The 281,791-nt window shown below is 53.8% G+C and overlaps 5 protein-coding genes across 9 annotated transcripts; all 5 read left to right on the top strand.

Annotated features, from left to right (window-relative positions):
• Window positions 1–77,736: 77,736 nt before the first annotated feature.
• Window positions 77,737–159,452, top strand: ZBTB40 (zinc finger and BTB domain containing 40). 4 transcript variants are annotated; one of them, XM_081307302.1, is made up of 19 exons: window positions 77,738–77,771; window positions 78,356–78,752; window positions 116,198–117,202; window positions 117,623–117,756; window positions 127,185–127,377; window positions 127,970–128,112; window positions 131,532–131,724; window positions 133,854–133,990; window positions 135,086–135,287; window positions 135,849–135,982; window positions 137,684–137,852; window positions 138,163–138,615; window positions 139,271–139,477; window positions 149,424–149,588; window positions 151,870–152,084; window positions 153,363–153,525; window positions 154,185–154,271; window positions 155,507–155,733; window positions 157,298–159,452. In XM_081307302.1, exons 3-19 carry the CDS (start codon window positions 116,524–116,526, stop codon window positions 157,490–157,492), a joined length of 3,696 nt encoding a protein of 1,231 aa, XP_081163428.1. In that variant the 5' UTR covers window positions 77,738–77,771; window positions 78,356–78,752; window positions 116,198–116,523; the 3' UTR covers window positions 157,493–159,452. The 4 variants fall into 4 exon arrangements, with proteins under 4 accessions (XP_081163431.1, XP_081163428.1, XP_081163429.1 ...); XM_081307305.1 differs by lacking the exon at window positions 154,185–154,271 and having other exon boundaries at window positions 77,737–77,771; XM_081307303.1 differs by lacking the exons at window positions 77,738–77,771; window positions 78,356–78,752 and adding an exon at window positions 78,771–79,235.
• A 25,025-nt stretch (window positions 159,453–184,477) lies between these two features.
• Window positions 184,478–212,960, top strand: EPHA8 (EPH receptor A8; the record flags this gene model as incomplete). Its single annotated transcript, XM_081306478.1, has 17 exons — window positions 184,478–184,571; window positions 189,807–189,871; window positions 195,674–196,337; window positions 202,626–202,781; window positions 204,488–204,823; window positions 206,695–206,819; window positions 206,893–207,055; window positions 208,148–208,241; window positions 208,822–208,889; window positions 209,615–209,779; window positions 209,944–210,129; window positions 210,317–210,378; window positions 210,902–211,111; window positions 211,859–212,008; window positions 212,082–212,272; window positions 212,514–212,684; window positions 212,846–212,960. 17 exons carry the CDS (start codon window positions 184,478–184,480, stop codon window positions 212,958–212,960), a joined length of 3,015 nt encoding a protein of 1,004 aa, XP_081162604.1.
• Window positions 212,961–241,550: 28,590 nt separating this feature from the next.
• C1QA (complement C1q A chain) lies at window positions 241,551–243,891 on the top strand. 2 transcript variants are annotated; one of them, XM_081306480.1, is made up of 3 exons: window positions 241,551–241,678; window positions 242,168–242,335; window positions 243,188–243,891. In XM_081306480.1, exons 2-3 carry the CDS (start codon window positions 242,173–242,175, stop codon window positions 243,760–243,762), a joined length of 738 nt encoding a protein of 245 aa, XP_081162606.1. In that variant the 5' UTR covers window positions 241,551–241,678; window positions 242,168–242,172; the 3' UTR covers window positions 243,763–243,891. The 2 variants fall into 2 exon arrangements, with proteins under 2 accessions (XP_081162606.1, XP_081162607.1); XM_081306481.1 differs by lacking the exon at window positions 241,551–241,678 and adding an exon at window positions 241,937–241,957.
• A 2,844-nt stretch (window positions 243,892–246,735) lies between these two features.
• C1QC (complement C1q C chain) lies at window positions 246,736–250,227 on the top strand. The gene is made up of 2 exons (XM_081306482.1): window positions 246,736–247,075; window positions 249,472–250,227. Exons 1-2 carry the CDS (start codon window positions 246,895–246,897, stop codon window positions 250,026–250,028), a joined length of 738 nt encoding a protein of 245 aa, XP_081162608.1. The 5' UTR covers window positions 246,736–246,894; the 3' UTR covers window positions 250,029–250,227.
• A 2,841-nt stretch (window positions 250,228–253,068) lies between these two features.
• C1QB (complement C1q B chain) lies at window positions 253,069–259,076 on the top strand. The gene is made up of 3 exons (XM_081306479.1): window positions 253,069–253,257; window positions 257,234–257,414; window positions 258,367–259,076. Exons 1-3 carry the CDS (start codon window positions 253,084–253,086, stop codon window positions 258,939–258,941), a joined length of 930 nt encoding a protein of 309 aa, XP_081162605.1. The 5' UTR covers window positions 253,069–253,083; the 3' UTR covers window positions 258,942–259,076.
• The last annotated feature ends 22,715 nt before the right edge of the window (window positions 259,077–281,791 follow it).

Genomic DNA, 281,791 nt, shown 5'->3' with positions numbered 1-281,791 from the left:
CTAGAGCAGGGATTCCAGTGAGTGAGTGCTTGCCGCATGCCAGTCACATACACCAGCCTGCGACCCTTCTAGAAAGACTGAGGACGGGGCAGAGACGGGGTGCTCCCCACGCAGCCACCCGGCTCCCCCTCTTGCCCGGGGGCCGGCAGCCTCTCAAGGCCACAGGCTAGAGGCAGCCCCACCTGAAGCTCAGGCGCTCCCCCAGGGCCCTCACCCCACACTCCCGCCACACGAGGCCAGTCGGGCGGGGCCCCAGGGGGGTGGCACATGGAAACTGTTCTGCAAACAACCTGTCTCGAAGCTGCCCAGACCCCCCTGGGCGAGTGGCGCGTGTCCTCCTTCTGAACGCCCCCTGCGCTGGCCGCCTGCTCTCCTGCAGCAACCCGGGCCTGGTCCCTCCCACCCCGCCAGCTGCGCCCACCTGGGCGGGTGTCCCCCTCTGCACCCCCCACCGCCCCCAATAACCCCACCTGCTCCCCTCAGCCATGGTCTGTTCGCTCCTCCCCGCCACCCGGGGATGGACAGATTCGTCCACTTTGCCAGTGAGGAGGTAGCCCAGGAGGCCACACGACAGTGGCCGCGGAGCCCGACCCAGCCCAGGCCTGCCGACTCCAAGTCGACTCTCTTCCTCCGATGCCAGCTCTTGCCTCTGCCAAGGTCCCTGGGCTTCCTGTGGCCTCTGCCTTCCTGGCTTCCTGCCCTCTGGCCACCACTGGCTTGGCCTCAGGCCCCAAGCGCACACGCGGCAGTGGCCCATCAGGACCGGCGGGCCCAGCGGGCAGCTGCCCCAACACCTGTCCCTCCCGATACCTTCCCAGTCACCACCTTGCCGAGTGGTGGCTCTCAAACCCCAGGCTCCCTGCTCTCCCCACTCAGGGACCTTACTGCAGTTTCTATGTCCTTCCTCAGTGGAGAGAGGGATGGTGGTGGCCGGGTCAGACGGGAGGGAGGGAGGGATGGACGGATGGGGACTCACGGACGTGCAGGTGGAGGGTAAATGAGCAGGTGACCCACTGGGTAGGTGAGTGGCTGGGTGACCCAGTAAGTGGCTGGCTGGGTGGGTGGGTGGTGGGTGGGTGTCCTGTGGGAGGTCAGAAGGATTTGGGGGCATGAAGGTGGGAATGGACAGGTGATGGAGGGGAGGGGTGGGCTGGCGGGATGCAGGGTGGGCGCGAGGCTGGATCTGCTGGGGCGGGGCGCGTGGCTGATGGGTGGATGGGGTGGAGGAACGAGACGGGGACGCACTTCACACCTGCTGCCCCGCCTAAGTGACCTGGACCCAGAATCTTCACCCCCAGACCCAATTTGCCCTCTGTCACGAGGACTGGGGACCAGGCTGAAGCCTGCAGTGGCCTCTCTGCACCCACTGCCTCTCTCCTCAGGGGCATCCTGACCACTTGCGGGGGAAGCAGCCAGACCCCCAGATCATCCTTGGGGCAGGGTCAGTCTGTCCTCTGCAAATGTCCCTGCGTCTCCCACTTTGGGGACTTTTTTCTTGTTGTTGTGTTAAATCTCATCCGTTGTCCTGAAACTCAACTCTCTCTTGAACAACCATGCCACTTAAATTTAACTAACTAAAAATTACATTTTGATGACTAGATCTTCAAAGACGGGAATCCTTGTCTGCAGAGTTCCAAAGTAGTTTAGAGAAACGGTAAGAGGTCGCCCCCTCCCACCAAGGCAGTCAGTTCAGAGGGTCTTGGAGCCTACCGTCATGGCGGCCGTCTGCAGAGGGATCCGCGAAGCCATCGTTGATCGACAGTGAGAAGCGGAGTCAAGGTGGTCAGGTCCTGGGGTGCCAAGACCCCGAAGAGGGTCGAAATGTGGGAAAAGTAGTGGGATAATGGCTTTGGGGAGACGCGTGGGACCCCACTTCTCTCTCCCTCCTCCCTGAATCTGGTTCCCACCCAGAGAAACTGGAGCAGAGCCTCCTCCTCACCTGGACCTGCCCAGCGGCCGTGCCGGGGACCGTGTCACCTGGCACAAGCAGGCGTCACCAGCACGCGTGACACCTCGTGCCTCTGGCCTGGCCAAGACCCTCGCGCACCCTCACACCATTTGCCAGATGCAGGAAATGGAGGTTCAAGTCCAGGAAGCGCCCGAGCCGGCCCCCAAGTCCATCTTCAGCATTGTCTCCTCCTGTTTCTCGAGTGGGTGAAGGACCGCGGCTCGGAGCAGCCCAGGCCACTCGGCCCCCGGGCTTCACTGTGGAGTGCATGGGATGGACAGTGGGTGCCGGGCCCTGGGGTGGGGGCAGGGGGCTGGTCAGGGAGGGCTCCTGGCGCAGGGGGCGCCCCTGAGTCCCCGGGGAGGAAGGGCCCCTCTTCTCTCCCTCCCTGGGTGTTCCCGGGTCCTAGGCTCCAGGGGAAGCCCTGACCCCCGACTTTGAGGGAAACCCCACCCCCTGGCGGGGCCAAGGGGGCCCGGGCAGCCAGCAGCCACCCATCAGCCCACAGGAGTTGTCAGCAGCGCAGAGCCTGTAGGGCGGGGCAGGACCCTGTCTGGGCTGTCGCTGGACCATCCATCTCCGTGAGGGTCACACGCGCCCTCCGCCTCCTCCTCGGCTCCTCCCTGGGCATCAGGTCTGCGTCGGCAGACCCTCAGGGTCCACGCACCCCCGTCTCCTGCTCCTCCTGGCCGTGGTCCTCACCCAGGTCCTGGTCAGCAAAGTGGGGTCTTCACCGCGGTTCTCAGACCCCAGACAGTGGGGCCACTAACCCTGCAAAGGAAGTGGGGGGGCCGGAGAGGGGTCATGCTGGGATGCCCTTGAAGGAGAGGTAGCGGTCTCTGGGCCGACCAGGGGACAGGTTCACCAGAGCAGAGGCGCAGGGGCACCCTGTGAGTGACAAGCAGACAGGAGGGAGCCCCCTCCTTCCAGGGGCCTTTGGCCGCCGCACTCCACCCTCCTGAGCAGCAGTTGCTCTGAGCTCCGGGTTCCGTGCCCAGGACCGCGGCAGGCTCTTCCCTTGACAGTGCCCGTGCCCAGCCCTGCCCAGCCCTGCCCAGCCCTGTGTTTGGTGGAGAAGCTGCCGGGGGTGTCGGCTCTCAGGGAGGGACAAGCCTGGGCCTGGACCTGCTCCCACCCTCAGCCACCTCCTGGTCCTGACTGGGCCCCGGTGTCCCTGTCTGTCGCTGGGCTCTGGAGGAGCTGGCCACGTGAGCTTACGCGGATCAGTGAGATGCGCCCAGCTCTCACGGTGCCCAGCGAGGACACTCAGGGCAGGAGGCTGGTCACCAGCATCTTCTCTCACCCCCAAGACACCGTCCTCCAGGAGCCTCCTTTGGGTTTCGTTTGGGGCCCTGGGGTCGAACCAAGGAGTGACCCACCACAGAGCTCCATCCCCAGTCCTTTTGTGAGATTTTTTATTTGGGACAGGGTTTCGCTAAGTCGCTGAGTCTCACCACGTTGCAGAAGCTGGCCTCGAATACGTGAGCCTCCTACCTCGGCCTCCCAAGTTGCTGGGATCACCCAGGTCCAGGAAGCCCCCTTGGACTGAGCCTCAGGAGGTGGGAATGGGTTTCGGCCTGGCCCAGCGGCCCGGTTCCTGTTCCTCACGCTCTCGGTTCAGAAGAGAGCAGCAAACCGCCCTGGCCCAGCCCGGCCCCGCTGTGCCCCAGCCCCAGAGTCCACAGAGGCCTGGCTTGTGGGACCTCGTTCTTGCTGCAGGGTCATTTCTGAACCTCAGCGGGCTCTGTGCAGTTGGGGATCCCAAGGGAGGGGCCATCTGTGTGAATCACCCAGGGACCCAGGAAGACCCCTGGGGTGTGGGATGGGCCGCGGTCCTCCTGCTGGAGGAGGGTCACACTGGCGGTGCCAACGCGCCTGGTGCTGATGACCACACCTGGGACCTCCGGCTGCCTCACCAGGCCCCCACGGGGCTGAAGCCTGGCCCCGTTCACCAGTTGGGACACCCCTGCCCCCCTGGCAGGCCCGCAGCCACCCTACCTGTTGCACCCTCTGTGTGACCTCTGCCCTCTGACCCCGATGGAGGGGAGGGTGCCCTGTAGTGGGGGGCCTGGTAGGTACTCAGGCTGGCCAGGCTGGGGGGGAGTGAGGGGACCCTGAAAGCCAGGCCAGGCTGCCCTGGGGGAGGAGGGCCTTGATCCCCAGAAGACCCTGAGGAGGGCGCTCCCCTGCCCCTGCTGCAGGGCTGGCCGGGCACTCGGGGCATGGACACAGGGGAGCCCTGGGGAGCGGTGCCCACCCAGCCCGGGAGATGGGACGAGGCCTTCCAGGACGTCCCCACGTCCCACCCAAGGCGCCATCTTCATGTCACCCTCTCCCAGCCCTTCCCACGACCCCAGCCCCTCCATGCACGCGCTCCCCGGGGACCGGCCCCTCCCAGGTGTACCACATCCCGGCCTGGACAGCGGGTGACCAGTGAACGTCCATGGGGCCCGCAGCCACTTCCACCTTCAGGGGACAGCGTCAGTCCCACTGTGCATGGAAACTGAGGCTGGGGGAGGGACAGGGAGTGAGCACCTCAGTGGCCCAGAGCCCAGGGAGACCAGAGCGCCCGCTCCTGACCTGCGCCCAGCTGTGGGGGACGCCAGGCTCTGGTCGGCTCGAACAGGGGAGCAGGTGGACGCTCTGACCTGCTGACGGCTGCTGGCCCCTCCGTGCCCAGGCAAGCTGGGGTGGCCGTGTGTGTGTGTGTGTTTGGGGACCGGTGACACACTCACTCCCGAGTGGGTCTCTCTGGGGCCTCTCTCCTTCTGGCCTCAGCCTCCTGCCTCACCCCTTAAAGGACCAGTGTTAACAGTGGGCCGAGGACCAGGGATGGTCACAGAGGCTGCTGGCCCCAGGTTCGTGGGCGGACGCTCTCCTTCCTCATCCTGTTAACTAATCCTTCCCACCATCCCAGGGTTAGTGGTTATCATTCTTCCAAACTGGGCCCAAGAGAGATACAACCACCTGCCCAAAGTCCCACAGCTGGGAAGTGGAGGAGTCATCTCTAAGTCCCAGGCCCTTGGTGCCAGAGCCCACCCGCTAACTGGCTTCAGAGCTGGATTCCAGCCACAGTTCCTCTGCACACAAGCTGTGTGAGTTTGGGCCAGTTGCTCAACCTCTCTGAGCCAGTTTGCTCAGCTATGAACTGTGGACTGCCACACCTTGCAGATGGCAGTGAGAATTCAGTAAATGGGACCCATGCCCGGTGCCTGGGAGGGGTGTCGTGAGCGGCGGTGGCACTGGAGGTTCAAATCTTGGTGTGCAGAGAGTGTGCATGGCTGATATTTCCACCACGGTGTCGTTTTCTAGAAACATGGGGTCAGCGGGCAGCCAGGGGAGCCAGGGCAGCCGGCCAGGCCTTCCTCCTCCCGGCCACTCGATGGTGCCTGAAGTCCTGCCGCTGGGAACGTTTCTCCATGGACGTCTCCTGGGGGAAATGCGGCTTCCTGAGGGTGGCCTTGGGGACCTCCGGGGAGGGGATGCCGCCCAATGCTGGCCCTCACTTCTGCAGAAGGCTTCCAGCAAACAGGGGGACGGGGAGCCCTGGCCAGCCTTAGGGCCTCCTACCCGCTGCCTGGCAGCTTCGGGTCCCGCCCCAGGCCTTGGCTGGAGCCTGGTGCTGTCCTTTCCACCGGGGTGAGAAGAAGATCGTTTTCAAATGGACACCGAAGATGGACGCTGCGTCCCCTCTCCTGGGCCGACTGACAGCCCACTTCACGGATGAGCAGACTGAGGCCCAGGAAGAGGCAGCCGCCCACCTGCTGGGAGCCAGGCCCCTCCTTCCCGGGGCCTGCCCTGCCCCCTGCCCAAGCTCCTTCCCATCCGAGGGGCCCAGCCCTGGCGGCTGGGAACGTTCTGGGCGGCTGCCCTGTCCAGGCGTGTGTGAGTGTTTTATTGTTGCCCGCAGAGGTGTGAATGAAGTAATGGGCCTTCTCCGGCACTCCATCCGTCTCGCTGACAGCCGTGCTCCGAGCGAGCCGCGCTGTGTAAACGCTGTCACCCTCGTTCCCAGGCAGGCAGCTTCCTCGGGAAGCTGTGATCGGGGCCTCCCATCCCCGCAGCTGGCCCTGTCCACAGCTCGTAAATCACCGCTGCCTTCCCGGAAAGCAGAGGGAGAGACAGACAGGGTGACGGAGAGACAGAGGAAGAGACGACGGGGACAGGCTGCAAGGCGGAGGGACGGCAGAGAGGGGCAGCCAGACAGAGCAGGGAGAGGAGAGGAGAGGAGAAGGAGAGGAGGGGGCAGCATGGGTGAGAAGAGGGCAGAGGACTTACAACAAGGACCCCAGGCATGAGCTGGCGAGGAGGCAGATGCAGAGAGAGAAGAGACAGGCTGGGGGCCAGGGAAAGGGCAGAGGGAGAGGAAGGAAGGAGGGGCAGGATAAAGAATGAAAGGGCTGGGGCACTGGCAGCCCAGATGCGCTGGTGTAGACCGTTAGCTGGAGGGCCCAGGGCAGCAGTTTGGAGGGCCCAGGGCAGCAGGTCTGCCTCTCCTGGAGCAGCCCCCGTCAAGCCCCTGATGGGGTCCCACAGCCCCCTGGCCTGGGCCAGTTCTGGACGTGTTTGCTCTGCTGACAAGGTGTCTGGCCAGGGCACTGAGAGACCCAGTCAGTTTCTCGAGATGGGGAAGACCTCCATCTATTCCCTCTTCCCAAGGTGATGGGCGGTGGCCGGGGGCTGAGAGCAGCCCCAGGGAGGAAGACACGGGTGGGGGAAGCCAGGAGGGAGGTGGAGGAGGGGTGCGGAGCGGCCAGGAGAGCCAGGGCCCCAGGGCAGGGCAGCCCTGAGGGCCAGGGACTGGTCACCCAGCTGAGCAGCATGGCTCAGAAAAGAACCAGGGGACAGGAACAGGGACAGTCAGTGTGGGTGGAGCTTTGGGGGAAGTTTGGATGAAACTGAAAGCATCCAATAGGAAGGGTTTGGAATCAGGAGGCTTTGAAAACGGGCCTTTATTCTGGAATAATATAGATCTACAGGAAGATCCCAAGATCGGCCGACACCCGAGCCCTGCCCACCACCTGGGTCTTATTCGATGGCGCACGTTTCGGCCCGTGTCCTTCTTGGGTTCCAGGGTCCAGTCTGGCCCAGCCCGCCGCGGTGCATTAGGAGGAGGGTCTTCACTGGATGTTTTTAAACACAAGGACGCTGTCCCCTGTGTAGGCCCTGGGGATCCCCGGGAGAGAAAACCGTCAGAGGGGATCGTTGCCCAAGAGACGGGTGCAAGGGAACCAGGTCACCGGTGGCCCTCCTGGTCTCTGCTCCTACACTATACAGAGGCCATCCAAAATGAGCAGGGTTGCCACTGTCACCTGGGAGTGACCCTCCCTGGTTACAGACAGCCTCTATGTATCAGTTCACTTGGGGACCCGTCTGTCCAGGTGACAAAACAACCCGAGAGTCATGCAGGGTGGCTGAGAGAGGGCCCCAGAGCGGGGACTCCACCACGGTCCTGTCTCCACGGGGCTGTCCACCTGTCTCTCCAGCAGGACTGTTGCATGCTGGGTATTTACAGACAGAAACGGAGCCAGGAGCCCCCTGCCTCTGGGACGCCAGCTCTGGGCCTTGGGGGGTCCAGGGCAGAAGGAAACAGGCAGAAAAGGCCGGTCAAGGCTCGGAGCCAGGAGGGGCCAGCAGGGGACCTGGCTGCTCTGGTGAGTGTGGCTGAGGTCCACTGGGGCCCTCTGCTCTCCTCCTTCTCCACCCAGCACCTGCCGTGGCTGGAAGGGACGGGCGTGCACTTTTGAAGCAGCTGTGTTCAAGCCCCCAGGACCAGTGGACGGTGGGTGGACCTCTGCTCTCAGGGCCAAAGGCCAGCCTCCCAGTGCCCGGCAGCAGCAACGCAGTCCCTAGGTCCTAGCACCCGAGTCCAGCCTTCACACCAGGCAGTGGCACCGCGCTGGCCACCCAGATCTGGAAGCCTGGCTCACCCTGGGACAGTCCACGGTCCCTAATTTCACCCTCAAGGCCAGGAAGTTCCAGACTGTGGAGGGGGCCGGGTGGCCTTCCGCGGCTCCTCATCAGCCAGAGGGGCCTCAGCTGCACCCTGCGAGCAGAGCACGCAGGCCGCGCTCCCCCTGCAGGGCAGCTGCTGCAAGTGGGCAGAAGCAAGACCACAAAGGGGCTCACAGCCTCGCGGGCGGGAGAAACAGGGAGCTTCCCGGGTCAGGCTGGCAGGGGAGGGCCGGGCCAGGCCCTCGGCAGAGGAGCGGCTCAGGGCTGGCGCCTGGGGGTCTCCACGGTGGTGGAGTCACTTCTGCACACAGGAGCCGGCAGGTCAGGCCAGTGCGTGTGTGTGCGCGTGTATGCACAAGTGTGTGCGTGTGTGAGAGCAGGCACTCATCTGCACACCCCTGGCGCTCCAAGATTTTTACTTTTCTTACGAATTTGGGAGAGGCCTTCTTCATTGTTCCAATCTTGCTTTGGGGCTGGGTGCGCGGGGGCAGAGCGCCTGCCTGGCCTGCAGGAGAGCCTGCACCCCAAAACCACAGGAGCAAGACTTCCTACCCTGAGCAAGTTGTGCTTAGGGGAAAGTCTCGGGAATGGCACAAAGAGCCCCTGAACTGCTAGTCACACGGCCGCTGTGCCCGGGCTGCACCTGCTCCATCACACGCACACATCGTCACGTTTCCCGAGCAGACTATCTGGAAGCAGGCAGAGGCTGAGGCTGAGGAGGCTGCTCTTCACACCTGCACGGGTTTCCAGAGAGTGAAGAGCTCCTCGCGCAGCCACGGAACCCGCCGTCATGGAACCCCGGAGCCTCGGCCTGGGGACAACGCTTTCGTCTGGTCCACGGTGCGCCCTCAGGACCCAAGTCCTTGTCTCAGGGTTTTGGGTTTGAGATTCCAGGGGCTGAGTGTGAACCCCCGTCACGGTGCCCCCCCCCCCCCGGGTTAATCTGGACTTTAGAGCAGAACAGTTCCAGAGGTTCTTAAACTCTGTGCCACGGAACCCTAGGGGTTCCACTAAGAAGCAGCAGCACTTTGGAGTGGGACTTGTTTGAAGAAAAAAAAATCTCTAAAAAATGAGATGGACAACCACAGCGCGGCCACCCACCCTAGGCCACGTGGACAGGAAGTGGTTAGTTCAGCAAGGAGATAAAATCAAGTCGTGTATTCATTTATTTGCTTACTTGACATTTCTTTTCTTGTTTTCGTACTGAGGATTGAACCCAGGGGCACTCTACCATTGAGTCTGGGCTTTTTCTTTTTTAAAAATTTTGAGACAGGCTCTCACTAAGTTGCTGAGGCTGCCATCCTCCTGCCTCAGCCTCCCAACTCAGTGGGCGCCACCGTGCCCGTCTTACTGACATCTCCATGACAGGGGGAAGAGGGACATGGCCTGCAGCAGGGGTCACAGAGACGGCATGTGCTCAGCCCTCCCTCCAGGAGGGCCCTCTGAGCTGACATTCTAGTCCAGGAACCTCAGAGGGAAAACAGCTTGTGAATCAGCAGCAGCTTTTCCAAGAACAATAGTGTTCTTTCAACAAACATTTGTTCAATCAGCAAACTTTTGAACATTCAACAAACATTGGTCCATTCAACAAATATTTGTTTGCTCAACAGTGTTGACTCAGCTCCCGCCCTGCCCACGGGGACTGCAATGTGGTGTTAGGGACAGAGGACCAGGTGGCAGGCAGCCAGGCCAGTCAGTCCTCAGCAAAGGACTAAGGGTGGCAGAACTTCGTTTTTTCTTTTTTCTTTTATCTTTTGGTACCAGGGATTGAACCCAAAGGTGCTTAATGGCTGAGCCACATCCCCAGCCCTATTTTGTATTTTATTTGGAGACAGGGTCTCACTGAGTTGCTTAGTGCCTCGCCGTTGCTGAGGCTGGCTTTGAACTCTCCATCCTCCTATCTCAGCCTCCCGAGCCACTGGAATGCACTGCCATGCCTGGCCAAAACTTCTTCTTAAATCTTTCCTTGCTCCCATTTTTGCCACAACAGAACAGATGGGATGACCCCAGCCCCTTGCTCCCAGGGGACTTACTCCCAAACTTCTCCTTCATCTACAAAACCCCATTATCAAGTGGACCCTTTCCATCTCTGACCCTTATGAGCACATCCTGATTTCCACAGAGTAATTCAGCAAGAATTATGGACATCTCTCAACTGGGCCTAGCGTTTGCGGCCACGATTCTACTTCTAGGAATTTAATCTAAGGAACACATCTTGGGATTCACTGAGGCTTAGCCTCAAGAATTGTCTATAAAAGTGAAAATGGAAATCAATTGCAAAGCCTGCTCTGAAGGGAAAAATCACGGCTCCTCCGTGCCCAGAAAGCAATCTGTTCTCAGACAACAGAGGGGAGGAGAACACAGGACCCGGACAAGAATGTTCCCAATATATTAAACAAAAGCGTTTTCGAAATAGTCTTCATGGGATAATTCTGGTTTAAAAAAAAAAAAAAAAACATATGCAAGCATAAGAAAATGTCTGACGGGGTATCTCCTGGAAAAATCCAAAATTAGATGCTGTGCACAGAGGAACTGCAGATGGTTTTGCAAACGTTGTTTTCCTTAACTGCACTCTCCTGATTTTCTAAATTTTCTGTAGCACATGTTGTTATCATTAGAAAATAAGACACAGAAGTGCAACCTTCCCTTAAATCCAATGCAGCCCCAGTTGAGAATCCCTCCCTGGGACTTATTACACAATGTTGGGCAGAAAACCTTTACGGAGGCCCAATGCCACTGACAGAAACTCACCCAAGAAAAACATGTGACCCAGCCCACCCCAGAGGACATCCTGATGACCGCATCAGCCCTGCTGGGGGCTGGCCTTCTAACCCTGGGGTCTGGCCTGCGCACTATGTGTGTGCAGACAGATGTGTTTCTCAGGACTGGGCCGGCTGCAAAATATTGATGGCAAAATAGGGGTTGGGACAGTCATCTCAACTCAGAGAAAAGAATGGTCTTTGGCATCAGAACCCGGTTTGAAAGCTCATTCCCAGGCGATGGGGCTCCCTGGCACTCCCTCCTCATTCCTTCCCCTGGGGACCCCAAACACACTCAGGCACCCAAGAGACACGTGCAAAAGCACAGACTCTTAACAGCAAGGCCTGGCTTCCCTGAGCTGGGAGAAAACCAGAGACAAACGGTTTAAAACTGTGTGGTGACCTGAAGGGTCTGCAGAGCGTGTGGGTGCTCTCCAGCGGGTGCATGCGCGTGTGCACCCCGCCGAGAGCGTGGCATCTGCACGTGCATCATGCACACGTGCTTAGGGCCACAGGCCAGTGCGCATGTCTGGAGAGCAGTTCCCGCGCGCAGTCCCCAGCGCAGCCCTGCTCTCCGACGACCTTGGGAGTCCCAGCAAGGCGCGGCCTCCTTCGAAACCCCGCTTCTTCTGGTGGGGAGTAGGAAGGATGAGGAGGCTTGTCACCCGCTCCGAAGGGCTCGCCATTGTCACATGGACACGGGCTCACGTGTATAAAGTCACAGAAATCACGGCGACCCCGGGCGCCGCCCCTGCCTCGCCCACCCCGGGCGCGCGTTCCAACGGGCGCCCGCCCCGGGCCACCTCCAGATCCCGCTGCCCAGCGGCCGGGGAGGCTCCTAGGAGTCACTCCGTCAAGAGACCCTTCCCCTCCCGGGAGGGGCCCGGGTCGCACAGAGCCCGGGTCGGTACCAGGACAGTCCTCGCGGACACACGTGGCTTGGGCCAGGTGGCTTCAGACTGCCCAGGGAGGGCACCGATCCCTGCTTGCTGAGCCAGGCCGGGAGCCCCAGGAAAAGGGGACTCAACGGACCCAGGGACTCAACCCGCTCACCCGGGCCAGGGGAGGGGCGGCCCGGGCCCCGCCAGCCGGGCTGGGATTTACGGGCCCCTTTTGGACACGTTACGATCACATTAAGTGCAATAAATGTAGATCACACTCCTAAATAAGCGGAGATTTATCCCCGGATCCTCTCCGCGGGGGCCAGCCCCATAAATCCTGTCCGAGCCTGTCCCCTGGCCAAGGGGTGGGGGAGGGGAGGGGCACAGGGTGGATCCAGGTACCAGGCCACAGGGGCTGCCCGCCCTCCCCATCCCACCCTCCCCTGCCCCCCTCCTGGGCCCCCGCCCCGCCCGTCCCGTTCCCTCCCCCTCCCTCCGCCCCTCCCCCAGCCCGGCCCCTCCCGCCTGCCTATAATCTTGTTAGAGACATTAAAACGATATAATGACTGTAATGAGGGAAAGACCCGGCCTCAGCTGAAATTGCCTTTGTCCCCTCGAGGGAGGGCCCAAGCCCCAGCGAAGAAGAAAAATGTATTGTAGGAAAATGCAAATTTACAGACCAATAAATTAGGGGATGATTAGTCACGTTGCAGTCCTTCTTCAAAGGATTCTTTAAAGGCTAAACTCATTCATTTAAGTGTCTGTTTATAGCTCAGTAACTTCCAGACTGAGAGGCTGGGAGGCCCCAAGGGGAGCAGGGGGAGGGGGAAGGCTGCAGAGACACCCCCCCAGAGGCCTCCCTGCTGGGCCAGCCCCAGGCCCAGGCAGCCTCCAGAGGGTGGTCAGTCACCCGGATTGTGCCGGCTCCACAAAGGTTGTCCAACGCCTTCTACAGCCACACACGGTCCCCAGTATGGGGACAGCAGCTAGGCAGGAGCTCCCCACCCTCCTGGGGACCCAGGGTGTCAGGAGGGTGGGGGCAGGAGCAGGGAGGTGACGCTGATCTGCCTCTGGGGACACGCAACTGTTTCTGGGCACATCCCTTGTGAAATGTCAGACGGTCAGTCCGCGTCCTTGATGGAGGGGGGACTCTCAGAAGGATGGGCTTGGAAAAGGGAAGGGAGAGAAGTGCCAGGCCCCTCCCACTTTCCCAATGAATTCCCTGCCTTCCCTGCTCTGTGACCTGGACCAAGTCCCCAGCCACTCAGCGCCTCCAGCCCTGGGCCACAGGCAGACAGGAAGGGCTGAGCTCAGGCCCTGGCCACTGGGATCTGGGAGGAATCTCTTCCAAGGTGAGGAAAGTCTTGCTGGATCCTGCCACCCGGCCCCGCGGAGCCCCAACAGGTTCTCCTCCCTGGCTCTAGTGCTTCTGGTTTCTCCTATTTTCTTCCTAGCAAACTCCTACTCAGCCTGCAAAGCCCCATTTCTGTCGAGGGCCTTGCCGGGGAGTTATGTTGTAATGTATCCATCCGAGCCTCTGCTGGTCCCTGGAACTTAGACTCCTGGAGGGCAGGAGCAAAACTTTGCTGGCCCGGTTCTGAGAGCTAATCACAGTGCTGGCGTGATCACTGGCAGAACAAACGACTGAAAGTAACGCGATGCACAAGTTATCATGATCATGTTGGGGTTCAGAAAGCGATACCCCAAGAGAAGGCCCCAGGAGCACGGCTCCTCTCCAACTCTGCCCTCTGTCCCCCTCCCTCATCGTCCCCCAGGAGAGCCACAGAGACCAGAATCCTCTTCCCCAGGCGGGTCACAGGAGCCAGCAGCCATGGAACCTGAAGATGGCAGAGCGGCCTGGAGGAATGCCCAGCGCACCATGGGTGGTCAGTCTGAAGGCCCCTTCTAGAAGGGTCCTGCCCACGCCCAGAGGCCAGGAGCGCTCACAGACAGGCCAGGGGGACTCTGGACAGGCGGGCCTGGACCCCGGGTCAGCCCTGAGCTCCCACGGCTGCCACAGGCCACCCCGCCTGGGGGTCGGCATGGACGGTTCCCCTGGGCCTCGGGGTCTTCAGTCTGTGTGGAACCAGGATCAGGGAACGGAGGCTCTCCGCCCCGAAGAGAGGCTTTTTCCATGTTTAATATATTTTAAAATATATTAAGTATTTTAAAAATAAGTAGTTGAACTTTCAATTGGCAGATAGTGATTGTACCTATTCATGGGGAATAATGTGACGTTCCAGTACCTGTGCACAGGGTGTGGTGACCACGTCAGGGTAAGCGGCACATCCATCACCTCAGACATTTATCATTTCTTTAAGTTGAGAACCTTCAAAATCCTCTCTATTTACTCCCTCCTTCCCCTTGCCCCTAGTACTGGGGATCAAATGCAGGGCCTCACACACGCTAGGCAACACTCTACCACCAAGCTACACCCCAGCCCCTTTTTAAACATTTTTTTAAGACAGATTTTGCTAAGTTGCCGAGGCTGGCCTCCAACTTGCAATCCTCCTGCCTCAGCCTCCAGAGCTGCTGGGATTACAGGCATGAGCCACCTCTGTATGCTCCCACCTCACCCAGGAAGGAGCACAATAAGTGCACAAAATTGAATGACTGAATACGTGACTGCTGTTTTCACAGTCACTAGGATGAGCAGAGCCCTACTGCACCTCCCAGCAGGAGAAAACTGTGTGCCCTTGTCTACAGGTTTTTTTATCATTTTTTAATATTTATTTTTTTTTCTAGAGTCCTGACAAAATGAAAAGCAGGGGAATTGAAACAGACATTAACAATTTCATTTACATCAAAATCAGAATTTATTAGAGTGTTTGCTTGCCTGACCTCGATGGAAACAAACTCATTAATAAAAATCAGAAATCAAAAGGTGTTTCTTTGCTTATTTCCTATTCAGTTGGGAATTGTCAGTTACCACAAAGGAGAGAACACTTGGAAGAGATGTTTGATGAGCGTAAAGCTTTAACAAAATACGAATTCACTTCCCCAGTGTTTAAGCTTAAACGCTCTTGTGAGTTTTAGCTTATCTACTGTTGAATTTTGCAGTCTACTTGCAAAGCTGTTTTGTCCGTGGAATAACATACCACGCAGCTGTTTCAAATGTCCCTCTCTGGGGACATTCACGCTGGTTGATACCACTTTGTTCCCTTTTTAAAAAAAACAAATTCCATGCTCTCGACCCAATGCCCACCTTCTGCAGGGGTTGTGGAGAAAAGACCTCAGGACAGTCACATGAGCCAAACGCTGCTGGCATCTCGGGGCAATGGGCTGCCACCTCTGCTGAGCGGGCAGGCGGCAGGAGGCTGGGCATCTGGGCAGAACTGCCCTCCGTCTGTTCCAGCCACAGGCAGCTGGCGCCAGCTTCCCGGTCACTTCCTGACACTTTCTTCTCGTAAGAACTTTTTGGGGAATAACTGAGGGTAAGGGAGACTTATCAATAGGAACGTTCTTCCCAGAGTATCCAAAATTGGATGACCGGAATGTCGCTGTCTCACTAAGTGCCCCTTAGACAGAACTTCTGGAAGGGGTGTCATAGAGTGCCCAGGAGCAGCCTGGGTCCTAGAGTCAACAGAATGCAGTGGGAACAGTTGGCTGCCACTGTAGCTCAGAGCCTTTCGGGTGGCGGGAGGGTTTGGGGCTCGGTTCTGATCTCTGCCGCTGTTGATCTTAACCTTGGCCGGGAGGAGGCTGATCCCCACAGCACGACACTTCCCCACCGCCTCTCTGCAGGTTCTGAGTAGACTCCAGGAGCTAGTCACCCGTCTATGCCACGGCTCCCGCCCCCTCTACCTGCCCAGGTAACTCCACCTGCTCCCAGCTGCCTGTGGGAGCCTTTACCACTTAGCAGCTGTGTGACCCCAGGCAAGCTCTTACCCTCTCTGAACAATGGCTCCCCATCTAGAAAAGAGGATGTGTGTGATAATACTTGTAAGGTCACCAGAAGAACTAAAGGATATGATGCTTTTAATCTGCTCAGTGCAAAGCCCAGAGCATCGTGCATGTGACGAATTGTGACATAGTGTATGTGAGTATAGACGTGTGTGCGCTGCGTGTGTGCCCACATATACCTGTGTACACACACAAACTAGGAGCATATGCAGCAGCTATCAGAAGGGCATCTCTTCAGGTTTTGTTTTCGAGTCCTCTAGAAATTGGGAAAACAAAAGATTATTTAAAGAAAGGAAAGCATCGCTCCCAACGCTACTGTCTGAGGTGCCTCGGGCCCCTGGCAGGTTGGGAGACCCAGCACCAGAAACCAGCCCCCGTGAGCCCAGCCCAGGGATGAGCCCTGTGGTCAGAGGAGCCCAGCCAGGTGCGTGCAGAAGGAACAAAGGAGTGAATGAATGAATAAGTGAACCAGAGACTCTAAGTACCGAAGGAGGAAAGTGAGATTGCTCTTTTTCATAGAAGAGGAGACTGAGGTTCTGAGTGGTAAAGCCACTTGCCCAAGGTCACTGGAAGTGACTGCCTGAGCCAGGCTTTGAACCAAGCTGTGTTGATTCTTGACACTTCTCTTTAAATGATGGGGTCTTTGCGGGCAAAGTGGCTTCGTAGGTAAGCGGAGGCCCCAGCGGAGCCAGCAGGAGTTCAAAGCTCTGGTGAGTGAGACAGTTCTTGATCTCCAAGTGCTTGGTCCTGGGGCTCTGATGGAGATAAAACGACGTGGAAACTGCTGTCCCAGGTGACCGGCTCCCTGCGGTCCTCCCAGGCAGGGCTTGTTTGGTTTGTCTCAAGTGCAGGCCGCCTGTGCCTGTGTTTGCCTGGAGAGTGGTCTCTCTCTGCCTCTGAGGGTCCTTTCAAAGGCGGCTGCTGTCACCCCGGCCACCAAAGAGGCACGCAGGGAGGTGTCCATGTGCCCAGATGTTGGGGCGCTCCAGAGCTCGGGGTGCGGGCAGCCTGGGGCTCTTGGGTCAGCGGCAGGGCCACCAATCAGGGCTGCCGTCCCAGAAGCAAGGGCTGACAGGCCAGCGGCTCTTCCTTGGGATCACAGGATCCGCACGGGGTGACACCTCAGCGTCCCCCGCAGCAGGAAGACGGTTGATTAACAGGATCCCAGGGGGGGACCTGGCCGTAGAAGATTTGAGGGAAGGAACATTCTAGGCCAAAGGGAGAGCCAATGCTGGCCTCAGGAGGGCGGAGGGAGGAGACCGGGAGGCCAGGCTGGGAGCTGCCCTCCTCCTCCTCCTCCTCCTCCTCCTCCTCCCCACTCCCGGCCGCTGTCCCTCCCTCTGTCCTTCCTCTTCCCTCCCCTCAGTAAATGTGAGTAGGGCCACCTCAAGGGCCACACTGGACACGAGTCCCCTGTGGAGTCCCCTGTGGAGCATCAGGTGAGCTGGCCTGAGCTGCTGAGGGAGGACACAGAGGACAGGAGAGCCCTGGAAACCGGGCGGAGAACCAACGGGGGTCAGGAGGGGCCCTGCCTTCCCATCAAGATGTTCCGCAAGTGACGCTGACATCGGAGACTAGGTCGGGGGCCTGGGGGCCTTCCCGGGGTTCTTAGGACTAGTGTCCCGCCATCCTGGATACCCCCGCCCAGGGGAGCCCCAGATATCCGGGGAGCAGAACAGCCACCAGCTGAGCCCTGTCAGCCTGAGGGACATGAGGCACCACAAAACCACCGTCATAAAGGATTTGTCATAAAGTGACAGAGAGGTGAGGCAGGGAAGGTCCTGACACTTCAGGTCCCACCTTGAAGAGGTCCATAAATGGATATTCAGACCCACAGGGCAGCGGGTAGGCAGAGCTCAGGGCACAGGGAAAGCAGAGGTGTCTGTGTGGCTTGGCACCGGGGATTGAGCCCAGGGACCCTTCACCCTGAGCCACACCCCAGTCCCTTTATATGTTTTATTTGGAGACAGGCTCTCGCTGACTTGTTCAGGCCCTCAATAAGTTGCTGAGGCTGGCTCTGAACTTGTGATCCTCCTGCCTCAGCCTCCCCAGCCCCTGGGATTACGTGCCTGGCCTCGGTGTGCTCTGGACATTGGAGGGCTTGTGTCCGGTGGCCTCCAAGAAACTGCTCCTGCCCGTCGGCTCCCGGAGTCTGCATCTGGTCCAGTGGGTGCGAATTCAGCCCGTCCACCTCCCAGGTGTGACGCTGGGCTAGTCTGAACGGCTCTGTGCCTGGGTGGCCCTGCAGACTCACCGAGTCACCGGTTATCCCAGCTCCTCATCCCCACAAGCTGGCTGCTGTGGCACCTCCCTCCTCCTCTGTCTCACACGTTTGGGCTCCAGGGAGCATCCTTAATTCGAGCCTCATCTTGTAACCATACCCTCTCCCCTGAGAGGCCGCAGCCTCTGGAAGGCCTGATCAGCTGGACCCCAGACTTGAGGATTGAACGCCATCCAGCAGAGCAGCCCGGGGCCAGAGCTCTGCCTTCCTTCCCCTGGCCATGGGGTCTGGCCACGGCGGAGCTCTTCTGGCCTCCACTTCCTCATTTGTAAAAATGGAGGCTGACATCCCATGCTGCCTCCACTTAAGCTGTGACAATGCACACTAACTGGTCACAAGCACTGTGTGACGGCCTCTGCAGGAGACGTGCAAGGGACCTGGGGTTGGGACTACAGGCCTGGAAGGCAGGCCTGATTTTCCTTCTGGCTGTGTGACCTTGGGTGAGTTATGGCCCCTCTCTGGCTTCAGCCTCCTCAATGGTAAAGGCGCGGCCAGGGCAGGAGACCCGTGGATGTGCTGGTTCAGCCTTTTCGTGTTTTTCGTTTGGTTTTACTTTTGCAGTTAGTTCTGGGGATTGGACCTGGGGGTGCTCTGCCATGGAGCCACCTCCCCAGCAATTTCTATTTTGAGACAGAGTCTCTCCGAGTGGCCTAGCCTGGCCTGGAACTTGTTGTCCTCCTGCCTCGGCCTCCTGAGAAGCAGGACTTACAGGTTTGCGCTCCACACCAACTTCTCCTAGTGGCCTTTTAAGGTTAAAACTCAGTTTTCAAGGCTGGAGGTGTTTGCATAAAAATCCAAAGTTCTGGGCTCTCTCGGGAAACTCCAGTGGGGGCACCCCAGGGCCCAGGCCTCCGCGTGGCAGCCTTCCCTTTGGAGATGAGTCCGGGCCTTCCTGTTCCCAGATCCGGCTCTCTCCCTAGACCTGGGAGTGTCACTTGCCCAACCCTGACAGCTGAGTTTGCAAGCCCTGAACAGTATGTTCCCGGGGCTGCTTGATGGACTGATGTCCTCAGACCCTTGCTCACGAGGACGGTGACGGTTGACATTCCTGGTATCCTGCTCAGCCCCTGGGCCCAGTTCTGGGAACCCGGGATACCGGGCAAACATGTGGTTCCCACCCCTCCTGGCCGCCGGTGACCTTGGTTACCCTGCAAACCAGAAAGCTTGAGGCGTGCCCCGAGGGCGTGCCCTCCCGAATCCTGTCCTGGGACTGCGACAGCTCAGCTGGGAAGGTCTCAGAAAACCCCGTCCCTGGGCATTTCTTTCGGGTCGGTTCTGAATAAGCAGCCCCCCCCTGAGTTCCTCCTGTGGGCAGGTGGCCCTGGGCCCCGGCCGAGGCAGAGGGCATGGACCCTAGCAGCCGGTGGACTGGCCATTCCTGGGCAGCTGTGACCCTTCCCTTTACCTCCTGGATCCTCAGCCTCCTCCAGCACAAAAGGGGGTCGATGGTCCCACTTCCAGGGCAGCTGCTGACAGGATGGAGAGGGGCCCTGTCCATGAAGGGCTTGGCCAGGCACGTAAGGAACGCCTGGGGGTGGCAGGTGTCCGCCAGCTGGACTGGCCACAGAGGGACATCCTGGCTTGGCACTTCCAAACCGCCAGGGGCCATCGTGAGATGAGGAGAGATCACAGCGATGGATTGAGTAGGTCTGGAGTCAGATTGGAGCTGGTGGGGAGCCGGGGACCCTGCAGAATTCTTCCCTCTGGGTAGGAGACACCCCGTTTTCACCCACCCAACAGCCACTTTCTCCTCCACCAACTGCAAGTCAGGCTCCCTGAGGGGACACCTTCCTCCAGACCTAGGCCAGCTGATCTGTTGGGCCTTGGCCAATCACAGCCCTCCGACCTCAGTGATTGGCTCAGGCATGAACATGTGACCTAGGTTAAGCCAATGAGAAGGCTCTCTGGGATTTTTGCTGATCTCTTGGGAAAGAGGTGTCTCTGTCAGATGGGGGCTGAGCAGGCAGGACTCAAGCTGCCGCCGCTGATAAGCAAGTTTATAGGCAAAGGAAAAACAAAAGCCTGCCTGAGAGCGACGCCAACACAGAGGAAAAAGGACACGGGGAGAGGTTCCTGACACTCAGCGCCGAGCACCTGGATCCAGCCGTGACTGAAACCGTACATACCTTCTCCTTTGGACACTTTAGATACAAGTAGTGCTGGGGGCTCCCTTTTTCTGAATTTGCCTTGTGTGCGTCACTCAGAGTTCTAATACAACCCCAGATTAGTCGGCGGCAACAGAGGAGTGATACACAAATGAATCAGTGGGTGAATGAGTGAAAGAAGCACCCAGGGCAACACTCCAGCCCTGTCCCCTGAGCCTCAGATGCCAACACCCGAAGGCCACCCCTGGGACTCCAGGCTTCAAGAGGACCCCGAGTCGCCGGTGGCTTTCCTTAGTGAGGCCTCTGCCGTCTGCCTCAGGGCAGCGAAGACCTTAGGCCAGTAGACCCCGGGGACCCTCCGTGTCCTCCCTGGTGAAATGGGGATAAGAGGTCCTCACCTCCAGGGCTGACCCGGTGGTTAGATGAGATGATACATGGGAAGCCCTTAGCACAGGGAGGGATGCCAGGAAGTCACCCCCTCAGCCTCCTGCCTTTGGGCGTGGTCCAGGTTGGCAGGTTGGCGGGCACTCGGGTTCTCTAGGACTCTCCTCCAACACGGGGTATCAGGATTTCCAGGGGGTGGGGTCACCAATGCAGCTTCCCGGGTCTGCCTCCCGAGGACCCCGCCCAGAGGTCTGTGGGGTGGCAGGAATCAGCATTTCCACTCAGTCGCCCCACCCCAAGCTGTTCCCGAGCAGGGGGTCCACACACTACCCTCAGAGAAACACCTGGCTACCACCGTGTTTTAGAGATGAGGAACCCGAGGTCCAAACGGCCCCACAGACAGGCCCACGTCTTGTTGTGAGATTGAGCTTGATCCTGGCTCTGTGCCTGGGGGTCTGGCTTGCTGCAGAGGGCGGATGGTAACCAGGGCTCTACTCCTGGGGCCTCCCTAACCCTTCCCACCTGCCTTCTGTGAAGATGGGGACGGGGGCTCAAGAGACCATCATGGACCCTCTTCTCCACTCCACGTACCTGTGGGATACAGGGTGGGGAAGAGAAGATTTCTGCTGAATTTGCTTCTGCAAATCGGGCTGCCCACCCTGCTCACAGGGCACGCCCGGGTGCCTGTCCCCAGCCTGCCACGGACTGGATTGATGGATTGGAGACCTGAGCTGACCAGCCAGGGGGCAAGCTGGGAGCAAAGGGGCAGAGGGGCGGACTCCAGCCCTCGCAAGACCAGGGAGCCCCTGGGTCTGCCTCAGGCTGGATGCCCCCTTCCCACTGCGCCCCATGTGGATGACTCTGGCTTCTAGAACCATCCCGAACTTCATTTCCCAGCCACGTCTGATCAGATGGGGATTTCCAGGGCCAGGCCCTTTCAGAGGGGACCAGACGGGGCCAACGTCCTCCCCAAAATATGTGATGCGAGCATTTTTCATCTGTTATTGATTGAGAGACTGTGAGCTTTGCTTCCAAAATCTCCAATAAAACTGGCTTGGGAGAGAATTTCCTGAGTCCCTGGGTAAGTGGATAAAGATGTCCCGGGAGCCCGGGGTGGTGCCGCGGGAAGCGCACGCCCTGCGCGCAGTCGGTTTTCCCCTGTTACTTTAATAAAGAACTGAAAACAGCCTCATCCCCCTGCACCCAGAGACGGCTCCCTTCTCCCTTGGAGTTAATTTCCGGTTGGCGGTTGGCGGCTGGGCCCCGCTTAGCCTGGGGGCCCCTGAGGTATCCGAGGTATCTGCTCCTCTTCTATGTTGGGTCAGAGCTGCGGGGGAGGCTCATTCCTCTGGGCATCCCGGGGAAGGGCCGCGCACCTGCAGGTGGCATTAAGAGGGCGGGAAGCTCTACAGGGCACAAGGTGGCCTTTGGGGACAGGTTCCAGGAAGACGGATTCAGCTCAGAAGACACACCCCCCGGTACCCAGGGGCCCCACCGTTGGCAAGTCACGTGATCTCGGGCGAAGAGCCCCGGTCTCCTCATCTGTGAAATGGGCGTCATTACAGCCTCATCTCCGGGGTTGTTGGAGAAGGCACATAAGCAGTTGCTCTGCCTGGGGCTGGGCACACAGCAAGCGCTCAATAAGTGTGGGTCATTACAATAGTAGCGGCCTGGACCTCTACTGACTCCACATTGAGGCCTGGAGAGCGGGGAGAGATGGGATCACGTCTTCGCGGACTTCTCCTCCCAGTCCCCACCGCGGGCTCTTAAACCCTGCGGGGAAGGAGCAGGGTAGGCTGAGCCGCAGTGCCGGGTGGGGGTGAGGGCCGCTCCCCCACAGAGGAAGAGCCCAAGGCCGTCCAGGAGCCAGGAGACCACAGCCCCGGGCCAGGCTGAGGCTGGGGAGCTGGGCTCTTAGCCCCAGGTCCCTGCTGTGTGGAGAGGACCCTCAGGCCGCCGCCCACCTCCTGCAGCGCTGAGCTACTCAAAGTGTGGTCCGCGGACCAGTAGCATCAGCACTAGGCTCGCAGCCTGATCCCAGACCCACAAACTAAAATCTGCACTTTCAACAACTTCCCCTGAGGATTCCTAGGCACGTTAAGGTCTGGGAACCCGCTTCTCACATTTTCTCAACCTTTCAATTTTCTCAGCGTTGGCTGCATGTTGACCTCACCTGGGAGGGGGTCTTCAGAGAATACCGATGGCCTCGTCCCCCCTCTGCAGAGATTCTGACTGCACTGACCTCAAGTATCAGCTACAACAGTCCTCTGTCCTCCAAGGTGGCCCCTCCCAGACAGTTTTTCTGCACGAGGCTGGCTACTGAGACCCACGTCTCCCTGCACACGGAAGGCCTGTCCGTGGGCCATGGTGGTCAGGTCTGTCATCCCAACGACTTGGGAAGCTGAGGCAGGAGGATCCCAAGTTCAAGACCAGACTCAGCTACTTAGTGAGACCCTGTCTCAAAATAAAAAAAATAAAAAGGACGGGGGATGTGGCTCCATGAAGTGCCCCTGGGTTCCATCCCCAGTACCAAAAAAGAAGGGGGAAAAGAGGGGAGGGGAAGGGAGAGGGTGAAGAAGAAGAAAGCCAGTCTGGCCTCTGCTAAAGAAGGTTGCTGTCCCCTCCCCCAGACAAACAACCTCCTGGACTTTTCTAGAAGGTGGAGAGGCTATAAGGCCATGAGCTCTGCAGTGGGCACAGCCTTCTCTGCAGCCTTTCTGGCTGGTGAGAGGGTGATCAAACTGTGGTATGGCCACTCTCAAGGACTATTACTCAGCAGTGAAGAAGGAACTCTGGGGAGCAATGGACACTTCTAGAACTTGTGAAAGTATGCAACTTTACATCCTTGTCAAAAATGGCTGAACAGTATGTACTTTTCAATACTGTTGAGTTTTATTATATAAAAATTATACCTCTGGGTGATTTTAAAAAAAAACTTAAGAATCACCAATTTCACTTTTTAAAGCACCAACCTCACTTCATGTCAAACTCTGACGTGCTTCATCTGACTCTCCATTTCAAATCTGCCTGGCTCTTGGCATCAGTCTAAACTCCGCCTGGCCCTTGCCCTTCTTTGACCCTCTGACTCAATCCTGTCCCTAGGACTCACCTCAAACCTGCCTCCTAATGTACCTTCCTGAGACCCAGGAGCCAGTCAGGGCTCTGTGTTCTGTGGCCCACCACAGCCTCCGCCCCTCACCCCCCTGAGATTAGTTAGTTTTTGGTTTACTTTCCATCTCCCCCAGACTGTAGGTTTGGGGTCCCTGCTTCCCAGTGGGGTGCCCAGCACACAACCCAGCTTCAGCGAGAGACCCCTAAGGGACCGTGTAAGCTGCGGTGAGTGTTTGCTGAGTGATGAACCAAACTTGGGCGTGTGCCTTCCGTGAAGGGGAGGATGGAACGATGCAGGCAGATATCGAGGGACGAGCCACGGGATCCAGGCTGGACACCACGTGCTGAGGGAATGTAGAAAACAGAACGGGCCGTGTGAAGAGCTGGGCACGGGGCTGGCCAAGCCGAGGACCCAAGCTGACATGGTAGAGGTGCCCAGGAGGGTCATGAACAGAACAGCCACTCCAAGCCACTCACACTTCAGTGATGTCAATCGTGTGCCCAGAACCTGGGGACGCTGGACAGGTACAGGCCGCCTCCGCACCTGTCCCTACCCTAGTCTCTGCCTCGTGAGCACCGGTTCTGCATGACAGTTACTGTCTGCGTCCAAACAGTCAGGAGACAGCCCCGGGGACCCGCAGCGGCTGGACTTGTGGCTGTGTCTCCAAGAACCCGGGCTGCTGCGTGTACAGCCAGGCTGGGGCTCCCCGTGGGGGACCCAGCCCAGGAGGACGGGGTCAGCCCCATCCACCAGCACGTCCTGCCGTCTGCCCCGTGCCAGCTGCAGAGGACAGGGCGAGTGGTGAAGAACTGTCCCCACCTTGAGCAGCCGTGAGACCAGCCAAGGAGCATCAGCAAACGCCTCCCACGTGTGTCCGTCAAGTTCGTGGGTTTTAGTTACTTAACAGACACTTACATCGCGTGGCCGCGTGCCAGGAAATGTCCCAAGTCCCTCACAGACGTGAACGCAGGGGATCCTCCTAACAACGCTCCCATGTTACCAATTTGGAGACTGAGGCAGGGAAAGCTGCAGAGACTGGCCTGGGGTCCCACAGCTGGGCCGTGGCAGAGCCAAAAGGTCAGCCAGGCCGCGGGGTCCGGAGTTGGTGCTGACCCCACCGGGCCCTGCCTTATGGTCCCCTGGACGGAATCTAGTGAGCTCCTGGTGCTCTGGTGCCGGGCAAGGTGCCGGGGACGGCAAGAGTAACCACAGGCCCCTGGACGGACCGCGTCTTGCTCACCTCGGCCCTGGGCAACGCTGGGCAGAGGCGGGAACCCGTTTGTGGAGTGACTGAAAGTCCCGGGGACTGGGAGGCTGGTGGATCGGAGCTGAACACTTGGATTCCTGGGCCGGAGGGAGAGGTCTGGACACGCGTCCTGCTCAGGTATGTTACGCTCCCCGGGGGCTTGTATGTGAAGGGGGAGCTGAGATAAGGCCGCAATCTGCGCCAAAAGCATGAAGTGCGCAGGGTGGAATTCCAGGCATCCACAGGAGATAATGGGGTGGGTGGGTGGCCCCAATCTCACCCTGTCACGATGGCCTCCTCGAAGGCCTTGGGAATGCGGCCCGCCGTCTGCCTGCTCGTGCCAACGCTCCCCTCGGGCTGGGAGTCACCGGCTGGTCACATCGGAACCGGCCAGGAGGCCAGGAGGCAGGTCCCTCCTGCAGCCCTTGGGGACGCGCTGGTCTGTGGGAGCGGAGGGGCCTGGCCACCTGTGCCGTCAGAGCAGGAAGCCACCAGCAGCCCTCTGCTGGCCAGGGCGCCCTCTCAGCAGGTGGAGGACCCTGGGAGTCCCGATGAGCTGCTCCGCAGGAATCCTGTCCCTGGCCACTGAGGAGGGCGCACTAGGCTCCAGCTGTCCCCTCCAGCAGGCGCCAGCCTCCACCTCAGGAGTAGGCCACGGTGGCCACCTGTACAGGGTCCTCAGGGGCCACTGAAACCCTGGGCACAAGTTCACAGTGGAATTCCTTGGTCCACCCGCTCACCCCCGACGGCGGGGCCTCCGGTGGAACCGCAAAGCTGAGGATCCTTCCGGAAGGTTCCCAGGAGCTCTCCCCGCACCGCAGTCCGCTTTTGGGACGCTGTCCCTGGACCCGCGGCACCGTGGGAGTCAGAGCTGAGGATTTCCCCAGCAGGGGAGGAAGCTGCAGGTCTCCCTGGCCGTGCCCAGGGGCACACGCCCGGCCACCTCGCCTCACCAGTCCTCGCCTGGCCCCGCGGCCGGACTGTCATTCCCCCTTTCAGACCAGGAAAGGAGACGCAAAGTCAGCTCCCCAGGACGGGTCACAGCAGTTGTGCCCAGGGAGCGGAGCCACAGTGCCATGCCACCACCTGCTGGGGACAAGTCCAGGCCACCTCCTGCTGTCCATCCTTTGCCCCAGGTCCAGACACGAGTGTCCGCGGGGACCTCAGCACGATCCCAAGTTCAGCCGCAGGATTAGCCCTGAAAAGACCCTCCCTGACCAGACCCTCCCAGGACAGCCCCTGACACACTCACACAACTCACACTCTCACACTCACACTCTCACACTCACACTCACACACTTACACACTCATACACACACTCATGCACACTCACACTCACTGACACTCACACACTCACACTCTCACACTCACACACACTCACACATTCACACACTCACACTCACATTCACACACACACTCATACACACACTCATGCACACTCACACTCACTGACACTCACACAGTCACACTCACACACTCACACACTGACACGAGCTCAGGGGTCTCTGCCCCTGCCTGCTCTGTGGGACTTCCCAGGGAGCCAGCGGGGACATGGTCAAAGCTGCCCCTTTGCTCTGAGATGGTGGGGGGCCGGGGTCACCCAGTTAGGATGTCCAGGTCCGGCCTGGCCCTTTCTTACTAAACCAAGTTCATTCCATCTCCGTGTGCACCTGGCAAAGGTGTCTGTGACATTAGGGACAACCGCTGTTCCATCACGGCCAGTCTGATCCTGGACAGTGGCCACCAGGGAGGTCCCGAGAGGCCACCGTGTCCAGCTCCTTCATTCACAGGTGAAGAAATGAGGCCCGGCTGGCGCTGCCCCAAGTCACTTGGAGAGAGACGTCCGCTGGGCCTGAACCCAGCTCCACGTGTCCAAGCCGTGGATGTGCTGGGCGCCCCGGGGGCTCCAGCCCCGACCCCATCACTGGGACCCTGCCCCGGGCCCAGCAGAGTGCAGCTCCTGCCTGTCCACGCTGGTGGCCTGGATGCCCGCACCACCCCCTCTCTTCCTGGCCCTGTGACCAAAGCAAGCATCTCCCCGCACGCATGTCATTTTGTCACCGAGTAAGACGAGTGGCCCCACCCCTGTTAGTGGCAGTGCTGATGAGTCTGTATCCCGTGGTCCAGCTCATCCGAGGTGACCAGCTGCGGTGAGCTGGATGGATAGGCTGTCCTGGCCCTGGAGTCCAGGCCAAGGGGCCTTGGCTGTCATCAGGAGCTCTGGGCCCGGCCCAGCCAGCCGGGGCTGGAGAGGGGCAGCAGCCTCCCTGGCTGGGCTGGGTCCAGGGCCGCTGTCCCGACAGTCCTCTGCTGCGAGGCCTAACTTCTCCAGGGGGCTGGGGTGGGAGGAGGCCCGTCCCAAAGAACCGAATTAACATGGAAAAAATGATTCAAGGTTGGGGACAGTCTCCGGCATCTCTGCGTAACCACTGGCCTTCAGAGCAGCTGCAGCCCCAGGACCCGCTGACGGTGGGACTTACAGCGAGTCACCTAAGCCCTCGGGTGAGAAGGCACCATCCTCCCTCTGAGAGCTGTGAGGATGAATGAGCCCTCCCTGGCTGGGCCCGGAACACTGCCTGGCCACTGTGGTTCCTCCCCCTCCCCCACCAGCTGCCCAGTACCTGGGCGGATCCCACCCTGACCTCCAGGGTAAATAATCTCCATCAGAGACAGTCTTTTTTTTTTTTTTTTTTTAAGAGCATAGCTCAGGATTCTTGTTCTGTGGATGTGGGAAAGTTGTTTCTTTCCCCCAAAAGGGGAAACGGCTTTGCCCAACACTGGTTTCTGCTGGAAGCCTTCCTGCAACTGTGAAATAAGCCATTTTAAGGAGAAAGCCTGGAAGGCAGAGAATGAAGAGGCACAGAAACAAAGATCAAGCCCTGATCAAACTATGCCTGAAGCCCACAGTTACCTTCAGTCTTTGTTTCACAAGGCAATAAATATCAAAGCCGGTTTGGGCTGGTGTGGCTGGCAGAATAATGATCCCAAAAGATGTCCAAGCAACATCCCTAAAAACTTTAAATGTTTTAAAAGGCAAGATGGACTTTCAAATATGATCAGGGTTAAAGATGTTGATATACCCTGGATCATCTGGTCCCAGGAGTTCTCAGACTTGGAGAGTCTTTCCAAGCAGTGGCCAGAGGGGGCTGTAACTGAGGAGGACCCGTCCGACACACAACACTGCTGACTTTGAAGGTGGAGGAAGGGATCTGGGAAACACAAGAAAATAAATTCCCCCACAGACGCTCCACCAAGGAGCCTGGCCCTGTCAAAGCCTTGTCTTAATCCAGAAAGTCGCATGTCAACCTCGTAACCCATAAGACAGAAGGGAGTAAATCTGCGCCATTCTAAGCCCCAGGTTTATGGTGATGCATTCCAACAAGAGAAAGTGAGACCAGGTTTCCAGTTCCTGGCAGCCCGCAGCCCGCCCCATCCCAACCCGGCTCGTCTCGGCCAGAGGCCGTCACAAGCCCTTCTCTGTCCGGCTTCCGCTTCAGCGTCTGGTGATCCCGGGACGACTCTCTGCATTGAACGGGGAACCACACGAATAACAGTTTCTTGGTTGAAAATATCAGTCCACTTGACAGAGGAGGCTGGAGGAAGAGAGACCAAGTAACTAGCGCGTGGGGTCCGCGAGGGCATAGAGGTCTGGTCACCCAGCGCCTGTCCACCTTCCTCTGTCCTTTGCAGCTCTTGGCTGACCCCTGGGTGGAGGCCAGCTCTTCTGCCTCTCAGGAGAGTGACCACAGGTGTTCAGAGGACAGTCCGGAGATGTCGGTCTCCCTGACCCTCCGTGGTCCCCACCTTGACCTGGAGGCCTGCCCCGCCCACAGCTCCTCCTGGATGTCACACCCTCGCGGCAGGTGGAGATGGCCTTCCTTATGGAGGGAATGCCGTGGCGTTCACAGCCCCTGCCCCGGGGGACAGCCCCCACCGCGCCCAGAGCATCTCCCGTTGGAGGACCCAGTGTCTACGGCAAGCGGTGAGCCTTGGGGACATGGAGGTGCCCCTGGCTGCCCTCGTGGGTTCCATCCCGGGTGGACTCACCACGGAGGCACGGCGGCCCAGCTCCCTGGGACTCCCTCCCGGTGGCCGGCCGTGCCCCTCCTCCCTCACCCTGGACCCCTGCGCGACCCATGGGCCCACCATTGACTGTCTTCAAAATGTGCCTGGAGTCTGTCCACTTCCCACCTTCTGTGCCACCCCTTAGGTGAGGTCCCTGTCACCACGTCCCCGTCCCTCCCTGGGCTCCCCCAGTGTTCTCGCTCCGCGTGCCCCTTCCTCCCTTCAGCGCCAGGCCCACTCTTTGCTTTACATGGACCTGGGCTCTTTCTCACCCTGCCCAAACCCTCCAGTGGGGGGACGCCCCGTGTGGTATGGCCCCGTCCCGCGTCTCACTCTGGCCTCATTCTCCAACCTTCCCCTTCCCTCCTTTCCCAACGCATTCCTGCCCCCAGGGCCTTTGCACTCGCTAGTCTCAGAGAATCCCAGTGCTGGTGGCCCTTTAAAATACTCCCTCTTCCGAGATCCCCTCTCAGACTCTCCTGTCTGAGATAGCACCCCCTGACAGGTCACTGAGCCCTGTCCCCAGTGGATTTTTCTCTCAAACACTGATCACTTCCTGACATTGTATTATACCTAATTCATGTGACTCTGTCCCCTCTAGAAAGCCATGGATGAGGGCGAGGCTCTGCCTGTCTCCGTCCGCAGGGCCTGGCCCTGGAGCACTCAGTAAGTACCTGTTGGATGAATGAAGCCTCCGCTGTGCGAGGCTGGTGAGCCCCCCGGGGTGCCCCTTGCCCCCTAGAGGAGGCCTGATGGAGGGGAGGCACCGAGGGCCCCTGAGCCCATCTCCACGGAGGTGTCCACACTGTGCCTATGGGTCAGTGTCGCTGGCCCCCAGCAGGGACGGACGTGCCCGTCAGTACCCACCTTGCAGCTGCCCCCCTCCCTGGGCTCCCAGGATGGAGGGTGTTTGTGATAGTGGTGACCCAGCTGCCCCAAGGAGGCCCTGAGGTCCAGGTGAGGCCCCGTGGGGAGCCCTGAGCACAGCCAGCGCCCGGCCGGGAAGGTCTGGGGTTTCCCTGACGGCCTCACAGCTGGGAGCAACCACGGACGCGGCAGAGGACAGACAGGCCCAGGGGGCGGCCTCCCGGTGCCACCCACAGCCAGGTTCAGCAAGGTCAGCGCCACCGTCCCTCAGCCTCCAGAGGACCAAGCCCCGCAGTTCACCCGAAGGAAACGGCGGGAAGCGAGTGGAGGTCGCAGCCCAGGCCTCGGTCACCCTGTCGTCTGTGTCAGGGAGCAACCAGAGGCAGGAGGACACCAGTCAGATGGTGGTCCCGGGGTCCCCGCAGGGCTGGCAGGTGGGTGGGTGAGTCCTGGTGGGGAGTGTTCAGCAGTGGGCAATGTCCCTCCTGAGTCACTCCCCAGAAAGTCTCCAGACACCGCCATCTGTCCCCTGAGGCACAAAACCACCCCATCCTGGCCCCAAGGACTGTTGGTGACTCAGGAAATAATACTTCTCTCTTTGAACTCAGGGGACCTCGACCGCTGAGCCACCTCCCCAGCCCTTTTTTGTAGTTTATTTAGAGACCGGGTCCCACTGAGACAGGGCCTTGCTGAGCTGCTGAGGCTGGCTTTGAACTCGCGATCCTCCTGCCTCAGCCTCCCCAGTTGCCGGGATGACAGGTGGGCACCACCGCACCCGGCAGGAAATGATCCTCCCTCGTACCTTAGGAAATGCCTGTGCTGTGGTATCAGTGAGGAAAAGAGGAGTGAAATGGGCTTCCTAACACATTCGGCCATGATGCAGGGGGGGAAAGTCTGGATGAGAAGAAGCAGACCCACCGGCAGCAGCCTCTGGGTGGTGGGAGTAAGAACCACCTGGTTGCCCTCTAGAGTTTTGCTGTTCTGGTTCCTTTACTCCTTCAACGGGTCCCTCCATCTCCTGGATGAGGACAGGGGAGGTGGCTGTTCAGGGCACAGAGATTCCTCAAGGGGGCGTGGCTCGGAGACCCCACAGGAGGCTCTGCAGAAGGACCACGCTGTTGACCTCCAGGCCCTAAACAGCAGCACCCGGCAGGAGCCTCCACCGGGGCCACCACCAAGGGATGGGGGCCCCCTCGAGACCCTCCCAGAGAAGGGGCCCTGAATGGATGAACCCCAAGTCCCCAGCTCATGATCCGCTTTCCATTTTAAGACGATGATCCAGAAAGCTTATTTTTGAAAAAATAAAAAAAGATGAAACACATTTGTGCAAAAATTCCAACAGCATCAAGGAAGAGATACAAAGAGAACCGACCCCAGGAGGCGGCGGCCAGCGGGGAGCACTCTCCCTCCCGTCCCCTCCCTCCTGTCCCTCCCTCCCTGTCCCCGCCGCTGTCTCTCTGTATAAATCTATAAAAACCTTCTACGCAAGTGCTCGCAGCTGATGGCAACCTGCTTCTTCCTGCCCTTTGTAATTTGGGGCTCGCCGTGAACTCCCCGCAGCGGCACAGATGACTTTATAATCCAGAACCCGAGAAAAAGCCAAAGACCACAAAAAATGAAGTTCAACCCACAAACACAGGAGGAGGCTCCCGGGCTGGGCCACGGGGCGGGGCGGGAGGAAGGCTTTGAGGTCGGGCCGACCACAGACCCAGCAGGCGCTGCCCGCAGGCTGAGGTCTCCAGCACCCCTGAAGTCCCGTGGTCCACGATCCCCGGCTCCCAGCTCGGGAAAGCCAAGGGCGACAGAAACGGACTCTCTGGGTTCAGCTGGAGGCAACCCCGGGTTCCCTCCATCCTCTACCTGGTAGCTTTTGAAGCACCTGCTATGGGTTAAGACCGGGATGACCGAAATAGCTGATTCCTCATGGGCACCTACTTGGTGCCAGTCAACGTTCTAAGATCTTAACAGATGGACTCATCCAATCCTTCCAGCAACCTGTGATGCGGATGCCATTGTTGATCTCATTTTACAGATGAAGAAACTGAAGCTCAGAGAGGTCAGGTGGCTCATCCAAGGTCACACAGCTGACTAAAGCATCATGAGAAATGCCAAGAGAATCGAGCTCTGGGTCTGCTCATAAGGAACTGTCAAAAGGGCAAATAACTTCACATTAATTCGTTCAACGAGTATCACCGTGTGGGGCTCCCGTGAATGCGTTCCACTGGCTCAGCCTTCGGGATGTTTGGATTTTCAGTTATCCAGCAAATTCTTGAGCACCGGCGAGTGAGGGACCCACAAGTGGTCAGCCCTGGGGACACGATGGTGAACAGGAAGTCCCCACAGTTCAGCTACAACACCAGGGAAGCAACAGAGAAGTCAGTCTTATAAAGGTGCATAAAGCAGGTGTGGGCAGGTGGGCTGGGTGGCCTCTGAGCAGGAGGTCACTGCAGGAGGCCGTCAGGTGAGGCCTTTCAGGGGCAGCTTTGGAAACATGATCTGAACAGAGAGGTCAGCCTGGGACCTGTGGGGGGGTCATCTTGGCATGAAAAATGGCAGTGCAAAGGCACTGTGGCGTGGATATGCTTGGAAAGGCCAAGGAGAAGGAAGGGGGCTATTGTGCCCTGTGGGGGCAAGTGGGGGCAGGCGGGGGACAGTGACCCACAGTGGGGATCTGGCACCAGATAAGATGTGTGCTGGGAAGCATTTGAGAGTCCTAAGCAGGAGAGTGACAAGATCTCACGTCCACTTTTTTTGGGGGGTACCAGGGATTGAACCCAGGGGTGCTTAACCACGGAGCCGCGTCCCTGGCCCTTTTTATTTTTTATTTTGGAACAGGGTCTAAGCTGCTGAAGCTGGCATCAAACTTGCGATCCTCCTGCCTCAGCCTCCCTAGCAGCTGGGGTTACAGGTGAGGCCACCATGCCTGGCCTGGTGTCCACTTTTGAAGGTCCACTAGACTGGAGGGCAGCACGCCAGGGTGGGGCTGGGGAGAGAGCCGGAGGCTGGCTCTGCCACAGGGCGTGAGTGGCCACGGGTGCCCAGGAGTCAGGATTCATGACCAGATGGGCGCTGGGCAAGCTCTGGGGCGGGTGGCCGCTGCAGGGTGTGGGGGGAGGGAGAAGGCCAAGCAGCCCCTGGGACCTGGGCCTGAGCAGCAGGAGAGCCCCTCACCTGGGGCAGAACCCCGGAGGGCAGCTTCCAGGAGTCCAGCCTGGCTTGGGACGTGGCGGGGCTGCCCCAGCGGGACCTGGGGACATCCTGGGGAGACACCCGCACAGACTCTCCCCAGCCCTGGGCAGGACAGCACCCAGGAGCCAGGGCAGGCAGCCGCGTGCCCCACCCTGTACCCCCTTGGAAGCGGAGACGGATTCAGAAAGGGTCCTGAGGAGCAGCAGGAAGGGACCCGGGGCGCAGGGTGTCCTGGGGGCCAAGGGCACCAGGGGGGACATGGGCTCTGTCCAAAGCCGTCCAGAGGGCGAGGAGGAGGAGGCTGAGGGTCCCCCTGTTCCCAGTCCCAGGCTCATCCACAGACCCTCCGGGGGTGGCCACCTTGGCCCGAGCCCCTTGACCTGGGCTTGAGGCCGTTTCAAGGGGGCCTCGTGGGCAGCGTCTCCCTGAGGTGTCCCAAGATGTCCATCGGTGACTCAGGTACATGGAGTCGGGCTGGTCAGTGACCGGTCAGGGGACTCCTTCCACCTCCTCTCTGCCCGGCACCCCGATGACAGCCCCTCTCTCCCCGGGGTCTCCTCCCTGTGCTGTCCCCACCCTCTGAGAGGGGCCAGCAGGGACGATGACGACGATGATGACCGTGAAGGACAGACGGGGACACCCTGATGCAAGCGCTTCTCCAAGCCAGGCCAGCTCGCGGGTCCCACTGTGACACCCGGTGCCCGGGCCTGTGTGTCCCCGTGGGAACGGGGCAGGCTTCGAATTTTTGTGGTGTGAGGCGGAAATCGGAGACAATAAAGAAAGAGGGGGAGGGGGGAGGCAAAAATGAGAAAGAAGAAGAAGGAAGGAAACATAAACTGTCACCACCCCGCGGGCACCGGGCTGGTGACAAAGCCCCACGAGCCCAAGCTCTGCGGAGCCTACACCTAACTCAAACCAGACCGCCAGCCGCAGGCCCCTGTCCCCGTGGGCACACCCTCCAAGCCCAGGCTGGGGACACGGGACCTCAGCCACCACCTGCCAGGCAGCCGCTGCTCCGGGCGTCGTAAGGATTTTACTTTTATCTCACTTTTATTCTAAAGGCACTTGCTCATTTGAACAGCCAACTAGGATGGTACTTTGATCCTTCTGCCATGAGTATTTTGGCTTTTGTGGGAGGCATCTCAGAAGCGGGATAGCACAGGGTTGCTGGGGTCAGGTGACCTGGATTGGACTCCCAGTTCCACCAATACTAGCTGTATGATCTTGGGCAAAGAATCAACTTCTCTGTGCCTCCGTTTCCCATCCTTCAGATGGAGATGATGAAGGTTTCTACCTCCTAAGGTTGTGGGCAGAATTAAATGAGATCATACGGGTCAAAGAGCTGAGCCTGGCAGCACTCAGTGACGGCAGCCCTTGTCCACTTTGAAGCGTCTTCTTGGTCTGCTGACTCAGGTCGTAATGAGCGCTTCCTGGAGTCAGGTGCTGGGCCTGCGACTCGGCCGAGTTCCCTGCCTCCCTGGAGCTCCTGGTGAAGAAGGAGGGGCAGACCAGCCATTGTGACAGTGCACTGCAGGTGAGGGGACAGAGGTCCATGGGAGACACCAGGGTCCTGGCCCCGTCGTGGTCAATCCGAGAGGCTTCTGGAAGAAGTGACGTCCCGGTTAAGGCTTGAAGGTGACAGGCGGGGACGGGGTGTTCCAGGCAGAGGGAACAGAGTTTGCAGAGGCTCAGAGGCTGAGACCCGAGTTGCTCCTGGAGGACTGCCACCATCCGGGAAGCCGAGTGTCGGGGCTCTGGAGGGAGGCAGGGGCCAGGCCAGGGGGCTCCCGCCCCGGTGCTGGGTCAGAAGCACAGAGTCTGGGACACTAGGTTGACCTTTCTTTTTGAGCTTCTACTCTATAAAGCTGGGTGTCTGCAGAGCTGTGAGGGTGGAGGGAAGTGACGGGGGTTTGTCCCCGGAGCAGGTCTGTCCTGGAGCCAAAGCCCCGCGTGCGCCCGCTCGGGGAAGTGCTGCTGTGCCCGTCCAGCAGGATGAGAGCGATGACCCGTCCTCGGCGCAGAGAAGTGGGGCTTCGGGCCTGGAGACTCGAATTCTGGGGCTGGATGTGGCTCCATGGCAGTGGCCTTGCCTGGCACGCGGGGGCCCTGGTTCTGTCCCCTCTACTGTGTTGCGGTGGAGCATTTCAGAGGTGGAAGGATGTTAGGTGACAGCAGTGTGCTCTCACAGGGGACATGAGGACCTTCTCTTTGCTTCCCAGCCACCTCGGGGTGAGCAGCCTCCTGTGCCCACATCCCTCCGTGACCCACGGGGCCCCAACAGGCCGCGCACCCGGGACAGAAGCCTCTAAAGCTGGGTCAGAGCAAACCTCCCTCCTTCACGCTGATGGCCTCAGGCATTTTGTCACAGTGAGGGAGCGCTGGCTGACAGGGACCTTCACCCAGAGAATCGTGAGGATAAGGGCTGTGAACCAAGGGCTGGCAGTGCCTGGAAGACGGGGAGCTGCAGAAAATGGAGTGCGGCCGTCATCGCTAAGATGACTTCCTCAGTTTGCAGATGAGAAACGGTGTCCACTTTTGTCCCGTGGCGCGTTTCAGTAGACGTATCTTGCGGGATGATTAGGTCACCTTAGCATACCTGTCACCTGTCGCACCTTCTATTCCTTTGTGATGAGAACACTTAACGTCTGCTCTCAGCACACTTCAAGTGCTCTGTGCATCCCTGTTACTGACTCTGGTCGCCCCTGGCACCTCAGCCCCCCGGGTATGGTCCCTTGGGTCCCAGGGAACCTTCGCCCTTTGCCCAGCATCTCCCCCTTCCCGGCCCGGGACGCCCCTCCCCCTGCTGCCTCCCAAGTTGGACTTTTTCCGGTTCCACCTGTCAGTTCGACCTCGTGGTCTCCGTCTCTCCGTGTCTGGCTCATTTCATGTCACATCGTGTCCTCGAGACTCATCATGGTGAAACCCGGGGCAGGATCTCCTGCTTCTTCACACTGAGTCGCGCTGCGTTATGTATGGGTACCCCCGCCCACGGACACAGGTGGACCCGGCCGCCTGGCCACGTGACGAGTGCAGACACCCCCTCAGCACACCGGCTGTTCCCTGGGGAGATGCACCCGGAGATGAACTGGCCAGATGGACCGCAGGGTCCCCCATGCTGGTCTCCGTCATGGTTGTGCTGAGGGACAGTGACGGGTCCCTTTCTCCGCCACCATGTGGTCTGCCCTGGCCATCCCACCACGGGCGGTGGGGGGGTAACCCCAAGGAAACGGAATCAGGATGTCAGAGGCCAGTCCCCCTGCCCCCCAGTGACTGCAGCACCGTCCCCAGGGGCCAAGACCCACAACCAACCTGGGCGTCCCTTGGTGAACGGGTCAAGAAAACGTGGACACACGTCAGTCCTAACAGAGAATGAGCTCCTGTCATCGGAGCCACGTGATGAGCGGCGGGGATGTCACCAAGTGAAATGAACCAGGCACAGAAACAGGAACCCACATGTCCCTGTCCCCCGGGGGAGCTTCAGAAGTTGACCTCCCAGGAGTGGAGAGCGGCGTGGAAGTGACGAGAGGCAGGAAGCGGCGGGGGTGCGGGTCAGCAGGTGGGACCACGGATGCCCTCCCTGTGCTCTCCTGTGACATCGGTGACCCCACGCAGCAATGATTTCCACTAGAGGGGAAAAGAGAAAGGGTGGAGGGGACGGGTGGGCGGGAGCCCTGGCTGGATCTCGGCACCCGGTGACACGCGCATCAGATCTTCACACGGTCCCACGTGGCGCGTCCGATGATTATGTGTCAATCAAAACACATTTAAGGGGCTGGGGCTGGGCTCAGCGGCGGAGTGCTCACCTGGCACGTGCAAGGCCCCGGGTTCCATGCCCAGCACCACATAAAAAAAAATATATATTTTAAAAACATATTTAAGGACCAGAAAAAAGAAAAAAAAAAACAATTTGAAAACCAAAGTGTGATGGAGGAGACAAAGCAGAGCGCTGGCCTCGGGGTCAGCTCCTCACCTGCAGGGCAAGGCCCCTGCCCCACTCTGACCATCAGTGTCCCCATCTGGAAAGTGGGGACAGTGGTGCCTGCCTGGCCTGCCTTCTGGCAAAGATGCCGAGATCAGGAGAGGTGGAGTGGCCTCTTGTGACCCTCGAGGAACTGTGCTGAAGGTCCCCAGCTGTCACCTGAGCTGCTCCTCACAGCTCTGTGACCTCCTGTCTCAGGTGTTGCCCAAGCACCGAGGGAGGGCAGCATTCCCGCATTCCCTGGAGGAAACAGAGGAGGCCAGAGACGGACAGACGGAGGGAAAAGAGCAGCTGACACAATGACCTGGAGGGAGGGGAGGAAAAGAGAAGGACCCCAGCCAACAGCGGGGGGCGGGGATGTATGAGAGACGCTAGGAAGGAAAGTGAGGAGCAGGGAGGCGGGAGCCTGGGGAGGCCGGGTGGAGGCAGGAGCCTGGGGAGGCCGGGTGGAGGCAGGAGCCTGGGGAGGCCGGGTGGAGGCAGGAGCCTGGGGAAGCCGGGTAGTAGGTGAGAAGGTCACTGGCTGCAGAGGGCAGGGTCAGGACCTGAGCAGGGGCTGAGGTTCGGGCACTTAAGCGAGAGCCTGGACTGTGGGGGAAGGGTCAGATGAAGTCCCCGATCAGCCACAGGGCCTGGGCTCAGGGTGGAGGTGAAAGAGAGTTCTAATCTCAGCAACTCCCCAGAGAGAAGACCCTCTGTCTGCCCCCTGCCACGTCTGTCAACAAAAGCCAGCATCTGCTGGGCGCAGTGGCACATGCCTGTCATCCCACCAACACAGGAGGCTGAGGCGGGAGGACCACAAGTTCAAAGCCAGCCTCAGCGACTTCACGAGGTTCTGAGCAACTTGGCAAGACCCTGACTCAAAATAAAAAATAGAAAGGGCTGGGGATGTGGGTCATGGTGAAGCACCCCGGGTTCAAAAAATAGAGAGAGAGAGAGAGAGAGAGAGAGAGAAACCCTATCATCTATTCACCATGCACACCTCGACCTTTGCTCACAGGCCAGTGATTCTAGAAGGTCACCGTAGGTGTAACTTCAAAGGCCAGATTGTCCTCCTCAGCCCTTCGCTGCCCCTTGGGAACATGGGGATTCATGGCTCAGGGGGCTGGAGGCTCAAGTTACACACAGAGTCGGTGGGTGAGACGGGAGTCTCAAGACCAGAGGCTGGGACAGGAGGGAGCTCCTCCGTCGGCACAAGGCATGTTTGAAGACACGTCACCAACACCTGCAGGCTCTGGCACACGGGGACCTTCTAACAAACAGCCACCCGGGGCCCTCGGTGGGAGGAGCTGGGCTGGTGGGCATCAAGGCCTGGCCAAATGGGGCCTGGGCTGGGGTGACTGTGGCTGCGCGGGTTTGAGGCTGGGCCTGGGCCAGGCTGAGGTCCCGTGAGCTCAGGCTGGAGCCGCGTGTGGTCCAAAGCAGGGCCGGGCTGGACTTGGCCGTCCTGGGCGGCCTGCAGAGCTGGAGCAGGGGCATCCCGAGGTCCAGAGGGATGAGGCCCAAGAGGTTGGGAGGCTGCTGCTGTTCAGGCTGGACTAACCTGGCTTGGGAATGGCCTCGGGGTGGGGCTGGGCCTGCTTTGGGGGTGCTGGGGGGACAGAGCTTCGGGCTTCCTTCCTCCCATCCTAGTCACCCCCCCAGAAACCCTCCACCGCGTCTGCCCAACGGTGCTTCCCAGAGTCACAACCCAAGGAGCCCTGGCAAAATGCCGCTCTGACCTGGGGCTGGGGCCTGCGATGCGGAGCATGGTGGTCCCCGGGGACTGCCAGGCGGGCAGGGCACCTTTCAGCTCTTTCTGACTGGCTGCAAGTGACCCACCACCCCAGTCTCAGGCCCCATCTCTGCATAAGAGTGGGGGGGGGGTACGGAGCCGGGCACATCTCACCTTTGAACTCAGCTCTGGGATGTGTAGGTGGGCTGCGCCCTCTGCCCTCTGTGTCACGGCACTAAGGCAGGGAAAATCCCTTCTGGTCGGGCTGTCGAGACCACGTGCCACCCACAGCCTGTGGCAGACAGACTGGGGACAGGCTGGCTGGGCCTTCTTTCTCAGCAGAGGTCGAGACCGTGGGGGCAGACGGGCCGGGCACCAACCTCGGCTCTGCCAAGCCTGTGGGGTCCTAAGCGAGTCAGGTCACCTTTCTGAGCCTGACTCCCTCCTCCACAAAGTGGACCAGATACTCCCATGTCTCGGGGACGCACGGGCAGGGGGAACAGTCGCAGATAACAGCCCGCGTCGGCCTTCCCGAGCGTGAAGGGAGTTCACTGGAAGGATCCTGGGAGCAGCGGGAAGCCGCGTCCCCCCAGCAGCAGAATGCAAGGAGCCATGGGGCGGGCCGTGGGCGCCAGGGCAGGAGGGAGCGGCCCAGGTGCAGGCTGCTGCCGTCCTGGTGACCGCCAGAACCCCAGAGTCCCTGAGCCTCACGTCACTTCCAGATCCCACAGCCCAATCTACCCTCTACTCCCGTTCCCTGCCCATCTCTTGGGTTCTACAGTGAGGGCAGCATGTCCCCCAGGAGTCTGTGTTCACTAGGGGCCAGGGAAGACCAGGCAGCTCACAGGACGGGGCTGGAGCCACGGACAAGGTCCATGAGGGCGCTCATCGAGCCTCTGTGCCTGGCACCAGGTGCCACTCTTTGAATGGCAGCCATCAGCCATCATGGCGGCCTCTTCGGGAGTGGGCTCCTGCAGGCAGCAGATGTGGATGGAGCTGGGCCCTGGCCCAGGAGCACGTCTGCTCGCCAGGCAGCCCAACCTGAAGGAAGAGAGTGTGAGACCAGGCTCCGGCTCCCTTCCTCTCCCTCTGGACAGGACCCTGCTCCGTGAGCGTGGAGCACCGCGTTGGCGAGTTTCACCCTACAGTGGCACGAGGGGGACTTTGGTTTTTTCATGGTCGTATAATATTCATTGTATGGATACATCAGTTGGTCTCCCCATTCAGAGAGGCCCAGGGTTGGAGCCTCGGGTGTTTTCAGGGGGAAAAGGTCAGTGCAGAACCAGGACAAGGGGCCTGTCCAGCAGGGAGGTATGAGCAGCCTGGGGAGATTGATCTCTGGCCCTGTCCTTTCTCCAAGTGCCTGAGAGCATGCCAGAGATTCCCTGGATTCTGATCATGGGGATTGCTGCTATCTTGGAATCCGCGTTTCCCATCTGTCTGACTCAAACCCCAGATTACTGTGGGCCCTGGGAGGATTTCTAGAGGTGGCTCAGTGGACAGTGCTGGGCCAGGCGGGGTGGACCCTCAACAAATACTTGCATAGATAAATGGATACATCTAACAGATGGAGATCAGACAGGGATACAAGTGTGGTTAGCAGACAGAGAAGTGGAAGGAGAGATGAGTGAATGGGTGGTGTGTGGATGGGTGGAAGGGTGGATGGAAAGAAGGAAGGAAGGAGGAATGGATGGGTGGACAAATGAATGGATGGGTGGGTGTTTGGATGGATGGATTGTTGGTTGGATGGTTGGATGAGTGAATGGGTGGGTGGGTGGGTGGGTAGACCGAGGAGGGGGTTGTTGGTAGGGTTAGTGCTACAGTCTTGCCAAGATCTCCTTTATGCTCAGGAAAAGGATAAACTTTTTATCTAAAGAGAAATCCTAGCATAAGACAGGAACCAGAGGATCATCTATCATTCACGTACTGACTCCTAAGTAGGAGTAGGAAGGATGGAATCTTAAATCTTTGGAATTTCCAGTGCCCTCGCTGTGCTGGGTACACAATAGGTGAGGGTGGGCCGCGGACGGGTGACTTCCACCCGTGAGCAGGCCTTCCCCACCCCATTTATGACCCCCAGAGTCTCCCGCAGACCAGGGGCTGAGCGTGGCGAGGAGTCCCAGCCGCCTGGGAGTCCAGCGTTCCCTCCCCACACCAGGATGCAGATGCCTTCCTGCCTCCCAGGGAGGTCGGGATGGCCCCACATGGCAGAGCAGGACACTCGCCATCTGGGAAGCAGCCCGTAATGACATCGCGCATGGACCCCATGAGTCATTTTCGGGCCTTGGATTTTGTGTTCTCCTATTTGGGACAAAGAGGTCGCCAAGCTGACCTTATGTCTGTTTGATGTTGTTTGAGAGTGGAATGTGCGTGCCTGTGTGAGTGTGTGTGTGTGAGAGAGGGAGAGAGAGAGCGCGAGCGCATGCGCGTGTTCTCCGGGAGGAAAGGCCAATATGTCTTCTCGGCAGTTCCCACCTTCCCTGTCCAGCTGTACCGTGTCCAGTGCAGAAGGCACCTGCGATAAGCTGGTTTTGACGCGCTGCAGATGTCTTCCTACCTCCCAGGGAGGCAGTGATGGCCCCATGTGGCAGAGACGATGACATTCAACATCTGGGTAGCCACCCGTGTGCAGGGACGCCTCCGTGTCCGGCACGTGGTAGGTGCTGAAGGACGGGTGGCCCCCTCCATACGGACAGCAGACCCTGCAGCCCAGACACCCTCACCAGGGTCGAGACCACTGGACTGGGAGCGGGGAGGGCAGCTGCAATCCCGGCTCTGCCGTGCGCTCCCACCCAGGGGAGGCCCTGGGGCTGCCCTCCCAATTCCCTGTCCAGTGGTCTGGACCCTGGTGAGGGCACCTGGGCTACAGGGTCTGCTTATCGCAGAAACTGGGCCGGCCCTGCTGTGGGGCAATTGCTCCCAGGTCTCGGTGGCAACGCCTCCTTCCTCAAGAGCCACCCAGGCTCTCCCCAGAGGTTCCGGGTCCACCGATCTGGGGGTGAGGCCTGGGCACCTCTTTCTTTGACACGGGTTTGCAGAGGTCTTCATTCAGGAAGGTCCCTTGTCCAGACTCTGAAATGCACCAGGGTCACAGGCTCAGACGGACCTGTCATGAAGTCCCTGCGCCACCACTTCCCGTGTGTGTGACTCTGGGCAGATTTCTTAACTTCTCTGAGCCTTGGAAGCCTCATCTTCAAAATGGGGACAGCAATGTCTGTCCCTTAAAGCTACTGGGCACATTAAATGTCACAATCCGTGCAGAGCCCTGGATGGGGCCTGGCAGGGTAGGGTGCTGGGGAACGGGCAGCTCCCTCCCCCTCCTGCCCCTCTGGACATCCTCCTTTAGACTGTGACTCCTCGGTTCTTCCAGAACCTTCCTGGCCTTCCAGAGCCTCCCTCCCCCACCCCACTGCAGCCTCTGGGAAGCCCTGTCCCCATGTCCCCTCAGGGAGAGGCACAGAGCAGAGGCAGAGTGGGGGCTGGCCTGGCAGGGGCTGGGGTCTAGGGCCCACCTGTGCCACTGAACCTCCCCAGCCCCGTGGTGACAAGTTTACTCTCATAGTATTTGCATTCCGTGGCCATTATGTGCCCAGGGCTGACGTCAGATGAGGACATCCCCTCCCCACTAGGGCTTTCAAAGGGCAAGGTCAGCCCCTCCCCATCCCCTCCAGGTCCTGTCCCCTGGCTCCTGGCTGAGTTTTCTAAACTAACCACACTCCAGGTGGTGGGTGACTTAGCAAAATGCGCTGGCCTGAGGCCAGGAGAAAGGCGCATTCCCGTCCCAGCCTGCTGTGCACTGGCCACGGCCTCCCTTGGGCAGATCGTCCTCTCCCCGGGCCGGGTTTCCTCATCTCTGCCCTGAGAGGACAGGGACTTCTCCGACCTCTAGGGCTCCCCCATCCCAGAGCCACCCCAGGGTCTGCAGGGTGGGCCCCTCCGGAGTCTCCCCAGCCCAGCTGTCACTCGGCATCCTCAGGCTCCTGAAGGGTGGGGGAGGGGACTGAAATCAGGGCTGATCAATCTTCTCTCATGGAGACAGGAAGACTCCTGGTCCTCACCGGGCCACCTCATGGGGACAGACACCCAGCAGGGGCCCTTGGAGGATCGTCCTCCACCCGTGCCACCTGCTCCTGGGAGAACTCAGCCAGGTTACAGGTAGAGCCACCTGTGTCCGGGGGGCTAGCTCCACCTCCCAGGGACAGGGGGAAGGGCCAGGACCCACTGAACCGCATGTGTGTATTGAGGACAGAGGGGACGGGGGGGGGGGGGGGGGGGGACAGCCGGAGCTGCCCGTACCTCCCAAGGGCCAGCAAAGGACACCTGGAACCCCCTCCTGGGAGGCCGTGGGCAGTAGTGTCATGGTGTCGGGTGACTCTGTGGGGCCAGACAGCGGGGCTTGAGTCTCAGAAGGACCACCCTGGCTGTGTGACCCGGGGCGGCCACACCACCTCTCTGAGCCTGGGTTCTCCCAACTGTGAAATGGAGATGATAATAACCTGTGCCCCACTGCCCCGGTGAGAGTGTGCGGGACAGTCCTGTGCCTAAGCCGTTCTAAGGTCGCAGAGCCCTTACCAAGTGCTAGGCTCTTCCCTTAAAAAGAAACACTCAATTACTCCTCAGGGGTGAGGACGGGAAATCGGTACCCCGTGTGGAGAACTTCTGGATTCTCCGCAGCCCTTCCAGAGCTCCGTCCACAGAGCCTCTTACAACAGGCCCAGGGGGTAGGTGTGAGGCTCGAGGCTGAAGCAGCTTGGCCGAGCTCAGCCCATCACAGTCCTGCCGCCCACGGCTTCCTTTGAGTCCCGCTGGGGCTCTGGCAGGTCCTCTGACAGGAGCAGGTCCTGCTGGCCCCATATGGGGATCCCCAGTGTCCACTTGCCTCCCAGGCACAGTCTCCCTGGCCTTCAGTGGCCATAGGGGCCCTGGGAGCCGAGCACAGTCAGAATTGTGAGGAGACAGCGCCCTCCAGTGGCCTGGGTGCGGCAGCAAAGGGGACACCTCAATTTCATCAGAGGACAGATGCAGAGCAGGTGAGCCCCCAGCTGGCTGAGAGCCAGGTCACTGGCTCTAGCAAATAGTCCCCTCTCCCGGGGCTCTCAGATATTTCAGTCCAGGCAGAAACAGATATCTCGCAGGGCTGGATCCGCCTCCCTCAGGATCCTCCTGTCCCTCAGGGCTGCCAGACACACCAGGTCGAGTGGGCGGGGCTAGGGAGGAAGAGAGGCAATGATGGGCACTTGAACCCTTGATGGCTGTGTGATCTCATGCAGGTCACTTAACCTCCCTGGGCCCTCCTCTGTGAAATGAGAGAAGTTATTGTATCTGTGTCACAGGGTGACCGTGAGGGTCAAATACAATCCTATTGGTAGTAAATGACCCAAACACGCCACCCTGCAGCAGGTGTGTGTATGTGTGTGTGTGTGTGTGTGTGTGTGTGTGTACACCAGGGATCAGGGATCGAGCTCAGGGGCCCCCGACCACTGAGCCACACCCCCAGCCCTATTTTGTATTTTATTTAGAGACAGGGTCTCACTGAGTTGCTTAGGGCCTGGCTAAGTTGGTGAGGCTGGCTTTGAACTCTCGATCCTCCTGCCTCAGCCTCTCAAGCCTCTAGGATTACAGGCGTGGGCCACCTGCCCGGCCCTGCTGCAGGCTTTTCGAGGTTTAGTGACCCTGATTCACCGGCTCACTTCTGAGGGCCTCGGGCTCTCCTGAGTATCTCCCCCCTCCCCTACCTGTGTCTCATTTCCTCTCACCAAACCCCAAAGTGGCAAATTAATTGCATGCACCTGTACCTCCTGCCTGTCACATGTGAGGCCCTGCAAGAAGGACTGATGATAGGGCCGTGGACACAGCCCCTGTGCATCCAGCAGACCACTGTGTCCCAGGGTGAGCTCGGTGGAGGCTGAGCCTCAGGGAAGGGCTGAACCCCCAAGGGTCTCTACAGAGCCAGGAGCAAAACAGGTCAAGGGCATGAACGTTACCCTCCTGGCATCTGCGGTGATTCCGAGGGCCTGGCTCCGACAACTGGACGTCCCTCATCTCAAGTTTCTTAATGGGAACTTTAAAAACCCCTCTGCAATTTCTCCTTTCCCACCAGGCTGGGAGCCAGGCTCTTGTGGGCTCAAATCTGGCTCTGCTGCTCCGCAGCTGTGTGATGCTGGGGAGGGAGCTGACTTTCTCTGACCTCCGGTTTTTCTTCTGTAACCTGGGGATGATGATAGGGTTGCACGATGATGTTGGCTTTGGAAGAAAGTGAGTGTCTGGAATGCAGCACTGTGGCTGGCCTATTGGATGTCAAACTCAAAATAAATCTTTCACCCCAAATCCTGCTCTTCCTCTTGGATTCCCCGTTCTGCTGGGTGACACCGTCCACTCAGCCATCCAAGGGGCAGCCGTAGAGACACCTGATCTTCTGTGTGGGGATGGAGCCCAGGGCTGTGTGTGCTAGACCTCCACTCCCCCATGAGCTGCACCCAGCCCTGCTCCCGCTCCTCTATCAGAGAGCCAGGAGGTGACCCGGGCTCCATGCCCCCTCTTGCCAGCATCACACACATCCCTCACACACACCAACTGTCCCACAGAGCTGTGTCTCCTGAAGACCAGACCACTGCTCTGTGCCTCTAAGCCTCAGCCCACAGCCCAGCCGCCCAGAATGCCCCTCGCTGACACCCCCCTCTGCAAGCCCCACCTCCCCAGCTCTGCCCACATGGAGCTGGGCACTGCCACCTCCAGACCTGTGGCCTCCCTCCGACCTCCAGGACAGCTCTCCCACCTGAGCCCACCATGCTACTGACCAGTGGATCCAATTCCTGAGAGAATTGGCAGAGAGCGAGGCCTCTGGTGTCCTGCCTCTGGGTCTGTATGAGGACTTGCCCGGAGGAGGGGTATGTGGTGAAGTCCTAGACCGTGTCCCTCTAGTAGGTGCTCAATACCTGGAAACAAGACTTTGGGTTTGGTCTTTCCCTTGGTGGAGCTGGGAATTAAACCCAGGGCACTGCACATGCTAAGCATGACTCTACCACTGAGCTGCACCCCCAGCCTCTGGATGCCATTCTTTATTACTATCCCCCCACAAGACCGAAAATTCCCAGAGTCACACCTGTGTCTTATTTATCACTGTACCCCCAGCAACTAACCTGGGTCTGGCCCACAGCAGAAGTTTAATAGGTGTTTCTAAATGGATGAGTGGATGGTTAGAGAGATGGGTGAGGGGGGGTGGATGGGTAGGTGGATGGGTGGATGAATGGATGGGTGCGTGGATGGGTGCATGGATGGATGGATGGGGGGTGGGTAGATAGATGGGGGTGGATGGGTAGGTGGATGGGTGGATGAATGGATGGGTGCGTGGATGGGTGCATGGATGGATGGATGGGGGGTGGGTAGATAGATGGGGGTGGATGGGTAGGTGGATGGGTGGATGAATGGATGGGTGCGTGGATGGGTGCATGGATGGATGGATGGGGGGTGGGTAGATAGATGGGGGTGGATGGGTAGGTGGATGGGTGGATGAATGGATGGGTGCGTGGATGGGTGCATGGATGGATGGATGGGGGGTGGGTAGATGGGGGGTGGGTAGATGGCTGGATGGGCGAGTGGGTAGATGGATGGGTGGGTGGATGGATGGGTGGATGTATGGATGGATGGGTGGATGTATGGATGGATAGGTGAATGCATGGATGGATGGGTGGATGGGTGGGTGGATGTATGGATGGATAGGTGAATGCATGGATGGATGGGTGGATGGGTGGGTGGATGGGTGGGTGGATGTATGGATGGATGGGTGGATGTATGGATGGATAGGTGAATGCATGGATGGATGGGTGGATGGGTGGGTGGATGGGTGGGTGGATGTATGGATGGATAGGTGAATGCATGGATGGATGGGTGGATGGGTGGGTGGATGGGTGGGTGGATGTATGGATAGGTAGGTGAATGGATGGGTAGATGGGTGGGTGGGTAGATGGGTAGGTGAATGGATGGGGTAGGTGGGTGGGTGATTGGATGGGTGGGTGGATGGATGGATGGGCGAGTGGGTAGATGGATGGGTGGGTGGATGGATGGGTGGATGTATGGATGGATGGGTGGATGTATGGATGGATAGGTGAATGCATGGATGGATGGGTGGATGGGTGGGTGGATGGGTGGGTGGATGTATGGATAGGTAGGTGAATGGATGGGTAGATGGGTGGGTGGGTAGATGGGTAGGTGAATGGATGGGGTAGGTGGGTGGGTGATTGGATGGGTGGGTGGATGGATGGATGGATGGGTGGGTGGGTGAGTGATATGACTGCTAACGGAGGAAGGATATGTAGGAGCTGCTGTTTACTGAGTACATAGCAGGTACCAAAACATGCAGGGTACTTTACAAAGTGATGTCCTCTAACGCCAACCATGAGATGATTCTATGTCTATCCCTGTGTCACGGTGGAGAAAGCAGGAAGACACGTGCCAGAGTCCGATGGAAATGACGTTGATGACAGAGCCAACATTCAAAGTCACTTCTGCCTGGCTAGAAGCCCATGTCATTCCTAAAGGGAGCAGTCAGCGCCAGCCAGGCCACTGAGGAAGTCCCTAGAATTAGGGGGAGTCTGCCCAGGTGGCCAGGTGCTTCCCACTTATTAAACCCTCTCCAGAAGGAAGCTAATGGCAATCATCCCCATTAAATAGATGAGGAGAGCCAGCCCAGGAGTCTGGGGAAAGGCAGGCGGGTCAGGGCCCCACCTGCCCATGAGCCGTTCTGCTTGCAGATGCTGGAAGTGCCTGGGGCCTGGGGGAGCTGGGGAGCCGGGCACTGCGCACAGGGGCTTGTTGGGGAAGGGCTCCCTGCGGCAGAGCAGTGGAGGGGGCGGAGCTCACTGGTCCCAGCGGGGTCTTAGTTGCCCAGGAAATGTCACCGTTATTACTGGCACTAGTGACGCAGGACCAGGATCGCCGACGCGATGTGATACGGGCTCCGAGGGCACCGCGCAGCTTCCAGAGCCTTCACGCCACGGCCAAGCGTCCCTCCCCGAAGTCCTTGAAGACGGGCAAGGCAGGTGACAACTGCCAAGCAAAGGGCTTCAAGGCGTCCCCGAGGTTGCCCCGGCCCAGTGTGGGTTTCCCTGACTCCGCAGCCTCTCGGGAACCTCTGCGGTGCGCGGCCGCGCCGTTGAGAAAGCTGGAGAGGCAGCGAAGGAGGACAGGGTAACAGGCCTTGGGACAGGGTAACCGGCCCCAGCTGCGTCCGGCCTCTGCGGGAGCCGCCGAGCCGCGGGCCGGCGCGTTGCCACAAGGTGGCGCCCTTGGCTGGGGAAGTGCCGGCCGAGCCTGGGCGGAACTGTGGGCGGGGCTGCCGCCTCCCAGGGCCTGGGGAGCCCCGGCACCTGCGCACCGGGGCTGGTGTTCCCGAAAGGCCGTTCCAAGATGCTTCTGCTCCTGGGTCCCTGTCCACTCAGACCCAGAGACGGAGCAGTCACAGGATGAACCGGGGGTTCGGAGTTCACCCACACTCAGGTGAGTTCCCACAAGTGAACTAACCACAGTCCAGGTCTCCTAAGTGAATCCCAGGGCGTGCAAAGTGAGGACGTCATTCTAAAGCCTACTGATCACTTGGGACAGGACAAGTGTCACTCTGTGAAGCGCTTCCTCTGCATGTTAGGCTGTCAGATCAAACACAGGACCCCAATTCAATGTGAACTCTAGAAGAAAAGGAATACTTTATAAGCATGAGTTTGTCCCAAATCATTGCGTGGGACATACTTATTCTACAAAGTTATTCCTTGTTCATCTGGAATCCAAGTGTTCTTGAGCCCCCTGTGTTTGGGCGTGAGGCAGAAGATGCGGACTCTGCTGGGCAGGCCTCCTCACCAGAACCTGGAGGCCTGGAGGGAGCTGCCTCACAGGACAGCAGGTGAGCAGCTGGGCTGCAGTCCCAGTCCCAGCCCCGGGGGCTCCTGAGCCTTTGCCCTCACCTGTGTCCACTGTGATCAAAGGCAGAGTAAACAAGCTGGATCCTCTGCCTCTCAGAAGCGGCCAGTTAAAAACTGGCCCTGGGGACATCACGTGGAAATATCTTCATCTGAGAACACTGGAGCTGGGGTGTGGCCAGTGGCAGACACTTGCCTAGCCAAAGATGAGGCCCCGGGTTCCACCCGCAGCACTGAGAATAAATAGAAATAAAAAAGAAATGGCCAGATTGCTAGATGGGTGGATTGTGGAGCAGGTCGCTCAGAAAACACACCAAGTCCCAGTTTTGTCCAAATTGAAGTCTATTCCAACTGGACTGCTGCCTCCAGGACCCAGTTGTCTCTGCAGAAAACCTCAAGCCTCAATACTTTAGGGTATTTAAAGGCAAAATCCACATCTGGGTTGACATAACTGCAAGCAAGCAGGCACAGAAGCTGGATTGGGCAGTTACCGAGACAATGCAATGGGTGCATTGGTATTTCCCACGGGACTTCCCAGGTTGGCATAGCAGCAAGCAAGCAGAGGGAAGTGGGTCAAAAAGACCCTAGTTTAGTACAAGTTAGAGAATGGTTACTAACGCCTAGACAATCCATCTCTGACAAGGTACATTGCCCACGAAAAATGGAAAGCAAAGAGAACAATTTCACATGGTATAAGAATTGCCGTTTTGTGTGGCCAAGTACGCTATGCTAGGTGACTATTAATGGGTACAGAGGCGGGGCTTTCCCACGGGAGACGCGTTTCTTACATGATGTGGAGTCTCAGGGCAAAATGGAGTCTGTTTGTTCATTGCCCACACAGCCTGGCCCTAACAGGTGAGAGGGCAATACCTGCAGTGCTAGCGGCCTGGAAGGCTTCTGGGTCATTGAGCCGAGAGGCAGTTCAGACTGGGTTAAGAAGAGGGCTCTGGAGACGGATTATTGGATAAAAGCCCCCACTCCACCCATGGCTAGCTGCATGACTTTGGCAAGTTTTGTAACCTCAGTTCCCCATTAAGAATATGGGAATAATAGCCCGGGCGCAGTGGCACACGCCTGTAATTCCAGAGGCTCGGGAGGCTGAGGCAGGAGGATGGTGAGTTCAGAGCCAGCCTCAGCAATGGCAAGGCGTTTAACAAGTGAGACCCTATCTCTAAATAAAATACAAAATAGGGCGGGGGATGTGGCTCAGTGGTGGAGTGCACCTGAGTTCAATTTCTGGTAACCGCCCCCCCCATAATAATAATAATAATAATATGGGAAGAATAATAATAGTTAAATCCTAGGGTTGTTGTGAGGATTAAATGAGGTAATACATGCTAAACTCTTAGCACTTGTAAGCATCCTAAATTCTGTTGTTAGCTTTACATTGATAGCCTAACCACTTTACTCCATGAAGGGCAAGCCTAGAGCGGGAACTCCCAGGCTCAGGGCCACACAGCAAATGAGTGACTGAGCAGTCTTAATCCTCGGTCTCTGGGTCACTTTTTTTTTTTTTTTTAGTTCTCGGTGGACACAACATCTTTGTTGGTATGTGGTGCTGAGGATCGAACCCGGGCCGCACGCATGCCAGGCGAGCGCGCTACCACTTGAGCCACATCCCCAGCCCCTCTGGGTCACCTTTGTGACACCTGTCAAAAGAAAAGAGAAGGCAGCATTCGATGGCAGCAGGAGCCAGGTTGCTGGCCCTCCCCATCCTGATCTGTCCCCTCCCTGCTGTTCCTTAGGAATCCTCCCCGTTCCAAACTCATTTGCTCATTTAAGGCCCCCCCTTCTCACCACTACACTATTGTGACTGATTCCCTTCTCTCCACAAACCTTGACTGAGGGGGCCACAGGCCAGAGACTGTCGGCAGCAGGGCCTCAGGAAGATTGGCACCCCGTCCCTGTCTCGGCCTGGTCTAGGGAAAGAGCCAGCAGACCCAAAGACACAGGAGTAGGGGGCTGGGCAGGGAGAGTCGGCCCAGGGACACCGGGCAAGAGGAAGTGGTCACTGATTGAGCCCTTCAGAACACAGAGGACTGGCCAGAGACAGACGGGCAGGAACGGCCTCCAGCCACAAGGAACAGCCTGTGTCCAGGGCCAGACGGGAAGGGAACACACCTCTCCTGCTGGGCTGCGTGAATCTCTGCTCCCTAGACGCCCCGACCTGCGTGGGTGGCAAGGTCCCTGCAGTGTTGGTGGCTGCCCCGTAGTTAGGGAGCAGTCCAGCCAAAGTAGCTCCCAGGTCATAAGACACGACTGTCCACCCACACTACCAAGCAGGACCCAAATCAGTGACATCTAAGGAGACACCGGCTTGAGACTGGCTTGGGCTTGGGCTTTGTGCTGCGGTGGATATGAATTCACTGTGCACCGGGGAACCAAGCCCGGAAGGGAGGCTGATTGTCACACTGCGTCCGGAGAGTCCCCAGAATAAAAGCCAGAGTGCCACTGAAGGCTGATCTCTGGTGCGCCCCTACCCGTTTCATCCTGGTGCGTTTGATGCAGAAGAATTCTAATTGCTGCCAGGCCAGAGAGGCAGGCAGCGTGCCCTTTGAAGTCTCCGGGGCGACAGCTCCTGGATGAAGAGTTTTCTCCAACTGGTCCCGCGCTCACTTGGGCTTTTTGCTGAAGGTCATTATCGCCAAGGTCATTGGCAACACTGCAGCTCTGGGAGGCCAGGGGTATTTGCTGGTTATTGGATGATATTTCTTCCAGGCCCTCAGGGGGCCTGTATTGCACAGATGCCAGGCAGTCGGAAATGCCTGCATTGCCGAAGCTGTGGACATCAGCAATTCCCAGCATCCCCTCTGCGGCAGGTGCTTACCCAAGTTTGATTAGAAGTCACCAGGAAAATATGGGGTGAGTTTGAAGGAGCCTGGGTATTTATCGGCATCTTCTGGAGGCACGTTAGTAGTCCCAGCAGCAGCTCCATGGGTTGGGGGCTTCCCCTCTATTTGCAAGCCACAGCTGTAAGCAGCTGTTCCAGTCAAAACTGTGCAGACCATTCTGCCCCCTGCCTGAACCGTTGCCCTGGGTCAGCAAGTCCTGCAGGCACTGCCCTCCTGAGCCTCTGTCTACTTCCTCTCCTGCCCCTCACTTCCACCCTGGCCCAAACCACCATGCTTTCCAGTCCAGGGACCGTATTAGCCTTCTAGAAGCCTGCCCACCAGCCGGCAATTTACCCACCATGATCTATTGCCTATTGTACAACCGCAGCAATCGCGCTGCCATTAGAGTCTGATCAAGCGCCCGCTCAAAGCCCTCGTTCATTCAGCCCTTCACTCATTCACTCCTTCAGCAAGAACATTGAGCGCCTCCCGCACACTAAGCAGGACTTACAGCAGCTCTAGGAGTGGACAGAGGCCAGGCCTCACTGATTTTCCCTCTAGTGTCCATCTGTCAAGAAATACAGAGCCGGGTGTGAGGGTGCACGCCTGCAACCCAGCAGCTCAGGAGGCCAAGGCAGGAGGATTGTAGGTTCCAGGCCAGTTTCTGCAACTCAGTGAGACCCCGAGTCGAAATAGAAAATAAAGGGGCTGGGGCTGGGGCTCAGGCGCTGAGCGCCCCGGGTTCAATCCCTGGTACCAGATGCATATATGTACCCGTGATCCAGGTAGGGATGAGCGCTAGGAAGGAACCCAGAGCAGCCAGGGGCCAGCGGGGGAGAGAATGGCCTTGCTCTGCAGGGCGCCCAGGGCTGGGACCTCGCGGAGGAAGGCGCGTCTCTGAGCAGAGACCTCTGAGCAGAAGGCAGGTCAAGAATGTCAGGAAAGAGCAAAGGGTGACCCTTGTCAGAAAGCTCCAAATGGGCTGGGGATGTGGCTCAAGCGGTAGCGCGCTCGCCTGGCATGCGTGCGGCCCGGGTTCGATCCTCAGCACCACATACCAACAAAGATGTTGTGTCCGCCAAGAACTAAAAAATAAATATTAAAAATTCTCTCTCTCTCTCTCTCTCCTCTCTCACTCTCTTTAAAAAAAAAAAAAAAAAAGAAAGCTCCAGAAAGGGAGCAGTGATGTGTGGGCACAGGGGAGACAGAACACGGAGCTCACAACACAGTGTGTGTGGGGGGGACCGTGGTATTTTAATAAACAGTAAATGGGGAAGTTCCATATGGTAGGGAAAACCTACATCTCTTGCCTTTTCCTACAGTATAAAATCCAAGCGAGTTGTAATTTTTTAGGTGGTGGGGATGGACGGCACTCTTCATTAGCTACTATGTTCTGCGCTGTCCCCACTAAAACCAGAGGGGCTGCCCCTGTGGACCCGGCCCCCGGCTCGCCTCTGTCTGTCTCCCCTCTAGGCAGGAGACCCCTCCCACCTGGGTGTCTTCGTCAAGCTCCAGGACCACCGAGGGGACACTTGTGACTGATCAAGGTCCCTGGCGTGTGTGTGTTTCACAAATGCAGGGAAGATCGAGGCTGGAGGCTTCGGTTATGAGATCCCACTGCCCAGCTTCTCGTTCCAGGAGCCTTTGGGGGGGGGGGGGGGTAGAAGGTGAGCCAGGGAGGAAGGGGCGGAGCTAAGGTCACCCACAGCGTCCAGCTCATTTGCATTGGAGGGTCAACCTGCAGGGTAACCAGAGAGGGCCAACCTGAAGAGGGAGACTTGGGGCGGTGTCGGTGTGGAGGGGTACAATCGGTCCCATAGCCCAGGGAAGATAGTGAGGGGCTGGGGGAGTAGTCTAGGTGCGACCCCAGGACTGGCCACTTATTTATAAATTTGGGGGCCTCTCTAGCATCGATTTCTTTGCTTCTAAAATGATGTAAAAAAATCCCGAGGTGTCTCTTTCTCCTGATGAGGTACTGCTGGTTGGCACCACATTCAAACATGTTCAGGGGCCCCGAGCCTCCTGCTGGACACGGTGTAAAGCAGACCCTGAGGTTGGAGGAGAACAGGCGGAGGGTCCAGCGCAGGGACTCGCAGGGGTCCCACCCTGTGTACCTCCCTGGAAGCCTCTGACAGGCACTGATGAATCTGGCTGAGTTTACAAGACCGTCTTGTCTGTTTATTGCCAATAACTGCGTACTCACTCAAGGGAAAGTAGTTTTAAGACACGGACAATATCAACTTTATGAGATTGTCACAAGGTTTGAAAATGATGGCGGATGTAATGCATCTGGCACAGAGTCAACTTGTAATCAGTGTATGGAGGTGTCAGAAGGTGAAGTCGCTGCTATTGTTGAAACAAAAACAAAGAGGGTGAGGTGTGCTCTGTCTCATTGGCTGCAGACTCTCCCAGCATTTAGCCCAATACCTGGAGCCTCCTAGGGGCCCCATCAATATTGGATGAATAAGCACACAGAGTGGAAAGAGGAACAGCTCACTGTTTGATTTTGAGAAATTCACTGAACGGAGAAAACATGCAAGAGCTTCAAGAGACTCCAGAAGAGGCATCGGTCATGCACGCAGCAGGTATTTAGGGAGTGCCTTCTCTGTCCCCGGCCCCGTTCCTAATGTAGGGATAGAACTGTGAATAAAGTAGCCAAGTCCCTGCTCTCCTGGAGCTCACAGTCCACTGTAGGGGGACAGATAATAAATACACATATCATATGATAAGAAGTGCCTGGAAGGAACACGGAGCCGAGTGAAGGGGCAACAGGGTCACAGAGATGCTCCTATTAATGGCAAAGATGACATTGAGGGCTGGAGGTGTCACTCAGTGGTAGAGTGACATGCTTGACTAGCATGCATGTGTCCCTGGGTTTGATCCCCATCTACACAGACACACAGACACAGACACACACACACACACACACACACACACACACACAAATGATGACATTCAGCTGGGCCAGCAGTGCACACCTGTAATCCCAGCAGCTCTGGAGGCTGAGGCAGGAGGATCACAAGTTCGAGGCCAGCTTCAGCAACATAGCAAGGTCCTAAGCAACTTAGCTAAACCTGTCTCAAAATAAAACATTTAAAAAGGTATTGGGATGTGGCTCAGTGGTAAAGCACCCCTGGGTTCAATCCCCAACACAAAAAAGAAAAAATGACATTTGGGCAGAGACATGAAGGAAGCCGTGTGGATATCTGAGGCAAGAGATTTCCTCCCGTGGAAACAGTTGAAAGGAGAACACATGCATTTCATCTGGTACCCAGGCCTCATTTTCAATCGACTGAAACAAAATAAAGACTCTTTGTAGGGCAGCACCTGAAAGTGGAACAGAAATACACTCCACATGAAAGGCAGACCTGTGGTTAATCGGTTTTTGCCGTTATTGAAATCTTAAGTGCCTCCTTCATCTCACATCGCTCTAAACCTGCAGGGAGAGAGGCGCTCTGGAAACACAATTTCTAATGAAAAACAAAACAAAACAAAAAAAACAGCGATGATAATGGCCCCGCAAGAAATTACGCGAAGTGGAGAGAGCGCTGCATGAGATGGAGCAGCTGGAGGCAAATGATGTGAACCCCGAAGAGGAAAATATTCATATCAATTATCGCACAAACCCCACGTGGCCCCACGTCAGATGGCCATGTTCTGCGTGCAGAATAGCCATCCACTCACTCAGGAAATACTATCGAGCGCCCAGTTACTTGTAATGCTGGGTGTTCAGTGTCTTGCAAAACGATTCGAGCCCAGGTCCACCCTCAGGGGGCTTTAGTCTGGCCCCACGCTTATTACTGGGTTGATTATTTATTATCATATTTTTATTTATTTATTTTTTAAAGAGAGAGAATTTTTAATATTTATTTTTTAGTTCTCGGCGGACACAACATCTTTGTTGGTATGTGGTGCTGAGGATCGAACCCGGGTCGCACGCATGCCAGGCTACCGCTTGAGCCACATCCCCAGCCCTATTATCATATTTTTAAATTTCTTTTTTCCCTGTTCCTTTTCCATACCCAGTTCCGTTCCCCTTTCCCATAGGCCTGGTTCTCGGGTTGTGTTCATTTTATTTATGCTTATAAATGCAGGTACATTTTAAGTGCGCGTGTGTGTGCATTTAACCAAGCAACTGATGGTCTTGTTATGTGTGTATTTAATGCACACAGGTGACAGATGGCTGTGTATCGCATTCCTGTTTCTTGGAGATCCACCATGGCTGGTTAATGAGGATCTAGTCCTTTTTCACTATGGTTTGTATTCCATCAATTTCACATATAATATTTTACTTAATAATTCTTTATTGAGGCACATTTAAGCAACTTTCAACTCTATGATTATGAACAGTGGTGCATTAACCATCCAGACATCTCTTTGGGGGCTTCAACAAGAACCTCCCTGGGGTCGATACCAAGATGAGATTTGCAGTTCAAAGTGACGTGCACATTGTCCCCATCACTAAATACCTCTAAGCTGCTCTCCAAACCAGCCACACCAGCTCTCACCCTCCCCATCAAGGCGCAGCTGAGGACTCCCCACATCCTTGGCAGCCTGATATCCTCCCATTCTGTTGCTCATCGCTGTGAACGAAACAGCTGACAAGAAAACCTTAGAGGGAAAGTGTGTGTTGGGCTCTTGGTGTCAGAGGAAGGAAAGCTGCTGGGGGTGAGGCAACCAGGAAGGGGGAGAGAGAGAAGGAGTGAGAGAAATAAAGAGAGAGAGAAGCCAGGGGCAAATTAAAGTCCCCAGAGGCATGTCCCCAATGTCCTACCTCCTTCAGCCATGCCCCCCCCCATACACAGGTCGATTGCCACCCAACAATTCACTTAAATTATTAACCCATCCAGTGGATTCACCCGCTGATTCGATTACAGCTCTCATGACCTTATTTCACTTCCAAACAGTGCTACCTTGCCTAACAGGGGCCTTTTAGGGGAACACCTTATATTCAAACCACAGCACCCATATTTTACCCTTGGGTGGAAATTAGCCTCCATTTCTCACCTTATTTTGCACTAATTGTTTCTCTGAATAATAAGTTAGACATTCCTTTTTCTCCTTACTCACTATTCTGCTCTCCTCTTTTATGAACGGCTTGCTCACATCCTCCTCCTCCTTGGGGTGTTTGATTTGGGCGTGTGTTTGTTTGTTTTTCCTGATTTGCTGCCCATTTTAGGTATCAGTGTCCGTCACATATACTGAAAATATATTCTCCCTCTCCAATTGCCGATGAACTCTGTCTACGGTCTCTCTTTGCCGTACAGCTACTAGCTGCCCAACAACTGCTCTCTGTTTCTTTCTTAGTTAAACAAACAATATACTAACTCTGATTTATACTAGATACAGGGCTTCCCGGCATGAAGACTACATTTCCCAGCATACCTTGCAAGTGTGGCCACATGACTATGGTCTTCTGGCCAATTGGGATATGAGAGAGAGTGTACCAGGAAATTTGATTTTCCTTTTTCTTTCTCTCCACCCTCCGCAACCCCCTTTCTGTCTTTGGGTGCTGGGGGTTGAACCCAGGGTCTCCTGCATGATAAGCAGGTGCTGGACCCCTGAGCTGCAACCCCAACCCCTGCAGGTGATATTATCAAAAAGAAAGAGCGTCTGCTTTCTTTATCCTTCTTTTCTCTGACTGGAGCATTAGACCAAGAGGTGGGGACCGTGAGGCCCTGGGCCAGCCCTGTTCTGCTTTCTTGTCTCAGAGGTGAGCCTCCCGCTAACCAGTAGAAGCAGAAGAAGTCTTTCATTCTGAAGTAGTCAGATCCATCTATTTTTCTTCTTTAAAAATCCATATTGATTCCAAAGTCACAATGATATTTGTCCATGTTTTTCTTCTAATAGTCTTATGGCTCTGCCTTGTCACATCAGGTGATTAATATACCTGGAGATATTTTGATTTTTCAAAAAAAAAAAAATGTGATGGAGCCTATTTCGGCTTATGAGCCAATTCTCCCACCACCATTATTAAATAATGTGTTCTTTTCTCCCCGAACTGTGATGCCATCTTCCTTGTAAACCAGGATCTAAGACTATATTAAACACAGTGGTATTGGAAATACACGTCTGATTTCCATATTTGTGGGAGACCTCCATCTTTTTCACATAGTATGAAGTCTGCTTTAGGTTTTCTCTCTATCTGTGAAAATAATTTTTCCTTAACCCAAAACACCTTGATAGATTCATATGATTCTAAATCACCTTACATCTCTAAAATAAACCCTATTTTTTATTTCATACTGGAAATTTTGCATCCGTAATTGTTCATACACTGTCCTATAATGATCTTTTCCCATTCTACCCATATTTAGTTATAATGTCAGGGTTTATCTAGATTGGGTTTAACAAGGTGGGTGAGAAATGTTCCCTCCCCTCTTCTCTGGGAAGACCTTGAGAAGGTAGGAACTAGCCATTCTCTGGAAGTTTGGTAGAAATTACCTCCAAACATCCTGGCCTGGCTCCTTTTTGGTTGACGGAGGGGATGGAGGTGGTTGCTGATGGTGTTTTCAGCAGTGCCTCACACTTACGAGCAAGCAATAATTCATAACTCAGTGAATGAAGGAAGGCGTATCTGATTTAATTTTTTTCTTTCTTGCACCAACTTTGGCATTTTGCATTTTATAAATGTACCCATTTTCTTAGGTTGTCACAATTTTTTGGCATACTTTGTTCAGGACAGCAGAAGAGGAAATTATTTACTTTCAGTGCTCTGACAAAACAGGAAACAGAAACAGTCCCATGTCTGCTGATGAACGAAGTCCTGATGATGTGGAGGCTGGAGCTGCTGCAGCCTCCTGGTGTCCAGGAAGGGATTTCATCTGTGATGGAGGCTGATGCACCAAGGATTCAGAGGAACTTGGCTCTGAAGGCTGAGTTCTAGTGAGTTCTACAAGTCACTACTCTGGGGCTTCTTGTTAAGAGATGATAAATTCTTTGTTTCAAAATATCAGTTTAGACAGACTTCTTTTTTATTCTTTGTAGCCCAAAGCATCCTGATATAGCAAAACTCTTTTGTAGTCTTGTGTAAATATTGTTGTGATAGCTACAGTTATTTATCCCCTTTTGTTATGCATTTTGTATATTTGTTCTGCCTTTGTCAGGACTTTGTCTGTCTTCTTAGAAGTTTTTTTTCTTTATTTCCTCTTAATTTTTTTCTTACTTGCACTTATTGTCCCTCCCCTCCCACTGATACTGGCCTCTATCTGTACTCTTTCTCTTCTTCATTGACCCTGCTTCCTCCCTTATTTATTGCTCAATTAACAAGCAAAAATTGTTTGTATTTATGTGGAACCAAATTATGTGTTTGTTATTTATGAGCTTCTTTAATATTTTCTTCATCTTACTTGGTACTTTCCTGCTTTCTAAGAAATGCAGTCAAAGTTATAATTTTCCTGATAACAAATGCTTTAAGAACATCTTACCAGGTGGCACGTGCCTGTAATCCCAGTGCTTCTGAGGCTGAAGCAGGAGGATTGAGAATTCAAAACCAGCCTCAGCAACTTAGCAGGGTCCTGAGCAACTCAGTGAGACTCTGCCTCTAGATAAAAATACAAAAAGGGCTGGGGATGTGGCTCAGGGGCTAAGACACCCAGGTTCAATCCCTGCTACAAAATAATGATAATAAGTCTTACCAATTTTTGTGTATCTTCATCTTTAATGTTAAGCATTTCTTCATTTTCCTTACTCTGTCATCCTGACCCCATGGTTCTTTTAGTTGTGATTCTTAGTTCTCAGACATGGGGCTTTTTGTTCTTGACTCCTACTTGTACCGTATTTGCCTTAGATAACTGATCAGTCTGTTGCCAACTCTTAGAAATGTGTTAATCATTCTTTTGTAGCTGAACACGTGATCCAGTTTACAAGTCTCATGTGATTTCAAGAATCATCTGTATTCTCGGCTTGTGGGTGCAGGATATATATTAGCTTGTGCTCATTAGTGTTCAAATGCTCTATGTCCTTGCTTTTGTTCTATTTTATCAGTTTCCAAGAGAGATGTGTTAATATTCCCCAACTACCATTCTGAATTCACTCCCTTTGCCTTGGAAGCCATCACTAGCCTAACGTATTTCTAAATTATATTATCAGAGGCATATATGTTATCATATATATCACATTTTTTCTTACTTGCACTTATCGTCCCCCCTCCTGATGATACTGGCCTCCATCTGTGCTCTTTCTCTTGATATAAAGGTCTTTTGACTGACACAGGTGCCCCTTTTTGTTTGTGTGGATGCTTTGTTGTCCTAGCTTGCTTTTGATTTCTATCTGCTGGGTATGTATTTTTCATCTTCTTATTTTTAATGTGTTGAAATAAGTAAGTATATTTACATGACTCCAACCCAAACTCCAGGGGCACAGTGGGATCGGAAGAATGACAACTCCCTTGTGGGGCCCAGTAACTAGTGTTGATAGCAATTAACTGAATATTTCAAATTAGCTAACGGAGAGGGTTTTGAATGTTCCCGGCAAAAATAAAGGATAAATCGCTGAGGTCATAGATGGGCTGATTACTCTGATCTAACCACTTACACAATACATTGAAAATGTATTGAAATGCGCACTGTAACCCATGGATATATAGAATTATGTATGTAAAAGAAAGAAAAAACAAAATCACATTAAAAGTTAGGCAGGTGAAAGGTTTTCTCCACCCCGTTTTTATTTACCCTGTGCCTTTTATCGATTTATTGCCTCTGGGCCACTTCGTGCTCCTCTGTGACACGGGCCCAGACGCCACGGTTCTCCTCCAGTGGATGGTGTGAGGCTGGACTTAGTCAGTACGGGGCGCTGAGGGGAAGTGGACGGGGAAGGGCCTCTGTCTCCGGTGCTTATCCTCCTGGCTTCTCTGCCAAGGGCCTGCAGGAATCCCGGAGGTCTGCACACGGCAGCATCCGTGAGCTGTGGCCACACCAGTGCTAGCGTCCTTGGGGAAGGAGGTGCACTCAGCCTTAGAGGGAGCCTCTGCTTCCCACAGCTGCCGTCTGGTTCCTTAGAGCAGCTCTGTCCGAGTGATAGCCACTAGCCAGGTCTGTGTTACTCAGACTTAAATATTTATTAATTATAATAAACTAATATTCTGTTTCTGAGTCCTGCTGGCTGCCTTTCAGCATTTCATAGCTGCACAGGGCTGGGACTACCCCCTTGGCCGGTGCAGACGTAGGACATGTCCGTCATTGCAGAAGGTTCTGTTGGACCGCGCTGCTGTGGGGGGAGTTCTCTGTTCCCTGGCACAGGCACCGCCCACGATGGCCTTTCTGACAGATTGAAGATTTGAGGCAACCCTGCCTCGACCAAGACTATTGGGACCATTTTTCCAATAGCATGTGCTCACTTCATGTCTCTCTGGTGCATTTGGGTAATTCATGAAATACTGCAAACTTTGCATGATTATTTGATGTGATGGTGCCCTGTGATCACTGATCCTTGATGTTACTATTATAATTGCCACAAACTGCGCCCCAAAGACGGTGCACTTAATACATATGCATGTTCTGATTGCTCCTCTGATAGGCCTTCCCTGTGCCTTTCCCTGCCCTCAGGACTCCCTGTTCCCTCAGATGCAACCATATTGAAGTTAGGCCAGTTGATAGGCACACGATGGCCACTAAGTGTTCAGGTGAAGGGTCTCCTGTCTCTCACTTTAAATGAAAAGCTAGGAAGGATCAAGCCTAGTGGGGAAGCCATGTGGAAAGCAGAGATAGGCCGCAAAGCAGCTTTTTGCACCAACGAGCCAACCTAGGAACGCAAGGGAAATGTCTTTGAAGAAAATTAAAATTGCCACCCTGTGAACACAGGCACCAAGAGAAGGCGAAACCACCTCTTGCTGACGTGGAAAGCTCGAGTGGTCTGGATGGGGGATCAAACCTGCCCCCTATTCCCTTAATCCAGAGCAAGGCCCTAACTCTCCTCAGTTCTTTGAAGGCTGAGAGGGAAAGGCACAGAGGAAGAGCTAACTAGCAGAGGTGCGGGATGTTCTGTCTGCACAGCACAGAGGCGCAGCTGGAGGCCAGAGAGAAGCCGAGCGAGTTACCCAGAGATGTAGCTCAGACCACCGATGAAGGCGGCTCCCCCTTATTTTGGAAGAAGACATCGGCTAGGACTTGTTTAGGGACAGAATCACTGCCTGGCTTACATGCTCCAAAGGACGGGGTGACTCTCTTATCAGGGGATGACACAGCAAGTGACTTTAAGTCGAAGCCAACGCTCATTTACTGTTCTGGAAATCCTCGAGCCCTTAAGAATGAAGCTACAGCGACTCTCTGTGCTCTGTGAATGGACAGGGCACATCTGTTTACAACATGGTTTGCTAAATATTTTAAGCCCACTCTTGAGTCCTACTTACTCAAAAAAATATATTCCTCTAATATTACTGTCATTGCCAATGCACCTGGTTACCTGTGTTAGGGTTCCCTAGAGGAACAGAATCAACAGGAAGCATGGTTATAAAAAGGGGACTTACCACATTGGCTTATGCGACCAGAAGCTGGACAGTCCACAATGGCCATCTGCAGGCCGGAGAGCTAGAGGAACTAGTAGCTGCGAGTCCAAGAGGCTGAAGCCCCAGAACAAGAGCGATCAACAGTGCTGTCCTGCTGCAGACCCAGGCTTCTGGAGAATCACTGGCAGAGTCCACTTTGGAAGAGTGAAGAAGCCAGAGTCCGACATCCTCAGAGGACCTCAGCAGCAATCTAGAACCCGGTCCTTAAGAATGGAGCGGGCACCTGCTGCTGCTTCCTTGTTCTTCCAACTTTTATTCCATCCAAGACATCATCCTATTGGATGGTGCTGCCCAGGCTTAGGGAGGGTCTCCATCTCAGTTGGCTATCCCACATGCCAATCATCCCCAGACACTCCCTCACTGACCCACCCATAAGCCTTTGCATCACTTAATCCAATCAAGTTGACAATTCAAATGAACCATTACATTACCCAAGAGCTTTGATAGAGATATACAATGAAATTGAGGGGCTGGGGATGTGGCTCAGTGGTAGAGCACTCGCCTAGCACGTGCGAGGCACTGGGTTGGATCCTCAGCACCACATAAAAATGAATAAATAAAATAAAGGTATTGTGTCCAACTAAAAAAAAAATTTTGAGTTTTCCATGCCTGTTATCACAGCACCCATTCTGTGGCCAGTGGGTCAAGGAGTACTTTCAACCTTAAAGTCTTATTGTTTAGGAAACACCTTTTGTAAGGCTGCAGGTGCCATAGAGAGTGATTCCTCTGATGGATCTTGAGCAAAATGAATCAAAAACCTTCTAAAGAGGTTCACCATTCTTGATGCCAGTAAGAGCATTTTTGAGCCAGATGCAGTGGTGGACACCTGTAATCCCAGCGATTGGAGAGGCTGAAGCAGGAGGGTTGCAAGTTTGAAGCCAGCCTGGGCAGTTTAGCAAGACCCTGTCACAAAATATAAAATGAAAAGGGCTGGGAGGAAGCTCAGTGGTAGAGCACTCCTGGGTTCAATCCTCAGTGCTGTTCACACACACACACACACACACACAAACACACCATTTGTGATTCGTGAGGGGAAATCAAAATGCCAACATTAACCCAAGTTTGGAAGATGTGGATTCCAACCCTCATGGATGAGTCTAAGGGTGTCAAGATTCAAGGGTGGAAGTAACTGCAGTTAGTGGAAACAGAGTTAGAAATGGGGCCTGAAGGGTGACTGGGTTGCTGCAATCTCATGATAAAATGTGAACGAATGAGGAATCGCTTATTAGGAATGAGCAAAGAAAGTGGTTTCTCACCAGGTGTAATGATCAATTTGAATTGTCAACTTGATTGGATTAAGCGACAGCAAGGCTTTTGGGTGTGTCGATGAGGGTGTCTAGGAATGATTGACGTGGGATAGCAACTACAGTGAAGTGCTGAGCATGGGCAGCACTGTCCATAGGATGGTGGCTTGGATGGAATAAAAGTTGGAAGAACAAGGAAGCAGCAGATGCCAGCTCTATTATTCTTGAATTCTTAAACAGATACTGGGGGATTCAGCTCCAGGGCACTTAATCCCTGAGCCACAACTCCAATCCTTTTTTTTTTTTTTTTGTATTTTATTTAGAGACAGGGTCTCATGAGTTGCTTAGAGCCTCATTAAGTTGCTGAGGCTGGCTTTGAACTAGCAATCCTCCTGCCTCGGCCTCCTGAACCACTGGGATTACAGGCATGCGCCACTGCACCCAGCTGAAACAGGAAGTTAGCAAACTCTCACTTCTTCACTCTTCCAAAGTGGACTCTGCCAGTGATTCTCAGGGAGTTCCCAGAAGCCTCCGTCTCACACTAGGGTAGCACCATTGATCCCTCTTGTTCTGAGGCTTCAGCCTCTTGGACTTTGTACCTACTGGTTTCTCCAGCTCTCCAGCCTGCAGATGGACATTGTGGACTATCCAGCTTCTGCTAAGCCAATCTAATAAATCCCCTTTTTATAATCATACTTCCTGTTTATTCTGTTCCTCTAGAGAACCCTGAGCAATACAGCAGGCAGGATGACAAGGCTTGTGATCCCACCAGTTTGGGAGGCTGCGGCAGGAGGAACATAAATTTGAGCCAGCCTCAGCAACTTAGTGAGGAACTAAGCAACTTAGTGAAACCCTACCTTAAAGTTAAAAAAAAAAAAAAAAAGAGAGAGAAAGAAAATGAAAAAATTTTAAAAGGGCTGGGGATGTGGCTCAATGTGTTTAGTGCCCCTGGGTTCAATCCCCAACACCAAAAAAAAAAAAAAAATGGTTTTATGTACTCCAGGAGTAGGTGCTGTGAACATTGCTGACATGACAAAAGATTCAAAATATTACATAGGTTTAGTTGATAAGGCAGTAGCAGGGTTTGAGAGGACTGACTCTAACTTTGAAGGAAGTCCTACCATGGGTGGAATACGTCAGACACATTTGCGCTTTGGAAGTGTTTTTTGTGAAAGGAAGAGTTAATCGATGTAGCGAATGGCCTTGTTGTCTACTTGCAGGAGGTTGCCACAGCCACCCCGACTTCAGCAGCCACCACCCTGATTGGTACGGAGCCATCAACACCGAAATAGGAGACACCAGCTAAAAGGTCTTCATTTGGGTGGGGGTGTGGCTAATGGCAGAGTGCTTGCCCAGCATGCATGAGGTCCTGGGTCCAATCCCCAGCACCAAACAGGAAAAGAAACTTGTAACTTGCTACCTCAATGAAGGCTCAGATGGTTGTTTTTTGGTAGGCTACTGGGGATTTACCCAGACCTTCTCCTATGCTAAGCACATGATTTCCCACTGGGTAACAACTCAACCCTTATAGTAAAGTATTTTTAAATTAAGGCATTTATATTTTTTAGACATAATGTTGCTCTAACCAGGTTCTCACAGTGATTTTTCTGAGGGAAAAAAAAAAAAAAACCCTCATGCTTCCCAGATGAGGAGGGGAAAGGAACAATTTTGAAATTTTACAGATGATTCTGTTCTTAATAAAACCTCCCCGCAGGGGAAACTATGTAACCAGCATCTAACCTGCTACCTGCCTGGGAGAAGGGAAACACCCCCCGCCCCCAGCTGTCCTGTCCCACTCCAGGGACGAAAGTCCCAAGAAGCACTGTGATGTTCACAGTCCACGGGAGCAGGCTCCCCAAACACAGAGACTTAACCACGGGACCTCAGAACACCGCCCACTTCCCCACGCCTCACCATCTTACTACGAAAGGCCTGTTTATGGCAGTTCCCACTTACCAAGAATCCCACATCTGGCTGTCCAGAAAGACTTACAAAACACACTAAAAGACAAGAAACGTGGCTTGAAGAGGCAGAATTAACAACGGAACCAGACACACAGGGCAGAAATACAAATGTGACTGACATGTTAAGAGCTGATTGGATAAAGGAAAAGAGTGTAAACAAAGAGGTGGAAGTTCTAAGAAAACTTCCAAAAGAAATGTTAGAGATTAAAAAAAAAAAAAAAACATGGTAATAGAAATAAAGAATGTCATTGATGGCTTATTAGTAGAACAGCCATGTTGAGGAAAGAATCTATAAGCTTAAGTATGTATCAATTAGAAAAACGGATGAGGAAAACAGAATATTCTAGAATTATTCAACCACAAAAGGTGTAAAAGTGTAATGGGAATAATAGCTGGAGGCCCTGGGCTTAATCCCCAGCACTGCAATCAATCAATCAACCAATCAGCAAACAAATAAATAATAAAAATAAAGGCTGGAGAAAGATACGCCACGCTAACCCTCACCAAACGGAACCAGGAACAACTTTCTTAATTTCAGACAGGACTTCAGAGCAAGGAAACGTATGAGTTTTGAGGGGCATTACATAATGACAGAGGGGTCAGTACTTCAAGGAGACATAATGGTGCTTAGTCTGCAAGTACTTAATAACAGAGCACCAAAATATGTGAGGCAAGATTGACGTAATCACAAGAAGATACAGATGAACCCACTATTCTAGTGGGAGATTTCAGAAATAGATCCAGCGGGCCTGAAAGCAACTCAGCTGCTCTAATAATTAAGGGGCTAGAAGGACACACACAGACTACTCATTCAGATGACACAGTCTCCCCAGGTTAACACAGAACACTCACCAAGAGAGACCACACTCTGGGCCAAAACCACACATTAATTGTTTAAAAAACATCGAACCTACACAACGCCTGCTTGTCATTGTGTTTCCTTTAAAATTGGGGATTTAAAGAGGACTCAGCCATTGTTCTGCCTGACTCCAGTTTGCAGCTCTGAGTCACTTCTCCTAATGTGAGTAAAGTTCTAGAATGAGTGATCCCCCAGATTGCCTCACTGGGGAAATCAAGTTGTCCCCTTCAAGCAATACTACTTCCCAGGACCCTGAAGAAGCAGATCTGAGATGGTGATCAACAGACCGTAGCTTGACAAGGCTGCGGGCTTTGCATACATACCTCCTGGTGCCCCTCCACGCCATCTTGTCCTTCCTCCTGGAGTCCTAGAGGTATTGTCAAGACCCCAGAGAGTTTTTCTAGAAGGTTGCTTGCCAGACCTTTCTGCTTGCTATGGCCATACTAAATAAATTCCTTCCCTCTCTGTCACAGCTCATCTCTGATTGTACTCTGGAGGTGGTGGGTGGCCAAATCTGGTCTGTTGGGATCCTGTGTCAGGCCTCTGGTCTAGGACTCTGGTAATAGTTTTGGTGAACCTGCCGGGAGCCATGCCCATAAATGGGCGGTTACCTGTAGCTAGCCAACCTTGGATGAAGAGGGCAGATAAGACAGTCCCGTGTAGCCGCCAAAACATCTTTGTTTTGATGCCTCACCTTTTCCTTCCAAACTGGATCAGCATCCACTGCTCTTACTGTTTTTTGGTGAAACAGAGAAACCAACTTTTAGAATCTGTGAGCCCTAAAGTTAGACTTCTGGTAAGTTCTCTCCAACAGCGCATGTTGGGTCTTGCCTTCCTTCTTCATATTGTTTGGACTCTTTTGAGATACCAAATTTGTGGCTCCAATTTGCAGAGAAGAGACATGAGGTGTACAGAGAAACCAGAGTGTTTGGAAGATCTTTGTTTTAATTTGCACAAGAATGGAAAGTACTAGTTCTAACTTTGAGCTCTCCCCAAAAAATGTTGGTTAACTGGTCTACTTACAGTTATAAACCTACCCCTAAGATAAGGATGATTTATTTATTATATAGCATGGTCTACATATCTGAAGGTGCACTTTGCTTTAGTGTAATTGTTCTATGATTTCTTGTGTCACTCTGGTCATCACTTTGTGATGATGATCACAGTGGTCACTGATCACTTTATGATCATTGGCTTGATGAAGCTTAGGGATTCGATGGCTGCAGCAACAGGCCTATTAGAAATGTATCCATGTGAAGTTCCCTGGACTCTGAGGAAAAGTGACAAATATTCCCTCTTGTCCAGACTGGGTACCCCTAGGTGACTAGGGTCTTGATGGAGGTATCAGGGTAACTTACCAATGATGTGACTGGCTCATAATCAGCCACCTAAAAAGAATATCCCCCACTCCTGGGTTGAAGGAGTTCTGACAACTCATCTAACTTACAGGAGGGATCTCCCTACATATTCAGCCACCCCATGCCCCTTGATGTTTGGAATTTTCCAAGACACATAAAAGGGGATGCCAGTCCCACTGGTGACTCTCTGGGAAGGAACCGCCATAAGCAGCATATTACCAACCCTTAACATTTCTTGAGCACCAAAAAGATCTTGCTTCAGCAATCAGATAAGCCTTGCACAAAAGAAATCCTAGACAGAACATTGGGCACATTTTAAATCAGACTCATCGAGGTAAACTTTCCCCAAGATTCTAAGCTATAGTTGTGGTGGGAGTGTCTGCAGCTTCTCTGTTTGGGGCAGGAATTTCTCATGCACTTTTTTTTATTGAGCTCAGGATAACATCTTAGGGCCTTTCTCTGGTGAACTCCTTTTTGGGTTCTGCACACTTAGGTTAATGTTCTCGTTTGATGGCACTGCCTAATTTAAAATATTTGTTGTAAGCACCTTTCAGATATTTCTTCAGCTGTAATTCAGAGTTAACCTATAAAGGCTTTGATTCTCCGTTTTAGCTCTTCCCCTGTCTTTCTGCTGTGTTGAAGTTAGTTGGAGAGTTGTGTTTCAGCCAGTCACAGTTAGAATGCAAACGCCTCTGAGCTAACCCAGGCTCATCTGAGGCCAAATAAGAGGAGAAAGGAAAAGAGGTAAAAGGGATGGGGCTGGGACTGTGGCTCAGTGGCAGAGCGCTCACCTGGTATGTGAGAGGCACTGGGCTCAGTCCTCAGCACCACGCAAAACATTAAATAAATAAATAAATAAATATAAATAAATAAATAAAAAGAGGTAAAAGAGGCTTTAAAAAATAGACTTCTGTGTAAACTGCTTGATTTGAGGCTTACATTAAGACTTTCAAATAAAAATCTCAAATTTTAGCCATATAAAAAGTGACCTTAACTTGTTTAGTTTTGTCACAAATATAATTTGAATTTAACTGTCTGTTTATAAACCTGCTAAATTTTATATTACCATATTACTCTGTCTCGTGAATGGAATTTTAACATAAGTAAATCTCTGACAAATGAGTTAATTTAAATTTGTTGGTAAGATAAAAATAGACATGTCTTCAAAATTGCTAGCATATGTTTTTGCCTGGGTTGCTAGCCAATCAGGAATATATTTATCTCCGCTAAGATGTTTAAAATGCAATGTCTATTGCTTTCTGTGTTTTAAGTACAATAACTTTAGGATTTTTCTTTGACAAAATAATAACTTAAAATTATGGCTTGCTTCTTTGACATCTCAGTTTTCATAAATAATCTAGAAATAGCTGTTAAAAATAAACACGTTGGGTAAATATAAATGGAATAAATGTTTATAAATGTAAATGATGAGATAAAACATTTGCGTCATTTGTAAGTAAAACACTGAAACATCAATCACTAAATATAAATTTACATATTCCTTCCTGGCTTCTTAAAATCTATAAAAAGACAACATATATATTTGGGTTCATTAAATATGTTTTCATAAATTGTTAGTATATAAAAAAATTTAAAATTGTTTTCTTCCAGGTCTTTGATTAAAAAGGAAGTTTAATAGATAAAATTTTAATGAATGTGTATAATTCTTTTTTTAATATTCATTATTAAATTTTATATGGACAGCATATCTTTATTTTACATTTATGTGGTGCTGAGGATCGAACCCAGTGCCTCATGCATGCTAGGTGAGTGCTCTACCACTGAGCCACAACCATAGCCCTGAACGTGTGTAATTCTATAAACAGAAAATATAAAATATAAGCTGTATTTTGATGAGAATATGATGAAAAAGCATGAAATATTTTATCTAAGAAAGGAGTAATTTGTCTAAATTCCGAAATTTTGTAAGGATAGTTTCAAAATGCACATTATAGAAAAGAAAAATGCAAAAGCAAACCAACAAGTAAGGGAAAGAGAAATGTAATAAGTAATAGGAATGGAGATATTATTGATGAGAAGGTTTAAGAAAAGAGAATGCTTTAGGATGATAAAGGATTTTATGTATTAAAATAAGATTTTTGTCCTAATGTAAAATGAGCAGATGGTTTGAAATGGAGAAAAGAAAAATGAAGAAAAAACTAAAAAAAACAAAAAGTTTAAGCAAGGTCTAAGCAAGATGCACAGCTTTGTGAAGGATGAATGTCATAAGAGAAAAATAATGTGGAATTCAGTTGGTTACAAAGAAAATTATAGGGATTGTTTTCTGAGGTCAAAATGTAATGCGCTGATAAAAAACCAGAGTTGAATTCTTTATGATTAAATACATAAGATTTTCTCAAATTATTAATCTGTTCCTAGTAAAATTTACCAAAAAAAAAAAACAAAACACCATAACAACAATAACAAACCCACTCCATAAAACTGGCTTAAAAATTCATATCTTGCGTTTTCAACTGTCTGTATTAAATTTTTCATTATTTAAGGAAAGAGTTAAACTCTTAAAAGAGTTAAGGTTTGGGCTGGGGATGTGGCTCAAGTGGTAGCGTGCTCGCCTGGCATGCGTGCGGCCCGGGTTCGATCCTCAGCACCACATACAAAGATGTTGTGTCTGCCGAAAACTAAAAAATAAATATTAAGAAATTCTCTCTCTCTCTCTCTCTCTCTCTCACTCTCTCTTTTAAAAAAAAAAAAGAGTTAAGGTTTGTTTAAGCATGTATTTGTTTAAAGTCTTTAAAACAATCACTTTAAAAGTCTGGTTAAGTTTGGGTTATAACTGGTTAAATAGGGCTGGGGATGTGGCTCAAGCGGTAGCGCGCTCGCCTGGCATGCGTGCGGCCCGGGTTCGATCCTCAGCACCATATACCAACAAAGATGTTGTGTCCGCCGAGAATTAAAAATAAATAAATAAATATTAAAAATTTAAAAAAAAAATAACTGGTTAAATAAACAACTATTCATTTTACAGTGATTATGTGTTATTGATACAAATATTCCAAAGATTTTCATAAAACTAATAAGTCTGATGGTTCTAGTAGAATACTGTCAGTCATTGCTTCTTAAAATGCTATTTACAATGAAAGCAACTCAGTTGCCTTGTTAATTACTATACTTTCTTGAGAATTCTAACAATGGCTAAGTCTTTCTCATCACAGTTCTGAGTCATCTCTAAAACATTGTGCATATCAGACTCCCGGAAAAGACAATTTCTCTTGGATGCAGCTTTCAGGAAATATCAAATTTATTTTACAATAATTTTTTTAAAAAAATCATCTTTGGTAAAAACTAGTATAATTAAAAATCATTCTTCTTGGTTCAGAAATTTTATACAAACTGGATTTATTTTGCTCTTGCTGGTTTGGGTTTGTATTTTCCTTGTAAAACTTTGTAACTTCTGCCTCTCAAAATTCTGCTGGAGTACAACTCCTAATAAAAAGACGGGGCTCAGTTGCTGAGGGCCATTGCCAAGTAGGAATGACGCATCGAAATTTCCTTGCCAGCGTACCCCATGTTGCTTAGAGGAAGGACTCGTGGAAATGGACTTGCCTATGATATGTCAAGAGCTTTGTAATGTTGTGAACAACCAATAAAAAAAAAAAAAAGAAAAAAAGAAAAAAAGAAATGGACTTGCCTTGGACATTCGCTGTGACATTGCATGTGTGTTTGAGAAAGGTGACCCTGCTCAAGGACGAGGGTGGATCCAGGTTTAGGGTGTATCCTGCAGGTTTTAGGAAGTATCCCGGTTTAGGACAATCTGGATTTAAGGCAGTTCCAGGATTAAGGTTATTGCTGCTGGGAATAGGGCGTATCCTGCTGCCTGAGTTCCCGTTGAGTTCTCGTGGAATTCAGAAAGTATTTTGGGACGTGAATTGCGGGGCAGAACTTGGATTTCCCCAGAACGTGTGTAGAGGCCGGTGTGAGTTCGGGAATAAAGAATTGCTGTTTGAATCTACAAAGCTGTGAGTGGCTCGTGATTCTGTGCCCAGCCAAGACTGCGGCACTCAGTGTTTTGAGAACATGCCATTGTCCACAGAGGAGATGGCCCAGGTGAACTTAGCCTCAGAGCCACCCCTAGGCTCTCTGTTGCTTGAATGTGGCTCAAAGGGTTTTGGACATGGCTCCTGGTTGTGTATCGCTGCCCCGAGCCGCAGGACAGAGCAGACCAACACTCAAGTCAATTCAGAAATGAGGGACGATCAGAACCTAAATCACAGGAAGCGATGTCTTCAGAGGAAATCATTCAGAGACAAGCAGGTAAATTGTCAGATTTTAAAAAATGGAGTCACTTTGTTAACTCTATGAAAACATGAGTGAGAGGTGGTGGAGGAAGGGCCCTGTGGTCACCCCACACAGAAGGCAGGACACAGCTTCGACAAGAGCCCTCTATTAAGGAGGGACAAGGAAAAGACTCTCTTCATGGATCCCAAATATGTTTTTTCCCAGAAGTCCGTGGACGGTGGAGTCACTTAAGACCATCTGCTTCGTGGTCTATGATGGCACTTCTACTTTGAGTCTCAGGCATGTGGCTCTTTTCCCTGTACATGCCTCAGCCGTGGTTTAAAGACCCAGCTTTGTCCCCTTCCTGGGTTTCCCAGCGAGTGCCAGCTTCATTCCTCTGGTCCAGATCTAGGCCCCCACTCGGCAGGAAGGGGCAGAATGGTCACCACTCAAAGCCCCTCAGATCTGAGGAATGAGCAAAAACAAGGCGGAACTATAATAGCGGCTCCTTTAAAACTGGGGATTCACCGTCTTTCTGTACAACTATAGTGCACCGATAAAGAGCATCGGGATTTAAAGGACAACCCAATCAGGGACCTGACTGACTCCACTTTGCAATTCTGGTATGTTCCTTCTCTGAGTCATTTCTCCTCAGTTTATTCAAGTTCCAAGAACAGTGATCCTTCCTGGCAGATCCCTCATTGGGGGATCCAAATTGTCCCCTGGAGCAATAGCCATTTGCCTGGTGGCAGCAGGACCCCACAGAGCCAGACCTGAGACATGACCCTCCTGACTATGGAAACCTTTGGCCCCGGGCTTTGTCCTTGCCCTACATAACCCTAGAGTTCTTCTCCGTACCCCAAAGACAGTTTTCTAGGAGGTCCCTGGCTAGACCTGCCGTCTTCCTGGTACGGCCACAGTGATCAAGTTCCTTTCCTTCTTCACCTCGACCCACCTCTCTAATTGTGCTCTGGAGGTGGTAGGTGGCCAGGTCAAGCCTCGGTAACATGCCCTGAGACCACGGTGGAATGGAACTAGAAACCAATAACATAAACATAGCTGCAAAATTCTAAAATACTTGTGGAAGTGAAGGGCACACTTCTACACAACACAGGAGTCAAAAAACAGATCTCTAGAGAAATTTTAAAATATTTTGAACTTAATGAAGATAAGAACATAACTTATCAAAAATTTGTGGGCTACAGTGAAAGCTGTGTTTAGAGGGAAATTTATATAGAAGGAAATGCATATTATAAAAGAAAAAATCTAAAAATCAATAATCTAAGGTTCCACCTTAGGAAACTACAAAAAGAAGAAGAAATTAAATAATAAAAAGTCAGACCAGAAGTCCATGAAATTGAAAATAGGAAGTCAAAGGAGAAAAATCAATGAAACCAAAAGAAACCTAAGATGAATAAAAATAATAACCATGTACCCAAGCTAACTAAGATAAGGAGAGAGGACACAAATGATCAATGTCAGAAATGAAAGAGGGACATCACTACAGACCCATGGTCATTAAAGGATAATAAAGGAATGTTATGAACTCTTCTACTGCCCAAAACATGATTGTCTAGATGAAATGATCTCATTCCTTGGGCAGCACAATCTGCCAAAACTCACTTGAGAAAAAATAGACATTCTGTCGAGGTCCGTATCTGTCCTATGTATGCATACGTGTAGGCATGGGATTTATCCAGGGGCACGAGTCTGGTTCAGCCTTTGAAAATCAGCAACAGCCCAAAGAATAAACAACACATGAAATCAATAGATGCAGAAAGACCATTTGACAAAACCCAATAGCCATTCATGATAAAACCCTCAGCAAGCTAGAAATAGAGGGGGGACTTGTGCAACATGTTAAAGAACATCTGTGAAGCAAAGCAAAACAAAACCTGTAGCTAATACCACACTTAGTGGCAAGAAATGTGTAGCTTTTGTACTAAGATCAGGAACAAAGAAAAGATATTTCTTTTCACTGTTGCTTGTGGGCATTGTACTGGGAGGGAGTCTTATCAAATGCAATGAGACAAGAAAAACAGAGTGGAGCATATAGTTTGGGAAGTAAGATATAAAACTGTTAGTTCTCTGATGACATGAACATATGCACAGAAATTCAGAAGGAATTAACAAAACAAAACAAAAAAACCCCACACCCTCTTGGGCTTAATATTAATAGGCTGTTATAGCAAGGTTTCAGAATACAAGGTTAATATTAGAAAGGCAATTGCTTTTTCTATATACCAGCAACGAACAAGTGGAAATTGAAATTAAAAACATATTACTGCCAGGTACAGTTGTACACAATTGTAATCCCAGCAACTCTGGAGGCTGAGACTAGAGGGTTGTAAGTTTGAGGCCAGCCTAGGCAATCTAGGCTATCTCAAAATAAAAAATAAGAAGAGTTGAGGATGTAGCTTAGTAGTAGAGCACTCTGAGTTTGACCCCCAGGATTGTGAATAAATAAATAAAAATAAAAACCATTTATCAGCACATTATTCACATTTGACAAAGTACAACATCCTTGCAAAAGAAGCTACAGGAGGAGGATATTATGGTAGTGGGGAGGTAAAAGTCATTTGGACTTTGGCCACGGAAATGGACAGAGTATATCAGAGGTAAAATCAACAAGACTTGGCAAACAGTTGAGGGCTAGAGAGAGAAGTGTCCAGGACAACTCCCCAGTGTCTGACCTGAGCAGGTGGAGAGCTGGGGTGGCCTCTCTGAGCCAAAGAGCCCAGGGGAGAAGCGCCAGGGTAGCTGGAAGATCATCACTTTGGTTTAGATCTGCTGAACATGAAAGGCCTGGGAGCCATCTCAGCGGGAGTCTGATTCCAGCATTCTAAATGTGAGAGTGCTTTTTGTCTTGGGGGCAAATGGGCAAGGAATTCATTCACAACGCATCAGTGGTGCGGGTCGCAGGAATGTTCCGGACCTGGAAGCCTGGGCAGCGCCCCTGGAGAAAGCCACCGCCTGCCTCCTTGTCTTTTGTCATCCTTGGATGGATGAGCAGGTGGCTGACCTTTCTGAGTCATTTGGCAAATTCCAACATCCTCATCTGAGACTGGCTGCTATCCACTGGGCCAGATCTAAAGACCTGGACTGCAGAAAAAGATAGTGAAATTCTAACACTTAGAAAGCCAGGAAGGAGAATGCCAAGGGCCAGACACCACTCCAACAAATAAAAAGCATATGTCAAGTCTGTAGCAAACTTCGCTTCCACAAATAACACCACTGCCTTGGGGACCAGCGGGGACATTGGACTGGGCAGCAGCTGTGCAGAGGGTGCTATTTAAAGACTCAGTTTTTGCAGCCCAAGAACTCTGGGCTTAGAATTTGATTGGAAGGCGGAGAAGAGCCAGAAAAATTAAGGAAGGAACCAGATTTGGTGAAAAACATCAGCAGGTGGTTGACTGCTGATGTGAACCCTGAATATGTTAAATGAGCTCATTTTAATAAAATTATGCCTATCCATCTCTCTCTTCAAGTAAATTAAATGTGTTAGTTCATGAAAAGCGCTTAGAAGAGAGTTCAGCACATAGTGCTTCCTGGATGGAAGTCGTCATGTCATTATTATCATGATTATCTCTCCATCCACCTACTTACATAAATCTGCCCAGAGATGGAGAAATGCTCATCTATAATGATAGGTTACTGCTAAGTGGTAGGATGTACAACGATTCTGGTTTTGCTCTCTTTGTATTTTCCCATGATCCTTGAATTCCTTACAAAGAACACATTCATTTTGTAAAAACCCAAAGTCTGTATTTTGGGTTGAAAGTGGCGAAGGCTCTGAGTCAGGTCTCCTGGGTTAAACCCTGATGCCACCATTGAGCAGTGATGTTTCTTTGAGCACATTATTTCCCTTCTCTGAATTGGTTACCTCTTTGGTTAAGTGTGACCTGCTTCGTTGAGTGGTTACTGGGAATTAATGAGATAAGCTAGATAAAGAGCTTGGCTTGCTACCTGGCCGAGAGCAAGAGGGAGATAGATAAACAATGATTGCTCTTCGTAGCGGGAGAAAGGGTGGTCGCTGGGCTATGTTCCACTACAGTAGGAAACAGGAGCTCAGTGTCCTTGGCACGTAGTAGTCACTCTGGAAACAGTTGGTAGTTTTTTGCTTTGTTTTGTTTTTCGTGCTGGGCATCGAGCTGAGGGCCTTGTGCACACTAAACATGAGTTGCTCCACCACTGAACTACATGCTCAGCCCCACGGTTGGTGTTCAACTGCAGCCACCTTGGCCATCTTATGTGGGACAGTGGCCTCAGAACATTTTCTGTTTAAGGTAGGGAAAAAAAAGTTGAAAAGTCCTCAAATATCTTTCTCTCAAGGCTAAGTTTTGGGTCTTTCTGGCAACTGGGAAGCATGCTATTTTTCCAAAGCTGTGAAGGTTCTTCTGAAATGACATCATTTAAGGCCCATACATCATTTTCTTATTCTTTCATGGTATAGTGACCAGAGATCAGGGCTATTGCTCTGCATGACCCTCTGCTGCTCCTTTTGAAATAGGGTCTTGCTGTGTTGCCTAGATTGATCTTGAACTCTCCTGGGCTCAAACCATCCTCTTGCCTCATCCTCTCAAGTAACTGGGTCCACAGGCCTGCACTCCCATGCCTAGTCAAATAGCCTTCTTGATTTTCTTTTTCCTTGTTTGCTTCAGTGTTATGTGTGTTGTTTTTGGAGGCTGGAGCTGGCATGCTGGGCAGGTGTCTCACACCTGAACTACCCCCTGGCCCACCTATGCTACTCTTCATGAACTGGAGATAAGTCAGTCCCATGGGAATGTCTAATATAGATTGAGTATCCCCTGATTGAAATGATTGGGACCAGAAGTATTTTGGATTTTGGAATATTTGCATATACATAATGAGATTTCCAAATAGAAAATTCACTAATGCTTCATACACACCTTGCATACACAGATCCAAGGTAATCTTATACAATATTTTTAGTGAGCCTGCATTTTGACTGCGACCTGTCACATGAAATTGGGTATGGAATTTCCCACTTGTGGTGTTGTGTTTGTGTTCAAAAAGATTCCTAATTAGGACATTCTAGATTTGGGATTTTCAGATTCATGATGCTCAACCTGTAATGCCAAATCTCAAGTAAAGGTTATGGGGAATTTACAGCCAATGACCATTGACTGTGAATGTGTGGGCTGTGCTGGTTGACGGCATTGTTCAGTCTAAAACAACCCCTCTGAAGGAAAGATTATCTCCCACGTTTTCTAAATGTTCTAAAATAAACATATATTCTTTTAAAATAATAAGAAAAAACAACCGTTAAGAATCCTATTCTTGGGCTGGGGATGTGGCTCAAGCGGTAGCATGCTCGCCTGGCATGCGTGCGGCCCGGGTTCGATCCTCAGCACCACATACCAACAAAAGATGTTGTGTCCGCCGAGAACTAAAAAATAAATATTAAAAACTCTCTCTCTCTCTCTCTCTCTATCCTCTCTCACTCTCTCTTAAAAAAAAAGAATCCTATTCTTGGGGCTGAGAATATAGCTCTGTAGTGGAGCCTTACCTAATATGCTCAAGGCCCTGAGTTGATCCCAGCACAGCGCAACAGCCCCCCCCCCCCAATTCCTATTCTTTGTAACCATAGTTCCAGGAATTGTGTGTACATGTGGCTACTTTTCTTGTGCTTTATTCTTTTAATCCTTGTAAGATGCAGAACCATGTAAAATTGAGGAGTTTAATACTTACTCCTATTGTTTGAGACTCTTGAGCCTCAAGCCATCCATATTTACATACAGCACATTGGTACCATTGATTTTTTTTAAGCCACTAATTCAACAAATATATCTGGAGCACCTTCTATGTGCCAAGCACTAATTTAGGAGTTGGTTTGTTAAATCTAGCAGCTCTACACTGCAGACTTTCAATAAGGGAGAATGAGGGCTTGGTGGAAATGGGGGACTGGAAGACCAACAGCAGTGGGCAGAGTTCCAGTGACTATAAAAGTGACTGAATGTCATCTGCGGTAAACATGACCCCGAATGTGACAGTGATGTGTGAGTATAATAACGAAAGTGACCAACTAGGCAGTAACAAGGACAACTGTGCAAAATTGGCTTGACTTACGAGGCAGTGAATGAAGCTGAGTGACAATGACAGTGAAAACAACCGAAAGGGTAACAGCTGGGCACACACAGCTATATGCAACAGAACTGTTTGAAGTTTACGGTCATTGCCAGTAGTTGCATATCAGACAGTGACAGTAACTATGATGGACCCGGATGACAGCAACGCTCCAAGTGACGCCTCTGTCCAGTAGACCGAACTCGTGATGAAAAACGGTGATGAAGTGAGAGTCAGCCTGACAGTCACAGCTCTCAAAACGACTGAAGATTGACACCGTGGATGTCACAGCTGTAAGAATGAATCTGGACATCTGACTGAACGGAGAAAGACCCGAGTGCGGTGCAGTGACGGCGTTCATCCCCCAGCGCCAATGGGACTTTAATTTGTCCGTAATGTCTGAAAGCGACTTCACTGCTGGTGTCGGGAGGGGGAGCTTCGGTGGGGTACGTACAGGGAGGGTGTGAGGAAGTTCGTGAGAGGGAAAATACACAAAAGAAAAGCAAAGATGGCAAGTTCAAAGCAACTGCGAGGCGCTAAGCAACTTGGTGAGACCCTGTCTCTGAACAAAATACAAAATAGGGCTGGGGGTGTGGCTCAGTGGTTGAGCGCCCTGAGTTCAATCCCCGGTACCAAAAAAAAAAAAAAAGAAAGAAAGAAAAAAGAAGGGAGGGGAGGGGAGGAGGTTCGGAAGGAAGGAAGGAAGGAAGACAGGCTACAGGTACTACAGGCACTTGGCCCCCCAGCGCCTGTATCCTGAGACTGGGAGGGAGAGGCGGGACCAAAATGCCTGCAGAACACCACGATTGGTCGACCCTAGGCTTGCTAGCCTATCGCATCCGAGCGGCACTAAGCCTTTCCACCAATGAGAATTCGTCTGGGGACGCGGCCCAGGTCACAGTTCGGCCTTGAACGTGAACGTGTTGTTTTGGAAAAAAAAAAAAAAATGGAAGGAAACTTTTTGTGTCTATTTCAGGGCCATTCTTTGGAACAAGCTCCTCACTTAACACTGCTCCAGCAAGGGGCAGTAAAACTCCTGTAGAACTTTCACGGGAAGGTGTGGCGAAAGGAAGGAGCAGCTAGCCTCCCAACAGGAGCAGAGCTGGCCCCAGGGCCCGCCTTCGTGGAGAGCGATCGCGTGACGCAGGCCCCGCCTCTCGCGAGACCCGCCCCCGGCACGTGACTGGTGCGGCGGGACGGAGACACCGCCCCTCCCGGCTCCTATCTTTCCGCGCCGGCCTCAAGATGGCCGCCTTCTGGCGTCTCCGGCGCTGTTGAATGGCGAAAGCTTTATTGTTCCCTTCGGGCAGGAGTGTTCGTGTCCTCTATGGCGCTGTCAATAAAGAACGGCAGTTTGAATCGGTGCTGAACAGGTAACCATAGAAACGGGGCTGGGACTCAGCATGGAGACCCCTTTTCGAGCCTAGGCCCGAAAGGCGCCTTCAGTGAGGGGCGCCGAGGGACCCTTCCGCGTGGCCACTCCGCGGGGCTGTCCTTGGTCGCGTCCCCGAGGGGGGGGTGGCCCACCCCGGGGCTCAGCCGCGGCCTGCGGCGGGGAGCGGGTCGGGGCGCTGGGCCCGGGAGCTGGGCTTGCCCTCCTGCCCTGGCTCCGCAGCCTCACTGCCTCCCCCAGGCCCAAGGCCAAACCTGACCCCCTTCTCTTCCCCTCCCAGTGTGTTTGCCCGGAGCGAGAATGATTTTTAAGTTTTTGAGTGTTTGGGGGAAAAAAGAGGATGTAAGTTATGTGAAATCAAACTTGAGTGTCCGTAAGCGAAGTTTGACGGGAGTTTGACGGGAGCGCATCCCTGTTGGCTGTAGGTCTGCTCCGTGGCTGCTTCCCTGCTGCGAGGGCAGAGGTGAGTAGTTGCACAGTCGTGTGGCCACTGCAAGCCTTTGATGGGAAGGTCCACAAGGCCAAAAATATTTCTCGCTGTCCCCTTGCGTGTGCCGACTCCCGTCCTAGAGGCAAGCAGATTGGGTCAGAGTTGTCTGTCAGTGATTCCTCAAGCCCTTTCTCACCAAGTGGGAAACTTGACTTACAACAACCGGGCCATGCACCTGGAGCCCTGTAGGTGACGCACGCTCTGGTTTCCATTACCCCTTCTGGTCTTATTGATTATGCAAAGTAGGAGTTGTTTTTCCTACTTCACAGAGCAGTAATACCATCTCCACCCAGTGCTTCCAGTAAGCTAGGTGCTTGCTTTATTTGTATTTATACATAGCTTTGTTGTGCTGGGCGGCAATGCTTTGATTCCATTTTGCAAAAGAGAAGAAGTAGGAGCAATTAAGCTATTTAAAAGTGTGCTACGTTTTAGGGCTGGCAAGTGGATCCCATTCCTGGGAACCCCCTGCCCTGTGGCCAAGATCACATTGCTTCACACATTATTCTCTCAAGTTTTCTCAAGCTGGGAGTGTGGTTCTTCCCTGGAATTGTATGCAAAGTTTGGTGTGAATTATAGAGATTTAAACACTCTTAAAGTTAAATATATCTGAACTTGGTTTGAATCATCAGACTTAAGTTCCCTTCTTCCTTCCAATTTAGACACCTTCTATGGCACTAGTTCCCACATCTAGCTTTTCATCATTGATTTAACTGGTTTGGAACATCCATGCTTGCCTGAATGCATAGGTTAGCTGGTTGGTTTTCCATGAGCACCTACTTTATGCCAAATCCCTGAAAATATAATAGTTTACAAGACAAGATCTCTGCCCTTCCGTGGAATTTAAATTCTTCAGGGGCTTGGACAGGTGATATACTGTATACAAAGATAATTTCAAACACAGTCGTCATAGCATAACAATTCGTAGTTAATGTTTATTCAGTGATTCCTTTGTGCCAGGTACTAGGACAGAGTTCTTTCTTTATATGGACTGTCACTTACTCTTCACACCAACACAATGACACAGGTAGTGTAATTATTCCCATTTTACAGATGAGGAAACAGGCTCACAGAGGAGAGATTTCCAAGATTTCCAGGAAATTGGAAGCTGAAGCTAAACCTTCATCATACTACATTGTTTCATCTGTTGTCTTTCCTGTTGGCTTGGGAGGTCTCAAAGGGCAGAGACCATACCTCACCTTTTATACCCTCAGTTGCTAGCCAGTACCCACAACCTGGTGTTTCCAGGTAGATATTAAATAAACAAATCCAGGTCATTCACTAAGCAAATATTTGAGTGCTTGCTGTGTATCAGGCACCACTGTGGTAGGCCCTGTGATCACTGGGGTGAGCAGTCCCAGAGGCCCAGATACTGAAACCTAGTGTCAGGACAGTGCACAAATATGTTATTCAAAATTGAGGGAATCAAAACAAAATGCTTACCTGCAAGACCCCGCTTCACCTTGAGTGGTCAGGGAAGACTCCTTTATTTGGAATGCTGGGGATTGACATTAGGGCCTCTGCAAATCCTAGGCACTCTGCCTGTGAGCCACACCCCAGCCCAGGGAAGACCCCTCTTCAAAAAGGGAGTTTAAGCTAGCCTGGCAAGAAGGGAAAAGGGGGAGGAGCCAGGGGAGGAACTTTTCAGCAAGCTCAAAGACCAGAAGGTAGGCAGGAACTTGGGGTGGCAGAGACCCGAGGGCGAGTGATTGTGCTGTGGTCAACAGTGCTGTGCTTGGTCCCTGGTGCCAGTCCAGCTTCCCCTGGGTGAGCTGCCTGCAATGCGGATGTGCTCATTAAAGGAGAAGATATCGGAATAAGTTTGGGGTTTTCTTTTTATTGTTAAACATATTCCTGAATTCCAGTTAGAGAAAACTAATCAAATTTGACCTCAAATGAAACTTCATTTGAAGTACTAAATAAAAACAAAAATCCAGAAAAATGTGTTACAGGCAAATGTGGCAGGGGCGGGTGTTTTCCTATGTTCAGGGGGAGCAGGACAGATCTTTTTTTTTTTTTTTTTAAATATATTTTCAGTTGTTGATGGACCTTTATTTTATTTATTCATATGTGGTGCTGGAATCGAACCCAGGGCCTCACACATGCCAGGCAAGTGCGCAACCGCTGAGCCCCAGCCCCAGCCCCAGCCCCAGCCCCAGATCTTGTTTTTTTCTTTGTGTTTAGGAAAGAATTTTTCAAGTGGGGTTTAATTTTTAAACCAAATTACATGGTTTTCAGGATTTTAGTGTTTAAGCTGGAAGCCATTTGTGTTCCTCTGTTAGAGGTGTCCGCATTTCTTTTTTTTTTTTTTTTGGGTGCCAGGGACCTCACCTGGGGCCTCTGATGCTAATAAGCACACCAACACCCTCAGCCCCAACATCTGCATTTTCTTAAGGATTCAGAAAAGTATCAGGCCTCTTCTAGATGGTGTGACTTCAAAATTTATTTGCAAATAATTGTGAATTTCCTCTAAAATAATGTTGTAAAAATGATGTTGTATACTTTAAGACAGAGTAGTGAATGCTTGGAAAGAAGTTGCAAGCTTTTTAAATAAGTGAAAATAGTGATACCGCTGTTGACCGGTGACGAGTCCTTGCTTCCCCCGATGTTGAAGAATAACATCAAAGAAGCACGCCGAGGCAAGGTCAGAGTAGAAAGTAGAAGTTTATTAAAGGACAGCAGAAAAGACTTCTCCCGGAGGAAGAAGGGGACCCAAAAGGTGGAATCCGCGGAAGTGCGGTTGTTTCCCCTTCTTATAGTTTTGGTGATGGAATGTAGGTGGGAGGGGTTGGGACACCGGTGGGCCAGGCAGGAAGGACTTCTTTATCACTTCTTTGGGATGGGGTATCTTTAAGTTTGCTGGGGGCTGTTTATTAACACTTCTTTGTGAAGGGCTATCTTCAAATCTGTTGGGGGCTGTTTCCTGGGCTCCATTAACATTCCATTGTCCTGTGTTTTTCCTGAGTCATTTCCAGCATGGCCTCCATTTTAGATTTCACTCGGTATTAGACCCGATTTACCTAACTACACTGACTACCTGACTTTAAATCTGGCTTCATTTCCCCCTCTAATTTGGGAACTCCTTACTGCTGTAAGGAAAGGGGGCGAAGAAGATCTTTCTGGCTTCTTCAGGCTGACAAAAGGGGCGATGTTGGGGCAAGCAGTTTGGAGTCCCCTTTTAAAAATCGGGTCTATTGAGTGGTCCATGATAGAAGTCCAATTGAGAAGTAATAGGCTGGAGGGCCATCTGAGTGATGGGTGGTCTATAAGAGAAACAAGAATTCATTAGTACTGGAACCATATTGTCCCACAGCACAGGAATATGCCAATGAGTATGATGGCAAAGACAAAGACTAACAATGTTTTCCACCAGGAAGTACCAAGAACCAGGAGCTAAGATATTGTCTCCATGACAAGGTTGCTGAGGACATGGCTTCTATCTGAGCATGTAAATCTTTAAGGATATTTGCCACATTGCCAGAAATGTCAGGGATGTCAACACAACATTTAGGGTTACAGATGTCTTTTCCTTTAAGATATAGTCTAATAATTTAATGCCATCTGATCCTGCAAAATCCTTTTACTAGTATGACCTGTGTCTAATAGAAATCTTTAATTCTGTTACCTAGGGCTGGATGCTCATACTAGCAAACACCAAGCCTACCTGCGTTGGTTAGAAATATCTGTGGGCCTTAAACTAAAAACTACTCTGACAGTTCCTTTTGATAGTTATCAGGCATTCCTGTCTGAGAATCTCCTTTGTAGCCTCTAGTTTACTTATTTATGGAAGTTACATTTAACTATCATTATTATTAAAATGTCCAGGAATAGCTGTGTTTGGCTTTGACTGTCTTTGCTAAGTGTTTAAGATGAAGCAAGTCAAACTGACTTTTGTTTCAATCTATTGTTAACAGTCAGCTGAGTTACTCTGGGTGGGAGTCCTCGGGAACTTCACAGCAGCTTCTCAGTTCTGCTAGTGCCATTTGCGCTAGGATGGGTCCAGGCCTTGCTTGACCATGTGGCTTCCCTCAGAAGCATCAGGGATGTCTCCCTTGTTGATGACCCTCCTCTTCACAGCAAATGCACTGACTGGCTTCCTGTCCTCCACTGGTCTCATTAATCTCCCTGATCAGGAGGTTATGTGGCCTAGAGTTGCAGAGCCCTTTGAAGAAGTCCCTATTCCCTGATTCAGACTGACTCAGAGGGCAAGAGCCAAATTTTTAATTTTAAAATTTAATCTTAAACATCCAGCAAAATAAGTTAACAGCCTTATATTAAGAGCACTGAGCTTTAATGTCTATCTCTCTATCCTGTAGGTGATAACTTCTTGTCTTAAATTAACCCAGGTTGTGTGTTCTTAAATCAGTACCTCTGCAAAACATTAACAGGCAATCTTAAATCATAAGAAAACTACAAGATAAAATTATCAAGAGTAAAAACATTTAGTTTATATAATAGCTACCTTGAATTTTGGTGGAGTATATCCCCTGTTTGAGATCCTGGCAATCGTGACAAAAACCAACTTTTGGACACAACTTTAAGTGTACTGAAATCTAGCCTACTTCTTTCATAGTCACTTTCACATGATATGGGACATAGAGCCTTATCTCAAGTAAGGCGGGGCCCTTTATAAATCTTAAATACTATAGTTCTGAAGCTGATCTTTGTTTTTTTTTTAAACATCATTTTACAAAGCCTACATAAATTGTTGCTTAAGTTCACATGAATATTAGCTAACACAACATAATATCACATCTAAAACATGAATTAAAGGAAGGCTGGAAGCTTCTAACCTCTTGTTGGAAAGTAGCAAAGTACTTTTGTGTTTTGCAATAAAACCTTTACATAGATTAGGCTCTCATTAACTTAAAAATACATTTAAATTGTATCTCAGTGTAAAAAGTAACATGGAACTTTACATAACTTATTGATAATAAGTACAGTTATAGAACACAAGTGATATAAATAAATTTCCAACATGTTTTTCTTTTAAGCCTAAAATTACCATACACTTTTAGAATACCAGCTTGATATAATGCTCTTTCTAAAGCTTCTACCTTACAGACTTGTATACCTGGAAGATATGAACACATTAATGGCACCAATTACATTGATGTTTTTATATTAACCAAGTTTAGCTTTTAAAGAAATAACAGCACAATTCTCACTTGTTTAATCAGCTGTTTAATGTCTTTAAGATTACTTGCTCAAAAACTTACATAGACCTTCTTTATATCATTTATTTAAACCCTCTTAATTACTTCATCATATAGACTCTTATCCAGAAATCTAGAACCTTTTAGTTTCTCTTTTTATCTGTTAACCTCCTTTTCTTCACATTGAAACAATACTTGTAAATTTTTGAATTTAAGCAGATTATTTCATAGACATCAACATTTTATTAGGGCCTTTTTGAACACCTAGAAAACTTATAAGCTTAATTTTAAATACATCTTTACTTTCATCTGTTTACCCAATTTAAATTGAGCCATTTGAATCACGTGAATCAAAGATATTTGGATCCATTTTTAATTTTTCATGAGCGCTCCTCATCTGTCAATTGTCATATCACTGCATGACATATGGACATACACACAGACATATGTACATACAACATGTAACACAAGTGTAACACATAACACAAAAGGCCTTGCAACTTTCTCAGGTGAAATCTCATTGCAATGTTTAAAAAACTCCAGTTGATCAAAAATAGAACTTATCAGAAAAACATTAGCTTGTCTGTAGAATAAAAATCATGAGCTCAAAAAAAAACATAGAATCTAAGAAAAGGCAAAAGTCCTAGAAAAATTGACTGGCCAGTAATTAGTAAATGCCATACAATTTACTCTTTGGTTTAATCTAGTTTGAGTTCAGGTAAGACACCTTTACTTTTTTTTTCCTTGGGCCTCAGATCTGTCTCCTACTGAGTGCTCCAGGCTTCTTTTATTTGCATATCAATTTAAGTCCTGGCTGAGGTCTGGAAGGAACTGGGAAAACTGGAATTTTGAGCAGAAACTTCATGTCTAAGGCATTTTAACCATAAGTCACAATTTTCAGGTTTGGAAGTTGAAAATATGGTAAAAGTTTAAGATACAGTTTACAAGATTTCACATCTTTATATCTTCCTACACTAGAAAAACTTGCTCACACAAAACTGAAAATAGGATCTTTCTTGATAATAAAAAGCCACCATCAGAAGAAGTTCCTTCAGGATCATTAAGCTACTTTCTTTGTTCTGAAGTTCCTAAAGTAGTATTAAGTTACATTAAATCACCTGGAAAAAATCCACACACTACCATGTATATCTAAAATTAAGCTTTGAAAATTCCCAAGACTGTTGCTAATTAATGTCATTTTAATAAGCCAGACCAACGTTTTAATTCAACACTTTTTCCTAAATCTTACACACTGAGAGAAACATACCAAATCATAATTTACTATCCTTGTCTAAATCAATGCACTGTATACCTAGTGAAATCTCCTTAGGCTACCCAGTTCAAAAATTGATGAAAAAATAAAACTGAATGATTGGGAGTTACTTGCCAACTTAGAAGTATAGTTCTTTTAATTTTCTATCCTAAGTATTTAAGTTTTCTGGCATGAATTATCTGAAATCACAAACTAAACAATTAACTAACCCTAACTTTTAACTGCAAGATTACGCAATGCTTCAAACTCATTTAGATACCAGATGTTACAATGAAACATCTTTTAGACACACATTTAGCCTAGATTATCTCCAAGAAACAATCTATAATAACCTTTAAAATAGACCAGATAAGAAAAAATCTCTCCAGGTTTTGAACTTCCATTTAATTATGACTCCTATCAGTGGCACCTTAGATTTCCCCATGAGTGGACCAGATGTTCTCACATAAGGGCAACTATAGGTGTAAAATCAAGGGTCTCAGTGTGACTGACTTTACTGCATTTATGTGGAGTAATCCTTACAGTGAAGGAAATTATGAGGAAATTTCCCCAAAGCGAAAATGGCTCTGGCAGCTGCTGGGAATTCTTCAGTTTCCCTTTCACTTGCAAGATTAGCTCCTTTGGATAGATCCAATCCTAGGCAATCTGGCAAATCTCCTGACTTTCCAGTAGAGTCAGTTTTTATCTGCCTTAGGTCTTGAAGGGGGAAGGGGGTATGTACTTTGATCGGCCCAAATTTTTCTCTTGATTCTTTTTCCTCAGTGAGTCCAAGATTTTCTCTCTTCATGGCAGATATCATAGCTAAGTCTACTTTACACTGTTGGCATAATTTAGGATTTTCCCTTAGAGCAAAGAAAATCTGAACATACGGCACCTCACATCATTTCCTTTTTTGTAAATTTTATCAAACTGTAAAATTGCATTAAAATTGATATTTCCCTCTGGTGGCCAGGTTTCTCATATTTGAGGCCAGGCCAAGAAAATGAGGCGCTTTTTTTTGAGCATCTGAGGTTCAAATCTATCCCAATTTTTCAATACGCAGGCTAGTGGTGCACCTGGCGTATTGGAGAGAGAGAAGCTCCCGTCTGAGTGAGAAGAAAACAGGACTTAGGTGCCCACGCTGCGCCAGAGAAAACTGTTCTCATTAGGGACGTCTCCCTAAGTTTGAGCTTCCTAAACGGTCCAGAAAACCCGTTTCTCACCTTGCTTTTGCCAAGGGGTTTCTGGTCCCCTTTAGCAAATTGCTAGGGTCTCAGTTTGCCCTGTGCCAGAGACCCTGGGAGGATTCAGACTTAAGGGCCTTACTGCTTTCCTCCTGACCACTAAAAACACATTGCAAAAGAGAATCCTGTGCTCTTTTGTTGTCTTTGCTCTGTAGACTAAAGGAGCCGCCTGAGTGTTAAGGGATATCTACTGGTTGTAAGGTAGCAGATTACCTTAGAGTTGATAAGATTAAGGAGTTGATTCAAAAAATGCCTCTCTAGTAGCTTAAGGAACACAGAACATTTTAAACATTGGGGCGGTAAAACAGACTATTGAAAGTTACCTATGCATCTTAGGGAACCTGGGCAGATTTTACTAATTATCTCATGCCTTTCTCAGTCCTGCAACCTGAATTGCTAACATTTCTGACTTGCGAAGGAAGGGAAGCATCCAGGAGGAATGGATGCGGAGTTGGGAGTGTTGCGCGTAGCCCACACGGAGGCAAATGTGATTGGGGCTTTCCCTCAGTGCCATTCATCTACCGATCACCCTAGATACCCCTGAGGGCTGTCGGAAGGGGGCTCAAGAGAAAGGAACCTTTGGAAACGTCTGAGAGTAGCCCAGACCGGAATTCCGCAGTTGTTCCAAACTCCTTCTTCCACCTCCACGCATCCGAGGCAGATCGGGATTAGGGACACTGTGTACTCACACCAATTGCTCTCCGGGCCCAGACAGAAAAGTTGGAAGCGGCTTTGACAGAACCCAACATGCCTGCTCTGTACCGAACAGGTGATTGAGAGCTGCTGAGGCCGAGAAACCTCTCACCCGAGTCTTGTAGAGTGGCGGCTGCACTAATTGCGTTTAAGTAGCCGTCGGGTGCCCACCTTATCCTCCAGAAAGAAAGAGAGAAAAAGATGCACCTCAAACAGACATGGGGTGCATGCACTTACCCCGGTGTAGATCTCGGTATGGGACCTCCAATATGATACCGCTGTTGACCGGTGACGAGTCCTTGCTTCCCCCGATGTTGAAGAATAACATCAAAGAAGCACGCCGAGGCAAGGTCAGAGTAGAAAGTAGAAGTTTATTAAAGGACAGCAGAAAAGACTTCTCCCGGAGGAAGAAGGGGACCCAAAAGGTGGAATCCGCGGAAGTGCGGTTGTTTCCCCTTCTTATAGTTTTGGTGATGGAATGTAGGTGGGAGGGGTTGGGACACCGGTGGGCCAGGCAGGAAGGACTTCTTTATCACTTCTTTGGGATGGGGTATCTTTAAGTTTGCTGGGGGCTGTTTATTAACACTTCTTTGTGAAGGGCTATCTTCAAATCTGTTGGGGGCTGTTTCCTGGGCTCCATTAACATTCCATTGTCCTGTGTTTTTCCTGAGTCATTTCCAGCATGGCCTCCATTTTAGATTTCACTCGGTATTAGACCCGATTTACCTAACTACACTGACTACCTGACTTTAAATCTGGCTTCAATAGGGTCTTTGAGCTCATCAACATAAGCAATTTGAGGCCATAATAAGGGAGCTGTACAGAACAGCGGTGTCAAGTTTTGCTTTAAACCGTGTCCAGTAACCATGTTGCACATGTCACCAAAAGATATACTCCCACCCAGCAAATGGAGCAGGGAACTGATGGACAGAGGGGCCTGTTAATGCAGTGTTAAGCAACAGCCCTGAGTGAAATTGCTGTTTCAGGTTTGGGTGGGCCCTTCACGTCTGAGTGCGGCAGCCTCGCTCTGTGATTTGGGTCTGTTGGGTTCCAGTGAAGAGTGGGTGGAAATGTGGCTTTGAAGGGTAATACGAAACTGCAGGAAGAACCAGGGCAGACCAATTTGTTTTTCAATCTATTTTATTTCACTTCAAAGCATCAGTGCAGACAGCAGCCCAGTAAAACAAGCCGCATTTTGGCAACACTCAGCTGCTTTTGGAGATTGAGGAAGACTGAGTGTAACCAAAGTGTGACTTGTTTTCTTGGACTGTCTGTCTGCAATGATGTTTTGAACTGAAATAAAATAGATTGAAAAACAAATTGGTCTGCCCTGTTGCCTCATACTGAGTATTTACATTACCCTTCCGAGCGCTGCCTACACCAGCACCCTGGGGGAAGGCGGTGACCCCTCAGCCTCTTTCAACTCCTCAAGAGAGTGAGCTCTTTGATTTCCACAAGGAAATTGAATTGGGACGTGTGGGTTTCCGGATCTCCGTTAGCCTGCCTTCTGAAGCCATCGTCTTGATAATGTGCAAAAGCAAAGTACTAATCACACAGAGGAAAGAATTAAATACTAAGGGCGTTTAAATTCAGAGATGAGATTGTCACTTTCCAGTCACACAAAGGGTACAGTATTTCATTTGCAGAGAGCATGTAATTGTGGGACTCTGGCGGCCCTCAGGAGACGGGCAAGGAGAGAAAGCTGGCTCCCTCCTACCCCCCGTGTTGCTTCACTCCACATCCCACCATCCTAATGCCAAAGCCCCATTCCCTTACATAGAGTAAATATATTACAGCTGAGCCATATAAGCCAGGGATTGGTAATTTGGGGTAAATGGTTGCATACCAGGGGACCCACAAATCCTTTGAACAATGCCTATAAATTTGTGTGAATGTCATTCTTCTGGAAAGAGAGCCCATCACTTCAATCAGATTTTAGAGGGGTCCTGGACCCTCCTCAAAGGGTGTGGAGCAATAATGGAAGATCACAGGTAACACCCCCAGACTGAAGTCATGAAACCTATGACTCTCCACTGCTCTGTGACCTTGCCTTCAGAATTTTGAAAGTATCTTTTCAGGCTTTCTTTCCTGTGTGAAGGGGTCAAGCATAATCGAATGTTTAATACAGATGTCTACCCATGGCATGCTTCAGTGACGCTTTGATGATGACTGTTTGTCAACACCTTACGGGAACTTAGTGAGGTGTGGGGCGCTATCTCCGCAGCCTTGCTAGCAGGTAGCATATTTGTTCTTAAAATTGATGTATTTTCAGTGCTAGAGGTCAGAGCCAGGGCCTTGTTCATGCTGAGCACACACCATTAAGCTGTGTCCCTGGCCCTAAGTTTTTCTTATTTTTATATTTTAAATTTACAAGTAGCATTGTGTGGTTTTTAACATGTACAGCACGATGTTTTGAATAGATAGATGCTGTGGAATGGAAGGTCCAGTTAGTTACATATTTGTTTCTTGCGATGGGCAAGAGAACGAATGAGGCAGCATAAGCCTCATGCTCTGTGTCTAGACGTCAGCTTCCTGCCCTGGGGGTCAGTCCTCAGATTTAGAAAAGTTGGGTTAAAAGGAAAAGAGGAGGAGGAGGGGACAGATTCAAGGAAGAAAGAGTCAAGAAAGGATGTTTCCTGCATTTGACCACGAGAGTCCTCTCTGCGTGTGTGAAAGGAAAGAGCTTCTATTTTGAGAGCAATCTTGTCTCAGAACTTAATACTAGAACCTCTGAAAAAGTCAATTCACAGATATAGTTTCTGGATTTTTGTGTGTGTGTGCGCGCGCGTGTTGGCTATGGAACCCAGGGCCTCATGCATGCTAAGCACACGCTCTACCACTGAGCTATACCCCAGCCCTAATTTTGGTTTTATTAGTGCCCAAAGGGAAATTAAAGAAAGGGAAATTTTTATTTTTGGCATATCTTTATCTAATGGGACCGCAAGAGAAAACTGTAGGCCGGAGTTTGGCCCATATAGTGTTTAAAAATTAGTTGTTTATATATATATATATATATATATTTTTTTTTAGAGAGAGAGAGAGAGAGAGAGAATCTTTTTTTTTATTTATTTTTTTTTATTGGTTGTTCACAACATTACAAAGCTCTTGACATATCATATTTCATACATTAGACTGAAGTGGGTTATGAACCCCCAATTTTACCCCAAATGCAGATTGCAGAATCACGTCGGTTACACATCCACAATTTTACATAATGCCCTAAGAGAATCTTTTTTTTTTAATATTTATTTTTTAGTCATCGGCGGACACAACATCTTTGTTGGTATGTGGTGCTGAGGATCCAACCCAGGCCGCACGCATGCCAGGCGAGCACGCTACCGCTTGAGCCATATCCCCAGTCCCATAGTTGTTTATATTGAAACATAAGTTGTCTTACATTTGAAGCATTTGTTTGAGTGACCTATACACCAGGAACCAGAGTTGTGTCTGAGACAGACCAAACAATAGAGGGTGCTCTATGAAGGGAAGGGCCTGGGAAAGATGAGGGAGATTAGAAGCAAAGATTTATAATTGTAAATGATAGCTTTTGAGGCTTCAAATATTGAAATAGCATTTTTCTCTTTTCTGTTTTTAAAGATATAGTGAGAGTGAGCAGTGTCCGATCCCAGTGCTCGTACACTTGGTGATCTAAGCCTTTACGCTGGCCTCTGTTTCTCTGCTTCCTAGGATGGCAGCCTGACTGGTGGGTCACCTTTCCTAACTCCTTTGGCACCTGCTCCCACTAGCTCCAGAAGATGGTGTTGGGGCTTTGGTAGCAGTGACTCTTCCCTCTGTCCTCCTCCTCCCTTCCTGGTCTCAACGGACGCACCTCCTAGTTGCCAAAGGAAGGAACCCATGCTGCTCTGTTCTTCGGGATCCTCTTTCTCCCTACCAAGAAGTGACACATCCCGTTGGGCCCCAGGCCTGTTGCTTTCTCCTCCACTTTCTCCTTCTCTGGCCGAAGCTCCTGTGGTCTCTGGTCCTGGGTAGCAGAAGCGGCCTTCTGACTGGCAGTGGTTCTCTTTGTTCCTCTTGCATTGTCTGGTACCTGTGGCCAGTGATCCCAATGAAGCAGAGATCTGAACACGTTGCCCCTTGCTTCAGACTCCTGGGTGGCTGCCTGCCCTCCAGTCCTGCAGCTTCTTGGCCTGGCAGCTGCTCCCCAGCTCTCCAGTCCTCAGGCCTTGGTTCCCCTTCCTCTCCCCTTTCTCTCCCCTTCCTCTCCCGCTTCTAGTGAGCAGAGCTGGAAACAGTGGCCACAGAGCTTCGTCCTTTCTCAGACGAGTGGACCACGTTTAGGGCCTTCAAGGCTGCCCCCCTCCTGGACATCTGTGGTCATGTTATTAGCCAGGACAGCAGCAAGGCCATTCTCCACACTGACCACTATGTTACTGAACATTGTTTCAGTTTCCTAGGAGGTTCCTTTTGTCTTGAGTGTCTACTCCATGAATGCCAGAGGTGGTGGTGTGGCCTGTGGTCCCAGCTACCCAGCAGGCTGAGGCCGGAGGATCATTTGAGCCCAGGAGTTTGAGGCAACATAGAGACTGTGTCTCAAAAAATAAAAATAAGTATAAAAAAGTACAAATGTTATAGGAGAAGAAGTCACTTGACATAATTATTTTCCCTTTACTCATATCACCAGCTTGGCAACAGGGGCAGTCAAATGTTTTAAACATTGAGCATCACTAGTAAGAAAAAAACCTAATTTTGTTTTAAACTTTGTGACCATTTGCATTATTCCAAAATATTTTTAAAAAGGTATATTTACAGTTTTTATTTTATACTTGACCCCACTTCTTTACTTCTTACTCAGTATGCTGTCAGTTTTGGTGTTTTGTCAATCTGTCAGATAAGAAATAATATTTCAGTATATTTGAAATTTGTTTTCTCTTTTTATAAGATAAGGGATATCCATGGTATAAGTTGCAAACGTATTTGTAGTTTGTTGTATACTAGACTTGTATACATTGTTCTATTGCCACATAAAAGTCTTACATCCCTCCAGAACTTCTCAGAGAAGTTTTATATGCTCACATACTCCAGCGTCTGACATCGACTTTAGATGGTCATTGACTGGCCCAGAGCCCATCCTGCTACGTGGTCCGTGCTGCGTGGTCCCTATTGCGTCTTTGTCCTGTTTCCTGTTCTTTGCACTCAGCACTGTGTCCCGCATAGTCCACTGTCAGGGCATATCTCTTGGATGGATGAGCACAGCAGTAAGGGGAAGGGGAAGGTGACAGGTCCTTGGGACCCTTATTTGGAAGGGTGGCCCCTGTTGTATAGACATCAGGTATTCCTAAGTCTGCGGTCATTAATTTGCTGGTTCCGAGTATTTTTTCCTTCTCTTTATCCCATCCCAGAAATATCATGTTGATAATAAAAGTTACCATTTATTGAACGCATACAAAGTGCTGGGCACTGTACTTAGGTGTTTTCCATAATCATGTAATTACCACAGCAGGTAAGTAGTAGATACCACTCTCCCTGTTTAAAAAAATAAGTGTTATAGTTGACCTAGGGCTGTGCTCATGCTAGGCAAGCGCTCTACCACTGGACTGTGCTCCCAGCCCCCATTTGAAAAAATTAAGAATAATTTCAAGCATATTAAATTAAGGATAGCATGATGAGCTCCAATGTACTTGTTAACCTCTTTTTACACTCCAGGAAACATGTTGTAAAAGGTTAAGTATTCAAAGTTATAAAGCTAAGATCAGGTTTAGAATCCAATTTTATAAAATAGTAAGGCTTTACAACTCCTTATTGAGACCATTTAAGCGCCAGTTGGCCTGGGAGGAGCAGAAGCCAAGGCAGCAGCAGAGAGCCGCTGTGCACACCAGCGGCAGCGTGGTCCCAGGTCCTGTTCAGTCGCAGCCACTCCCTGCACCTCCCCTGCTGTCCTGGCCCCTCCTGTGCTCGCTGTCTTTCTCTGGTTTTATCAGTGCGTCCAGTATTGGTTGATTCTCAAAGCGCTGCCCCTGTTGGAGTACCCAGCTCCTGGCACCATGTGCATGTAGCAGAAACTAATGCATCTAAATTAGACGACAGTGAAGCTTGCTGCTCGTTTAGCCTGTGGGTTTGGCCTGGCGCTGTAACTTTGGACGTGTTCTGAAGGCCTGGCAGTCATTAAATGTGACCACCCTGGTCACAAGCTGTTCGTTCTACTGGCACTCTGCTGTCAGCTGCCCTCAGTTCCGTCAGGTGAAAACCAGAGGGAGACTTCTGAAGGTCAAAGTCCAAGACAGCAGAATAATTGGCCCCCAGAGTTCTGGGGTTTTATTCTTGGGCAGTAAAATGTTAAGGATGAAATTTTCCATGTCTTTCTTTGAACATTTTTAAGCAAATACTATGGAATCCCACAGGCTCTTTCCCAGCGTTAAAGGCAATAGAGACCCTCTTTTGCATTTTTCTTTTCATTGTTAGTTCCTTAAGATAACTCTCTTGTTACACTCCCTGGTGACGGGTGAGGGAAAGCTAGAGATGAAAGTCATTCCCACTTCTTAAGACAAAAGAAGAGCTCTCAGCACTAGGAGGAGAGGAGAACGAAGATCCTCTGTGACATGTGCACAGAGGGCTTCCAGGCTGAGTGGCCGAGTGCTGTGCCAGGTTAGTGTTGCAGGAAGGGGCCAGAGTCTCTTCCAGGCTTCTGGTACCTATTACAAAGGTGTCAGAAAAGCAGGATTTGGGTGAAAAATGGCCTGTGCCTTTCACCTGGGCTGGGAGCAGAGATGAATCGGAATGCTCTCTTGGTAGTGTCAAGCCTCGGGGAAGGATATTTGGCTGAGTGCAGCAGAGGTCCTCTGGATGCAGGAGATGCCCTGTGCACTGCAAGCACAGCAGACCGGGCTCTGGCCACCAGGTCTCATGGACTACCACATCCTTAGCTGCACTGTCACCAGCTTTATAGCCTTGGACAAGGTGGGGGACAAGGTGGTGTGCCTGGTGTCTGGGTTAGCACTCCATCCCTGTAACAAATACCGGAGATAAAGCAACTTATAAGCAGAAAAGGTTAATTTTAGCTCACAGTTTTGGAGGTTTCAGTCCAGCTTTATTGCTTTGGGGCCTGAGGCGAGGCCACACATCATGGTTGAGTGTGTGGAGGAGCAGGTCCAGTCACCTCGTGGTGGAAGCAAAAAGAAGGGACAGGAGTCCCATTGTTGCCCCCTGTGAACGGAGGCCCTCCCTAGAGGCCTGCCACCTGGCAGGAGCATCACTTTGAGAAACAAGCCTTCAACAGCTGGGCCTTCGGGGGCACTTAAGACCCGAACTGCAGCAGCGCCCGACAAAGCCCAGGAGAAGTGGCCTCCTCCTTGGTCTCCCTGCTTTATGTCGCGTTGATGTCTGCAGTGCCGAGCTTCCACTGAGCTGTACCCAGCCTCTGCTCGTGTTTAAAACCACTTTGCGGGCTGGGGATGTGGCTCAAGTGGAGCGCGCTCGCCTGGCATGCGTGCGGCCCAGGTTGAATCCTCAGCACCACATACAAACAAAGATGTTGTGTCCTCCGAAAACTAAAAAATAAACATTAAAAATTCTCTCTCTCTCTCTCTCTCACTCTCTCTTTAAAAAATAAAAAATAAAATAAAACCACTTTGCATGTATTTCCTCTCATGGAATTTAGGGGTAGGGAGACACATGAGAGTAGAGGGAGACTGTTAGGGAAGAGGAGGGGGACTGGAGGGGTCAGAAGGGTGCTATGATCAAAGTATGTTATCCTCCTGGACAAGCTTGCCACAATAAAACCCATTATTCTGCATAATCAATGTGCACTAATTAAAAAAAAAAAAAACACTTTGTTGATCATGTATCTTTGCAATGCCTCTGACCAGAGAAAGTTATCCAAAATTTTTAGTAGGAGAAAGATTTGGGATTTAGGGCTTCAGTGCATTTTACATTCTCAAGCTTGGGCAATAGGAATTAGTGGCACAAGCTCCTGCTCTGGGATCAGACAGTGTGGGTTCATTCACCGACTCTGCCACTCAATGGCTTTGTGATTTGGGTAACTCATTTCATCTCTCTAGGCCTTCATTTCCTCAGTGGAAAGTGGGGTTAATAATAGTAACTGTCTCACAGGTTTTGCAAAAATACATAATACGCTTGCCACCAAGCCTCGGAGATACCAAAAGCTGATATATTAGTGGCTATTGTTATTGTCTGGTCACTATCTTAACCTCCCAAACTGTTTTTCTTCTTCCTCTTTCCAAGTTGTCTTCCTTTTGCTTTCCACTTAGAATATGCAATTGGGTGGTACATGCTTATAATCCCAGCAACTTGGGAGACTGAGGCAGGAGAATTGCAAGTTTAAGGTCAGCCTCAGCAACTTAGGGAGACCCTGTCTCCAAATTAAAAAGGACTGGGACATAGCTCCATGGGAAAGCACCCCTGGGTTCAATCCAGTTACCCCCCCCCCCCCCCCGCTCCCCGCCACTCTCCCAAAATTACAATTGCCTGTCCATACCTGTGGAGTTCCTCATTTGTGTATTCAACTAGCCTCGTATCAAAAATATTTGGAAAAAAAATACTGAACATGTACATTTTTTTTGTTTTTGTCACTAAGCATTTTATTGTATAAGATACTTTAATTAATTAATTGTCTAGAGATGATTTAAGATATATGGAAAGATGTGCCTAGGTTATATGCATATTCTGCACTATTTCACATAAGAGTCTTGAGCATCTTAATATTTTGCTCTCCATAGGGGTCCCCCCAATCCTTACATGGACACAGGGACAAATTTTTATTATGCATTTAATAAATAAGGGAGTTGGGGCTTAGGAGTGTGGCTCAGTGGCAGTGTCCAGGTGCTCAGCCCTGGGTTCAGTCCCCAGCACCAGTAAGTATATAGGAGACTTGAGTATCCTCAGATTTTGGTACCCAAAGAGGGGTCCTGGAATCAGTCCCTTACAGGTATGACTGCGTATTTAAGACTTACGTAATAGAGTCTCTGTGTCGTTAGTGACCTGGAAGATCTTAAAGCACTTTTTCTTAGCTATGAAATGTGGGAATTAGGCCAGGTCTTCTCAGTTCTTTGTCCCTCTGAATTGCCTGCGTATTTTAGGTTTTGTGAGACGTCTCTCAGGTTGTAGCCCAGCACTCATGTCATGGAGTCCTCACTCTCCACTCGCTCCCTCTTTCCCAGCTGACTTTCCTCCCAGATCACTTGTATGAAGCTAGTGTGGTTGTCTGTGAAGTCTTTGCTTTTTTAAAAATGATCATGTCATAGTTGACCTATATGGAAGATACACATGGAACTTAAAGTCATGGAGCAGAGTGATAAAAACAGGTGTTTGGTAGGTGTGTTTTTTCTCTTTTCCAAAGGCGGTAAGTTATGATACATAGTAATAGCTAGCAACAGTCTTCATGTTGACTGACTCACTTACATGGACTCGCTTATTCTTACAAATGCCTTGTAAGATAAGGACTAATATTATGTCTATTTTACATAAGAGGAAATGAGGCCCCAGAGAGTTAAGCAGCTTAGCCTGCCTAAGGTCCTACAGGCAGTCTGAGAGGCACAGCTGGGCTTCACACCCTGGGCTCCAGACCTTTACTGTCCAGCACACAGCCCTGGCCTCACAGTGCCCCGCTGTGATATTCTTAGGTGCCAGGACCCTGTATCTTTGAATTTAGAATTTGGGACTTTGTTAATGTGTGGTCCAGATTTATTTCCTGCTGAGAAAAGTATATGCTGCTAATCAAGTTATGAAAACTCAGAAATCATCCACGTTTTCAGGTCAGCAAAATGCCTGTCAGTGCCAGTGACAAAGCCAGGGGCCTTTTGTACACCTGAGGTTGGATTTGAAAGCATTGAAGTGGTGATTGCTTGGATTGCTTGGCGAGACTCTTGACCGCAGGATGGAGAGTTGGCATTGAGTACAGTGCAGTCCCGATCCCTAGTCACTCAGTAGATGAATGAGTCGCACAGGGGTTTTGCAGTCGGGGCTGTGAAGTCATCTTGGGTGAGTGCTGGGTCAGAGCAGTGTGCCCGGGAAGGCGCCCGAGTCTCCCAGAGCCTCCTTCTGCTGCAGTGGTCTTGAAAAATCGCTTGTTTCTATGAATCAGTCAGAAGATAGGAGGATAGAAGCAGTTGGTTAGGCTGAATATTTTGCCTCACTGCATCTTATAGAATGCCTCAAAAGAAGAGTTTCATTAGAAAATCTGGAAAAAGAAATTAGTGGAGTAGAATGGTTGTTCCAGGGTCATCAAGAATTGGATGCCAGCTGCCAGTTTGGAGATTTGGAAAACAGCCTTCTGAGTGGTCGTTGGCATCTCCATGTCTCTCCCTCCTTGAGAGTCTGGTTGTGAGGTGGTGGTGGTAATGATGGGGACTACTGCTAATTGATCTAATGAGCTCACACTGTGTCCCTGGAAGATAGTGCCAGTGCATTAGATGGGTTAACCATTTCATCTTCTCACAACACAGTGGTTGTCCCTATTTTGTAAATGGGGAACCTGAGCCCCATAGAGGTTAGGTCGTTGCCTGAGATCATATAAGTTGTAATTGCACATTCACAATCCATACTGCAAAGTCTGGCTCAGCTCTGTCTTTGAGCCATTAAGCCAGGCTGCTGCTCATGAAAGCCGTGGGCCCTCTCCTGAGAAATTGTGCAGTCGGACAACATGACATCCAAGAGAGTGTGCACTCCTTTCCCCCTTCCCAGTGCATGGACTCAGGTTTGAACCCCGTTCTACTCTTAATGCAAATTACCTTCTAGCAGAGTATGTCTTATTTTACTGAGCTTAAATGTTTAGTCAGTGAATGGTATATTGAAAATGCCAGTAGCTTTGAAGCCAGGCAGATCTACTTGGGTTTCTCTGTTTAAGTTTTCTGCTTATAAAAATAGTGCATATTTATTACAGGGAAAATTTGAAATATATGAAGAAAAATATGAATAACATGAAGACATGAATAAGTTCCCCATAATGATACTACCTACAGATAACCACTGTTAGCCTTTTGGCATACTTTTTATATTTTTTATGCAAATGTATATGGGCATACACACATTTTAAACCAAATTGGATTTATATGTATATTTAGTAGTATATGGGTTGTTTTCCTTTTAGTACCTTGAGAGCATTTCCCCCACATTATTAAAATTTTTCAAATGCCTAATTTTTTTCAAGAAAAATTTAGATCTAATTCATAACTATACAATTTACTGTTTTTTTTTTTTTTAAAGAGAGAGTGAGAGAGGAGAGAGAGAGAGAGAATTTTTTTTTAATATTTATTTTTTAGTTTTCGGCGGACACAACATCTTTGTTTGTGTGTGGTGCTGAGGATCGAACCCAGGCCGCACGCATGCCAGGCGAGCGCGCTACCGCTTGAGCCACATCCCCAGCCCCAATTTACTGTTTTAAAAGGTACAGTGCAAAGGGCTGGGGTTGTGGCTCAGCTGTAGAGTGCCTACCTAGCATATGCGAGGCCCTGGTTTGATCCTCAGCACTGAATAAAAATAAAGATATTAAAAAAAGGTACAGTTCAAAAGTCTGTGACCATCACTACTTTTGTAACCCTAGAAAATTTTTATTATATTTATTAATATTTATGTTAATATTTTATATTATTTTTATTTTTTATTCTAATATGTTATATATGACAGCAGAATGCATTACAATTCATATTACCCATATAAAGCACAATTTTTCATATCTCTTGTTGTATGCAGAATATAGTCACACCATTCGTGTCTTCTTACATGTACTTAGGGTAATGATATCCATCTCATTCCACCCTCATTTCTGCCCCTGTTACCCCTTCCTCTCCTCCCTCCCCTCTGTCCTATCTAGAGTTCATCTAATCTTCCCATGCTCCCCCTCCCAACCCCACTATGAATCAGCGTCCTTATATCAGAGAAAACATTTGGCATTTGTTTTTTTGGGATTGGCTAACTTCATGTAGCATTATATTCTCCAACTCCATCCATTTACCTGCAAATGCCATGATTTTATTCCCTTTTATTGCTGAGTAATGCTCCATTGTGTATGTATATGCCACATTTTCTTTATCCATTCATCTACTGAAGGTTAGTTCCACAGTTTAGCTGTTGTGAATTGTACTGTAATAAACATTGATGTGGCTGTGTCCCTGTAGTATGCTTTTTTTAAGTCCTTTGGGAATAGACCGAGGAGTGGGATAGATAGCTGGGTCAAAAGGTGGTTCCATTCCCAGTTTTCCATGGAATCTCCATACTGCTTTCCAGATTGGCTGCACCATTTTTTTCCTGTGCCAATTGGCTGTCACTCTTCATTCCTTCCTCCCCGCCGCCTCTGGCAACCGTTCACTCACCCACTTTCTGTCTCTATGCACGTGCCTGTTCTGGTCCTTTCATGCAAATAGAATCACATGATGTTTTGCTTCTGGCTCCTTTCACTTAGCAGAATGTCCCAGGATTCCTCTGTCTCAGCACTTACTTCTTCCTGTGGATGAATGTTATTCCACTGTGTGGGTATACATTTTGTCTGTTCATCAGTTGATGGACATTTAGATTGTTTTCACTTTTGGGCTATTTTAATGCCCAGTGAGCACTAGTGGACGAAGTTTTGTGTGGGTGCGGGTTGTCATTTCTCTTGGGTGAGTGCCTGGGCGTGGACTTGCTGGTCCTATCACATCACAGTGTTGAATGTCCTGAGGAACCACCTGGCTGTTTTCCTTAGTGGCCGCATCATTTCACACTTGCACAAGCAATTCTGTGAGGCTTCTAATTTCTCCACATCCTCGGCAACACTCGTTTTTTTGTTTTTATTTGTTTATTAATTATAGCTGTCCTAATGGATGTGAAGTGATATGTCATTATGGCTTTGGTCTGCATCTTACAAATGACTAACAATGTTGAACTTCTTTCCATGCGCTCATTGGCTGTTTTGTCTGTCTTTGGACGTGTCTATTCAGAGCCTTTGCTCATTTTAAAATTAGCTTATTTGTCCTTTTGTTGAACTGTAAGGCTATATTCTGGTATACATGTATATATTCTGGATACTAGACCCTTATCAGATATATGATCAGAAAATATTTATTTCCATTTTTTGAGTTATCTTTTTACTTTGATACATAGGAGTTTTAAAATTTGATGAGATCAATTTATGTTTTCTTTGGTTACTTGTCCTTTAGGTCATAGAGCCCTTTCTTTCCTCCTTTTTTTGTGTGTGTGTTTTATTATGGATTGAACTAAAGCAAGGCCTTATGTGTGATAGGCAAGTAAAAGTAATCACTGTACCATCGAGCCACGTCCCCAGCTAAGAGCCTGCATTTTAATGGCTCCATAATATTCCATAAGTATGGCTGTATAACACTGACTTTAAAATCTCATTTATTTTAACCTTGTAGGTTTTTAGCCATCAATGCTACTGCTCTGAATACAGTGTCCATCAGTATTTCGCTGTATCTCTGTTTCTGGGTTTGAGTCCTTGCAATGGGTCTAAAGGATATAAACGTTAAACAGTTTTTTGTTTGTTTGTTTAACTCTCATGGATTTCTTATTTTTAAATTTATATGTAATTATACAGTTAATACGTAAACTCATTCTGGTAAAATATTCCAGTGTTGGAAATAAAATGTCCCCGTTCCCCGCCAGCCCCACATTTTCATGCCTGTCTTTGAGCCCTTTTCTAGCTCTCCACAAGCAGGTAACTTCCAGGTGATTTTCCAGTTGATGCTTCCTTGGCACCGCGTGAGGGCCTGTCTCATTCACCTCTCCTGCGTTGTTGATGCAAGTGGTGTTTTTGTAATAACACTTATTGAGCATTTACTATTGACAGTCACTTTGCTAAAGCATTTCAGGTACATTGTCTCAATTCATCTCACATCAAAACTGTAAAGTTTGAAGTTCACAGTGATCAAAGTGATTTACCCAAGTTAGTCTGCCAGAGCAAGAGTCCATGATCCAAGACCACTGCTGCCCAGTAAATATTGTCATTGAAATACTTTTCCAAAGTTGGTCATGGTGGTACACGCCTGTGATCATCCTGCAACTGGGGAGGCTGAGGAAGGAAGATTGCAAATTTGAGGCCAGCTTTGGGATACCCTGTCTCAAAAAGTACTGGTGTAGCTTGGTAGTAGAGTGCTTGTCTAGCATGTTTGAGGCCCTAGGTTCAATCCCCAGTACCAGAAAAAGAAAAAAAAAAAACAAACAGAAAACTTGTACTACTTGAATATCTTGAATATTCACTTAAGATTTTTTGTTATTGTTCAGCCACAAACCTGACTTATAATTCTAATGACAGTGGGTTGAGAAAGTTGCAATCACATATTCCCTGAGACACTTTGGGGCAGTTTTATAGCTTGAAGATAGTTATTTTCCTATAGAAAGATTCAAAGAAAAAATGGTAAATCTGCTGTAAATATGCCTAAAACTCTGCCCGTCTGTGAGATACATGAAAGCCCTCCCCACCCAGGACCCGTGGTCTGAAGTTAGGTGTTTGGGATTTTGGTTCAAGTATTGGCTGAAGATCCAGATCCTGGTTCTGGCCATGTTATTGCTTAGATCCATGATTTGGACAGGTGACTTAATTTCTATCAGTTTGTTCATCTGGAAATGAATGATAGGGATGAATTAAACAGTCTAAGGATAATTCCAGTTGCATAATTTCTCTGATGAGGAGTCATTTCATGTGTGGTGGGTAGTGATAAATACCATGCCCCCCGCCCCCAAGTTTTAATCTGTCAAGGAGCGGCCTGGAGGCAGTAGACTAGGACGGGACTCAAGTGCATTTGGCGATGACTGGAAGCCAGGAGCTGCTGAGGTGAGTCAGGCACATCCTTGGGCTTAGGCTTCTTAAGGAGGAGGCGCTCTGCGTGGCTGTAGGCAGGTGTCCCCAGGTGTCAGAGCACTAAGAGAAAGCCTGCGGGCAGAGGCAGGAGAGGTGCTCCTTGCAGTCTGAGAGAGACCGGAAGACGAGCTTGTGCCCAGTGGCATTGGGTACCTGCTAAAGGTTATCTCCCAGCAGGGCACAGCAGCACAGCTGCATCACAGGGGACGGCCACCGGAGAGTCCAGGCACTCCACGATGGAAGGAACGGGCCCAGTGCTGGCAACACACACGGCCCCTCAAGCTCTGCCCGCCCGTTTCCCTGACGCCGAAGCCAGCACCCCGGCCTTCACTGCGTGTTGGCTGTGTGCATTAACTCCCTTTGTTTTCTTGGATTTCTGACAGCTTTCTGGTGATGTTGATGTTGCCACTTGAGATTTTTCAGATGACTGCAGTGAATAGGCACAGTTCACATTATGAATTAATGAATTGGTTCCGATATGTAATTCTTTTTGAGTTTAAATAGAATTGTCCAATTAACTGTGAGGCTGTGACAGGATAGGGCTTCTGTGTCTGCGGGTTGACAACCTTTTGGTAGACCCAGTTCAAGCTGGCCTGGGAAGTCTTGGCAGCCAGCCAGCTGGCCTGTGCCACAGTGCTGTTTCCCAGCGACAGCTGCCCTGCCACGACAGCTGCCCTGCCACGACAGAAACCAGGAGAAGCAGCAGGTGCCTCAGTGCAGGTGCTCCCGCCCCACCCTCCAGCACGCGGCGAGCCCAGAAGGTCTGTCAGCCAGAGAGGCCAAGCTAGTAGTTAAGAGCAGGGAGCAGCAGACCTGCATTGAACTCTGCTTAAACTGCTGGCTCTGTGGTCTTGGGCAAGCTGCCTAACCTTGCTGTGCATTAGCTTCCTTAGATCTGTGATGTAGGATAGCATGCCAGCTCCCTGGCAGGGCTGCAAGGGGAATTAGATGGGAAAGTGTGTGGGAGGAGCTCAGCACAGCCCCAGCAGTTGAGGACCTTGCCAAAAGCATTCAAAAGATTCAGGGATGTGGAAAAAGGCAGGACAGGTGGCCTGGGCAAAAAAAAAAAAAAAGATGTTTTAATTGGTTCTCATACATCCCTTTGATGAGGGAGGGATTCCCACCATAGGTCTGGGGGGATGACCAAATGCAGGACACCAGATGCACTCAACAGCTGTTTGTTAGTCACCCGTACTCAGCCTGGAGGAAGAGGGAGCCACACACAGGTGAGGCCACATGGGTTGCACTTAGGAGCAGAGCCAACAGGCAGAGGCTGTGGGAGGCGCCTTTGTAGAGTCCAGGGGCAGGTGCCCTGGTTCCTGCCAGAGGATGTGATTGGCTTGTTTGACTAATTTGGGGGCTGGCCGGGAACTGGAGCCCACTGCTGGGGGATAAGCAGGAGTTGGACCTGGTCCTTTTGATAGGAAGATTGTTTGGCTCTGGAGCTGGGAGGGGAGCGGGGAACGGTACTGTGGTGAGGTCATTGAGGCCGTGCGTAACATTGGACTTTCATTTTTGATGTAACGTCACAAAAGAGAATATGTCCTCAAAAGCTGTCCAATACAGCCTTCAGGGGACCTGGGGAGGAGGCTGTGGAAGACAAGTTGTCTGAAACTGTGGGGAAGACAGGTGGCATAGTGGCTAGAAAGGAAATGTCACAGTAGGTCATCTGTAGGTCGTGGGCCACGCTCTTCGTACTCTATTCAGTTCCACACACATTTACTGATTGACTGTACATGCTAGGCCTTTCAAAGGTTTATCAGGTCTGGTGAACATGCCACTTTAGGTCAGGAACAGCTTTACTTGGGGCAGGCGCCTCTGGGTTTAGTTATGTTGGCAGCAGCCAGGGAAGCTGGCTGCCTGGAACTACCAGGTTGCTGGAATGCTTCAGAGGCATTTGGGTTGGTACCAGGGGGCTACAGAGGTATTTGCCTAAAGCCTGGCTACAGGATCCTCCATATTTTGTAAATTATTTCCAGAGCTACTCCAGAGTTTGTTTTTCTGGCTAGGGCCAAGGGCAGGTGCAAAGGAAGAGATGTGAGTGTAACTTGAGACTTTTATTTTTTTCTCTTTTCCTTCTTAAAGGCTAAAGTATTGTTTAAAACATATTTGGTAATAATTAGATGTACAAAACTGCTTTGAGAATAGGCAATGTCATAGTACTTGGCTACTCAGGGATGGTTCCTTGGCATTGGTGTCACCTGGAACTTATTAGAAGCTCAGAATCTCAGGCCCCATCCCAAAACTTCTGGATCAGAATCTTTTCTTTGACAAGATCTCAGAGTGACTCTTAGGTTCTTTAAAGTTTGAGGAGCTGATTTGATTGATAAAAGGGCAGAAGTCTTCACAGTTCCTCTACTGATTTGCTGTGCTCTCAGGCTTGTTACTTCTCTACTATTGGGACCTTATTTATAAATGGGTTTAATAATTTTCCTGGATTGTTAGTATTAAAGCAGGTAAAGGGATAGATAGGGTTGTGGCTCAGTGGGAGAGCGCTTGCCTAGCATTCACGAGGCACTGGGTTCAATCCTCAGCACCACATAAATGTAAAATAAAGATTTTTTTAAAAATAAAGCAGGTAAAAAGTGCTAGAAACAGGAAGGTACTTAACTATCAGTAGCTGTTAGTGGTTCTTAGATAAATATCCTAGTATAATTTGGTAGAGCAGGGTATTACGAGGACTGACTCCAACATGAGATATGAATAGATAATTAAGAAAAATATGGTCTCCTGAGCCAATGATTGTCTCACTGATCAGTTCTCCTGGGGGTGAGACTCTTCAGTGCTCCTATTAAGTGTGGGTAGCCATACTTCTCAGTGGCTGCTGAGCTCTTGGGAGGGAGCAGGATCTGCAGAAGTGGTAGGTAGTTAAGTCTTGACATCCAGTGAGGCTTCCTCATGTTAGAGGGGAATGGAAACTTGGACTAAAGTACAGATTCTGCCCTTTACTGGCTCACTGGCCTTTGACAAGGCATTTAACACCTTTGAGCCTTCGTCCTCATCTGTAAAATGAGGATAAATGGAATTGGAGCTAGCTGTAACTCCCAGAACATAAGCAAGGTATTACTATCTCAGCATCATCCCTACTTGGTTTGTAGGACAGAGGCCACTAGACGGCCTCCCAAAGCCCCAAAGGTCCATGCTCTGCCTGATTCTACCCTGTTAGGGCTGCCCACACTGCAGTTCCTCAGAGCTGAACTAGCTGCCTAGATTTCCCAGTGACCAGAATGTACCTTAGGGAAGCATATAAACCATTCAGTTGTTGGTCCACATTTCAGAGATTGGAACTGAAGTAGACTGGCTTTGGGGATGGAATGGTTATTTTAGCGATGGTAACATTAGAGACCATGATGGTTATATGCAGGAAGAGACAGCCACGAACCTAGGAGTGTCAGTTACAGAAATCGGCATTCTTTACACTGTACATTACTGCCCATCAGGCAGTCAGTGTTAGGAAACGGAACCAAATGACAGCTGCTTTTGAACTTGAGAAATCTGGGCCTGCTAAAAGCTACAGTCACCCTTTTCTAACCTCACCAATCCTCCTTGCATTCTCAGAAATAATTGCTAGGGATTCTCTTTTAACTTAGCTGATTCCTTAGATATCTAACATTTTAAATCATCTTTTTGTGTGAGCAAATCCCCCATTTCTTGTCTCTGAATGTGTGATCTTTGCTCTAATTATGTGGAGAGTGCCTGTTATGTCACCTGACTCCGGTTGTTTGTGAGATACTAAATAGCCACAGGGTTCAAGCCTACTTGGATCAGAGAGCAGCTCAGCCCCCCAGGACCTCAGTTTCCTCCCTCAGAAAGGAAGGAGATGGGACTAAGGTCATTTGGTCATATGACAAGAGTGCATGATAAATGAGTAATGAACTCCTGCTCAGTGAAAGCAACAAAAAGGGCTCTCCAAGGTCTCCCCATCTCTGGCTGGAGCAGAGCCTAGGCGTCAAGATAGAAGGCATGATTTTACTCAGGAGGTGGGATTATCAGAGCAACAGTAAAGAAGTACTTAAAGCAGGTGAGGTCTCATCAAGCCAGATGAAAAGAGAGATGGCACAGACCACGAGGGATCAGTGTGCCCAAAGGAGAGGGCAGAATTGTTAGGGGAACTGAATTGAGGGGCCTTGATCGAGAGTTTGAATGGCTTTTCTCTCTTGGATATAGAAATACAGAAATCCAGGCAGAGGTGCGCCCAGGTTTTGCTCTGTGCACCTCCGGCTGGTTATTGGTAGTGTGTATAGGTTGCCTGCTCTTCCTTCCTATGCTAGTCCCTTGCCCGGATTTGTCCAGGCCGCCTGTCACTGGAAGGCTGCATCTTACTTGTGCTGTTCCTGTTTTAGAAGCTCCTCCCTGAGAAAGCAGGTGCAAGTTCCTCAGCTCCTGCCTTGTGCCCCACTCCCCCTCCGTGGGTGTTCTCGGAGACCTCCTCTGGCCAGCCCAGAGTCCATAAATAGCAATGGCAGCCAGTTCTTGGGTGTCTTTCCAATGCCAGGTGCAGGGCCATGGGCCTGTGCGCAGACATCATTTCTGGCTTGCATGCCCAGTGTGCCTCTCCTGGCCCTGGGTAGCCTCCCTTCCCTCTGGTTTACCTTTCACCCTCCCCTGTCGAGATGGAGTTTGTCGTTACTAGTTCCTTCCTTTCCAGCTCCTTGCCACTCATTGGGGCTCCTTCTGTTTTATCCTTTTTCCCCTTTTCCTTCTTCTGTCTCTCATGGATCAAGTCCTTTTAAAAGTTCTCTTTTTAATCATATCAGTGTTTATTCCACTCTCTGCAGACACAGATCTTGCTTTGTGCCCCACCGTGCCTGGCTGTCTGAGGCGACGGTGGGCAGCTGGTCCAGAAGTGGTTTCTGCTGGCCGGAGGCTGTTGCTGGCTGACGACTGGCGGGAAATCGAGTCCAGTAAATTGGGAAACCGCAGGCCCAGTTCCCTGAGGCATGGAAGAGTCCCATGCCCTCCAACAGTGGCAGCGGGGGCCTGTGCTTGGCGCCTTGCTGGGGGATTTGCCAGCCGCTGTGGATCTGAGGACAGGCGCCTGTCTTGAACTCAGCAGTGTGCATGGAGACGGTGCGTCTTGGTGTTGTTTCTTCCCTGTTCAGTTATAGGGGTTCTGTGTGCCCTACAAACTGAATTAGCTCCCACTTGCTTCCCTGGTTTTTCTTCTGTGTTGTTTCTTGTACCTTAGAGAACCCCCCAAACTTTCAAATCCTTTTTGGAAGTAGACAGAATAAAAATTTAAATAAATAAATATTGTGTGGTCCTTTCGGAATGCTGGCCTACTTTTCTACTTTGTGTTGAATTCCCATTTGTGTTTTCGGGTCATTATACCGCTCTCGGTTCAGCCAATTACGTCTCTTCTAAGTATCTTCATGCTGTATTAGTCTGGTCCTTTCTTGAGGCTTTAATATTGTTCCTTTGAGGAGCAGCCATCTTCTTGTGCTCTTTTGTTGCTTAAACGTTCTTCCCATGGGACCTCTGGTGACAGTTTTCCCAAGTAAGTACTTAGTAATAACTTGGGTGGCCTCTGTATGTCAGTGCCCAGGACTTGGAGGGTCCAGTGCTCCGTGTTCTCCCATAGTCTTACTCTGAGAAGCTCGCTGCAGCTGCACCACATCAGGGTCTGCCTCACCTCCACTTAACTTCCTTGCAAAGAGAGGCGGAAACACAGTAAACTATGTTAGAGGCTTCTACGTTTTACTTGTGAGGTCAGCAGCATATAGTTGTCCTCTCCAGTATATTTTAAAATCACTAGTTACCCTTCCGTGATTACTTTTTTTTGGTAGTAGGGTTTGAACCCAGGGATGTTTTTTGTGACTGAGCCACATTCCTGACACTTTTTTTATTTTTCACTTTGAGACAGGGTCTTGCTAAGTTGCTGAGGCTGAACTCAAACTTGCAGTCCTCCTGCCTCAGCCTCCAGAGTTGCTGACATTACAGGCGAGTGCCATTACTACCACAGCCACTGTCCCATATTTCCTTATGGACCTACGTGAGAATTTTTCTAAGATACATATACAGGAGGATGCTTCCTGTACATGTACAATATGTATCACTAAATATCACCAGATTGCTTTTCCAAAACAGCTGTATCAATTTAGGTACTCACTAGTGATATGTTGGATTCAAATCTAGAGTCTGTCACATGTCACCATTTGACCTTGGAGAAATTATTCCATCTCTCTGGGCCTTAGTCTTCCCTTTGGTAAAAGGGAATAGTAACTATCTGCCTCATCAGATTTTAAGAGGATGAAACGAATTGTGTAATATGTGAGTTACGTACACTCATGTGAAGTGTATGAGTACAGTAGGAGTCAATTAAATGCCAGCTGTTATTACTGTTAAATAAATACTTGTTAGCTAATGTGTCTAGTTTTTTTCCCCTTGATTTCAGTTTTTTTTCCTAAGATTTATAAGAATTCTTATCTATTCTCGATGTTAATTCCTTGATGCCTTTAAATTTTACAAATATTATCTCCCGTTTCTGCCATGCTCTGTCATTTGTCCCACTCATGCCCTAGATAATTAGCACTTTTTGTCCCTTTTTCCCTGGGCCAGTGAGAAGAGATTTTTTTAGCCTGAATATCAGGAGGAATAGGCATCTGAGGCTCCGGGCTTTAAGCAAGGGTCTCAGTTCTAACTCCCCACCTTCACCTGCTTGAAGCCCTTTTTCCCAGTCCCCGTGTGCGCATTGATGTGTCCTCCTCCAAGCCCAGGGCCTGCACGGAGTTTGAAACCCCCATGAGCTTATCATGGTCTCAACTCCCACTTACTGTTCCAGCTTTGATTTTGATGTCTCTTTGATTTCAGGTGCCTGGAGATTTCCCTTTTCTTTTTCTTTTCTTTTTTTTTTTTTTTTTTAACTTTACTATGTATTTTAAAAGCATTTTTGTTATGTTTTATCCAGTGTTTCTGTGTGAGAAAAGACCCATTTACATCAGCTCAGTGTGCCATTTTGCCAAAAGTCTATTCTTTAATTAGTGTTTCTGTCGTCCTCAGTAAGTGTTCAGCTTTCAGTGCTGCCAGCTTAATTCATTGAGTAGCCCCTGACCATGCTTGAATGATTTGGGCCTTGACTTTCTCCTTTCTTCTTTTATTTATCCGCACCATCTTGTTAGCATCTGTGTCCTGGTAAGGTGCATAATTTGGTTTGATATTTTTTAACCTTGCCCAGTTGCTTATTCTGCTAAAGTTATTCTCTTATTTTCCCTTTTAATTTAGTTGTTAATAAGAATATTAAATAGCTTCCACCAGAAAGCCCTTTAGTTAATGCTCAAATTTCTGCCTCTTCATCTTGGTGGATTTTCTTATTTATTAAGCTGATGAGAGATATGGATACTCTGCCCAGAAAAATGACTACAAAGCAACCTTTTAAGTTTTAGTTTGTCCTGAAAATATAATTCTAGTCACTTATTTCTTAGTAATAAGAATGTTGGGGCTGGGGATGTGGCTCAAGCGGTAGCGTGCTCGCCTGGCATGCGTGCAGCCCGGGTTCGATCCTCAGCACCACATACAAACAAAGATATTGTGTCTGCTGAAAACTGAAAAAAAAAATATCAAAAAAATTCTCTCTCTTTAAAAAAAAAAAAGAATGTTTAAAAATATTTACCATGTATCCAGGTGAGTCTTTTGATTTGTTATAATCCATAAAGCCTATAGTTTGTCTTATTGGAAAAAAATCACATTACCTTGATATAATTTGTTTATATCAATGTCTGTTTAGTAGCTTAATTCCTGTTCTGATTTTTTCCTCAGTTATTAAAATAAGTCAATTAAAAATTGTAGATATTCATCCTTTTTTTCTGAAGACAGCTCCTAAGAATTGTTTAATTCTTATGGGATTTTTTCCCTGTTTATCTATTTTAAAAACATACATTTTTGTAATGCAGCTATGAAGACAGAATGTACCTAAACAACAGGGCTGGATGTTGTCAGAGGTCCTCTTTGAACCAGCCAAAGGTAATCATGTGAAGTAATGAATCCGCAGTGTTGGCTACCATGGTGGAGATGCAGTCTGCGGGGGCTAGAACTGAAAAAACCTGTATACCTTACAGGAAACTTGGTTTTTTAATTGATAAGCTTTATTTATTTAGAGTAGTTTTTTTAAAGTACACAACAAAATATAACAAAGTTCCCATGCACTCCCCCTTCTCCATATGCCCAGTGAGGACGAGACCACCCCCCTCCACCACCCCCCCCATCCCAGCCGCCGTGGTGCATCTCTTACCCTTGACAACTTCTGTTGATGCGTGTTTATCATCTAAAGCTCATGGTTTACATTAGGGCTCACGCTTGGTGTTGTCCATCTGTGAATTTTGACAAATATATAATAACATGTATCTGCCATTGTAGATTCATAAAGAATAAGTTCACTAGTAAAAATCCTCTGTGCTTTGCTGATTCATCTGTCCCTCCCCACCGGCCTCTGACCATCATCTCTTTCTGTCTGCATAGTTTTAGTTAGAATCACAAAATAGTAACCTTTTCAAGTTGGTTTCTTTCACTTAATATTCATCTAAGCCTTGTCTGTTTTCCCTGTGGCTTGCTAGCTTTTTTCTCTTTGGCATTGAGTACCTTGTAGGCACCAAAGCTTGTCTATTCATCCACCTGCTTCTTGGTTCCTCCCAGCTTTGGGCAACTATTAATAAAATTACCATAAACATGTGCATGCAGGTTTGTGTGGATGTAAGTCTTCAACTACAAGGTGAGTGCCAGATCACGTATCACGACGTAATAAAAGTTTGTCTAATTTTGTGAGAAGTTGCCAAACAATCTTGGGAAGTAACTTCCATTTTCTATTCCCATCAGCAATAAATGAGAGTTCCTATTGCTCCACAGCCTTGTGGGCACTTGGTGTTGCCAGTGGTTTAACTCTGTTCATTCTAATAAGTGTATAAAGTTATCTTGTTCTAATTTGCAATTTCCTGATGACATGCAAAGTTGAACATCTTTTCCATGCTCACTTGCCATCTGTGTATCTTTTTGGTAAAGTATCTTTTCATGTCTTTTGCCCATTTTTAAATCTGGTTAGTTTTGTTGTTGTTGTTGAGCTTTAAGGATTCTTTGTATATTTTGGTTAATGTCCTTTATTGGATGCATCTTTTGCAAGTATTTTCTCCCACTCTGTGGTTTTCTTATATTGACATTACCTTTTACAGAGCAGAAGTTTTCAATTTTAGTGAAGTTCAACTTATCATTTCCTTTCGTCTTTGGTGCTGTATCTAGAAAGTTATTTTCATACCCAAAGTCAACAGGTTTTCTCCTCTTATTTTCTTTCTTTTTTTTTAAACATTTAATTTATTTAATTATTTATTTAGTTTTCGGCAGACACAACATCTTTGTTTGTATGTGGTGTTGAGGATCGAACCCGGGCCACACGCATGCCAGGCAAGCATGCTACCACTTGAGCCACATCCCCAGCCCTCTCCTCTTATTTTCTAGGATTTCATAGTTGTGCATTTTACGTTTTGGTCTCTGATCCTTTTTTTTTTTTTTTTTTGGTAGGGGGATTGAACCAGGGGGCACTAACCACTGAACCACAGACCCAGCCCTTTTTAAATATTTTATTTAGCAACAGGATCTCACTGAATTGCTTAGGGCCTTGCTAAGTTGCTGAAGCTGGCTTTGAACTTGTGATTCTCTTGCCTCAGCCTCCCGAGTTGCTGGGATTACAGATGTGTGCCACCACACCTGGCTCTGATCCATTTTGAATTGATTTTCATGATGGGTCTGAGGTTTGTGGCAAGGCTCAGCACCCTTGTTGGAGGACAGCTTCCCTGTACTGTCTTTGCTCCCTTGTCAACCTTCAGTGGACTGACTGCATTTATACAGGTCTTTTCCTGCCTTTCTATTCTGTTATACTGATATACTTTTTTTTGTCTACTTGATGAGTACCACATGGTTCTTATTATAGCTTTCTACTAAGTCTTTTTTAAAATTCGTTGTTTTAGATACACAAATTGTGTGGATGTAAGTCTTCAACTACAAGACTTAGTATTACAAGATACAGTAGGGTGTATTTTGATATATTATACATTCATGGGGTGCAACCCATTCTAAGTTTGATCCCATTCTTGTGGTTGAACTTGATGTGGAGTTACACTGCTCATGTTTGTACTGAGTCTTGAAGTCAGCATCATTCCTTAGCTATGGTCTTCTTCAATATCAAGTTGGCTATTTTGGGTCTTTTGCCTCTTACAAACTTTACAATCAGTTTGTTGATATGCATGAAATAATTTGCTGGGTCTTTGGGATTGCATGTAATATGTAATTGAAGTTGGGAAGAACTGATACCTTGAAAATACTGGGTCATTCTATCAGAGAAAATGAAATATCTCTGCATTTATTTAGTTCTTCTATGATACCTTTCATTAGACTTGAGTAGTTTTTCTCATATAGGTCCTGTACAAATAGGGCTTGTATAAATTTTGTTAGATTGAGGTTTTTTTTTTTTAATTTCAAATTCTACTTTCATTGCTGATATGTGGGAAAAATCAATTGATTTTCATATATTAACTTTAATTCTGCAACTTTGCTGCAATGATTAATTCCAAGAAAGTTTTTTTGGTCAGTTATCTCAGATTTTCTGCATGAACAATGTCTGCTGCAAACAAAAAGAGTCTTGTGTCTTCCTTCCCGATCTGTATGCCTTCCACCTTTCCTTAGGTTGCCTTAACTTGGACTTGCAGTACAGTGTTGAATAGCAGAGGTAAGAAGAGGGACATCCTTGTCACACTATTCCTGATTTTGCCAGAAAAGCATCAAGTTTCTGATCATTAAATGTGATGTTGGTTGTGGGCTTTTTGTGTTTTGATAGATGCCAAGGAAGTTCCTATATCTGGTTTGCTGAACATTTTTTTTTTTTTTTAAATCATGAATGGGTATTGGATTTCAGCAAATGCCTTTTCTGCACTTTTTGATGTGTGTTTTTTCTTTAGTCTGTTGATGTGTTGAAATACATTAACTCATTATTTCCCATCATCCTATAGATAGGATGCCTATAAAACTGAGCAATTTTACACAAGCCCTATAAAACTTTACCACTTTTTTCTAGGTGTCCTACATGCTGGACAGTGGGACGTGGTGATGAAGTGATGTCAGGATGCTGACCAGCCTTTCCTACCTAGGATAGTCCCACTTGGTCGTGGGGTGTGACTCTCTATATGTTGCTGGATTCCGCTTCCTGACATTTTGTTGAGCACATTTCCTCTATGTTCATGAAAGATGTTGGTCTATTCCTTCTTTTCTTGTGATGTCTTTGTTGATTTTAATATTAGAGTAATGATGGCCTCAAAGAATGTGATCTCTCGGCCTCCTGTGATTCTTCATTTATGGTTCAGGTTTTCTGAACGTGGCACTGGCTCCCAGAGAGGCATTTGCTGTGGGTTTCAGTTTGTTAAATTGTGATTCTGTTTCTGCCTGTCACCAATTTAGGGAGACAGTGCTCTCTCTTTTCTGATGAATCTAAGAAGGATTGTTAATTTTTTAGCTTTTCAGATGTTATTTGGACAGAGGGTGACGTCTAAGCTCTTCGCATGCAAAATAGAAGTCAGAGAACTTGGATATACATTTATTTCTACTTTTGTCAGCTTCAGATATCAGAAAATACAGAAATCGTGGTGGGGTGGAGAGGGCATCAGTTCTAACAGGCAGCTAATGTGAGACTTTGTTTTTTTCCAAAATGTCTCTCGACTCTGACTCTAGTTTTTCTTTGTTATACAAGTGAGATTATACAATTTTGTCATTGCTATGGGATCCTCAACCCAAAACTCTACCAGATAGGTGTCCCCTCCTACCTCTTAGCTTGTATCACCTGGACCATCTCATCATCTACCCACGCACCAAACCAGGAACCTGAGAAGCTGTTTCTCTCCTATCTTCATATCCATTCAGCTCCCAAATCACAACATTTACACTTTCTAAATACTGTGGGGTTCTTTCCTCCTCTCTCTTGTTACACTTCTCTTGGTCAAAGCTGAATGGATTTTCCTCTGATGTCCTGTGATAATGAAGCCTGCCTTCGCATTAGTCCTCTCAGATTCTATAGAAACACCATGTAGGTGATGTGTGTTTAAAATGCAGCTCTGACCATGTGACTTTCCTGCATACATCCTTTCAATGGCTTCTCATTGCCTTTAGGAGAAAACCCAGGCTCCTAAGCATGGCCTTCATGTCCCTCTGAGCCCAGAACCCCTGCTGCTTCTCCAGATCCATCTCTTGCCTCTCTGTGTCCCCCGCTTCCTATTTTAGTATCACTGACCTCTGTGATCTCGTGTCCTAGCCCTCCCGCCATGACAGAGTGCTGGCCTATCTGTGCCCATCAGCTTCCTTGCCCAGTGCCTCTTCCTCCGCCCTTTTCACCCCATCAGTTTCTGTGCCTCGTTTAGGAGGCAGGTCAGCTGGCCGCTCCTCCTCAGCTCAGCTCTGCTCCCTGGGTCCCCCTCCGCCCCCATCGGGGCTTCTCCATGCAGGTCACTGTTATTGTAGTTCCTGCCAGCTCCCAGTCCACCCTACCAGCTGACCAGAGTGCCTGTGCTAGACAGAGGTGGAGGGAGCTTCCCTAATGGGACTTGCGTTCTAGTCAGGATGCTGCAGAGCCCGAAGGTGATGGTGCCGGGATCAAAACAAAGCAGAGGAAGGAGGTTGTCAGCACTGAGGCTGGAAGGAGGCCTTACGAAAATAAAGTCTGAGTATTCCTTACCAGAATCTCTCCAGACAGGAAATTTGGTTTTGGATTTTTAGGAAATGTTTTCGTGAACATAGTGAAAGGATCTTGAGGATAGGACCCAAGTCTGAACATGAAGTTTCTCTCCGTTCCATATAAACATCATGCAGACAGCATGAAGGTAAATTCACACAGTATTTTTAGTGCACCTGAGTGTTGACTCAACTTGTCCCATGAGGTCGGATGTGGAGTTTTCCACTTGGGATGTCCTATTGGCTCCCCAGAAGGTGCTGATTTTGGAGCATTTGGATTTGGGATTTTTGGATTGGGATGCTCAACCTGTCTGAGCAGGTGTCTGAGCAGAGACCTGGTGGAAGTGAGTCAGTTGGCCAGGCACAGGACTGAGGAAGTCTGTGGCCAGAGTGTGCTGTGTGCTCCAGAGTCAGCTGAGCCCGTGGGGCAAGGTCAGGGAGAGGACAAGAAAATGGGTGGGGTGCCAGCGGCAGCCATATCTTGAAAGACTGGAAGCCACTTGTGGCTTCTTTGCAAAGAAGTGACCAGCTCTGATTATGTGCTAAATAGGTCACTGTGGTGGTTGGGGAGAAGAGAGGGCGAGGTAGGGGCAGTCTAGGGAGGGCAGGGGCATGGGGCCAGTTAGGAATGATGGCACTAGTCCAGACAAGTGGTGGTGGTGGTGTGGGCTGCCCAGAGGGAGCCATGCGGGGGACGAGGAGTGAGTGGACCGGGCTTGTATTTGAAGAGCCAGCAGCAGCAGTAAAGGATTGGATCTAGGGCATGAGGAAAATGAGCCAAGGATGACCCCCAGGATTTCCATCTGAACCACGAGGACAGGATTACTGTGAGGTGGGGAAGATGGCAGGAGGGCTTTGGGGAGTAGAGTTTCAGAAACTTGTCAGCTTCCTGTTGGAGCTGCCCAGTGGGTAGTTGCAGGTGCACATCTGAAGTTGGGAGGGGAGCCTGCGAGGGAGGCCTGAGTGGCAGAAGTGATGAAGAGGTTCCAGCAAAGGCAACAGGTGACCCAGCAGGGGGCCAAGGGAACCCGTGGGAAATATATTAGAGCAAGTGGCAGGCAGCAGTGCAGAAGGCTTGAACACACCAAGGACATTGTGTTTGATGTCTCTGTCCATGTATTTGTCTCTTCCAGTTGGCCACCTGCTCTTTGGGGACAAGAACGGCGTCCAGTAGTAGTGAGAGCCTGAAGTCCGAGGCAGGCCCGGCCCTTTCATGGCTGTTTCCTTAGGCTGCTGCGGCCACGCACAGCCCCTCTCCTGTCGCTGAGCACGTGGCGATCGCCGAGGTCTCTGTTAGTTGGGCCACCTGGCCAGCTGCCCCTCTCCGCAGAGCAGCATTTGTTGAGTGAACTGCCTCCTTGTTGAGTGTGTCACTCGAGGCCCTTCCTGGGTATTTGTGGTTGTCTCCAGGCTGTCCTCGTGAGTGGACTGGAAGGAGAGAGGAGGGGACTCCTGGGCGATGGAGCTCCCCAACTACAGCCGCCAGCTGCTACGGCAGCTCTACACGCTGTGCAAGGAGCAGCAGTTCTGCGACTGCACCATCTCCATCGGCACCGTCTACTTCAGGGCCCACAAGCTCGTTCTGGCTGCAGCCAGCCTCCTGTTCAAAACCCTGCTAGACAACACAGACACCATCTCCATCGACGCCTCTGTGGTGAGCCCCGAGGAGTTTGCCCTCTTGCTAGAAATGATGTACACTGGCAAGCTCCCTGTGGGCAAGCACAACTTCTCCAAGATCATCTCTTTGGCCGACAGCCTGCAGATGTTTGATGTGTCTGTTAGTTGTAAGAATCTTCTGACCAGCCTGGTCAGCTGCTCTGTCCAGGGGCAGGTGGTGAAGGATGGCTCTGTGCCGTCCTCAGAGGCAAGTCGGAAGGAGTCAGAGAAGCCCCATGGAGAGGTCCTTTCCTCTGAGGGTGTTGGAGAGCACCCCCCTTCTTCCCTGGAGGTTCCTGCCACACCGGGGGCCCCTGTAAAGGCTGAGACCCAGGAATCCATCTGTATAATGACACAGGAGATGAGCATGGATCCTCCTGTTGCCCAGGAGGTTCAGGGCGACCCGGAAGCCCCAGCTGCAGGTTGCGTTCCCTCCCCTGACGGAGCCTTCAGTGAGACAAAGGAAGCAGACACAGCACCAGGTAACACTCAGCTAATCTTGTTCACTTAAATGTCTATCTAATGGGAGTCAGCACTTCTATTGTCAATTACTATATTTGATGATTTTTATTAATTTTATCATTTTGTTATTAATTTACCAAGCTCACCATTGGGTAGGAAACTGAAACTCGGTGTAATAACTCACTGGGCATTAAAAGTTCCTCATTGTTGAAAATCTGGAATTGAGCAGTATCGAAATAATAGTGTTCCACCTCTTCCAGTCATCTGTCGTTTAACCAGGCTGAGGACAGTGGGCAGGAGGCTGTGAGAAATGCCTGTGTCTGTGGCTCAGCCCTGAGGGGCTGTTGTCCTCTGTGACCTGAAGGTTCTTAGACAACTGAAGCCTCCTTTTAGTCATTCCAAATAACAAATCACTGTTTTTTATTTTGTTCTACATCCAGAGCGTGAGAGGAAACACTGGCAGCTGAATTTTCTTCTAGAAAATGAAAACGTCTTCTCAGATGCACTCTTGGTTTCCCAGGACATTTTAAAAAAATTAGAAGAATGTTCAGAAATTGAAGGCCCCCAGAAGGAGGTAGGTGCCTCTGAGCGTCCTGTGTTTGCTGATTTAGGTCGTCAGGACTCCGTGCTGCCTTCCCCTCATGGGGCAGAAATATGAAAAGGCAAAATATGCAGGGTTTCAAATTTCTCAACCTTCAATTTTTTTGACATTTATTTTACAAAGAGCAGTTTTGTAAAAGTACGGAGCGAGATTTGAAAATGCAGTTACGTTTGATGATCAGGGAAATCCCAGCTTCTTACTGGTTTCGATCCAGGATTCTTCACTGATCACACTGTTCCTTCCTGAGAATGCTGTATCCTGAGGGTAAAGTGGGGCAGAGGGTGGTCTTGGATAACCCCAAATCAGAGACGGAAGCATTAAAAGCAAAACAACAGATTTTCAAACTTATACGAGAAGGATGGACTATCTACCACACCAGGATAAGCTTGGTACAGGTTTAATCTTGTTTTATCCTCACAAAAGTCATGGAGGGGTTGGGGATGTGGCTCGAGTGGTAGAGCGCTCGCCTGGCATGGGTGAGGCACTGGGTTCAATCCTCAGCACCACATAACAATAAAATAAAGATATTGTGTCCACCTTAAAAAAAACAAAACAAAACAAAAAACTAAAAAGTAAATATTTTTTTTAAAAAAGTCATGGAAATGGGTACTATTTTTATTTATTTATTTATTTTAGTCCTGTTTTATGGATGAAAAAACTATCTCAAAGAGGAGGCAAAACTTGACAAAGGCACAGAGCTTGTAAGATTCCAAGCCAGAATTCAAACCTAGTTATTTGACTTTTTTGTGATGCCAGGGGTAGTACCCAGGGTCCTCCCACTACTAGGCAAGCCCTCTACCCTGAGCCTGCTTTCGGACTTTAAACTTATCCTCCTACACACCACACCGAGTTATGATACGTTTATGTAAATGTATCAAGCAAATGATATAATATGTATCATGTGCCAATGATACATATATATAAAAATATTTAGGATTTGCCCTAAAAGAAATTGCCAAATGTCTATCTTGCTGCTTCTTGGCTGATCTTTATTCTCTATAGTAATACAGTTAAGACACATCCTCACCTGTATGCTCCCAACACCTGACTCCACAGGTACTTAGAACTCTTCTTGTTTCCCTCTCTGCCAGCTCTGCATGTCGGTGCTGAGAGGCTTCACAGAGTAGGATGGTGGCCTCCCAGCAGGCCTACCCATCTGATTGATGGGGTGGTGTGGGATGTGCGCCCATGTGGCTGTAGGCAATTCAGTATCTGCTAGATACTATTAATCCAATCAATAAATGCCTTCCAGTAAGTATTTAAATGTTCTCCTGATTCATTGCAGGTTACTTTTGGGGGGGGGAAAAATGCAAGGTCTGGTATTGATTTTAACCATATCAATTAACAGCTGGCCATAGGTATAAATTATTTTAGCTCTTGGGAGATAAGCTGTTTACAAGGCTGGACCAACCCTGGTGACTCTCTTTGGGGATTCAAGACATAAATCCTTGGTACTCTTTATATACTGACTATGCCGAAAGGACATTATGGTTTTTTTTTATTTTTGCACTTGTATGTTCTCTGAACTGTTCAATCCATCGTTGTTGTTAGTTTGCTACTTGATAGCTTCTAGACAGACCTCTTCATTTTCTCTCTTCCGGCTTCCTTAAGCAGGCTTGCCTTGGCTATAGAGGAGCAACATCATTCTTCAGGTCAGCAATAATCAAGTTTTTAGTACCACCTCTGTCCTTGCTTGGACTGTGTCTTGTGCTTTTTTTTTTTTTTTTTTTTAACTAGTTTCTCAAAGTGTCTGGCACATACGAGTTGCTCAAGAAATGTCTGTCATACTTGGATTCATTCAATATTTCTTTTTGTTTCTCACTTCTTATTGTAATCTTTTGATGGCAGTAACATTAATAGTACCTTGTGAGAGTACCGATTCACTGTTGGTGATCATTCCAGGCTTATATTATTTCTTTCTTGGTTTAGAGGTTAGAGAGAACTCTACAAATCACTTGGTAGCTGTTTTTAAAATTTATTCTGTTATAGTCCTTAATAAATCTTTCAACTGCAGAAAGCAAAAGGGAAGAGATGATTTAAGAACATAAAATTAAATTAAACGAAGGGCTGCCCACGTAGCTCAGTGGTAGAGCTCTTGCCTAGCAAGCATGAGGCCCTGGAACCCACCACCATAAAATAACTAATTATAGAACTAGGTAGATGCCACTTTATACTTAGGTCTTCCACTTCTCTCTTTTGTATTTGTTTTTGTTGTTGTTGTTGTTTTGTTTTGTTTTGTTTGAGACAGCTTTATAAAGAGGTATAGTTGACAGTAAACTATTTTTGTTTGGTCTTTGGTGTCAGAAGTGGGATATAAACCCACATCTCCACGGGAAAACTCTACATATTTAAAGTGTACAATTTGATAGATTTTGATACATGTACATGCCCTGAAGCCATCACAATCAAGACCGTAAACATCTGCATCTCCCCAAGGGTTTCTTCACCTTCTTCTATCATCAGTCCCACTAACCACCTTCCACTCACCCATCCCCTAGGTCACCACTGATTTGCTGTCTCTCCATTAGGTTAGTCTGTATTTTCTAGATTATTATTTAAATGGAGTCATATAGTACTTTTTTTTTGCGGGGTGGGGGTCTGGCTTCTTTTTTGGTACTGAGGATTGAATACAGGGTTGCTCTACCACTGAACTACAACCCCAGCACTGCCTGCCCACCTTTTTTCTTTGAGACAAAGTCTTGCTAGGTCGCTGAGGACCTCACTAAGTTGCTAAGGCTGGCCCACATTTGTGATCCTCCTGCCTTAGCCTCCTGAGTCACTGTGGGCATGTGCTAACACGCCCACTGTGACTTCTTTTTTTTTTTTTTTTTTTTTTTAAGAGAGAGAGAGAGAGAATTTTAATATTTATTTATTTATTTTTAGTTTTCGGCGGACACAACATCTTTGTTTGTATGTGGTGCTGAGGATCGAACCCGGGCCGCACGCATGCCAGGCGAGCGCGCTACCGCTTGAGCCACAGCCCCAGCCCCCCACTGTGACTTATTTTATTCAACATAATTATATGGAGATTCATCCATGTTGTTGTGTGTTCATTTCTTATTGTTGCCACGTGGCGTTCTGCTGAGTAGCATTCTAGTATGTGTACATGCGATTGATTTATGTAGCCAGCTCCGCTGTTTATTAACATCGTGACCTGGAGCAACTTTGTCTTTATAAGTTTTAGTTTCTTAATTTGTAAAATGGGGAATATTATCAGTACATCATAGGGTCATTGTGAATTAATATAGGTTGTGGCTCAGTGGTAGAGTGCTTGTCTTGCATGCATGAGGCACTGGGTTCAATCCTCAGCACCACATAAATAAAACGAAGGTATCCTGCACATCTACAACTAAAAAAAAAAAAAAAAACAGTAAAGTGCCAGGCACACAGTAGGAACTCAGTAGGTAGCAGCTGCTATTGTTTGTTTATACAGTAACTCAGTATTTTTAGATTTAATAGACCTCTAAACCTCCTTTCACGGATGCCTTTTGGTACCTTAGTGCTGTGGCCGTTCGCTGTGATACTGTAGGCTTAATTGGTAAGCCATGTTTCAAAGAGGTGCCACCATCCACTTGAAAGTAGCCTCCTGAGCTAGAGGGGTAGCGTCTGGTACAGAGCAGTCAGTCTCCAGAACAAAGGTGCCGTGCAGACAGAGTCACCTGGAGTGCTTGTCACAGTGTGTGCCTCCAGACCCGTTCCAGGGTCTGAGTCTTAGCATGTGGTAGAACTTGGGAACCTGTGTCTTTAACAAGTTCCCCGGGGGTTGCTGTCTTGGTGTCTGTGGATCACATTCTGAGAAGGCTCTGGAGAGGTCAATGGCCTACAGAACTCTCAGCGTAGGACAGCAGATGCCCGAGTGCTCAGTGCAGCCAGAGGCCGCGGAATGCTGCTCACGCCTCGTGTTCCTCTTCTCGACCTGGGCAGCTGACTGAAGCCTCGAGCTGAGCTGGTTGCTGGGAAGACAAACTTAAGACCCAGTCCCTGTCCTTACATGGGGTCTTCACAGCACTGAAATCCTGCTACACGTGATTGATTATTTTCTGGGAAGTGTATGCAGATATCACCAAATTAGAGGACTCGCCAGAGGCTTCGGGGATGAGCCCTTTAGGAGCTGTTCACTTGGGGCAGCGCTGTTTTAGGTTTCAGTACAACTTCAAAGTCAGGTTTTTTTGCTGTGGTTTTTCTGCTTGTACACTTCTAGTTCCTAAGGAGCTTTGAATTGTTTGTTTTTGTTATTGGATTAACCATGATATCATGACTTGACAACTTAACATTAAAGATAATGTACTCCTGGGTGTGTTGTTTTGAGGCTTGCTGAGGCTCATGAGTACTGTGCTTTCTGGCTGAGATGGACACGTGTGGCCTGGATCGAGTTCAGGGAGGACACTGTCCAGCAGTGTCCTGATGGCTTTATTTCCTGAGATAAATGGTGAAAGATGGCAAAGCCATCCTCGAGCAGTGATCGCAGGGACATGAGAAGGGCCTGCTGCTTAAACTGTGTGAGACCAAAGCCGGAACTGATTACAGGGAGAGCTCTTCTGTGCTGGGCGGGAAGTGTCTTCTGTCCTTTGCTGTCCCATTGTAACATCCCTGCCCATTAGAACCAGCAAGGGGTGACCCAGGAGGCTTCTGGCTGAGCCGAGTAAAACCTTTATTTAAAGCCAGACTCATACTTCTTTTCAGTTTTTATGCTAGAAATTTCATCGTCTTGCTTCTTTATTCCTGGCCATGTCCCTGCTTTAATTAATTGTGTATACAGCAAAGTGGGTCTTCAACCAGAATCAGGAGCTAACTTTTTCTAGTATTGATTTCCATGCTGTTTGATTCACTTTTCACTTAAAGTTCTGGAAAGACTCCCAAAGCTGAAGACCTGGTAATTTTTTTTTTTCTCCTTCAACTGTATTTCAAAGGCAAACAAGTTTCTCCTCCTGCGTGATTTGCTATTTTCAACCATGTCACTGCTTTGGAGACTGGTCCAGCAGTGCAGTCTGTGTTCTGAGGACTGCTTAATGACAGTGCGGGTTAGTCCTCTGGAGAGTGAGTTAATGGGATTTGTTTTACAGCCCTATGAGAGGTAAAAGTGGGTTGCTGTTTGTCCAGATCTCCTGTTTCATTGTTTTTGTTTTTGTTGGTCTTCTTTTGTCATGTAAGAATGGAATCCAGGGCTTCCCGTGTGCCAGGAAGCACGTTGAGCTAAGTCCCTCCATGTTAATTATTAAGTCTGGGACATGCAGTCATAGATAGATGGACTAGTGGTTCTATGAAAAGGAAATTTCATTCAGTTAAACAAGCACTTATTGAGCACCTACTGCTTATCAGTCTTTATGATAATTGTTGAGACCAAGAAGAATTTTCTAGATTGTATATATACAACCTGGTGTTTGGTGATGTTGATTCTGGTAGGTGCAGTAGAATCCGGGGTAGATGGACTTGATTATACTCCAAGTCTGGGAGGTAGAACTGAGTGAAAGGGGTGCCAGGTTTGCAGAATCAACGGTCTTTATCTAGGCTACTTTACCCTGTAGCCCTGTGACCTTAGGCAAGTTACTTAACCTCTCTGATGCTCATGTAAAATAGCAGCAGTGAGGCAGAAAGTAGATGGCAAGTCTATAGAGTGTCTAGGATGGTGTTGAGTGATTGTGGTCTGCATTATTATTTTTTATTTTTACTTATTTGTTTTTGATGCATAGGATCGAACCCAGGATCTCAAACAAGCTAAGTGCTCTACCACTGAATTGCCCCACGAGTACCATTATTGCCATTGCCTGCCCCTTGACATTTAGGGAAGGGCCTGAGTGCAGAAGAATGTGGTGTAAACCAAGCAGATCTGAGGAGAGTAGGCAAACAGTTGGGGAAAGGCAGTAAGTTCAGTTAAGACACTTGAGTTAAGGGAAAGACTACATGGCTTTTCCCCGTGCAGAGATACACAGGAAATTGTCTCATTTTTAAATGCCTTTGCCTGCCTCACTCACAGGTGAAGTGCTTGGATTACTTATGGGACCGTGTGTTAACATGAATTTATTGAAGTACTTCTAGCTCTGTAAGACTCAAAGGAATTCCAGATACATGGTTGAAGAACTGAGTCAGCCCTTTTGGCAAAACTCTGTTTTTGTCCAGCTCCTGGAGTTGTGTTACAATGTGTGACATCCTTCTGTTGAGGCAGAGACACTATTTCAGAAAGAACTCACTCCAAGTGGAGTCCCAGGGAGCCTAGAGTCGCAGCTCTAGAGCGAGTGTTGCCCCCATGGAGGAAGAAAGAGCAGAGCCGTGTGGACAGCCTTGCTCCCTCTGGGCCTTCATCAGCCACCCCTGCTTCTCTTCCCAGATGGTCACCCTAGCATCACTGCTGAGCAGTGAAGTTAACAAATGTTTTAATTTCACTGCTGAGTAGTTCTGCAGAGAGGATAATGAGGAGCGCATCAGGTGCTGCACTGACGACAGCTTCTCCCTGGCTCACAGTGGATACTGAGCGGTAGACACGGGATATTCAGAGGGTTTTAGGTAGAGGAAAAAAAACAAACCCAACCTGGCTAGACAGAGTGGGATTAAGAGGCACAAAAGGAAGGACAGGGAAAATGAAGAGAAAGAGACCTGCTTCCTGAGGGCATAGCAATGAGTGGAAGCGGGGAGCTATCTGATGCTGCGTAACAATTACTCAGCAGCTTAAACCAACATTTATAACTCGCAGTTTCTGTGGGTCAGGCATCCAGATGTAGCGTGGCTGGTCCTGTTACTCAGTCTTACAAACCCAGTGTCAGCCAGGGGCTGCAGCCAGGTCAGGCTCCGCTAAGGGTGGGGGAAGTGTTCTTTTTATTTTTTCCAATACTAGGGATTGAACCAGGGGCCCACAACCACTGAGCTACATCCCTGGTCCTTTTTATTTTTTATTTTGAGGTAGGATCTTGCCAAGTTGCCCAGGCTGGCCTGAACTTGGAATCCTCCTGCCTCAGCCTCCCTAGTAGCTGGAATTACAGGCGTGAGCCACCACGCCCTGCTGGAGTGTCTTTTTCTCAACTCACTCCCAAGGCTGTTGGCAGGCTGCAAAGGTCCGCTCCTAACCCTCCTCACTGGAGAGCTGAGTTCCTGCCACACGGGCCTCGCCCTAGCGCAGCTCACAGCACGACAGCTTATGTCTCCCAGAACAAGGGCAGAGAGAAGGCGGCAGCGTGTCAGCCAGCACGTGCGAACACAGGTGTGTGCACAGGCAGGAGGGCGTCCTAGCAGCCCAACCTCCAAAGGGGCACCCAGTACTTCTACCATATTCTCGTCCTTAGAAGCAAGCCACAAGAGCCCGCCTCGCGGCGTGATACCAGAAGACCAGGGCCACTGGGAGCCACTCTGTAGCACCTGCCTCAGGTCCCTGCAGCTGTCACGACGAGGCATTCTGAGGAGGGTTTGGGCCGACTAACAAAGGCAGAAACATTGAATTAATTTAACTGAGGGAGCTGAGCATTCAACTGATGTCTTTATTTCTTGTTTATTTTTTAAATAGAAGACAAGTTACCTTGGGTTCACGGAAGTTACCCCCATGAAATTTTAATGGGGCTTATTTAACTGAGCTTTATCCAAGTTTACTTTTGAAGATGACAAAAAAAGAGAAAAAAAGATAGGAAACTTTCTTAAAAAGGTTAATTTAGCCTATCCAGCCATTCCATGATTAGGAAGCGAGCTAAAGGTAAACAAAGAAACATGAAATCTAACTAAATAACTCCTACTATTTGGGCAGAAAAGAAAAAGATAAAGCCTCTTTAAATAAACATTCAAAGTATATAATTAACTACTAGAATTTTTAACAGCTGTTAGGTGTTGCCATTATTGACTTTTTTCAACAGCACAATTCATGGGACCCTTTGATACGTCTGTTTAGGGAACTGTAATATGCTCTCTGAAGACTTGTGAGAAAACTTTTACTATTTTCTTTTCTTGACACTAAAAAACACCAGAGGTAGCTTGCAGTTTTGCCCAGTAGAAATAGGAAGGCTACATATATGTATAAAACTACGCATGACATTCAGTTTAGATTACCAGGGTTTTTTTTTCCCAAATATGTTAATCATTGCTGAACTGTGACTACTACTCCTACCTTCAGGTGGCCCTCCTCTCATTTGTGTAAGAGATGTTTCCTCAGATCAAACAAAGGGGTGCTGGTGTTGTTGGTTTTACCACTAGGGTTGTTGATATTTTACTCCAGGTCTGGAAGACTCAAGATGGTGAGTTTTGTTTTATTTGTGGTCCTGAGACTTTTGGAACCTAAACCAGGTGTTGTAGGAACTGTGGCTCTAACTTCACGTAGGGAGCTCAGGATCAGAAGCCACTGTCAGGGTTGTCTGTATAAAGGTGCCAGTAAAGAGCTACACAGGGGTGCGCTCAGAAGAGAAGAGGAGCCAAGGTTCAGGCTGGTTGTAGGTCCTGCTTATGGCTCTGGATTTGGAAGAACCCATTGAGGAAGGCTGAATGAGGCGAAAAGGCTGAACGAGGCTTCAGACAGGTGACATCAGTGTTTCTGAAGTCAGGGAACCTGGGATACAGAGGCAGCGGTAATGCCAGATGCCACAGAAAAGTGAGGTGGCACCAGACCAGAGGCAGGGCTGGTGGTGTGCTCAGCATCAACCAGGGAGGAGACTCGGGAGCCATTCAGGCCAGCAGCCACCATTAATGTGGGATAATTAACGTGTGACTCTTGGTGTTTCTGACAGCTGGCACTACAAGCCAACACACTGTTAGCCTTAATTGTTACAGAAAAGATCTAAAAGTAATAAGGATCGTGTCTTTCTAAATAGTCTATCATTCATAATGTAAATGACTTAAGTGTTCTTTTTTCCTAACTAGTGAGATTTTAATTACATTCTCAAGTAATAAAATGACAGTTCATTCTATTTGAAATTCAGATATCCTTGCCTAAGAAATACTCAAAGTGTCATAAGATTCAGAAAGGTATAATTAGGTAAGAAGTATATTAAGTTTGTGAAAAAAAGCACTGAGCACCTACTGTGTGCCAGGCGGGACTAGTTGCTATGCATATAGACCTAGAAATCCTGATCCCTATCTTCAGGAAGCTTAGTAGAAGAAAGAAGAAAAATAATAATAATAATAATTATTATTATTATTATTATTATTATTTCAGTACAGTGTGCCAAATGCAGAATTATGAGTAGTGAGGAGAAGGTGGGCTTGTGGTTGGGGAAGGCCCCCCTGCACCAGGTTACAGTGCGGAAAGAGTCCTGTGGAGGGCGGGCTGGGGGCCTGGGGCAACGGGATTTGCTGCAGCTTCCGCTGGGGAGAACAGTGCTGGGTGAGGAGTTTTGGGTGAGGTGGGAGGGATCAGATTGTTGGGGGCCTCACTTGCCAGGGTGGTCCTTGTGGCTGGCTGAGAGCTCCTTCTGGGTACTTTTATTCCGCAGGTTATAATGGGATGTCTTGCGGGTGAAGGAAGACATTCAGCATTCCAGAGGATCCTAGAGAGAGTCAGAGATGAGATCCTGGATGTGCAGACTGCCGTGTCCCTGCTGAGGCTGTTCCAGGATTCCCATCCTGCAGTAAAGATGGCGCTCTCCGCCTGGAAGCCAGAAGATGCAGCACCAGCGCGGCCAGAAGGTAGGAGGGACGCCTTCCACCCCAGTGGCCGAGCTTTGAAAGCTTGCTGCATGATACTGTCTTCAGCGGCCTAGTTATTAAGTGATATGCACGCAGGTTCCACATGCCATTCCAGAGGCTGCATGTTAAACACATGCACGCTAAGCATGAGTCTCCATTTCTAGCCCCTAGTTAACTAGACTGACACCTTGAATTGGAGAATGCCATCATGTCCTCCTGCCTTTCAAAAAGCCGCATATCCAGAGCAGCGCCTTGCGTGCCCAGGGTGGGCTGGTTCACTGGCAGCACTTAAAGGCTGAGGTTGCTCTCATTTGGGTTAGGTACAAAGCAATGGCCTTGCCAACCAGAAGTTAACCTCTGGCTGGCTCTGAAGCTTTGTGTTTCGACAGATAAATGAAACATTTTTTCCTTTCATAGAGTTTAAACAGAATAATAAAGTATTTTCCTCCCTAAAAGTGATTCTGCATTCAGGTGCACAGAATAAGCTGAAAATCACTCTACTATTCTGTTAGATCTTTCTCGACAAACCATGCTGTCATTTTCTTCAAATTGACTAGCTTCTCTTGTGTGTCTCTAATTCTTTCTCCCCCAGGGAGCACAGGGGAGGGAAAGACCTTGTGTGTTCTGTTACTGGAACACAAAGAGGACCTGCTACAGTGTGTAACGCAGCTGAGACCTATTACGGAGTTCCTGGAAACAGCCAAGGAGGGGTTCCTGCCTGACGCCGAGAAAAGGGTGACTGTGTCAAGTCTTCCTCCCCCTTCTGAGTTGATGTAGCACTTATAAAACCCTCTTCAGTGGCACGTAGCACTTTTTAACTTGTGGTATTTTTATACCTTCTGCGTGGTAATCACCTTGAAGTTCAGATTCTTCTTCTGTGCCCCTGGGGGTTTCCTGTGCAGCCTGCTGAGGGCCGTGCACGCTGTAGCGGACAGTAGAGCCCGGAGTGGGTGAGGGACAGACGTGTGGTCTTCCTACTCTGACTCCGTGACTTCTTATGAATAACTGTATCAAGAGTTAAAAAATTAAAGTGCATTTGTAGTTATTGTGACAGTTTCCCTCTGAGCAGAAATGACACACAGTTAATATGTAGAAAACAGGGAAAACAAACAAAAAGAAAAAAAAAACAACTCTCCCACTCAGGGATGAGCCCTGCTAACGTTTTAGAGCCTGCCCCACCCACAAGTCACCTTGACTGGGGGTCATCCTGGGCAGGGGACTCATGATTTTCCAACAGAAGCTAGTGCATTTTGTACTTATAATATGCATTTTGGTAGCTATATTATATTTTAATAGATACAGCATAACTCATTATTTTTTGGGGGTGTTTCTAATTTTTTTGCTATTAGAAAGGTTTCAGAGGACATCCTTGCAGGCAGATCTTTGCACATTTTTCACATTATTTCCTTAGAATAATTTCTGAGAAGTGGAATTTTGGAATAGAGAATATAAAGTTTTTCAAGTGCTTGATACTGTTGCCAAACTGCCCTTCAGGAAGGTCGTCCCTCTCACTCTCCCACCAGCTGGCTACTGAAATCCCGTAAAACTGCTGGCAGGACTTCTGAAGGCAGCTAGATAACTGTATTTGTTGATGTTATTGATTTCAACTTTGTGCTAAAAATATTTTTATATCTGGAAGGAAGGAATAAGGGTAGAAAAGTTTTGTGGCATCAGTTCTTAAAGCTGTGGGGAGTGACTTAAATGTTGAGCAAAGAAAATGTTTTGAGCCCACAGGCTGATTGACGGGGGCACTGGATTCCTGGTGAGCGCTGGAGCCTGAGTTCTATTTTTCTGGTGGTCTTGGACAGATAAATGGAAACAAGCTTTAATCTCAAAATTGTATTTTGTAAATTAATTATGTCTTTAACGCTTTTTAAGTTCTTCTTAGAAAAAGTTGATACATACCCAAAAGGATTAAGGTCTTGTTTTCTCCTTAGACTTCAGATTAAGTGTAATTTCAGGCACTCAGTTTAAGTAAATTGTTTGTAGCCCTAGAAGTGCCTGATTCCCTGTTCAGTGACTTCCTTCTCATTACACATTCAGGCCTTTTGCTTATTAGGTGGATTGAGTGTGTCCTTTGAACTGCTTCATTATCCTGATAGAAGAGCCCTTGTAAGTAGAGCCCAAACGCAGCCTCATTCTCTGCAGCAAGATGGACCACACTGTCATTTTCTTCTGTCACTTCCAGTTTACTTGACAGAAAAAGCTAAAGCAGACGAACTTAAATTAGTTATAAATCACAAAAACACTCCTTAAGCTTGGGGGTCACCCAGGAGCTGCATTAAGCTGCTCCTTCTTGAAAACTGAAGAAAACTAATAATGTAGAGGCGTGGAGGGGAATGCTGATTGGATCGCCACAGTGTGTGGCCACCATGTGGTGTGTGTCCCCAGGCCTTTTAGAACTTTTTCTTTTATGGAAGGACACCTTACCTGTTAATACCTTGGGTTCTTTATTTGGGAAGTTGGTCAATAGGAAGGCATTTACTTTAGGACATAAGAATATAATTACTCTGATTGCCCTTTATGTATTGCTTATTGTATGCCAGACATTATGCTAAAGATCTTTTAAACACTACCAAATTTCACCCTCTGGTAGCTGTAGGAAGTCACTGATGTCACCTTCATTTTAAGGTGAAAAAATGGAAGCCTTGGCAAGTTAAGCAAGTCACCCAAAGGTACTGTTTGGGGACAGAACTGGCACCCAGAATGTCAACCATACACATTCTCTTAACCACACTGCATGCTCTTCCCAGTAGTGTCAACCACACTCTCTTATGTCCTGGAAGTTGTTCTAGGCTCTGCAAATGGCATCTTCATTTTACAGAATCCTCATATCCACTGTGCAAGAGTTGGTATGGTTATCTTCACTTCCAAATGAGGAAAATAAGATTCAAAGAATTAAGTCACTTGTGCAAGGTCACAAAATATAAATACTAGAACTGGAGTACAAACGGGGTCTGGCTGGCTTCAAATCTCACATTCCTACTCTTACAGAATGTGGCTACATCATGCCAAATTATTGCTTAGGAACTAAGATTAGCACTGAAATTAGCATACTTTTAAATACAAGCTCTTAAATTTTAAATTATGATTCATTTAGTAGAAATCTACTGTGTATTAGACCTTAAACAAAGAGAATGACTATGTTCTGTACAGACAAGGAATATGACAACTGATTTTTATATATATATATTCCAATTTGGTTTAAAAATCTAGATTCATTATTTTCAGATGGGAATTAGTTTGCTAATGGCAGTCTCTGGCATACTACCGTGACTGATCTGCCTGTTACTCCTTTCCCCCAAAGGGAAGCTCCAAAGGCAGTTACTGTGAATCTGTGGATTACATATATCGAAATAATCCTCTGCTTTATCGGTTCCAAAAGAGCCATGTTTTGTGTATTGCATCATGATCTATTAAGAAATAGTTCTATCGTAATAGGAAAGTATATGTCACATGTTTTACTTTTCAACCTCTTGGTAGAGCCCTGTGCCCTTTTGACTCAGAAAATCCTTCAGCACACCGAAGAGGAACGGGGGAGGGGGTGGTTGCACTGACGGGAGCTGATGTGTGTGGGCACTGAGAACAAAGACACAGAGGATCAAGAACTCATGAGAAAGAACCCAGAAAAGCACTTTATTATTTGGAGTCCACAGGCTCCATATAAATTATCTGGGTATTCAACTTACTTTGCAAATAAAGCAAAATAATAGAATGGCTCTAAAAATATAAACTATGCCAGTATCGTGAATTTGACCAAGCAGAGAGCAAAACTCATTTTACCTATATTAGTCAATTTCCAGTCTATGTTTCTCAGTCTTAGTGTCTGAACAAACTAAATCCCAAGAAACAGGTCCCATGTAAGCTGCCTGACTTACTCTGTCATATAGACCAAGCATAAGAATGTTTTTAAAATCACAGGCTCTTGGCAAGGAATGTACTCGGACCTAGAGTTGAGGGGGAGGATTCATAGAGCTGTTTGGAGAATGATTAAAACAGACTAAGGAGAGGACTGTGACACAAGTCATGCTACAGACTTAAAGGACTTGGAGACAGGGCGTCCTGTAGTGCCGTCTTGCGGGTCTGCCAGTGGTAGGTCAGATAAGTTCTGAATTGCCAGTAACCGGAGTCGGCTTGATTGCTTGCCACTGCAGGTGATTCTGAATTGCTGTGAGGGCGGAACACCCAAGGAGGCAGTAGAAAATTTGTTGCACAGAGTGACTGAAGAGAAGACCCTGAGCGCTGAGAGTTTGGTAAAGCTCCTCCAGGCTGTGAAGATGCCGTTTCCAAACCTGGACCTTCTGCTGGGGAATTTGCAGAAGTCAGCCGCTTTGCCCAGCACCACAGGTATTAGTTAATTGTTGACTGTCTGGACTGGAACTCCACCTACAGAAAATTACAGCCTTAAACACCATTTGGCTCCACGCTGAGAAGATAAGATAATGTTAAGAAATGTCATTGTCAGACAGAAACTAGCTGTCACAAATCAGTGACTCTCAGTATTTCTGGAGTCAAGATCTGAAATGAGAATGACTATTCTCCATTAAACTCCCTCGTGTGGTCGCAGAGTTGAGGGTTTATTAATGATGACTCCCCCAGGGTATCCCGGATCACCCGTGAAAGCTGAGGGAACATGGGGGCTCCTGAGGCTCAGCATTCCAGCATGCTGTGTGGATGGGTGTGAGCAGCAGAGAGACAAACCTTGATTGCCCTGCTCCCTCTCAAGGGCTCTTTGCTTCCAGCCGTCCCAGACTGAACTACAGTTTGGTGTCATTCACTGGGGGAAATGAGCACATCTCCATCCCTTAAAAAGTCCAATTGGAACCAATTTCCCTTGTCCCAGGGCATTTAGGACTGAGATGACTTTCAGAAAAAGGATTCCTGGGAAATGGAAGAACTCTTAAATACAAGCTCTTAAATTTTAAGTTACGATTCATTTAGTAGAAATCTATGTATTAGATGTGTATTATTGTATATCTTCCAGTTTATAAAAATAATATAAACTTATGTAAACTTGGACAGTTTCAAAAATAAAGAAGACAACATCGAGTCCTCAACTATATCGATATTAACACTTTGATCTATTTTATCTACTACATGATTTTTACATTACTGAGACACTACCATTTTATAATTTTAGATTTCACCCGTTTAACGATATAACAACATTGTCTCTCTCGTTTTGAAAACCTCTCCATTATCCTGTTTTTTGAAGGTTGTATAGTTTTCCATCATGGGGACATGCATGATGTATTTTGGGGGGCATGTGTGGCATAGTGGTAAAGGCTCTGGAATCAAGATGACCTGATTTTGTACCCTGACTCTGCATTCTGTGGCCATGTGACCCTGAGCAAACAAATTAACCTTTTTGAACCTTGTTTTTTTTTTTTTTTTGGAATGATATCACAGTGATACTTGTCACATTCACTTTTGTGACTACTCCGAAAAATACTTGCAAAACACTAAGTACGTACGGTGCCTGGCACACAGTAGGCACTCATTCAGCATTGCTTAATCGTCATGGTTGTCACCATCTTTACAGCCTAGGCAGGGATGGTTCTCTTTGTGTATATTTCTTCTGCCTTCAGATAATTCCGGGGGGTGGCAGGTGGCAGTGCTGGGACGGAGCCCAGGGCTCTGGGTGGTCGGCCCGCACTCTCATGGCTCAGCTCCGGCTCCAGCCCTTGCTCTCAGATAACTTCTTCAGATTAGATTCACAGAAGTGGATTTTCTGAGTCAAACAGAAGAATGAAATTTTAAATGTCTACAAAGCTGAGGGAATACCCGATGGTTCTGATTTTTCTTGACTTTCAAGTAAACATGACTTTTTTTTTTTTTTTAAGAGAGAGAGAGAGAGAGAATTTTTTTTTTTTTTTTTTGGATTTATTTTTTTAGTTCTCGGCGGACACAACATCTTTGTTGGTATGTGGTGCTGAGGATCAAACCTGGGCCGCACGCATGCCAGGCAAGCACGCTACCGCTTGAGCCACATCCCCAGCCCCATACATGACTTCTTAAAAGAGAGTGCCTGACGCGGCACAGAGGGCATCCAGGCGGGACTGTGTGTTGGCTCCCAGCACAGCCTTGACTTGTGGCTGCTTGAATCCTGGATGCCCTGTGGATCCTCTGCCGTGGGCTTCACAGACAGCACCCTGGAATCTGTGCATCTGAAGGAAGCTCTTGCCAGTATGGCCTTCACTCTACCCGCTGCTGAGCACTAAGTCACCAGCAGGCACTGACTTCCATAGTGCTAGTGGTTTTGTGACTCTGAAGCACCAGGTGATTAAGTGTCGACCAGAGGAGCTCTGAGCGCGGGAGTGTGAGCCCCAGGCCAGCTGCTGACCCCTGCTCTGTAGCAGAGCACCTCTTGCACTGGTCTTTCTCCTTCTCATCTGTAAATGCCTAATCTTCTGTGAGAGAAGCCCTGGGGAGGTTTTGTTGCATCAAACATGATTGTTTTGCTGATACTCTTACAGTCCAGCCGAGCTCTGATGATTATGGGACTGAGCTGTTGAGACGCTATCATGAAAACCTCTCGGAGATTTTCACAGACAACCAGGTGTTGCTAAAGGTGATCTCACATATGAAGAGTTTAGCCCCTGCAGAAAGAGAGGTAAGGGAGGGAGGGAGGGAAGGAAAAATGTAAAAATACACACTCACACACTTGAATGTCTTCTATAAATGCATATACCTGACCATGTTGAAATGCTAATTCATTCTTTTTCTTTTTCTTTTGGTACTGAGGATTGAACCCCAGGGGCACTTAACCACTGAGCCAAATCCCCAGCCCTTTTTTTGTATTTAGAGACAAGGTCTCACTGAGTTGCTTAGGGCCTTGCTAAGTTGCTGAGGCTGGCTTTGAACTCATGATCCTTCTGCCTCAGCCTCCCAAGCCACTGGGATTATAGGTGTATGCCACCACACCTGGCCTAAGGTAACTCATTTTCTAAGGCAGAATAATAAATAGAATATATTCTAATTTCTATGGTAAGAAGGAAAGGTATTCGAAAGGAAGAATGAAGAACTTTGTCATGTATTAAGACATCCTCTCAGTTAAAAAATGGCGGGGTGGGGGGGGAAGAGCCAAGTGCAGTGACGCACACCTGTAATCTCAGCGGCTCCAGAGGCTGAGGCAGGAGGATCCTGAATTCGAAGACAGCCTTAGCAACTTAGGGAGGCCCTAAGCAACTTAGTGAGACCCTGTCTCTAAATAAAAAAGATATTTAAAAAGTGCTGGGGATGTGGCTCAGTGGTTAAGCACTCCTGGGTTCAATCCCTGGTATCAAAAAAAAAAAAAAGAAATTTTTTTTGATAGCAGAAATTGAATCCAGGGTCTTCATGATGCTAAGCAAGCACTGTATCAGTGAGCTACAGCTACACTCCCAATACCGCCCCCCCCCCCATAAATTTAATTAAAAAATAAATCTCCTGTTCAGAGAGGTGAGGATGTTGAAAACCTCCTCAGAGGTGTTCGCCATAACCCAATGCCCAGACTTGTAGCTCTGTACCCAGCCCAGGGCTAGAATTCTCCAAAACACCCGTTTTTGTTTGTGATTGTTTCTTTTTTTCCCTTAAAACTTTATTTTGTTTATTTATTTTTATATGGTGCTATGGATCCGGCCCAGTGTCTCACACAAATGTGCTAGGTGAGCCTCTGCCACTGAGCCACACCCAGCCCCTAAGTGCACGTTTGTGCTGCATCCTAAAGGTCATGGAGAGCCTTGTGAAACGGGAACCTGGCTCCGGTGGTTTCAGCTCCCTGATGTCAGCAGTCCTAGAAAAGCAAACTCTCTCTGCAACAGCCATTTGGCAGCTGCTGCTGGTGGCCCAGGAGACAAAGGCCTGTCCGTTGAACCTGCTCATGGAGGAAATAGGAAGGGAACCTGGTGCCGATGCTTTCTTCCGGGCGGGTAAGTTACCTGACCTCTGCCACTAGAGGCGATTGTCCATCTTCCCAGGAGTGAAAAGAGTGCTTATGGTGTCACCCACATCCTACCCTTGGGTGTAACGACCTGTAAGTTCTGGTCTTCTGTAGCACAGTAGGGCAGGTGTAAGTAATGACAGAGTCCTTATGTTTCTGGAAAGCAAGAAGAAGGCTTTTGAACATGTTCAGAGAAATGACAAGTGAGCAGATAGCTCTGCCTGCTCTGATCTAAGCATCACCCAGTGTGTACATGTATCAAAACATCACCAGGACTCCACAAATATGTGTCATTTCTGTGTCAAGTTTTTAAAAAGTAAGGACTGGCAATTAAAAAAAATAGGCATTTTTAAACCTTTTTTTAAATTATGCAGTAATTATTCTAAGCTTACATTCATTATCACATTCTGATTACAGTCCTGTCTACCATTTTGTCACCCCAACCAAGACAGGTGGAATGTGTTCTTATTAGGAGGAACTGAGTCGAGGAAGGGGGAGGAGGAAATGGCGCTCATGGCTTGACTCAGTTTCCAATCTCCCTTTCTTCCAGTGACTGCCCCAGAAAATGCTGCCTTAGAAACAGTCCTGAGGCATTACAAGTTGATCGCAGAAGCCATCCAACAGAGGCGCGAGCGCAAGTGCTTGTCCCCAGAGGAGGAGCACCTGGCTGAGACCATGAAAGAGGTGCAGGGAAATAAACAGCAAGTCTAATTCTGGAGAGTTCTCCTGGGTTGAAGCTTGGGGCTGTCCTCATTCCCAGGGGAGGAGCCACCCTCTGCAGAGGACCTGCTGTGTGCCTCGCCTGTGCAAAGCTCTTTATAGCACCTTTGCCTTTTTAATTCTCCAACTCTAAGTGGCAGGTGATGTCATCACATTTTATGGACAAAGGAGTTCAGCTCCACACAGTTAAGGTTAACAAGGTAAAGCCAGGCTTGAGCCCAGTTTTGCAACTCAAACGTACATTTATTCCAACTGTCTAAACCTAGGAACATCTCAGGGGAAGCTATGGTTCTGTTCTCGGACATAGTCTAAGAAGCAACTTCTCTCAGATGAGGAAAAGTAAAGTTGGTCTTATTGCATGTTCTTTTCTGGCTTCTTGAAAGAGCCATGGTAAACATAGATAGAACAAAGCTTTGGCCCATATGGGCTAGCAAACAGTGCCAGCTCATTTTCTGTAAGGCTTCTCACAATGTGGCTAGCATCCCGGAAAAGCCAGGTGGGATTGGGGTGATTGGTGGAGGTCCGTTTATGTGCATTGTATCAGGAAAGAACAATAAAGAAACGGAAAGTTGAACTACAAATTCACCTATGGTGTTCTTTCCATCCAGGTAGGCTTGGAAGGTGTGCAGAAGGACAGGTTTCTCACCATCCCACAGGGACTGGCCCCTTGCTTTGGCCCTAGTGGGTGGAAGGTGGCACGTGTTCCTGCCGGGTGTGGGAGGCAGGGCTCCTGTGCCCGTGTCCCCAGCACAGCAGTACTTCAGAGCGTGGACTTCTGCAGTTGATCAGTTTTAGCCTCACTAATTAGTCTCATGCCTGCCTCCAGGGACATCAGGTTTATTTAGATGGACTTGAAAAGAGCAGAAATAAAATATCTTCCAAAATGAAAATTCCGTGTGGCCATCTGTGGATGGTTTTGCTTTATTTTCTCAGTATGCCAACTCTCTGCTGATAGCTCTCACGTTCTGAAAGAGGACAGCTTTGAAATCAGATTCTTGGCCTCTTTAAAGCCCCTATTTGAACCTGCTTTAAAACGCCGAGTTTCTTTATGAAAGAAAATGATGTTTAAAAGGGCACATCTAAGTGTCTAAAAATATGAAGCCCCCGATAGCACAGAATTACTTCCAGACACGGAGACAACTGGATATTATGGAAGATTATCCCGATCTCCAAGCCCTGTTGCTCTAGTCTAGGCTTCCAGGGTTAAGGTCTAGGAAAGCTCTCGGAGCTCCCAGAGCTGAGAGAACTCTTGGAGAAAATGCTGAGCCCTCCTTGTTGGTGCCTGCTTTGTGTTTCAGTTCATCTCCACGTGGGCTTCTTTTTGTGTTTTGTTAATTTCCCTGTCTCTTGGAAAACAAGGCTCTCCTTTACACATGTCATGAGGACAGGTGTGAGCTACTTAGAGATGCAGAAGTACCTTCTGGAACTAGATTTTTTAAAAAAATATTTTTAGTTGTAGATGGACACAATACCTTTATGGTGTTTGTTTTCCTTTTTTCTTGTTGTTTTGAGTGGTGCTGGGGATCCAACTCAGTGCCTCATGCATGCTAGGCAAGCGCTCTACCACAACCCCAGCCCTGGAACTAGATTTTTTTTAAAGTTGAAAACTATGGAGAAAATCTTGGGGTATTAACCCCATACCTTTGTCTCGTGGTGTTCATTTAGATTCTGAGTATTTCCTCTGAAACGGCCAGCCCCGAAGCTTCCCTGAGAGCAGTGCTGAGCAGAGCCAAGGAGAAATCAGTCTCAGCCGTTGAGATCTGCCGTCTCCTGTGCAGTGTCCACGAGTCTTTCCCAGGCCTGCAGCCGGTCATACAGGAGCTGGCATACATTGGTAAGGAATGGGGCTGGGGGTTTGTCAGGCCCCAGGCTCTTTCTTACTGAGGAAAAGAGGCAGCCGCTCATATGAGAGGGCATCGTACCTCGAGTTATTTATTCCTTTTGTATGCTCTCAACGCCTAACGCAGACAAGAGGCACGGGTACGTGGTGCTACTTGTGTTTATTGGGAAATAAACTGATATTACTTGAGAGTTTTTTTGAGGATCCCAAGTAGTCTCCATTCTCCTCTGAGAGTGTGTTAGAAACGTTATAAAGCAACAGAGGAACAGGATTCTCAGAGCCCTAAAGTTTCTCCCTCCTGCAGGTCTCCTAACCAAGGAAGACGGAGAGCAGGGAGCGTGGAAAGTGCACAGTAGATTCCACCCCAGCGCCAGCAACAGGGAGAATGCGGCCAAGGAAGATAGCCAGGCTGCAGGCCCAGGTAGCCAGGGAGAGACGGGTCCCCTGCCAGAGCAGCAAGAAGCAGACACGGCTGCCTCTCCCGACTCTGCCAAGAAGAGCTTCGTCTGCAAGGCCTGTGACAAGAGCTTCCATTTCTACTGCCGCCTGAAGGTGCACATGAAGCGCTGCCGCGTGGCCAAGAGCAGGCAGGTGCAGCGCAAGGATGGCAGTGAGGCCAAGGAGGCCGAGAAGGAGCTGGGCGCACAGCAGCCAGAGGTCCGCGGTGCAGGGGCCGAGCCCGAAGTCCCCAAGAAGAAGAAGAAGCGGCTTCCAGTGACTTGCGACCTCTGTGGGAGAGAATTTGCCCATGCCTCAGGTACCATTGCAGGGTCATAGTGGGGCCCTGGCTGTGCCAGGAGGATATGGACGGGCTCTGAAAACAGCAGGCTCTCTCAGAGGCAGGATGATATTTCAGAGGAAGCACGAGCTCTGGAATCAGCTCCCTGAGCTGTGATTTCCCAATCTGTCACACAGACACCCTGATGCTGTTTACTTTTTTAGATTGTTATGAAGTTTTAAGGCAGCAGAGCTCAGCACCTCCCACAGCAGCGGCAGGAGAGTACACATACAGAAACTCAGGTGGTCACTATTCATAACAATGATGGCCAGCCATTCAGCACCTGACTCTTAGGTTCTATGTACTACCTGCTTCTTGGAATGAATTAGAGTCGCAGAAATCGTGGAATGCAGAGTCGGAATTGTTTCCCTTGTCCCAGGTGTTGGGTAAACATAATGAAACATATTAGAGGTGTGTTTCTCTACTTTGGGGGGCTGGGTCCTGTTGAAGGATGGGGAAGGAGGTAAACCTGGAATCACTTAATGTCTGATGCAACCAGGAGTCACTCCAAGGCGACTCAGGGGACCGGTGGTGGGCAGCTGAACAGCAGGCGTGGCCGAGGTGGTGCTCGCAGCATCCTCCTGATGCCTAATGCTGGTGGCCGGTGTCTTCTGCTCCCTTCCTGGCCTCCTAGGCATGCAGTACCACAAGCTGACAGAGCACTTTGACGAGAAGCCTTTCTCCTGTGAAGAGTGTGGTGCCAAGTTTGCAGCCAACTCCACCCTGAAGAACCACCTCCGCCTGCACACCGGGGACCGCCCGTTCATGTGCAAGCACTGCCTCATGACCTTCACGCAGGCCTCCGCCCTGGCCTACCACACCAAGAAGAAGCATTCGGAAGGTGAGGCACCAACGCGCTCCCCTTCTTCCTGCGGCCTTCCAGCATGTGACCTGCCAAAACCCCATTGAGCCTTAGGCCCGGTCTCCATGTCAGGGAAATTAAAAATGAAAACAGGACTTAAAATCTGGGCACACTGTGAGGAGAACTCCCGTCTGCCCCCAGGTCGTGCAGTGCCTGCTGGGAGGGTTTCTGGAGAGGCTGGCTGACGTTGTTTAGACTGAGACTTTAGAGTGTGTGGAAGGCCAGGGTTCTCTGAGTTCTGATGTGTGGTTCAAGCATGAGAAAGACCCGGGGAAGCACCGGCTGAGGGTCAGGCAGCGCCAGGAGCTAAGGGTGGGCTGGGACTCCAGCACTCGCCCGCGGGCAGCGGGGACAGCACGGCAGAGTGTAGAGGGGGCTCTGGTGCAGGAGGGGGAGAGGCAGTGTGTTGTCAGGAGCCTTTGGAGGGCTCTGCATGGAGTCTGGAGCGTTTCCATGCATGTAATGTGCCCATCACCATTTTAAAACTAAACCATATCTGTTCTCTTTTCTGCTCAAGACCACGTGGCTTTTAGTCTCCTGCAGTGTGACTCTGGAGTCCTTCTGCAGCTGCCCCCAGTCTGTGGGCTCCTCCCTGGCCCTCCTTGCTCCTGCCCACCCACTCTGTCCTGCCCACTCTAGTTTCCTTCCCAGGCTTCAGGCCTGTGGGGCACTTGCTCCAGGACTCTGTCCATTTCTTGGGACGCCTCCTTTCAGATGTCTCCGTGCTTCCCGGCTCCTTCCAGGATTTCCTCACCGACAGCTGCTGGAGTCCCTCCCTGCACACTGGAGCCTCCACCCACAGCCTGCTTCCCTGCCTTACTTTGCCCACCGTGCTTATCGTGTGATGAGTCTCTGCTGGGTTCGTGTAGTCAGCTTGCAGTTAGTCTCCCCTGTTAGAAGGCTGGCTTCATGCAGGTAGAGCTGCTGGTCCTTTTTCCCCTATTGCTGAATTCAGGGAATTGGAATGGTATTTGGCAATTGCAGACCCTCGAAGTTGACTGATGAATGGGTTTCTTGAGTACTCTTCCGGGCATGGAGAAGTTGTAGGTGCACACACTGTGCTCCCACGGAGCTTGCATTCCGGTGGGTAAAACAAACAACAAAGAAGTCAATGTGTAACAGAAATCCAGAGTGGTCATTGCTGTGAAGAAAGGCCAGGCCAGGTAGGCCACAGGCATGACAGGACTGGGGTGGGCATGATTCACGTCGTCAGGGAAGCTCTGAGGGAGGTGTGCCAGGTGAAGTCTGATCAAAGTGAGCAGCCCAGCCAGTGGAGAGCCCCTCCCCAGAGTGGGAAGGAGCTTCCCCTGCTGGAGAGGCCACAGAATCAGGAGCTAAGTCAGCATCCGTGAGAACGGCGTGTTAAGGGAGAAAGCCAGAGAGCCAGGTCCGGTAAGGTCTGACTAGTCCAGCTGAGGACTTTGGCTTTGATGTGAACAATGTTAGTTTCTATGCTGCTCTAAAAAATTGTGGCTTAAAACAACACAGAAGTATTATCTTCCCATTCTGGAGGTTGGAAGTTCAAAAATTAATATTATGAGGCTAAGTCAAGGGCTCAGCAGAGTTGTGTTCCCTGTGGGGGTACAAGGGGGGATGCCCTCCTTGCCTTTCCCAGCATCTATTTTTATTTTATTTTATTTTATTGGTTGTTCAAAACATGACAAAGATTGCAGAATCACATCGGTTACAAATCCACATTTTTACATACTGCCATATTAGTAACTGTTGTATTCTGCTACCTTTCCTATCCCCTACTATCCCCCCTCCCCTCCCCTCCCATCTTCTCTCTCTACCCCATCTACTGTAATTCATTTCTCTCCTTGTTTTTTTTTTCCCCATTCCCCTCACAACCTCTTATATGTAATTTTATATAACATTGAGGGTCTCCTTCCATTTCCATGTAATTTCCCTTTTGTCTCCTTTCCCTCCCACCTCATGTCTCTGTTTAATGTTAATCTTTTCCTCCTGCTCTTCCTCCCTGCTCTGTTCTTAGTTGCTCTCATTATATCAAAGAAGACATTTGGCATTTGTTTTTTAGGGATTGGCTAGCTTCACTAAGCATAATCTGCTCTAGTGCCATCCATTTCCCTGCAAATTTCATGATTTTGTCATTTTTTAGTGCTGCGTAGTACTCCATTGTGTATAAATGCCACATTTTTTTTTATCCATTCATCTATTGAAGGGCATCTGGGTTGGTTCCACAGTCTAGCTATTGTGAATTGTGCTGCTATGAACATCGATGTGGCAGTATCCCTGTAGCATGCTCTTTTAAGGTCTTCAGGGAATAGTCCGAGAAGGGCAATAGCAGGGTCAAATGGTGGTTCCATTCCCAGCTTTCCCAGGAATCTCCATACTGCTTTCCAAATTGGCCGCACCAATTTGCAGTCCCACCAGCAATGTACAAGTGTACCCTTTTCTCCACATCCTCGCCAGCACTTGTTGTTGTTTGACTTCATATTGGCTGCCAATCTTACTGGAGTGAGATGGTATCTTAGGGTGGTTTTGATTTGCATTTCTCTGACTGCTAGAGATGGTGAGCATTTTTTCATGTACTTGTTGATTGATTGTATATCCTCCTCTGAGAAGTGTCTGTTCAGCTCCTTGGCCCATTTGTTGATTGGGTTATTTGTTATCTTATTGTCTAATTTTTTGAGTTCTTTGTATACTCTGGATATTAGGGCTCTATCTGAAGTGTGAGGAGTAAAGATTTGTTCCCAGGATGTAGGCTCCCTATTTACCTCTCTTATTGTTTCTCTTGCTGAGAAAAAACTTTTAAATTTAATTAAGTCCCATTTGTTGATTCTTGTTATTAACTCTTGTGCTATGGGTGTCCTATTAAGGAATTTGGAGCCCGACCCCACAATATGTAGATCGGAGCCAACTTTTTCTTCTATCAGACGCAGAGTCTCTGATTTGATATCAAGCTCCTTGATCCATTTTGAGTTGACTTTTGTGCATGGCGAGAGGAGGGGATTCAGTTTCATTTTGTTGCATATGGATTTCCAGTTTTCCCAACACCATTTGTTGAAGATGCTATCCTTCCTCCATTGCATGCTTTTAGCCCCTTTATCAAATATAAGATAGTTGTAACTTTGTGGATTAGTCTCTGTGTCCTCTATTCTATACCATTGGTCCACCCGCCTGTTTTGGTACCAGTACCATGCTGTTTTTGTTACTATTGCTCTGTAGTACAGTTTGAAATCTGGTATCACTACACCTCCTGATTCACACTTCCTGCTTAGAATTGCTTTTGCTATTCTGGGTCTTTTATTTTTCCATATGAATTTCATGATTGCTTTATCTATTTCTATAAGAAATGCCGTTGGGATTTTGATTGGCATTGCAGTGAACCTATAGAGAACTTTTGGTAATATCGCCATTTTGATGATGTTAGTTCTGCCTATCCATGAACAGGGTATATTTTTCCATCTTCTAAGATCTTCTTCTATTTCTCTCTTTAGGGTTCTGTAGTTTTCATTGTATAAATCTTTCACCTCTTTTGTTAGGTTGATTCCCAAGTTTTTTTTTTTTTTTTGAGGATATTGTGAATGGGGTGGTTTTCCTCATTTCCATTTCAGAAGATTTGTCACTGATATACAGGAATGCCTTTGATTTATGCATGTTGATTTTATATCCTGCCACTTTGCTGAATTCATTTATTAGCTCTAGTAGTTTCTTTGTAGACCCTTTTGTGTCTTCTAGGTATAGGATCATATTATCCGCAAATAGTGATAATTTAAGTTCTTCTTTTCCTATCTTAATGCCTTTAATTTATTTTGTCTGTCTAATTGCTCTGGCCATTATTTCGAGAACTATATTGAATAGAAGTGGTGAGAGAGGGCATCCCTGTCTTGTTCCAAATTTTAGAGGGAATGCCTTCAGTTTTTCTCCATTCAGAATGATGCTAGCCTGAGGCTTAGCATATATAGCTTTAATAATGTTGAGGTAAGTTCTTGTTATCCCTAGTTTTTCTAATGTTTTGAACATAAAGGGATGCTGTACTTTGTCGAATGCTTTTTCTGCGTCTATCGAGATGATCATATGGTTCTTATCTTTAAGTCTATTGATGTGGTGAATAACGTTTATTGATTTCCGTATGTTGAACCAGCCTTGCATCCCAGGGATGAATCCTACTTGATCATGGTGCACGATCTTTTTGATATGTTTTTGTATACGATTTGCCAGAATTTTATTGAGGATTTTTGCATCTAAATTCATTAGGGATATTGGTCTGTAGTTTTCTTTCTTTGAGGTGTCTTTATCTGGTTTGGGGATCAGGGTGATATTGGCCTCATAGAATGAATTTGGAAGTTCTCCCTCTTTTTCTATCTCCTGAAATAGATTGTGGAGTATTGGTATTAGTTCTTCTTTAAAGTTCTTGTAAAACTCTGCTGTATATCCATCCGGTCCTGGGCTTTTCTTGGTTGGTAGTCTTTTGATGGCTTCTTCCATTTCCTCACTTGATATTGGTCTGTTTAGGTTGTTTACATCTTCCTGACTCAATCTGGGTAGTTCATATGTCTTAAGGAATTTATCGATGCCTTCACTATCTTCTATTTTATTAGAGTATAAGGATTCAAAATAATTTCTAATTATCTTCTGTATTTCTGAAGTGTCTGTTGTGATGTTGCCTTTTTCATCCCGTAAGCTAGTAATTTGGGTTCTCTCTCTTCTTTTCTTTGTTAGCGTGGCTAGTGGTCTATCAATCTTATTTATTTTTTCAAAGAACCAACTTTTAGTTTTGTCAATTTTTTTGATTGTTTCTTTTGTTTCGATTTCATTGATTTCAGCTCTAATTTTAATTATTTCTTGCCTTCTACTATATTTGCTGCTGATTTGTTCTTCTTTTTCTAAGGCTTCGAGGTGTAGTGTGAGGTCATTTATTGGTTGGCTTTTCCTTCTTTTAAGGAATGAACTCCATGAAATGAATTTTCCTCTTAGTACTGCTTTCATAGTGTCCTAGAGATTTCGATATGTTGTGTCTGAGTTTTCGTTTACCTCTAAGAATTTTTTAATTTCCTCTTTGATATCTTCTGTAACCCTTTGTTCATTCAGTAGCATATTGTTTAATCTCCATGAGATGTAGGATTTTCCTTTCTTATTTTATTATTGATTTCCAATTTCATTCCATTATGATCAGATAAAATGCATGGTAGTATCTCAACTCCTTTGTAATTGCTAAGATTTGCCCTGTGACATAATATATGGTCTATTTTTGAGAAGGATCCATGTGCTGCTGAGAAGAAAGTGTATCCGCTTGATGTTGGGTGGTATACTCTGTATATATCAATTAAGTCTAAATTATTAATTGTATTGTTGAGCTCTGTGGTTTCTTTATTCAACTTTTGTTTGGAAGATCTGTCCAGTGGTGAGAGAGGTGTGTTAAAATCTCCTATGATTATTGTGTTGTGGTCTATTAGACTCTTGAACTTGAGAAGAGTTTGTTTGATGAACGTAGCTGCACCACTGTTTGGGGCATATATATTAATGATCGTCAAGTCTTGTTGGTGTATGGTTCCCTTGAGCAGTATGTAGTGTCCTTGTTTATCCCTTTTGATTAACTTTGGCTTGAAATCTGTTTTATTTGATACAAGTATGGACACCCCTGCTTGCTTCCGGGGTCCGTATGAGTGATATGATTTTTCCCAACCTTTCACCTTCAGTCTGTGTATGTCTTTTCCTATCAGATGAGTCTCCTGTAGGCAGCATATTGTTGGATCTTTTTTTTAATCCATTCTACTAGCCTATGTCTTTTGATTGGTGCATTTAAGCCATTAACATTTAGGGTGACTATTGAGATATGGTTTGTATTTCCAGCCATATTTGGTTATGTTTGTTACTTAACATGATTTGTTTTTCCTCTATGCTTAGTTTTTCCTTTACTGTACTACCTCCTGCTGTTGGTTTTCATTGTTATTTTCCATTTCCTCTTCCTGTAATGTTTTGCCAAGGATGTTTTGAAGAGCTGGTTTTCTAGCTGCAAATTCTTTTAACTTTTGGTTGTCGTGGAAGATTTTTATTTCATCTTCAATCCTGAAGCTTAATTTCGCTGGATACATGATTCTTGGTTGGAACCCTTTTTCTTTCAGCGTTTGAAATATGTTGTTCCAGGATCTTCTAGCTTTCAGAGTCTGTGTTGAAAGATCAGCAGTTATCCTGATTGGTTTACCCCTAAATGTAATCTGCTTCCTCTCTCTTGTGGCTTTTAAGATTCTCTCCTTATTCTGTATGTTGGGCATCTTCATTATTATGTGTCTTGGTGTGGATCTCTTATGATTTTGTACATTTGGTGTCCTGTAGGCTTCTAGTATTTGGATTTCTGTTTCATTCTTTAAGTCTGGGAAGTTTTCTAGTATTATTTCATTAAATAGATTGCTCATTACCTTGGTTTGGACCTCTATACCCTCTTGTATCCCAATAACTCTTAGGTTTGGTTTCTTGATGTTATCCCATAATTCTTGGATGTTCTGCTCATGATTTCTTAACATTCTCGCTGAGCTGTCTATGTTCTTTTCAAATTGAAAAACTTTGTCTTCGTTGTCTGAAGTTCTATCTTCTAAGTGTTCTATTCTGCTGGTAATACTCTCATTTGAGTTTTTAATTTGGTTTATTGTTTCCTGCATTTCCAGGATTTCTGTTTGTTTTTTATATCCTCTATCTCCCTATAGAGTTGATCTTTTGCTTCTTGGATTTGTTTATGTAATTCATTGTCAAAGTGATTTTTCAGTGTCTGAATTTGCTGTATAATGTCTTCCTTGAGACTTCAGATCATCTGAAGCATGTATATCCTGAACTGTTTGTCTGACATTCCATCAGCTGCAGATATTACCTCATCTAATATTGAATTAGCCTCTATTGTTTGTGGTCCTTTCTTTCCTTGTCTTTTCATACTGCTCATGATTCTTTCTAGCTTTGTGAAACTGTTGTGCTAATGTTTTTCCCCTTATATATTTTATTGTTCTTATATAGCTTCAAAATCCCTCTTTTGCAGAGAAAGACAATGTTAACAGTTCCCAATATCAACAGTACATTATCTAAGCACAAGTTTTCATTATTAATACATTTATAGTTAGATTCTAAGACTATAGATATTGGTTTTAATTATTACTTAAGAATATATTCATTAGTTTCATAAAAGGCGTACCATATCTGGTGGCATATAGAAAACTTAATTTCAGACGAAGGATGTTATACTTAGAGGGAAAGGAGTGAGGGTATGAGGTTAAACTAGCTTAGTTAGCACCTTTGGAGAACTCTAACCACTAGACTGGTAATTTATGGAAGAATGTATAGACTCAACCTCCTATCTGAATTTAGATAGTTACCCTATGTATAGATAGCAAAGGTTAGGAGATTTAAAGTGGGATAGAGAGAATACGAATGAAAAAAATAACAAGGAAGAAAAGAGAAATAAGAGAAGGAAAAGGAAAGATAGAAATAAAGAAAAAAATGGGGGGAAGGTGGGGTATATACAATTCCTCTATATTATATTACTTTGGTAATTCGGTTGTTCATGCACAGTTCTTGGTTTCACATATGCTGAAGTTGTGGAAGAGAGAGAAGAAAAGAGAGAAAGAAAGAAAAAAAAAGTCTCTCAGAACACTGTTTTCCTTGCTTCCAGTAGGTGGCGTTGTCTATTCCTAGCTTGAGCCTCTGTATTCAGGGTGGTAGGTATAGCCAGTGTGAAAGGAAATGAGCTTCCACCTGTATCTTCCCTGCTCTAGTCTCTGAGGTAGAAACCAGGTGCCTGTACAGTTGTTGTTTTGCGTTGATAGCTACAACCCCCAAAAGCTTGTGGGAAATATTTTGAGTTATCGCAGCTAAGGGTGGGGGAGTTGGAAACCGGGTACCTGGATCAGCCGCAGAACCGTGCTGGTAGCCACACCCCCTTTGATGGGTTTTAAGGGTTGATGGGCTTCCTCCGGGTTAGCACTCGGGGTAGGGCTGGACTTCCTCCTCCGTTCTGGCTTGGTGCACGCCGGGCGTCTTCCTCCTCCGGTCTCCTTTCCCAGCATCTAGAGTCTGCCTGTCATCCTGGGCTCTCGGCCACATCACTTCAGCCTCTGCTCTATCACCATGTCCCCTCCTTGGGCTCTTCGTCCTCCCTCTTACCAGAATGCTGTGATTCCACAGGGCCTCTGGAGAGCCAGAATGAGATCAAGATGCTTAACTCAGGCACAGATTCTTTCGCACAGTTACCATTTCCAGGGCTTAGGTCGTGGCCATTTGGGAAGCCATTATTCTGCCCTAAGAGGGTTTTGAGCAAAGTGGTGGGATCTGGTTATATTCTTAGAGGTTACTTCTGCCCACTTTCAACAGTGAACTGTTCCAGGACTGGAGTGTAATATACATAGACAGTGGCAGGCGCTTGTGGCGGTCAATGGATAGAGGATGTAGTTTTCAACTAGAGTTGTATTAGGGGTGGAAAAGCATTCAAGTTTGAGGAGATAGATACACACACACACACACACACACACACACACACACAGAGATTTATTTATTATTATTTATTTATTTTGTGGAGTACTGGAGACTTAACCCAGGGGCACTTAGCTACTGAGCCACATCCCCAGCCCTTTTATATTTTATTTAGAGACAGGGTCTCATTGAGTTGCTTAGGGCCTCAGCCTCCTGAGCCGCTGGGATTGCAGGTGTGCACCACCATGCCTGGCTGAGGATATGTTTTTGAAAGCAGAGGTGACGGGGCTGGGGATGTGGCTCCAGCGGTAGCGCGCTCGCCTGGCGTGCGTGTGGCCCGGGTTCGATCCTCAGCACCACATACAAACAACGATGTTGTGTCCACCAATAACTAAAAAAAATAAATATTAAAAAAAATTCTCTCTCTCTCCCTCTATCACTCTCTCTTTAAAAAAAAAAAAAAAAAAGAAAGCAGAGGTGACAGGATGGGTTGGATATGGGTGCAGAGGGAAGAGAGGACAGGGCATGACTTGGGGCTTGGGCCTGGACAGCTGAGTGAATGACCCTATGCTTACTGAGGTGGGATTGGGGGCCTGGGCCTGTGGGGGGGGGGGCAGAGCAGCAGGAGCTGATTGTGAGGGGGCAGATGTGAGGGGGAAGAGCTCTGAGTGGACAGGCAGACAGGAAGCTGGTGTCTGAGCCTGGAGTTGTGGAAAAGGGTGGCGCTCTCAGCAAGGCAGTGTGCAGGGCTCTGAGATGAGGTCATCTAGAAAGGGATGCAGAAGGTCAAGGACAAAGCCTCAGGATTCTCAATCATTTCAACTTTTAATTCAAGAAACCTTTTTTTCAAAAAAAAAAAAATTCTCTTTCAAAGCCCAATAGGTGAAAGTGGAAATGAGGCTGTCTGCCCCGGGTGCCGCCGGCCTGCGTCACCCGCACTCCTCAGGTGCCCACACTCCTCGGCCGGTGCGCCTCTTCACAAATGCCGCTCCTCCAGAGCTGCTCTTGACCTTTCCAGTCTTTGGCAGCCCAACAGCTACATTTTCATTATGTGTGCGAGAAAGTTGAGAAGCCCAGGGATGTGCACTGACTTTAGAGCAAGTCATTCCTCCTCCAGCCACGTCGCACCTTGGTGTGCAGCTCCAGATCACACTGCGTGTCTCGTGAGGAGGCTGGACTCCCGCGTTTCTGAACACAAGGATTTATCTCTTGACAGAGGTGGAACGAGCCCTTCCGTCCTCAGGGTGGCCTGACCAACAGAGGCCTTCTCTGGTGTGATGAGAACCCTGCTCCTCTATGCAGCTGTGCTCAGCATCTATCGGAGGCGCTGTTGGTGAGGGGCAGGTGTTGACAGGAGGCTGCAGACCTCACCCGGTGGATTATAGATTGTCTGAGGGTTTAATGTCATCTCCAGATGACAGTTCCCTGGTGTGTGCCTCAGAATTTTGCCTGTAGGAATGCCGTGAGAGTTCAGTGCTGGCCCTCACAAGCTCGTGTGTATTTGCAGGAAAGATGTACGCCTGCCAGTACTGTGATGCGGTGTTTGCCCAGTCCATTGAGCTGTCCCGCCACGTGAGGACCCACACTGGGGACAAGCCATACGTCTGCAGGGACTGTGGCAAGGGCTTCCGGCAAGCCAACGGCCTCTCCATCCACCTTCACACCTTTCACAGTATGTACTGAGATGATGGATGTCAGGTGTGCAGGGCTACACCTGGCCCTGAGAAAACGTGGAGCAGTCAGACAGAGGTTCACCCCACCAGAACTGGCCCCATTCAGTGCCCTGCCTTCCCACATTCTCCTGCAGACCCACAGTCCTCTGGTCCTGTTTCAGGAAGAATCCCATTTTAACCCGTCCCCATGATGCTGGCTTCTCTCTGCCAAGGCTTTCCCTTGTCCTGCTCCAGCCCGCCTGCTGCTGTTCAGCTGCAAAGGCAGACTGTGCTGGAAGGACAGAGCCTCTGTGCTGGCGGCTCAAGGGCACCAGAGGGTTTTTGTAAGTCCCCATCCTCTTCCTCGTCCTGTGCTCACACCTGCCTCCCGCAGGGGCAGCCCAGCCCTTTCCTAGAGTGGAGCCTGCGTCCTGCATGGTGCTCACCGTTCTGTTCCAAGTGCTATTGGACTTCCCTCAATTAGTAGGGTCTTCCCCCATCCTTCTCCCTTTCTACTAGCACCAACACATGCACACACGCGCGCGCACACACACACGAGGAAAAGAAGTACTGCCACCCCTCATGTTTCCTTCAGCCTCGCTTTTTGCAGCCAGAATGTGACCAACACAGCACAGCAAGTGTCCTGGGCTTGATCTTGAATCCTGACCCTGCCACTTACTTTTCTTAAACAAATTGCCTTCCCTTCCTAAGCTGCATGTGCTCCTTCCAAACTAGAGCACATGATAACACCACCACCTTGGATTCTTATAAGGATTAAATGAGATCTCACTACCACGGAAGCGAGACGTGTCACCCTCACACATAGAAGTGGCTCAATAGATGAGATATTACGGTTGGTGATAAGAGCATCCCTGTCAGGTACCATCTGTCACCATCAAGCTTATCTCTTGGCATGCCAGGTACCTTGCATACCTTCCTCCTCTCTCCTTCCCCCTGCTCACCCTTCCTCCCACACACTGCTTTCTAGCTGTTGGCAAACAGTGTCTCATAACATCTGCTTTATGTGAACACATCCATGTGTGCTTTCAGCCCAGCCACCGTGGACTTTGCCAGAGCTCCTCAATGCCAGCATGTGGCTGGACACTGGGTCGTGCGGGAAGAATACAAAGCGTGGCCCCTAGCCCCATGGAGTTGACGAAGACTGCTAAAAGCCCACTTACAGTAGACCTCCAGAGTAGGTCTTGGCTTGGATCCAGTGCCAACCTCTTGAAGTGACATCTGCTTTAGTCTTCTTTTCTCAGTAGCATTACATGAGAATCAGGAAAGGGGAAGACATTAATTTTCAGAATGGAGAGGACCCAAAATAGTTGGCCACATCCCAGAGTCAGTCCTCCCCAGCAGCACAGCACCCAGGCCCCTCGTCCCCTGCACTGAGCTCTCCCGTTCCTTGCTGCGGAAACCTGTGTCGGAGAGCCTATAAAGACAGCATGAAACTGCAATTTTAAGCGCTCTTGTCCACAGGGAGACTAGTTAATGGTGCTGCCCACCGCTGCCTGCCAGGATCCCTGAGTGAATCTGGTCAGTGCACCAGTAAGGTTGGCCCATGGCTGGGTCTTTCGTGTGGGCAAAGGATTTTACTATTAAAACATTTTGCTTTCTATTGCTTTAAGAAAAAGACTGACGTTCTCTGCCAGCCATATGGCCAGTACGTTCTTTATTAGTCCTCCATATTTTGAGGTCCCACCGGGGAGCTGGCATGTCCAGTGAAGCATGGGCCTCCAGAGTGGGCTCTGGGTGTGCCCTTGGGCAGGAAGGTGCTAACTTAACTCTTTAAACCTTGACTTTTCTAATCTCTAAATTAAGCATGATGATAGAAGCTGCCCACAGGCTGGGGGCAGGGCTAGGTGTCTCTGGGGGCGCTCATTGCCCTCCTCCATGCAGAGGCTTCTTGCTATTGAGTCTGGAGCTCAGTGAGGAAGCACTCCTTGTGCTACTGATGACAAAAGAAATAGTGATGCTCTGGGGAGTGTGTGGGCATCTCCACCAGGAATTAGAAAACTCAAAACGCCACTGCGAACATGAGGAGCAACCACGATGTTCCCTGGAAAGTGGTCGAATAGATTAAAATGAGGAATTGGACAAACTGCTGGATGCTGCAGGGTGTCAGTCCAGGAGCTCAGAGGAACCAGGCCCACCTCCTGGAGCTTGCTTCAATGACCTCAAGTCCCCGGAGTCTATGATGCTGTGTGACACCCAAATAGCGTTGCATTACTGATTGCTGCTTGTGCTGTTTTTCTCCCCTCTGCCTCTTTCTCTTATGGCTGCCCCTCCGGGAACTAGACATAGAAGATCCATACGATTGCAAGAAATGCAGGATGAGTTTCCCCACTCTGCAAGATCACCGGAAGCACATCCACGAGGTGCACTCCAAGGAGTACCACCCCTGCCCCACGTGTGGGAAGATCTTCAGTGCCCCTTCCATGCTGGAGCGCCACATGGTGACCCACGTCGGAGGAAAGCCCTTCAGCTGTGGGATCTGCAACAAGGCCTACCAGGTGACCTCAGGCCCTGGGAGTTGTTCCTCCAGTCCCTGCCCCATTTGGTTCCCTGGTTCCTGTGTTTGTGACTTGCAGGTTGTCCCAGCTCATCCCCAAATGTTACAATAGGACCAATCCTTTTATGTCATGGGCTGGGGTATAGCTCAGAGGTGGAGCATGTGTTCAGTATTGCAAGAGCCTGGGTTCCATCCCCACCACTGGATTTTAAAAAGCAACTTCTAATTGAGATTCTCTGAAATCTGGTCAAGTGATGCAGTGGGGGAGCCGTCTGTCATTAGATCAGAAAGTTCTCACCCCTCTTCTCTTCGACTTCATCTTATCAAAAATGGGATGCTGTTCTTCCCCTTGGACGCTCATGTTCTATAGAACCTATTGATGCACAAGGGATATGAAAATAGCAACGAGGAGCAGTACAGTGCCTTGATCGCCTTGTTTAGCACAATTGTTTAACTCCCAGGGAAGGACTCTGCATTTTTACTTTAGAATTTGTTACATAATTAAGGTGAAGCCCTATGTAGATCTAAAAAGAAACCATGTCTGTCAGAAATCAGTCCCAGAGAAAAGAATGGTCCTTGCTGTCTCCTGTGATGAAGGTGTGGACAGAGGCCCAGAAGCTGATTTAGAAATGAGAGCTAACTTTGTGCCCAGCCTTGTGCTGTGACATTGGTGTGACGGAGCTGAGGAGGGCCTGGGCTTGGTGTCTAGAGACCAGGAAATTGCATGGAGAGTTCCCAGGGCTGTTCTGGAGGCTGGGAAAGGCAGTGACGCTTGCTTCTGGATTCCCAGGCTCCTCCCTGGCAGGCTGCTTTGCCTCACCTCTAGGCCTCGGGGAAGCGGTGAGAGAGAGCTCAGGGTGAAGGACATCTGTGCCTGCCGGTGGCCAGGGTTTAGTCCTGAAGACTTACGGGGGACTCAGTTGAGCCCTGCCAGAGTGGCCTCTCCACTCCTAGTTGCCTTACTCTCGAGTCAGCACTCAGCAAGATAGGTCAGTGTACACTTAGGTGGTTCGCAGTGACTTGGGAGGCTGAGGCAGGAGGACTGCAAGTTTAAGGCCAGCCTGGGCAACTTAGACTATGTCTGAAATTTTGAAAAAAAAGGGCCAGGGATGTAGCTTGGTGGTAGAGTGCCCCTGGGTTCAATCACCAGGACTCCAAAAAACATATGGCAGTAGATCCATGAGCTTATCTCAGAATCTATTTTCCTTTATGGGGATCTTGTGAGCTTCCTGGCTTGCTAGAACTTTCTAAGACCTAACATTTGCCTGATTTCTTGCAGCAATTGTCTGGTTTGTGGTACCATAATCGGACCCACCATCCGGATGTGTTTGCTGCTCAGAACCACCGATCGTCTAAGTTCTCATCTCTGCAGTGCAGCTCCTGCGACAAAACCTTTCCCAACACCATTGAACACAAGAAGCACATCAAGGCCGAGCACGCAGGTGAGGCGGGGGCACAGAGCGCCTGTGAGCAGATGCGTGGGAGGGTCTTGATGTCCTGGTGGTCGTGCTGTGGTGGTCGCCTCTGTTCTGCCCGGCATACCTGAAAGGACGCCAGTCCCAACCCTCAGTAACAGTAGCTTGAGTGGCCGTGATTCTCAAATCTGGACACCCAGGGCAGTGTAAGCTCCTGTCAGCCCCTGAGTGAGGACCACTCAGGCACATGGGAAGGGTGCCAGCTTTGGTGGCAGATGGGCTCAGGAAACCCCAATGCCAGCACTTAACCAGCTGCATGACCTTGGCAAGTGACTTTTCCGAGCCTGTTTCCTCCTGCGCAGAATGGGAGTTACTAATACCTGCCTTGTAGGTAAATTGAGAGATAATCACAGCAGCTGTCAGTCACGGAGCATTTTCTGTGTACAGGGCGGCAGCTGGGTACTCCGTGTGTATTTTCTTGTTTAACTCCCACTACCCTTGTTGCACCTGGACAGTCTGGACCAGAGCCTGCTCTTTACGACTAGGTTGCGTGAGGTGTGAGCCTCTTGCCGTGGTGGATCTTGTGCAGAGAGGCAGTCCTCACCCCACCCCAGGCTGTCCACTCTCTGGCCTTGGCAGAGCCCTCCTTTTGTCTTTTTCCACGATTTTCCTTATACACTTCACAGATATGAAGTTCCACGAATGTGACCAGTGTAAGGAGCTCTTCCCCACGCCAGCTCTGCTGCAGGTCCACGTCAAGTGCCAGCATTCAGGTCAGTGCCCCTTCTGCACACCTCTGAGCCAGACTGAGTGCAAGTCTCGTCTTTTCTTTTCTTTTTTTAATATTTATTTATTTGTTTGTTTATTTATTTCTTTAATGTAGTTGTAGTTGGGCACAATACCTTTATTTATTTATTTTTATGTGGTGCTGAGGATTGAACCCAGGGCCTTGCACGTGGGAGGCAAGTGCTCTACTGCTGAGCTCCAGCCCCAGCCCCACAAGTCTCATCTTTACCACTCCAGCCAGGCCAAGCCACTGGCTTGTGCTTCGGTTTCCTCATCTGGCAGATGGGAATTATAGTACTCACTTCATCAGGTGGCTGCGAAAGCCTTTAGGCCTGGCACTGGTGAGCACCCGGTGTAGCCATGGCTGTCATTGTTGTGCCTGTATTCCATCAACTCTAGAAGGCCAGATACTAAGTTGTACCATTTTTAATGAACCATTAAGTGCTGCCAATTAAACTATGCTTTCTTATTACTTGAATCTGTAGGTTATGCTAAGTGCTATTTTAGTCTTAACTTGACATGGATCTTTATCCTGTCACACGCATGGTGTGCATACATAAAAAGGAAAACCTAAGAGTAAGTCGATGAAGGGGAGAAGCCAGCTTCTCCAGTAACTTTCAGTTCCAGTTGTCAAGGTTTGTCACACCATGTTTGCTCTGCCATCGATAGCATTGGTGACCAAGCACAGACATAAGATTCCTCCAGAAAACTGGAGGCTCTTAGTTTTGATCTCTGAAATATCACATAGACTGCTTTTGATTGTTGCTCTGGGATGTGGCTGACCCTTCATCACCTGCCCCTCCCCCTGGACTGTTCGGGTACTGCTCGGGAAAGTGTCCACCATCCTGTCCCAGGGATGTCGTCCAGTCATGGACACTCGTCCTGTGAGCCCGTGCTTGTGCATGGACAGCCATCGACCCCACTGCTGCCTAGCCACAGCAGTCAGAGGTGCCATTGGTCCCGCCTCAGAGATGTGAAAATGAACGTCCTAGGTTTGGTGAAATCGTTCATCAGTGTCCTTGTCCACCATGGAACTAGTAATGGGCTTCAGCAGAGGCAAGCCTAGCCTCTATCTGATGCTAATAATTAAACTGTGTATTCTGAGGGTACCTCACTTGCAGGAGACCCTTCCAAAGCTCTCTGTCTAGTTTTATGTCGTTGCCATTTTATAAAGAAGGCCCCTCCAGACCTCGACCTGCATCTCTCCCCCTCCCTCCTTCAGGGACCCAGCCATTCAGGTGCTTGTACTGCGCGGCCACGTTCCGCTTCCCGGGAGCCCTGCAGCACCACGTCACCACGGAGCACTTCAAGCAGTCGGAGAGCACCTTCCCCTGTGAGCTCTGTGGGGAGCTCTTCACCTCCCAGGCACAGCTGGACGGCCACCTGGAATCTGACCACCCAAAGATGGCGGGCACTGAAACCCAGGCTGCCACCTCACAGATGGTACAGGTGATTCTGGGGCCATCAGATTCACGGGATGTGAATGCGGGGTTCCAAAGGCTTCCCTAGAGTACCTTGGTTGAAGATCTCCCTGGTAATACATTCATGATCTTAAGAGTCCCTGCACCTCTTACCAAACAGAGCTGCAGGGAACTGTGGAGAGGAGTGGCTACACCCCGTGTTGGGCAGGGACCACCATCAGGTGAGGCCCATGGGTGACTCATGGGCTGGGCACGTACACCTTGTGTGTCTGGGCCTCTCACCTGGTGAGAAGCCCGCCTCTACTTGATTTTGAAGCCAAGCTCAGCCCAGTCTGTCTCTGGTCCCTTTGTATCCTCCCTCCCATCTTTTCCAGAGAGAGGAGGGCAGAAAAGGAAGGAAACTCGGCTCTGCCCATATTGAGTGGCTGGAGAGGGGCTAGGGAGAGCTGAGACTGAGGGAGGCTTCGGCCTCTTGGACTGCCCCACTGTCCAGTTGTGTAGGTCAGTCATTTGCAAACCATGTTTTTATGGCCTCTAGGGAACCAAGGTTAAGTCAGGTGGGCAGAAGTCCAGGTGACAGGCCTGCTATCATGTCACCCAGGCCATTTTGCTTTTATTTATGTATATATTTCCTTAGAGTTCTTGGTGAGATGTCCTTGGAGAGGAAGAAAAGGAGGGCTCCAGTTCTAAAAGAGAAAACCAGCTCGGGAACTGCTGTTTCCGGTGACTGGGCTCCACCCTGTAGCATGGGAAGCAGCTGTGCCCGCTGTCCCCTTCTGGCTGCTTCTCAGGAGCGGGTGGCTGAGCCCTCCGTGGGCAGGGCTTGGGGGGCACTCTTGTTTAAAAATACTGAAGGAATCAAGCTGTCCAGGGGTCCACAGGTCAGAAGCACTGAAGCCAGGTTGGGCCGGAGCTGGGAGTGCCTAACCACAGACTGGCTCTCCCGCCAGGGGCAGGTCAGCCTTAGCAGACAGTGTGCGTGGCGTGTGGCCCGTGGAGGGTAGGGGTGCAGGCCAGCCAGCTGCTGAGCTGTGACTGAGCTGGCAGGAGCCATGGCTCATCTGTTTAACTGCTTCTCAAGCTCTGTAGCCACACAACCCCCACGAAGGCTGGCAGCTCTCGGAGGTCCGAGAAGGCCCTCTGCCTGGGCTTCTGAGAATCCCTTCATTTCCATGCGTCCAGGCTGCTGTCACGTCACCCAGGCCACTTAATTTTTAAGTTGCCATGTTTCAGACCTGAGACCAGCCACCTTCAGTGGCTCCTGTTCCATGGCACTTACCTACGCATTGTCATCCTCGAGACAGGAAAACTCAGTGTGGGAGACCAAGGCAGGGTTCCCTGGTGTGATCACAGAGTCCGGCGCCCAGAGGCGGCATACTGGGCAGATTATAGCAATTTGGTGCGTAGAGTTATTGAAATTGTCTGCCGCCTTCCCTTTTGCATCACTGGCATTAGGCTTGCCTCTTCCCATTAGGCACAAGTAATTGCTCTCCTCAGGGGGAAACATAAATATCATCATTACCGCACGAGGCGGACACTCGGAGCTGACTGTGGACACTGCCCAGAGCAGCCTTCCGGTCTTTCCCTTTCAGGTGATCCAAACTCCGGAGCCAGTGGCCCCCACTGAGCAGGTTATCACTTTGGAGGAGACACAGCTTGCTGGATCGCAGGTGTTCGTGACTTTGCCTGATTCTCAGGCATCTCAGACCAGCTCTGAGCTCGTGGCGGTGACTGTGGAAGACTTGCTGGATGGTACCGTGACCCTGATCTGTGGCGAGGCCAAATGAGGGACTGCTCCTCTGGCGGAGGGGTCCCTGCGTCAGCTCCAGAGGGGAAGCTCTGCAGTTTGCCCTTTGCCCTCCCTGCTGTCCTTCATGGCGAGCATCTTAGCTTAGCACCAACCTAGACTATCTCCTTGGGAAAACAGACGGAAATTACACTGCTCTCATGAAACCCACCATGTCTGAATCATCCGTGCCGATACTCCGTCCTCCACGAAGACAGCCTCCATCCCATGGCTCTGTTCGGGTCTCCGTGGCACCACTTGGCCCTGAGGGAAGTCTAGCTTCTGAAATAGTCTGAAAGAGCAGTGGGTTGGGAGCTGGTGACCAGGCCAGCCAGGAAGGTGTGCCATGCTGCAGCCCTGTTTGGGCAGGGCATTTAGCTGGGGGACCGGGCTAGCAAGAAGTAGCTGCAAGGGACTCCAGTGCCCTGGCAGTTTGAAAATGAGAGCAGGCCCCAGCACCCCCTCCAGGAACCCCAGCCGAGAGCACACTTGTCTGTCCTCACTTCTCCCATCTCCCCTCTGCTTGGGTCCCCCAGATCCTGCTGACCATGCCCAGCACACTAGTGATACCACTGCAGGAAGCACAGGTCCTCGCTGGTCCACAGAGGGAGCCCCTCCCCAAACAAAGCCTGTGGAGGGCTTCTCCTGGAGACACTCCATGGGAGGCCGTCCAGCTGAAGAGGCCGCCTCTGCCTTTCTACGGTGTTCTTCCTGGTGTCCTTACCTGAAAGGTGGCTCTCACAGCTCTTCCATGTTCCTCACCCCCTTCCTCTGATCAAGGGTAAAACTTCTACTGACCCAGGGGGCCTGGCTTGTGGCTGCGTCTGGAGCATGTGATGTTGCCACTGAGCCAGCAGCGGGCAGGCAGGCAGGGGCCTGTCTGTGGAGGGGTGGCCAGGGCAGCTCCTAGCTGTGCCTGCTGCCCGCTGGTACGCCTCGTGGACGGCTGCTCTCTGGCTCCCCGGGCTGCACATTTAGTGAAGTTCAGTGATCTTTTTGAGTCTGAATTTCAAAAAACTTTTTGTCTTTAGTTCCTAAAATATAATCTGGTAATTAATGGTTTGTGGAGTCCATTAGGAGGTGAAGTAGATGACTGTTCGTTCCTAGGTTAGGATTCAACTGTCCTTTATGCCCAAAGGTTGACCTGGGCTAGTGCAGCACTGACACACAGACAGGGCTCCCTGCCACTTTGTGTGGCTTGAATCCTTGGATAGGAGAGCGCTTGAACTGGGCGCTCGCCCTCACCCACCAGCAGCGAGAGCCCAGCACTTCCTTCCAAGCATAAGGTCTCGCGTGGCCACATGCAGAGCCGGGGTCGGGCTCCGCTGTGGTGGGGCATTGGTTGCTGCTGCGGGGTCTGATGGCACCCAGCTACAAGGGCAGAGGGTTGCGCCTTCACCTTGACTGCTGTCTGGAATCCGCTGGGCAGAGTGTCCTGGCAAGTTTCCACAGCCCGCCCCACAGCTGCTCCCGCCCCCAGGCCTGTCCTCATTTTGATGTGGCAAAGCACTTGAGCTCGTAGTCCTGGAATCTTCTTATCCTCAAGCAAATGACATTTTTAAAGGAGAGTCCGCTTCAGAAGCCAAAAACTGACCAGAAGATGGTGCTCAAACCCTAAGACTTCACCTCCCTGGAAAGACCTCACCGTTCTGCCCTGGCCGCCCCTGTTTGAAGCTTTTCCAGTCCTGTGGGCTGGCAGACAGGAGAGCGTAAGTGGCAAAATGGCACTGAATCTCCCCTTGGCACCACATGAGACCCACTGAAAGGCAGTGGAGTGGCACAGGCTCTAGGCCCAGTGGTAAGAACATGGCTCGGAGGGGTGGGAACTGCGGTGAGCGTCACTAAGTTTCTGCCTTCCAGAAAGCAAAACAATTAAAACCAGTTGCTGAGGGCCGTGGGGAGAGTAGGGTTTATTCTGTTTTGTTTTAGAGTGTTCTGAATAAAAGCGCTGGAAGTTTTAAGCCTAAGTGTCAGATCCTTTCCAGCACTGAGAGTCCTTTCCTGATTTTGATGGGGACCCAGATGGTGGTTGGACGCTGTTTTCTTCTGAATCACCAGGCTCGCAGCAGAGAAGTCGGACCTGCACCCGCCCAGCGGTGCTGTTCTGTTGGGGCGCAGGAGTCCGTCCTGGATTCAGTGTCTGCTCCGAGTGGCCTGTGTGCTGGCCAGCTCCGCCTTCACAGTGTCGCTCTCTGGAGAGGCCCAGGCCTGCATTTTACAAGGAGACCTTTTCAGTTCTCCCACTTCTGCCCAAGAGACCTTCTGCGTGGCTGCTCTGGAGGACGTTGCTAATGGCTCTCCTCTGTCCACGTGCTTGCTTTCCTGTGGCCGTGGTGTTTCATGTCCCTTCTGCCATGGAAGGTGCCATGCGGTCTCTGGATGAACTTGTGGCAGTTGGAGGAGTCTGGACTTCTGGGAACAGGTGCATTGGTTCCTTAGGGCCACGCGCCTCCTCTGCTCCCTGAGCTCATGACCCTGCTGGTGAAGAGGGACCGGAGGCGGGTGCCACACTGGGGTCTGTTTCTGCAGGAGTGGTGGGGTCAGTTACAGACCGGATTTGCCCATCAAGGTAAGTGAGGCTGAAATCGATGATTGAGTGCCGCAGGCAGATGTGACCCACCATCCAAACAGGAGCAGAACCTGGACCGGGGGCAGCCACAGGGCAGGGACAAAGGTCTATTTGTAAAGCCATCTCTCCTGTCTCTGAAGTTGCTTGGAAAACTTTGAGCCCATGAACATCAGGGCTGCCGTGGCAGTGCCCGCTTCCCATGGTGCAGGCCCCTCTGAGGAAGCCTCCAACTTGCCCCCGGCCACAGGAGGCACCTCAGCCTTGTCCCTTGGGCCAGAGCTCTGATAGTGCTAAGGGATGAAATGGGGTCCAGTGAATAGTGAGCCCAATCAGGGGACTTCCAGAATTGAAAGGGAGAGGGAGAGGGTCCCTAAATTCTCCCATACCAGGGACTGATGACATCTGGTGGTTGGGGGACAGTGTGCCATTAAATCTCATGTGCCTGAGAACCCAAATGACTAAGGAAAGGGGGAAGCTGACAGTCTTACAGAGGGGGCAGGAGGTGCTGGAGACGAAGAGCATTTCCATTAAGTTGGGGCCAGAAAGTCTGACAGGGAGGGAGAAGACCCTGGGCTGCTTATCTGCCCGCCTCCCCCAGAGGAGGGGCTGGGCAGCCCTGTTCTTTTTGGCCCAGTGTGTCCAGGGGGTACTTGGGAAATAATGGAGTAAAAGACAGACCTGGGAGCCAGGTGCGGTGGCACACACCTGCAGTCCCAGCGGTGCAGTGCTGAAGCGGCAGGAACTCGGCCGGGGCGATTCAAGGAGACCCAGGCTCAAAGTTTTTAACAAACCATAAAAAGGGCTTGGCTGAGGCCCAGTGGTAGAGTGCCTGCCTCTAAGGATTCGTGCCTGGCTTTGACCCCCAGTACTGCTCAAGAAAAGAGTAAGAAGACTTGGGGCTGAGCAAATGAATGGCCATGGAAACCTTGAACCTGGTAGCCCCTGAGCCCCAGTGCAGCAGCCAGCGGGCTCTGAGACTTGTCTGAAACTTGCTGCCTGCTTTGCCTCAGCAAGGGGGTCGTCCCTGTCCCCACCCGGTCAGGACAGCCAGTGCCCTCGTGTTCTCTCTGAGTCTGATCACGATCACTCACGCACTAACTGTAAATAAGATACTTTCAAAGAATCCCCGCTGCCTGGTGTGGGATGCACTGTGGTGGTGCGGGCCTGTTCCGGTTTGGGGCAGCTGGCATTGGCACAGGCACGGCCCAGGCTGGAGGCTGCCCCTGGGGCTGTTGCGGACTTCCAGGCCCCGCTAGTTCATGGAGTCTCCCCTCCTCGCCATTTCCCAGGGATCCAGGGGGTGTTGAGAGCAGAGGCCATGGTGTCCCCCCATGGTGCCTCCTCTCAGTGCCATTGTCTGACTGTGACCTTGGGCGAGTGCTTACCCTCTGAGGTCCTTCCTCCTGCTCCCATCTACAAAATAGGGAATGATCATCTTGTCCCCCAGAATTCCAGGATGAATCAAAAGCCTGGATTTAATGAATTTAGTGCAAAAATTTGGTTGCTAATGAAGTCCTCTGCGGACACACCATCCCTTCCGGCGCCCCCTGGCGCTGAGGGGAGTGGGCCTCCCCGGCCTCCCTCCCTGGATCCTTAGGGATCCTACAGCACCCAGCACTTTTCACTTACCTCTTGAACCTCAGCTGCCCCCAAAGCACCGAGTGCTGAGCAGATAACTAAGAAATAGGCAGAGACCTCTCCCAGGGGACAGCTGAAAAATTTCCCATTGCTGGCAGCCTGCAGGGGAACAAGGAAGGGTGCCCCGCAGGAGGCAAGAGGTGCCTGCCAGAGGGACCAGCCTGTGAGGCGAGGGCCACCAGACCTTTAGCCTGAGGTGGGGGCCGGGGGTGGGGGTCCTGTGCTCACTTAGGGACAGTCCTGGAGCAGCCCGAATGCACCTGTACTGGGCGGGGGGCGCCCTCTGCCTGGGTGGCACCTGCAGGGAGAGGCTGACCTGGCCAGGCCAGCTTTGAGCAGTAGCCTGGAGAGCGTCCGGCAACAGAAGGGGTGAGCAGCGTGACCTCAGAAGGTGGGTGGGCAGAGTGCAGGGCTGCTGCGGGGCAGGTTGGCAGGACCAGGCAGAGGGAGGGGATGGGCCGGGTCCCCAGCCCCACCTAGGACTAGCCAGTGACATTAAAGGAATCTCTTGATCGTGATCATGAGGAGAAAGTTGTTCACATTTTTAAACAGCTGACAGTCGGGAGCTTCCTAAGTGGTGGCCTTAACTATGCACCTTCAAAGGGCCCCAGGGAAGGTAGTCAGGTAGGGGACTACCCCACGAGGCCCTGGGCCCAAGGCCAGAGTAAGGGGGAGCACTCTGGGCTGCCCTGGGTTGGACACAGACTCCATCCCAGACAGAGTGGGCAGTGACAGGGAACAGCTGCCCAGGGCTGGAGCATGAGCTCGGGGAGCCCCTGGCACCACAGCTGGCGAGGCCCAGACCTCTGAGCTCCAGGTGAGACAAATTGGGGGCATTTGGGAAAAGTGCCAGGCCCAGAGGTCCCCTCACTTCTTGGGTGCTTGTTGTCCCTCTGACCCTCAGGGACTGACGCTCAACACAGTTGGGGTGGGAAGGAAACAGCTGTGGCCCTGCGGAGACCTGGCCCCCAGCGAGGGTCTGCATTCTTCCTGGGAAGCCGCCCTCCCAGGGCTCCGGTTTTCTCTAGAAGGGGGCTTCTCAGACGTGGGCGGTAGGAACCAGCCCTTCTCCTCCAGAATGTTCTTCAGCTTCCTCGAGCGCCCGTGCTGTCTCCCCTGTCACTTGGTGCTCGCAGAGCAGAGGTGCCCGGTCCACGGAGACGTGGCCCTCCTCGCAGGCTCGTGCGGACAGCGTGCCCAGCGGGAGCTCAGTCGATGCTGCTGGAGACCGACTGTGACCTGGATTCGCGTCCTGAGGGGGAGAGGAGCCGCACCCCGAGCTCTGCAGAGCTGGTTCCACAGCTCGGGGACGCGCTGTCCTGCACTCCCCACCGCCGCCTTCCTGTCTGCAGCCCTTGGCCTGGGTTCCTGAGCTCCACCGGGGCAATGTCCTTGCCCAGCTTTCCTACCTGTCCCTAAACCTGCAATCTAAGATGTCCCCACCCCATCCGCTCCACCTTTGAAGCCCAGACCTGTAGTGGTACAGGATTAATTTCCAAGGAGCTGCTGGGATTCTGGGCGGCTCGAGGGCCCGCACCTCCCTGTCTCTGTTTCTCCTGGAGCGCGGAGTGCCGGCTGGGCGTGCAGAGGACGGCAGGAGGGACCAAGCAGGGCCCACCGCCCTCTGCACTCCGGGGAACCCCACTCCACGTCTCTCTTCTGTGGGCAACACTGTTCCCCAAGCCACCTGTGGGCTAGTCTATCAAACCTCCTCCTTCCTTTGTCCTCCAAGAAGAGATTAGCAGAAGGCGGGGAGCAGCCGTGGCCAGGGCTCCCGGGCTCCCAGCCGCTCTGCTCAAACACCGTCCCCTCTGCACGGGTTCCCCTGGCGCGGGCCACAGACAGCTGATCAAACACATCCGACAGGCGGGTGCAGGGACCTCCAGGGGAGATTTCCCAGCCCTGCCATCAGGAGGGCCTGATAAAAATAGGCAGGGCGGGGAGGGGCCCTGGGGCTGGCACAGGATGGAGAAGTTTTTCATCCTATTTGAGTTGAAGCCTCTGTGTCCACACAGGGTCCAGACCAAAGCCAGCTGGCCAGAGGGCCAGGGCTGGAGCAGCCTCAGAGCCAGGGCTGCAGCTGAGGAGGGGCGGCTGCGGCTACCCCTGGGAACAGGCGGGGAGCATGAGATTCTCCCCAGTTGTGCCCCTTCAAGGGCAAAAAGTGTGTTCCCTTCTCGTTTACACACATACGCGCGCGCACACACACACACACACACACCAGGTGGTTCCTGAGGCCCAGGTCGGTTCGGACCGAAAGTTCCAGGGGTCAGTAGGCTCCTGTCAAGGCTCACCCCCTGCCACAGGCTGGCGGGGGGCAAAGCAGGACCAACAGCATGGATTACCCGAGCAGCCAGAACCCACCTCCTGCCAGTCCGGGGTGGACCTAAAGCTCCGGGTCTCCACCCGCTGCGGAGTCGCCTTGTTCTGCAGGGTGGAGGGGACACTTAATGTTTTTTAGGAAGAGTCATAATTAATCGTTGCTGCGCTTCCACACAGGACACTGCGCGAAGGCCTTTCGTGTAATTCCCCATAAAGTCGCAGCGTCAACACTGGGTTCCAGATGAGGAACCCAAGGCCAGGGAAGCTCAAAGGGCACAGCTGGGGGTGAGCAGCTCCTGATCCAGGGCTTGCTCCCGAGCTCCCAGCTCCCCCCTCCCGCTCCTCGGCGCCTTGTGTGTCACACCTGGACTGTGACTGGGAAGCCACCTCCCCACCTGCTGTCCCCTCCATCCTGCCTGGGACAGAAACAAGACCTAAGATCCCGCCCTTGCCTGCAAATGCCACGTCCACAGGAAGAAGAGGAAGCTCCTGGCTCCTCCGGCTTCCGCAGAGCCCAGTCCTGGTTCCCAAAGGGACAGTCCTCCAGAACAGCAGCCATTTTACTGGACAGTATCAGATCCGAAAAGGAGTTGAGACCCAGTGGATCAGACCCCAGCTTAGGGCTACTCGGATCTGGGTTCAGACCCCTGCTCTGCCCCCTTGTAGAAGTGGGGATGGACCCCAGCGCTCACTTGTGGTGGGGGCCTCTGCCCTGCCCTTCATCCCCAGCCCTTTTTTTTTTTTTAAAGAGAGAGAGAGAGAATTTTTAAAATGTATTTTTTAGTTCTCGGCGGACACAACATCTTTGTTGGTATGTGGTGCTGAGGATCGAACCCGGGCCGCACGCATGCCAGGCGAGCGCGCTACCGCTTGAGCCACATCCCCAGCCCAATCCCCAGCCCTTTTAAAATTATTATTTTGAGACAGGGTCTCACTAAGTTGCCCAGGGTGGCCTTGAGCTTGTGACCCGGGCAAGTGCCACCATACCTGGCTCTGTTAACTCTTCCTCTTAATTATCTGTAGAAAGGAGGTAATGCAGACTCTCAAGGTGATTGGGGAGATTAAAAATAGTACTTAGAAGGTTCTAGAACAGGCCATGGCATTAACAAGTGTTCAATAAAAACTAGCAATGGTGTTACCAGGGACCCCAAGCTCCAGTGTCATCCCTGCCTCAGTGCAGAGCCTGCCCTTGGTGGTCCTGATGCTCAGGTCAGGTGCCCCTGTGGGGGAGAAGAGAAGCAGGCAAGCTGGAGGGGAGTCCTGGCAGGGCAGGACCCAGTGTCCCCCCACCTCTCCCCCTTCCCTGGAGTCAGGCACAGGCTCTGCTGCCAGGCTCCCACACACGACTTCCTTTGATCCTTACGGAGACGTGGAAGTTCGGAGAAATTGTCCTTGTTTCTCCGTTTTATAGCAAAAGCATTTGGACAGTGCCAGTCCTCAGCCTTAGACCTGCGGCAAGAGCTGGAGTTGGAGCCCAGCTCACTGATGCCAAATGCAGGCCTGGCCCACCTGCCCTGCTGTCCCTCACCTCTGTCCTGGGCTCCAATTCCAGAGCACTGCGGCTGTCTGCTTGTGGATTCCGGCAGCAAGGCTCTGAGGCGGGACGGGCTTGGCTGAGTTTGCCAATGAAGAAATCGAAGTTTCCGGAAAGTTGATGAGTTGGTCTTCTGGCGAGTCGGCAGCAGCAGCGTCCCCACAGCAGAGACACGGTTGCCCTCTGCCCTGGACAAGCCAGTCGCACATCACCCCCAACAGGCACCACCTCTGCTCAGATGAGCAGTGTCCCTGGGGCCCAGGAGATGGGACGTCTGTTGTTCATCATGTGACATGAGAGCCACTGTCACGCGTGGCTGTGAAGCACTTGAAATGTGGCTAGTGTGACCAAGATCGAATTTTAATTTCAACTTCAGTGGTCATGTGGAACTGGTAGCCATTGTCAGGCGGCATGGAATGACGGACATCAGGGACAGGACCATGCAGGAAGGGCTGAGGTGCCCCCCCCCCCGGGCTGTCCGACTCCAGCACCTGTGGCTTCCCCAGGGGCACCCAGTGTCAGGAGCGAGGCAAACATGGTCCGAAGACAGGCCCTCCTTGGAGGCTGCCCTGGCTCTGGGCCTGCCGTCAGCCCCGCCCACACTGGACCCTGCTGCAGCTTCCTTCCTGTGGATCCTGCTTCTGAGCACCTGTCACCCCAGGCCACGTGCCCTGGGCTCCACCTCCTTCAACACTGATCCTGATACTGACTCTAATGACAGTGCTCTTGTCCCATGCCACACAGGAGTAATGGAAGCTCAGAGAGATTGGGAAACCTGTCCAAGGTCACCCAGCCTTTGGGGAAGGTCACACCGGCATAAATGCAAAATGCACTATTCTTGCTCCTGTTTCTCAAACTCCAGACCTGAGGGAGATGGAAAAAGAAGGTACCACAGGGGCTCCCTGGAGACCCTACACCACCACCGAAGAGGCTGTCCACCCAAAACCGTGCTGTGTGGAGAGTGGCAGGGCTGGGCATGCGGTTCTCAGGGGACAGGTCACCTGTGAGTTTGTGGCTTTGTGACAACTACTTCGATCTTGCTTTAGGTGACCGCTTTTTTTGTTTGTTTGTTTTCCTGGTTTGGGTATTTCTGTGGTGCTGGAGTCAAACCCAGGGCCTCGTGGGTGCTAGGCAACCCCCCACCACGCAACTCCATCTTCAGCCCTTATTTTATTTTGAGACAGGGTCTCACTAAGTTGCCCAGGCTAACCTCAAACTTGCAATCTCTTCCCTTCTGCCTCAGCCTCCTGAGAAGCTGGGGTTACGCCTGGGTGTCCCCACCACCTGACACAGGGTCTCACTCTGATGCCCAGGCTGGCCTCTAATTCCTGGGTGTGAGTGAGCCTCCTGCCTCAGCCTCCCAAGTGGCTGGGCCTACAGGTGTGTGCCACAGACCATGACTTTAAATGGGACTTTTGTTTTGATGGTAACGAAGAGGATTTGTTCTTCGTTGCAAGTCATGAGAAAACTAAATTCATTGTCACTGTGACCTGAGTGACTTTGTTTTTTTTTGTTTGTTTGTTTGTTTTTGTTTTTGTTTTTTTTTTTGAGGGAGAGAGAGAGAGAATTTTTAATATTTATTTTTTAGTTCTCGGCGGACACAACATCTTTGTTGGTATGTGGTGCTGAGGATCGAACCCGGGCCACACGCATGCCAGGCGAGCGCGCTACCGCTTGAGCCACATTCCCAGCCCCACTGTGTGACTTTGGACAAGTTTTTTCTTTAGCTCCCGACTCCCAGACTCCAACTCCTCCTATCTCCCGGGCGGAGGAATCCAGTTCTGGGTCTGACTTGGCCACTACCACACTCTGCACCTTGTCGGAGCCTCCCTCCATCTGGACTGCCGTGGAGTGTCACGGGGACTGAGTGAGTTCTTGGGCAGGGCTGCCCCATGGCAAGTGCGCGGTGCTGGCCCTGCAGTGCCCCAGCGACCCCACAGCCACGCTCAAGGGTGACATGGGAGCACCCTGGCCTGGCTGCAGTGACTGCTGTCTCGTTCCGTGGAGGAGTAAGTGGGACTTCAGAAAGGGTCCTCCTTGGGCCCAGATGCTGGGGCAGGGCTCAGAGCAGCACCAAGGGACAGGCCTCCCGTGGCAACCTGGCCTCTGCCCCTGTGGCCGTGGCCCTGCGGCTGGCCCCGCTGGGGGAGAGATCAGGCGGCCAGCCCTCGAGGCCCGGAGAGGGAGGCTTCCTGGGGCTGGGGACAGCCTGCGCAGGTGGTGGGCAGGGCCAGAGGGCAGCCCCTTCACCCAGCTGCTGCGCAAGGCTTTGTCACCTGGACTCTGGCCCTACAGGCCACCGGGAGGAGGGAGACTTCCAGAAGCCCTCGCACTGACCCGAGGTCACTACCTCAGCGCCAGGTGCAAGAGGCAGTGCCCAGTGCCCAGGCATGGGGCTTCCAGCTCAGCCCTTCCAGGTCAGCCTGGCAGGCCGAGTGACCCTGGGGCAGGGAGGCCTAAAAATTCGGGTCCCTTCACAACATGGGCTGCCCTTGTCGCCTGGTCAGAACCTTCCCACAGCCTTTCGGGGAGTGGGAGAGGTCACAGGGCTCAAGGACCCCAACAGGGAACTCTGCACCCCTGCCCAGGGCACGGTCCCAGGGCCAAGCCCACCTGCCTCCCGGCCTGGGCCCAGGGTGTGTGCCAGCCCCGCCCACCCTCTCCCACCCAGGGGCCTCCGCACCAGACGCCACCTCTGTCCTCTGGCCAATGACCAGTGGGGGCCTGCCTGACCCTCAGCACCTCACGCCACCCCGAGTTGAGCTGCGGTCATTTGTGTTCATGGTCGGGGTTTGTTGTTGTTACTTTTTGTGGTGAAATAGACACACATGACATTTACGAAGCCTTTTTTAAGTTCGTGGTTCTGTGGCACTACGGACAGTCATGTTGCTGTGTGACTGTCACCACCCCCAGAACTAATCCATCTCTACGTGAGACTCTGTGGCCACAAGGTGTCCTTCACCACCCTCGGGAGAGGCCTCCCGCCAGCAGTCGCCCCTCCTGCCAGGCCCTGCCCCGCCACTGCCCGTCTCTGAGTCCCAGAGGGCGGGCATCTCGCGTAAGAGGGAGCGGGCGGTGTTTGTGTTCTGTCTCCATCCTCCACAGCCCCATGACAAGAGAAAGGCACAAAGATAACACCTCACCTCAGGTTTCCCGAGACAGGCATCGTCCCCTGCCACGCCCTCTCACTGTCCCCAAAACTCCTGGACTTCTCCCACTGCACAAGGATTTATTGAGCACTTACTATGACCAGACGGTGCTCTGGGGACACCACAGTGAACAGAACAGACGAGAGTCCCTGTTCTCACAAGGGTTGAGTGCACGGGGTGCTAGAGGGAGGGGAGCACAGGACAAAAGAGTCAACCGGGGGAGGGCGGGTAGGAAGTGACAGGCCAGGTCGCGTTTTGATAGTGTTTTGGTTCCTTCTCTGTTGCTATCACAGAATACCTGAGGCCAGGTATTCATAAAGAAACTAGATACAAAGAAACGAGATGAACTGAACTACAGTTTTGGAGGCAGAGAGTCCAAACCCAGGTGGCCTCACCTGCGCAGCCTCTGGTCAGGGCTCCTGTGGCTGCGTCACAACATGACAAGTGGAAAGAGGATGGCCACAAGCAGAAGCCTCCCTTTAGAGCAGCCTGCTCTCTCCATAACTAACTCCATTAATGCCTTCCGAGGACCGCGCCCCATGGCCCAATTCCCTTCCCCCCGACGGCCCCATCTCCTAAAGTATCTGCCAGCTCAACACTGCCACCCTGGGGACCCAGAACCTTGGCTCACTCAACCCATATCCAAACTGCGACAGACAGGGTAGCCAGGAAGGGCCTCGCTGACTAAATGGCTTGAGGGAGTGGCCACATGGACATCTCAAGAACACTCCTGGAGGAGGAACAGCAGTGCAAGGGTCCTGAGGCAGGAACATGCGTGGCCTCATATTCCTCCCCTGGAAAGCAGCTGGAGCAGAGTGGGCAAGGGGGAGAGGAGTGTCGGACAAAGCCGGGGGATAATCAGGGCCCAGATTATGTACGACCATGTGGTCATCTGACAGATGTGACCAGTTGTTGAACAGAGGCGCACAGGGAGGAGACCTGGCACCCGTCTGCCCACCGTCCACCCATCCGTCTGCTCATCCAGCGCGTCCTGCGCATCTAACCTCTGTCAGACCCAGGGCCAGCCCCGAGGATTCCAGATGGTAAGACCCGGCCTCACCGCTGCCCCCACAGGCTCGCACCCTGGTGACCCGTTCTGTGACCTCCTCCAGCTTCTGCCCCCCACAGCTCCCTTGGTCCTGGTCCCTCTAGCAGTAAAATAACTTTGGACCTAATGCCTTTGAATGAGGTCAGTGCGCCCACCCGGTGCTCCTCGGAGCTGGGAGGCTTCATGCCCACTTCCTGCCCTGGACCACCCATCTGACCACAAACGGGCCCTGACAGCCATTTCCCATGTTCACCGGGGATGAAGGAATGAAGCAGTTTGCACACCCTGGGACCCAGGACCAAGTGGCCTGGCCACGGTCCGCAGCCTCAGGGGCGGTGACTGGCTATCGATCGGGGTGAAGACGCTTGTTTTCCCTGGTGAGCTCGAGGCCCACACCGCACACCCGTCTTCAGCCTCGCTGTGGTGATTAAACCTCACTGCAGGGGACTGTCTTAAAAGGATCCTTGGGGAACAATCCTGAGGAATGGCAGGTCAGGGAAGGAGGGCAGTGGCTGGGTGGGGCACACTCAATTGGCCACAGTCCTGGTGCTGGGGTTGAGGACAAGCTCAGGGACGGTCCAAGGACAGCACGAGAGGACCAGGCCGAGGTCTGACTCCCAACAGGAGCCTCTCCAGGACCCGGGGAGGGGACGCGGCCTCAGGAAGGCTCCAGAATGTGGGCCAGGCAGGGCCGCAGCAGGGGTCAGTGCACGGGGCTGATCTGCCGGCCCAGCCTGCCCATCCCATGCTTCTAGACGCGTCCCTTGGGGCGGGTGGGGTGCAGAGCAGGTGAGAGGAGGCCTGAAGTGCAGCTCGAGCTTGCTCCTCACCCGCAGAGACGACACCCCGGGTCCCCCAGAGACACCCCGGGTCCCCCAGAGAGCTTCATCTCCTAACTTAATGGATGCTCTCGACCAGGTGCCCAAATAATGGAGTCCTGTTCCCAGCTGTGGCCCTCGGGTGCTGAGCACCCTAGGACAGGCCACCTCCCTGTCAGCCTCAACTTCCCCATCTCTAAAGTGGGAGGTCAGCACAACCCACCGCCTACTTCACCCGCGTGTGGAATGGGGAGCGCAGAGAAGCCGTGGGTCCTGGCCTGTCCACGCGGGGCTCGTCCCCTGTGGTGAGAGGGTTCCCCCTCGTTTTGTAGGAGGAGACAGAGGCACAGAGAGGCAGCCACTTGCCCAGGCTCTCAGGCCCCGCAGGCGCTCTGTGCTCAGCTTTCCCGCGTGGCCTGGGCTGTCTGCTGAGAGCCGACCCCTCCCTCTTCTGGGGCCATTGACAGGCAGAGCACGAGGGGGGAGAAGGGCCGAAGGTCTGGAGGGGGCCCGAAGGCCCAGGGGGCCCCAGCTGTCTCACAGGCCTCCAAACTGTCAGAGGGATCAGCTCTGGACAGCGCTGACCACATCGCGGCCTGCCGGCCCCCCACAGCGCCCGAGATGGAGTCGACGGCTTGGTCAGCCAGGGAGGCCCCCGGGACCTGACCCTGCCCGCCTCCCTGGCCTTGGCCCTCCTTCCCGCCGTGTCCCTCACTCGCGAGTCGTCAGACCCTGGTCCCCATCACAGCTCAGCCTCTCCGAGCCTCACCTGTGCCCAACCCGGGGACAATGCTGCCCTGATTCTCCCCGAGGACAGGGCCAGCCGGGCCGAAGGGCACCCACCGTTCCTGGGAGTCCTCCTCGGCACGCTCGCTGCACCCTGTCCTTTCCCGGGGACTAGACTACTGCCACCACCTCCCGCCAGGCAGACGAGCCTCCTGGGCCTGCCACCCCATGAAGAGTGCAGCGCGGGAGCCCTGGAGAGGTGACTTGCCCAAGGTCACACCCATAGTGTATTTTACTTAACCCCATACAGGAGGCTTATTTTCAGCTGAACACACAATCAGCATAAAATGTCGGCCGGGTAACTGGTCATCTCAACACAGGCCGCCTGCGTTTCAAGACTTGGGAGCCGGTGGCTGGTGGCTGCTGGGATGGGGCCATGCTGTCCTCTGTCCCCTCCACAGGGGCTGGCGGCTCTTCCAGGAGCTCTTCTTTCTCTCCCACTCCCGCCCCTCCTGGCCCAGTGCCAGCACGGAGGGCAGTCCCAGGCTTGTGACACCCAAGCTGGGCTGGGAGACTGGTGGACTCCCACTCGGCCTTGAAGGCTCCCCGCCGCCCAGTGTGGGAGGGACACTGCGGCACCAAGGGACAGCAGCTCTCAGCTCTTGGGTTCCATGGGGCGGGTGGGAGTCCCCCAGCTCAGAGCCCTTGCCCTGCACCATCCTGCGGCCTCCCCAGAGGTGCGGCCTCCCCCAGGGTCCTGCAGAGCGTGGACATCCATACCTTGATCCTTACAGAGGAGGAAATTGAGGCTGAGAGAAAGGAACCACCCTTTCTGGCTCTCGGGTCCCTCTCAGGGGCTCTCTTCCCTCCCAGCCACCGTGGGGGGGTGTGTGTGCACGCATGTGCGTGTGCAGGGTGAAGTGCCTCGCATGCCCAACCGTGGATTTGGACCTTAGAGCTCCTCTTTGCCCAGTTGCAGGGGCAGGGTGGGAGGCCAGTGCAGAGCGGCCCTCACTCCTCACCCCAGGAAAGCCTGGGCCAGGGTGGAAGGGCCATGCGGAGAGGGGACCCAAGTCAGCTCTCTCCCTGCCCCCTGCACGGACCTCTGCCTCTGGCCTGGCCTGTTCCTGCAGCGACTCAGGGCCAGGGCAGGTGCTGGGCAGGCCCTGGGTAAATGCCACTGGCTGAGTGAGTCCTTTGGCCCACTCTGTCCCCCTTGGTCACTCTTGGCCCCCCTGCCCTGCTCTCTCCCAGCTTCCCCGTCTCCCTGGAGGCTGCATCTGCACCTGTCTCACGCAGGCCTCCCTCTGTCCAGGAGCAGTCTAGCTCGGCTGCCAGCTTCTGTCCGTCTGTCTGTCTCTTGGCTTTCTCCCCCCACGCCCTCTCCCCCTGCCTCCCCCCTTCTCTGCCACCACCTCAGCTCATTCTCTGACTCTCCTTCCCAGTCTCCTCCTCCTCCTCTCTCTGTCCCCCTCGGCTCTGCTCCTGTGTCCCCGCCCTGCCACAGCCCTTTCTCCCTGTCTGTGCTGTCCTCCAGGAGCGGCTCCTCCTCCTTGGGAAGGCAGAGGCGCAGACAGAAGCCCCCACCCCCATGACAGCGATCCAGCATCCCCAGGAGCTGTCACGGCAGAACCTCACACCAGCGCCTGAAATTCAAATTAGAGGCTGCTGACACTCTCCAGGTGCCATCCCTGAAGTCCAACAGTCGGAGGCCACTGAGCGGGGGCAGAGGCTCTGGGCAGGGTCACCACCCCCAGCCAAGGCCCGAGCCACATCCAGCCACGCGGTCACCATCGGGGGCTCCCTCCACTGGCTTGTGGGGCCAGCCTCCAGCCCCACCAGGCCAGCGTCCCAGGGCCCCTCGGCAGTCCTTCTCCCCAGGGGTCACCAACCATGGACTTTTGGGGATCAGCAAGAACACAGGAAGGTGCTGGGGGCCGAGGGCTGAGCGGGGTTCTGGGGTCAGATGTGGGCTCCCAGGTCCTTGTCCTTGTCACCCTTGGGCCTTCTCTGCAAACGGGGATGAGAATTTCCCCCGGAGTGTGGTGGGAACGTGGCGACGGGCCGTACCCTGACCTGCTCCACCGCCACCAAGGCCAGCGTGACGCCACCCACACAGGACACCCACACAGCAGGTCCTTCGCCGCTGCGTTTGCACTGATTCATCACATCCTTAGAACCACCCCATGAGGAGGCCACCGTCATTGTCCCCACTTTGTAGATGAGCCTCGTGGAGCCCACAGTTCCTCCCCATGTGCCATCTGCCCCGTCTGCCTCTCCAGACTCGTCACCGGGGTCCCCAAAACGCAGGCCTGGCATTCTGTCCTGAGCCTGCTCTTTGCCAAATGCCTGCACTTAAGTGTCCCCTGGGGTGTCTGCCTGTCCCTCTCCAGGACACTCACCTGCCGCTGGTCCCTTCTCAGGGGACAGTTCCACAGGGGCCATCACCATACCCTGCCTCCTGCTTCCCACCGTTACTGTCCCCCCACCCGTCTGACCTTTTCCGCTGCAGAAGATCCCCTGGGGTTTGGTCTTACTCGCAGCGACACCAGGCAGGGAGGGAAGACAGGTTTTCTTCTCCAGAAATTTAAAAGTCCTTGACACGCTGCTTCTTGTCCTCATTACAGATGAAACAGGGCAGGGCGGAAGGGACTGGACTGAGATGCAAAGATGGCCGGGGAGGCCCCGGGACCCCGAGAGAGGGCCCCTGAGTTTAGAAAGGCAGCCGAAGGGGGCGGGGAGAGGGGCTTTTGCTTGCACTTTAGAGGGACGTCCCCAATGAGCCTGACGGTTGGGGGAACCTCCAGACAGGCAGCTCACCGGGGGGCCTCGTGTGCCCCAGAGCTTGAGGGTGCAGAGACCTGGGGGAGCTGGCGGGAAGCCCAGGAGCTGTCCAGAGCCTGCGCCCTCCAGCTGCCCTGGGGTCCTTCCCCGTCCTTCTCACCAAGTGCAGAGATGAGCTGATGAGCAGGAGAACACGCCCCAGGGCCCCTCCAGCTGCCTGGAGAAGACACAGCGCCCACAGCAGGGCCAGGCTCCAGGACCAGTCTGTGCAGGTGGGCTGGGCCGGCTCCCAGGGTGCATCTGACCCAGAGGTGGCTGGGGTCAGCCGGGGCTGTGGAGACCTGAGCCCAAGGACAGGGCCAGGGGAGGGGCAGGGGCGTGGAGGGCGAAGCGCAGCAGAGCTGGGGGCAGGGTGTACTCGGGACTGTGGTGGGGAGCCTCACAAAAGGAGGGTCCTGATTGCTTCCCCAAAGTCCACTCTGGGAGGACGTCCCAAGGGCCCTTGTGCATCTTTTTTTTTTTTTAAGAGAGAGAGAGAATTTTTAATATTTATTTTTTAGTTTTCGGCGGACACAACATCTTTGTTGGTATGTGGTGCTGAGGATCGAACCCGGGCCGCACGCATGCCAGGCGAGCGCGCTACCGCTTGAGCCACATCCCCAGCCCCCTCTGTGCATCTTGTGCCTGGTGCTATTGGACAGAAATGATGGCACCGGGCCCCTGCGTCCAGAGTGCCTGGCCAGACCACGGGGACCACAGGCACTGCTTCAAGGGCACAGGATGCCCCGGGACAGGACGGAGACTCTTCATACAGGGAACGGATGCCCAAAGGCGGGCGGTGCTGGTCACGCGGGGGAGGGAGGCAAGGCCAGAAGCAGACCCCAGGATTCCCATCTGGGGCTTTCATGGGACTCTGACCAACTCCAAGGCCGTCTTCCTCGATGGCCACTCACTGGAAGGTGCTCAGACATGACTCTGCCCCCCTCAGCTGCTGGCGGGCACTGTGTTGCAAGGCCCAAGGCTGGGCTAAGGGACAAAGGAGATGGGACATTAAATAGAGTCTGACCCTCACCAAGCCCCTCTTGCAAGGTGCTGGGATGATGGGTTGCATCAGTCAAGGTGTGTCCTGGGAAGGGGGGGTGCCACCAGGGATGCAGATGGCCCAGGAGCCTGTGCCCAGCCCCCCACCCCGTGTGTGCGTCCCCCGTGCGCGCCTGTCAAGCGGGAGTGGCGACAAGTGCCCCAGGTGTATTTCAGGGCCGTTAAAGCTCCGTGTTTAATGGCGGGAGCCACAGCGGTCACGGCTGTCACCGGGATTTCACGGGTGTGTTTGCGTCTTTAGCTTCCTCCTTCCCAGACGACTTCATCATGGCCCGCCACTCAGAGCTGGGAGGAGGGGGATCACAGGCCGGGCAGGGACGGCAGGCAGAGCGCCAGGCCCTGGCGGCTTGGGGGCCCAGACCCAGGCAGCAGCTGCAGCAGAGCCCCTGAGCTCCTGGACGAAGGCTGGGGATCCAGGAGGAGCAGGAGGCCAGATCCAAGCCATGAGGTCACAGCGGGCGAGGTCAGAAACTTTAGGGGCAAGCCCAGGGGTCCAGGAAGAGGCCCGGGCAGCCAGAGGGGCTGTGGATTCCTGGCTACCTGGGACCTCGCCAGGAAGCCACAGATTCTGGGGGTCCTGGGGGCTGCTGGGGAGCTGCTCCCAGGCCAAGTCTGACAAGAGGGCCAGCCCCTGGGATGCCGGGGTGACAGCGCTGTGAGGTAGGATCCCCGCCCCCGGGACCTGCACCCTCCAAGATTAAGGGGCCATCGTGAGGTGAGTTTGGCGCCGCAGGCCAGATGGCCTTGCTGTGGCCAGTGCCAAGGAGGACTCTGAAAACACGTGTCACCGTGCCACCGCGATGGCCCAGGGGTACAGGCTCAGGGCACTGGGCCCCCAACCCTGGCCTCCAGGCAAGCAGGCCTTCTCCCAGACAGTGGCTGCCAGTGACAGGCAAGGTCGCCCTGACTTGGGGGGGGGGCAGTGGGACTGAGTGCAGGTGGGTCCCGGAGCCTCTGGGGGGCGGGGGAGGTGGAGGGCGTGCCAGATGAGCCTGGGCTAGGACAGCCTGGAGGTGGGGCGAGGGATCCCAGGAGGAGGCATCCAGAGGCTGAGCCCTGCCCCCGGGGGAGGCCAGGCTGTCCCCACCTCAGCACCCCCACAGCCTGAGGGGGGGGCTGTCACCAGCAGCCCCAGAGGCATCCTTGTGGAGATGAGCCTGACAGACCTGTCACCACAGAGCCATCCCCCCAGCTGCCCTGTCACCAGGGACGCTGGCCTCCAGCCCCACCCCAGCCCCTAGCCCCAGCTTTAGCCAGGGAGGGTGGCCCGGAGCAGGCGACCTGCTGAGCCCCCAGCAGCCTGGGCTCTGCAGGGGGACAGGAGAGGGCCTCCCAGGGAAGAAATCTGCATTTGGGACAAATTGCAATTACACTGGACTCTCCAGGTCTCCTTCCAGGTGACCCCTGAGCCCCTAATGGCTCACAGATTCTAAGTTACATTGTGTCTCCCTCCCAAGAAGTCACCCCAGGAGGCCTCCTGGCCGCGGGGTCCCACATTGTCCAGCCAGGTGTCCTAGGCTTCAAATCCCATCTTGCCCACTTCCTGGCTGAGTGACCTTGGACACCTTGCTGTCCCCCTCTGAGCCACCAGAAGCCCATTATATTTGCCTAGATACCACCGCAGCCTGGCGGGGGCGCTGCAAGCACCAGTCCATCTCGGGCCCAGGGCCAACGACAACCCTCTGGCTGCCTATTTCCACAGTCCTGCTCCTCCATCACAGACCTGTCCCTCCTGTCCCCAAGGCTGACACAGCCTGGCCTCCCTCTGGACTAATTGAGCCAGGAGATTGGGTGCTGGTTTCAGATTTGCTGCTGGCTGTGCAACCTTAGAGATGTCACCGTCCCTCTCTGGGCCCAGCAGTCTCTGCCTTCTCCCCACACTGCCCCTTCCCATGCTGTTTAGCTTCCACCCTCTGGACCCTTCAGGAGCGTGTCCATCTAGTCTCTGTACCCAGACTAGAGAGCGACAAGGGCAGGTGGCCTGTCACCCAGCACAGGGCCCCACACAGGGCTTCCTGTGGGGGCAGCAGGGATGGTGGTGGTCCGGACGGTGGCTCTGGGTACAGGTGGGGAGGACTTGGTGCTGGCCACACCCTGGCTCTGTCCCCTACCCCCTGCCTGACAGCCCTAAGGAGGGGAGTCGGGCCCGAGCTGCGGGGCGTTCCCGTGGGTCAGCTGGGGTGCTGCCCAGTGCCTCTACACCATTCCCCTGATCCAGGATGCGGTCAGCCCACCCTCCCACACGCCCACACCACAAGTCACTGTCACCAGGTGCTCACCTGCGGACTCGCAGCCCTCACCAGGTCTCTGTCTCCCTAAGTTTCCTTTTCTCTCTCTCACACTCGGTTCTCTCTCTGTCTCTCTCCCCTCCCTGCTCTCACTCTCCATCTCTTGAAATCACCCACAGACACAGAGGGCTGTCCCCTCCATCCAGACGCCGCTGGGCTCACCTATCGAGGCAGAAAGATGATAAGTTGGGTTTTTTTTTAATATCAGGGGGACTGATGCTCCTCTTTCTGATAATGACCGTGGCCTGCTCCCTCCTGCTCCCTGAGGAAAGTCTTAGGGCTGACAGGGAGAGGTGGGCAGGGGCCCACAAGGGCCCACTCTGTGCCAGGTGTCCTTTTGATCTTCCCATGCCTAAAGTGGTAGCTGGATTTGGTGGCCTCACCTGTAACCCCAGCAACTTGGGAGGCTGAGGCAGAAGGATTGCAGGTTTGAGGCCAGCCTCAGCAACTGAGTGAGGCCCTCAGCAAATCAGTGAGACCATATTCCAAAATGGCATGGGCTGGGGATGTGGCTCTGTGGTCAAGCGCGCCTAAGTTCAATTCCCAGAACCAAAAAAGAGGTGGGAAAGACAGGCACAGAGAGGTGAACCGGTTGCCCAACGCCACGCAACACAGAGGGAGGGCCGGGCCTGCGTTTGAATCGGGTCTGATTCCACAGCACAAGCTTGTTGCTGCCTCCCAACAAATCTCAGGACTGTCCCCAGCTGCTGCCCAGCAGCTGCCCTGTCCCCTGACTCTGCTCAGGGAGGGCCCTGCTCTGCACCATGTCTGGCCCCTGGACTTGGCAGGGCCTCCTCTTGGAGCCTGAGCTTCCTCGTGCTCCCCACAGAAGGCTAAGGGGCTGGGGTCAGCAAACCCACCAGGGGACCTGCAAACAGTGAGCCACATGACTCGCGGCTCTCCCATGGCTGACTCAGCCCCTGCCCGGGACTTGGCTCTCCAAGTGCCCCTAGCCCCAAGGTCTTGTGACTAAGTGCTCCTTGGGCTTCGCAGCCAGGCAGATCCGAGCCTGCCACTTAATAGCTGTGACATCCTGGCCAAGTCACGTCCCCCCTCCCCCATGTGACGCTCATTTATATAGAGATAATGTAGATAAGAATAGAACTCACTTCAAAGGACTGTTATTAAGATTAATAAGAACGGTGAATATCTGTCATGTTATCCTTAGATGTAGAAAGGCCTCAGAGGCACCCCCCAGGCGGAGTGGCACCCCAGAGAGGGAGCGTGAATTGCCTGAAGTCACAGGAGCCGTGGTAGAGAGGACCTGGCCTCCGCTGCCCGCGCCAGGCCTCGGAAGCAAGCCAAACCCGAACCCTGGCCCTAGGCACTTACAGATGTTGGGGCTCACTCTTGCAGGAGGGAAGTGTGACTCGAGTCACACACAAGGGTAGGTAGGGTTCCAAACAGAGCCAGGTGTCGAGCAGCTGGACCAGGGCTTGTGATCGAGCTGACTGCGGCCGGGGCAGCCTCCCCAGGAGTCGGGTCCTGAGCTGAGCCGAAGGATGAGCCGGGCAGGAGGCGGACGAGGGCGCGGCCAGCAAAGAAGGGCAGCAAGGGAGTGTCCAGGCCATCTGGACAGGACCTCGGGCTTGGGGACCATGTGGGTCTTTACCCACAGAGCAGCCTCAGCCTCCAGAAGGGCACCGATATTGGCAGGGTGAAGGGATGTAGGCCTTAAAGTGCCACCACAGCCGCCCTGCGCGAGGCGGTGGGGGCTCAGCCAGCCAGTGTGGCGGGGACGGGGCTGAGGGCGGGCGCTCCACACATTTTCTGATGGTGTGACCCACAGGGCTGGGAGGTCCAGGTGCACCCAGCAGAGAGGAAGTGCTGCTGGTGGCGTTTGGAACGCGGGGAGGGTGCAGGTGAGCAGAGAGGAGGCGGCCTGGGAGCTGACCGCTGGAAAGCAGGAGGGGGAGAGGGCGGCCGGCCAGGGGAAGGAGGGGTGGATGGTTTGGCTTTGTTTTTTAGGACAGGGCAGCCTTGAACTTGAAGGATAGAGCCGCCCGGGCCCGTCCCCACCCGGGCATCTTCCTGCTCCGCTCTGCCAGTGGCTCCAAAGCTGCGAGTGATTGATTGTGTGTAAACAGGAGGAAGCAATTAGTCTGTGCATGCCCGGCCATTAATAAGCCTCTTATGTATTTATGACAACACCTCACTTACCCCCAACCCGAGAGCGAACATCTTGAGAGCAAATATCCCGAGAAGAGCCAGGAATGGGCAGAAGGGACCTGCAGGATGCCTCCACCACTGACACTGACCTCATTCTTAGCCTGGCCGAGTTCCTCACTTAGAACCCATGGACTCCTGCTTTACATACCATTCGACCTGCATGAACTTTTTTTTTTTAAGTCCACAACAGATTAGAGACAGCCATTTAGGAGGAGGTAGAAACTGTCTCCCTTCAGCACAAGCAGCGGCCGGAGGGAAAAGACAAGGCAGAGCACCCAGGTGATTGGGTGCAGGGCAAATAGGTCTCCCACCTCCCCAGCCCTGACAGCACCTGTCTCCCGCCCGCAGCCGGGTTCCCACCTCCTCATCCCTGGGTCCTTCGACACTTTGTTCATAATGATGACTTCATGCCACTGAGAAAGGGCCAAATTACATTCAGAATTTTATGCTTATAAATGACTTTTTAGATATATTCTGGACAGAAGGCACGGTGGCGCACACCTGTAATCCCAGTGACTCTGAGGCTGAGGCAGGAGGATCCCAAGTTCAATGCCAGCCTCTGAAACTCAGTGAGACCCTGTCTCAAAATAAAAATAAAAAAGGGATGGGGGTGTAGCTTAGTGGTAGAGCATCCCTCGGTTCAATTTCCAGTCCAAAAAGAAAGGTTTTTTTTTCCTAAATTATAAATTTTATTTTACAGTTTTGGTGCTTATGTAAGTGACCAGGTGTGTGTGTGTGGTCCCCCAGCTTAGGTCAGCACCTGTCCCGGTGTCACAGGCTCACTACATGATTGCCAAATAAGTGATTAATAAATTAATACTTGGGCTGGGGATGTGGCTCAAGCGGTAGCTTGCTCGCCTGGCATCCGTGCCGCCCGGGTTCGATCCTCAGCACCACATACCAACAAAGATGTTGTGTCCGCCGAGAACTAAAAAATAAATATTAAAAAATTCTCTCTCTCTCTCTCTCTCTCTCTCTCTCTCTCTCTCTCTCTCCCCCCACTCTTTCTTTTAAAAAAAAGAAATATGTTGTAGCCTTGTCCTAAGACATTAAAAAAATGCTCATTTTAAAAAATTAATTAATTGATTGATTAATTAATACTTCGTGCCAGGCAGCATTCATTCAGTCAATAAATACATTCTTACATTTAATTTTTAATGAGATACTGGAAAAATTCAAAATTACATATGTGGCACACACTGTATTTCTTTTTCTTTCTCTCTCTCTCTCTTTCTCTTTTCTTTTTTGCAATACTGGAAGTTGCAGGGCCTCATGCACACAATCCATTTTATTTATTTATTTATTTATTTAAAAATTTTGAGACAGTGTCTAAGTGGCTGAGGCTGGTCTTGAACTTGCAATCCTCCTGGCTCAGCCTCCCGAGTTCCTGGGATTACAGTCCTGCACTGCTGCGCTGGCTCACAGGCTGTATTTCTGTCTTGGACCTCCACCTGGACGTCGGGGTGGAGGACAAAGTTTGCACACATGCATCACGGCTGGGTGGAAGTCTCTGTGGGACATAGGCCACTTCCCTGGCTGCCTCTCCTCTGGCCGGCAGCTTTGCAAGGGCACCTCTGTTACCCGGGACCCAGCAGCCACCCCTGGTCCCATGCCCACTGCAGGCTGTTATCAATGGGCAAACCGAGGCCCTGAGGGGCAAACCCACTGGGCCCCCTGGGCCCTATGTTAGGAATCCAGGTTCTTCCAGAGAGCTCTCCCCTGCTGGCTCTGTCCTCCAGCCAGAGGGGAGGAGAGATTTCCGTGCCAGTGGCCTGCGCCCCTCCTGCCCGCTGAGCGCAGGGAGCATGGTGCCAGGATGGAGATGTCTGCTAGGGGTTCTTGGTGGGGGCCTAGGTCCTGCTCTGAGTAAGCAGCTTAGGGCACCCAGATGTTCACGGCAGTAGCCAGGGTGGCTCTGGGATGGGCAGGGACTTAATGGTGACCCCATCATTCGCATCTTCTCTTACTTGTGCCTAAACTGCTGCCCCTGGGGTTCCAAAGCCTCTCAGCTCCAGCTCTTCCTTTAAAACAGCGGCGCCCCCCAATCTCAGTCCCCACCTGCACACCCGCTCACACCTCACCGCACCCCCGTGACACGGACCTTGGCTCCTAGCTGGGGAAACAGAAGCTCAGAAAGGTGAAGGGAGAAGACCGGTTTTTGGAGGTTCCACAATAGTTGGACACTCCTGTCCCCACCCGAGAGAGAAACGGTGGGTGTAGGAGGGCCTGGGAGCAGGCACAGGACTGGCTTGGTGGCTGCCCTGAGAGGCCACGTCCAGCCCTGCCCACCCCCAGCCCAACTTGGCTGCTCCATGAGCTGCTTCGGGTTCATGCCTCAGAGGGTCCTGGAGGAACCCAGCAGTGGATATGACAGCGCACCCGAGGGCAACCTAAACAAAGAGCCATCCAGAGACCCAGGAAGGGCTCCAGCAACACCAGCCCCGCGTCCCTGGTCAGTGGGTTGGGGGCCTCTGGGATGTCTGTTCATGGGTCACTTAGTCACTCAACAAATATTCCCAGGGCACCTCATGTGCAGCAGGAAGACCCAGCCAGCCCCTTGCTGTGCACTCTGCCTCCCTGCTCAGAATCCAGTGGGCGGGGCAGAGTTTATCTCAAATCCCACTCCGGCCCCTCTCAGGGTTTCCCGCCCCTCAGTCCTGGCCCTGCCCAGGCTCTCGGTCCTGAGAGGAGGAGGGGAAGGGCCACACCATTTCTATAGGATCTGCATTCACTGGCTTCTCCCTGTGGCTGGGGTAGGGGACACCTACAGGCACGTATGACCGTGACCTTCACACTGTCTGAGTTTTTCCTGATGCTCCAGGAGTGACTTCTCAGCCATGGCCTCTCTCATTTGAGGAGTCTTGAAGCGCAGCCTGGGGGCCAATGGGCTGAGGCCACTCCTTCCACTGCTCCACGCAGCCTGGTGCCCCCATTAGGCCCGGGCCAGTGCGCACACCTGTAACCTCAGCTTCTCAGGAGGCAGAGGCAGGAGGATCACAAGTTCAAGGCCAACCTGGGCAACTTAGCCAGACCCTGTCTCAAAATAAAATTTTAAAAAGGGCTGGGGAGATCGCTGGGTGGTAGAGCCCCACCCTGCCCCGGGGTTCTGCCCCTCCATACTGAAAAACAGAAAGAAAGAAAGCAAGCCAGTCTGCATTAGCTATTAAGTTTAAAAGTCAGGAGACGCCCCATAAAGCTCTAGATTCACGACTGCTCTGAAGATGCAGAAAACTGGGCTCACGGTGGGCTCACGGGCCACGGGCAGTGTCGGCTGAAGCTGGGACACTCCCTGCCGGCTGCAGGAGGACCCCCACCTGTTTCACGTGGGCATTTGAATGTGTCACTCTGGATCTAGTAGAATCAGCTCCTGTGCCCCTCTGCCCCCGTCACAGCATCTGTGAACAACCTCTGGCTGGCATCTGCTTGGATGCCTCTGGTGACAGGAGGCTCACTGCATTTTGGAGGCGGTTGGTCTGAGCTGCTAGGAAGAGGCTCTGGAACGGAGCTGCCTTCCTGGTTTCCGTGGGAAGAAAGACGGACGGAGAGGGAAGCCACGGGCTTTGGAGTCAGTGGACCTGGGCTGACAGCTCGCCAGCACCTGGCCCACTGTGTGACCTTCAGCGTGTGAGTGACAGCCTTTCTCAGTGTCGGTGTCCTTAGCGGCCCCTCCCTGCAGGCAGGCTGAGGTTTAAGCTAGACAAGTGCATAAAGCTCCTAAGACGTCTGGCACCCGGCACATGCTCCCCAAATGGTCTTTATCATTCTTGGGACCTCCAGTCACGGACCCCAAATCTTCCCAGGTGACGACCACAGGAGCTGGGAGTGATGGCAGAGGGCTGAACAATGGCTGTGCCAGTCTGCTGAAGCCATAAGCTGGAGGCTGCAGCTCTGCTCCCTGCTGATTGGACTGCTTGGTCCTCTGGCTGCATGGGGACTTGGGGATGGAAAGTCCAGCCCAGAGGGGAGCCCTATCTCCCTGCCCCACCCCCACTCCACCACAAAGCCTGTCCAGGATGAGACCCCTGCTCCTGGGAGGGAACTGGAGGTGTGGAAGGTCCCAGCACTAGAGAGCAGCTGCCATTGCTGGGCACTTGGCTAGGTGCCTGGCAGTGCGCCAGGGGCTCAGGGGAACCTTTTAATTTAATTCTCAAAACTGCCCCAGGACTGGGCACAATTATTCCAGCTTTACACACCTGGAAGTTGAGGCTCAGAGAGGTTAAGAAATTTGCCCAAGGTCACACAGACAGGATTTAAGAGCTTGTCTGTCTGGTGCCTTAGGCCACCACCCACTCAGGCCTCCATAAACCAGGGGGGCCACTGTCTAGTCCTTTGGTTGGGGCGGGAGGATTTTTTTTTCTTTTAAACTAAAAGTGCCTTGGACTTTCTCTCTGGCCCAAGCCTCTGCGCCTCTGCCCCTGAACTAGCGTGTGCCTGCTGTCACCTCGCCAGGCACTCGGAGTGTCTGAGGCTCGTGCGTGGGAGGGGAGTGCTGGCGGATGTCCTCAGGGGCCATCCCCCGGGTCTGTGGGCCCGCTGTCGCGGGTGTCCTGTCTGCTCGGTCCACGTGGGGCCGGCGGGCGCGGGGGCGCGCGAAGGTGCGAGCGTGCGCACGTGCGGCGGCGGGGCCGGGCCGGTGTCCGCGGGGCCCCGCGTCCCCCCCGCCTCGGTGCTGATTGGCTCGGCGCCGTGACGGGCCGGCCCCCGCCCGGGGCGGCGGCGGCGGCGGCGGGCGCGGGTGCCCGCGTGCGGCTGAGCCGGGTGTGCGCCGGGCGCCGGGGCCGGTGCGGGACGAGGAGCGCGCCGCCGCCGCCGAGCCCGAGGGTGCGCGGCGCCGCCCGCCATGGCCCCCGCCCGGGGCCGCCTGCCCCCCGCGCTCTGGGTCGTCACGGCCGCGGCGGCGGCGGCCACCTGCGTGTCCGCGGCGCGCGGCGAAGGTGAGCGGCGGCGGCGGGGCGGGGGCGGGGGCGCGGCGCGCGCTGCCTGCAGCTCAACTTCCTTGGCCGCGACCCTGAGCTCCGAGCGCTGGAGCCCTCGGCCAGGCGGGCAGGGGTAGGGGGCAGAGACTGGGGCGGAGGAACAGGGCGGTGGGGATGGGACCCGCGGGCTTGAGGACGGGGACCAAGGCACAGGGGTCGGGGACCGAGGGATAAGACCGGGGGCTGGACCGAGGAACCAGGCGCTGGGACAGGATTGAGGGATGCAGATCTGGGGACAGAGAACTGAGGATGGGACTTGGGGACAAGGTGCAGGATGGGACAGAAAGCAGAAAAGGGTATGAGGAGAGAGGGGACAGAGGGGGCTGGGGCTGGGGACAGAGGACAGAACAGAGTGGCAAGCACTAGGGGACAGAGGGACAGGAATGGGGGTCAAGGTTCAGAGGGCTGAAGGAAAAGGGGCTGCAAATGTCATCGGAATCTGGGGATCACGAACTGAGAAGGACCAGAGAACAGGTTGGGGCGCTGGGGACGCAGGAATAAGGGACTGCAAATGAGCCTTGGGAGCAGGGCAAGGGCTGGCGAGTGGGGAGAGGGGACAGCAGTGGCTGCAGCAGCAGGAGAGGCAGCCTCAGGAGGAGCCACCTTGTAAGGACCATGGATCGAGGGCTGGGGGCAGAGAGACTGAGGCAGGGTCTCTCTGGGTCAAAGCCAGGGTGGCCCTGTCACTCGGGGGCCTGGAGGAAGAGGGTAGGGGCGAGTTAGGAGGTGGGGGTGTATGAGTGTGACCAAAAGGATCCAGGAGGTGATTTCTGGTGGGAGGAGGGACAAGGAGAGCTGAGGGGGGGCAGCCAGGGCTCCCCCACCCCTCAGCCCCACTAGACAGTCCAGGTCCAGCCCACAGTGCCAGCGGGTCCTGCTTCCCTGGCCCCGTCCCCTGTGCTGCACAGCACTGCCCAGGGGACACAGGACCTGGCACTGTCGGAGGGCTGTGGAACTGATATCTGGGGGCTGGAGCTGGGTTCTGGTCCAGGCTGGACAGACCTCCAGAGCCAGCGCTGCTCATCGTACACACTCAGGCCACAGAGCCACTGTCACATGCAGACAGCACACAAAATCCCGCCTGGCCCCGCAGCACGCACGCACATGGACCCTGGCCACAGACACACACATGGACAACCCCACACAGGACAGTCCCCTACGTGCAGCAATGCGGCCGGTTCACATGGGCAGACATGTCCACACATGTATACACACGAACATACGAGACATCTGTGCATGAACATATCACGAGGAGACCCTCAAATGGCATTGGTGCCCTCTGAAGTGCATGTGCACAAACTGTCACATAGAGGAAGTCCTCGTCCTCCAGGAAGCTGGGTCCAGCAGAGAGCAGGGGCCACTGCAGTAGTCGAGAGGTGAGGAGCCAGGACAGGGCAGGGCCGGCTGGGGGGAGTGGCTGGGGATGCTCGGTGAGTAGGGAAGAGGACAGAATTGGGGAGCCAGGGGCCTGGGGTCCCTCAGTGCTATGGCCTGAGCTGACAATTCCCCAGGGTTGGGGTGGGGATTCTGAGAAGGCCCACAGCAGGCTCTGGGAGCCGGGTGGTGCGCCCCAGCTCTTGGCCTCAACCCTCCCTCCGGGGAGGAGCCCGCACTTCCCAGAATCACAGGCTGCCAGCCCCAGAGCCCCGCTGAGACTCTCCCAGGTCCCCATGCTGAGGACAGGAGAGGAGCAGGTTGGAGAAGTGGCAGGTCTGGGAGAAGGCGGGTGGGGGGAGGAGAGGCTGTGGGGAGGATCATCCCAGGCCAGAGTTCACGGCCATCTGCAGAGTGCCCGCAGCTGGGCAGGGGTCACACACCCAAGGGAGACAGCCTCTGATGGAGCCCTGGGGCTTGATCCGACCTGGGACATCAGGAGTTTTCCTGGCATTGTCCCTGGACTTATCAGAACCCCAGCAGGCTAGGGAGAGCACTGGAACCCAGGGAGGAGACTGTTCCCACCCAGGGTCCAGCAGAGGTGAGGGTGGACCAGCTGGCCAAGCACCTGGCACCAGGCTGCTCACAGTGGCCCTGCTGTGCAGCCGTGGGTCGGGGAAGGGCCCTGCCCCTGCAGAGATGTCCCCAAGCCCCAGCCTCAGGCCCCTTAGTGCTCTTGGGAGTGGATTATCTTCCACTTTGGGCTGATCTCCAAGGTGTTTGCATCCTGGCTGACATCCCCTGGCCACCCCGAATTCTCCAGCCTCACTATCATGCGCTGTGTCCTCGGGGAATGTAAATCAATTTAAGTATTAGTCTCAGCGAAATGGAATGGAGGAAGGTGTCGGCGCTGGAGAGAAAAAGAAATCGCATAATGCCTTCCACCTTCGACAGCACGGCTTAGGAATCATCTGTGCTGCTCAGAGCAGGAGGAGGACCCATTTGGTCCCCCTAGAACTGCCCGGCCTGGCAAGCCCAGGAGGGGTGCCCATGGGCATCTTGCAGATGAGGAAACTCAGGCCTGGAGGGGTCTGGAGCTGCTTCTCTGCAGGGCCCTGGGAGACCACGGGGTCCCAGCCTCGTGTTTGCAAGTGGGGACGCAGGCCCGGTGGGGGGTCAGTTGCCTTCTTGCACAGTGCAAGAAACAGGAGAGGGGACAACTGCGGTGGCTGAAGGTCTCTGTCTCCAGGGGACTCGGGCTGTGGCCAGGCGAGTGTGCTGGATTCCATCAAGCCTCTGGTGGGTCCTGAGAAGTGTTCTGCAGCCTCACCTGTGGCCAGGGACAGGAGGTGAGGCAGTGCAGATGGACTGGAGGGAGAGGAGGGGCAGGGGACAGAGAAGGGCCTAGAAAGAATCGAGACCCACAGCTCTGGGATTCTAGAGTCCTTTCCGAATCCCACGGAATTGACTTTTGACTTATCTTTGGATTTTCCAAGCCCCTTGGCTGGTTGGTTGAGAATCAGCCACTCATGTGGTGGCGCTTCCTAGAGGAGAGAAGGACCTAGAAAGTGTCCCTGAAGTCAGGGTGTGCCGAGGGGAGGACCCGGGTGGTGGACATTCATTCAGGTTGCTCCAAGGTAGAGGCTCCTTAGAGCTGAATCCATTCCCTGCCAGGAGAAGGGTCTGGGATGCCGGTGTGTGTGTGTGGGGGGGTCCATAGGTGTCTCCATCCCACCCTCTCTCCAAATTGGGCCCTGCTGGTCTGGGGGAGACTGCAGTGCGGCCCCCTCCCCCTCCCACCAGCCAGCGGGAGGAGGGAGCTGCCTGACCCAGTTTTCTCCACGTTGCCTGAGAGGGAGGGAGGGAGGGAGGCAGGAAGCCTTCTTCTCTCCGCCTGTGCCCCTGGTGCGGGGCTGGTGTGGGGAGGGGGAGACCCCTCCCCTGATCCCCCAGCCCCTGGGGTGCGGGGAGGAGCACCGAGGCCCCCTCTGTCTGCCAGTCCCCTCTCCAGGATCCCTGACCATGGGGTGGGAAGGTGAGAGGAAGAAGGAAATCGGCAAACAAGAGCTTGTCACTCCAACAGTTCCTGAGGACACTTTGTCTCCCCCTTTGAGGTGTGGGCTCCAGCTACGCAAATCCCAGGCTCCCCTGCCGCCAAGTTCCCAGAGGCTCCGGTTTTAACCCTCTGTGACCCGCCCAAGCTCGGGATTAGGGTGGCTGGCAGCCCGTGGCTGTTGGAGAAGAGATTCATGGAAGCCCTGAAACTGGGAAGGTGTTAAGACTGGAGCCAGATGCCCTCTCCTGACCGTCACCAACTAGACCAAAAGGAAACAGGGGCTCAGAGAGGTGAAGGGACTTACCTAAGAACACACAGCAGGCAGAGCAGAGCTGGGATCCATCCTCGGTTTCCAGTTTTGTGCCCCCTTTTCTGCATAAGTGAGTGATTAGGCACCAGGGACATGGAGAGAGGACAGAGGGGCAGGACTTGGAGAAAGGAAATTAGCCCTGAGAAGGACTGGCTTGTCTCAGGCACTGGCTCCAGCCTCCATAGACGATGATGTGTGTGTGTGTGTGTGTGTGTGTGTGTGTGTGTAATTAAACCCAGGGACACTTAACTACTGAGCCACACCCCCTGCCCTTTTTTTTATTTATTAAATATGTTTTTAGTTGTTGATGGACCTTTAATTTTTTTAAAAAAAATTATTTATTTTTTAATTCTAATTTGTTATATGTGACCTCTAATTTCTTTATATGTGATCCTGAGAATCGAACCCAGTGCCTCACTAGGCAAGCGCTCTACCACCCCAGCCCTGCCCTTTTGATTTTTAATTTTGCCACAGGGTCTCGCTAAGTTGCTTAGAGGCTCCTAAGTTAGAGGCTGCCTCGAACTTGTGATCCTCCTGCCACAGCCTCCTGAGCCTCTGGGATCTCAGGCACGTGCCACTATGCCCAGCTACAGATGGCTTCTTAACACTCTTCTAACCCCTGAGGCATTATTAACCCATTTTACAGATGAGGAAGGTGAGGGTGAAAGGAGGGAAGGCTACTTGCTAATAAGTGGCTGGGTTGTCACAAGAGCCCAGAGGTGGGCCCTTTCCCTTGTTGAACTGTCCCCTGGACACAGGGCCTTAGAACGGGCCTGCCCTTTGGGTCTGAGCTCCGTCCACACTGGGGCTCCCTCTGGCTGGGCGGCTCCCAGGGGTGTGGTGTGGTCCGTGAAGGCGAGGAGAGGTTCTGGAGGCCACCCCCGCCCCTGGGGGCCTGGGCCAGGTCCTGGGTCGGATGTTTCATCCATAAGATGGAAAGCACAGGCCTCCTCCGCGAGGTCTCAGTCGGGCCCACAGCTCCCCTCACGGAGCTCGGCACACAGTAGGTGCACACGGAGAGCTGTGCCTCCTCTTCTAGGTCCCCCACGTCACTGTGCGCAGGGGCGCAGGAGATGCCGAGGCCCTTCCTGGGGGACACTGGCGATCGTGAAGCTGGGGCCCGTCCCCGAGGGGGAGGTCTGACTTCACGGAGTGATGGTTTGGTGCCACCGTGACCCTGTGTCGGGCCATCCTCACCAACGCTCCGTGAGACAGGAGCCACCGCCACCCCCATGTAACAGAGGAGGAGGCCGAGCCTTGGAGGAGGAGGGCCTTCCCCGTGGCTCCCAGGCTCCGAGGCTGGCCTCCTGGCCACCAGCCGGGATCCCTGGCCCCTGGGGCACCCGGAGTTTGGCAGGTGGCTTTCTCCTGGAGGCCTCGGGGGAGGGGGCCTGGGCTGGGGGCTGGGAGGAGGGCCACAGGGACCTGACGCCTCCCGTCTCCTGTTTTACAGTGAACTTGCTGGACACGTCGACCATCCACGGGGACTGGGGCTGGCTCACGTACCCGGCGCACGGGGTGAGTGACGGGCCGGAGTCGTCCCTCCGGGAGCCGGGGAGGCCGCGAGTCAGAGTCCCAGCATCACAAGATCCAAAGAGAGTGGAGGCCCAGAGAGGTGAAGGGGCTGCCCAAGGCCCCCGCAGCTGGAGGCAGGGTGGCTGGCCTCACAATAGCCTGGACACTTCAGACCCTGGGGACCACTGCACTGGCTCTGAGACCTCAGGGCCCAGCCCTGGGCCTGAGACTCAGGACCTGCCCAGGCCAGGCCCGGGCCACCTGAGACGCGGCGACCAGGAGACAGAGCCAGGAAGGCCAGCCAGGCCATCAGGGTCGGTTGGTCTTCCCGGCCGCATGTCCTCCCCAGGATCTGCTCGGGGCTGAGCCACTGTGGGTCACAGTCACGTGGGGGCATGGCAGCCCCCACTGTGGCCAAGGCCCCAGGCCCCAGTGGGCCTCCAAGGTGACCCTGGGCCAGCCCACCAGGTCCCTATGGTCATCCTTCGCAGGGACGGGATGCCCCCTTCTGCCTTCCTGGGGAGGGGGCTCCAGGGACGAGGCTGAATGGCCCTCCCTTCCGCTGCTCCTTCCCGAATCTCAGGATGAGCCCATTAAATGGGTGGGACCCAGCTCTGCCGCTGGTGCGCTGGGGCCTTGAGTCACCATGTCCTCTCCCTGAGTCTCAGTCTCCCACCTGAAGGAAGGACCCCACCTGGGTCGGCCTCCTGCGGTTTGCTGCGGGGGGGGGGGGGGAAGGGGACAGCCACAGGCCGGCACACTGAGCCCCCGGAGGGATGGAACGCAGAGGTGCTTGACCACCGAGCCACACCCCAGCCTTTTTTATTTTGTGTTTTATTTAGAGACAGGGTTTCGCTAAGTTGCTTAGGGCCTCCCTAAGTTGCTGAGGCCGGCTTTAAACTTGTGATCCTCCTGCCTCAGCCTCCTGAGCTGCAGGGATCACAGGCTTGTGCCACCGCGCCCGGCAGGTGTCAGCTTTTATTATTTGAATTACCATTGTCATTAGTGTGGATTATGGGTTATTATCTCACCCAAGTTTCCTCCCACCAGTGCGCACGCACACACACACACAGACCCCTGTCCCCAACACGGACGTGAGCACACTGACTTCTTTCATGAATACTTTCTACTTCCATGGCTCTGGGGACAGGGACAATATTGCTAGTACTAATGGTGATAAGGACACCAAGAGTTCACTTTTGTGAGGCGTCTCGCTTGGCTTTGGGGTGAGTTCTCATCCCAGCCTTTGGGCCTGTGGCTGGAGGGCAGGATGGAGCCCTATCCCCTGCTCTCTCTGGGGGTCTCATCACCAGGCAGCAGTGAGCTGAGCCTGTGGTCATCAGCCCCTGTGCCCAGGGACGGGGGAGCTGGCGGGGCAGCCTCTGTGGGCCCTGACTCTCCAGGCCCCGGAGCCAGGAGGGAGCCCCCATCTCGAGATCAGCGTGGCGCGGGGTGTGGACGGGCTTCGACAGGGTGAGCCCGTGTGGCCGCTCACGGGCCTGACCTGTGTTGGGGGTTAGCAAGTCCCCTGAGTCCCAGCAGCTATGAAGGGACCCACCAGGCCCTGTGCAGGGGGGACGTGCCTGGCCCCAGATGGGCTCTGGTGGGTCAGTGTCCCACTCAGTGCTGAGGACTTGGCTTTTAGGGTGACCAGGAGCCGTGGGGCGTTAGCAGGTGAGGAGTGTGACGGGTGAGGGAAGGGTCTTTTGTTGGTGGGACACTCAACCAGGGCTCAGGGCTCAGTGTTCTCTCATTTCATTTGGGATTTAGAACAAATTAAAAATAACTGCACAGGCCCCCACCGCTCTGAGTGGTTTGCAGAAGCGGGCGGCTTCAGCCTGCAGGGTCGGGGAGATGGGTGTGGCCCACCGCACAGGTGAGGAAACTGCGGCATGAGGAAAGCGTGCCCCTTGTGGACAGGCCCCGTGTGACGACGAGAGCCGGGCTCTCGCTCAGGCCCTCCGGCTGGCCCCGCAGCACGTCTCTTCGCCCGTGGAGACGCCAGGTCCCCATGGTGCAGCTCAGGGGCTGCCCTCCTGGTCTCCTGGAGCTTGGGGTGGCCTGGAGGGGAGAGAGCTGGACTGGGATGCCTGGTCCCCGATTCCAGAGCCTCAACCTGGGGCACTGGCAGGAGGAACATGCACGTGTCCCTGTCTGGAGTGCTGGGGAGGGGCCGGGCGTCTTCTGTCTGATTCGCTTTCCAGGTGACACTCCTACAGACGGTCCCTGAGGTTCTGTCTACCTCCCTGGAGTCTGCCCAATAGCCCGGGTGCAGAGGCCGTGCAGGGCTGTCCCCAGCCCCGTTACCAGGCAGTGGCACAGCCTGGAGGGCAAGGGGGTTGGGCTCCTTGGGCCAGGCTCTGCCTCCTGGGACTGAGGGTTCGGGCAGGTCACTCACCTGGCCTCATCCACCCCGTTTATAACAGGGGTCGACCATGGGTCGGGGCAGCTGTCCATGGGGGGTGAATTTCACCAGTGAGAAGCTCTGAGAGGCGAGGCCACTCTGCTCAGGTTGGGGGGACATCTAGGCCCCGGACCTGTGTGCTTTGCCAGGCTACATCCTCCCTCTGCCCCCAGGGACTTCTGCCCCCAGGGACACCTGCACCCAGGGACATCTGCACCTGGCCTGGTGAATCGTTGCTCATCGCCCTGCCTTAGGTGAGGGGACACACCTGATCCTCACCTCCTGGAGGAGGCAGAAACAGAGGCCATCGGCAACCCCATTTCACTGATGAGGAACCCCAGGCTCAGAGAGGGATGTGACTTCCCGGGGACCCGCAGCTGATTCACTGTGTTCTGTCCCAGGAAGACAGCGCAGCTTGGGGAAGAGAGCCAGGGTTAGCTGCCAGAGCTTGAGAGGCCACCGGGGTGGGAGTGGCCCCTGGTGTGGAGCAGGGTGCCCTGTGGAGAAGGGGACTGGCTGTGTCCCTGTGCCAGGCCTCGCAGTGGCTCCTGGGGCCAGCAGGGCTGGCCAAACTGCTGGCACTGGTGGGGTGGCTGGAGTGGACTCAGATCAAGCTGATTAATTTATCCAGGCCCCTGGCAGGAAACAGACAGGGAGCAGCTGGCAGGCTCTCTGGTGTTCCATTAATTGTGACCATGACTTTAACCCCAGATGTGGCACGGTGCTGCCCAGAGGCTCTGGCTGCAGAGTGCGGTACAGGGCAGGGCTCCTTCTTGGGGCGGGGGAGCAGGAAGCTCCCGAGGTCCCTAGAGACGAGGCCCTGCTCCCACACTGCCCCGGAGGTGGAGGGAGGTTGGGGGAGTCTGCCAGTTCCGGCTCGTGTGTGTGTCCAGTTCAGGGGCCTCCGGGGGCCAGGCCTGAGCTCGGCCCTTTGCAGGCATGTTCTCAGGGCACGGTCTGAAGCTGGGCTGAATCGGGGTCTGTCTGAGCCCTGATGTATAGATCTGGGCACCAAGATTGGGACCACACAGTGGCAGGGACAAGGAGGGACGGAGGGGCTTGTGACAGTCAGGATACCCAGGTCCCCCTGCGCTGGGGAAACAAGCTCAGCCCCCAGGCTCTCAGAGCCCCATGAGGAGTGGTCTTCAGGCCCTCCCCTGGTAGGTAGGTAATAGGATCTCTAGTTCAAGGACAGCTGCACAGGAAGACCCGTAGAGAAGGTCGGGAGCAGAGCCTGACCCCACCATCTGCCGCCAACCCTCTGGGTTCAGCTGCGTGTCCGCTCTGGCCGGCCAGCAGTGCGGCTGAGCGGGCACACCCCTGTTTTGCCCAGGCTGGCCCTTGAGACTTGCCCACGTGCCTGGAAACCCCGACCCTAGGTGGTCACCCCCTCCACCTGCACGTGGCCGGGAAGCACTGAAGGTGGGGGGCATTTGTGTGACATCTTCACTCTTTCTGTTTGGTTGGTTTTGGGGGGTGGGGGTGGGGTGGGGGTGAACGTAGGCCCTGAGGTTGCCTGGCAGGCGCTCCCCACCCGCTGAGCACCCAGCCCCTCATGAAGGGTTTGTTCTGTTTGTTTGTGTATTTGTGTGTTTTGTGGGGTCCTGGGGGGAACGCAGGCCCCACGCGTGTGTGCCAGGCAGGCGCTCTGCCACCCAGCCGCACCCCAGCCCTACTCTTTTTTCCTTGTGGTAAAATAGACCCAACTTGAAGTTTGCTCGCATCCACTGCTAACTATGCAGGTCAGCGGCATTCAGTGCACTCACATCCCTGTGCGACCGTCACCGCTGTCCGTCTCCAGGCTCTCTTCATCTTGTAAAACCAAATTCTGTTCCCACTAAGTGGTGTCTCCACTCCCCCTCCCCCAGCCCCCGGCTAGTCTCTACCTCTACGAATCTGACTAACCCAAGAGCTTTTGTCCCAGGCACATTTCATTTACTGTAATCTCTTCAAGGTTCACCTATATTTTAACAGGTATCAGAATTTCATTTTTTTAAGGCTAAATAATATTCTATTTTTTATTCAGCTCTATGCACATCTTGTGTGCATACACCATATCTTGTTCATCCATCCAGTTGTTGGTGGACATCTGGGCTGCTTCCAGTTTAGCTATTGGTTTGGGATTCTTTTTGGGGGGTCGGTGCTGGGGATCAAGCCCAGCGTCTCGCACGGGCTAGGCAAGGGCTCTACCCCTGAGCTGCACCCCCAGCGGCACATCTCAGCTGTGGTGAGTGACGCTGCTGTGAACACCGTGTGTACAAGTGATCTCCAGGGGACCCTGCTTTCAGTCCTCAGGGGTGTGTACTCAGAATTACGGGGTGCCGTGGCCATTCTATTTTTAACATCTGGAGGAACCACCGAGCTGTTTTGCACCGTGGCTGCACATTTTACATCCCGCCCATGTGCGGGAGGGTCCTGCTTCTTCATTCTCACCCACACTGGGTATCTTCTGGGTTTTGTTTTTTGTAAACACGGCGTTCATCCTAAAGGCCATGAAGTGGCTCCCAGTGTGGTTTTCTTTCTTCCCCAGCCATCAGCGGCGTGGAGCAGCTAGCTCTTCACGTGTATTTGGCCATCTGTAGGTCTTTGGAGAAATGTCTGTTCCGGTCCTTTGCTCCTCTTTTGTTGAGATGGTTCCCCCCCTGGGTTGTGGGGTCTTCCTCTGCCTCCTCAGCATGTTAATCCCTTCTCCGATGCATGATGGGCAGATGTCTTCTCCATCAATGGGGTTGCTTCCCCGCTCGGGAGAGCACCTGGTTCATCTCTGATCTATTCCTGCCCGGCCACTCGCTGGTACAGGGGACACACACTTGAACTTCCTGCACCCTCAATTGAGTGGGAGGCAGGCCAGTCTGGGAGTCCCCAGCCTTGGGCGGGAGGCAGGGGACCAGTAAGAACAGCAGGGCTGGGGGAGTGGTGGGCACTCAGGGAGCACAGGGCAGGAGGGGCTGCAGGGAGTTCCAGGCAGGGCCAGCAGAGTCTCTGTTGGTCCTGAGACCCCTGTGACAGTTGCAGTGTGGCCAACTCCCCCCAGCAGGGGCCCTCACTCTGAGAATGACAGGTGGAGCCATACAGAGATGGAGGCTGGTTTCCATGTGTGAGGGGCCTGGGTGCCAGTGCAGCCGGAGCTAGCTGTGTGACCTCAGGCTTGGGGCTCACACCTTAGTCCCTGTCCTCATCCACAGGAAGTCAATGCACTTCCGAGGAGGACTGTGGTCCTCTGTGAGGTCCCATCTGCAGGGCACTGGGCAGCTGAGACCTATGACCACCTGTCTGAGGGTCAGCTGCTCTGCCTTCTCCCAGAGGCATGAGAAGGCACCGTGCGTGGCCCGGGCCCAGGGGCTGGCGGCTGAGGGCTGGGTGCGGCGGCTTCTTTAGCGGGCTGTGTTCTCTGCCCACAGTGGGACTCCATCAACGAGGTGGACGAGTCCTTCAGGCCCATCCACACGTACCAGGTGTGCAACGTCATGAGCCCCAACCAGAACAACTGGCTGCGCACGAGCTGGGTGCCCCGCGACGGTGCCCGGCGTGTCTACGCGGAGATCAAGTTCACGCTGCGTGACTGCAACAGCATGCCCGGCGTGCTGGGCACCTGCAAGGAGACCTTCAACCTCTACTACCTGGAGTCGGACCGCGACCTGGGCTCCAGCACGCAGGAAAGCCAGTTCCTCAAAATCGACACCATCGCCGCCGACGAGAGCTTCACGGGCGCCGACCTGGGCGTGCGGCGGCTCAAACTCAACACGGAGGTGCGTGGCGTGGGTCCCCTCAGCAAGCGCGGCTTCTACCTGGCCTTCCAGGACATCGGCGCCTGCCTCGCCATCCTCTCCCTCCGCATCTATTACAAGAAGTGCCCCGCCATGGTGCGCAACCTGGCGGCCTTCTCGGAGGCGGTGACCGGCGCAGACTCGTCCTCGCTGGTGGAGGTGCGGGGCCAGTGCGTGCGGCACTCGGAGGAGCGGGACACCCCCAAGATGTACTGCAGCGCCGAGGGCGAGTGGCTGGTGCCCATTGGCAAGTGCGTGTGCAGCGCCGGCTACGAGGAGCAGCGGGATGCGTGCGTGGGTGAGCGCGCCCCGTGGGCGGGAGGAGGGTGAGGGGCGGGGGGGGGACGTCACCTTCCGCCTCTGGGTGGCGCCCTGGGAGGATGGGTTGACTCCAGGGCTGCGGGTAGCAGATACACCCGGCCACCTGTGTGTCGTGGCCAGGAGGTGCCCTTGGTGGACATTGACGGGTACAGCCAGGGACGCCGGTGCCTTGGGGCACGTACCTAAGTTAGGGACCCACTTCAGCGCTCATGCGGCTGCTGTTGTGAGCACTGCGCGTGTGTGAATTCATTTAATCCCCACTCCCACAGTATGAAGTAGGAACCACTATTAACCTGGGTTTAAAAAAATTTTTTTGTCTTTTTATTGGTTCTTATAAGTTTTGCATAACATTAGGATTAATTTGGACAAAATATAAAAGCATGGGACACACTTCTCATTCAGTCCCCAGCTCCTCCTGTCCCCTCCCCTCCTCCCTCCCCATCCTCTTCCCCACTTCACTCATCATATATATATATATATATATTTTAAATTAGTCCCTTTTTTAGATGAAGGGACTGAGGCCAGAGAAGCAGCTTGCCGAGGTCCCACAGCTGGGAGGTGGCCAGGCTCTATCCCTCCCACAAGCCCAGCCCCAGGGTCTGTGTGAGAACACTGAGCTGCTCACCTGCTGGGACGCAGGGAGGACGTCCAGAGGGTCCAGGCAGGTGCACCCAGGGAGGACCCTCTAGGTTGGGTCTGTCACTGGGCCCCCGACCTAGGCTGCCTGCATTTGGGGGATCTTGTCCCGCATCCTGTGGGAGAGGACAAGAGTTCCTACTGAGGACACCGGGCACCTTGGTCAGGAACTAGCATGTGCTTCTGGTGTCAAGCTGGGACTCTGTGTCACAGACCAGGAGCAGGCGTGCGTAGGGGGAGCCCAGCCCCCCTCCACCCCATGTGTGCCTGCAAGGGCAGGTGTATGCCCAGGGGACTTCCGGGGGGCACCCTGCAGCCAGGAGGGAGCTCCAGGGAATGTGGTGTATGAACAGCTGGTGCCCAGTTGGTCCGGGCTCCGCATGGCTTCCCTGGACCCTTCTGTGAGTCCCATGAGCTGGACACGGGGCCCTTTAGCCGTGTGTCAGGGCACAGGGACGCCTGGCTGTTGAGACCAGCGGTCCCCCTGGGCTGAAGGGGTGCAGAGAAGAGGAAGCTCCTGTGCAGGGATCAGAAAGATGAGAGTCTGTCCCCAGACAGCAAAAACTGGCATCAGTCCCCATCAGCCACTGGGAATATCCTCCTCACCTTTTGCTCTGCCCACACAGGTCCTGGGGCCCAGAGTTAGGGGGACAGGACTCTGGTCCCCCTTAGCACCTTCCTCTGCCTCTGGCAGGCAGGCAAGTGTCTTGATACCTTTAGAACTGAGCAGGGTGTAGGCTGGTGACCTCAGGTGACAGGCAGCTCCAGCCAGGTCTTGCCCAGAGATCGCAGGACAGACTCTTCCTCTGGCCCCCAGGCCCTTTCCTGGTTTCCTTGAGAAACCTTTCGCCACGCCCTTGACTGCCCCCAGTCTTGACCTTGCTGGGCTCTGAATTCCTTCAGTGGCGCTGGCTCCTCCCTGATCTGCTGACCCTCCACCGCCTCCCTGTGCTCCCGCCTTGCTGCTGGGCTGCCTCCCCGAGCCTCACAGCTCAGTTCTCTGCTGACTTTACAGCTCCATCTTATAGATGGGGAAACTGAGGCGCGGGAGGTAACGCGGCCTTGAACCCCACCCCGCCTGCTCCTGGTGGCCCTCCCTGCCACCGCCAGCTCCCGGCGTCCTGCTGTTCTGACGGGGATGATCAAGTAGTTTTGTGACAGTTTTTCAAGTGTTGTCGTGTGTGCTGTTTAGTAAATGCTCTTCCCGCGAGGTGGGTTGTCTCTTCGCCTGCGTGTCTGTATTTGACGGGCACCAAGGGCCGGGGCAGGAGGCCTGCCTTTGAGGATGAGTTTCTCATCTTCACCGTGGCCCTCCGAGCCAGGCCTCGGGTCCTCACTTCACAGATGACAAACCTGAAGCCCCCAACCTTAATGGCAGAGTGCGATGGCACCCCGGGCTCCCAGCTCCACAGCGTGGAGCTGCCTCCTGTGTCCACAGAGTCTTCTCCAAAGCCCACCTGCCCTCCCCCGGGTCTCGCCCAGATGGTCAGTGACTGATACCGCAGAGGCCAGGCTAACTGGGCTGGCCTGTGCGTAGCTGCTCAGGGACAGCTGCCGCCCAGCTCTGGATGTCGTGAGGGAGCGTGAATCCGCCAGCCATCTGTCCCACGCGCAACGAGACCCGCTGGCCCGGGGCGCACACTTGACTTCACGGGCTCTTGGGAGATGCTCCACGCTCCTCCTGTAGCTGGTGGGAAATGGAGCCCAGAGCAGGAGTGCACCTGCCCAGTCCCCTCCAGCCCCTGTCCCCAGCACACCCAGGGCAGGGCTCCCGGCAGAAAGTCCAGGCCCTGCCGAGGCCGGGCGAGGCCAGCGCTGCTCCCCTTTCCTGACGCTGCGGGCGCATTAATAAAAGATAATAAAGAAATGCCAGGCCAGGGCTCGGGAATCACAGCGTATTTTGAATTTTACATTTAAATCAAGATACAACGTAATTATGCTAGTTGCAAGATAATTACAGGTTTTAATAAAAAATATTAGTTCTGAGCGCACTGCAGGCAGGGAGATCCGTGAAGGGAACGCCAGTTGGAAGTCACACGAGGAGAGACATTTTCTGTCCTGTTGGTGGCTTCTGTGACTGTCTGTGTCACTCCAGTTGGAAAGAGCAGCACGGGCCCCTCACCCAGGCCTTCACCAGCGTCCCCTCCTGCCCCGGGGAAGCCCCCCCCTTCTGTGAGGCCTCAGCCCCTCCTTGATGGACAGCCTGAGCCGGGCGCTCAGAGCCCAGCAGGAGCTGGGGACGGCCCGGGGGCATCTTTCCTGAGCCACTTGAGATGTCCTCAGAGCTTCCCTGGTGGGTCTTCACCTCCTGAGGACCGTGGCCCCTGGCTGGCCCCGGGACCTCCTGTTGGAGAGGAAGGGCTGGGACAGGGGTTGTATCTGTGATATCTCCCAGCCCTTGAGATTCCCAGAGGAAGACAGTAAATCCCGGGAGGAGGAGGCGGCCCTACCAGGTCTCAGGGCTCTTCAGAGGCTTTGCTAAGATGGCACTCAGGACTCAGAGACCCGTGGAAGAACGTCAGAGCCATATGCAGCTAGTCCATTTTACCGGTGGGAGATGGAGGCCCAGAGAGGCCAAGAGACTGGCTCAGGGGCACACAGCAGGGAGGGGTTGGCGGTGTCTCAGCTCTCCCAATTCCCCGACCAGGAAGAACACCTGGGAACACCTCCCCGCTCCTGACCCAGGAACCTCCCTGGACACCCCACTGCACTCTTCCCCCACTCCTCCAGAAAGGGGAAGGACACATCACCTGGTGGAGTGGCATCTCAGGGACTGAAGTCTTGGTGGCCGTCCTTCCTGTCACCTGGACGCAGGATATAAATCACCCTCTGCGGCCCTAATCATCTTTCTATAAATATCAGCGCCTCATTCCGGAGGGGAGCGAGCGGCCCTCCTTGCCTTTCTGACTCTGTTTAAAATCTGATTTAGAATTAATTTCCTTGGTAGTCCGCAGGCAGACACCTTATTTGTCAAATCTCCAGCTCTCTGCAGAGGACAGCGGAGAGGTGGCCGGGGCCGCAGGCAGCTGCCAGCCTGCAGGTGGCCTGGGCAAGGTGCCCTCAGCAGGGGCAGGGCCCTTCCTGGCCCGAGGCCCAGTGCCCGGCCCACGAGGGCGGGCTGCGGAAGCACCCTGGGCGGCGGCGGGGCCAGGCCGGGCCGGGCTCCTCCATCTGCCCAGGTCCCGGCCCCCTGAGGCCTGGTGATTAGGATTCTTATTAAAGACGATTTTATTTTCACTGTGTGGATTAATCTGGCCCTGACACGTATAGCCAGATGGGTATTAGCTGAGCGTGTGTGGAATGCCCGCTGGTAGGTGACAGGATGGCGCAGCCACCTCAAAGCCCAGGGACCGGTGCGCAGGTGGAGGAGGGCGGCTGCTGGGAGGTGGCCAGGAGGTGGCCGGGCCTGGCTCAGCGCAGGGGCGGGACTGGGGCGGCCGAGGCTCCCACAGACAGGCACTGTGTCCTGACCTGAGCTGACAGGCCGTCCCCCCCAGCCTGGGTGGCACTGTGACAGGTGAGGAAGCACCTTGCCCAGGTGGCTGAGCTCAGGCGAAGGGTTGGGTGACAAGGGACCAGGCAGCCTGTGCCGTTTCTCCTCCTGCTCGCTGAGGACCCGGTGGACTCTGTCGGTGGCCAGGGACCCGCTGAGATGGCTGTCCCCTTGTGCTTCCTCTGTGCCCCGCCTGGTGGCTCGGGTTCCCGGCAGAGGCTCAGTAAGAGCTGGTGACGGGTGAGCAGGGACAGGATGGGCACAGGGCTCCCGAGGTGTCAAGGGATGTGGTCAGCACGTGGCTGCCCAGGACTGGCCTCCCGGCGCTTCTGGGAAGTGGGGGAGACACAGCAGGCTCCGGGGAGCCCAGAACCCTGCCCGCGCTCCCGGCCCTGCACCAGGCCCTGCACCCGGCCCCCGCTCAGGCGCGAGCCCTTGGACAGGCCCCGCGACGGCTGAGCCCCTCCCGGCTGCACGGCCCCTGGTCTCTGAGGCTCTCGTCGAGGTTGTCACTTCTGGTTCCAGCGGCAGGATTTTGGAAATTACCCTGGTTCAGCTGCTGTGACAGATGCCATCAGCGTCCAAGGAAGAGATTCTCTGAGATGTGTTCAGATAGAACTTCTCTTGGGCACTGAATCTTCTAGAACAGGGTTTTGTGCTAAGAGAATCCCAGTCAGTGTCCCCGTAGCAAAGGACTTCGGGTCCAAGGGTGAGGCCGGGAGCTGCCTGGCTGGGTGGCATGGGGTCCACCAGATCCCGGATTCTCCCTTGGCCTAGAGCAGAGGATGGTGGTGTCCACTCCATTTGAAAACTCTGCCAGCGATAGATGGCCTCTGCGGTGGGCCAGCCCTGTGCCGGGTGCGGGGGCTTGGGGATGAACTAAGCAGCCCTGCCCATGTTCACAGGATCCACCCACCAGGACCTCCCAGTCCAAGAGGAGAGTCAGACACATAGATAAATGCAGACAGCCCTGGTGTCACAGGCGTGAGATGATCCGGGACTACAGGAGCAGGAGGGCCATGGTCCAGGAAGGCTGCACCAAAGGACATTTAAATGACTCTTGAAAGAGGAGTTAGACGTTGGAAGAAGACTTGGCACATGCCAAGGCCCTGAGGCAGGAAACAGCCTGCCACATCCAGGCAGCCGCCATTCATTTAGTTTGGCCCAAGGGTGGGGGGTGAAGGTAGGCTTGGGTCTGGTAGAGAGGGATGTGGACGCCAGGCTTTCTCCTTTAGGCCACAGGGAAGCCCATGAGGGGCTGACCAGGCAGTGACAGCAGGTGAAATTCCCTCAACCCAGGCCTGCCGCTGCTCTCCCGTGTCACCCTCCTGGACAGACTTACTGTGCGCTGGTCCTCGAACATCCGGCTCTATCTATGGCCACGTCTCTGGGGCCCAGAACCAGCCTGGCCCAGGCCGCGCTCCTGAGCAGAGGTTGGGGTCACTGGCAGCTGGAGTGGGGAGTGGGGAGCAGGGCTGGGGGTTCGGAGGCCACTGCCTCATGCAAGAAGGGACGAAGCTCATGGCAGGGTCAGGACCGCTGAGGTGACGTGGGCCTGGGCGGGGCCTTGCCTGGGGAGCGTGTGAGACAGAGTCCCGGGCCTGGCTCCTGGAACTCGGGGTCTGGGGAGGGGCCGGGGGTCTGTGATTTTATGGGGTGATTCCGTGTCTGCCTTGGGGACCTGGAATCTTTCACATGGGACTCTTCTCTTGCCCACCCCCATTCCCTGTTTGGCTTTTACTTCCCCCCAAGTCCCTCCTTCCCATCTTCAACCCCTTGGGACTGGTGTCTTATGAAGGACAGACTCTAAGGCTAGATAAGGGGTAGGAAGGCCTGTTGGAGGAGGAGGAGGGATTTGGAGAAGCTCAGGGGCAGGGCTGTGTCAACTCTGTGCCTTCTTTGGGGTGGGGACTCAGGTGTCAGGGTCCCACCTCAGCTCTGCCCCCAACATGCTGTGCAACCCTGTGTAAGTCACAGACCCTCTCTGTGCTTCAGTCTCTTCATCAGCATCATGGGTGAAGCTGACTTTCTGTCCCTCGGCCCCTCAGGGGATCCCCCAGGAAGCCCTGGGTCACAGCTGGCAGGGGCCTGCCGGGTGGCCTGGCTAACTCACCCACAGATGCTTCTCCCCCACAGCCTGTGAGCTGGGCTTCTACAAGTCAGCCCCTGGGGACCAGCTGTGTGCCCGCTGCCCACCCCACAGCCACTCCGCAGCCCCGGCTGCCCAGGCCTGCCGCTGTGACCTCAGCTACTACCGTTCGGCCCTGGACCCGCCTTCTGCAGCCTGCACCCGTGAGTAGCGCCCAGGCCAGCGCCGGGTGAGGTCCCCAGGGCTCTGTGGGGCCAGGGCCCAGGCTGGGGCGGGGCGGGAGTCCACCCCTCACAGTGGCCTTGACCTCTCTGGGCTCCCAGCCTCTTGTCACCTGTCACCTGCCATCTCCCCAGGGAGCTCTTCCACCCCTCCACGGTCTCTGCTCCAGAGGGCAGGGGCAGGCTGGACCTCGCCCATCATCTTCCGACTGGGGTCTGGGTGGCAGGCCAGGGCATTTCCCCGGGCTGAGCCCCCAGCCCCAGCACCTGGGTGGACCGTCGGGCTGTTGTGTGTGGGAGTGCCTTTCTCGGGTGGGGTGTGTGTGCAGAGTGTGTGTGCGTGGAGGTGTGCCCGGGGGTGCATCAGGATGCTGTGGGGTGGCCTCCTGCCGTGGCAGCAGCTCTACAGAGGACGCGGTGTGGGCTGTGTGAGGGCAGCGCCTGGGCGCTCGGGGGGAGGCTTCCTTGGGTGTGGGGGGGTGCGTCAGGGCACCTGAGGGGCTGAGATGCGTACCTTGTTAGCTTGGCACGGGGACAGTGGCGCCTGCAGTGCCCCTGGCTGTCTTGCTGCGGCCCCCCAGCTCTGGCCCTGCCCACACTGACCCTGGCCTGGGGCTCAGCCCCCTCAGGCCCCCCACTTGCCAGTCCAGGCTTTCCCCGGGGTGCCCAGCACTCAGGGTTCTGACTGCCTGGATCTGCCCCGGCCTTGTCCCCCCAACCACCACCCTGTGCCCACCCAGCCCCAGGCACCGGGCACCGGTGGGAGGGCTCAGGTGTATTCACACCACGGGGTCCACCCAGTGCCCCCCCTTGCTGCTCTGCCCAGACCTGTGTGTGTCCCCATGTGGGGCCCCCTGGGGCAGAAGGGACGGCTGCTGGCCTGGTGACAGCTGTATGCTCCGTGGGCCCCGGGGGCAGGGGGAGCCTGGCTGAGTCACGTCCATGCACCTGGCCGGACTCTGGCTTGAGACATTGGAGCATCTGAGCCTGGGACGCAGGCTCCTCGTGTCCACCCCGCTCTGGCTTTAAGACTGTCCCCTCTGGTGATGGCGAGCCTGTGACCCTGAGGTCCTGTGGCTCTGGCCTCGAAAGTCCCAAGATCCCTTGCCTGGAGTTTAGGGTTGGGTTTCTGAGGCCCTGGGGTCCCCCAGCCCCCATGCCTCCTGCTCAGACCCCCCACTACCAGGGTCCCCGGGCCTCCTGCCCCACCCCGAAGTCGGCCCCACCAGGTGGTCACCCTCTTTCTCCAAAGTCTGTGCTGCCCAGACTGGTCTCCAGGCCAGGGTGACAGAGTGACAGCCACAGGGGACACTTGGTGGGTTCCTGGCTTCACCGGGTGCTCAGTGGTGTTTCACTCAGGTCCAGCCCAGGGGTGGGGGTGAGGGCAGGGTGCGCATGACAGGCACTCCACATGCTGTGGGCACCCAGGACCACGCCATCTCCCTCCAGCCCTGGAGGAAACTAGGGCGGCACCACCCAGGACCCCGTGGTCCTGCTGAGGTCCCCGTGCCAGTCTGATGGCAGACACAGCCTCTGCCTGCGGGGACCTTCCAGGTGGAGCAGAGGTGACTTTAGCCTCAGGGACCCCTCACCATGGTGGGGGAGTCCTTCCCCCGGGAAGCCCCTGGTCTGAGGCTGGGGAGACTGGACCAGCCCAGTGTCCCTGTGTGTCCTCCTCTGTCCCCCAGGGCCACCCTCTGCACCAGTGAACCTCATCTCCAGTGTAAATGGGACATCTGTGACCCTGGAATGGGCCCCTCCCCTGGACCCAGGTGGCCGCAGTGACATCACCTACAATGCCGTGTGCCGCCGCTGCCCCTGGGCACTGAGCCACTGTGAGGCGTGTGGGAGTGGCACCCGCTTCGTGCCCCAGCAGACCAGCCTGGTGCAGGCCAGCCTACTGGTGGCCAACCTGCTGGCCCACATGAACTACTCCTTCTGGATCGAGGCTGTCAACGGCGTGTCCGACCTGAGCCCCGAGCCCCGCCGGGCGGCCGTCGTCAACATCACCACCAACCAGGCAGGTAGGCGGAGACGCTCCTCCCAGCTCCCGGCCCACCCATGCCCACCCGGGGGGTTAGAGCCCGGCACAGACTCGCTGTGGGCTTTGGGCAACTGGCCGCCTCTCCTGGGCATGTCCACTCTACTAGGACCCAGAGCTGGGGTCTTCTTTTCTTAGAAAAGTATAGAATGACCAGGCGGTGGCACACGGCTGTAATCCCAGTGGCTCGGAGGCTGAGGCAGGAGGATCGAAGGTTCAAAGCCAGACTCAGCAAGAGCGAGGCCCTGAGCAACTCAGTGAGCCCCTGTCTCTAAATAAAGTTCAAAATCGGGCTGGGGATGTGGGTCAGTGGTCGAGTGCCCCTGAGTTCAATCCCTGGTACCAAAAGAGAAAGAAAAGTAGAGAATGTTCTTCGAGGGAGGAATCCAGAAAGCAGAGGTAGGCTGCGCGGCCTCGCAGGCCTGCGTTCCAGAACTTTCTGTATCTGACCACCATAGCTGCGTGGTACTGTTGTGAGGCTTCAGAGAGAGAGAGATGGAGAAGCTCTCAGACAGCGCCCGGCCCGTGGCACATACTCAGTAAATGTCATCAGAAGATGACGTCACTTTGATGACCTTTTTCCAGGGCAGCTGCCTCTGCTGCCCCTAGGAAGGACTTGGTAACACTGGCCTTGACCTCGGCCATTTATCTGTTTCTAGCCAGTCCTTGGGCTGCGTTGAGCCCCTGGAAGCTCTCTCCAGACTCTGGGGGGTCCTGCCTGCCAGGTGGCACAGTGACCTCAGAGTCCCCAGATGGCCACCCCAAGTGTGTCCCCACCAGCCCAATCTGGAGTGTGCCTGGGACCCCTTGGGCTTCTCCCCAGCCCCATGCAGGCCTGGCCCAGCACATTTCCCACCTGATCCCAGAGGAAGAAACAGACCCCCATAGCCACCCAGTGTCACCAACGTAGGAAGAGGCAGGTCTGTCTCATGGCCAAGTGGAGCAGCCTCCCCACCAAAGCCGGGCACCTCTCTGACACCTCAGCTTCGCCCACCGGGAGGCCCCCTGGCTCAGCAGCCACGCAGGGCACTGTGCTGGGGCCTCACGGGCCACCGAGGCAGGTGGCTGGCTGGTCCAGGTAGAGGGAGGAGCACGAGAACCCAGCAGCCATGGACAGTGCCCAGTGTCCACTCTACAGGATGAAGCAACGGCTTCATCAGGGTCCTCACTAGGGAGAGAGCGAGCCAGGTGCGGAGCCACCCTGACCCCAGACTGGGGTCGTTTCCTGTCCCAGATGCGACTCTGCACTTTGTTCTGAACGTTTCCTGTCAGTCACCAGCAGCATTTACTGGGCTCCTACTCTGTGGCCCCTGCCTCCCAGGACTCCCGGGCATACTGGGGAGACAGGACGTCAGATATGAGGGACCAGCTGGCCAGGTGGGGCAGGCGGGGGACACGGAGTGTGGGGCAGAGTCAGGGCTGGGGTGAGCAGAGGGGCCAGCAGGGGGCAGTCCTGTGTGTGTCACCTCAGGGTAATGGCACTGGTGGGGAGGGAGAGGACGGTGAGCTGGCCAGCCAGGGAGGACACGGCTGAGCACCCTTGAGTGCCACAGCCGGCTCAGCCCCTTCCCTTGCCCCTTCCTGGGGACTCAGGCTGAGGGTGGCCTCTCCATTCTTCCCTCTGTCCCTCTCCCTCTCCTGGGCCCTGCTCCCCCAGGGCCTGTCTGGGTCAAGTCCAGGGGGTCCTAGACGGGAGCCAGGCGCGGCTCGTGCTGACCCAGGAGGCCACAGCGCTCTGCGGGGCGGACCGGTGCGGGTGCCCTGGGCCGCGGTCAGGGACTGAGCTGGGCCACGCGGGTGGGGGGGACGTCCTGATGGCGCCGCAACCCACGCCCCCGCCGGGCGGCCGCCCAGCCCCGTCCCAGGTGGTGGTGATCCGGCAGGAGCGCGCGGGCCAGACCAGCGTGTCGCTGCTGTGGCAGGAGCCGGAGCAGCCCAACGGCATCATCCTGGAGTACGAGGTCAAGTACTACGAGAAGGTAGGCGGCGGCCCGCTGACCCCCTCCCGCCCTTGCCTGGTCCTGGTCCTTGTCCGTGCCCTTGTCCTTGCAGGACAAGGAGATGCAGAGCTACTCCACCCTCAAGGCCGTCACCACCCGGGCCACCGTGTCGGGCCTCAAGCCGGGCACGCGCTACGTGTTCCAGGTGCGGGCGCGCACGTCGGCGGGCTGTGGCCGCTTCAGCCGGGCCGTGGAGGTGGAGACCGGGAAGCCCCGTGAGTGCGGCCGGGCCTGGCGGGCGGGGGACAAGTGGGTCAGCGGTCAGCGTCTCCGCCGGTGACAAACTGAGGCTCAGAGAAGGAAAGGCACTTGCCCAAGGCCACAGAGCAGACGGCCTGTCCCCCGCTGCTGCTGCTGAGCCTCCTGAGGCCCTGGCCAGCAGGACTTGTGTCTGTCCCCAGGCAGCGTTGGTGGGTCCCCTTGTAGAGACAGGGAGGTCAGGGTCAGCGCAGTGAGGGGGTTCACAGCAACAGGACGGGGGTCCGTGGGACCCCATCCCAGGCCCTCCCCGTGTCCTCCGGCTCCAAGGCCCCGCCCAGCAGGAGTTCCCCAGGTTCTGCTGGGACCTGCAGCATGACGTCACCTGGAAACTTATTAAAAATGCGAGTGCTGAGGCCCCTCCCGCTCCGAATCCAAAACTCTGGGAAGCGGGGCCCAGCAATTTGGGTCTTCCTCAGCCTTCCGGGGTCCTAAAGCATTCCGAGTTTGGGGACCACTGACACAGAGGCTGACCCTCATATCCATCACCTTAGGCGCTGGCCAGTGGAGGTCTTCTCCTAGCCACAGGACAGACTAAGTGACCGCCCACCTGGCACTCCCCTGCCACCCGTGTGGCTCAAGTGCTTTGATTGGAGACAGGGATCCTGCCCCCTTCCGTCCCACATACTGTGTGGCCTTGAGGAAACTGCTTGAGTTCTCTGAACCTCAGTTTTCTTATCGGGAAACAAGATAATCCTGAGACCTCCCCGGAAGGGCTCTGGTGAGGGCTCGCTGAGTTGTGGGGACGGCTCTCAGCCCAGTCCATCCTGGTTCTGGAGCGTGGCAGACAGGACGGCTGTGCGTTTGACTCCTCTGTATTTGCCTCTGAGAAGTAAAGTGAGTCCCCTCAGGGTCCCCTGTCCAGCAAGCGGTGACTGCAGCCGGAGAGCCGGACAGCTGGGGCAGCAGGGACTCTCAGGGGAGGTTAGAGGAGGGCAGGTGGGGACCAGAGGCTGGCTCATGGCTGAGGAGATGCCCACTGGGCCCTGGGCAGGGTCACCCGATGCCAGCGCTGAAGGCGGGGTCCTCCACCTGGCCTCCCCGTGCAGGGCCCCGCTACGACACCCGGACCATCGTCTGGATCTGCCTGACGCTCATCTCGGGCCTGGTGGTGCTTCTGCTTTTGCTCATCTGCAAGAAGAGGTGGGTAGTTCTGGCCCCCACGCCACCCTGAGCCCCTCTTGCACTGCCTCCCACCCGTCCCAAGCCCCACTGAGCCAGTGGCCCCCAGGTACCTGGGGCCGGCCCATGTTACAAACCCGTCACCTCATTTAATCCCAATGACATTCCAACAAGGTAGAGATTCTGGCCTCATTTTGCAGGTGAGTAAATTGGGGACCAGAGAGGCTGATCTACTTGCAAAATTCACACAGCTGATGAGTACCAGAGCTGGGTCGTGAACTTAGGCCTGTCAAACGAGACGGTGCTCTCGGTCACTCTCCCCTGTGAAGAGTGCTGAGTGTGGACCATTCAATGACTGGAGAAAGCAAGGGGCCCACCAGGGTCGCCCAGCGGGGTCCCCTCCCCCGGCAGGGTTTCATGCCAGCGGGGCTTTGCCGGGTGGGTGAGCCGGGCTCGAGGGCATTTCATAGATTGTAAACTGCTTTGTGACTGAACAGCTGACACAGTTCAGCTGGGTGGAGGACGGGGACTCGCCCCTGCAGACTCCACACAGGGCAGGGGCTGGCCTGGGCCCAGGCAGAGCCGTGACCGTCCTCCACAGGCACTGTGGCTACAGCAAGGCCTTCCAGGACTCCGACGAGGAAAAGATGCAGTACCAGAGCGGCCAGGGTGAGCGCAGGGCCTGGTGCCGGGCTGGGCCGCACGGTGGGGAGGGGACAGTGCCCGTGGAGAGGCTGAGCCAGAGACAGGTGCCAGGGCGCCCCAGAGAGCCAACCCTGGACACCAATGCTGCCCCCTCTCCTGGACCAGGGACCCCTGGAGGACACTGGGGGCCTCTCCCAGGGAAGTGGAGAGGAGCAGCATTTGTGTGCTCTGCAAGTGACTTTGGGGGGCTCATACACTTTAGACAGGAACCCCACTATAGAGAGATTGTCAGAGAGATCTCCCCATGAATGTGGGGGTGCCTGTCTGCACACCCCGCTCCTGGGCGCCATAGGATCAGTCCTGGTCCCGGTTCCCATCAGGCCTGAACGCAGCCTCCGAATCCTTCTTAACACAGACTCTGGGGAGCCCTCAGAGTTGGCAGTTCCAGCAAAACTGTTTCTTTTGGGGGGCGCGGTGTATTCTTACCCCAGAACAATTCAGAAAGAGCTCAAGAATTCTACAAGTGACCCTAGAAAACAAGAGACGTGCTCAGAAGCCCCTGGAGTCCCAGACTCCAGCGCTACTCCATAACGACCCCATGGTCACTTAGCAAGCACTTACAGAGTGCCTACTGTTTGCAGAGGCTCCCAGAGATGCCCTTCACTCCACCCCAGACCCGTCCCAGGCCCAGGGAATGCCGGGGGGACTCCCTCCCGAGCCCCACTGAGGCCCTTCTTCCCGCCCCTCAGCGCCGCCCCCTGTCTTCCTGCCCCTGCACCACCCCCCGGGCAAGCTCCCGGAGCCCCAGTGCTGCGCCGAGCCGCACACCTACGAGGAGCCGGGCCGGGCAGGCCAGGGCTTCACCCGGGAGATCGAGGCCTCCAGGGTCCACATTGAGAAGATCATCGGTTCCGGTGAGTCTCGGGGGTCGTGAGGGAGGGGACAGCATGGAGGGCCACCAGGAAGGGGGACCCAGGACAGAGGGAGAGGGGCACGCGGGCATGCGAGGCTGGGGGCGTGGGGCCAGGGCCAGAGGAGGGTCCCACTGCCCTCCTGCCTGCCCTCTCGGGGTCCACAGGGGAGTCCGGAGAAGTCTGCTACGGGCGACTGCGGGTGCCGGGGCAGCGAGATGTGCCCGTGGCCATCAAGGCCCTCAAAGCCGGCTACACGGAGAGACAGCGGCGGGACTTCCTGAGTGAGGCCTCCATCATGGGCCAGTTCGACCACCCCAACATCATCCGCCTCGAGGGTGTCGTCACCCGTGGTAGGTGGCGGGCCAGGGCAGCCTCAGCCTGCAGGGGCCCTCCTGCCCAGAGAGGGCTCGGAGTCCATCCCTGGGCCACCCTGCCCCTCCTTGCCCCCCCGGATTACTCTGGGGGTGGGGTGCACTCCTAGGGTCTCTGATCAGCGCCCTGTCCCCCACAAGAGCCAGCGTCTCCCCTCCTGTCCAGGCCGCCTGGCAATGATCGTGACGGAATATATGGAGAACGGCTCTCTGGACGCCTTCCTGAGGGTGCGTGCCCTGCCCTGCCACCCACGCGGGCTGGGGGAGGGAAGCCCTCCAAGCCCACCCCCAGTGTGCACCCACACACCTGGGGAAAGGGGAGGCAGGTCCCGGCAAACTGCCTTTCAGTCCCCATCACGAAAGTCCCCTGCTCCCAGGGTCCTCCCCCAGGCTGAGGGGTGTCTCTGTGGGCTCTGATGCTGCCTGTGCCACCAGCCGGGAGGAAGTGGGGGGTTCCCAGCTCCCGCCCTGCTGTGTATTTGCTGGTTGCTGTTAGGCCCAGGGCTGAACTTCTCTGGGCCTTCATTTCTCCTTATGCAAAATGGACGAGCAGCCCACGACCTCCCAGGCTGGCTCGGGCTTGCTGGGAGCACGTCAGACCCCAGGATGAACCTTGACCCCTAGGAGCTCTGGAAGCAGAGAGGCACATCCAGGGCTTGAGGGTCGTTCACACAGAAGGACTCCTGGCCAGGGACCAGGCGCCTGGCAGGGCGCCCCCAGCCCATGACATGCTGCGCTGTGTGTTCCACAGACCCACGACGGACAGTTCACCATCACGCAGCTGGTGGGCATGCTCAGAGGCGTGGGCGCCGGCATGCGCTACCTCTCAGACCTGGGCTACATCCACCGTGACCTGGCTGCCCGCAACGTCCTGGTGGACGGCAACCTGGTGTGCAAGGTGTCGGACTTTGGGCTCTCGCGGGTGCTGGAGGACGACCCCAATGCCGCCTATACCACCACGGTGCGTCGCCTGTGCCCCTCCCCTGGGGACAAGGTGGCAGGTGGGCTGCCCCAGTCCAGGCCCTGGGGTTCTGCTACATGGTGGACAGCAGCAGGGTCCCTGGTGCCTTCAATGTGGGGCAAGCCCTGTCTCCCCTTTCCACCCCAGATTCCCACTCCGGGAAACAGGGACAAACTGGCCTCCTCTCCTTCATCACCAGGCACCTGGGGAAACGCTGGGCTGGGGCCAGCGGTCCCTCACTCTCATTGGCGTCTCTGAATCATAGACTCCGCGCCTGTTTTTAGAGTTTGGCTGAAAACCAGCTTCATCCCAGGGTATTGGGTGGAGATTCGGGTTTCTGCCCAGGTGCCGTGGGACCCGCCTTAAAACAGATGGAGTGGCAGGGTGTGGCCCAGCAGGCTGCCCTTTGGACCTGGCCCCTGGGTCGGGTTTCACACAGAGGAAGGATTCCATGACCAAAAAAATGAGGAGGAGGAGGACAGAGGACTAGAAAGGGACCAGGCGTCCCCTGCTGGCTCAGGCACTGACCTGACTGCCCGGCACTCTGCACCTGGCTCACTGTCCCCGCAGGGGCTCTGAGAGGTGGGTCTCCCTGCTCAGAACATGCGCTCTTGGAAGGTAGCGGCCGAGTGTCCTCCATGAGACTGGGAAACAGAACCCCTGGCCCCCTGGCCTGGGCTAGGGCAGAAGCCTGGACCCGCCCCAGCCGGGCCTGAGCAGCTCCTCCACACTCTGTGCCCATCGCAGGGAGGGAAGATCCCCATCCGCTGGACGGCGCCCGAGGCCATCGCCTTCCGGACCTTCTCCTCGGCCAGTGACGTGTGGAGCTTCGGCGTGGTCATGTGGGAGGTGCTGGCCTACGGGGAGAGGCCCTACTGGAACATGACCAACCGGGATGTGAGTGCAGCCGGCTGGCGGGGGCGCTGTGGAGCCCGCGGGAGGCCCGTCCTGACCAGCGCTGTGCCCCCAGGTCATCAGCTCCGTGGAGGAGGGGTACCGCCTGCCCGCGCCCATGGGCTGCCCCCGCGCCCTGCACCAGCTCATGCTGGACTGCTGGCAGAAGGACCGGGCCCAGCGGCCGCGATTCTCCCACATTGTCAGTGTCCTCGATGCGCTGATCCGCAGCCCCGAGAGTCTCAGGGCCACGGCCACGGCCGGCAGGTACCTTGCAGCCTCCCCCACACTCAGGCGGCCCAGCTGACCTCCCAGAATTGCCCCCGTATTGCCCGACCGAATCCAGGCCCTGACCCCTGGGCCACACCCAGCCCGGCCTGGTCCCTTCCTCAATCCTCTCCTTCCTGGGGTCCGACCTGGGGAACCCTCTGGTCACTGCTGAGCTGGGGTGGAGCCAAGGGTGGCCACAGCCCTGGCAAGCCACTGACTGAGGTCCCCGGCGCCCCAGGTGCCTGCCCCCTGCATTTGCCAGGAGTTGCTTTGACCTCCGAGGGGGCAGCGGTGGCGGGGGCCTCACTGTGGGGGACTGGCTGGACTCCATCCGCATGGGCCGGTACCGGGACCACTTCGCGGCTGGCGGGTACTCTTCCCTCGGCATGGTGCTGCGCATGGACGCCCAGTGAGTGAGCCGGCCGGGTCCTCAGAGGGTGGACGGACAGCAGATGCTGGAGCAGAGCTGGGGTGGGCTGGAGGAGGGGGCGGCTCGGGGCTGGGCTTGGTGCTGTCTTCTTGGCTCCTGGCCTCCCAGGTCCCCTGGTCAGCCCTTCACTTCCTTCACAGGGATGTGCGTGCCCTGGGCATCACCCTCATGGGCCACCAGAAGAAGATCCTGGGCAGCATCCAGACCATGCGGGCCCAGCTGACCAGCACCCAGGGGCCCCGCCGGCATCTCTGACTCATGGCCACCAGCTGGACAGCATCAGCCTAGGTCACACCAGCGGTCAGAGGACGTGCTGGGCTATCAGCAGTCGGGTGGTCCCAGGTCCCCGCCCAGCGTCGCTGCTGCCCTCCTCTCAGGCACTGGAGAGGCTGAAGGCTCCACCGCAGGACCCAGAGTTACAGGGGTCAGGCACCTGGGGAGGGGTCCTTGGTGCCCAGTGTGGAGGTCACCTGCCCCCGGGGACAGAGGGCCTTCTCTCTTCCAGACCCCAGGGCCTCAATGCCACAGGGTCCAGCAGAAATGCTGTCACTGGCTCTGTGTGTGAACATGCCCACTGTGTTCCCACAAGGCCTTGGGCCATGTGAACAGCGTGTCCCCAGTGAGTTCCCAGCACACGTGTTGTGATGCCTGTGCTCATCCATTAAGGCTGGGGGCCACATGTGGGTGACAGTGGGTGATGTGTCATGAATGAGGAGGTGTGACAGGCATGTGAGCAGGGACCAGGGTGTGGCACTGCCCACATGCCTGGAGGCTGGAGCCAGGGGCCACTTCTGAACCTCACCAGCACCAGGCCCACCCTCCTGCTGCCTGGGAGAGCCCACCCCGCTGCATCTCAGGTCCGGGCCTCCCCTGCAGCTGGGGGCCACCTGCAGCCCCCACCTGGCTTCCCCCACTGCTCAACAGGAAAACAGGGTTCCCGGCCAGTCCCCTGGCCACCTTTCATGTAGGCATCACAGTAGGGAACACAGACACACCCAGCTGGACCTGGCTGCCTGGCCAGGGCCGGGGCGTCCGCTTCCCTCTGTCTGATGCCCATCCTCCCCCACCGCCAAGGTGTCCTCAAGTGGCAGCCCCTTGGCCAACCTCTCACTGCCCGCCCCGCCCCTACCCCCTGCCCCCTGTCCCACCGGTGCCCAGGATCAGAGAACAAAGGTCCTGGCCACTCAGCTCCAGGCCCCGCTTCCCGACCGGTGCAGATGGGCCGGAAGGGGTTCTGCTCGCCCCAGGCCCCCAGCAGCTCAGCTTCGGAGCTGGGGCCTCTGTCCTCCCAGCCTCGGGCCCTTTTCACGGTCCTGGCCCCGGGGCAGTGGGAGGGGCCAGGGAAGCCCCGCCCCTCGCAATCTGACCCTCCCCCTGACGGCCCACCAGGGTATGTAAATATGTTTTCTATTATGTCGGAATATTTTTCCTCACTCCTGACAATGCAAAAATGGTCTTCAAAGCACATAAAAAGCACCCAGGGTGAGAAAGCCCCATCCCGGGGGGGTTGGCAGGCAGGACCCAAGGAACGCCACCGGGTGCCCTGCGCTCCCCAGAGGGAAGGGCCCGCCGCGCAGTCCCTGCCCAGCCCCTCGCCATAGCCAGCACAGCTACTGCGGAGGCACCAGCACTGAGCCCCCTCTCCCTCCTGCAATAATTCGGGGGTCTCAGCGGTCCCGGTGCCCTGGCAGCTCGCCCTGCCCCCTGCGTTCTGCGCTCTGGGCCGAGCTGCTCTTCCTTCCTATGGAAGGGGAAACGTGGTCAGGACGGAGCCGAGGAGCCTGTCTTCCGCCCACCCCGCTCTCACCTGGTTTCTGCGCTCGGGATCCTGACAGTCACGTGTGGGAACACGTGGGCCTGGCACTTGCAAAAGTGTGGCCCCTGCCCCAGGAGCGGGTCCCCCTGGGGTCCCAGGGGCCTGCCTCTCTGTGGTCCCCATCCTGAGTCTTGAACTTAACTACAATGAAAATAAATTCTGCCTCATCTTTGCCTGTGTCCCCACTTTTCTGTCCCGAGCACCCCTCTCCTCCGGGCTTCTCTTCTATCCAGGGAGGGAGAAAAGGTGCCCGCGTTTCACCTGGGGAGAGGTCGAGGCTCACGGGCTCAACTTGCCTCAAGTCAGGCATGGGGCGGGGATGACGGAGCCAGTGCTCCCGCTCGACCCCGAGCTCGCCCAGGCCCAGGTTCTAACTCCCAGCATGCGCACGGTAGAGTGGGGACCGGCTTAACCTGCAGCACAATTCCTTTCAGCTGGGCACTGCCCTGCCACCAACCCCTGGGGAGGAAAGCCACCCGCTGGTGGAGGACCACCTGAGGAAGGAGCAGCTCCTGGGAACAAGGACTGTGGGGCAGGAAGGGAAGGTGTGGGCTTGTCCGTAATTACATCAGGATCCAAAGACCCACCTCCTCTCTGCAGCAGCAGCAGCCAGGGTGGTGGCAGGAGAAGCTGGCGGGAGACAGGGGCACAGCAGAACTCAATTATGTCCTTGGAGTCAATGGCTGGGACATTGGGGGAAGATGCTCAGCCGTCATGGGGATGAGCAAGTACGGCATCTCCCGCTAGGGCAAGAGGGAAAGTGGGAACAGGGAGAATCAATAGGGAAAAAGCATGTCAGGCCAGCGCCCTGTGTGGCAGAGCCCCCACCTGAAGCTCCATCTGTCCCATTTCAAGCCCACCAGGAGACCAGCTGCTTCCTAGGAGGAAAATCCTATGCCCACATCCTCTCTTCCCTTAAAAACCAGTCATCAGACTTATAGAAGACCTACTGTGTGCTGCGTGCCACTCGGGGTACAAAGCTGAGCGAGACGCAGCCCTGATCTTTAGAGCTTAGAGACTAGGTGGAGGAGCAGAGGGCACGCAGGGGCCCTCACCTAGATCCACTGTGCTAAGAACGGAGCCTGTGGAGGGTCCGAAGAGGCCAGGGAGAGCCCAGACACCCAGAACTGTCACCAAGGGCTTCCTGGAGGAGGAAGCATTTTAGTTGGGCACTGTGGGATGGATGGGAGATTTGGAGGCTCATTTTCTAGGCATCCTCCTAGAGGATGGAGCCTCGCCCACGCAAGTTGGCTGTTTCCCCCCAGTTGTATCTGCACGGTAGACTGCCAGTAAGAACCACACTGCAGAGTTTCCCCAGAAACATGACAAGGTCATCCCCCAAATATATGGAATGATAAAGAACCCAGAATAGCCAAGGCAATTTGGAAGAAGAGGGAGAAGAGAAAGGGAGCCCCACCCTAGCTGATATCAACACGAAGCTCCATTACTGAAGAGAGTTGGATTCTGACCCAAAAACAGATCAACAGATAAAGAACAGGAAATCATGCCCTGGGACAGACCCCAATACATATGGCGTTTGGACACAACCAAGGGTGGAGCATGGTCTGGTGGATGGATGACCTTGGGACAACTGAATACCGTGGAACAAGGTCAGATTGGGTCTCTGCTCACACCGCCCACAAAATAAGTTTCAGAAAAATTTACCTCTAGGACTAATATAAATGTGTGTGTGTGTGTGTGTGTGTGTGTGTGTGTGTGTGGTGCTGGGGCTGGAACCCAGGTCCTCACACATGATAGGTAAGCGTTCTACCACTGAGTCACATCCCCAACCCATTATAAAACTTTTGAAAGAAAATAGACCAAAAAACTTCATGATCTTAGAATAGAAGGTAAATAAGACACAAAAAGCATAAATGATAAAGATAAACAATGACAAGCTTTATTTCATTAAAATTAAGAACGTCTATATAATGCAAAAAAAATGAATAGTTTTTTAAAAGCCACAGACTAGGTGAAAACATTTGAAAACTGGATAACAGAATTGGTCCCCAAAATAATTTTTTAAAAAAAAATTTTTTCTAGTTGTCGATGGACCTTTATTTTATTTATTTATAAGTGGTGCTGAGGATCGAACCCAGTGCTTCACACATGCTAGGCAAGTGCTTTACCACTGAAGTACAACCTCAGCCCCAAAATAATTTTTTAAAACTCTAAAGGGCTGGTTAGTTCAACAGTAGAGACTTGCCTAATATGCACGAGGCCCTGAGTTCCGTCCCCAGCATGACACACACACAAAAGTATATGAAAGAGATTCTCAACTAGTAAACTTGGAAATGCAAATTAAAACAATAATCAGATAGCATGTTACACCAATCTTATTGGCAGAGTACTAGTACTGGCAAAGCACTAGTATTGATGAAGGTATGGGGGAGCATCAACATTTATAAACTGCAGGTGGGAATGAAATCGACATAAGTACTTTGTGGAGCAATTTGGAAATGCTTAGTAAGCATTAAACAAGTCTATGACCCCAGCAACTCCACCACTGTGTGTGGCCCTTGAGTTAGGTTTCCCAGCAGGACCTGGGATGGAGATTCTAGTGCAGGTGACTTATTGAGAGACAGTTCTGAGAGCAGCGATGCATTTACTGTGGGAGGAAGTGCTAAGCAATGGTGGGTTCTCAGCCAGGTGGGAGGCTGAGGCAGGAGGATAGCAAGTTCAAGGCCAGCCCCAGCAACTTAACAAGATCCTGTCTCAAAATAAAAAGTAAAAAGGGCTGAGGTGTAACTCAGTGGTTCAATCCCCAATACCTCCCCCTGCCAAATAAGTGTTCTCAGTGAGAGATTAGCTTCAGTCAGACCCCAGGGGAACTGGGGAACACTCACAACACCAGAGTTGATCTTTTTTTTTTAGGCAAGAGCCCATATGCTGTACCCCATTTTAGTCAGTCACTGGCATGGGCTATCCCACAGGGGGGCTAGAGCTTCCTGGGTGAGGAGTTTACAAGGAAGAGAGCATCTATGAGCCCTCGGCATCAGCCCTTACTGCAGCCAGGGGGTGGACCCACATGCAGATAAAAAGTACCCGGATGGGACACCAACAGCGCCTCCCGCGGTACCCCAGAGAAACACACATCGGCAAGAGGACACGTCCACGGATGCCCATGCACCTTAGCATGGGACAGAAAAGCAAAGAGACGCTACCTGCCTCTCAACAGGAAAGCGGGGAACCTAACTGTTTTATATCCAGTGGAATCTTCTACGCAGTTCAAATGAGTCCACCAGATCAGTAGGCGTCAGCACGGCCGAGTCTCCGAAATGGATATGGGATGAAAAAATCAGTGACGGAGGAATATGCACAGTGTTCTACCATGATATAAGCCTCTAAGAGAGATGTGACGATAGAACATACAGGTTTTAGATGTCCACCTGATAATAACTGCACAAAATGTGTGGGGCAGATAAATACCCATCTCCAGCCCTGCTAAACCTCACTGGATTTTCTTTCTTTCTTTCTTTCTTTCTTTCTTTTTCTTTCTTTCTTTCTTTCTTTTTCTTTCTTTCTCTCTTTCTTTCTCTCTTTCTTTCTCTCTCTCTTTCTCTCTTTCTCTCTTTCTTTCTTTCTTTCTTTCTTTCTTGGTACGGGGGATTGAACCCAGGAACGCTCCACCACTGAGCCACACCCCCAGCCCTATTTCGTATTTTATTTAGAGACAGGGTCTCACTGAGTTGCTTAGTGCCTCACCATTGCTGAGGCTGGCTTTGAACTTGTGATCCTCCTGCCTCAGCCTCCCCATCCCCTGGGATTACAGGTGTGCACCAAAACCCCTGCCTTGACTTTCTTTTCTAAAAGCTGGAACTCCAAAATAAATATGGCAATATGTTAATGCTCACTTCATCTTGATGGCGGGCACATATGTCCTTCTTACATGATTTTCTGGGTTTCCCCCCTGTATGTTGAAAATTTTATAATTTAAAGTAATGTTTGAAAACCTCACAGAGGTGGAGGTAGACAGAGGAACTCTCTGTACTTCCCCCTCAATTTTTCCGTGAAGCTAAAACTTCTCTTTAAAAAATAAATTTTGTTAATTATTTTTTTTTAACCCACAAGGGAAGGGTTCCGAAGCTCAGGGGTCAGAAGAGACGCAGAGGACCGGCCGCGTGGGGCCGCTGTCCAGGGTGCTGGACGCCAGGGCGGGGCTGGTTGTGGGGCAGCAGCTCCGCAGGACCCGTCTGCTCTCTGCAGATCCCTGCCACCAGCCCAGGACGCCTTCAGGGAGCTCCCCACTGCTCTCCCGGCTCCCTCTCGCCCCCATAATCCGTTCCCGCAAGGAGTCAAAGGAATCTTTTAAGAACATAAACCGGATCATGTTGGTCCCTGATGTCAATCCTCGGAAAGCAGCCGATCGGGGTCTAACAGTGTCTCCAGTCCTCTGCCGTCTGTCTGCTGCCCTCCCGCCTCCTCCAGCCGCCCCTCGGCTCGTGCCCTCCTGCTTCCTTCAGACCTGGACCTACTGGGCCACGTTCTCCCACAACCTCAGGAGGCTCCACCCAGGTGCCACCGCCGCGAGAGGCCGCCCCCCTCATGTTTCCCAGAGTTACTGAGTCATCTCATTTATCTGTTTATTGACATGGTTGCTTTCTGTCCCCCCCCCCCCCACGCAATGCGATCTAAGGAAAAACCCAGGAGCCTCCTCTGATTTTCTCCACGCCTTAACCCCAGGATGGAGCTGCAGACATCTGCTGGATGGAGGAGTGGGCGAATGTCTACTGGGCACCTCTTTGGTGACAGGCTCTGTGCTTGGCTCTGAGGATTCCAGAGTAAATAGGATAATCCTTGCCCTCAAGATACTCCCAGGCTGGAAAGAGCAGAAGAGCCAAATCCCAGAACCGGAATGTTGGAATAATCCCCCTTTGCTCTTATTATAGAATTAGAGGACGTTGGAGTAATCTAATTTCTCCTTCCTCACCCCCCCCCCTTGTTTCTTAACTGAAGTAGCTCAACGCTGCCCAGAGAAGGACAAGGACTCCCCCATGCTCACAGAGCATCAGAGGCACAGTCTGTGTCTGAGCCCAGGTCACCTCACATTTTGCCTCAAACTTTGCTTTTTAAAGAAGCCCCTGGAGGGCCGGGGATGTGGCTCAAGCGGTAGCCCGCTCGCCTGGCATGCGTGCGTCCCGGGTTCGATCCTCAGCACCACATACCAACAAAGATGTTGTGTCCGCCGAGAACTAAAAAATAAATATTAAAAAATTCAAAAAAAAAAAAAAAAAAAGAAGCCCCTGGAGCAACTTTGGGCCTCTTCCATTCTGGCTCCTGGGTGCCCTTTAGGTATCCTTTGGAGGGACAGCAAATTCCCAGGGAAGTTGTTGAAGGGGCTGATGAACAACTCCAGGCACAGGGCCCCTGACCCTCTCGTCAGACGCAGTGCCTTCATGCCACCCTTAGGATCCCGTCTCTCTGGAGCAAGCTTTGTACTCTTTGGACTTCCCCAGCCAAACAGGACGCTCCCAAAGCTGGCCAGATCCAGCTGGGAGTTGGAGCAACCTGCAAAGGGCTGTCCAAGACGCCAAGCAAACATTTCTTATTTGGCTCCACCCACCTCTCCGGCTTCTTCTCCAGTTCTCAATTCCCAGCAAGTCCCCGGGGACCCTCCAGCCAAGAGAAAAGTCCAGAAAACTCCCAGAAATGTGTTCCGCCTCCTTGCCTGTGTCCTGGGTGCTCTCCTGGGGACGCAGGGGTCCTCTTCTGCTTTCACTCCTGGCTACTTCTAGCTCACCCTGCGGAGCACAACCCCTGCTCCCCTCACCTACCTCACCCCTCCTGAGGACCCCCAGACTCCAGGCTCCCCCACCCCAGCACTGTAATAGCACCGTGGAAGACCTCGCACCTTCCCGGTGGACTAGAGCTGGACAAGCCCATGCCGAGCCCTGGGCTGGCTCCGGCTAAGAATTCAGCGATCAATAAACACACTGGGAAGCGAGCCTCACGGGGCCCTGGGCTTCGGCCAGCTTCAAGGTCAGTGTCTTCATCCCTCCTTTCCATGTGACCTTGAGGATGTCACTTTTCCTCGAGCCTCATTTCGTCGTCTATAGCATGCAGTCACTCTGCCATGAGGGCTAGAGGTAATAGGAGATACGGTGCAAGGGACAGGGCTCGGAGGGTGGCTGGGCGGTGAGAGCCACGCTGTTGGACGGGACGTTGGCAGCTCAGGTAGTCTAGAGTTCTGGTGCCCAGGGGAGACCCCGGCCACTCTTCTCTCTCTCCCACTCCTCCCAGCGGTGCTGGCCTCCGCCCATGGGCTGGTCACCTCTCTCACCCCACCCCCAATGCCCAAGCACCTCATTAGGACTCCTCAGTCTCCCCTACACCAGGCAGCTGGGGAAGGGTCAGCTGCTGGCGTGAAATTCGCAGTCCTCGGAGGGTTTGCATTTCCATGTCTTCGTGTTGGGGCTGACGGAAGGCGATGAATAAAAGATGGGGGGGGGGCTCCCGTGGCTTTAAGAGAAATGTGATGAGCATTTAGAGTGAGGAGATTAGCGCGAGAGCGGCTCTCTGAATACCAAAAATGCAAAATACACCAGAAAGCCACCTTCCTGCTTTGAGGTGGCAGAAGCCCAAGGGGAGAAGGAGGGGCCTGGGGAGGCGGGGAGGGGGAGGGGCAGGCGGGATGCAGACTGGCGGGAGGAGGCTGGAACCAGTGGAGAGAAGCTGAAGGGCAGCCTGGCCAAGGTGACCCAGGGCTGAGGCTGGGCTGGGGAGGGGCGGGCCCAGGTGCCTCTCCCCAAGCCGCAGCCTCTTTGGATGCTAAAAGTCATTACCACCCAATCCCCAACCCACCTTATATGAGAGGGGCTGTGGGAAGCCAGTCTGAATGGACCCAAAGGGAGCCACGCAGGTGGCTTATTTTTAATAATGATAACGAGTGCCTACTTATTGCACTTTCATCTTGTGCCAGGCACGGCGCTAAGTGTTTCCATGCATCGCGGCTTTTGAATCCCACACCACCTTGCGACAGCAGGACTATGGCTACCCCTCTGCCTCAGTAAGATGACTGAGACCAGGGAGGCTACGTAGCCTGCCCCACGTTACATGTGAGCCAGGGCTCAAACCCGCTCAGCCTGGCTCCCTAGGGGAGGGATGGCGGTGTGCGCTGCACGGGGTGGTTAAGGGACCCCTTCTGTGACAGGCCCTGCTTGCCAGGCCTTCAGCTCTTCCATCCTGCATCCAAACAACCTATGACCTGCCTGAAGCTCTGGAATCACCTGGCCAGCCAGCCGGTCACACCTGCATGGGTCTCCTGGACAGTTTCTCCTGGGAAGGGCATCCCCCGAGCCCACAGGCCACAGGGGATGAGGGATGGGAGAGGGCGGGACTGTTGCTATGGGTTTGTGCTGAGATGCAAAGGGAAAACCATGAGGGGTTGTATCCGTATTCTTTGTGCAGCGGTAGCAGGGTATGGGTGGCATTCTTGCCAAGTGCATGCGTGCCCATGTCTGTGAGTTTTTGTGAGAAAATGACTCTAATAAGTATATGCCATGCGGGGGAGGGGGCTGGGGCTCATGGACAGGTGTGTTCTTCTAGGTAGAACTTAGTGACCCAGCTGTGTAAAGCACACAGATGAGTGTGTGTTTGTGTGTGTGTGTCTGTGTGTGTGTGTGCATGTTTCCATGACCGTGACATTGTGGTCTATGTGTAGAAGGGTGTGTGTGGCATGTGTGCATGTGCCAAGCTGAGATGGTCTCCTCCGATTCCCTCCCTCCCCCAAGTTTCTCTACCAGGGACAACTTTATGTCTGTTGAGAAGCTCAGACATGGGGCTGGGATGTGGCTCAAGCAGTAGTGCGCTCGCCTGGCATGCGTGTGGCCCGGGTTCGATCCTCAGCACCACATACAAACAAAGTTGTTGTGTCCTCCGAGAACTGAAAAATAAATATTAAAAAAAAATTTAAAAAGAAAAGAGAAACTCAGACATGAATCACTTTGCCTCAGTGGAAGGATCATCACGGGACCAGCCTGCACTTTGTACATAATATAAATTCTCCCCATTTCACAGCCTGAAGAAACTGAGCCTCAGACAAGTTAGGAGTGGCCCCAACTTCAAGTCCAAATTGCTTCCCCCAAGTCCCCTAAATTCTCTGAGTTTTTGCTCCATCCCTGACTCTTCATCCTGCCTGAAATCAAGACAACCCACCAGTCGTGTGGCAGGTGTTCAGCTCTTCCATCCTGTGGCCGAACAACCTGCTCCGCAAGCCTGTAACCAAGGATCGCCCCTCCGTTCCTGTTCCTCCGAGGATGCAGCCATCCAGACCCCACTGGACAGCCAACAGCGGAACGCACCTGCAGCCCTAGAGCGCGTGGAGCTGTCCGTGGTGCTGAAGCCGCGTCTGCAGGCACCTGCCTCCAAGGCCTGGACCAGGTCCTCCTCTGGACTTTGGGAGGCTGTAAACACGATGCCCAAGAAGCCCCAAGTCCTGCGGCTGCATTATTGGGGGCAGAGTGTCACAACCAGGAAGGCGATTTCTCCTGGCACACCCACAGCCTTGCCTCGATTTCTGTGGAGCACCTCAGGGTAGGGGTGAGGTTGAGGCAGTCCGGGCTCTGATCCAGGATGGGAAACGACTCGACTTCAGATATGTCTGGGAGGGAACATCATGGGGCAGGAGGGTGTGTAACGGACGGTGGGGACGCTGGTGAGGATGTGGTAGCAACTCTGATCCATGTCATCTTCAGGCCTCTCAGGATCATCCTGGAAAAGGGACTCAGACTAGTTCTTCCCAAAAACAGATGGCGGAGGCCTCGGGGAGACAGATTTCAGCTCCACTCAAGAAACCCTTTCCTGTACTTGGAGTTCCTTGGCGAGGGACAGTTCCGCCTCAGGAAAGATGAGCTTCCCGACAGTGAGAAAAATAAAACATGCCCTTTTCCTGGGGTCTTCGTGAGGCAGACCTGCCCTGAGACGCCCTGGCTGCCATGTGCTGATACCGGCCACGTGCTGGCCCCAGCCCACAGGCATAGACCTCATTGGCTCCATGTTATGGATGAGGAAACCGAGGCTCAAGAAGGGAATGTGACCTGCGGAAGGTCACACAGCTAGGGAGTGATCGGGCTGGAAGCACACAGGTATGCAGGACCTCCAACCCGTGCTGTTCACGCAGGGCTACCAAGACGCCCTGCCCCCCAGGGGACATAGGATTCCTGCCCCTTCCCCACATACCCACCCTCTCTCCCTCCCCTAGGGTTGCGTTTTAAGGAGGAAATAAATGAAGCGTGGATGAAGCCCCCAGCCCAGGGTGTGTTCCTGATCTGATCAGTAGTAATGTTCCTTTCCTGTGGAGTGGGATGGTGCTTCTCACCTGCAATGGCCCTGGATGGTGAAGGAGCTGCCTGCCACTCACTGGGGCCACCTGTCCCTGGATTGCAAGTTCTGCGCCCGCCCCACCCCGCCATCTGCCACCGCCTTCCCTCCTCCCTGCTCCCCACAGCCCACCCAGGCTCTCAGTAGCCCCCGCCTGCTCGGGCACCGTCTCCGAGACAGAAGTAACCCGGGCTCTGGGCTCAGACTGGGGGCTGCAGGCTGGCTCTGCCCCTCACTCTGAGGCTTTGGCAGCCGCGCCAGCCTCGGCTTCCCCTCCAGGAAGATGGGGAGCATGGAGGCTCCCAGGCATGAGCCGAGGACCCAGGCTTGGGCCCCACTGAGCCCCGGGTTACACACGTGAGTGTTGTTACGCCACCACTACCACCATCTTGGCGAATAGAGACATTTCATGCCCTGAGTTCCAACGACCCCACTCAAAAAGAAAGACTGATGAAAACCAAAGGGGCTGGAACCGAGGTCCCCTTCACCCCTCGGGGAAGCCCTCAGTTTCTCCCCATCTGCGAGGCTGGTGGGAGTCCACTGATCACAGCTCCAAGTATTAGGCGTCTGTCCCCCTCCAGCCAGCTTTGCCACCACTGAGACGCAGAAGGGAGTCCTCCGTGAGCCCAAAGGCCACTTGGTCCTGGTGGAAGCTGGCCTCGTGCCTTATACCCGATGCTGACAGGTTCCCGTAGCAGACCCCGGGGCCAGCCACTCAGCCCGGCCACAAGTGCACTGGAACCAAGAGCCCCATCAACGGGAGGGCACTGTCCCCCCACCATGAAGCAGCCTCAGCAGGGGCTCCGAGCCTCCGGGCCTTGCGTGCCAGATGACGCGTGTGGCTGTGAGCAGCAGCAGGAGAGAGGGGGAGAGGCCGGGAGGCCGGGGGCCCAGGGGAGCACCCGCACGCCAGGCTCCCTCACGCAAGGGCCTTGACAGCACGCAATGTGAGGGCGTCACCAGGCCCCCTCCTCCTGCCTCCGGGGAGGGCTCGGCAGGCCCGGCCTCCGCCCCGACTCCAGACTCCACTTCCCACTCCTGTCAGTCACCCCAGCCATCGGCCTCTCAAAGGACAGCCCAGCTGCCTAACCTCCCAGATCTGCTTCTTGGATCGTCACTGTGCCTGTCCGCCTGCCTGTCCATTGTCAGGCTTCTAGTGGGTCAGACTGGCTGTCCATCTGTCTGCCAGCTTATCTGTTGGTCTCCCTCTGCCCACTAAGTCTGACCGCTTGCCCTCTCATTGGTCAGGCTGGCTGCCCATTTGTCTCTCGACTAGTTGGCTTGTGTCCCTCTGTCTACCTGGCTGTTGGTCAGTCCTACCTTCTGCCTGCCTGCTGACCCCCCACCCTTCCCCTCTTCCAGCGTTTCTCTCCATTAAGGGCTGGGATTACTCATTGCCAAAATCCACCCCTCAAGGGCATGGACAGGGCCTGGCAGGCCAGCAGCCCGACCCGTCCCCGCCCCCGCCCCTCCCAGGCTCCCTGGCACGGACCTCCCCTTTGTCAGCCCATCCCCCTCCCCCAGCCCTGGAGCGCCGAAGAGTTAGCCAGCGGTATTTGGAGAAGACGAGGTTCAAATTAATGGTGAAAATAGGGTTTTATGATTCCATTTCAGCTTTGTTCCTCGTCTGATTTTCCCCATTACCACTGAGCAGCGATTGAGGACGGCTGTTCTCCGCAGTATTTATGGTAATGCAGGTTAATGTCTGAGTTCGAGGAGCTCAATTAGCAAATTCATGGACAAGGGGGTCTGCTTGGCTTCTCTTGTGAGGCCCCAAGATTCATTAGCCACAGGGAGACGCTGGGTTTCACGTCCGCATACAAAACACCAGCCGCCGCTTTCCCGGGCTGGATGCCTGGCTCAGAATCCGCGCTCAGTTCCCTTCACCCATCCTGGGGCCTGCACAGAGGAGGACCTCAATCTGTCTTTGACGCTCAGCACAGGGCACATCGTAGGTGCTTCTAGACACTGAATAAGTCAGTCAGTCCGTCATCTGTGCCAGGCACAGAGCCTGGGAGGGAGGAAGTGCTTGATGCTCACAGAGGAGCCAGCATGCCCACCACGCCCTGTGCCTCGCAGGGGGTGGCCACATGGCAAATGCTGGACGGGATTTGTGGATTGTCCAACTGATTGACATGGAATGAATGAATGAATGTTGCTGGTCCCCTCTAGGCAGCTACCAGGCTGCCTGGACCCAAAGGATCCCACCACCAGGGTGACTGACATAATCAAGGTTTCAAGGAGAGGGCAGCAGTCTGGAGGCCCCAGAGCTGTGGAAAGTACGCGGGGCTTCTGCTCCGACTCGGGGCCAGACTTCAAAAGGCAGAGCAGCCATCTCCAGGCTTGTAGCTGGGGTGTCCTGGGCTGGGCTTCCAAATTGAAAGTGACGCCCACCCGTCCCCTGCCGACTACCCAGCATGATTGCCGGGGGAGGGGAGCGGGATGGGAAGAGGAGGCCTTCCCCAAACTGGCCTCACTGGAAACCTCCCTCCTGGTGGTGCAAACTGGGTCATCAGTCTCATTTTGCAAATGTGAAAACAGCCCAGAGAGGGAAAGTGGCGAGCCCAAAGCCACACAGCAAGTCAGTGGGGAGAGGATCCTCCCTGTCCCCAACTTCAGGTAGAGAACCTTCATCTAGGGAGGTGACCTGACTTGCCCCAGGCTGTGGCAGGTGGGGCAGGAATCAGAGTCCAGATCCCGACCCATTTCATTCTGCATCTGAGCCCTGTGTCCACCCTGGCTGGGCACCTGCCCTCTGCCCCGTGCTTGGGCCTGCCTGCCTGCCCTCCTGCCGGCTGTACTTAAGGCCAGTCCCTAGACTGACAGCTCCCAGGCCCAGGCAGGCGACCCAAGCAACCAGCAGGAGCCAGCAGTGTGATGGGGGGCTGGGGGGGGACCAACAGAGGCCCAGCCCAGGGGGAGTCAGGCCAGACCGCGGGCTGCTCTCGGCCTGCTGGGGATCTCGCCAGTGTCAGCAGTGGCCTCTCGGTGACATGAGGTTGACATTTCACACACAGCCTGGCAGGGGCTGCCTGTCTCTCCCAAGAAGTGGCTCTGGGGCGTTGGGGGTCGCTTGAGAGGCGGCAATGTGACAGCCAGGCCTGGGAGACCAGCCCCGTGTGCCCTCTTCCTCCAAGACGTTGACGAAGGAAACCGATGCAGTCCCAGCCCGATGCCTAGGGCCCGAGGGGGCAGCTGCAGAGCTCCTGGACATGTGGGCTGGGGGCTGCTGCGGGCAGTGCCTCGCCCCTCTGTACAGTTAGGGAGATGGAGGCCTGGAGACGGCACATCGTGGCTACAGTCCCACCAATAGGGTGGCAATCGTGGGGCCAAGTTGGTTCACCCGGCCCTCGCCCTTAAAGTCCACTTTCAAGAGTCTTGATCCCAAAACACAAGTCACACAAAGGTGGCTTCTGCTTTCTAGGAACTCCTCCTGTGGATAAAGGCTCTGGCCAGGCCACCAGCACCTACAGGCTCAGTGATCCGGCTTCTCCCAAGGACTCCTTCACTCTGTGACCTTGGGCAACTGACTTAACCCCTCTGATCCTGAGTGTGACCTCTTTAAAATGGAGATTTCAAGCATCCATGTCCAGAAAGATCATCCCACTCATCGGGGTCCCAGAGGCCCCCCGCTGTCCCCCTCTAATTTTCTGGGCTGTGGAAGGCTTTCCCGAGGTGCTGTGTCTTGGAAGGATCAGCCTTTGTGGGATGGTCCCACAGCAGAGCTGGAGCGAAGGGGTGGAAGCCTTGTGGCTCCTCAGGGAGAGTGACTTGCCCAAGGTCACACAGCCCATTAGCATGGACCAGAGGGTTCCCGTCCGACACCTTCCTGTGCAGCCACCACAGCAGCAGAAATACTCCAAACCACTTCAGAGCTTTACCTCTGGCCCGCGTTCCCCGCCCCGCCTCTCCTTCTTTATTCCCTTCCCTTTGAAGTGAAATTGCACGTTGGGGTTCTCAGAAATGCCTTTTCTGTCCTTTTAAACAACAAAAAAAAAAAAGCAAACTGGGTCTAGGGACCCTGAAGACAGGACGGGCATCTCGGCTTCCTCCCGCTCCCCCCCCCCCGCCCCCATGGCTGTCTCCCCAAGTCCCCTGGCACCGTCATGGACAGGCCCAGCGGGGCTGGCGGGGGGGGGGGGGGCTTGCTGGACCAGCTGCTGCATCAACAGTGAGGACTTCAGACAGACTGGAAAATCAGCCCACTTCAAAGGCACAGTGACAGGCGGCAACAGGGAAGGAGCCAGGAGGTGGCGTCCCCTGGTGCCAGCCTGAGCTCTCCGAGGAGCCGCAGCAGGAGCAGGGCGCCCCACCCCGGGAAGAAGCTGTGGCAATATTTGTCAACCTGTGAGCACAGGGGACCCTGGAGCCCGCTGGCAGGTGACGGGGAGAGCCGAGCGCCTGCCAGGGTCGGGGACAGGCAGGCCTGACCCTCCCAAAGCCAAGCGTCACCTGTGAGGCTGTGGCCCTGACAGAGGCTGGGAGCCTGGAGCCCATGTGACCTGTCCACCTTCTCCATCTCCATGTCCCCCCACTCCCCTTCCCTGTCCCTTCAGAGGGATGTTGCAGTGGGACAATCTGCTCCAGGCCAGGCCCGTCACTCCCAGCCTGTGTGACTTCAGACAACCAGGCACTGCCTCTCTCTGGGCCTCCACTTCCCTGTCTGTGACAGGGGACCTGTCCTTGGCCTCCGTGCAGAGGAGTGAGGTCCCCCGTCTACAGGAGTCTCCCCCACCCCCCCTCTGTGCTTCTGTGCCCCCATCTGTAGGATGGGGATGCCACTGTCACCTCCGTGTTTAAGCAGGGCCCGACTGTCATCGCTCACTGGCTCTGGAGCCTCCTCATCGGGCACCCAGACACCGGCCTGAGCACTTGCTCCCGAGCGGGAGGGACGCCCGTGACCGTGACCATTTGCACTCACCTTAAGTGTATAGCAAAATGGTGTCTCACGCAGGCGCACACCCAGGAAGCCACATCCCAGCACCCTAGAAGCTTCCCCTTCCCAGTCAACACCCCCCTCCACCGGCCGGAAAGGCCAGCAGACTGCACCGAGGTGGATGGGTTGAAGGGGCCGCAGGGGGTGGAGATGGCTGGCTGTCGAGGAGCCTGGGGTCTCAGGGGACCTCTTCTTTAGCACTCCCACTGCCTGAGGGAGAAGCAAGCCCCGTGGTTGGTGGTCACTTGCATCTGGCGGCCCTGGGCCCGGCCACCCCTCGTGGCCAAGACTTGGGCAGCTGCCTCCCTCAGCCCTTTGATGTGGCAAAGATGGAGACACACACACGCCCGACAATTAATTAATTGTGACTTTCACTGCACAGCGGCCGCTTCCTATTGATCTCCTCCCGTCTGGAGTGAGAGAGGCAATTAGGAGGGAGCCAGTGGCGGCAGCTAATTACCCACAGGATGAAACCCGTGCCTCGCAATTTATTAAACTTTTATCACCAAGATAACCTGGTCACCCCTTCCTGCTGAGATCCAAAGGGGGCGCTCTGGAGTGGCACCCCCAGTTAGCCCTCCGCAGATGCAGAAACCCCAGGGGGTCACCACCTCATTGCCAAGGAAGACCCTGGCCTGCGCACACCTGGGATCAGGGGGACAAGGGCTCAGGGAGGAGGCCGAGCCTCACCAGAGCCAGCCTCTGTGGAGACCAGGAGACCTCCAGAGGCCTCTGGGAGTCTGGAGGCTGAAACAGAGCCCGGGAACTTCCATGACCAACAGCAAAGGCTCCAGAGTCCAGCTGGGCCAGCGCGCTGCCCACAGAGGCCGCCTTGCACAACAGGACCCCGAAGTCCTGCAGTCCCGGGCTCAAATCTCCATGCGGCCTGTGAAGGCCTTCTCCGCCTTCCCGTATTTAGTGCCTGTGAGCCCCGTCGCTCCCTTTAACAAGTGGAGACTGAGCACAGAGAGGTAAGGCTGCTTGCTCCAGGCCACACAGCGGTATGTACTGAAGCCCAGCTTCTGCTCTCTGAGGCTTTTGGTCATGGCCCCACCTCCTGCTGCGGGGGGTGCAGCCCTGCCTGCCGCCTGCCACCCGTCACCCATCACCCACCACCCGTCACCCACCACCCGCAGCAGGACTTGGACATCCTTAGCTTTGCTTGGCTTTTGGACACTCCTCCGGGGGTGTCATCTAGGGGAACGTCCCACAGCCCTGTGAGGAGGTGACATGGACAGTGCTTGTGAGAGAGGGGGACACTGACACCCAGAAGGAGGGACGAGACCACACAGGCTGGGCGGGGCCGGGGACCTCGGGGCCCCACACCGCGCACTGTCCATATGCCCAGGCAGAGCTGGCCAACTTGGCCTGGCTTCGTGAGGGACTTGGAACCTGCACTTGTCACCCTGGGCTGTCCCCAGAGCCAACCCACGAGCCTGTGCTCCCTCTCCTTATCTCCAGCATCCACCCACCTTCCAGAAAGCCCCGCGCAGCCTGGCTCCCACAGGAGTGGGGGATGGCTCATCCCAGGCCCCCTCCCCAGTGTCTGCCAACTCCCACCCGATGTCCCAGGGACTTCCTGTCTGCCGGGGCCAGGAAGCTGGAGAAAGTGAGGGAGCGGTGGGAGGACCCCAGAGAGGAGGCTGCTCAGGCGACTCTGCCTCAGTGGGGGTAAAAGACGGTGGAGCCAAGGGTCTTTTGACCAGCGCCCCCCTGTGTCAATAGCAGCCGAGCTGTGTAGACAGCCATGTCACTCAGCGCACCTGGTGGTGCAGAGGTGGAGCAGCTCTTGCAAGGTGACCCCTGGCACCTGCTTACTTTGAACCCAAAGTCACTGCACTCGTATAAGTGACAGCCTTGGTCACTGAGGCTGCTCATATCTGGAGGGAAGACCCTCGTTTTTGCCCATCTTGAAGAGGAGTCCGTCTCGACTCCACGCTTCTGGAAGAGCGGATGGGAGAGGCCACGCCAGGTGGCGCCATCGAAGGTCTCAAGCAGTCACCGATCTCAAGAGAGGGGGAGGGGCTCTCGGGGGAAGAAGGGGCCTCAGGGGTAAGAGCCTTCCTGGACCAAGTGGAATGTTCCAGATGAGCCTCAAGGAGCAGGTGAAGTCGGACCTGGCCCGTGGGGAGTCAGGAACACGCCAGCGAAGGTCCGCAGCTGGAGGGCGGCAACGTGGTCGGTGGGGTGTGGGCGGGGCAGGGAGTGGTTCGCTGTGGACGGCAGCAAAGCTCTGGGAGTGACCCCCAAGGTGGAGCAGTCGTGGGGCTCAGGAAAGCAAGGAGCTGGGGACCTGGGTTCATGGCAGCAGCGTCTGAATAGCCAAAGGGTGGAGAGGACCCACGGGTCCCTCAGGGGATGGATACATCGGGTACACACCTGCCAGGGAATTTCGTTTTTGTAGTCGCAGATGGATAGAACGCCTTTATCTTATGTGTTTATTTTTCTGTGGTGCTGAGGATGGAACCCAGGGCCTGACATGGGCCAGGCGAGCGCTCTGCCACTGAGCCCCAACCCCAGCCCCTGCCATGGATTTTATTCTGGTTCAGAAAGTAAGGAAATCTTGAGAATATGTTAATTATCATCAGCCAAGCACAGAGGGACGGATGATATCTGGTTGGGCCTGTGTGAGGTTCCCAGAGTGGTCAGATTCAGACAGTGGAGTAGGGCTCACTGGGGGCTGGGGCTGGGGGCTCGGGTGCAGTGGGTCCAGGATGAAATGATGAAGTTCTGGAGGTGGATGGTGCGCGTGTCCCATGGTGATGGGAATCTCCTTAGGGACTTTGGACTGCCCGCCTCAAAGTGCAAAGTTCATGCTCCACGTATTTTACCACAGTGAAGAGTGACGGTGGACCTCAAAAGCCAGGCGGGAGTGGAGACATCATCCCTGTTGTTATTCTCCATCCCACAACTACGTGGGTCCAAGACCAGCACGGGGCAACGACACACAGGGGAAGTGAGGTGGCTCTGCTGCTGGGTGGAGTGGCCAAAGGTGGGGACACAGCCTGTGAGCGGCCTGGCTGGCCGACTGCAGGGAGAGTCATCTGGACCCAGGACAGGCTTTGAAGGAGCGAAGAGCAAACCTTTGTAGCATTAATCCACTGAGGTGTGGTTGTTACTGCAGTGTGACTTAGCTCATCCTGACTGATAGGGCATAGGGTGGGCCCAAGACAGAATGGTCATCACATTGTTGTCCTCATGGTCTAAGTCATCCTCCTCTTCCTCCTCCTCCTCTTCCTCCTCCTCTTCAATTTCAGGGCTGTCATTGTCATTGAGAACATCCTTGTAGAGAACCCTTCAGGGTACCATCCCTGGCTGGGCCAGCTAAGCTGTCCAGGTGTTGGCTGAGGCCTGTGTGTCCACCACTGCCCAGCCCTTCCTCATTTCTGTGCCACCCTGGCTGGTCATCAGGGTCATGAGCTTCTACTAAGTTTCTCCCCCACTTCAAATATAAAGACCACTCCAAGAAAATGACCTCACACTGCAGCCAAGTCCTTAGTCCTGGAGCAGGAAAATAGAAGTGGAGGTGGACCCGAACAGAAGTGCCCGGAAAGTTCAAAGTCAGGGTCTTAAAGGGCACAGCCATTTGGAGGGTCACAGACCAAGCCTTTTCCAAAACCTGTTTGGCATGGATTTTGGTCAGTGCTCTGCAGAAGAGCTACAGAAGCCCCTGGACTAGTACATTTAGGTGGAAAGCTCACTATTGGTCCCCCTCTTACCTGGCATGAGCTCTCATTTTTTTTTTCTCACTTAAATAAACCCCACACCATCCAGTCCTGCCTTCAGTTATTGTCCGCAGATTTCATTCTTCAAATTTGTGAGACAAGAACCCAGAGAGAAATTGGTGAGGCAGAGAATGTGGTCTCATCTCAAACTCCGGTTCAACGGGGTGGGGTGTGTAAATCTCCCGTGTCTCTGGATGTGCGGGATCTTTCAATGTCTCTAGACCGCAGGCGACAAATGTCTCACATGTCACACCTCATTTCACTCTGATGACAGTCCCTAAGTACGCACAGTCCTGGGGGAGTCGGTAGACTCTGGGCTTGGACTCTGGAGTCCAATCTGTGATTGGAGCCCAGGTCCACTGCTGAACAGACGGCCTGGCGTGGAGGGTGGGGAGCACGCCAGCAGATGCTGGCTGACCACTTGGGCATCATTAGCACACTAGTGTGTGATCTCTCCCCAAAGATATCTACAACCCAGGGGCACTCAACCACTGAGCCCCAGCCCCAGCCCCATTTTGTATTTTATTTAGAGACAGAGTCTCACTGAGTTGCTTAGAGCCTCACTTTTGCTGAGGCTGGCTTTGAACTTGTGACCCTTGTGCTTCAGCCTCCTGAGCCACTGGGATTACTGGCGTGTGCCAACAGGCCGGCCCAAAAGATACCTACATTTTATTTTATTTTTAGTTATGTTTGATGGAGGTAAGACTTATAAGCGGTGAGGTTAAATGTGCCATTTGGTGAATTTTGACAAGCCATACACTCTGGTAACTGACACCCCAGGTCAAGATAGAAAACCTTTCCATTACCCAGAAATTGCCTCCTGCCCCTTTCCCTGCCCCCACCCCTGTCCTTTAGAGGCGACCTAGGAGGACAGTGCCTAAGCCCAGACAGATGACCCCACAGGGTGGAATTCATCAGGGCGCGGCAAGGATGGGGTGCCCAATGCCAAGGAAGCCTGCGCTGGCTCTCGGGGTGACTCTTCGCCGGCACCAACCTGAGCATCAGCGCCCCCTTAAAATGTGTGTGTGGACCGGGCGGTTCGGGGGCTGCGGAGGGTCACTCTCCCTACCCGAGTCCTAATCCAGAATTTCAGGCCAGGTAAGTGAAACAGTGGAGCTGGGGGGCCGGGGGCAGCCTCCCGAGTCCCCAGTCTCCGGCGGACCACACACCGTGGGACCACACACCAGGGCCACTTCTGGGTGCTTTCCCGTGAGTGCCCACTTACCCAGCCCCAGCTGAGCTCCGCAGGGTGTTCCTGCCCGGCCTCAGTCAAGCCCGGCCCGCGCACATTGTCACCCCCGAGTTCCAGCGCGGAGACTGAGGCTCAGGAGGGCGCAGTGATTCGCCCACGGTCACCAGGCGAGGGCGGTGGCGTTTGGATTCCGCGCCTGTTTCTCCCTCTGTCCTCCACACGAGCACGGCGGGTGCTGCGGAGCAATGAGCCCCACCCCTGCGCTGGCCCCCCTGACCCCGAACCTGAGGGGGCCCCCCACACCCCGCAGCCGCCCGCCGGGTTCCCAGACCCGGTCCCTGCAGCACCGCGCTCGCGGCTGCACCCTCCCCGGGGCGGGGGCTCGTTTGCATACTACGGGCTCATTTGCATATTGCTTAGGAGAAGCCGCTCTTCCCACCTGCAGCCAACTCCAGGCTGATTAGTTCTCCCCACATCGGAGAGTTAATTACTCTCCCGCGTAGACCCGGTGTTTATTTGTAATCAGCAAAGGGCTGGGGAGAGGGGGACCAGGGAGGAGCCCAAATTCCAGAGCGGCTCCGCGGGTGGAAAGGGGAGAGCGAGCTCGTGCAGGGCGGGACCTGCCTCAGATCCCCGCTCTGCCCGCGTGCGCCCGGTGACCTGGACATGCCCTGGGCTGGGGGAAAGAAGACAGGATCAGACCTGGGGTCAGGAGCATGTTGGACAAAGACCCTCAGTGGGCTGCTGCAGGACAGAGATGGGGCTCAGAGCATCATGACAGAAACTGCAGTGGCCAGGACCCAGGACCCAGGACCCAGGCCAGGAGACTGGGCTGGAACTGGCACCTTTCACGACCATGGGGCGGGGAGGGGCGCCAAGGCCTGGCTCCAGAGACTGGGACTGGATCAGCTGTGCTGTTTAACAAAGGTAATTTACTAACCTCTCTGAGCCTCAGCCTCCCCACCAGTTAATCGGGGGTGACAACAGGAGCCCCATGGGGAAGTAATCATGAGGCAACCAGGGACCATGAAACTGTAGACCTCTATTTTGTTTTCAGAAATATGTCTGAATTCTGAGGTTGGAAGTGACCTCAGCTGGCGGGGAGAATAAGGGACTTTTCCTCCCTTCGACCCTCACGCAACAAACCTGGCCTTGCACCCTCCATCAAGGCCTTTCTAACCCCCCAGGGCCTTCTCCCTGCTTGTCGGAAGGCGAAAAAGTTCAAGTTCACAGATCCAGAGGGGCCCAGCCAGCATGCCGAGGTTGGAAAGACCCTTAGTGGCTGTTGGCCCCAGAATGAGCTGAGCTCCTGCTCAGATCTCCTGGGCACTGGTTTCAGATGCAGAAGCCCCCTGTCCCCCACCCCATCCTGCAGAGATCCAGATGCAGGGGGGGCAGGGGGCAGCTCAGCAGAGCCCCCAACCAGCTCTTCCAGGGGACTGCTCCAGGGAACCACTACTTCTGTTTTGGTCCCCATCCCCTCACAGATGGGGAGACTGAGGCTCAGGAGGTGATTGGTCCAGGGACACCCAGCCTCCACCTCCAGCCTCCAGCGGCTCTCCTGATGAAAGGTGTAGGGAAGGGAGAGGCCCCAGAGGGCAGGCAGCTGGTGATGGAGGGCAGGGCTGGGTTCCTGGCCAGCCCACAGCAGTGGTGACCTGGGTCCATGAGTGGAGGGCTGGGGCTCACGTTCCTCTGGGAGGCAGGGAGGCGCGCCAGCCTCCACCCCGCCATATCCCTATGGTTCTTTCTAGAAGGCCACAGGGAAGAGGGTAAATAGTCACTTACCAGCTTTATGACCTGTGAAGGTTGTCAGATAAAATACAGGACAAAAAACTCTTTCAGTATATCTTATGCATACTGTTATTTTTCTGTAATTCAAATTGAACTAGGAATCTATTATTATTATTATTGTTATTATTCCAGGGATTGAACTCAGGGGCACTTGACCACTGAGCTACATCCCCAGCCTTATTTTGTATTTTATTTACAGAGTCTCGCTGAGTTGCTTAGTGTCTTGACATTGCTGAGGCTGGCTTTGAACTTGTGATCCTCCTGTCTCAGCCTCCCGACAGGCATGTACCACCACACCTGGCTAATTATCATTATCATCATCATCATTATTATTTTTGCATTCTGGGGATGTGGCTCAAGCGGTAGTGCGCTCGCCTGGCATGCATGCGGCCCGGGTTCGATCCTCAGCACCACATACCAACAAAGATGTTGTGTCCACTGAGAACTAAAAAATAAATATATATATATATTTTGCATTCTACATTCTTATTTGTTCAATCTGGTAATCCAACCCTAGCCCCATGAATAAATCATGTCCCCTCTCTGAGCCTCAGATTCTTCATCTTTGAACCAGAATGCTACCCTTAATTTACTGAGTAAATTAAACGAGAAGACGTATGTAAAATGCCTGATGAGGGGAGGAGAAATTTGTGGAGCAGCAAGTCCTTCCTTTAGAGTCTGACACTCCCCCCTTTGACGGCCTGCTTTCCCAGTTGCTGTTCTACATCGCCATCTGTAGGACACCCGTGGAACATCTACAGGAACATCTACATCTACGACTACTGCTAGCTGTGTGGCCTTGTGCAAGTCACTTACCCTCTCTGAGTCTCTGTTACCTCATCTGTCATGGGGGCTCCATCAGAGGGCCAGCTCTCTGGGGTTGGATGATGAGGTGAGACAGTGTCTTGAGCACACAGATGGCTCACCAGGGACCGCCTGCTAATGTCCTACAGATGCACACTTGAGGCAGGTTCAGAACTCTCTAGAGGGGGCGCTGATCACCCACTGAAAGAAACGCAGCGGCACATGCCAGGGCTGTGATGGGCAGACGAGGGGGTTGCCCCCCATGTGGAGTCCCCAGGCCACTCTCCTGGAACCCTTGTGTCCAGGTGAGCTCCTGAAGAGCCGGCCTTACCCCAGCCTCAGGATGCCTCTTGTGGGTCCCTCAGGCCCGAGCCCAGCTGGCTCAGGAAATCCTCCCCGATGGCTGTTCTCCAAACTCCCCTGATCTCTTAACCCTTTACACCTCACCTGCCTGCACCGCTTCCAGCTACGTCCGCCTGTGGTGGGCCTCCCCCAGCTGCTCACCTGGCCCCAGCGGCTCCCTCCTGGGCATCCAGGACCGGCCCTCAGCTGGGCCAAGAGGAGGGGGTAGAGGGCTTTGCCTCTTCCTGCTTCTCTTCACCTCTTTTGCATCTTCTTTCCCAAACTTATCCACAGGTCGCCCTATACTGGCTTTCTGAGGGCCATCTTGCCACTTGCCTGGCGGGTGCCACCACAAGCCATGGTCACTGGCACCTGCTGACCGAGGTGGACTCTGACCCGGGTTCATAGGTGAGACCGAGCCCCAGAGGAAGAGGCAGCCCAGCAGGAGGGCGCAGGTGCTGGACCTGAACCCGGGCTGCCCCCTCTCCACAGCGGATGGGTGGCAGCTTACGGGGCCCTTCGTGTTCCACAGATACCACCCCAGGATGCCCTCTGCACCGCCCAGGGAGGCAGAAAGTGTAGGCGGGAGACAAGTGGCAGTGGGGACAGCCCCTCCCCATTCCGAGCCCCCACGTGCCAACAAAGCCCGGACTTCACGGGGGGGGGGGATGAGGGGACAGGCTGCAGGGGCCCAGGAGGGGACGACCCAGCACACGAGGCGGCGACCACCTCCACCTGAGGACAGCGGGCAGGGAGGGAGGGGTCCTGGAGGGGACAGCAGAGGTGGAGGGCGGGAGCTCTCCTCCCCTTCCTGGTGCTGAAGCAGTTGCCCAGCGCCTCTGTCCCCAGGTGGGCGGGGCAGCGGGCCTGTGCGGGAAGGTTCTTAGCTCTATTCATCGGACGCACCGGCCACCGAGGGACCCTGGACACACCCGTGGATGCAAGGGCCCAGCAGTGAGGGCAGGTGGGCGCCGCCTGCAGGAAGCTGACACCCCAGCGCCGTGGAGCGCCCGGGCGATGCCCTTCCCTTTGCCCAGGAGCAGGGGCAGCGAGCGGAGCCCCGGGCTGCAGCGGCCCCCTGCCACTGGCGGGCCTGGTGGGAACACAGCGCATGCGCCCCAGGCTGGGCGGGGGCCAGGACATTCGGAGTCCAGGGCCGGGCCCCGGCCCCGAGGATCTGCACATTTACCTCAATTTTTGAGTGGGAGGGGGAGAAAGAATAGACAAACCTCAGAGTCACTAACACACTCCCCTGCACCTGCACTGGGCCTGAAAGGACTCAGAGGCCCAGAAACAGCAGTTTACATAGAGCGGGTGTTGGGGGGGGGGCCTGTTTTTGGGGTCAGCCAGGACCCGGGGGCTGCGGCTCCAAGGCTGCGGCTCCTGTGAGCTGGGGCCACACTCCTGGCCCAACTGCCCACTGAGCGGGACTCCAGGCCTTGACGTTCAGTCCCTGTGTGTGTGTGTGTGTGTGTGTCTGTGTCTGTGTGTCTGTCTGTGTGTGTCTGTGTGTGTGTGTCTCTGTGTGTGTGTCTGTGTCTGTGTCTGTGTCTGTGTGTCTGTGTCTGTGTGTGTGTGTGTGTGTGTCTCTGTGTGTCTGTCTGTCTGTGTGTGTGTCTGTATGTGTGTGTCTGTGTCTGTGTCTGTGTGTCTGTCTGTGTGTGTGTGTCTGTGTCTGTGTGTGTGTGTGTGTGTCTGTGTGTGTGTGTCTCTGTGTGTGTGTGTCTGTGTGTCTGTCTGTGTGTGTCTGTGTGTGTGTCTGTGTGTGTGTGTGTGTCTCTGTGTGTGTGTGTCTGTGTCTGTGTGTCTGTCTGTGTGTATCTGTGTGTGTGTGTCTCTGTGTGTGTGTCTGTGTCTGTGTCTGTGTCTGTGTGTCTGTGTCTGTGTGTGTGTGTGTGTGTGTCTCTGTGTGTCTGTCTGTGTGTGTGTCTGTGTCTGTGTCTGTGTGTCTGTGTGTGTGTGTCTGTGTCTGTGTGTGTGTGTGTGTCTGTGTGTGTGTGTCTCTGTGTGTGTGTGTCTGTGTGTCTGTCTGTGTGTGTCTGTGTGTGTGTCTGTGTGTGTGTGTGTCTCTGTGTGTGTGTGTCTGTGTCTGTGTGTCTGTCTGTGTGTGTCTGTGTGTGTGTGTCTCTGTGTGTGTGTTTGTGTGTCTGTGTGTGTGTCTGTGTCTGTGTGTGTGTCTGTGTCTGTGTCTGTGTGTGTGTCTGTGTGTGTGTGTGCCTGTGTCTGTGTGTCTGTCTGTGTGTGTGTCTGTGTTTGTGTGTCTGTGTGTGTGTCTGTGTCTGTGTGTGTGTCTGTGTGTGTGTCTGTGTCTGTGTGTCTGTCTGTGTGTGTGTCTGTGTCTGTGTCTGTGTCTGTGTGTGTCTGTGTGTGTGTGTGTGTTGGAGGGCTGGTTAACATTAGCCAGGTGGTTCTCAATCAAACAAGAAATCTGTTCAGTGTCAAAGCGCAGAGTGACTATTGCAAAATGGTACTGTAGCCTCCAACACAGCACTTTCCCCACGTTTTCCCAATTTTTAAAAAATTTTTATTGTTTATTGTTTTGCAGTCCTGGGGTGGAACCCAGGTCCAGCCGGTGCTAGGCAGGCGCTGAGCGGCCCCTGGGCAGCAGTACCGACCTTATACAGGGTTGCCTAATATCCTAATTTGGGAACCCAACCCTTCACAGAGATGCAGCTCCACCATAAAGACTCTGGATAATTTCCTTGTTCTTTTTGGTCCTTCCTTAGACCCCCGACTCGACTCTGAGACAGCTGGTGAATCCAGACTTGTGGACACTCCCTTTGGGGTCTCCTCTCACCCCCACATCTTCTGCCTCCCCTCCAGGAGTCGGAGCTCAGGAGAAACGGAAGAAGGTGCCCACTCGACTCTGTGGGCCTGGAAGTGTCCCCATTGTGACATTCACAGGGCCAGTGGTGACCAGTGCCTTCCTGTCGTGCTGCGGCTGGGAAGGTTTCTGACCTGGCAACAGCCTGATGAGCAAGATGGCCCAGCACCTGGAGGTAAGGCACATGGATGACCCTCGTCCCTACAAAGTCAGGTTCCCGCCGCCTCCAGGAGCCCGCACAAGGAGCAGCTGACCCTCCAGGGGAATGTCACTTTGCTTGACTTCTTCTCTCCTGTTGATCAGGCCCACACTGGAGAGATAGCTGCTCGGGGTGCAGAACAGAAGTCGCAGACTCCTTTTGTCTAGAAGCAATGGGAATGATCTCTTTCCCATAGAGAAGGCACCTCCAACTCTGATTCTGTCACCCCTGGAACATCAGCCATTTCATATTGAATTCAACAACTTTATGAATATTCCAGAAATCTCTATTACTGTTCTTACCGAATCTCTCCTTTCTTTTTCCATGTGTATCTGTGATTTTTTTTAAAAATGTTCTTCATTGAACTCTCTTTGCCATCCTGCTCGTCCCTTTATTAATAAGCTGCCAAAATTTTGCTGTGCTCCTCCTCTATAGACATTTACGTGACAATTGTGTATTTCATGATTTTTAAACATTGGCAAGTTTTTCACAGTCTCTGACCCTCCTCAGACCAGCTCGGTCCTTCCCTGTGTGACGCTGGGTAAGTCTTTCTGTCTCTGACCTTTCATTTCTTCATTAGCAAAATGAGGAGTCAGGTGAGCCTCTGGGTTCTGACATTTCATGTTTCTGACCCCTCTTTCTGGAAAGCAAGGCTGGCCCGAGGCAGTCAAAGAAGATGGAAAGGATGGTAGAGACCATCTGGGGCCACCTGCCTGCCTCCTGGTAGAAGGAGAGTGTGGCTCAGAGAGGTTAGGTACCCTGCCCAAGATCACACAGCTATGGTTCACAGTCATGGTAGCAGAGACTTCCTCATAAGTTCATATAATCCCTCAGAAGCCCGCCGAGGAGTCTGGCTGTCATCCCTGTTTTACAGAGAAGGAGACTGGGTTCCAGGGGAGGGTGCAGCTTGCCCAGGGCCACACAGTGAGGCTGAGCAGGGAGATTCTAACTTCCTGTGTCCTGGGGGCAAGGGGGGCGGCAGGCAGGCCTCTGTCTCTGTTTGGTAGATGGCAGGGCCACGGGAGATTGCAGGTGAACGAGGTACCCTGAAGCCTGCCGACCCTGACCTTCCCTTCTCCCTCCCGGCTGCCTCCTGGCCTCCTCCTCTGGCAGATTCTCCGGATGACCATGACTTGCTCGTGGACGGAGGCAGAAAGGTGTGGTCAGCCCAGGCCCGGTGGCATTGATCTCGAGCCTTAGAGAGAGGGTGTGGATCCGTATCAACAATAGGACACTGTACGGGTCCAGGCAGGTAGTGAGCGCCCCGTCAGCAGAGCATTCAAACGCCGCGGCATCGCCTCTGCCCAGCGGGATTGTCGGGTTCTGTTGCTGTGCGGCTTTGTTGTTTGGTTGTTTGGTTTTGGGGGCGGTGTGGGGATCCCAGCCAGGGCCTCGTGTGCGCCCGGCAAGTGCTCTGCCACTGAGCCGCCCCCCATTGCTGTTTTTATGTTTTCATGTTGGTAGAAGCTGACGGTTCCACGGTCCCCAGGCGCCAGTTATTTTACATGTGTGTGTCACTGTAATCCGACGAGGCAGAATCTATTGTTCCCAATTTACAGATAAGGAAACTGAGGACCCAGAGGTTGAGTAACTTCCCAAGGACAAGCAGCCAGGAAGGGGAAGTCCGGACCCTGGTCCCCCCTGGTCCCCCCCGGTCCCCCCAGTCCCCCCTAGCCCTGCTCTTTCTTCTCTGCATGTCCCCGGCTCTGGGCAGGACGAGGCCAGCAAGTGCCTGACGGGAAGACAGCCTGCTCCGCCCTGCGGGTCTGTCCCTCTGTGCCCCACAGCCCCCCGGGTCCCCTCCACCCCTCCTCCTGGCACCGGCCAGCTCTCCCGCCCCCTCCACAGCTGTCCCATGTGACAGTCCTGCTGAGGTCGGCTCAAAATCTCCCCATCTGAGGCTGAGGGGAAGGGGAAGTGGGGAGGGATGTGAAACTCGCCCAGAGGGCAACACCCCCCGGGTGTCCCCGGGGTCCCTGGCCAAGGGCAGGAGCGACCAGTTGGTGTTGACAGCCAGAGGCAGGTGAGGCTGGACCCGAGGGAGGGGACTGGGAGGTTCGGGGACTGGGCAGCGGGCTGGGCCGGGCACCTGAGGATGGAGGCAGGGATGCTGCCCTGGTTCCGGGAGGGACATGTCCAGGACCCAGAACGGGTGAGTGCCAAGCCCCGAGGCCCCAGGCACGAGCAGGGAGCGGCGCAGCCCCTCCCGGTGGACGCTCAGAGGAGCAGGGAGCAGATGTGTCCGCGGCTGCCCGGGTGCAGCTCCCATCTGGGCGAGTGTCGGTTGAACAAGGAGCAGGAGGTGGATAAATATTTGTTCAATGGGATCGATCGTGCGGGGGGCGGGGGCCTGGGCTGCTCGCTGGCTGTGCGTCTGCGGGGTCCCTGGAGCTGGACGGCCAGTGGCCCTCAGAGGCCCGGGGTGTGCCCTGGGGGAGGACACACGGGTGGAGTGGGCCTCGGGGTGTGAGCACATGGTGCCCAGCCGCCCGGCTCCGCCGTGTCTCCACAGGTGCCATGGAGGCCCCTGGGCGGTGGCTGGTGGTCTGCGTGCTGGCCGTGTCCCTGCCCTGGACAATGACGGAGAATGTGTGCCGAGCACCCAATGGGAAGGACGGGGCTGCGGGGAAACCTGGCCGACCCGGGCGGCCGGGCCTCAAGGGCGAGCGAGGGGAACCGGGTAAGCGGCTTCTTCTGGACCCTCAGCCAGTGGCCAGGCCTCCAGCTGCAGGCTCGGTGGCCCCGAGAAGCAGAGGTCCACTTGGGTCCCCCCATGAAGCCCTCTGGTTTGCACTGTGCCCCAAGGGCCGGGTGCCTAGCCTTCCGTATGGGCTTTTAGATCCCAGACCTGCCAAGACCTTCCTCCTCTGGATAATGAGCTGCTTGGAGCCATGAAAGTTAAGGTTCTGAAGCAGTGCCCGGACCTCAGTCACTGTTCAGATACCAGAGTGAACAGGCCCCGGATTTCAGGCTCAGGAGCCACTGCCTTGCTGTGTGACCTCAAGCAAGTCACTGACCCTCTCTGAGCCTCAGTTTCCTCATCTGTAAAATGGAGACATAATCCTGCCTGGCACATTGAGAGGGATCAGTGAACGGGGAGGATGGTATCGGGAGGAGGGAGGAGAGTCTCATGGCGTCCTGCTGCTCTGTCCGTCCGCAGTGGAGCAGAAGGATCGGCAGAGACTCTGGCGTTAGTTTGTATCCAGGAATCTACACAAGGTCCCCAAACCTGAGGAAGAAGGGGTCAGTGGCCTGGAGGGGTGTGGGGTGCACAGATGTGGGTGGGAACAGGAGAAGCCAGATGTCCTCGGTCCCAGAGCCCACGCTGTCCCAAGGCCGCTTCCGGCTTCTCTCCATTTCACAGAAGCAGCCAAGACTCAGGGGGATTGAGACACTAGCCCAAGGTCACACAGCCCTCGGGGATTGCCTTGAAGGTGCGGGCTCTGCCCGCCTGGTCTCGCAGCTCCCCGGGGCTCCAGCCCTCCCCTGGGGCAGGCCCTGGACGCTGACCCTGGGCTCCTCTTCCCCGTAGGAGCCCCTGGCATCAGGACAGGCATCCGGGGACTTAAAGGAGACCCCGGGGAACCTGGGCTCCCTGGGAAGCCGGGCATGATGGGCTACCCAGGGCCCAACGGCCTCCCTGGGGACCGTGGCCTGCCAGGACAGAAGGGCATCAAGGGAAACCCAGGAAACATCAAGGACCAGCCGCGGCCGGCCTTCTCGGCCATCAGGCGGAACCCGCCGGTGGGCGGCAACGTGGTCATCTTCGACACGGTCATCACCAACCAGGAGAGCCCCTACCAGAGCCACTCGGGCCGGTTCCTGTGCGCCGTGCCCGGCTACTACTACTTCACCTTCCAGGTGGTCTCCAAGTGGGACATCTGCCTGACCATCGTGTCCTCCTCCCGGGGCCAGGGGCGGCGCACCCTGGGCTTCTGCGACACCAACGGGAAGGGACTGTTCCAGGTGGTGTCGGGGGGCACGGTGCTGCACCTGAACCACGGCGACCAGGTCTGGATCGAGAAGGACCCCGCCAAGGGCCGCATCTACCAGGGCCCCGAGGCCGACAGCATCTTCAGCGGCTTCCTCATCTTCCCGTCCCTCTGAGCCCCCGTGCCACGCCCTCCCGGCCCTCCCTGTGTCCTGCTCCACCTCCGAGGGGCAGCTCTTGGCCACCGCCCCCCCCACCCCGGGCTGCTTCTTGGCCCCTTCCTGGAATAAAGATCTGAGTCTGTCTGCGGGGCTTGAGGTCCAGTCGCCGCTCCGGGCACTGGGGAGGTGGCCGCTGTGTTAGGCGGGTCCCAGGAGCCGCCCCAGCCAGGCTCCAATCACGGTGCCAACGCTCACCCCTGCCGGGTCGTCCGCAGGCTGGGTGCCTTCTGCACCTCAGTGTCCTGTCTGTAAGGTGGGGCTGATGATGGTACCTGCCTCAAAGGGTGGGAGAGTAAGTGACCTGCTGTCAGGCTGCAGGCCAGCGCCCGGGTGAGTCACCTCATCTAGTCTCTCAATAAACATTCCCGTCAGGGCTGCAGAGCTGCAGAGCTGTCGTCTGTTGTGCCATCTTGTGGGTCAGGCTCCAGGTGCGAGTCACGACCCTACTTTACAGGCGATGAAATGGGCCCAGGCAAGGGCTTGGAGCCCCAGGGTGGGATCTAAGGGAGGGGCTGGAATTGAGCCCGAGTCCCACTGCCACCCAAGCCCAAGGGCACCTGGCGCTCTGGCCAGCCTCCCAGACCCTAGAGCCTCCCCACTCCTACAGCCTCCCAGACCCTACAGCCTCCCCAGACCCTACAGCCTCCCCACTCCTACAGTCTCCCACACCCTACAGCCTCCCACACCCTACAGCCTACAGCCTCCCACACCCTACAGCCTCCCACTCCTACAACCTCCCAGACCTACAGCCTCCTGACCCTACAGCTGGGCTGGACAACTCACACAGTGCTCTCCCCCCCCTGGCTGGGGCAGGAATCAGAGAAGGGAGACAGCTAGTTCCAGGACGCCCAGCAGTCCCCCCAGGCTAGGACTCCTGAGTCGGCCCTGGGTTCCCTCCCAGCAGGTGTGCAGCCTGGGCTTCTGGGCATCTGCCCGGGCTGGGGACCTGGAGGACCCTGGATGCTCATGTTCTTCCCCAGGGTCCCACAGAAAGCCACCCACTCCCCAAGGAAACGTGGGTCCAGCGCACACCCTCGCACACCCTGGGAGACACCCACACTTGTGGCTTCACACCCGTGCGCACTCGGGGGGGGGGCACATCTCTCCCACCACTTAGCTCCCGCCTCTGACCTCCAAGGAGCCTTCGTGAACCACCCGAGATGCGTTTTCTGTCTCACGCACACAGGCGCACACCCCCGGGACGCGTGGCCCAGACACACCGACACCCACATCACCCTCCGGCCCATCGTGCACAGGGCGGAGGCAGCCCCCAGGCTCTCCACCCTGACCCCCGACATGCGATTCCACACAGCTGTCCTCAGAGACCCCAGAGTGTCCCCCGTCCCTCACTGCCACCAGTGGTCCCTCGCTCAGAACCCTGCAGAGTCGGCCCGTGTCCCCGCCTGTCGGAACCCGCTGCCCACAGGCTGGGGGAGGCCGCTGTGCGGTGCCCACCCCGCCCTGGGCATCTTGCAGCCACGGGTGCCTGTAACCCCCGCAGAAGAGGCCCGGACCTGCACCCAGTGACGGTGCTTAAGGTCACTCCTGGACAGAGCGGGGCCTAGGTACAGCCCGCCTGCCGGACCCCAAAGTGCCAAACTCCTGTCACCGCCTCCGCCCAGGCCGGCGGGTGGGGCAGGAGCGGGCCGAGCGCAGGCCGAGGCTGCCACCTGCTGGACAAAGGGGACCTGGGCACCAAGGAGGCGAGGACAGCAGCTGCAGCCCAGGGCCCGCGGGGGTGGCTGGGTTGTCCCCCACCCCATGGGCAGGGCCCACCATTTATGCCCCCCAGACCTCCACCCGCGGGGGGCTCCCGGGGCCAAGTGCTTCACCTCTGTCCAGGCTTGGTGGCCTGGGCCACAGGACAGAGGTCCAGGTGGAGCCCGAGGCCCTGAGGGAGGACGCTGAACTCCTGCTGGCCCCGGCCACGTCCTCACAGGGCTTGGAGCCGCTGCAAGTCCTCATTCTGGGGTGCGCGGCAGGAGACGGGCCGTGACTGGACCCTCTGCCACCCATGACCTTCACCCCAGAGCGAAGGGCTGCCTGGCCGCCCTGGACCCCACCCACCCAGGCCCCTGGCCGGAGGCAGGCAGGAGGCAGGGGGGCAGGTGGGATCCAGGGGACCCGGGAGAGGAAGAGGCAGTGACACTCAAAACCTGGGTCCCCCCCGGAGTCAGGGGGAGGTGGGGTTCACGAAGGCCTCGCACACGAGTGCAGGGCCGGCAGGGGAAGCCACAGCCGCTGACCGGAGCCAGGGCCGGGCACTCAGCACTGCTGGCTCCTCCTGGGTGTCCACCCCCAAGCGCAGCGACCCCGTGGGCCATGGATGTTTCCAGAACAAGGCCCGCACCTGACAACTGCATGTCGGACTGCATGTCTGGTGGTGGCCGAGCAGAGGTGAGCGCTGAGCCCCAGAGAACACTGGGGTGGACGAGGGGCCCGGGCATCAGCCTCCCTGGGCCTCAGTGTCCTCGTCGGTGAGGGGACAGTAACTCCCCCTCGGTGATGCCAATCAGCTAAGCCTCAGGCCACAGAGGGGACCGGACACTGGGTGGGCCAACCTGACCCCAGGGACATCTGTGCCCTGGGGACGTCATTCACTTCCCCATTTCAGACACTCATGACCAGGTGTAGGCGGAAGGGGGTGGGGGTCACTGTGGTCAGCCTGGCTGGAACACGAGAAAGTGTCACGTCAGGGAAAAGGACAAGAAAGGGGATGTGGGACAGGGAGCGGTGGCGGGGGAGGGGAGCGACGGGGGAGGGGACCCCAGCTCTGCCCTGGGCCATCCTGCTCTGTCCACTCTGACACGGTGTCCTCCGGTCTGGGAGAGGGAAGCGGAGCTGAGGACACTCTGTGACCAGGCCAGAAGCCTCCCGGCCCCAGGCGCACAGGTGAGGGCGAGGGACGGCTGGGCTGGGGGGGACAGGAGGTCCACCCTGCTGAGCCCAGGCCTGGCTGCAGCAGAGGCCCAGCTCCCACCCCCCATCGGGGTCCCTCCTTGAAGGGAGTGAGCTGAGCACCAGGAGGGCGGGAAGGGCAGGGTGCCCCGCGGCCACTCCACCCTCCCTACCCGCTTCCTCCCCAGGATGGACGCGGGCCCCGGCTGCAGGGGCCTCCTGGGACTCTGCCTGCTGCTGCTCCTGCTGGCGCGGCCACTCCAGGGACAGTCCAGCCCCAGCTGCTACGGGATCCCGGGGATGCCAGGCCTGCCGGGGGCCCCTGGGAAGGACGGACATGACGGGCTGCAGGGCCCCAAGGGTGAGCCCGGTGAGTCTGCTGGCCAGTCCTGCTCCTGCTGGGCTCCTCTGTCCCCAGGCCACCTGGGGCTGAGCTCGTCCCCTCACCTGACTCCTCACTGACCTCATCCCACAGTAGGGAGGGCGCCCCTGTCCCTGCAGGTGGCAGGCGCTCAGAGGCCATGTCCGATGGCCTTGGAAACCCCCTAGCTGCCCACTACTGTCACAGCCCCCCACTGCTGACCCTGCGGGTGACACCCGGGGAAGGGGGCCCATGCTGGGGAGGTGCGAGGCACCGGCTGCCCGGTCCAAGCCCAGGGGCACCGCTGCCCTCCGTGGGCACACCTGCAGCCCCAGCCTTGGGCGCCTCAGGTGACCACCTGCACAACAGGGAGGAGTGGGCGTCCCCTCACCTGCGGGCTGAGGGTCACGTGGGTGGGGGTCATTGTCTCGGTCGGGACTGTGCTGGCCACCTCCGCGGGGTGCTGGAGGGATGGAGAGGGACCGCAGCCTCCTCGGCTGGCAGCTCAGGCACAGCCCTTCAGAGAAGGGGCGGAGGATGGGGTGGGCGCTGGCCTTGGGCCCTGTGCAGGGGGGACGCCCTGCGGGGAGCTGAGCAGCTGATTCCAGGGGCCTGGGCAGAGCTCCTTCCTGGAGGGGCAGAAAGGTGGAGGGGGCTGGTGGAAAGAGCCCTTTGCCTTTCCCAAGGTTAGAATTGTCAGCTCTGTCCTGCAGGTGAGGAAACTGGGCCAAAACCCCTTGAAAATGTGATCTACTCCCATTTTGCAAATGGTAGAGCTGGGGTTCAGAGAGATTGATCCACTCACCCGGAGTCACACAGCAGAGTCCTATCCACACCCTTAACCACTGCCCCTCCCTGGCTTTTGAGCCCCTCTCCACCGCTACTTCCTGTCCCTGCCCAATGGATGCTTGGCTGGGAGCCAGCCCTGCCCAGTACCACTGGCTTCCCCACGACCCGGTTCTGCTGGACACTTGTGTCCACCATGTCTGGCACTGCGCCCAGCACCTTTCAAGCTGTGCTCCCTGGCTCCATTCTGCCAGCCTCTCTGGGCTCTGTTCCCTTATGCTCTCATCTCAGCTGAGCAAACAGGCTCAGAGAGGGGAGGTCACCTGCCCAGTGTTACACAGCCTGAGCCCCGTCTGGTGGGTCCTGGCCCCACTCTCCTGACCCTGGGACCTAAATGGTCCACACGCCATGGAGTTACAGACATGTAGCCCTGTGGAAAGCAGAGGAGGAAAAGAACCGTGATAGCCAGCAGGGGTGACCACGGAGGACTTCTGGAAGAGGAAACTATAGAGATCGACCTTAAAAGTGGGACGGTCTGTGGCCACGGTTTCCTCCGCTGCAACACGAGGGAACTGAACCAGGCCAGGTGTCCCAAGGGCTGAGGTGGGCTGAGCGGCTCGGGTGACTGGAGAAGCTTTTGTCACTCCATCGGGGACTTGCCTGTGCTCACCACCCGGGGTCAGGCTCAGGGGTGCGAACCCTGCAGCTGGTGAAAGTCCAGGTCCCTCTTAAGAAAAGTCACGCAAAGTGACAGATGTGCCCCTCAGCAGGGAGGACGTTGGGTGCAGAAACCTGCACCTGACACAGCCGTACTAGAACCACACACGCATGGGGGTGAGCACCCAAGCTGGCAGCCTGGGTCCTGATGCCAACCTCCCAGATCTGATGTCCCCTTCACTACACAGCACCTGCCCTGGGGAAAGCGAGGCGGAGGGCGCATGGGGCCTCTGTCCCTCCTCTGATTTCCAAACACAAGGTTGAAGATATAGTATACCCACCAAATTAGGTAAAGGCCTGGAAGCTGCCTCTCTCTGGTCTTCTGATTTTTGTCAAGAAAAACTAGGAGCCGGGCGCAGTAGTGCACCCTGTCCTCCCAGCCGCTGGGGAGGCTGAGGCAGGAGGATCGAGAGTTCAAAGCCAGCAAAGTGAGGCCCTAAGCAACTCAGGGAGACCCTGTCTCTAAATAAAATACAAAAAAGGGCTGGGGATGGGGCTCAGAGGTTGAGTGTCCTTGGGTTCAATCCCTGGTACCAAACAAAAAAAAAAGAAGAAGAAGGAAGAAAGAAAGACAGACAGACAGACCAGGGATGTAGACTTTAGGTGAGCTCCAGCTTTGCCCCGTTCGCTGCTGTGATTTAAACTTGGAAAGCTCCATGCAGGCCCCATGGGGTGTCCGTGGCCACCTGCTGCGCCTGCTGTCAGGGTGCCTGACGTCCGGTAGGGCTGGGACACCTCCCGGGTCCATCGAGTCCGACCCTCTCCATCACAGATGAGGAAACTGAGGCCCATCTCCCTACCCCAGGCCAGGGCCCACTTCCAGTGGACAGTCCATCTGGGAAGGACACCCCAGGGTCCCCCTGCCCTGACCCCCACGTCCTACCCACCTGCTCTCTCCCCAGGAATCCCAGCCATCCCTGGCACCCGAGGACCCAAGGGCCAGAAGGGCGAGCCGGGCCCAGCTGGCTACCCCGGGAAGAACGGCCCCATGGGACCCCCTGGGGCGCCGGGGGACCGCGGCCCCAGTGGGCTTCCTGGGGAGCCCGGGGAGGAGGGCAGGTACAAGCAGAAGCACCAGTCGGTGTTCACGGTCACCCGGCAGACCTCCCAGTACCCGGCGGCCAACGGCCTGGTCAGGTTCAACACGGTGGTCACCAACCCGCAGGGGGACTATGACACGGGCACGGGCAAGTTCACCTGCAAGGTGCCCGGGCTCTACTACTTCGTCTTCCACACGTCGCACACGGCCAACCTGTGCGTGGTGCTCTACCGCAGCGGCGTCCAGGTGACCACCTTCTGCGACCACATGTCCAACAGCAAGCAGGTCAGCTCGGGTGGCGTGCTGCTGCACCTGCAGGTGGGCGAGGAGGTGTGGCTGGCCGTCAACGACTACAACGGCCTGGTGGGCACCGAGGGCTCCGACAGCGTCTTCTCGGGCTTCCTGCTCTTCCCCGACTAGCCGCCCCTGATGGACTCCTCCTCCAGGGAGCCCACCCTGACTCCCCGCCCCACCCTCCTGTCCCCTCCCCCCCGAGCTCCTCTCGGGGGCCTCTACTCGTCCCGTTCCTGAACCAGCGCCTCCTGGGACCGTCATTCATTTTTATTTGTTCAGGTCTTGGAAGAGGGGGGGAATACACAAATAAATAATTAGACCCCTACGTTGGCGTGACCCCGGTCCCTCTCGGCGACGCCATGAACTTGACCGGCTCTGCTTTGCATCTGCCGCAGCTGCCCGCGGGCTCTGGCCATGGGGTGTCCGGGGGGTGCTCAGCACCAGCTGTGACCCCCAGCACCATTTGGCCTGGTGGAGGGGGGTGTTCAAGTGTGGTCACAGGCCACCAGAAGTCCCCCAGGGGCAGCACTCAGTGCGGGAGGAGTTGGGGCTGGCAGTGCGCACACGAGGCGGGCAGCAGCCTGCGTCCATGCAGAGGGATGAGGGAGCCGTGGGCATCCTGCGAGCTAGACCCCGGGGGCTTGGCGCACACCAGGCCTGCGCAGGAGCGTCAGCACGTGGACGCCTCTGGGCCTCGCAGCCATGCGCTGAGACGGGCGTGAGTGGGTGAGAGAGGACTGAGTCATCCCAAATAATCACAGACTCCAGGGCCCCCCAAGAGGTCACCTAAAGAAACTGCTGCCCGCTGCCACCAGGTTTTGGAGGTGGGTTGCTGGGCTCAGCTGCCCGGGTCAGGGACGCTGCAGAAAGGTCAGAAGTCGGGCTTCCCTGGGCAGCCCTCAGGTCCGGGCCTTGGAGCCCAGCGAGCCGTGAGGTGACCGGGCCCAGGGGAACCTGGCTGGGGTCTCGTCCTGGTTCCACGAGGCCCACGGACCGCACAGTGGCATCACTGAGGGGCAGTGAGAGTGAGTTCTGCAGCCCCCTGTGTCCACGTGGGCCCCCGGTTTCCACACGTCCACACCTCGGCCCTGCTGTCCTCCGCCTGTAGAGCCCCACCCCTCACACACGTGGCCCATCCACGCGGACAGGATGCCTCCCCCAGGTCACCTCCTCCAGGAAGGCCTCCCAGGTCCCCACGTCCCCACAGCACCCTCTGCAGACTTGGACCACAAACTCAGGACCCTTCAGAGACCAAGTCCCCTGTCCGCCAGCAAATAAGACCCACCTGGGACTTGCTGCAATCCAAGCGGGGTACGCGGACCCTCGCAGCCTCCTGGGGGTCTGGGGAAGAGGGGGCCGTGGTGAGTGGCGGGCGGCGGGTGAATGCCACCACCTGGTCCAGGGACTGTGCAAGGCTCCGCACCTGGACCTGAGGAGTGGGAGAAGGGACAGAGAAGGACACGCACACAGAACCCAGGGGTCCAGGTGCCTGGGCAGGGCCAGCCTGGGTCACCAGCCACGCGTTCACAGTGTCCCACCGTCAGCCACCTAGCGGTTCACCCCGTGATGCTGGTGGAGGCACACCGTTCTTGTCACTCCTCTTTTGTTTAAAACAATCAATGACCGTCACATGGCCGGTGTCGGAGCAGAGCTGGGCGCTGGGAGGCGAGCCCGTGTGGCCTCAGGTCCCCGTAACTGCCTCCTGTCCCCTCTTGGACAGAGAGATGGGCCGCGGAAGGCTCTGCCACGTCCACCACGTTGGTGGCGGGCAGGAGCCTTGACACGTTGGGCAAGAGGTGGGAGGACTCAGCAGGAAGCGGGGTGCCCCAGGCTGCACCCCCAGCTTTCCAGGGGGCTGGGGATCCTTATTCTGCTCTTGGCCGAGTGCCCCCTTAACGGGGTGTGGCGCAGCCACTTGATGGGCAGAGAGACCAGCTGTCTTCAGGGGTCAAGTCCAGGGAGCCTCAGTCCCGACCCCATGCCCAGGCCTCCCCCAGGACCCCGTGAACTGCGTCCCTCCTCCACATGAGCTTCCCGGGCCTCCTGGGCTTGTGGGGTCTCCTCCCCGCTCCCACCAACAGCCCCCGGAGCACGACACCCAGGCCCGCGGCGTGGAGAGGAGGACACTGGGCTGGGCCATGTGCCCGAGCCACGTGGTCAGAAGAGGCCCGGCTGGACTCGAACCCTGAGCGCCCGACCCTGGCCCTTGCTGTTAAAGCCCTCTGCTGTGCCACCCAAGTCCAATCCCACCTTTCCTGGGGCCATCGACCACCCAGGCTCAAGTGCCCCTGGGCACCCCTGGATTCTCCAAGTGCAGATGTCACGGGGCCCCAGCTCCTGCGCTTGCCAGGTCACTGTCCCCAAGAGGGGTGCCTCGTGGCACACTGAGGCTGCTCGTGTTCGGGTGCCTGGCCAAGGCCTTCATCCCACCTACGTGGGGTGTGGGTTCCGGCAGTCACTGCTTTTTTGGTGACATTTCTCACAGGAACAAAAAGCCTTGTGTCACTTGAGGTTTAACATGGCTCCATGGGGACCGTGGCCGGCTCAGAGAGAGGAGGTAACAGTTCAAGTGACGCCTCCCCCAGGGACCCCGTCTCCCTGCAAGTGAAACGTGGGGGACAGGTAACCGAGGCCTCTCGAGCCAGCCTGGATCCACTTTAGGATCCACAAGGGCACCTGCCTGTGGCCGTCATGGTCACCAGCTCCGAGTCGGACTCGAGGTGGGGGTCATACAGGAGTCAGGAGCGGGTTTATCTGACTATTTTTGGAGAATGGGAAGGGGCCGGGGCCGAGGATGGGAAGGGAGTGGGGACGAGCCCTCCTCCTTCACCCGTCATCCTGGTGGCCAGGAGACCCCAGGGCAGGCTGATGGCGGTCCCACCACAGAGCGGAGGAGGTGGCGCTCCGCTGGGCTGTCGCCTGGAGTGGGCACCGCGGGGCCAGAACACAGACCTGTTGGGCACCAGGCGTTCCCCTGGGGTGACCGTGGGGCCCCTCGGAAGCCCATGAGCTCAGAGGCCCGGCAGGTGGCCGCCCGCTGCGGTCACTCGCAGTCACTCGTGGACAGCCTGTGCTCCCCGGCCGCTGAGTCGGCGAAACCCACTGGCCACTGGCCACCGGTTTACAGTCACCCTCCCCCCCGGGGGCAGAAATGGGACCTGAAACTGCCCCAGGCAGCAGGATGGGGGGTGGTGGGGACAGAGGGGGGCCGCCTGCCCAGCCCTGGGAGGGGACCGCAAGGGGAAGCCCTTCCGCCTCTGGGAATGGAACTTCTGCTTTGCACAGAGAGCAGCGGGCTCCACTCCTGGCCCCACTGCTGCCCGGCCCCGCGGCAACCAGGACACCAGGTCCCCAGGTGAGCACAGACCAGCATCGGGGGATGGGGCAGCGTGGCCGAGGGCCACAGGGGCCTGATGGTGCGGAGGCAGGGCCCAAGGCGGCCTGGGGCTCTCTGGGGTGAGCCGGGAGTCTGTGGCAGCCCTCTTACGTGCTGGTCACCGCGGGCCAGTCTCCTCACCTCTCTCAGCCCGAGACACCCTCCGGGAGAACAGAGCCCTTCCGGGTACAGCAAGCCCTAGAGGTCAGCTCGGTGGCCACCTTGGCTGCAAGCACAGCAGCGGAGCAGAGGCGGGACGAGAACCGGGTCCCCTCTGCGGGCCCAGCACTGACTTCCCAAACCCTGCTTCTCCCAGCTTCCTGCCCCCTGGTGGGATTCTCAGCTGGACTCTGGAGGAAATCCCTTGACCGCCGGGGAGCTGGGATTCGCTGTTCCTTACAGTGAGCTCAGTAACAGGGGAGAAGCCGGGAGGTTCCCAAGATCTTGTCTCTTCTGGGTGCTATCAAGTCCAATCCAGAAATCAACCTTGCCAAAGAGGCTCAGAGAGGTTAGCACTGCCCAGGGTCACACAGCAGAGGGGGAGTTCAAATTCAAGTTCCTGACTCCAAGTTGGGGGAAGGAACTGTTGGGGCTGGGGGAAGATGGAAGGGTAAACTGTGGTGGGAAGAAGTGATTTTCTGGAGGCCCCTAATAGTGGCAGAAGCGACCTGAACCTGCCGGGCTGTTCTCCATACAACAAAACAGGCCCTCAGCATCCAGCGACTGCCTGCTGCCTACCTGCTGATAAAAGCCACCTTCCTCTGCCCCTTACACATGGCCAGCACCACTCTTAGCAAGACCCGTGCAGGAGTCCTTTCATCAGACTGTCTGGCTCCTATTTCTTAAGTGGCCTCTTAAGATCCAGCGTAGGTAGATCTGAATCCCAGCCAATGTGAAAGCTGTGTGACCTTTATTGGTGCTTGCCCTCTCTGATCCCCAGTTCCTCATCCGTAAATGAGAAAGCAAAAGTGCTTCCTCAGGGAGCTGTCATGAGAATTAAACTAAATGAGACAATGACACCTCATGCGTTTGGCTTAGAGCCTGGTCCCTGCTAAGTGCCCAACTTCATACGTTGTCAAACTGGCATTTTGTAGAACTCCCAGCAAGAGTGAGAACTGGGGCTTTCTCAGAGACGAGCAGGGTCTGCCCCCAGGCCAACCTCTCTGGAAGGACAACAGAGCTGGAGCCCTCTCCAGGCCCTGGCCACCTCTTCACCGCCCCCTGTCCTTGGTGTCCAGCGTGGGGTCTGAGCAGTGAGTGGCCAGGGCTGGAGTGGGGGCCCAGGCTGAGTCTCAGGCCCGGGAGCCAAACGCCAGCAGGATCTCGTGGCCCCGCGGCCTCCGCCTGCCACACTCAGGGTGGGCACAGCCAGCGCAGCCCGGCCCCTCGTCCCTGGCGAGTCGGGGCCTCGCTCCTCACTCCTGAGACGCAGCTTCCTATGCTCCTCTGGGTGCTGGGGGCTCAGTGGACACGCGAAGCAGCAAGTCCAAACGGGAGCCCCGACCCACCCGGTTCCTGCCACCCGTGGTCCTGTGGCTGCCCGGGGGGCCGGCAGGGCTGCTCTGCTGTCCCGGCCCCTGTGGGCTGAGGGCAGTGAGGGAGGGCTTCCTGGAAGAGGAGGCTTCCCCCAAGGCTGAGGGGCGGGGAGGACTCTGACCTGGGGAAGGTGGACAGGGCAGGTGCTGGGAAATGAGCCGCCGTCACGGAAAAATGGTGCGTTAGAGGCCCGCACAGAGACGCCGCCGCAGAGATGTAAGAACTCGTGAAGGCTCCTCAAAAAGCTAAGCCCAATTGTCACCAGGCTGGCCACCCACACCCAGCTCAGCACCCAGAATTGAAAGCTCCCCAGAGGCGTGGGAGGCTGAGGCAGGAGGATCGTGAGTTCAGAGCCAGCCTTAGCAACCTAGTGAGGTCCTGTACAACCCAGCGAGACCCTGTCTCTAACAAAATGTCAAAAAGGCTGGGGATGCGGCTCATTGGTGAGCACCCCTGGGTTCAGTCCCCAGTACCTCCCTAAAAAAAAGCAGGTCCTCAAATCTTTGTGAGGAACGATGGTGGCAGCATTGTTCATAATAGCCAAGAGGTGGCAGCTTCCCGAATATCCATGAGAGAGGAGTGGAGAAGCCGACCGTGGTCCATCCACACGGTGGAATATTATTCTGCCCATAAAAGGGAACCAAGCCCTGATACACGTCACAACACGGACGAACCTCCAATGCAAACACTCAGACCCGAGAGGCCAGTGTCCTGTGACCCCACTTCCAAGAGACCCAGGTGGGGGGGCAGCTTCAAGGCCGTCAGGGCCATGGGGGGAGCACAGTTTTAGTCTGAAGGAAGATAACAAGTGGAACCAGATGGCCAAGGTGGCTGCACACCGCCGTCAATGCAAAAAAGGCCACCAACTGTCCACATTAGCCGGTAGTGTGATGTGAACGCTGCCTGGATTCAAAAGAACAGAACAAGGGGGGACCCGCTGGACCAGGGCCCCTTCCGTCTGTCCTGAGAACTAAGGCCCCGGGCGGGCTGGCTCTGCTGATCTCCGGGACAGTCCCTGGCCTCCTCCCCAGCTCCCTGATTAACAAAGGGCACTAGGCCCTCCGGCCAGAGGCGCAGCTCCCCGAGGAGCCCCAGGGTGTTTGGCAGCAGGCGTGGCCTGGTAGGGGGCAGGGCTGCTGGCTGTGTCCTTACTGTGTGACCCTGAGCACTGATTCGACCTCTCTGAACATCAGTGTCCTCTTGGGTACAGAAATTAGTTTCCACTGTGCACCGAGGCTCTTGAGGATGCCCAGTGCCCGCCCGTCAACAGCACCTGCTCTCTAAAGAAGGAGACCTTCAGCCCCACCCTGCGGGTCCTTCCTGCCACCTTGGCCCCTCTCCTCAGCCTATCTCAGGGACCTTCCCCACCTTCCCTCCTCCTGGTCACTCTCGCCCCAGCCCTTTCAGGACCCTCAGGTCTCAGTCTAACAACACTTTTCCTCTGTGGCAAAGGCCATCCTGGGGGACGACGCCTCACAGAACCAGACACCCACCCTCCCAGTCGCGCCCCCTCTCCAGCCCCCTCCCTTCCCAGAGCCCCAGTCGCAGACTTCGACTGTCCATATTCAACTGTAGGATGACCCACTGATCCTGCCCCCTCAGGGCACAGGACCCTGGGGGCAGGGGCCACATCCTCCTGTCCATCCTCCAAGTCTCTAAACCTAGGGCTGGGGAAAGGAGACAGGACAGCACAACACTGAGCATGTGGGTGGGTGGGTGGGCGGATGAAGGATGGATAGAGGGAGAGATGGAGGAGGGATGGAGGGAGAGATGGAGGATGGGTGGGTGGGTGGACAGATGGATGGGTGGATGGGTAGAGGATGGATGGGTGGGTGGATGGATGGATGAGTGAATGGATGGTGGGTGGATGGGAGAATAGATGGTTGGGTAGGTGGATGGATGGGTGGATGGGTGGAGGATAGATGAATGGATGGATGGGTGGGTGGATAGAGGATGGATAGGTAGAGGATGGATGAATGGTAGATGGATGGGTGGATGGATGGAGGATGGATGCAGGGAGGGGTAGAGGATGAATGGGTGGGCGAATGAGTAGATGAATGGGTGAATGGATGGGTGGGTAGATGGGTGAATACATGGGTGAGTGGATGGGTGAATGGATGGGTGGATGGGTGAATGGATGGGTGGATGGGTGAATGGGTGGGTGGGTGAGTGGATGGGTGGATGGGTGAATGGATGAGTGGGTGGGTGGATGGGTGCATGGGTGGGTAGAAGATGGATGGGTGAATGGATAAATGGGTAGAGGATGGGTGGAGGAGGGAGGGAGGGAGGGAGGGAGGGGTGGAGGATGGTTGGGTGGGTGGACAGATGGATAACAGACAGGTGGAAACAGGAAGAGGAGGATCCATGAGTGGGCGACAGGAGTCTCCTGGCTGTAACTCTCCCCCCCTTCTCTCCGCAGGGGGCTGAGACAGGGATGATGTTCCCGGGGGGCCGTGCCCTGGTGCTGCTGCCACTGCTGCTCCGCGTCTGCTGGGCCCAGAGCTGCACTGGGCCCCCGGCCATCCCTGGCATCCCTGGCATCCCTGGCATCCCTGGCAATGACGGCCAGCCTGGGACCCTGGGGACAAAGGGCGAGAAAGGTACTGCGGGCTCTGGGGCACACTGGTGTCACGGGCCGAGGCCCCATCTCCTGCCTCCCAAGTCACCGTCACCTGCCTTAGAAAATGCAAAAGCGCAAACCCAGTACCTTTGCCAGGAGGGAATCCTGGGCCCCATTTTACAGACAGGAAAACTCATCTCCAGAGAGGTGCCCCGTGGTGCCGAGGCTCAGCCAGGGCCACGGCTCTTCCCGCCCCACCCAGGCAGAGAGCACCGCCACCACGCAGTCCTGGCTCCCCTTCTCCCCCAGAGCACAGGGCTCCACCTCTGTGCCTTGCTAGTTCCTCACTGTGAAGCAGGGACAGTGACACTTTCCGAGTAGTCACAGGGCTCCAATGGGACTGCCCCCATGAAGCCTCTGTGTGCCGCGGCTCCTTCCTGCACCTCCCTGGGGCCTGCCGCAGCCTCAGTGCCGGCTCACCCTCCCGCCACCCCACGTCACCTCACAGATCCACCAAACAGCCTTGTCCCCATTCTACAGATGGGGAAGCTGAGTTCCAAAGAACGGGACTCGCCGTGTCCCGGTGACACAACCAACACTGGCTCGTGTCACACGAGAAGCACGGCTGTCTGTCTGCTGACCCCACCTTCGCAGGCACTGCTGGAAAATGGCCTTTACTCTGTGTCCCGCGGAGCAAGGGGTGGCGGCTGCCAGAGTGTGGAGTGAGGATCCCAGAGTTCCCGATCGGGGCAGCGCGAGGGCAGCTGTGATGGATTAAGGATGTCTGGGTGGGGGACAGGAGCACATGGGCCAGGAGCTCAGTCGCCCTGCTCTAGGCTTGAAGCTGACAAGGGACCTGGGGGAGCTGGGGCAGAGGCAGGGCCAGCCCTGTCCTCAGGGGGTACCACTCCCCCCGTGATGCCCCCGGTCACGGGGTCCCTGTGCAAGCTCCTTCCTTGGGTGCACTCGTGTCTCTGTCTCTGTTCTTCCAGGGCTTCCCGGGCTGGCAGGGGACCATGGTGAGTTTGGAGAGAAGGGAGACCCGGGGAATCCTGGCAACCCGGGAAAAGTTGGCCCCAAGGGTCCAGTGGGCCCGAAGGGTGCCCCGGGGTCCCCTGGATTGCCGGGTCCCAAAGGTGAGTCAGGAGACTACAAGGCCACCCAGAAGATCGCCTTCTCTGCCATGAGGACCATCAACAACATCCTGAGGCGGGACCAGGCCATCCGCTTCGACAGCGTCATCACCAACGTGAACAACAACTACGAGCCGCGCAGCGGCAAGTTCACCTGCAGGGTGCCCGGCCTCTACTACTTCACCTACCACGCCAGCTCGCGAGGGAACCTGTGCGTCAACCTCGTCCGGGGCCGGGACAGCCTGAAGAAGGTGGTGACCTTCTGCGACTACGCCCTCAACACCTTCCAGGTCACCACGGGCGGCGTGGTCCTCAAGCTGGAGCAGGGGGAGATGGTCTTCCTGCAGGCCACCGACAAGAACTCGCTGCTGGGCATCGAGGGCGCCAACAGCATCTTCTCCGGGTTCCTGCTCTTCCCTGATCCGGAGGCGTGACCCATGGGCTGAACCCCACCTGCTCAGGGCCACCCCCCTCCCCCAGCAACACTCACCCCACCCCCAACACCGCCTCCTACCCGGCCCCCGCTCTCTTACTGGATGAATGAGTAAATAAACTCTTCAGGATCAAGGGACAGCAGTCTAGATCACTCTGGGTCCTAGCCCCTGCACACAGTAGGTGCTCAGCCATGCTGGCTGAATGGATGGATGAACAATGGATGGATGGTAGGTGGCTGGATGGAGGAATGGGGGACCCTTGGAAGCAGAAACTTCTACGTAGGGGGACTGGAAGGCCACTCAGGGATGGGACACTTCCTCCTCATGTGCTCCTCCTTGGAGAGAGATGGTGCCACACTCTGTGTAGAGGGCGAGACTGGGGACCAGAGGGCTGAAGGGACGGTCTGCAGCCCCACAGCAAAGCTAGGCTTCAAGGGCAGCTTTGCCCCTGATGACCCGAGAAGTCTTAAGGTAACATGTCCCCGCCAGGCCTCAGGGAGGGCGGTCGTAACCTCCCTTTACCCCTCGGAGGGATGCCTGGATCCTCCTCCAACGTCCTAACTGACCCTGGATTCTCCCGGCATGCCCCCCTCTCAGTAGCTCGCCAGCCGAGCTCACCCTCCATCTCCCCGTTAGAACCAGTCACTCCGCGGTTCAAAAACCTTCCGTGGCTCCCCAGTGCCCTCTGGTCCCAGCCCGAGAGCCTGGCCGGCTCCCAAACCTCCCAAACCTCCTCCAGGCCTCGCCTCCTCCCCCAAGGCGGGTCCAGGCCAGCCCTCTCTCCTCCTCTGACCGCTTCCAACTCCACTGGTCACTTATTCGGGCCTGAGTGTGTGAGTGTGCACCGCCGGCATCTGGGTTTTCCCTGCTCCCCCCCCCGCCCCCCCCCCCCGTGTCCCAGTTAGGCTGTGAGCTCCTGCTCCCCTGGGGACCCCACGGAGCCCAGGATCACACGGCGCCACCCCACGGAGAAACTGCAGGAACAGCGGCTGCTCTGGGGGGCCTCTCCTACTAGCCCCACCCCCTCAAGCCCTCTACCAATCCTGGCTGGAGGTGGGAGGGATTTAGGGTACTCTAGCACCAGTCCAGCCTTCTGATTGGCTGGCGCATCTTTCAGGACTCCATTCATTGGGTGCAGCTTCTCTGCCCGGTCTCCAAAAGCCTGGACTTGGTGGTGACCTTTTAGCGGCTCAATCCTTTCAATACAAACGGTCTGCTTGGACTTTAAGTGGAGAAATAATAATGGCAATAATAACGACCAATAATAACCATGATCGAGTTAACATGTGCCTAGTGCTTTAGATATATTGCCTCATTTAATCCTCAATAAAACCCCTAGAAGGTACATACAGTATTATTCCAATTTTGTAGGGAAGAAAATCGAAGCTCAGAGAGGGCAAGCAGTTTGCCCTGGACCACACAGCTGACGGGTGCTCGGCTTCTGTTTGTCAAAAATTTCTTGCTAGGGTCTGGAGTTGTGGCTCAGTCGTAGAGCACTTGCCTGGCAGGTGTGAGGCCCTGGGTTTGATCCTCAGCACCACATATAAATAAATAAATGAAATAAAATATCCATTTTACAACTAAAAAAATATAAAAAAAAAAAGTTCTTGCTAAACCTTTAGACATACCACCTCCTTGCCATCCACAGCTGCTGGAATTCCTTCTGCAGACCCTTGGGCCCTCCCTGGTGCCTTACCTGAATCCTTTAGGCCTCAGGAGTGTTCCAGCACCTGCTATCAGGTTGATCCACGTGAGGCCACCCCTTACCCCAGGGCTAGCCTGTCTACTGGTACCAAGCACTGCAGGGCACCCGTCGCCCTGCCATGCCCCTGAATGACCTCTTCACGCCCCAAGGTAGCCCCTAGTGTGGGAGGGACACAGAGTCTAAGATCCCAGCTCCCGGAAGAGGGGACCTGATTGGCGTAGCCTGGAACAAGTATGCTAGGGGCCCAAGCAGCAGGGACCAGGGGGGAGCAGGCCGTGACAGTCACGCACTGCAACTGTTCTCTCCCTTGTAGTCACAAGGAGCCTAGGAGGAGAGGGGCCAGCGCAGCGGGTGGGTGGGCACAGGAATTGCTAGAAGTGCATTTCCCCCAAGTTCCCGTGTGCCGCTGCCGGGGAGACCAGGCTTCAGGAACCACAGCCTCCTGGGGCCGTGCCCGTTGGCAGGTACAGCTGGGGCTCTGGGGGTGTTCCTAGCCCCACAGGAAACCCGGGGTTCAGCTCCAGGCCTAAGGGCCTCTGTTGAGGTGTGGTGGGCACTATCACCCAGCCCACCCAGGCCTGTGGGTGCAGGTGGCTCTCGGAAGAGTGTGGGCAGACCTGCTTGAATACCTGCCACCTCTGGACTTGAGTGCCAAATCCTGGTGTCTCCACTGTCACCCCCAGTTGCTCCTGACAACATTCCCTCCAGTGACCCACACGCTTTGAGCCAGGTAAGAGAAGGGACAGGACAGGGCAACGTTAAGGAATCAGGGGCTTAATGAGTCCCATGCTAATCAGCTCACCCGCGCAGCGCTCCAGAGTGCTTGGTGCTCATCCCCAGAACCCTCACAGTCATGGTCCCTTCTATAGATGGGAACACTGAGGTTCAGAGCAGTTAAGTGAATCGCTCCACATCACACAGCTCGTAAGGAATAGAACCTGATGGAAGCCAGGCAGTTTGATGCTTCTTTGGGGCCCTTGGGAGTGTTGGCTCTCGAGTGGGACAGAGCTGGTTCAGATCCTGCCTAGACTTCTTGCAGCTGTGTGGCCACAGCCAGAGACTGTCCCTGGTCTGCTTCATCTCCTTAGGAAAGAACGAGGCGGTGATACCCACCCTTGATTCCTTCCTTGGATTGAAGTCCTAGGAGCAAGCTGGGCGCCTACAATCCCAGCAATTTAGGAGGCTGAGGCAGGAGAATTGCAAGTTCAAGGCCAGCCTCAGCAATTTAGTGAGCAACTCAGTGAGCCCCTGTCTCTAAATAAAACATAAAACAGGCTGGGAGTGTGGCTCAGTGGTTAGGCGCCCCTGGGTTCAATCCCTGGTAACAAAAATAAATTAATAAAATGATAATTCAAAAATCCCTAAGAGTAGATGCCCTGGATGAAAGAATTGCAAACGCCAAAGTCGTTGACATGTTTTCCTCGCGGAGCCGCGGGCCGTCAAGGCTGATCTGAGCTCAGCTTCGGGCTTGCTGCCACCAGGGGGGAGTAGGCACCAGGACAAGGACCGCCGGGAAGAGGGTGGGTTTGGACGGTGACTCCTCCCTCCCTCCCAGCCCCTCCCACTCGGTGGGTGGGCTACGAACTTCCGGGGTGGGGCTGAGGGTCCGCTTGGAAGACCCTTGAACCTTGTCCTTCAAATGCGGACCGGGCTGGCTGAAGCGATCTGCGGGCACAGCAGCCGGTTGAACCTGCGCCCAAGGACTTCAGCTCCTCCAGGGCTGGCCCGCAGCCCGGCTGTAGATGCATAGGAGTGTCACCCCATAGAGCCAAAGCCACCACAACAATAACGGACCACGACTCTAGACCAAGATCGCCAAACTTGGTAAAGAACCAAACAGGAAATATGAGGGGCTTTGCACGCCACAGAATCTCAGTTGCAACTACTCAACCCTCTTTTTACAGCATGAAAAGAGCAAGAAGCAATACACAGCCCCTCCCCGACCCCATATCCACAGGTTCTGCACCCCTGGATTCAAACAGCTGGGGATGGGAAATGTATTTTAAAATGCATCTGCACAGAACACGTGTGACTTCTTTCCATGTACCATCCCCTAAACAAGACAGTCTAACAATCATGCACGTAGTATTTCCATTGCATTAGGGATTGTAAGCCATCTAGTGATGTTTCACAGAATACAGAAGGAGCCAGATGCCGTGGCACTGGCCCAGAATCCCAGCAGCTCAGGAGGCTGAGGCAGGAGGATCACAAGTGTGAGGCCAGCCTCAGCAGCTTGGTGTGGCCCTGAGCAACTTAGCAAGACCCTGTCTCAAAATTAAAAACTAAAAAAGGCTGGGAATGTGGCTCAGTGACAAAGCACCCCTGGGTTCCATCCCCAGTACCAAAAAAAAAAAAAAAAAAAAAAAAAGTCTTTGGGTAGGTTTTATGCAAAATACTACACCATTTTAGATAAGGGACTTGAGAGGCTGTGGGCTTTGGTATGGGGGAGGGTTGTCCTGGATATAGTCCCTTGGGTACTGAGAGGCAACTAGATCAATACATGAGCATGAAAAAACTAAAAATAAAACACAAATGAGCAAAGCTGTATTCCAATACATCTTATGGACACTGACATTTTAATTTTACATAATTTTCATGAGCCACAAAGTGGTTTCCTCTTGAATTTCTTTTCACCCATTTAAGGATGTGAGCGTGCTCTTAGCAGGCTGCACGCACACCGGCAGTGGATGGGGTCCGGCCCCAGGTCTGTCCTGCTGTCGACTCAGGACTGGTCCCAAGCCTGGAGCAGAGGAGCCCAGAGCGGCCCGACTCCCAGGCCAGAGCTCCTTCCACTGGGCCAGGCTGCCACACTCCAGCCCTGGGACGTGGACAGAAAGGGTGGCCAGGCCTCAGTGCGTTGGGCTGTGGCATTGCAATCCCTGCCCTGCGCGATCTGAGACCCTGGGTGTCCACTTTTAGCAGGAAACAAAATCTCCCGGGCACTTGCTGGTGCCACAGCCACACCCCAGAGGGTCGGATTCCACACACCTGACCTGGAGACCTGCACTTATCTCTGTCACCCCCCCCCAACCCCGTGACTCCAATGTGGGTGTCCCTCCACACCCTCCAGACTGCTGAGCTTAAATCCCAGGAAGAGGGTAGACCCAGCCTCTGTCCTTCGGGAGTCCAGAGGCCATATGAAGGCCAGGAAAGGGAGACAGACTTCTTGTCCGTTGACACCCACACAAGATGAGAAATGCGAAAGGGAGGAGAGTCCAGGGGTGAAGAAACCAGAAGCACCATGGGGTCCGAGAGACTGGGCTCAAATCCCTCCACTGCCCCCTATAAGCTGTGTACTCTCAGGCTAATCACTTAACCTCTCTGGGCTATAGTTTCCTTATCTGCCTTACAAGAGTGAAAATCATACCCACCCCAGAAAGCTGATGAGGGTCAAATGGGATTCCTTGTGCAAAGCCCCTCTCCACAAGCACCTTCGTGGCTGTGGTGGTGGGTTGTCATTGGAATTGGGGTCCCACCATGGCACAGGCTCCTCCCACCTGGGTCTTGTGAAAGCAGATCCTAATTCTGTAAGGTCTGGGGTGGGGCCTGGGAATTGCTTCCCCAACAAGGTGCCAGGGTATGGTACGGGACTGAGCTGGGGCGGTGGCTCATCTGGTGATCCACTGTGGAGCCAAGTTCCTTCTCTAAGCCTCTCTGAGCCTTACACTGCCCCCCAGAAGGAGGGGGTTGAACACGATCAATTGCACTAGGCTCACTCAGGGAACTTGTGACAGAAACAGATTCTCAGATCCATCCCAAGCCTATTGCTCAGGATCCAGGGGCTCTTGCTGCCCAGTGACACCCATGGAAAAATGGCAAAGAGTTATTATAGGGACACCTTTCAGGGAGGAATGGCCGAGTCCCCAGCATACCTCACTTTTCAGCCATCACCCACCCACGGCCCACTGCCAGGACCCAGGAAGGAATCAAGAAGCCAAAGCTGACCTTGCCCAGCCCAGAGGGCCTGGAAGTGCACGTTTATCAAATGTTCAAATGCAAGCCCGGGTGCGCTAAATAGATCGATCTTTTCTTTCTTTCTTTTTTCTTTTTTGGTACCAGGGATTGAACTCCGGGGCACTCCACCCCTGAGCCACATCCCCAGCCCTTTTTTTTTTTTTTTTTTTTTTGTATTTTATTTAGAGACAGAGTCTCACTGAGTTGCTTAGTGCTTCATTAAGTCGCTGAGGCTGGCTTTGAACTTGTGATCCTCCTGCCTCAGCCTCCCAAGCTGCTGGGATTACAGGTGGGTGCCACCACGCCCGGCTGGGATGGATCAATCCTGCCACTTCATTTGGAGACAGATGCCGTCAGCCCTCGGTATCTGTGGGTTCTTCATCGTCAAGTTCAAACAACTCGGATCCTGTGCCGTGTTGTGGGCCATGACAACTGCGTGCCCTGAACATGCACAGACACTTTTTCCTGGTTATTAGCCTCTAAGCAATAGAGCATTGCTATTGGCACAACACTGACGCTGTATTAGGTGCCGTGAGTAATCTAGAGACCACGCGAAACATTCAAAGGCGGCTGTGGGTGCAGCTCAGCGGCAGAGCGTGAAGCCTGGCTGGGGCCCCACCACCCCAAGAAATCAAGCCTGTGAGAGAAGGCGCTCGGGTTGTGTGGAAAGACCGCACTGTTTTAAATAAAGGGCGTAAGCATCCTCAGATTTTGGAGTCTGTGGGATTCCTGGAAGCCATCCCCATGGATACGGAGCGTATACATAATATATGCTGCACCGGGGGACGGAGAGGGAGTGGGAAGCCAGAGGATGTCGAGACTCCATTCTGCCTGAGAGAAAGGGAAGGCGGCCGTGCTGGAGGCCCTTGGGACAGCCCCACAGGAGGCTTGGAATTTCAAGGGGAAACAAGGGCAGGGAGAAACCCCACTGAGCATGTGAACAGGCCTGTCATCACACTTGGTCCCCCCAGCTCCCTCCCAATGTGGGAGTCGCTGCCGGGCTCAGAGGCGAGGAAACGGAGGCTGAAGCCCCAACGATGCAGGGGAGCCCGAGGCCCAGGCGCTGGCAAGTCTGCACGGAGCACGTTTCCCGTGGCCTCCTTCCTCCTTTCCACATGCTCCCCTCCATTCCCCGTGCTTTGGCAGATTCTTATCTGCGCGGTCTCATCACATATTTATTCCTCTAAGCCGCCCACAGCATCTGTGGAAGAAGGGAGAAGGTAAACAAGCGACCGGCAGAAAGGAGACAAAAGAAGGTGCAGAAGGAGTTGTGCTGAGCACCCACTGTGTGCCAGGCTCTGAACAAAAGCACTGGGCATCTCACAAGAGCCCCAGTCAGCTTTCGGTCACTGTAATGAAATGCCCGAGATAATTGACTTATAAGAGAAAAAGGTTTGCTTGGCTGACAGTTTTAAAGGTTCCAGTCCTTGATCCCGTGAACCCATTGGGTTGGGCCTCTGGTGGGGCTGCCGGGTGGCAATGGTTGGGAGCACGCGGTGGATGGAACCTACAAACATCACAAACTAGGGAGGAAAAAAAGGAGAGGAAGAGACTGTGAGGTCCCATAACCTCAGTGACCTATGGACCTTCCTCAAGACCTCATAGAGGTCCCACCACCTCCCATGGCACCACCCCAGGGACTGAGCCTTCAACTCCCGGCCTCTGTGGGACATGCCGGGTCCAACTACAGCAAGCCCAAGTTCATTTCAGCTTTGCCACGTTCTAGCTGAGTGACAGGCAAGCCCGTGGCCTCGGGTGGTGCGCGCAGAGCGCCTGCCTGGCACTCAGTGGGCACCGGATCGGGAGCGACACAGCAGGTGCTCACAGTGCATCCTGACCGTGAGGTGGGCCTGCCACTTGCTGGTGGTTCAGATGACCTCCAGGAGGCCGCTGACCGCCCCGCCCCAGCCCGGGGGCACCATTTCCCTCCTCCCTCCAGCCCCGGGTGGGGCGCGCCGGGCACCTGCTGGGTTTGCAGGGGGCCTGAGGGCCGGCCTGCTGCTGGGCCCCGACCTACGCCTCTCCAGGCCAGCTGTCCGGGGTGGGGGGGGAGGTACCTGTGGGAAGGACAGCTAGGCCCTTGTTAGCGGTGTCGCCAGCCTGGCTGGGAACACGTCCACTGATGTGATGAGGGCAGCCTCGCGGGCCCAGCCCAGCTGCTTCCAGAGCTGCTCGCAGCAACCAGAAGGCGAACGGGGACCGGCCACCGAGCTGACACTCTGTACACAGAGGTGCTCACTGCTCGACCCTCCAGTGGGACCCAAACTGTGGAGACGTTAAAAACAGGTCCCTGGGGGCAGAATGTGCTGCAGGAGCCCTGGCCCCCCAGTCCCTGACCCACTGAGTGACCCCAGACAAGAGCTGCCCTCTCCCTCTCTGGGACTCGGTCTCCCCATCTGTAAAATAGGGGGCCCTTCCCAGGCATGGCGGGCTCTTCCTTCTGGGGCACCACGGTGAGGCCAAAGACCGAGCTGCCGCGTCCCTGCTGGCCCTGGCTGGTGGACAGGGCCCAGAGCTTGCTCCAGTTGGGGCTCCCAGGCCTGGGTGTGAACCCTGCTCCCAGCAGCTGTGGGCCATGGCCAGCCCCCGCCAACTTGTGACCCTCCTGCCTCAGCCTCCGGAGTCCCTGGGAGGACAGGCGGGCCTCCTGGTTCAGGCTGCTCTCTTGAGGTCCCGGCGATGAAGACCACCATGCTCTGGGCTCGCGTCTTTCCGGAACAGTCCTCTTCGTGGGAGGCCTTGTGGCGAGGCAGGTGGGTGTTACTCGCCTTCCACAGGTGAGAAGCCCAGACCTGGGGCCCAGCCACCTCAGGGCCACCAGGCCAGACATGGCCCCTCCCCAGGAACCCGGTGTGGGGGCTAGGACAAGTGTCAGTAGAGGGACAGGACTGGGGCCTGTGAGGGTCCCTTTAGGCCTCTATTCCCACGGGGAGAGGAGTCCAGGAGGGAGCCAGGTGTTGGGGAGACACCCAGCAAGGGTGTCTGGGGACTTTAAAGGGTGGCTGTGAGGTTCACATGGCATCAGAGTCGTGTCCTAGGGGCAGGCGTTTATTGAGTGCCTGCTGTGTCCCGGGCACCCCGCTGCACTCTGACCTGTGATGCACCATGATTATCCTCCCCAGGTGACAGATGAGGAAACTGAGGCTCGGGCAGTCTCGGGTCACACACTTACAGGAACCAAACTCAGGTCCCCGAGTCTCAAAGCCAGGCCTATGCCCAGCGGCTGCCCTTTCGCCCCCAGGTTCAGAGTGCCCACGCCATCCACACCGCACAGCGCTCTCCGCACAGCGGGCATGTGGCCCTGCCCCTCCACGGCACCCACCCAGGATCCTCAAAGGGTTAACTCCCGGGTCCTCCGATGTGTCCTGTCAGTCCCCATCCTCGCCCGCCCGTGCATTATGAGGACCAGACGGGCTCCTTGCTCGGGGCCGTTGACGGGTTCTCTGCTCGGTGATTCTTGCTCCAGATATTAAATTACTCATAAAATATTCGGCCTGTTCCCAAAGCGACGCCCGCCGTTCGCCTCCCCGCGGAAGGTCAAGCTCCTCGGTGGAGAGGGGCCTCAGAAAACGAACCCAGCTTCATCTTGGGGGATCTGGGAGCCTGGCAAGAAGGCTGGGGTTTCCAGGGGAGAGGATCCTGTCTGTGACCCCCTGACTTGGGCCCTCCAGCCTGGCCTGAGCTGAGCGCTGCTCCCCCAAACCCCGGGGCCACCGGCTCTGCAGAGCCCAGAACTGCGCCTTGCCCCCGAGCCCTTCAGGATAAGTCCAAGTGTGACCTGGAATAGGTTCCCATTGTCTGAGGGGCGAGTGGTCTCTCCTCTCCTCCTCCCTCCCCCACTCGGTCGCCATGGCAACCACAGTGGGGGGTGGGCGGCTGGACCGCTCAGCTCTGGGCCAGGCTACCCAGCATGCTCTGCTTTCACCCAGTTTTCTCCCTGGCTGCCCCTGGGCCGGCAGGGGGATGGGGCGGATCCCGCCCTCTTACCAATCAGCCCAGGGTTCATGTCCAAGGGTCAACCCGCCCAGTCCCCTGCCTTCGTGCGGGAGTTTTTCCTGCACAGCCCCCAGGAATGGGTCTTTTATGAGTGTGACGTGACAGAATGATTGGGGGGTCCCTCTTGATCCCCCTGGAGTTAATGAAGTCAGTTAAGCCCTGGGATTAGAAGGTCGGGGTCACGGGCACAGCCTATGTTTGCCGAGTCACCCCCACCCCACCCCGAGCTCCCACCAGCTGCTTCAGAAATGCCTGATCCTGGTTGTCTAGGGAACCGCTGGGCGTCGGGACAGGGCAGGGCGCCCCCATCCCGAGTGCCCACCGCCACCGTCCCCAGGAGCATACACCCACAGCCTGAGTCGGGAGCCTCCTTCCTGCCCGACAGAGGACACACTTTCCCGACAGTGGCGCTTCCCTTAGTGGGCCCTGATCACCCTGGCCCCGGGGCCTTTGTTAGGTCTCAGCTCGGGGTACCAGTCACTGCCCAGGTGCAGGTTTCCCTGAGATTCCAGAAGATGGCCATCCAGCTCACATCCCCTCTGCCCCGACCTTTGGCACATGGAGGCATTTAAATGTCTACCTTCATGTGACAGAAGCTCCCCTCACCTGTTTCTTCCAGCGACCCACAGCCCACCGCGGTGCCACTCCATTGATATTTGCCCTGGCTCTTTCAAGAGAGCGACCTCACCCACCGGCCTTCACCCCAGTCTCAGTCTGGTCATAATTGTTCTATCCGTTCTTGTTGATCTCTTGCTAAGCCTAATTTATAAATTAAACTTAACATATGAATGTACAGGGGGAAACACGGCCTAAAGAGGGTTTAGTTTGTTTCACAGTTTCTGATGTCACTGCGGGTCTCGAAACGTACCCTCCATAGATACAGAGGACTGTAGCTACGGCACAGGGCTGTAATAGCCAAAGTGAAGCAGGCCTGAAACAGACTCTGCATCCAGACTCTGCCTCCAGCTGATGCAGACTTGAAGTTGAAGTCCTGAGTTGAAGTCCTACCGCAGCCACTCACTAGCTGTGTGACCTTGGACAAGTTACTTACTCTCCCTGTGCCTGTCTCTTCATGTTGGAGATGATAGAAAATCTGTGCTCCAGAGGGTTGCCTTGAGGACTTAATGCGTTATTGCACGCGAAGTGCTTAGAACAGAGCCTGGCACGCCGCATTAAGCTCCTTAAAAATGTTGGTTATCAATATTTAAAGAAGATGCATGAGAGCAAAGTTCCAAAAATAATCCGTATTCTCAGCTCCGCAGACATCTTTTCCTCTACGCGGTCTTTTATCTGGTGTTTCTAATCTGGTGATCCGTTTCGGGGCTGCGCTGCCAGATACCCAGAATCTGCCCAGATGCCTCCCCCCCCCCTTGCCTGCCCCACATCCGAGCTCCTGTCCTAACGCCTTCACCGCCTACGTGTCTGTGTCTGTGGGACCTGTCCCCTGCAGTCATGGCCACTGTCACCCTGATCTCACTCCTGAACCACTGCAACCCCCTGCCACTTGTCCGAATCAATATCCTCACCACAGCTCTGAGGATGTTTCCAAAATAAAAACACTCCCCATCGCCCGGCCACCCCTCAGCTGGGCGCCTCTGCCCACGCCCGCTCTGGCCTCCTCTCCCCCCTCCGCTGCCAGGACGCCCGCCCCCGCCCCCCCCCCCGCAGCTCTCCCACAGCCTCGGGCCCTCGGGGCTCTGCGGCCTCCTCTCTGCCTGCCCAGCTCCTGCCTCCTGACCTCCAGAGGCTCACTCCTGCCCCTCCCCCCAGGGCTCTCCAGCCCCGCCACGGCCCCCCCCACACACACACAGGGTGCAGACCTCTCTGCGTGCCCTGGGCCCTCCACACACTGAACGAGGCCTGCCTCGCCCATCTGTCCGTCCGTCCGTATCCCTGGAGATGCTGCATACGCAGCACGCCCTGGAGAGCCTTCTCCCTCTCCCTGTTCTCCGGAACGTTCTCTCTCCCATCTTCTCGGTCCCAGCACCTCGCACCCAGCCTCCTAGGCCTGGCTCAAATGTCACCTCCTCCAGGAGCTCCTTGGCAACCCAAGTCCCCATTCCATCCCTGCAGGGACGATGTCACCCTCTCCTCAGGGAGGCCATGCCATGGCAGGTACCTGACACATGTGACTCCATGGCTGTGTCCCAGGCCCTAGAACAGGGACGGACACCCTCGGAACTCCAGGAACGTGTTCGATGCATGGACGGAAGGTCCGGACAGGGTCTAGGCCAGCGGTTCTCAATCAGGCTGACCCCTCCCCACCCCTCGTCCAGGGGACAGTTGGCAATGCCTGGAGACTTTTTGGTCACATCTCTTGGGGATGCTACTGAGATCAAGGACACTGCACTGCACAGGACAGCCACCCAGAACAAGAGTTACGTGGCCCCCAGGGACCACAGTGTGGACGCTGGGAAGCTCTGGACGAAAGCTGGGGCACACAAACCAGTGTCCCGGCTACCGAGGCCCCGGGCAGACGAGGTGGACTTTCCCAGTTTGCTCAGCACCCAGCGGAAGGCAGGCCCACCGTCAGCCACAGGAGCGCTCCTCCCCGTCCCGCCCCCACCCCGGCATCCGAGCTGGGAGCTTGGCCTCAGGCTCTGGGGATTCCTGGCTCCCCCACTTCAGGTTGCTGAGCCCCTCCGGCCTCCACTGTCCCCAAACATCCCCTTACTCAGAGCCTCCAATGGCACAAGGACTTGGCAGAGGAGAAGGATGTCTCCTGGAGCACAGGGAGCTCTGCTGGGCGTGGGGGTCCCTGGGAGAGAGTCTGGTCACCTGCTAATTTGCTGCGTGATTTGGCCAAGTCGGAGCCCTCTCTGGGCCTCAGGCTCTCTGAGGGGTGATAGGGAACACGCCCAGTCTCCCGGGGTCCCTCCACCTCCCAACATCCAGCGGCCACCTGTGAGACTGCTCCGGTGACCTGCGGGGACGGGACACCCAGGACTCCCCGCATCTTCCTGGCCTGATGCTCCAGGGCTCTGGGTGTTCCCGCACAGAGGGTGCTGCCCTCTCCGGGGGCGCGGCTGTTCTTAGTGACCCCTGCGCCCCCAGAGGCGGACAAACAAATGGCCTTTGTGGTCTGGGCGCTGGTGGCCCTCGGGGAGCAGCACAAAGGGTGGGAAGAAAGGCCGCCAATCCTCTTAGGGCCAGCCGCCGCCTTTCTCACTGCGGCCCATCTGCTCTGGGGGAGCCGGGCAGCGCTGGCCCCGCCGCCCACAGCAAGCAAAACTGCCCGGGAATGAAAGCAGCGGCCAGATCCCCACGGCAAACACAGGCCTGCCCGGGGCCTGGGAGGGGGCAGGGCTGATCCCGGGGAGAAGGTGGTTAAAAGTGCCGCCCGGGAGGAGAGGGACCAGGGGCTAATCCCCGCCTGCCCTGGGCCTTCCCTTCCCACACCCCATAAGGGGCAGGGGGCCAGGAGGGTTCTGGGATCAAAGGTCCTACCCAGCTGCTGGGTGGCAGCGTTGGGATCTCAGCTCAGGGCTGGACCCCAATTCCTTGGAGCGCACAGCTGCAGTTGGCAGGCCTGTCCAAGCCAGGACCACGGCTTCGTGCCTCCCTGGAGACCTTCAGTGGGGAGAAGACAACGTGCAATCTGGGCCCAGCCCCATAACTCAGCCCCTCACCCTGGAGCCTCGCTCTCCCCCCCCAGGAGGGACCCTGGGAGAGCACCGTCCTGGGGGTTTGATGAGACGGTCTGTGAAGACCTGAGGCCTGGCGCAGAGAAGGTGCCCAGGATGACAGCCTGCTGGCCGCCAAAGGCTGGAGCAGGGACGGATCCCAGATCAGGAAGACAGGCTGGGGGCAAGGGTTTCCCGCTGTTAGTGGCTGGGCCCGCTCCTTGTTTCCGTGTTGGGATTGGTCTGGCCGTGGGGGAAGGGGCCTGGGTGAGGGGAGGCTGGAGCTGGGACCAGCCGAAGGCCGCAGCGGGGACCCTGGGCCAGCGGCCCCCTCTGCACCCCAGAGGCCCAGAGCCCAGGAGCAGTACGATCCAGACTGTGGAGCCCAGCCCGGGGCTCCGCTCTGCGTGTGCACGCACCCGAGCGCACGCACCCGAGCGCACGCACCCGAGCGCACGCACCCGAGCGCACGCACCCGAGCGCACGCACCCGAGCGCACGCACCCGAGCGCACGCACCCGAGCGCACGCACCCGAGCGCACGCACCCGAGCGCACGCACCCGAGCGCACGCACCCGAGCACGCACAGGCACCGCACGCACACACAGGCACCCGCACGCACGCTCACGCACACCGCGCACACCCGGCCCCTACTCCGATCCTCGCGCAGATCCCGACGCTGAGGCTCAGGAAAGGGTCTGGGGCTCACTGGGGACCCCCAGCTCTGAGCACAGCCCGGGCCCCGCCACCCTCTCTTCTCCTGAACCCCACCAGCCTCTCGCGATGCCCTGTCCATCAGGAGCCACGCGGAGACCAGCGCAGGGACGAGGTGGTGTTTTCATGCCCCTGTCCAAACTCGCTGGGTGGCCACGCTGTCCCCGCGTTCCCCCAGCTCTGGAAGAGGGCCCTGCTCAGGAAATGGAGTGCGCCCGGATCCTCCCTGTGCTCCCCAATTCACACCCAGCCCTCTGCTCTCCTCTCCCACCACACCTCTGCCCAGGGCACCTGGCTGTGTGACTCGGAGCCTGTCCCTGTCCCCTCCACATGCCAGGGATGCTCTGGGAGCTTCCCACCGACCCTGTGTCGCTCCTGGGCCAGGTGGTGCGTGGTGGATGTGCAGTCAGGTCACTCCCACCCCACCCCCCCGCCACGTGGGGACACAGACACAGCCTCCATGACCGCTCCCACCCCAGAACCTGGCCCTGGGTGGTTCCAGGAGCTGCCTAAAGACTTTATTCACCTTAGAAAATGTCTCCTGTCCAAATCCTGGCGCCTGACCTGCCCAAGCTTCCGGGCCATCCCCTGCCTAGAGTAGGCAGGCCTGGGGGTCCCGACTGATCTCCCACCAGACCACCAGCTGACCACAGATTCCCCAAAACGGACCTCAGGGTCACAGGAATAGAGGGACCAGGGCTCAGGCAATCTGGGTTCCAACCCTGCTCTGCCGCACTCCTGGCTGGATGTAGACGACTCACCTCACCTGTCTTAGCCTCGAGTTCCTCATCTAGGGGTTGGAGGTTTGTCCCTCAACTTTGAGAAGTTAAAGCAAAAGCACACCTAGGGCTCAGGTGACCTGTGGCTGAACGCATGGGTTGGTGACTTTGGGTACAACCATGGGAATTCCTGTCCCCAATGGACTGTGCAGATGGGACTAGGATCCAGGGGACTGGATGGCCAGGCTCGCAGGGACACTGGACAGCAGGCACAGCTGCCCCAGCCACCGTTTATTGAGCACCTACTGTGTTCCAGGCACTGCGAGTCATTCTGAGAGGCTGGGGATCCTGCCCCCATTCTCTAGCAGAGGAAGCTGAGAGGTCAGGCACTGGCTCAGCACAGCCACAGGGAAAATCAGAGCCAGGCAGACAGTGTGTCAAAGCATGTCCCCCAGCTGTCACCACTGGACCACCCTGCCCCGTGGGAATGGCCTGGGCGAGTGTGTGTCACCCGCAGATGTGTGGGAGGAGGCAGGGGGTCCGAGGGTCCTGACCCGGGGTCTCTGGAGGATGGGTACCTGAATGAATAAGATCCTTTCTCACTGCAGGTGACAGACGGCCAGAGCGGCCCCAGCCAGAACCACAGACCAGCCGGCCCAGAGCAGCAGCGCCACGGCTCTGGCGGCTGGAGTCTGTGGTGGAAGGGGCTGGGCCCCGCTTCCTCAAAGGCCCCACAGAAGCCCCCTCCCCTGCCCCTGCCCGCTGCTGGGGGGCTCCCTGCACCCCCTGGCTCGTGCCCATAACCAACTCCTCTTGGCCTCCGTCTCCACGGGGCCTCCTCTCTGTGTCCTCTCCTTTTCTTAGAAAGACTCACCCCATCTCACAGAAGAGGAAACTGAGGCTCAGAGAGGAGAAATATCTCATCTACGTCACCCAGCTCAGGGGTGGGCCACCAAGACAGGAAGCCCAGCCTGAGTGGCCCCTGGAGTCCCCAGGGCTCTGTGCTGTGTGAGGCCAAGAAGGGGCTGGCCCTGGGCACACCAGCTCTGGGGGGCCCTCACCTGCTAAGGCTCAGCCCCTTCTCCTGGCCGCGGCCTCCTGGTTTTCTTTGGGGACCACCCGTCCGTCCCCACTTACTAGCTGTGCACCTGGAGAGGGGCCTCAATGCCCCACCCACCCCAAGAGCAGATGTGTGCCATAGGTCAGCCAGCTGACACCCCCATCCTCCCCTGGCCACTGTGACTGATTCAGAAGGTGCGTGTGACCGCCATCAGGTGAAGGCGTCCACCCGGGGATTTTATGGGACAGTATCAAGAAGATGGAGTCTTGGGATTGAGCCCAGGGTCATTTTACCACAGAGCGACACCCCAGCCCTTTTTATTTTTCATTTTAAGACAGGGCTTGCTTCATTGTTGAGGGCCTTGCTGAATGGCCCAGGCTGACCTTTAACTTGCGATTTTCCTGCCTCCGCCTCCCCAGTCGCTGGGATTGCAGGTGTGCGCCTCGGTGTCTGACTGCAGTCCACTTTTCCCTGGGCTTTCTATGCAGGGGACCTTCCTTTCAACCCACGGGGAGGGAATGCTTGAGACAACCTGCTTGGAGAGCCAAGGGAGGCAAGTCACGATCACCTGGGACACTTGAGGGCTGGATCCAACCAGGCCTGAAGGCCTCATCTTCTCAGTGATGTGCACCCCTAAGCTCCTTTCATCTACTCAAGCCAGTTTGGTGTCCTGACTTAGATGACTTTTCTTCCCTAAGGACTGGCGAGGAAGGGTATGTCACCTGTCAGTTGATAAGTGTATGTCTTCGTGTTTTCCCCACCTTCCCCTCTGGACCAATAATCCTCGTCCGTCTCAGGTATCCTTAGGCCAATGATGAAGACAGGAACACGTAACTCGTTGCCTGCAAACACCTATTCACCCTCCAAGATCCTGCTGGTGATGTCTCCTCATAGAGATTCCCTGAGATCTGTTGCTCTCTCCTCTGCCTCTCATAGCCGCCCAATCATGTCATTCCCCTGCAGCAGAGGCCCCAGCACTGTGCCCTGTGACATCTGCCTTGAGCCTCTGAGCTCCTCTGGAGCAGGCCGTCCCTCATTCATTCACTCAACAAACACTCCCGGGTGCCCATGCTGTGTGCTGAGAACAGGACCAGGCTGTCCCCTGGGCAGGTTCTATCTAGAGAAACCAGTGAGAAAAGACAAAGTCACGTGTGGCGTGATGGCGTCGGGGAAGGACGGCAGCCGTGGAACTGCAGGAGCCAAAGGGTGAGGCTGTCATGGATTACCAGAGGCTGGGCTTGCAGGCAGAGCATGCAAAGGCCCAGAGGTACGTGGAACTTCCAAAAAAGTAAGAGAAATGCCGCCGCCTGGATCCTAGAGGGAGGCGAGGCAGGTGGGCGGGGCAAGGTAGCCAAGGACGTGGCTGTCACCCGGCACAGGCTGTGCTGGAGATCAGCTTAGTTCCAACCGGGAGGGGAGAGGCCATGCCTGCAGCAGAGGGCCACCGGAGCCTGTGGAGGGACCCAGGAAAAGGGCACAGGAGCGACTTGGACCACAGGGGGAGGGGGAGGCAGGGGGGTCCCAGGGGATCGCAGGCTTCCTCAGAGCCCTTTCTGTGGCTGCCACCACAGCTCTGAGTGGTGCTGTCCAGGCACCGCCCTAGAGCACCAAGGTAGAGCATCCAGCTCTGGGAGACCCACGGCCTGGGTTCAGCCCCAGCTCCCATTCCCAGCTGTGTGGCCCCGAGAGAGTGACTCAACTTCTCTGTTCCTCAGTTACTCACCCTTAACAGGGGCATGACACTAGTTCTGACGTCAGGATTTGTGGTGAGGGCTCAGTTTGCCTGGCACACGTAAATGTCCAAGGTCGGCTCTTACAATGGCCTCCTGTCCATTTCTCAGGAGTCCTGGAGGGCCTCGTGGGCAGGTTCCTGCCTGATTCCTCCCCAGTGGAGGGTGTGGGGCTGGCACGTGGGCAGAGCCCAGCTGCCTGAGGATTTGCTTTCTTACAACCCAAATCAACCATGAGAGCCCCACCCCCACCAGCCCCCCAGGGGTGTCAGAGCTCAGGGCAGGGCCAGGGGCCAGCTGCGAGGGCCCACCTCGGGGTCACCTGGCCCAGCACCTGCCTCCACCTGGTCCCGCATCCAGGTTCTCCAAACGAGGCAGAGACTCAGAACCAGGGGCAAGCCCATCTGCTGCCTTTCTCCCTGCACCTGGACAGTGCTCTCCCGGAGTCCCCTATCCCAGCCGGGGCACGGGGTACCTGAGCCCCACCGGCCCTGGGGCCTCCAGCCTCCCTCCCTCCCTGTCCCCAGCTCCCCTCGGGCTGGGTGCGGGCCAGGCCCTCCCTGGCAGCCCTCCTGGGAACTGGCTGGGATCCTGGGCGTGAGCAGGAGGAGGCAGGAGGGGCCCCCACACCCAGGGCTCCTGCCTACCAGGCGGCCCAGGTCCCGTCCCCCACCCCCTCCTCGTCCTGACCGCTGGGGCCTCCGCGACACCCCCCCCCACCACCAGGTCTCCTCCTTGGCGCAGGTGGAGCCTCTCGGGGCACAGCACATGGAGTCCCCAGCCTCTTCCAACCCAGAGAGCTCCAACAGGACCTGCCACGTCCTCCCCACGCAGCCCCCACCCAGCCCAGCCTGGCAGCCGCCACCAGGCTCCCCAGCTAAGCCCTGGCCACGAGCCGCTCCCACAGTCCCAGCCGCCCCCCCAGCCCAAGTGCCCCCAGACCTTGCAACCCCCGCATGCACCGTGTCTCAGTGTGCCCCGGGTCCCCCAGACCCTCCCAGGGAGTTTGCAAAACCGGATTTTTTTCATAATATTAAGGCAGACAGGAAAGAGGTCGGCAAAACTGTAAACCACGTCGCTCTGCCTGCTGAACACCCGATTTTAGAAAATACCGTGATTTTTCACCACAAGGTGTGACTTATTTAACGGGTAATGGGTTTATTATTTCAAAATAAATAAATGTGTGCAGGTGTCTCCGTTGCGATTTGTGATACGGGTGACTGCTGTATTAATGGTTTGTATCCATGATCCATATGAACGAAAGTGCTTGGGATCTTTCCTCACAATAACTCGAAGCCCAGGAGGGGGGGAAGCTCACGGGTGGAGCTCCTGCCTGGCGTCCTGCTGGGACCCCTGGCACCAGAAAGATAATAATAACTTGAAGACTGTAAAGGGCCCGAGAAGTTTGAGGATGGCTCTTCTAGAATTATGATAGGCTCCGGGGACAAGGCTCATGTGCCAGGGACCCTCAACCCCTGAGCCACATCCCCAGCCCTTTTTAGTTTTTATTTAGAGACAGGGTCTCACTGAGTTGCTGAGGCTGGCCTAGAACCTGCGATCCTCCTGCCTCAGCCTTCTGAGCTGCTGGGATTCCCTGCACCATGATTTAGTGATGTCCCCTGACCAAACCCTCATGGGCCCTCGCTGTACCCTCCCTACAGCCTTTTCAAACTCCTGCCAGTCCTCTTCCCTCTTGTCTCCGTCCACACCGCCCCTCGGCCCAAGGCCCCCCTGGTCCTCCTTCGCCTGGTCACCTACCCTTCTCTGAGCAGAGGTGGGCACGGCTTTCTCCAGGAGCCTGCCTGGTGCCTCTCCTCTGGCCTGGATGTCCCTGCACTCCCGCCACCCGTGAGCTGCATCCTGTCAAAGCACCGCCAAGCTCCTGTCCCCTCTGTTGATGCTCTGTGTGGACGGGTCTCCCAGCCACGGCTCTCCCTCTCGGCTCTGCGGGCAGGACAGAATGAGGCTGGGGCCGGAGCCAAATGTGCCTGTTTAACGTCACACGATGACATGGAGCACAGGAGGGGTATTTTCATGACATGGGGAGACAGCCACCCCACCCGGGCACGGGAAGACCTGTATTCCACTCTGCTTGGAGAAGACGATCTTCATGTCTGTGCCACTTGCATTATCTGTCAACATAAAGAGCTGAATGGATAAGTTCCATGATCTGTTTCAAAATAATTGGCCAATAAGCTTCAGGAAAGCATGTCCAACACCCCCACAAAGAAATGCAAATTAACACAGAAATTGACAAATTGCAAATTGACAAATTGACACAGAAAGCAGTAATACCCAGTGCTGACAGTCATGAGCTGGGACGGGCACTCTTGATTGATGGATTGATGTGCAGCACTGTGGATTGAACCCAGGGCCTTGTGCACGTTAGGAAAGCACTCCACCACTGAGCCACATCCCCAGCCCTCTCCTGATGCTTTTGATAGCGGTGTTCGCCAAATACTACCAAATTCTGAAACCCAGGAGGCAAAGTCCTTTCAATATGGTCTGTAGAGCCTTTGGCCTGGGAACGCCACCTCTAGGATTTTATTTTAAGGAAATAATGAAAAAGTCAACTGCAGGAATATTGTTCATGGTTCATAAACAGCCTGCACGAGCGAGAGATAAATGTGCAATCCAAGAAGGCTGGCCCGCCCACGGCCAAACGAATCCCCGGAGGAACGCTCAGAAGCCACTCCAGCTGAGGACACGGCAGAGCCCGTATAGAGGCGGAAAACGTGGGTGATGTGTCATCAGTGGAAATGGCAGGCTCTCAAGACAGCTCGTTCCTGATAATGTTTAAAAAAAAAAAAAAAATGAATGACCAAAGCCAGGAGAGACAGTCTCTAAAACGTGAAGGCACTTATCATTGGGCGCTGGGCGTGCGGGTGATTCTAACAACATTTTCAGGTTATTTTGCAATAAATGTCTTGTTGTGGAACAAGAGAAAAAATGGAACTGCATTCTTGCCGGCTCTGACATTCTAGAATAGGGGCCTCTCCTTGTCCCATCGCCCTGAGGCCCCCCATGAATCGTGGAAAACAGGGTGACGGTCACCCACCAAGGGTGGGCTTGAGGGTTGAACTGTGACCTTCCGGCTAGGACAGGGGCTGGGGAAGTAGCCCTCGTGTGATGACCACAAGGAGGCCCCCTGTGACTGCCAGGGGTCAGCGAGACAAAGGAGTCTCCAATGCATGAAATGGGGCTGGAGCAGGGCCGCAGGGAGGGGACGGAGCGTGGCTGCCAGACAGCCAGGCCTCCCTTGGGGGATTCCAGTTCCCCAGGCTTCCCGGGAGGTCATGGCTGTGAGATCTTCAGGGCATCACTGTCTAGACACCCATCTTTATACTGGGGGAAACTGGGGCCCAGGAAGCAGATCAGAAATGCCCTTAGACCTCCCTGGTAAGGCAGGCTCCGTCCTCGTCCCTCTCTCGGGAGCAGCGTTTTCCAAACTCCATATCACAAAGGATCCTTTTACTTTTTAAATTTCCAGTCTGTGGCAGACCGATGCCTTCCTAAAAGACAATAGACTGCTTTTGGGGTGTCGGTCAGCTTTCTGCTGCTGTGACAGAATGCCCAAGACAAGTAACTTACAAAGACGGAAGGTCTATTGTGACTCATGGTTTCAGAGGTTGCAGTTCATGGTCCATGTACCCCCGTTGCTTTGGGCCTATGGCAGAGTAGTACGTCATGGTGAGGGCCCATGGAGGACGAGACGCCAGGAAGGGAAACAGAGAGAGAAAGGGGTCCCAATATCCCCTCCCGGGCACCCCCCACCCCCGCCCATGACTAACCTTCTTCCCTCGGGCCCCACAGGGCCTCTGGGGGGACTCTTTCCCAAACCACAGCACATGGTGAGGGACATAAGGAGACCAGAGGACAACCGTGGTTACAGGTCCTGGGAGAAGGGACCAGCCCATTGTTTGAAGGGGACAGCATTTCCATTTGGTGAGGCACCAGCGTCCTGGTGATCTGGCTGGCCACCCTGTGCGTGTGCTCCATCCTGCCCAGCGCTGCACTTAAAGCTAGGGAAGATTCCAAAAGGAACGTCACGTGTGTGTGTGAGTGAGTGTGTGTGTGTGAGTGTGTGTGAGTGTGTGTGTGTGTGAGTGTATGTGTGTGAGTGTGTATGTGAGTGTATGTGTGTGTGTGTTGTGTGAGTGTGTTGTGTGTTGTGTGTGTGTGGTGTGTTGTGTGTGTTGTGTGTGAGTGTGTGTGTTGTGTGTGTGAGTGTGTGTTGTGTGTGTGAGTGTGTGTTGTGTGAGTGTGTTGTGTGTTGTGTGTGTGTGGTGTGTTGTGTGTGCTGTGTGTGAGTGTGTGTTGTGTGTGTGAGTGTGTGTTGTGTGTGTGAGTGTGTGTTGTGTGAGTGTGTTGTGTGTTGTGTGTGTGAGTGTGTGTTGTGTGAGTGTGTTGTGTGTTGTGTTGTGTGTGTTGTGAGTGTGTGTGTTGTGTGTGTGTGAGTGTGTGTTGTGTGTGTGAGTGTGTGTTGTGTGAGTGTGTTGTGTGTGTGTTGTGTGTGTGGTGTGTTGTGTGTGTTGTGTGTGTGTGAGTGTGTGTTGTGTGTGTGTTGTGTGTGTGTTGTGTGTTGTGTGTGAGTGTGTGTTGTGTGAGTGTGTTGTGTGTTGTGTGTGTGTGTTGTGTGTGTGTGGTGTGTTGTGTGTGTGGTGTGTTGTGTGTGTGTTGTGTGTTGTGTGTGTGTTGTGTGTGTGTTGTGTGTGTGGTGTGTGTGTGGTGTGTTGTGTGTGTTGTGTGTGTGTGAGTGTGTTGTGTGTGTGTTGTGTGTGTGTTGTGTGTTGTGTGTGAGTGTGTGTTGTGTGAGTGTGTGGTGTGTTGTGTGTGTGGTGTGTTGTGTGTGTGGTGTGTTGTGTGTGTGTTGTGTGTGTGTGAGTGTGTGTTGTGTGTGTGTGAGTGTGTGTTGTGTGTGTGAGTGTGTGTGTGTGAGTGTGTTGTGTGTTTTTAAACCACAATGAAAAAAAGTTCCGTAACTTGCGATGATACAGCTGCCAGCATCCAGCGTGCTGTGGTGAGGTGACAGCCACCGCTTCCTGAAGCAGAGCTGCTAAACTGCGGGGCGCAGGAGCTACGCCACATCCGACTTAGGACCATCATAAAATAACTATGGAGAAGAGATCACAGGGAGGGGGGCAGGTGCTCGGCGGCTCCCGGCCCCGCTGCAAGGAAGGTGCTTGAGCACTTCACTCTTGGTGTCTGGGCAGCCAGGGCGTCAGCCCCAGGCACGGGCCACACACGACATGCACAGGGACATGCGTGGGACAAACTCATGCCATTGATTAAAGAGCACGGGAAGCCTGGTCTCCTGGCTGGGCATCACGTCCCCAGCCTGACGTCCACTC

The sequence above is a fragment of the Spermophilus citellus genome (assembly GCF_964194105.1).
Source record: "Spermophilus citellus genome assembly, chromosome: 9".
NCBI lineage: Eukaryota > Metazoa > Chordata > Mammalia > Rodentia > Sciuridae > Spermophilus > Spermophilus citellus.
This window is presented reverse-complemented; position numbering and strand designations above follow the sequence as displayed.

Coding starts and splice junctions, on each gene's coding strand:
- C1QA (XM_081306480.1), top strand. CDS start 242,173: ATGGAGGCCCCTGGGCGGTGGCTGGTGGTCTGCGTGCTGGCCGTGTCC. Junction 242,336..243,187: donor GGGCGAGCGAGGGGAACCGG/GTAAGCGGCTTC, acceptor TCTTCCCCGTAG/GAGCCCCTGGCATCAGGACA.
- ZBTB40 (XM_081307302.1), top strand. CDS start 116,524: ATGGAGCTCCCCAACTACAGCCGCCAGCTGCTACGGCAGCTCTACACG. Junction 135,983..137,683: donor TGGCTGAGACCATGAAAGAG/GTGCAGGGAAAT, acceptor GTGTTCATTTAG/ATTCTGAGTATTTCCTCTGA. Junction 139,478..149,423: donor CAAGAAGAAGCATTCGGAAG/GTGAGGCACCAA, acceptor GTGTATTTGCAG/GAAAGATGTACGCCTGCCAG.
- C1QB (XM_081306479.1), top strand. CDS start 253,084: ATGGGGGGTGGTGGGGACAGAGGGGGGCCGCCTGCCCAGCCCTGGGAG. Junction 253,258..257,233: donor CCAGGACACCAGGTCCCCAG/GTGAGCACAGAC, acceptor TTCTCTCCGCAG/GGGGCTGAGACAGGGATGAT. Junction 257,415..258,366: donor GGGGACAAAGGGCGAGAAAG/GTACTGCGGGCT, acceptor CTGTTCTTCCAG/GGCTTCCCGGGCTGGCAGGG.
- C1QC (XM_081306482.1), top strand. CDS start 246,895: ATGGACGCGGGCCCCGGCTGCAGGGGCCTCCTGGGACTCTGCCTGCTG. Junction 247,076..249,471: donor GGGCCCCAAGGGTGAGCCCG/GTGAGTCTGCTG, acceptor CTCTCTCCCCAG/GAATCCCAGCCATCCCTGGC.